The following is a 288,358-nucleotide window of genomic DNA, read 5'->3' as shown; positions in this document are numbered from 1 at the left end:
CCAGGATGAATTTCTCATCACCGGCCAACAGCTTGGGGTCATCAACCTTCCCAGGAAGTCAGGCTGAGAAGTGGGACTGGTGAAGGCATGCTCTAGGTCCTGAAGTTTATCGGTGACCCTTCACTGCTCTCTGGGAACTGTGGTGGGAAGGAGTCCAAATTTTCCAATCTACCACTGCAAGCATTGGTGGTTTCCCAATGGTGAAAGGGATTTTTCTGTCTGGGAGTTCTCCTCTGCTTGGAGGGCTTTGCCTCTCATTCATTACAGCACTTCTCCAGCATATTCACTCAGGTTCCACTTTCCTTCCTTGCTTGCTTTCCTACAATGGCTGCTGCTTTTTCATCTTCTTCATTGTTCTTCTGCTCCCTAACCCCTCAGCCCGAAGACCCCCCCGACGTTCAGCTCTTTGAAGAAACCAGAGTCCTGTGCTAGGGATGCATGCTGTTAGCTGGGATGGGTGAGGCTAGGGGAAAGAAGGGTGGGATTTAGGGAGAAGAGAAGTGGCCGGCGCTGGGGAGAGAAAAAACGCGGTGAACACACCCAAGTCACCTACAGCGGGGTACAGACAGTGGCAAACACTGCCCTCGAAGTAAAGGTGTATCAGTTTGTGTGTGGGATCAATGCGATCTATACCTCATGGGTATAGGACTTTCCAGCTGAAACTTCCCAGATTCCCGGCACTCCGTTTTCTGCTGCTTTGGGGTGAGGCATTGAAGGAATTGGCTCCTGAGTTTCATTCAGACATTTTAGGGGCGAAGTAGTCAGAGGGTGCGCCCTGCGCGCGCTGCGGGCTTAAGAAGCTTTGGGCGCGGTGGAGGATGTGCAGACAGAGGTGAGAAGCTAGGCTAGGAGAAAGGGTCCCCCTCAGGCCGGGGGTGCGGACAGCAAAGCACTGCGAAGACCTGAGCGAGGGAATCTGGACGCAGTGACCGAGCTGGGGTGTGTATGTGGTTAGAAACTGCACCTTCTCCGCAGGTTCAACCCCGGTGGCCGGTCTACCAGCTCCGTACCCTCTCTTTGCGCGAGTTCCCCACCGCGGCCCGGAGCAGGGGGTGGGGTGGGGTCCTTGGTTCTCCCCGGGAAATGTCTTCCCAGCCCCGCGCCGGGCGGAGGGAGAGTCGGACATTTTCCTCGGCCTGTTTCCCGGCGGCCGGCGTGGCCACCTCGCAGGGCTGCTTTTAGGGACACGGGGCTCGGGCGGAGCAAAAGGAGACTTTCAGGCCCAGCCTTCACCCCCTTGCCCAGGCTCCTGAGCGAGTTCCAGCTTTTGGTCACCTCCTGCCCGCACGTGGGTCCACACACCCAGGACGAGCGATCCCCGCAGGGAAACCCCGGGAAGCTGCGCGCGACCAGGAGGAGACTCCGCGGGGACCTCGTTCCCAACCCCCGCGGCCCCCGCGCCCGAGGGGGGCAGGGGCGGAGCGCAGGCGGCGAGCGCCAGGCGGGCCCGGGGGCGGCCGGGAACCGCGGAGCCGCCCCGGGGGAGGGACTGACTGCGAGCCCTGCCGGGGAGGAGAGGGCGAGCGGCGGACCGGGCTGGGCCCCGCGCGCGCCTGGAGGAAGGAGCCCCCGCCGCGGCCGCCGCGTGCTCAGCCTGTCCCCGCCCAGGGAGCCGGAGCCTCTCAACTAACTCCGCCCGCCGCGCCCGCCGCTTCGCCGCCCGCAGGCTCCGGCTTCCGTCCCGGACTGTGCCCGCGGCCGCGCAGGTTGGTGCCGCCGCCGCCGCCCCTGCGGCGGGGCGGACAGGGCAAGGCTGGGGGTGGGAGCGCCCAGGGGGCTCGGGAAGTTGGGCAGATGCTGGGCCGGGGGCGGGGACCCTGCTCCCTCGGCTCCCTCCGCTTCCCGGCGCCCGAGGCGGTTGTTGATTTCCTCCCGGGCTGGGAGTCCCGGGGAACCCAGCACCTCGGCCGGGGAGCGTCGCCGGGACCGAGCCTTCCTCGCCCTCCCCTGATCTCTCTCTCTGACCACCCCGCTCCGCCGCCACCGCGGCGTCGGCCGCCCCGGGAGGGGTCCCCCAGCCCCTCCTGCCTCTCTCACCGCCGCACTTCTTGCGCCCTCGCCCTGTCGGCACCTTGGCTCATTCGCTCTTTCTGCCCCCAACTTGGGGAACTCTCGGAACCGGTGAGAAAGCCTCCTGGGTTCCCGGCTTGCCCCTGAGGACTAGTGAATGGGGGTGGGGGGGGGTGGGGGAAGCTGGGGCCGCCGCGCTGGGAGCGGGGCTGGAGCTGGGGAGCGACCTGGGGTGCTCGAGTATCCGCCGGGAAGTGCCGGGAAGCGGTGGAAATCCCTTCCCCTCTCTCGGGCGCTTGCCCGGCTCTGCTCTCCTTCCTGCCGTTTTTTGCCGGCCGGAGAGTGTCTGTAATACGCCCTCGAAGGGTGAGCTCAGAGGCGGGATGGAGAAGATCCACCGCTTGGAGTTCAATCGGGATTGAAGTCTGGTTTCAGTCATCTTGCTCTGTGTGTGGCCTGGGGACGCGCGCGACCCTTTGGGCACTGTATTCGCGTCTGCAAAAGGTGCGTCCGCCCGGCCCATTGCTGAGGGTCGTCGTGGAGGTTCGCTGGGATGACTTAGGGGTGTTTCTCGACTTTGAGCCACGTCTCCGGTCTCGGGAAGCTGCCCGATGGCAGGTCCTGTGTTCTAGTCCCCTGAGTCAGGACCTTCGGGCTGAGATGTACTTATGTCTTCAGGTGACTTGGGTTGTAGCTTTGTTGGGAGAGAAGGCTCGTGTTTCCGGATCTGGTTATTAGTATTCAGAGTTGAAGTCGTGTCTCCCCCATCGAACCCCTGAATATCAAGCAAGCTATGGATCTTACATTTTTCTGTGGTCATAGGAATTCAGATGGTAAAAGATCGTTATGGCCCCGTTCTTTGGGTAAATAACAATTGTGTGTGCTTCCGATGTTTGCCAATCTTTATGATCTCTTTTCCAATCCTAACTGAAATTTAAATTTGCTTCTAATTTTAACAATTCAGGAAACAGACCTTTATTTTAGTAAGTCAGTCCAGACATTTAGCTGGGACAAATGATATGTGCCCTAGCATTGGCAAATTTTCAGTTTAAAATCGCAGGCACAAGAAGGATTGTTAGCACCATTCTAATTACAGTATGAAGAAGGCAAGTAAATGGCCTAAGAAAGTCAGCTTTAGACTTGGTATGAAATGGTTCCTGACTTAATAGACATTTCATGAGTTCCTAATTGTGCTATGAGCTTTCAAAGATAAATATAGAATATATTCCTTGTCCTAAAGAGGCTTTCAATCCAAATGAGAGAATAATGTTTTTATTTCATATTTTTATATGGACATTAAATATATTCTCATGACTATGTATGGCAAGTAGAATGAGGTCAAGAATACATTATTGAAGACCCATTAAGATCATTATTTGGTCAATCTACCTACTGGAATAAAATTTTTAGCTAAGCAAGTGTTTTCTGAAATGAACTTTCAAATGCTGCTTCATCATTTGGGAGCCATTCTTGGTAATAAAATTATGTGTTTTTAGAATGTGAAAACTCAGGAGCATATCCATACCTGTATGATTTGGTAATCAAATGTTAAAAGCTATAGAAATTTCAATTCTAATTCAGTTTTCTTCAGTGAAGAAGTCAGTTTATGGTGCCCACATACATTTTTTTCCTCAACTCTTTGAGAAAGGACGTTATATTATAATACCTAGAAAAAAGTACAGAGATCGAATGTAATATTTTTAATAAGTTGGAACTTGAACACTTCAGGCCTGATAGGCCCCTGATTAACTCTGGAAATTTGACTAAAACAGTTACAGGATTCTTAGTGAAGGTTGTTTTTTTTTTAACCATTTAAAAAATTTTGGCTTGGCACAAAGGATGGACAAGAATTCCATCTGGAAACGACTCAGGAGACAGGCTGTATGTATTTGGTGGGACATCAGTGGCATCTTTGACTCTTTTCTTGCTCCTAGGAAGAATGCATCCATCTGCTGGATATGTGCAGAATTTCTTAGGCTTTGCATATACTGTCCTGGGCTCTGTGAGCTCAGTTAGTGAAGCAAGCCAGGTTGAGGGGCATCCTGAGGGAAATGAAGTTAACTTTATGCTTGGCCTTTTGCTTAGTACCTTTGTTTTTGTGTATGTGAACCGAGATTAAAGATCTGTCACAGCCCTGGAAACTGTGTGGTTTGGTAGTCACGAGTCTCAAGCCAGAAAGATTCTTAGGTAAGAACTTTCCTTACCCTTTTAATTCCTTTAACCAGTAAAAGCTAATTGTTAAAACTACATACAAATAGCTTTTTAAAAAAGGCTCTGAATAAAGTTGTTTTTTGGTGGTGTTATGTGCTCCCAAGTCTCCTGGGAGAAGTTTCGGTCCTCTTTATCTCCTTCAATTTACTGCACTCCTGTAGAGAGTAATACTTTCATTTACCCAGGGTTGGACAGGTAGTTAGTGGCAGGAGAAGAACTATAATTCAGATGGCCTGAATAATTAGTTTTGTGGGCTGTTTTTTTTTTTTTCCCCCTTTACCCTGTGTAGTCTCTTATCATCTAGGGCATATTAAAAGTCTCACATTTGTAAATTGTATATGGTTAAAACTTTTGGATTTGGGTTCTGATAGGCCCGGATTTGAATCTGGCCCAAGTGTTTAGTAGTCATGTAATAGTGGGTACATTACTTAACTTCCCAAGTCCTCAGTTTCCTCATCTCCAAAATGGGAATGATGGAGTTATCTAGCTCAGAAGACCATTATAAAGTGAGAAGTGCTTAGCACATTGCCTGCTATTTAGCATATACCTACTACACTGCTACTCAAGTAGTTATTTTATTTTATTTTAAAGATTTTATTTATTTATTTGACAGAGAGGGATCACAAGTAGGCAGAGAGGCAGGCAGAGAGAGAGAGGAGGAAGCAGGCTTCCTGCTGAGCAGAGAGCCCGATGTGGGACTCGATCCCAGGACTCTGAGATCATGACCTGAGCCAAAGGCAGTGGCTTAACCCACTGAGCCACCCAGGCGCCCTCAAGTAGTTATTTTAGTTTCTTGGTGGTAGGGGATGACATTTCAAGGGTCCAATTTTTAAAAATAAAAAAAACAAACAGACAAAACTATACATCATTTCCCCAATATTTTGAATTAGCTATTCCTCAGCTAATGTTTGTTTAATTTATTGAGTCAACAATGTTTATTGAACTTCTATGTGTTGGACCTTTTCCTAGGCACTGGAATACAAAATAGTCATAGTCCCTCTCTTATGACCTTAAAAAACTGGGAAGGGATCCAGACTTTTAAACAGAAAATCATAATCTCATGTCATTCATGCCATGATAGAGGTAATGCAGAGAACCACAGAAGACGGGATGGTGGGGAGCCTGGGTTGGTGGGGTATCATCCCCTCATTGTAACTAGGATCAGTGGTGGTTAGAGAAAACTTCTCATGAATACGGTAAGATCTGAAGAATGAGTGATAGTTAGCAATTGCAGATGTTGGGGATTGAGGAATGTTCCAGACCTAGGGGAGTAGTAGAGCGGGAGTCCGGTAGTTATTGTAAAAGAATTAACAAATGAGAGCAGGAATGAGAGTTGTGGAACATGGAGAATCCAGGCTTTGTTTTATTTTATTTTTATTTTTTATTTTATTTTATTTTAAAGATTTTGTTTATTTATTTGACAGAGAGAGGGAGAGATCACAAGTAGGCAGAGCAGCAGTGGGGGGGGTGTCTGGGGGCAGGGAGCAGGCTCCCTGCTGAGCAGAGAGAGCCCAACAGGGGCTTAATCCTAGGACCCAGAGACCATGACCTGAGCCAAAGGCAGAGGCTTTAACCCACTGAGCCACCCAGGTGCCCCCCAGGCTTTGTTTTAATACTGAACTGAGTGATACTCAGTTCGAGCCAAGTGTTGTCAGGTTGGGATGCAGGTCCTGTATTGCCAGATGTCCTGGCTTTTAAAGGAAAACTTACTGTCTAGTGTAAGAGATTTGGGTATTCTGAACTCAGCGCTCCCCTTCTGTAATGCAAATCATTAAGCCTATGGGTATCACTTACCTGTTTACATCATACTATGGGAGCTAGGCTTCCAAGAGCGGATACTCCTACTACTGCTAGTTCTGTGAGTAGTGTCGCCCCTTGCCCAGACTTAAATATCTCAGGTCTTCTCTAGGCATCCATGAAACTGTGGCATGCTTGTTTGTTAGCTCGCAAGCAGGGCAAAATCTGACATCCTTTACAGTTCTTTAACACCACTACCCATATTGTTTACATTTTAATTTTGATGAATTAAAATAAAAAATGTTAATTCCTTCAGTCACACTAGCCACATTTTAAGTGTCTAATAGCCATATGTGGGTAGTGGCTACCATTGTGGAAAGAACAGAGAGAGAACATTTCCATCGGTGCAGAAAGTTCTATCAGGCGTTGCTTCAGATTTTTTTGTGTGTGTGTTCTTGGGTGAGTAGAGGCAAGAAGCTGTTGATTTTGACGACATAAAAATATATTTTATATTTATGTTAGGTTCATAAGAGTTTCTTTACAAAGGGAGCATTTCAGTTTGGATGATCAATAAAGTATTTAGTTCAGGCGTCTTGGGAAAATTAAAGGAAGTTATCCGCAGTGTCGCTTTGGAGACTGGACAGAGTAGGACCATGTGGCAATAGAAATTCTACGTTTGTGTGGCATGTCTTAATACCACATGAAGATTAGGATCTGTGCCCAAAGGAGCTTGAACTTCAGAACGCTGTCTTCAGCTTCATCTTCTAGCCATGTTTAATAGGGAAGGACAAGAGCTGCTCATTTGCAGGGAGGTTCTGGAGCACAGCCAGTCCCCCAGCACCCAGACAGCGCCTGCTGCAACCCAGCTGCGCTGCCTGAGCTCACAGAGAGGGTGGAGGACAGGAACAAGATTTCTCAGCGGTTCAGGGAATTTAAGAGGAACAGCTTTGAGAAAAGAGGGAGCTAGACTCCAAAAGGGAAAAAAAAAAAAGTAGTGCTTTACAGTGCAAGTGCAACTTTAAATGACACAGTGGTGATGGGGGGTGGGGGGGCTGGGGGAAAAAGCCACAAAACAATGAAAACAGCAGATGCCCTTCTCTGTCTATGGGGGAGGTTCTTTTTGAGGAGGTCATGGATCACAAGTACTGGGAAGTGAAAGCACAGCCTTATTTCTCTCATTCTTTCTGTCATTCTGTGGGCCCAGCCAACAGCAGCTGCAGCCCCAAAGAACAGTGCTTTTTACCTGCCCAAGAATGCAGTTGACTGCTAGCCACAGAGGGACAACGTGAGCAAAACCAAGGATGGAGAGAAATCTTTTTTTTTTTTTTTTGGAAGATTTTATTTTTATTTATTTGACAGACAGAGATCACAAGTAGGCAGAGAGGCAGGCAGAGAGAAAAGGGGAAGCAGACTCCCTGCTGAGCAGAGAGCCTGACGTGGGGCTATCCCAGAACCCTGAGATCATGACCTGAGCCAAAGGAAGGCAGAGGCTTAACCCACTGAGCCACTCAGGTACCCCTGGTGGTAGAAATCTTAAAAGAACTGCATTACCACCTGCTTTGTCCCTGGGTCAAAATACCCTATGAAACATTTCGGATGCTAGGAATTTCACCTACCTATGCCAGAAGAAATGTGCTTTAAAATATCAAATATTTCTTAATATGATTGTACTTACACAGAGGCCAATTCAAATTTTTATAAAACCATTAATTTAGAATGTTTTAAGAATTGAATGTATTATTTGCAAGTGCTTACATACATAACCCAGAACGTGCTATTAGAACTCCTTTTTTTTTTTTTTAAGATTTTTATTTATTTATTTGACAGAGAGAGACACAGTGAGAGAAGGATCACAAGCAGGGGGAGTAGGAGAGAGAGAAGCAGGCTTCCCGCCAAGTAGGGAGCCCGATGCAGGGCTCCATCCCAGGACCCTGGGATCCTGACCTGAGCCGAAGGCAGATGCTTAACGACTGAGCCACCCAGGTACCCCTATTAGAACTCTTTTGAAGAAAACTTTTATAAAGAGACATGTTAATTCTGAAGTAGCGTGATGCTTGGATGATGGTTAGCGTGTAACTGGAAGTCTTCTGTACCGTTTAAAGAAAATTTGTGTACGCTAGACATATACCTCTTGTTTATGCTACTAGTTACATCGACAAACCTTATTTTCACAGAGAGTTTTCCAATTTTCTAAAGTGAACTTTGGGAGAGCTGGGTCATTTGCTCTTAGGGTTGGTACCAATGTAGTCTCCTGCGTAAATTTCCCACGTGGTGAGACTTTACTCAGTTTGGTGTTTCAGTGTTACTTTGCTAAATGTCTTTTTTTTTTTTTTTAATCGAGAATTTTGGAATCTTAATTCTGTAAGGATGGAATGGTTGCTTACCCTCCCTGCATTCTCCCTGCCCCTCCCCACCTGAATCTGTTCCTGTCAGTTTTTTAGCGTGCTTTCATTTTCCCCTTTCTGTTTTGTTTGCCACACTTCTTACCCACGCTTCAAGCTTGCATTTCCTTGTGCCTCCGTTCATCGAAGCAGCAGGAAATTGGAAATAATCATTGTCTGTTGTATTTCTGAAGATCGGAATTCTCACCAGTTTCATGCTGCCCTTTCTCAGGCAGGGTGTGGTACGTCGTCTTTGGAAAACTGGCTCCGGTAAAACTATGTAGTTGGAACTGCTGTGCCCTACTCAGAAACAAACGGAGGAGATTTGCTGTTTATAGCATGAGTCACTGATGGGTTCAAATGAACCCATGCTTCTCATGCACGACTGCGTTACATCTTATTTTGAAAGAAGGCTGAAATAACGAAAAATAAACGAATAAGCTCTTCCTTTCCCTCAGAGAATTTAGAATTATATGGATTCTAGCTTTAGGTGATTAAAAAAACAACAGTTGAGGGTTACAAATTCAGCCTTGTCCTTTAACCCTGGGTTTCCTGTGGTATTCAAAAATTTTTAGTGTACAGTTCCCGAAGTCATACATGAGTGACTTTAATCAGGAGCAAAAGTGGGTTCTTTCTATTATATGCCATTTCCTCCATGGCCCTTGCCTCACTTAGCTATTACTGTATGCCTACTCGACCACAGTAAAATGTCTTTAAAACATTTTCCAGGGGAGTAAGGACTTTTGGGGAGAATTTTTATAGAAGAAAATGCCAAGAAGAAGGAAAGTTTGAATAGCTTCTTTGCAGAGGCAAATATTTCCAGAGAGACCGATGAGTCAAGGAGTCCTTTATAGGATATGTAGATGTAACCTTTTACCTAGTTACCAGCATTACCTAAGTCGTAACTATACGGTTTTAGCAAATTGTTTGAACTGGTTCTTGACTAGTTCCTTAATGGAACAGACTCTCCTGGTCCCATTCTTTTCTAGTCTGTAGGCGGTGCTGTTTCAGAGTTCCGCATTGCCCTAGGCTTCCCCTGGTTCCTGCTGTTTAAATGGCAGCTTATCACATTGTAGATTTCCACTAGTATCTTTTACTCAGCTCTTCTTCAGTATTTATGGCAAGTTTTTTTTTTTTTGTTTTTGTTTTTTTTAAAGATTTATTTATTTGACAGAGAGAAGTCACAAGTAGACAGAGAGGCAGCCAGAGAGAGAGAGAGAGAGAGGGAAGCAAGCTCCCTGCTGAACAGAGAGCCCGATGCGGGACTCGATCCCAGGACCCTGAGATCATGACCCGAGTATGGCAAGTTTTTAATATGTGTCTCTGATACTGGCTTCTAGCTCTTTGGTTCTTAGCAAGGTGCCTTCTTTCACTTACTCAACAAATACTTACTCAGTGCCAGCCATGTACCAAGCATTGTTCTTGACCCTAGAGATTCGATAGTGCACGAGATAATCGTGATCTGTGCTATCGGGGAACGAAGATGAAGATGGTCACTGATTTTTAAAAACCCACAACAACTAATAATTATGTAATTACAAGTAGAGGTAGATGCTCTGAATAGAGAAGCACAGTGTTGTGGGCTTGTGTAATAGGAACCTGAGGAAGTGACGCTTGTCTGATATTTGAAGCATGAGGTGGAGAATTTGAGAGAGGGTGGGGGTAAGCGTGGTCCAGACAGCAGAGAAAAGTTTGTGCAGACGCCCTGTGACTGAAGGGAACAGAGTGAAATCAAGCAATGGAGGAAAATCAAGGGCCCAGTGGAACAAGATGAGACTGCACACCTAGGCTGAAACTAGTCCAAATAGGGTCTTACTGGGCACATTAAGAATTTGGTCTTTGGGGGCGTCTGGGTGCCTCAGTCAGTTAAGCCTCTGCCTTTGGCTCTGGTCATGATCCCAGGGTCCTGGGATCCAGCCCCTCATCAGGCTCCCTATTCGGTAGGAGGCCTGCTGCTGTTTCTCCCACTCCCCGTGCTTCTGTTCCCTCTCTCGCTGTGTCTCTCTCTGTCAAATAAATTAAAAAAAAAAAAGAATTTGGTCTTTATCTTAAGAATCATGGAGAATGCGTTAAGTAGGGGCTAATGACTCCATGAGATTTGTGTTTTGATAAAATCATCCATGGGGGAAAGAATTGGAGGAGGACACAGGGTGGCAGTGAGAAGTTGGGTGGTTCCTGCCTTAATCTAAGTAGAAATAATGGTGTGTCCCAGGCCTGTTGTGTATACTGGTAGTGAAGTGGCAGGGAAGAAGGATTAAAACGGTGTTTTAGAGGATATCCTCAACTTTATTTGGTCATAAGATTTTTTATTCATTCAATAAGCATTTAGTGAGTCCCTACCTTATGCCAAGATTCGTGCCAGCTCTGGGAATATAAATGTGAATGAGACATGCACGTTCCCTGTGCTTGTGGAGTTTATGTATTAATGAGAATAATGGCTAATCAGTAAGTAAAATAAATATAACTTCAGGTAATAATAAGTCTTATGAAGAATAATGGAGCATGCCTGAGTGGCTCAGTGGGTTAAAGCCTCTATCTTTGACTTGGGTCGTGATCCCAAGGTCCTGGGATCGAGCCCCGCATCGGGCTCTCTGCTCAGTGGGGAGCCTGCTTCCCTTCCTCTCTCTCTGCTTGCCTCTCTGCCTACTTGAGATCTCTGTCTGTCAAATAAATAAGTAAAATCTTAAAAAAAAAAAAAAAGACTAATGAAACCATGTAAGGAAATGGAGAATGAATGGGGATTGTCTTCTTATACAGAGTGATCAAGAAAGAACTTTCTGAAGAGGTAACATTTGAACAAAGACCCAAATGAATTAAGAGAGCTAACTATGGGGGCACCTGGGTGGCTCAGTGGGTTAAGCCGCTGCCTTCAGCTCAGGTCGTGATCTCAGGGTCCTGGGGATCGAGTCCCACATCGGGCTCTCTGCTCAGCAGGGAGCCTGCTTCCCCTCTCTCTCTCTGTCTGCCTCTCCATCTACTTGTAATTTCTCTCTATCAAATAAATAAAATCTTTAAAAAAAAAAAAGAGAGAGCTAACTATGTAAAAATCCTCTACCAAGTGGAGGGAACAACAAGAATAAGGTCTCAAGGCTGGACCAAGAACCCTTGCACCCTCACAGAATACCAAGAAGGCCAGTTTGTCTAAAAATGGAAGGGAGGGAAGAAAGGCAGCTGTCAAGGATGTTGTGCTAGAAACCGACACTGGAAACATCTGGATAGATTCATGATATTCTCTTTAGTCATGACCATTTTTTCAAAGTTGTACACTGTACCAATCACAGTCCCAGATTGCTTTGTCGCCTAACTGTTGTTAAGAATGCTGGTGGGGGGACGCCTGGGTGGCTCAGTTGGTTAAGCAGCTGCCTTCGGCTCAGGTCATGATCCCAGCGTCCTGAGATCGAGTCCCACATCGGGCTCCTTGCTCAGTGGGGAGCCTGCTTCTCCCTCTGCCTCTGCCTGCCATTCTGTCTGCCTGTGCTCGCTCTCTCCCCCTCTCTCTCTCTGATAAATAAATAAAATCTTTAAAAAAAAAAAAAAAAAGAATGCTGGTGGGACAGTTGCCTTTATCACATCACACCCTGGCTAAAAGCCAGACAGTAGTAACTGCTTATCCATCATGTCCATGATAACCCTTTGATTGGCTCCATGGAAGGGCCCTTTCTTACTTTAACTGCATTTTCCATTACAACGCACTCTAGACTTCTCCAATTAGCCGGTTGAACGGCTTTCTCCAGTGTTGGTAGGCTGTACAGGTCATTTATGTTTGTTCTCCTCGGTGTTACATCTATTCACTGTGACCCTTCTTTCCTTTTGTTAGTCTGTTTCCATCTCTTCCTTCAAGCCCAGGTTCACAAGTCAGCAGTTACCTTTTTTTACCATTTTTTTTTTTTTTCTGATTTACTCCATCCTTCCTGGATCACTGAGCCCCCCTCAGCCTGCCTGATCTGTATGATTCTGTTTTTTCCTTTCTTCCTCAAGTCTTTGGAAGAGGCACGACCTTAATGTACTACTGTTATTCCAAGTTAAAATATTTATGATTTGTTCTTTCATTCTAGAAAAGATTGGGCACCAACACTAGCTCTGCCATGTGCATACATGACTTTGACCAAAACATTCAACCCCGTGTGATTCAGGTTCCTTGTCAGTTAAGATGACCATCATAAGCCTCCCTAAATCATTCTCAGTGTGGTTGTGAGGAGTAAATGAAGTAAGACACAGGAAACGTGTTTTAAATAAATGTGTCGTTATTTTAAATATTTTAGATGGGTTGTGTTTCAGTTCCTTATCTCAGTTGCAGGTTTTTCACACCAGTTCCCACTGTGGAATCTCCTGGGCTACAAGAGTCGTGTGAGGCTTCTTGAGCTTCCAGCCACACTACTAAGCTTGGGACAACTCAAGTCAGTCTATGGCCTGTGAAATAGTTTCCTGGGACTGCTGTAACAAAATACCATAAACTGGGGGTTGGGGGACTTAGAACAACAGAAGTACATTGTCTCGTGGTTCTGGAGGCTCTGAGATCAGTGTATGGGTAGCGTTGATTCCCTCTGAGGGTTGTGAGGGAGCAACTGTCCCATTACTCTGTTTCAAAATCTGGTAGCCACTGGTGTTTCTTTGCTTATGGATGGAATTCTCTTTGTGACTTTACGTCACCATTCCTCTATGTTACTGCGTCCAAGTTTCCCCTTTTTATAAGGACACAATCATTGGGTTGCAGCTCACCCTAGTGTCCTAATCTTAACCTGATTACTTGCAAAGATCCTATTTCCAAATAAAATGACATCCACAGGTACTAGAAGTTAAGAGTTGAACCATCTTTTGGGGGATGAAGTTCAGTTCATATCAGCATGATTCAGTACACATTAAGAAATGGCAATCACAAACATGAATTTCTAGAATGACTTATAGAGGACATGGGTTAGGTCTGTAAGAGCTGATCTTCTGTGGGACAGAGAGCAAAATCAATGAAGTACCTGGTGAAAGTTACATGTGAAATTCTGGTTGTATATATATACTTTACTTTAGAGTTCTTGCAAGTCCTGTTAAATTCCAATTAGTATAGGGGTGCCTGGGTGGCTCAGTGGGTTAAAGCCTCTGCCTTCGGCTCAGTCATGATCTCAGGGTCCTGGGATCAAGCCCCGCATCGGGCTCTGCTCAACAGGGAGCCTGCTTCCCTTCATCTCTCTCTTCCTGCCTCTCTGCCTACGTGGTGCTGTCTGTCTGTCACATAAATAAATAAAATCTTAAAAAAACAATTTTCAATTAGTATAAATTAGGACAGAAAGGGCCAGGTGAAAGAAGGAACAAAAGAACCCAGTCACTTTTCTTTTTAATAGTACATTCTTTTTCTTTTAATAGTACATTCAGATATTATACTGATGTGAATGGAAAAATACATAATTCTTATACTTATTCATTTAATCTTTATGTGGACTCTTTTAGTGTGAAAAGTTTTATTGTTTCAGGTTGTTTTGTTTTGTTTTTGTTTGTTTGTTTTTTGGACCCAGCACGCTTCCTTTGACTTTCTGGAAGACTACCTGTGGTCCTGTGACACAGACTAACCCCTCTGTGCTTAATGCCCAGAAGGGTCGGTGGTTTTTATCTTATTAGTTGCCTCAGCCTTGGTTGATTAAAGATTCACTCTTCTCTTATACTTAAAAATCTCCTATATTTGTTTTTCTCACCAGTTTCTCTGTTTGCTTTTATTTATTTATTTATTTTGACCGTACAGAGAAGAGTTTGATACATTTCTACCTGCTGATGTTGGAGAATACCTAAGTGTTACTCTTGTAGAATTTTATCAGATTTGGCATTAATGTGTTTCATTTTATGTGTTAACCTTCTTTTGGCCTTTTCTGGTGTTCAGGTGTGTTTTAGGGATGTGGAGGAATGGTACACGAAACTGGTTTGGTGGTATTTTCCTGTGTACCTGGCTCACCAGTTTAAAAGTCTAACAATTTTTTATTTTCTAATAGTCTAACATGTAGATCACATCCATGAAGACTATTAGAGGAAGCCATTCAGACTTAGTGAAAAGAAGTTGAATACTTGACCTTTACCTACAAAAGTGGCTGTTTTTCAGTCAACCAGAAAAGCTTTCTTAGCAAAGCTTTTACATTCCAAATAATTACATGATAGAGAAAGGTTTTAATTGTTGCACTTTAATCAGTTTGTTTCACTATCATTGCTGCATTGAGATTTTCACTAAAGGAAAAGCAACCATTGGTTATTTCTGATTATAGTTTTTTGTAAAAAATTTTTAAAGAAAAAGACAATGAATTTCAGATTTCACTGGTATTTTAGAAATAAATTTCCTCCTGGCATCCAATCAAGTAGATGTTACCAGGAGAAAAAACTGTTTGATCTTAATCTTCAAAAGCTAATAGAATATCTTCTTTCTGAAGCTAGAAGGGATTGAAAAATCATAGGAGAAGGATAAAATAATTGCAGGAGAACAAATTTGCTACTATTTTAATCTTCATCGTCTGAAAATTTTGATTTTTTTCCTTGTTCATAAGTAAAGTTTTTGGCCTATATTTTCCTTCCTAACCTTAAATACTGGAAGGTCAAACCAATGACTAAAGCGACAACATCAACCAAAAATATGTTGAAGAGAGAACATGTTGGATAGAAAATTTCATGTGTTAAGGAGTGGAGCAGGCCGGGCAGGACATTTTTAAAAAGTGATTTGTTCCTATAGTTAGGAAAGATCTGGTTTCTGGTAATTTTATTTTATTTAAAAACATTTTATTTTATTTTAAAAACATTTTTTTGCTGGGGGCCCCTGGGTGGCTCAGTTACTTAAGCGTCTGCCTTCAGCTTGGGTCATGATCCTGGGGTTCCCAGGCTGAGCTCCACTTCAGGGTCCCTGCTCATCGGAGAGCCTGCTTCTGCCTCTGCCCCTCACGCAGCTTGTGCTTTCTCGCTCTCTCTCTCAAATAAACAAAATCTTAAAAAAAAACCCTATTTTGCTACTTTTGTTTTTGCAGTTTTCCATTGTCATTCCAATTTAAAAATATTTATATGTATATCTTTCTCCTTAAAGGATGAGCTTTAAAAAAAAAAAAAAAAAGATGAACTTTAAGCCATACCTATGACCATCTGACATTTCATGTAATCTTAGTATCCAGTAGATGTATTTGACCCAAAGGGTACTTAGTCAGTAGCTTATAGGGCCATCATTCCAGAGCAAAACCTCAACCTCACTGCTATCCTTGTCTCATTTAATGAATTCTTTACATTTGAAAACAGTTTTTTGTTTGTTTTGAGGTGGTTAAGCAGATGGACTTGAGAGTCACAGTGCCTTATGTTCAGATCCCAGGTCTGACGTTCCCCAGACGTGTGACTTCAGGCAAATAACGTCTCTTACCTATGCCTCAGTTTCCTCATTTCTGAAATGAAATAAAAGCAACAATAATAATAATAACAGTGATTCACAAGTAGCCCTTGTGATTTTGATTGTGTGCCACACACTGTTCTAAACATGTCACAGATTTTTAACACATTGAATTCTCATAGCAACCTTATGAGATGGGGTCATTATTATCTCCAATGACAAATAAGGAAAACGAAGGACACAGAGGTCAACATGATTTGCCCAAGGTCACGTAGATATTAAGTGGTAGGGCCAGTATTTGAGTCCAGGCAGGGATCTTGGCTTGGCAGCCTGCGTCCCTGTGGAACCAACGGGATGCTCTGCGCTCACTTAGCATGGAGTCCAGCAAGCTGCGAGCTCTGATCTCTCACCGCTCCTGCTCTTGCCCCCAGCACCTCTGCGATCCGTGCTGCCCACTCGGATTTGTACCTGACCGCATTTCAGTAATAATCATTCTCCCAAACACACGATAGACTCAGAAAAATGGCTTTAGTGGTGGGTCTCTCAGTTATTTTTATTTTTTTCCTTGTTTGGTTATTTTCAAGGCATTCATTCTCAAAACGGTTTGTATTTGTTTTTAAACCTAATATTTTAGCATGTCCATATAAGAAAAGCTTATTTATTTATTTATTTATTTATTTATGTTTTTTAAATTGTGGAACCATTGGAAGATTGAGGGCTATGCAGGGAAAAGAAAAAGAAAAAGAAAAAAAGCCACAGGGTTTTGTTTAAGCCTTGGGAATTATAAACTCTTGATAGCCGTTTTAGATTTTCTTCAAAGAAGTTAGACCCCGTAGCCATTTAAAACCTTTATATTTCGGTATAATGTATACTTGATTCAGGGGGATGAGGGTAAGATCTGAGGGTAGTTGGGAACTAAATCTCGTAACGGCCCCCGCCCCCAATTCTAAAAACTATTCTGTTATAATCATTTAGGATGCCTTTTATTTTCTGAAGTAATCTCTATCTTCAGTGTGGAACTCAGACTTAGGACTCCGAGATCGAGTCACATGTTCTCCTGACTGACCCAGCCAAGTGCCCCCAGGATGCCTATAAATGAAATAAAACCCATTTACCAGTTGGGAATAAAATTGAAGATCTTTGTTATTGGTGTTATATTCTAAGCAGGGGAAACTTTGAAAATGCTAAGAAAGTAGTTTTATTTTTCAGGGGTGCTTCGGTGGCGCAGGGGGTTAAGCCTCTGCCTTCGGCTCAGGTCATGATCTCAGGGTCCTGGAATCGAGCCCCGCATCGGGCTCTCTGCTCAGGGGGGAGCCTGCTTCCTCCTCTCTCTCTCTGCCTGCCTCTCTACCTACTTGTGATCTCTTTCGCTGTCAAATAAATAAAAATAAAATCTTAAAAAAAGTAGTTTTATTTTTCAAAGTATGACCCTTTCTGGAGTTTAAGCTCATCCATTTTGCAATGTTAACCAAAACTTTTTTTTAATCTGTACAAAAAACTTGGTGGTGATGATGATTTTGGCTCCTTCCCACAAGCACTGTGTACTCAGGCCTAGTGGCTTAGTCCAGAGTTTTCAACTACAGGAATACAGAGGAAGGAAAGACTGGGGGAGGGACCCCGGAGAGTCCCGACAAGAAGAGGAAATTGATGTTTACACTGTTGTTGGCTAGAATCTTGAAGCCTTTCAAAAATAAAGTTGCACTGTATGTCCCAAATTTTGTAGAAAGCAGACTAAAGCCAACTGGAAAATAGCATTCAGGGAAGGTTTATGACCCGAGTGGCTTGGAAGCCCCTTCAGAGGCCTTGGCTCACTGGAAGGTCTGTGGCTGGGTTTCAAAGAAGAAATGTTTATGTGTTCTTATTCTGGTAAACTATGGACATAAGTATCATAACAATTGCTCCCATTTACTGGGGGTAGTTTTTGTATAAAGGAGAAGAAAACCAGTTTCCTGGCATTAAACATTTTGATCAGGTCTTGGCGCTCAGCCTTTCACCAGCTACGTGACCTTGGACAAAACAGACCTGTCAGGGTCTCCCTCAGCTTTACCGTCTTTAAAACAGAGATGTGCTGGTACCTATTACGTAGGGTGTAGTGGTTGTAATTATTCTTTGAGGTGATGCGTATAAAATGTTATGTGCCTATAAAATGCATGCAAAATGCCTGGCACGTGGTTAACTGCTTAGTAAATATTACCTATTATTATTATTATTATTATTATTTTGTGTAAGTTACCTAGTGTACCTCTCATGCTTTCTTTCTATAACCTTGTAGTTCAAACCATTATCCCTACTTAAAGGACGAGAAAACAGACGAGAAGCTCACAAAGGTGAAATGTTTTGTTTTGAATGTGAAGTCACATGAAAACGGTCTTTCTTTTCCTGTCCTTTTCATCCTGACGGTTCTGCTCTGCTGTTGCCCGTCAATATGTGAGACAGAGCAGAAGGGGATTGCGATTGTGTTTTCTCAAAATTGTGTGCTAGGTTGCCTGTGGAATTTACAATATACAGCACAAACTTGTGAAATATAAAGGCCTTCTTCAAAGGAAAACATCCTTACTTCCTGCTTGACTTAATTATGTTTGTCATAATAAATATATCCCAGCATGGAATAAATGTCTTAGCTTGCAGCATTTATACAGTTATAAAATAAAGCAAATTTATAAATTAAGTGCCAACAAACTCCAAAGCCAATAAAATTCAAGTGATGACCTTAATTTATGTAACAGATGTGATATTCTGCTGAAAGTAAACTGTCAGTTTTGGGTTTATCCATACTCAAGATGGATTTTATGTCTTTTTTTTTTTTTTTAAGAGTTTATTTATTTTTTTGACAGACAGAGATCACAAGTAGGCAGAGAGGCAGCAGAGAGTGAGAGGGAACCAGGCTTTCTGCTGAGCAGAGAGTCTGATGCGGGGCTCAATCCCAGAACCTCGATCCCAGAACCCTGAGATCATGACCTGAGCCAAAGGCAGAGGCTTTAACCCACTGAGCCACCCAGGTGCCCCAAGATGGATTTTGTTTAATCTTAGGTCCACCTTTTGATTTCGTACTATTAATGTATCATAAACCTTTGAATATCTGCATTTCATGTGCCTGAGCTCAAAAAATGATGTCTTTTTAAATGAATGTTCTATGATTTGGTAGCAATGTCAAGGTGTTGTTTGACAGTTTGGATTAATAGGACTTCAGGAATACCAGTTTTCATGGGTGTTACTTGACAAACCTGAAAAGCTGTTTTCTTCCCTTCAGAGTCAGTGTCTAAGTGTAGCCTTCACCCTAGTCCTGGCCCTGAGGTCAGGCCTGGAGTCAGACTTCCTGGGTTCACATTGCTTTAGCAATAGTGTTTTGTTTTTTTTTTTACATAGAAGTTGAGGTGGATTTTACATTTCTTTATGATAAACTGAAATTGCCAAGTCAGCTACTATGAAGATTTACGTATTTTACTTTGTATTGTACTTGATTGCCATTTACAGTGACAGCATAGAAGAGAGCCCCCAGTTCACCGTTATCAGGAGACAACAGACGCTTTCTGTGAAGGGCCGAATGAGGTCCTGTCTTAGGCTCTGCAGACCACGTGCGGTCTCTGTTGCAACTGCTTAGCTCTGCTGTTATTCGTGGACATCGACATGAAACTTCATATAATTTTCACGTCACAGAATTTTTACACGTTACAGAACTTTTTATTATTTATATTTATATTTTTATTATTTTTTATCCCCAACCATCGAAAAATGCAAAAAACCACTCATTGTTAGCACGCAGACCATTCAAAAATGGCAGCAGGACATCTGACTTGAGAGCCTACTTTGTCCAGGCCTGTGCTAGCATGGTGTTTGGTAGAGCAAAAAGCTATCTCTCTTTCTTTTTTTCTTTTATTTATGGAGGTTGTAGAGTGTGGCGATTAACACAGCAGCGTGGAACTGAGACTACTTGTCCTTGGAATATGACGTTCTTGTGGACTCAGTTTCCTCATCTGAAAAATAGGAGAATTTTTTTCTTTGTCCCTAGTTGCAGGAGATGAAATAGGAAACGAGGCATGTAACATGTAACAGAGTATATAGTCTGTAGCTCTTAACTCTTGTTATTTCTTTATTCTTGCTTATTGGCCAGTTTAATGTTTTGTTTGTTCTTTTATGACTTCTACAGTTGTATTTATTATTTTTTATATTTTGATACAATAATTTATTTATATATTAAGGTTATCAACCCACTGTCAGATAGTTAGTGAATTAATTTGTTTGTTTGCCTTCTGATTTTGTAGTGGTGGGTTTCTTTTTTTTTTTTTTTTTTAAAGATTTTATTTATTTTTTTGACACAGAGAGACAGTAACCAAGGGAATACAAGAAGGGGAGAAGGAGAGGGGGAAGCAGATTCCTGCCTAGCAGGGGACCCCATGTGGGGCCCAACCCCTGGACCTTGGGATCATGACCTGAGCCAAAGGCAGATACCCAACAACTGAGCCATCCAGGTGCCCCACTGTAGCGGTGGGTTTCTTAAAAAACAACGTGATCTTCAGTTTTATGTATTTCAGTTTTTGATGAAATTATTTCAATTATTTCAGTTATTGAAGATAAATTCAATAAGTTTATCTTCTCTGTTTTTATTTTTATAAAAATATTCTCACACTAAGGTCAGATAATATTTATTTATATTTTTATTCTGATTGTTTTGTAATTTCCCATCTTAACTATTTAATTCTGGAATTAAATTTTTTGTGTGTCATGATATGAACATCTAAATGAATTTTTTTTTTTTTAAAGATTTTATTTATTTATTTGACAGACAGATATCACAAGCAGGTAGAGAGGCAGGCAGAGAGAGAGAGAGAGAGGAGGAAGCAGGCTCCCTGCTGAGCAGAGAGCCCGATGCGGGACTCGATCCCAGGACCCTGAGATCATGACTGGGGCCGAAGGCAGAGCTTAACCCTCTGAGCCACCCAGGCGCCCCTAAATGAATTTTTTTATAGAGATTTTTACGAATTAGTTCCACATCATTAATTGAATAGTTCTTTTCTTCCTACTCATCTCAAGTGCCATTTAAAAAAAAAGATATTATTTATTTATTTGACAGAGATCACAAAGAGAGACAGGCAGAGAGAGAGGAAGGGAAGCAGGCTCACCACTGAGCACAGAGCCCGAAGTGGGGCTCCATCCCAGGACCCTGAGATCATGACTGGAGCCAAAGGCAGAGGCATAACCCACTGAGCCACCCCAGTGCCTCTCAGGGGCCATTTTTATCAGACTCTAGGTAATTTGGTTCAATGGAATTGGGGCTCAGAAACATTTTTTAGGAGCACCTGGCTGGCTCAGTTGGTAGAGTGTAGCGTAACTCTTGATCTTGGGGTTGTGACTTTGAGCTCCCTATTGGGAGCAGAGATTACTTAAAAATAAAGTCTTTAAAAAGATTTGTTTTTAAACAAGGCTATCAATGTGGCACCGTTCTCTGGTCTTCAGTATTAGTAATTCGGTGCAGTACAAAGCATTTTATATTACCGTAGGAATTTTTATCTACCTTTTAATTGTGGTAAAAAAACACAGCCCAAAGCTTATCACCTTAACCATTTTAAAGTGTATAGTTCAGTAGTGTTAAGTATATTCATATGCTGTGTAACAGATCTCCAGAACTTTTTCATCTTACAAAACAGAAACTCTGTACCCATTAGACAACAACTTTTCACTTCCTCCTCGCCTTGCTCCGGTGACCACCATTCTATTTTATGTTTCTATGAATTTGACACTTTAACTAACTCATATAAATGGAATCACACTATATTTGTCTTTTTGTGGTTGACTTGTTTAACTTCGCATAATATCCTGTCTTTAGAATGCCTTAAAAACATTTTTTCCTTTTTTTTTTCTTGAATCTTGCTAATTCTGGATGGTACTGAAATCTTTTAAAATCTAGTCTCTGATCTTTTAGGATTATGGATGTCCTTTATGTCTTGTAGCTTTTATTTATTTTTAAAAGATTTTTATTTATTTATTTGACAGACATAGATCACAAGTAGGCAGAGAGGCAGGCAGAGAGAGAGGAAAGTAGGTTCCCTGCTGAGCAGAGAGCCCGATGTGGGGCTCGATCTCAGGACCCTGGGATCATGACCTGAGCTGAAGGCAGAGGCTTTAACTCACTGAGCCACCCAGGCACCCCTGTCTTGTAGCTTTTAGATTTATCTTAAAGAGCATGCATACATTTTGTAGGAAAAAATTGCTGCAAGAATTCTGTTGGACATTGAGGCTGTTTCTGCTGATCTCTTGTGTGGTAGGACCCCTCTTTTGGCTCATTGATAGACAGTTGCTTGCCAGGTCTTTTTTTCTGTACCAAACAGATTACCAAATCTGATCATCCCTTGTTATCAAAATTTGGTTTGGTCTAATATACCACTTTTATCAAATACTTGTTACAACTTATTGCTATGATTAGACATTTAGTTATTCCAACTTTTGGAAAGAAAAAATGTGACCTGCCAGAGCAGGAATTTTTAGCAGACTGAAATTAGTAAGAAAAAGCAAAGCAATAATTAGGACAAAACACTTTTTTTTTTTTTAAGATTTTATTTATTTAGTTGACAGAGAGAGAGACAGGAAGAGAGGGAACAATAGGAGGGAAAGTGGGAGAGGGAGAAGCAGACTCCCCACTGAGCAGGGAGCCTGATGTAGGGCTCCATCACAGGACCCTGGGATCATGACCTGAGTCAAAGGCAGACATCTAACGACTGAGCCACCCAGGCGCCGAAGGACAGAACACTTTCTAAGACAAGCAAAACATTTAAAAACACATAAAGAGTTTTAAACCTATCTTCTTATGTGCCCAGTTTGCATTATATGAAAAAAAAAAAATCAGGGAACATATTAACTCCTAGCTTTTAAATATAGGTAACATTTTTAAAAAATTAAAACATACAAATTCATTGTATAACATTAAGAAAGTGAACATCATATAACATTAAGAAACTGAAACTAAGGGGCGCCTGGGTGGCTCAGCGGGTTAAAGCCTTTGCCTTCAGCCCAGGTCATGATCCCAGGGTCCTGGGATCGAGCCCCGCATCGGGCTCTCTGCTCAGTGCAGAGCCTGCTTCTCTCTCTCTCTCTCTCTGCCTGCCTCTCTGCCCACTTGTGTTCTCTGTCAAATAAATAAATAAAATCTTTAAAAAAAAAAAAAAGAAACTGAAACTAAAAGGGAAAATAATCAGCCAGAGTCAACTACTATTAACTTATGAGTAGATAGCCTTACAAATATATGTGTTGGTAAATACAGAATAGAATTATACTCTGCTTACTGTTTTGTAACCTCTTATCTGTTTATCATTCTTTGTATTCTGATCTAACTTGTGGATCAGTCTTTTGTGCCTTTTTCTTCCTTTCAAGTGATGCAGTAAAAATGATCTAAATTTTCTTCTTTTCTCTTTACCAATTAATTTATTTTACTCTCTCCCATCCCCCAGCGTTAGGGTTTTTGGTTCAGTTTCTTATGGTTAAAATTATTTAAATTTTTTGTCCAGATGTACATTGTAATTTGATCTCTGTCTATTCTACAAAGTGATCACCACTAAAAGTCTAGTTACCATTTTTTCTTTGCAGGTATCCATTTCACCTGCCTCTTATCTCCCCTTCCCCTCGTATTCACATTTGTTCTCTGCATGTGTGGCTTTGTTTATGTTTTCTTATGTTTGTTCATTTGTTTTGCTTTTAGAGATTCCACATATTAGTGAAATTACATGATATTTGTCTTGGATTTATTTCACTTGGCATGATACCTTTGAGGTCCATCCATGTTGTGCAAATGGCGAAATTTCCCTCTTTTTTTTTAAGACTGAGTGGTATTCCATTGTGTGTACATCCTACATCTTCTTTATCCATTTATCCGTCTGTGAGGTTTTAGGTTGTTTCCATTTCTTGGTTATCGTAAATAATGCTGCAGTGAACATAGGGGTACGTACATCTTTTTGAATCAGCATTTTTGTGTTTTTTGGATAAATTTCCAGAAGTAGAATAGCTAGATTATATGGTAGTTCTATCATTAATTTTTTGAGGAATCACCATATTGGTTTCCACAGTGGCTGCACCAATTTAGTCCCATTAACCCTGTGGATCCTACATATTTTTTTTTAGAATTATCCTTATTTATTTAGGGTTGTTTTCTTTTGCTTTGTGAATGCGTGTGGCTTCCTTTTTACTCCCTCTTATTTTATTTGTTTTTGTGGGTATACGGAAAAGTTCTTGTCAGGGAGAGGGAGGGAATGTTTAAACAGTAGGGCGGTGTTCTTTACAAAGTTTCCAGAAATTTATCTTAGTTGAAATGGATCTTTTTCAAAATCACCATGTAGCAATAAAAAACAGTAATATGAAAATGGAAAAAGTGAGGCAACATATGAGTTGATTTGAAATGTTGAGAGAAAGGGGATTTTATTGTGAATTGAGAACTGTTCAAGTTACTTTCTCATTGAAACCTGCCTTGACTTCGCTGTCTAAATTTCCATATCTTCACCTATAATTCTTCATCCTTTGCCCTGCTCTTTGCCCCCCCATAGAACTTGTTATTGTCTAACACTTTATATTATTTACTTAAATGTTTTCCCCTTATTGTCTGTCCCCACCAGAGCTGAAGCTTCATTGGGTTGGGATTTTTAGAACAGTGCCTGGAACATGGCAAATGTTCCATAAATTTTAGTTGTATGAATACAGTTTTATGTTGGAGTAAAACCAAGTATTTAAGTAAGGGTTTCTGAAAATAGTGACCTCGTTGTCTGAGTAAGGGTAAGAAATCCGTTCTGTTAGAGAGTTTAAAAATTAGCCAAATGAGGTTTTTTCATTGCGGAAGGAATCTGTAGGTAAATCGTGCATTAAGAAAGCAGCCTTTCAGCTAAGAGGTCAGTGGTTTATATTTGATTATGTGAGGAACAGGGGATGTTGCTGTTCATGCCCGGGGCCCTGTTGACTATGTAGAGGCCTGTTTTCTTGCAGAAACTGCAAACTGGCTTAGCTCCTCTTTTATTTCCCCTACAAAAGAGAGGTCATTGATTGAAGTTACCTTCCTCCATTTTTAAAGATGAAAATAAAAGTGAGAGAGATAAGTTGTTTTGCTAGATTCGAGATTAATATGGGATAGTTCTGTTTATTTCTTGTGTGTTGCCACAAATGAAAAGTCTTCTGCCAAATTTCTCTCTGCCCTTGAGAGACCTGCAGTTCTTTCTTCTGTAGGAGGAACTGTGTTAATTTTGACTTAACACTTCAGTGGCATTGTGCACTGTACCATCTTGGGGTAAGCAAACTGGATATCCGCTGTGTGTGTGTGTGTGTGCGCGCGCGCGTGAGATCACTCACGGTAATATAAAATGGCAATGCAAGGGGAGCCTGGGTGGCTCAGTGGGATAAAGCCTCTGCCTTCGGCTTGGGTCATGATCCCAGGGTCCTGGGATGGAGCTCCACATTGGGCTCTCTGCTCAGCAGGGGGCCTGCCTCCTCCCCCACCCCGCTGCCGTTGCTCTCTGCCTACTTGTGATCTCTGTCAAATAAATAAATAAAATCTTTTAAAAAATGGCAATACAAATAAAGTGGTTTATAATAAAGTAACATTTTAGTATATAAATGCTCAGTTATAATTTAGCAAGAAGATATCATCAAGCATTCGGAAGCTCCTCTTGGACTCCCCACCAGATAGAAAAAGTTCAAGGGAGAAAGCGTGCATCACAGAAAATGAGAAAGGAGACTTGGGAGGATTGCCTTTCAGCTCCTCACATGTGTTTATGATTGTTTGTTTTTTAAGATTCGATTTGTCTTCCCCTTTAATATTTGCATATTCTGCAGTCTCCTTGATTTTGCCCTATACTTGTGTTTATATGTTTATGTTTGTTCTGTCTCCTCTTTTAGGTGGAACATTGTCAGTGGCAGACAGTTTGTCTTCTACTTTATAATTCCCTAGAGCATTCTGTACAGTGTTTTAAACAAGAAGCACTCAATGTTTGCCTCACAAGTAAACAAGAGGGAAAATTAAGGTTTCAGGAAGGAGACTGTAATATTACCAAAAATTATATTAAGGAGTCACAGTAATCAAAACAGGCATTTGGTCTCTCTGGCATTTAGAGTGAGATGAAAACTGGACTCCACTTGAATGGATAAAATGAGTTTGGGGACTGCTCAAGTAGATGACTGTTATTGTTTCCTTCCAAAGCCTGGTCCGTGGCATTTTGTTCCAGAGGAAATTCTAGACCTGTGGTGATTTCATCTTGCCAAATGATAAACCCCTGAAATGAGTCATTCTCATTTTCGTTCACTTTGTTTTTGCATGGACAATTGCACAACCAACCAAACGAAGGAAGCTTTGCTTTCTGAGGGGTCGGCACTGACAGTTTGCACAGTTTGTCCTTGTCCTGGTTCCCACGGTAATATTTTATATGTGGATGCTGTAGAGGTCGGGTCAAGTTTATATTATCTATGTGGAAGGAGTAGTTTGTGTGAATTTGAATCAGGCAGTCCCTACTACTCAGAGATATTTAGATAGCATGGATCTAAGATCAGAATGACATGTTGTAGACTTGCCAGGAAAAGAACCTGGGCTCCTTTCTGGGCCTCCATCTTGACTTCCAGACCAGGGAGGGAAACAAACCGTAAGAGACTCTTAATCTTAGGAAACAAACTGAGGGTTGCTGGGGTTTGGGTGGGGAGGGATAGGGTGGTTGGGTTATGGACATTGGGGAGGGTATGTGCTATGGTGAGTGCTGTGAATTGTGTAAGATTGATGATTCACAGACCTGTACCCCTGAAACAAGTAATACATTATATCTTAATTAAAAAAAAAATAAGAGAATGAAGGAGTTGAATGAGGTCATATATAAAGCAGAGATCCTGAACCCTGTGATATCTAATGCCTCTTATTTTATAACATATTGTACCCTTTTTAGTACCATGAAATGAAGTTCATATATAATATAACCTGCCTGCATGCATAATTAAAAACTATATAGTATATATATGTATATGTATATAATCCCTAACTGCTATAAAACAATGTAAATGAAGTAATTTATAATGAAATAATATATATTTTAATATGTAAATGCTTAGTTTCAGTTACATAGAAAGAAGTATGAAGTATTCAGAAGCTTGTGCCTATATGTAGAATAACAGGGTATGTGGCAGCTATACACAAAGATTGTTTTTGTTGTATTGGCCACTCAGATACTATGAATGATGTTGGTGATGTTATTTTTCCAGAATGATGAGCAACTCTTGGCAGAGTTCCAAATCAAACAAAACACTGTCTTCTCTTGATTTATGTAGTTTCATTTCTAAACATAGAAGTTTTTAAGCCATACAAAAAATTTTGTGTGATTGTGTGTAAAATGGAATGAGATTCTAGGCTCAGATAATCATCAACAAATTTATCACCATTGTGGTTCATGAGACATTTGAAAGCTGAGGAGGATATGGTATAGTACTTCATTAAGAAGGAAAGTCTTGAGGGTGCCTGGGTAGCTCAGTGGGTTAAGCCTTTGCCTTCTGCTCAGGTCATGATCCCAGGGTTCTGCGATCAAGCCCCACATTGGGCTCTCTGCTCAGCAGGGAGCCTCCTTCCCCCTCTCTCTCTGCCTGCCTCTCTGCCTACTTGTGATCTCTCTCTGTCAAATAAATAAAATCTTAAAAAAAAAAAAAGTGGGCGCCTGGGTGGCTCAGTGGGTTAAGCCGCTGCCTTCGGCTCAGGTCATGATCTCAGGGTCCTGGGATCGAGCCCTGCATCAGGCTCTCTGCTCAGCAGGGAGCCTGCTTCCTCCTCTCTCTCTCTCTCTGGCTGCCTCTCTGCCTACTTGTGATCTTTCTCTGTCAAATAAATAAATAAATAAAATATTTTTAAAAAATTAAAAAAATAAAAAGAAGAAGAAGGAATGTCTTGCACGTTGCATAATGTATTTCTGGAGACCGCCCCCCTCCATCCTCTATGCTAGGAAGCCCTCTTCTCACCCTAACCTGATGACCAGGTATCTGCATCGCCCTCTAGGGGGCACATGGAAAACCATTGCTCAAGGGCAGAGTTTCTTAACCTTCACACTTTAACATTTGGGTCAGGTAATTATTTGTTGTGTGGGGCTGTCTTTATCAGAGGGTGTTTAGCAACATCCCTGGCTTCTACCCACTTGATGCCAGTGAACTCCTCTAGTCGTGATAACCAAAAAAGACTTCTGACATTGCCAGATATCTCTTTTGGGGTGAAACTCCTCCACATTGAGAAGCACTACTCTAAAATCTGCCATTAGAATAACATAATATTCATTAATATGGATAAAAAACATTGCATACCACACTAATAGGTATTATTAATTTTTCTGTCAGGTTCAGGTAGTAAGGGAGGCTTTTACCAATTTCTCATTCTTGTTTTTCAGGTCACTTAACAGTGGGATTATTTTGTTACCGGGCTTTGGAAGGGTGGGAAGAATGAGCAGTATTGAATGATAAATTTCACAGTATGAGAGAATGAGAATTTCAAGAAAAAGCCATCTGAAAAAGGCCCTTTGATAAGTAGTAGGAGTTCATGGAATTCCTTTCTGACAAGTTTGACATTGATGTTAAAGGTTACAAAACTAGAATTTTAGTTCTGCAAGAAATATTAGAAATTGTATGGGTACCTACTCATTTTACAGACGAGAAAAGGACTAAAAGCTAAAGTGCAGTCACAGTTTAAGTTGAACCAGGACTTCAATAAATCTCTTGGGTGTCTCCCCGCTGCTCTTTGTACATTACAATGTCTCTCCACCAGGCGATATTTGTAAAACAGTTTCAGCTTTTTGCCAGGTCTGACCCTTCAAAAATAAAAGACAAAACAATACTTTTCTTTAAAACCTCGATATATCCGTCATGCATGCCAGGAAAAATAAGAAGATTAGCTGTTATATACAAGGGGCTTGTTTTCCTAGACTGAACAGAAATATTTTTAATACTAATGTTAATAACACTTCTGTGATGATTTTGTGGCCAAGGGCTTCTTCCAAGAACTATACCTTTTGATGTTTACAGCAGCCCTATGAAATAGATAGTGCTATTATCATCCCCCTTATGTGAGTGAGGCACTAAGAGCCCAAGAAGCCTGCACAAGGTCAGAGGGTTCGTAAGAGGCAGAGCTAGGATCTGAAGCCAGGCAGTCTGCTGCCCGCGTCCGTGTTCTTGTCACTTCCCACTCCAGTCGGCTTGCTGCAAGCCTTAAACATGGAACCGGCGAAGGATAGAGGACTGTTACATCCTGCTTGTGAAATTGGTATTCTTAGGAGGTAAACGTTTGGAAAATTTCAACCCTGAACCCTTTCAGGACACATTATAGTTTCTTCAAAGATTAAATCATTCTTCACACTTCAACATTTACACCAAAGGTGAACTTACTCTTTATAGGATATAAGAGCTTCTTTCATCTTGTCTGTATCTGAAGCACAGTAAAACAGAATTCGGGCATGAACTTCATAGCAGGAAGGAACCAGGATCTGAAATGAAAGGATTATATAAAGTCATTTTCCTTGTTTGTTTCACCCTTTGTTATTCCCCCAGAGGAAGGAGAGAGGATTTTGAAAACCTTTATTGCAAAATGAGTTTGAAGTAGACACAAATAATATATTTGATTGACAGCTATAAAAAAGAAAGAAAAATCTACCCCTTACTTCAGTAAGACCGTTAAAGGAAAAGCATCTATATTTACTGAGAAGTGAACTGCAAACCTTTCGAACATGGTATTTAAAAATCAAAATAGCATCAGCAGGGTTTAGAAATATTTTCAAAGCCAGTATTGGGGTTGTAAGCACCAGGTAGTAGAAAAGGCAGAATCAATTAAGTTCTCTATTCCCATTGCTCTCTTGCTTCTCAACTTTATATATGATCGGTGATCTTGGTATTGGCAACATGTTGGCTTCTTTTTTCCACTTACCTTTTTTGTTTTTAAAGAAATTGTGCTTTTGTGAAAAAGTATTTCTTAAAATTTTCATTCTTTCTGTTAAACTCCTCATATTGTTGGTGTGTCTGAATCTCTAAGGGGCTTTCGTTTCCAGGTTTTTGTTTCCTAGTTGGCAGCAACACTTTTACACCTTTGTGCAGATGGAAACTTGGCAGGAAAGGTGCACATCAGGACGGGTTTCTGCGGGGGATTTGAGGGCGGCAAAGGAAGATGCTCAAAGAAAAAGAAAGTTTTTCATTCAGTATGGTCTCCGTTGGTATTGTCTATTACTCAGTTCATTCATGTGCCTGATGAAATTCATGTTTAAATTTGTTATTATGGTCAGGAGGTGTTACACAACTTTTAGGGCCCAGTTTGAAACGAGAATATGGGTAGGATTGCCAAATTTAGCAAATAAAAGTAGAGGATACCTGGCTACACTGTCCCCCCACCCCAGTGTTTTTGAGGTATAATTGACAAGTAATAACTGTGTAAGTTCAAAATGTACAAACTGAAGTTTTACTATTTGTATACATTGTGAAATGATTACCACAATCAAGCTAATTAAGGTATCTATCAGGTCATATAGTTGCCGTGTGTGTGTGTGTGTGTGTGTGTGTGTCAAGAACAGTTAAATCTATCCTCTATGCAAATTTCATGTATATAGTACAGGTCACGTACTCTGCAAATCAGAATCCCCTGAAGGATTAAAAAAAGAACCCAACATAATCAAGTCCAGTATCATTTTGTTTTAGGGTGTGGAAGGAAGGGTATTTTGTAAGACTTCCCATGTAGTTTTAGTGCACAGCACTGGGTTGAAAAACTAGTGTGGTCTCTGACCCAGCAGCATTAGCACCACCTAGGGACTTGTAGGAAATGCAGGTTCTTGGGTCCTATCCCAGTCCTTTTGAATTGTAAAGGGGGAGGGGGCCCTTCAGCAATCTATTTTAACAAGCCCTTCAGGTGAGTCTAATATACTCTTCTGCTGTAAACAATCGGAAACTTAAAAGCTTAAATTTTTTTTTAATTTTAGAAGAAAATAAATTATTTTATTTTATTTTTTATTTTAGAAGAGAAATTTGGTAGATCTTTATGAAGGACTGATTAAAGAACAAACCAGAGGATAGGGCAGCCTGTTAGAAACCGTTATCTTTACAGGTTCATGGGGTAATAAAGTGGGGCTAAGAACTGGAGCAGTGAATATAGGAATGAAGGCAGGTGACAGATTCAGGAGACCTCTCAGCGATAGAATTAGTGGAATTTTGTGATGAATTATTGCATTGAGAGGACTGAAGGCAAGAGTAGAGTGAAAAGAATATAAAGTTTCTTTTTGCGTTGATGAGATGTTGTAAGTAAACAAGGTAGAAATGTGTTTAGAAATGTAAGCTTGGGGGAAGAGATGAAACTGTTGACTACAAGGTGACCTTAACCATCCAAGAGATGTCTTGCCTGGTTGAAAATTTGACTCCAGAACACTGAAAGCTAATGGGGATTAGGGTGGCATTACGATTTTTTACCATGGTATTTACATTTTTATTTATTTATATTTGGTGGCATTGCGAGTTTTTACCGTGGTATTTACATTTTTATTTATTTATTTATATTTTTAAAAAGATTTTATTTATTTATTTGACAGACAAAGATCACAAGTAGGCAGAGAGACAGGCAGAGAGAGAGGAGGAAGCAGGCTCCCCGCTGAGCGAAGATCCCGATACGGGGCTCGATCCCAGGACCCTGAGATCATGACCTGAGCCGAAGGCAGAGGCTTTAACCCACTGAGCCACCCAGGCGCCCTGGTATTTACATTTTTAAAATCATTGCTTGAAATGGTTAGATACGTACTAAATTATTTTTAAACATGTCCATTTCATTTCATATTGAACCAAAGATGAACTTTTAACACATCTACAAACTCTTGTATTTGGATCATTTATATGAAGTTATTTTTAATGATTTAGAATACAGGGGTACCTGGGTGGTTCAGTCATTAAGGGTCTGGCTCTAGATTTCTGCTCAGGTCATGATCTCAGGGTCCTGGGATTCAGCCCTGTGTTGGGCTCTGCACTCAGCAGGTAGTCTGCTTGAGATTCTCTCCCTCTGCACACTTCCCCCTGGCCACCCCTCCTTCCCCCACATCTCTTTGACAGAGAGAGACACAGCGAGAGAAAGAGAGAACACAAGCAGGAGAAGTGGGAGAGGGAGAAGCAGACTTCCTGCCAAACAGAGAGCCAGATGTGAGGCTCAATTCTAGGACCCTGGGATCATGACCTGAGCTGAAGGCAGACACTTAACAACTGAGCCACCCAGATGGTCCGAAACACATTCATTTTCAGAAAAGGAACTGAGATGATAGAAAAACAAAATTCTTATTGCAGCTCCTAATTAAAGGAGGTAGTCTGTGTTTTGATTGAGCCCATAGGTTCTGGAGCCAGACCGAGTTCTACCCACTGACAGGAGGACACATTACTTAAACTCCCCTATGCTTCCGTTTCCTCATCTACAAATGGCTTAGTTGGTTGATAGTACCCATTTTATAGGGTTATTGTAAGCACTATACTGAGTTCATACTTCTAAAAGTACTTTGGAAAGTGCCTAGCACTTAGCTAGCAACCATTAAATGTAAGCTCTTACTAATCTTGGAAGCAAATTTTCTCACTTTCTACTTAGTCTTTCTAGATTGTTGCTATGAACAGTTTCTGAGTCTTCTTTCTGTCAATTTTATGAACTTCTGAACATTGAAGGAAAATGATTACAAACTGACAGATTTCTAGCAATTAAATTTTGAATCATTCATGGAGGAAATGTAGAAGCTTCCCAGTTTCTATATATGTGGAAACTAAAACGTGCCTTTCAGTTCAGACACATTCAAGTTCCTTAGCAAAAATTGAGGGTCAGGTGGGACTAGGCTCCACATTCTTTACAGTTTTAAATCTATTTCGCTCATCTTCATTCTGAGTAGTCAGTAGCAAATCAATCATTTACTCTGAACAGGAATAAGTAAATGACTACTCTTTCAATGCATAATATGAAGGTCAAGAATATATCGTAACAATTTCTACATCAAAAGTTATGTGAAAGAAAGCTACCAAGCAAAGTGTGATTATAATTAGGTACAATAATGATAATTCCAGCTGCAACATTTGACCCTTACGGTGCAGTGAGAAGGTGGTAGCACCTCTGGAAGCAGAAAATCATCTTACTCTTCCGTCTGAGAGTTGTAAATTAAGGCTGTTCATCACCACTCTTGAAATACAATGATCTGAATTTCACTTAAAGTCGTCCCTTGGTTTAGAAATCATTGTGCTGATGTAAAGGCCAGGGAGAAATGCTTTATCTTTAACATTGTACTTATTCTCCTCAAAAATAGTTTTACAATCCACATTTTTTTTTAAAGATTTTATTTATTTATTTGACAGATCACAAGTAAGCAGAGAGGCAGGCAGAGCGAGAGGAAGGGACGCAGAGTCCGTGCTGGGCAGAAAGCAGGATGCGGGGCTCGATCCCAGGACCCTGGGATTATGACCTGAGCTAAAGGCAGAGGCTTTAACCCAGTGAGTCACCCAGGCACTGCAACAATCCACATTTCTCAACCCATTTCATTTGAGGTGGGGAGCTGGTGAAAGAGGACTACATGTAGTTCTGGGGATTTGTATGTCCAGGCCCTGTCAGACCCACAGAGCTTTTGTAACTTGGCCATATGCCCGGGCAGGCTCTAAATATAGCTCTCACTATCCTGTGCTACTCGGAGTTCTTGTGTTCTGGGAATGGCCCATGGTTGGACAAACTTCCTGGGCTCAGTTAAAGATATGGGAAATATGCCACGTTATGGTCTGAGCACCTAGAGTCAGACTGGACAAGATCCCAGTCACCTTTACTTCTGGGAGGAAACTCTTGTTCAACTGTAAGCAAGGAAATCCAAATTCATGATATTCTTGAGGGGCTAATGGAAGTGTGGATTCTTTGGTGAATGAGTGGAAACGTATAGAGCTTTGCAATAAAAACTAGTTGGATATTCTCAGGATATACTTGTTATTTCCTGGACTTATTTATCGATCTAAGGAATTAGAGTTCTCCAAGTCATGATTTAGCATGTATAGTGAGTGCGTAACTGGATTTATTAAATGATGGATATATTATAGATATTTCAAGGTTATTACTATCATTGTTGACTGATTTGGCAAAATAGATTCTTTAATTGTTGATTTAAGACTTAAAGTTGTATCACATCTTTGAAATTTTTTTGTCCTTCCTTGCTATAAAAATAATTGAGGAAAGTCTTATCCTATTTATTTGATTTGTATTTCCACAGCTCTGACTGGTTTCAGTACCCAGTCACTGGACTTTAGTAACAAGAATCATGTATTTGATGTCTTGGATGGGAAATGAGCTGATAAGAAGTAATTTTCTTTTATAACTTAATCACATAATTCAGCTTGCTTCAAATTGTTTGTTAACAAAGTATGACAATTTATGTATTAAAGATAAAAATTTATAATAAGAAACTGCCCACATACTTTACTTGAAGGGTAATTACCCTTCATATACTCCATAATTCACCAGCTTTGATGAAGGTGGCAGTGAGTTATGATGGTCTTTACCTTGTCAGAAAGACTTTAATAACTTCATCATGCCACCAGTGTCTTAAAATTATGGATTGTATGCAAGGCATAATAACTCTCTTTCTTTTTGATAGAAACTACATTTCTCTTCTCAAGTGGTCAGTAATTCACAGGAATTCGAAAATGGCTTTGTATCTCTAAATTATATTTCCACTCACAATAGTGAGGAAATGCCTTACTTATGTTTTCATAGTTTTAAAAACTACTCACATAATAATGTGAATAGAATCCTTGCTTATTAATTTTTTAAAGTATAGTGGAATCCTTCTATAATACCACTGAATAACAGTAATATTTTTATTATGGACCAGCTGTGTTACATCTGGTTTTTATGGTGGTATGTGTTGAGGGAGAGTCACAATTTGATCTGAAACATACTATTTTGTTCTTACTCCATTTGGCTGGAATTCTTCCCATTAAGTAACTATTAGTTTAACAGCAAAATTGTGAGCATTGTGGTGGCATTATTAAAATACGTATGTGTTAGGGGTACCTGCGTGGCTCAGTTGGTTAGGGTTTGCCTTCAACTCAGGTCATGATCCCGGGGTCCTGGGATCAAGTCTTCCATTGGGCTCCCGGCTTTGAAGGGAGTCTGTGTCTCCCTCTCCCTCTGCCATTCTCCACTGTGCTTGCTTTCTTTCTCTTAGGTGTGCGCGCTCTCTCTCAAATACATAAAGTCTTTTTAAAAAAATTATGTTCAGGTAGCCAACATATAGAACATCATTAGTTTTTCAAATAAGTAAAATCTTAAAAAAAATGTATGTGTTATTTGGAAGTAGGAGATAAGAATGTGTTAATAGTTGGAGGGGAACGTATCAGCTACAAGAACAGAATGGCTTGGTGCTTAAGTACACAGATAGTTGACACTGAAAGGCAGAGGATACAAAGTGTGGGGAAGTAGGAAGGGTCTTTATGGATGATATCACCGAAGCACGATGCATTTTGCTGGAGAAAAGTTGGCTAACCCTGGTATTATCAGGAGATTTACCTTTAAGTCCTAAGTATGAAAAGTACTTTTATTTTTAATCTGGGTTTTTAAGGTATACCATGAAAGAGAATAAAAGAGAATAAAATAGCTATTTTGCAGTTTAAATTTCGGTATAGAGGAGCATCTGGGTGGTTCAGTCAGCTAAGTGTCTGACTCTGTCTCAGCTCAGGTCTTGATCTCAGGGAGATCAGGGCAATCAGGCCCAGTGTGGAGCCTACTTTAAAAAAAAAGAAAATCAGTCTAGAGAGTGAATTTGATGATACTGATTTTTTTTTTTAAGTCAAAAGATAGGGACCCCTGCGTGGCTCAGTGGGTTAAACTTCCCTCTCTTGGTTTCCGCTCAGGTCATGATCTCAGGGTCCTAGGATCCAGCCCTGCCTCAAGCTCCCTGCTCAGTGTGGAATCTCTATGAAATTCTGCGCAATTCTGCCCTCTCCCCTCCCTCACCTTTTGCTCCCCGCACCCCTCCCCCCACTCTCTCTCCCTAAAATAAATAAATAAAATCTTTAGAAAAAAAATCAAAAGGTATGTTATTGCAAGTTGGAATTTTTGAAAGCAAAACTTATCTAGCAATTCCACCTCTGTGTATATTCTCAAAGGATTTGAAATCAGGGACTTGAATAGCTATTTGTACACCAGCATGCATAACAGCATTATTGGCAATAACCAAAAGGTGGAAATAACCCAAATGTCCATTGATGGATAAATGGATAAAGTGAGATGTATACATGCAATGCATATTACTCCATGTAATAAAAGAAATGAAATTCTGACACATGCTGCAGCTCGGATTAACACTGAAGGCAGTTTGCTGACTGAAAGTAGCCAGACATAAGAGGACAACTGTTTTATGATTTCACTTACATGAGGTACTTAGGTGGCCAGATTCATAGAAACAGAAAATAGAATAGTAATTGCCAAGAGTTGGGGGGGGGGATGGGGGCAGAGAATGGGGAATAATTGTTTAATGGTACAGAATTTTGGTTTGAGAAGATCAAAAAGTTCTGGAGATGGATCATGGTGGTGGTAGCACAATAATGTAAACGTATTTAACACAACTGAACTATATATCTGAAAATGACGAAAGGTAAATTTTTATGTTATGTATATTTTACAATAACAAAAGCAAAACTTACTAAAATGGTATTATAAAGTAATAAAATGGTTCCAGTTAGAGAATAAACTAATGAGAATTGCATAAAGGTTAGCTAATTTTTCATACTCATAAATATTCAGTAGTCATTAGTAGACTAAATTTGGGGGGAATAAATTCCTTGTTTCGTATATAACCTAGGGAATGATTTGTACTTAAAAATATTTTCTTTCAGGGGCACTTGGGTGGCTCAGTGGGTTAAGCCTCTGCCTTCGGCTCAGGTCATGATCTCAGGGTCCTGGGATTGAGTCCTGCATGGGGGGGGGGTCTCTGCTCAGCAGGGAGCCTGCTTCCCCTTCTCTCTCTGCCTGCCTCTCTGCCTACTTGTGATCTCTGCCTGTCAAATAAATAAATAAAATCTTAAAAAAAATTTTTTTTTCTTTCAGTACGTGGCAAGATTCCTGGAAAATGGAAGATGCTCAGTAAATATTTGTTGCTTGATATCTGTTTATTCAGGAAATTGTAGTCATATCTTCTTGTGCAGAATAATCAGCTTAACTGGAACTTGTTAAGCCTACTTATAAGCTCAGTAAACAGATAGAAAAATATAACCTTTAAAATATAAACAATAAAAAATGGAGTACCCATTATACTAGGTTATGGGAATTAATGTATCTCAGGGAATATTCCATGAATTTTTGTTGTTGATATTAAAAACAGTATTAGTAGTATCTTGAGAAATGCATAGTTCTTTGCCTGCAAGACTGACTCTGAGATCAATAGTCTTATTATCTTCATTTTATAGATGTTCGAAGATCGTTGTGGGTCTCGAGGCCATTTTGGTGCTTTCTTTACTATGACAATAACTTCATTTAAGCCTGTGTTTCTGATGATTTGACTGTTCTTGTGATTTGACTGTTTTCCTGGGAAGAAATCTAAGTGGTAGTGCAGAAAACCTATCTAACGTGTGTGGTATTAGGTTACATAACACTGCGTCATATGGCTGGTTTTGACAGATAGTGATAACCACTCTTTTCGTTTCTGTGGGTAATGACTAAGTGATTTTAGTCATTGTAGGAACGTTATTTTCATTGTCCTAATAAGCACCGTGATTCTAGTTATCAGACACTATCACCTACATGGGAGCTTACTGTTTTATTTATTTATTTATTTATTTTTAAAAGATTTTATTCATTTATTTGACAGACAGAGATCACAAGTAGGCAGAGAGGCAGGCAGAGAGAGATAGGAAGGGAAGCAGGCTCCCTGCGGAGCAGAGAACCCCATGCAGGGATTCAGTCCCAGGACCCTGGGATCACGACCTGAGCAGAAGGCAGAGGCTTTAACCCACTGAGCCACCGAGGTGCCCCTTTACTGTTTTATTTTTCTGAGTAATTATGTTTCCCCCTATATTGTTCCTTGAATTATATCAATTCATTATGGGACATTGGCAAATCCAAAATAAATAAATAAAGCACAAAGGTGACGATATTTTAAAAATTACCCATATTGTACCACTCGAAGATAAGCAGTGATAGTGTTTGTTTGCATGTCAGAGCAGTCCTAGTGAACACTAGCAGTACTAGTGTTCTGTACTGCATGTATGCACACACTCGAACAAACACATACAAAGCTGGGACACATAAAATTGGGATTGTAATGATCACTCAGTTTTATAACCTGCAAGGTTTTCCCACTGAGCAGCATTAGATACTGAACACTTTCTTATGTCACTAACTATTCTTTTACAGCTGCTTTCTTTCTAAGTAGCCCCATTGCCTTTTATTTTATGCCTGTACCAATTCTCTATTACTGGGCTTTTAGAATATTCTTTTGTTGTTGTTGTTATTATAAATGGCACTATGATGGAAATACTTGGATTAATCTTTTGCCTATTTCTCTTTATTTCCTTAAAATAAATTCCTAGAGGTAAAATTAAATAAAGGAGTATGAACATTTTAAAAGGTGTTGAAACCAAATGCCAAATTGTCCTTCAGAAAGATTGTGCTGGTTTTTACTTCTGTATAAGTACCGCCCGCTAACCGATTGCGCCACTGGAGCTCCTGGTTTTTACTTCTGTAGCACTCTGTATCAGAACAACCATTGCCCATCCTGGACTTAGTTTTGTGGGTTTTTTAACTGCCGTTTTGAGAAATGAAGAATCATAGTCATTTATTTTAATTTTCATTGATGACTTGAGCATTTTTTTATGATTTGAACATATATTTTTCTCTATGTTGTGGTTAATCCTATGTGTTCCTCTTTTCTATTTCCAAGACTTATTTATATATTAAAGTTATTATTCACCCAGTTTATTACAAAATAAATAACATTTATTATTTATTTATATAACCTTTTCTCCAGTGGATTTTTCTGTTTACAACATTTTGCCAAGTGTTACCAAGGAAAAAAATAAAATAAAAAACAAACCGAAAAATCCCTTTAGATAGATTACTTAACTTTGAGTTTTGTTTCTGAATGCAAAATAGAAATTGTAAATTCTCTTCCTTCAACCCCAGATGAGAAAAACTTTTCCCTGTCAATTAGTTGTAGAGCTGTCACAGTCTTAGGGTAATAACCAGGTAACTTCAGATAGTTTGTGAAGGGCTTTGTTTCTGATAAGGGGTTTTATCTAGGTGAAGGAAAGTGCATCTGTAGTGAACATTTCCATTTGGGTATGCTCCATTACACCAAGTACTGCTGAAATACCACAGCAGTTGGCATTTTTGCTGGTTAATATGCAAACATTGAGAGAAAGTGTACCCATACTAATAAGGAAGATAGTAATTAGACTATTGCATAGAATTGTGTTTCTTCCAACAGTGTTTAAACAATGTTCTCTTTTTTCCATAAAGGAAACTAGAGCGACTTATTGTTTTGGGGGAGGTTAGAATTTATATTTAAACATGATCTATATGGAATTTAGGAAATTCACTTCAGATATGTGAAAGTTAACACTGATGTGTGTGTATGTGTGGGATTGTGTGTATGTCAGAGGGGATGGAGAGGACAGAAGTAATCCCCAAATCATAATGTTGATAAAAATATTAAAGATAAATCAGATCTTTATTGTCATAAATTGCTCTCCAATCCAGTAGTGATAAAGTGAATGTGAAAAGGGTATATACTTTCAAAACAAACATTTACCAAGTTCCAGGAAATGAATGTGTTTGCATGAAACACATTTGGCAATTGCGTAAGGCTTTTTCTTTATCTGTTTATCAAACAATTGACTGTTAAAGTCTGGTTGTGTTGGGGCAGTTGGTGTGCACTCTCTTACGCTTTCAAAAACGTGACCCAGGAGCACCTGCTTCGGACCGAAGGGCATTATGAAGAGTTGGAATGAGGGCAGTGTACTAACATAATTTGATGGCAAATTCTGTTTTTGTAATTGAAATCTCTTACAATTTTTTTTCCCTCAAATTTTTATTTAAATTCTAGTTAGTGAGCTTCTAGTGAAATATTGGTTTCAGGAAGAGAATTTAGTGATTCATCACTTGCAGATAACACTCAGTGCTCAACACAAGAGCCCTTCTTAATACCCATGCCTCATTTAGCCCATCCCCTGCCCATCTCCCCTCCAGCAGCCCTCAGTTTGTTCTCTACACCTAAGACTCAGTTTGCTTCCCTCCCTTACCCCCTCTTCTATGTTATCTACTTTCTTAAATTCCATGTGAGTGAAATCATAGGGTCTTTATCTTTCTCTGACTTACTTCGCTTAGCATAGTACATTCTAGCTCCAACCATGTCATTGCAAATGGTAAGATTTCATTCTTTTTGATGGTTAAGTAAAACTCCATTGTGTGTATAATATATATACTATATACACATATACATATGTATATAATCTTCTTTGTCTGTTCATCAGTTGATGGACATTTGGGTTTTTCCCATAATTTCGCTAGTGTTGATATCCTGCTATAAACATCAGGGTGCATGTGTCTCTTCAAATCAGTATTTTTATATCCTTTGAGTAAATACCTAATAATGCAATTGCTGGGACATAGTGTAGCTCTATTTTTAACTTTTTGAGGAATCTCCATACTGTTTTTCAGAGTGGCCGCACCAGTTTGCATTCCCACCAACAGGGTAAGAGGGTTCCTCTTTGTCCGCATCTGCGCCAACATCTGTTGGTCAGTGTGTTGTTAATTTTAGCCGTTCTGAAAAGTGTGAGGTGGCATCTCGTCATGGTTTTTATTTATTTCCCTTATGATGGATGATGTTGAGCATCTTTTCATGTGTCTGTTGGCCATCTAGAGATCTTTAGAAAAATGTCTACTATTCATGTCTTTTGTCCATTTCTTAACTGTATTATTTTGGGAGGTGTGGGCTAGATAAGTTCTTTTTAGATTTTGGATACTAACCCTTTATCAAGTATATCATTTCCTGTAATCTCATATAAATACATTAGAGGTAGGGGTGCCTGGGTAGCTCAGTCAGTTAAATGTCCAACTGCTGATTTTGGCTCAGGTCATATCTCAGGGTAGGACTCTGTGCTCAGTGGGAAGTCGGCTTGAGATTCATTCTCTCTCTCTCTTTCTGTGCCACCCCCCCAAATAAATAAATAAATCTTTAAAAAATATTAGAGGTACTCTTTACTTAAAGGAGCCCTACAAACCATAATTTTGTTAAGTGAAGAATCTGTCACACATAATTACCAGTGGTTTAAACTGCTTGAAAATCAGAGTCCAGCTTTACAGTTTGTGAGGCTTTCTGTAGCCATCTTGGAGAAAAAAGGTAAAACAGAAGTCTCAGGTAGCAACTAAGTTAATAGTGCTGCCAAGTAGAGTTTAATGTTAATTGAGTAATGTAGAAATAATTTCATTTCTCTAAGAAATCTGCCCTTTGTCATCATGGTTAGTTAGGAGTCTTGGTCCTCATAGGAACAGTATACGGTTCTTTTCATTCTCACTCAAATAATGTTTTAAGCTTACTTTTTCCTTTACATATTTTATAAGATAACTTATATGAATTTGTGAATTGTTTTTAGAACACCTGATACTTTGGTTTTGAAATTCTTAGAAGAAACACCTAGATAATATGTTTAAATATCCATATAAATTCAGTTATGTCTGAAGTATCTAGGCTTTTTTGTTTTCAGTGTTTAAATCAAAATCTTTTTGTACATGAAAATTTTAAAAAATCTGAAACTCTTGCAAAATCTTTCAAACAGTTGATGGTTCAGTGCTGTATTTTAGGCATATTATATATATAGTATATTTAAGTAAATTAAGTATAGTAAGTACTGGTTTTGTTTTAAAGCTCAGATATCAGTGATATAGTAGTATCTTTTCTCATTTGAAAACTGAACTAGTAAAGGGGTTTTAAAACATTTTGAAAATTGTAAATGTGTTAAGTAATTCTAGCCATACTTTTATCCTAGATTTATATACAAAATTAATTTATGAATTTTATAAATTGATTACACAGTAGATTCTTCTTACACTAAGAATTTAAAACAAATTCATTAGTATGTGAAACATATTGAATATACTGTGTTATATTTACCCAAGACTTTATGGTTTACCAAATTAAATACACATTTCTCCCTTTTTAAAAATTTGTTAAACATCTTCATTTACTGATCTCTTTATGGGGGAATTTTAAATAAAATTTATTACTTATCTAATACTTTTGTATTTATAGTGTACTCAAAATGGTTTATTTATCCTTGGCCAGTAACTCCTTTAGACTCAACTTACTATTTTATAAGGCTAATTTAAATGATTATTTAAACATGTTTTATTGTTATTGAATATCCTTTATTTCTGATATATTGAGGGTCATTCAGGACTGATTATGATCACCAGGTCCCATGAAGATGAGAGTGGAGGCAGGGCGTTCATCTTTTTATTTATTTTTATTTTTTAAGATTTTATTTATTTATTTGCCAGAGAGAGAGAGAGCGAGAGCGCACAGGCAGACAGAGCGGCAGGCAGAGGCAGAGGGGAAGCAGGCTCCCTGCCAAGCAAGGAGCCGGATGTGGGACTTGATCCCAGGACGCTGGGATCATGACCTGAGCCAAAGGCAGCTGCTTAACCAACTGAGCCACCCAGGCGTCCCAGGACATTCATCTTAATAAAGGCCAGGAATGATCCCAGGCTGGAGCAGGGGTGTGATTTGGTGGGTGGAAATGAATATTTTCCTGGAATGAGTTGGCAGAAGTAGGTTATTATTTATTTTATTATATATAATATATAATATAATTTAGATAATTTCAGCCAACCAAAGGGAGAAATTATTAAATCCAGAATTGGGCAAAACATTGCAAGCATTTTATAAGAAGTGATTAGATTAGGGAGATTTTTCTGTCCTACTTAAAATCTGAGAGAAGATATTATTATTATTACATTAGGAGATTCTTTTTAATCTGTAGTATTTCCAATGTAAACGTTTAATAAAAATTTAACTTCTGTAGAAAACTGAAGACATTTTGATTAAATATAAAATTTAGTGAAATTTACAATTATTTAGTTGTGTTATTCCCCACCAAAAAAATCACCGTGTCCAAATTAAAGATGATCAGCGTTAAAAAAATGTATCAGTTGAATGTGTAAAATGTAACTATGAAAATTCTGATGTTGAGTTTTCATCTGCTAACCATGTTTCATGAGAGTCACAGGTTTATTTTCACTGTGTTATTTACTTAGGCTATGTGGCTTTTCACAAGATGAAACAAATGTTAGCTGGTTCATCAAACAGCAACAAATGAAAGAAGAATAGAAAATTGGTTGGAAAGGAAGATGAGTCATGTTGTCCTGCAACTTTTTCTGTTTCCTCTGTCCACTGCTGTCTTTCTCTCCACATCCTTACACAAAACTCAAGACTTACCATTGATACTGTGGTGGCAACCGAGAGAGACAAAAAGAAAAGTTTAAAATTGCTGCTTGACCCCTAATAACCAGTGACGCTTGGTTTTTTTGAGTACCACTAAGAGTTTAAAAGTGCTTATCAGAGCAACTCTTTACTGCCTTAATTTGTGTGTACAGATTGCTGTTAGTGTTGCTACTATCTGCTTTGTATCAGGCTTGCTAGCTAATTTCCTTGTTGATTAGCTAAGTGATTTTCTTAATGGCTACCCTTTTGACAAATGAAGAAATCTTAGCTGCTCTGGCAGGAAAAACCAAATTTAAAAGCTCATGGTGAGAGGGAGAAGGAACATCTGTATTCATGTTGCTGCTGTGTTGTTGGTGTGGGAGAAACTCTGGTGACTGACCTTGATTCTTGACTGAAGTCACAAAAATATGCATAATTTGGCTTTTATCCATGAAACAAATAGCAACAGTCTCCAGTTAAAGCAGGGATTCAGTTTCCTTTGTTTTGGGTGTGGAAAATGGAATCTTTTCCAACCTTATTATCAGTTTAGTGGAATTTTTTCCTGAAATATTTTAGAAGCTTCATTTTGACAGAAGCATTTTGTTTAAATTCGTATTTTACCGACAAAGAGGTATTTTGTTTGTATTTGAAGATTTAGAGCCATCCTATGTTGTGTTTGAAGGAGAAATTATTTTTTTTCAATTACATAATCAAAGAAAATCCAAATACCCAGTGACACCAACAAGACCTCTCATGATCCGATGATAGATTTTCAATGAGGGGCACTGGAAGGGACACTGGGCATTTATATTGGGGAACCCGTTTAAAATTTCTTACAACCAAAGTAGCATGGCTCAAGTCAATGAGGGTGACACCAGTGGGGCCAAGATCTCTAAAGCTAACAGTCTGGGAACTACTGACCCTCTTGAAGTCAGTCTCCAAGGAGGCCCTTGATCTATCTTAGGAGTCAGGTTTATAGGACTCTTAGAAACCCGTCTCTGCCATGACAGCTTGTGAATCTGACACGGTACCAAAATGTGTATTTATTCCTCAGATTCATCTCAGAGCTTGAGCAGTGAGATTGGGTATTTGCCATCCACACAATAGAAATCCATCTTTTATGTAAGGTGAGAAAATGCGAGCTTCCTAGTGTTTAAGGAGAAGTAATCTTTGCTCTTGCAAACTGGATTACAGTTCTGTTACTTCTTCATTGTGCTTATTAAGCACACGACAGTCAGTAAGATTAGAGGAAATGGCAAACAGAAATAAGTAGGAATAGAAAATAGAGAAAAATAAAAAGCCTTTGTTTCTGCCCCATCCTTTCTTTGACTGTCCTTGATTTGGGCCCCTTTGTTTTCTTTCCTTCACTTGACCATCCCATCAGGACTTCCCGTTTTATAAACTTAGTTTCCCTCATTGAAATGTAGCCATCTGTTGTTTCTATAACTTATGACCCAATGGTTTAACCTCTTTGTGCCTTGATTTCCTTACTTGTGAAACACTGATAGGATGTCCCCTACATCATGAAGTTGTGGGGATTAAATGCATTAAGATTATGTCATGCGCTTAGCTTAGTACCCGGATGTACAAAGTACCATGTGACCAGTTATCTAATAATTACTAATAGAACCTGTTAATAGATTAATGATAGCAAGCCGTGTACTTCATTGCCAAGTTTCAAAATGTTAAACAAGACAGGGTTGTGAATTCTTCATGTGCAATGGCACAGGGGCTGGTGTTTTTCTTCCTTTTTTTTTTTTTTTTTTTTTAAATAGACTTATAGAATGTCTTACAGATACAAAGGGGACCAGTGGTTCAGTCCCCAGAAGACAACTGAATGGCGAGAGTGAGTGTCCTAGGAATCTCAGGACTCATATTGAGTCTGTCACTTTTATTGGAAAAGGAGACAGCTGTGGCCATTGTGTTGAGCTGGTTGCTTATTTTATGTTTTCATTTATATATTTATTTCTCTCATAGTAGACATGCTGCTTTCTTTATCTAATGTGAATATCCTAAATTATATGACCCTTATTAAATCTTATATTGAAATTAACTTCTGGCATGCCGAGTGTATTTCTTTTTGAGGCATCACATCATATTTTTAAACATTTAGAATCTTACCTCACCCATTTTACAATGAGCATATTGTATGCAAAATAATTTTGAAGGACATTTTATTTCCGAGTATGTATTTCCAGCAGGTGGCTAATGGCTTTTGACCTGCTGTAGCAGCATACAGAACTGAATGTCAGACAGAATATTTTTTAAAAGCTGCATTTTCATCTTGCATAATGAGCACAGTAATTCTTTTTGATATTGTCTTGCATATTTTTCCAGGTAGTTATTGATACAGATGTGTCAATTTGGTAGGAAAGAGAAAACTGTAATGTTACAGCATTTAAGTTTGAACCATATTTAAATTTGTTTACATTGGTAAATACAAGTATCTTAATTAATAATATTGGATTTAATATATTTACATGTTAAAAGCCATTTAAAGTTCATGGTATCGGCCTTCCATCTTTCCCATTTCTTTGAACCTTTGTTAAGAAAAATTACACATTTTAATCCATTCACTTCTCTTTTTTAGTAATTTCCCTAGGAAATTTATACAAGATATTCCATGGCCTATTTTTCCACAACCTTTGAGAATTAAAATACACCATGACATATACTATATAAATGATAGAGCTCACTCAGGGTTTCAGGATTAGCAATTTTAGACCCTTGTTAGGGTTCGTCTCAATTTAAGTATGAGCAGAAGTTTTTATACAGTCGTCATCTTTGCAGTCATTGGCCACAGTTTGTATGTTAAGTAACACTCTGATTTAAACTTTGTTGCATTTTTGCTATGAAGCTCTGTATGCAGCTTGATTAATGCCTAGACTACCTTGTGGAGTGCTGACTTGGGAAACGGCAAGGTAAAGGGTTCTCTTTTTTGTACTGAGCATGTTGGAGTTGGCATTTTGCCCCTGACCTGTGTGACGAGGGAGGAATATTGTTTGTGTGCTTTGCATTTAAGGCTTAATTTCTGAGGCTACGTTCTCATCTTATTTATTCCCTCAGGTAATGACTGGTTTTCAAGATGCAAAAAAAGTATATCATTGGATTTTTGTCAGATGGTTAAACTTGTCTTGTAGATGTACATTCTTTACATTTAGGCACTAAAAATTCTCACACATCAAAGTCGCTTGTGCTTCTCATTTGTGGCTAGAGAGTTAATCATCTTTCAGCAATGCTTTGATGTTGGCTTTTCTTCTCTCTCTCTCTTTCTCTCTCTTTTTTCCCCTTAACCCAGCATGGGTTCATGAATAAAACTAACCACTCTGTTAGGTATAGTGCATTATTGCTTTTGCCTATGGCTCCTGCTAATAAAAATTCAAATTCTAGTAAGTTTGCTGGAATCAAATCAATGTGGTATATGGCATACTTTTTTCCCATTATGAAGCCCTATCACAGAAAATAGGTGGGAAGGAAAGCATGGTGGTGAAGAGAAAGGATAAGGAAATTCAGCGATTAAATATATTTTAGCTTTTCTGCCTATGTTGTGGTTAGTCTGTAACAAGAGTTTTTATGTCTCAGTGCCCTAGAATCCTTAAAATTCCCATTCCTTAGGACTGAATTCCTAAAAATTTTTATTCTTCAGTCAGAGTCCGTGGACCTGGTTTTGTGGGTGAGGATGAGGACAATAACAGTAGCAGTAACTTAATTTGATAATGTGTATGTGTGGGTTTCTGAATGTAACCAGAGGAGAAACCATTAGCTGAAGAATAAGTAGGTGATTGCTAAAGTAACTCGGAATTCTGACAGGTGCCAACATTCAGTCTTTTTGCTTACAAAATTACCTAATAACTGAACCAAATGGGATTTGGTATTTTTACAGCTAGGATGTTCTCCACGAATAGCGACATGGAAAAGAATTGTGCCTAGATGCTTCTTTCAGAATTCGACATGTGAATTTAGAAACCAGCGAACATGCCAGAACTAGAGAGAGATGATTGGACAAGACATTCCATCCTGGAGCCAGACATACTAATAAGCTCAGCTGGAAAGACCCTTAAAGCTCCCTTAGGGAAATACAAATAGGGAGTTTATTTAGTACATTTACATGTGTATATTACAGTGGGTAGGAGCATGGTCTCAGGAGTTAAAGACTCCAAGAGATTTTCTTGGTTTTAACTTTGAAGGCTGTTCACACTGGGCAAATAAATTATTCTCTCTGAGCCTCAGGTCTCTTAACCTTAAAATAGGAATAGTGATGGGATCTAATTTATATTGTTATAAGAAAAAAGTCCCTAAATTTAAAAATTTAAAGAAAACTTACACAGTGACCAAAACCCGCCGATTCCAGAGCCTTGGAAATACGCTACCATTTTTATGTTTTGCATATATTGGAACACATTGTTACAGAGGCTCATACTTGGCCTCAGAATCCTGCTCAACACAGAATGCCAGGAAGTTCCTACTATTTTGTAGAAGTTGGCAGTCAGTGCAAAACATATTCGTTCTCCCTCAAGTAATCCAGTCCTACCGGCTCTCCTCTCTTTCTGTTTTGCCGACAGTCTCCCTAATGCAAATGTCAATTCCGTTACTTAAAAAAGTGGGAAAAGGGAGTCTAGTTATTCATGATCGTAATGTTCAGGCATTATGCTGGATGTTTAAGTGGGTGTTTCCCGTTTGTGTGAAGTGTGATTCCCAAATTTACATTCCCAGCTCTGTCCTCTACCCCAAGCTCCATTCCTGGGTTCATGTATTACTTGGCTCCTTCACTTAATTGTCTAAGACGTATCTCAACTTACTGCTCACTGCTCACTCACCTCCTGCTACATTGGGCTTCTTTGTGTTCTTCAAACATTATAAGCTTATTTCTGTCTCAGGACCTTTGTTCTTCCTGATCTCTAGCCCTGGAAGTGTCTGTCCATTTATTTTATGCATCTTACTCTTTTTCTTAATTCAAATTGTTTTTTCAAATTCAATTTGAATTGAAAAAATGTTTTCAAATTCAATTATTTCTTCTAAGGTTGAGGTTTCTCTGACAAGTGTATCTAAGTCCTCCGCCCATTCAGTCAGTCGGTTTCTTAGCTCATCATCCTTTAAGTTTCGTAGGAGCGCTTTTTTGTATGTATAGAATTACTTCTGTAATTTTTGTTTTATCTCGCAACCCAGAATGCAAGCTTCCTGAGAGCAGTGGCCCCGTATGTGTTCTAGAGACAAAGTCTACATTTGCCTCTTACTTTCTGTTTGTGTTGCTTAGCACTGTGTTCTCCATACCTAAAACTGTGACTGGTTCATAGAAGTTGAGAAGTCCTATTCTCAACAACCTTCAGAGGTAGGGTTATTCTTTCCGTAATTTTATAGGTAACAAAAGTGAGGCCCAGGGAGGTTGAAAAGCTTGCCCAAGATCACAGAGAACGAAGCTGGGATTTAGACAAATGCCTTGCTCTAAAAGGCTGTGCATCAGTGCCTCCCTTTTCAGGATTGAAGGTCATGAACGGTTATGGGAGGGAGGGGGCTCTGTCGAGGTCTTGGAACTTCCTTTAAGTCTCTGGGCCACAGTTATTTTTCCTACAGCATTGTCAGGTGAGACCTGGTCCTGATGACTATTCTCTGGTCTCCTTAGCTTATCTTTTCCCTTTTCCTTTTTGACTCGGTGCCCAAGACATGCATGATTAATATTTCACAAGAAAGCATTCAATCCCTTACTACTTAGGAAAAACAATGAAACACTGGATTTTAAAGAAACCCCTAATGGGCTAGAATCCATAGTTTTGAACCCAGATGGAATTTTCCACCTGGGCGGTGTGGTTTTTTTTTTTTTTTTTTTTTTTAAAGATTTTATTTATTTATTTGTCAGAGAGAGAGAGGGAGAGTGAGCGAGTGAGCACAGGCAGACAGAATGGCAGGCAGAGGCAGAGAGAGAAGCAGGCTCCCTGCCGAGCAAGGAGCCCGATGTGGGACTCGATCCCAGGACACTGGGATCATGACCTGAGCCGAAGGCAGCCGCTGAACCAACTGAGCCACCCAGGCGTCCCCGGTTTTATCTTTTTTATACATAATTGTTTCCTAAGCATCTATTACTTGACAATGGCATTCTTACAGCTGCAGCTTTTGGTCTGTGAGTTTGTGTTCAGAACACTGATAATGCTTTGATCATGCTTGGCCCTATTGACTGGACTAGCATAGTTCCGCTTCTGTCCTTTTCTGCCCCGTCCTTCACCCCCCACGCAGAATGTGATGCTGAAGCTGGACTCTCTGTATTGTTTTTAGCCAGACAGGCGGTCTTGTAAAACATATATATCATTAAAATCTATGCATATGTTTTAGCTCTTGGGGAAATACAAAAAGAAAAAAGAAAACCAGGGCAGTTGATTAAAGTGGGATAATCTACTGCATAATAAGTCACACCCAGCAAATTATAGAGGAAGAAGTTATTGGTGCTTTTTTACTCTCGGACATTTGGTGCGTATGGCTGCGTTTGACCTTTGAGAAGCTGTTGACATCATTTGGGAACTGCCTGTAAACCTGCCTTAATCAGTTAAACAGAAGGAATCTTAGCATTGTGGAACTGACCGGTTGATTAATTTAAATCCAAATACACGGTCCTGCCTGGTTGCCCTTTGCGAGACCCTTGCACAAAAGGATTTCATTCGGAGGCGGCATTATAACCCCCATCCTGCTGTCAGACCCTTTCAGCTCTGTTGGTCTTCCTAGGCTGCAGGCAGCATCTTTAACCCCTCTTACGCTCCCTTTTATTTCACGAAAACAATATCTATGCTGTGATTCATACACATGCTCTACATTTCCTTCAGAGTTCTTTATTTGTATCCTAGGGAAAAGGTATTTTAAAGTTCCACTAATTGAGAGACTAAAATGGGAATTTATTTTAAACTGGCTTCTTTAGAAAAAAGTGTATTAGAACTTAATCCAGTATTTCCTCTGAGAATTATAATCAAAATTGGAATCGTGAAATGTTGAAATAACTTTTTGGTATTAGAGTATGCCATCATCTGTAATTCCTTTGACTTTTCGATTTAAAACATGGAAGGCTTTATAATCTGTGTTTGGCTTTGGGAAAACAATCGACTCCAGTGAGTTCAGAGGGAGTATAAAGATCTAGTCTTGGATCTTTAAATGAAAGCAAAATTAAAATTCTTTAATGATAAAACTTTGAATAATTTCAGTCTGTTGCAGGAACTGAGAAAAGGGTCCCCACATTGGGCACTCTGCTGGGCTTAGTTTCAAAGGAGAGCCAATATTTGCATGGAAGAAATGAAAAAAAAAAGGAAAAAAAAAACTGCTGTAGAATGGTTCAGAGTGTTAGCCTAGAAAAGACCAGCACCCTCATTTTTTTTTTTTTATTTTTTTTTTTTTTAAAGATTTTATTTATTTATTTGATAGAGAGAGATCACAAGTAGATGGAGAGGCAGGCAGAGAGAGAGAGAGAGAGAGATGGAAGCAGGCTCCCTGCTGAGCAGAGAGCCCGATGCGGGACCCGATCCCAGGACCCTGAGATCATGACCTGAGCCGAAGGCAGCGGCTTAACCCACTGAGCCACCCAGGCGCCCCAGCACCCTCATTTTAAACACCAAAAAAACTGATACAACCCCCCCCCCAACACACGCAGGCTTAATTATTCAAGCTCTTCAAGGCCTTTACTTGGTCAGTTTCTGCTTCCTCATGACCAAATCCAATTACAACACTTCTCTGGAATACAAAGGAAGCCTTTCAGAGATGTTAGTATCATCTGACTTTCTGTGGTTTTGTTCATTGTCATCAATTTTAATAACTACTATTTATTGAGTGTTTGTGATGTGCCAGTCCTTGATGCTTTATCGTTGTCTTCATAACTACAACATGAGGTGGTACTATTATTCTTCCCTTTTAGGAAATGAGGAAGGGAGGTTTAGCAAGGTCAGGGTCTTGCTACTCCGTAGCTTCTCAGCTACTCTGAGAAGGTAAGATGGGGCAGAAGCCGCAGCCTCTCTGTGATGGCAGCTAGATACAGAGAAGAGAAATGGGGAACAAGAGGTGTTTCTCCCAAGCTTAATAAGTTGACTTGAGAATATTACGGTGCAATGAATGACTATGCTGTGGGTCATCGGTAAGAATGAAAATTCAGACCATTTTGACCTGAATTCTTCAGAAACATTGGATGCCCTGAAAGAGAAGATGATGGCATCTCCTTTCTGACTGCCATGGGAGGCAGTGGATATCCAACTGGGGAGAACATGTTAGGGCATCAGGGGGCCTAGAAACGGTGACACAAGAGAACTCATGGCATCTCTTTGGGCCTCTGAGTTTTATTATCATTTCTAGAAAAGAAATTCCGATTTCTGCTTATCCTACTCTACTAGCTTGTTTCAAAGATGAAGCGAAAATAATTTAATCTTAAGCACTCTGGAAAATGAAAAAAAAATAGGACGTATTTTTTTGTCCATTTATCCGATAAGTATTTATTGAATGAGTCCCAAATGCAAGGCATGGTGCTGTGAAGAGAATAAGAGGCAATATAGACTTTGTCTCTGACTCTCACAAGATTACACGGAGCAGGAAATAAGAAAAACGCTAGTAACTGGGCAGTGGCATGTCTTATTGCAGTTACTAAGGTAGAGAACACCGGGGTTTCTGAGGAGGAACTCATTCTGGGCAGAAGAGAAGGCTCCTGGAGGACTCGTAGGGTTTAGATTGGAAGGGAGGAGAGACAGGAGGAACTGTGTGTGCAGGACTGGGAGGTGGTTTGTGGGATTTCAGGAGGAGGAGAGAGTAAGAGCAAAGGCCTGGAGGAGGGACAGGATGGGGCATGTTAGTGTATCAAATCGTCTCATTGACCGTATGTAGCTCAGGGAGGTGAATTGGATGAAGATGGGTATATGTTGAAGCTGTGAAATCTGACCTTGATTCAGTGGCTCACAGGGGAGCCTTTAAGGATTTTAGATTTTTGTGGTAACCTAGTAAGAAAACGTTTTGTGAGGACTCACTGAGGACAAAGTGATGCATAGAATGATGAAAGGAATAAGCAAGACGCTGAAATCCAGGGAGACCAGAGACCGCAGAGTGGGCGACTGATGGAGAAGACGGCGCTAGAGGAGCAAAAGGAGAGAGATCACTGAAATTTGACCACTGACTGGATTTGGAAGTTCTGTGATTTTTTTTTTTTTAAATCAGTATGAATTTGTTTTAATGAACACATTTAAACCCAAATGTGAATAAAATCCCATATGCCACTGTCATTTTTCATTGTTTTTTGTACTTAATGATGTGCTTAACTGGGATTATGGAAAGTGTTGTTAAGACCAGAGGAGCCAAGAATGTTGCCCAGCTGGGCTAGGAAGAAATTCAGTGTACATTGTGAGGTAAAGCTGATTTAGGATGAAGGGTGTTTCCCCTTATCAGGAAAGGGATTTGGGAAGGAGGTAGGCAGGCACTAGAGCCAACTATCAAGGCTTTAGAAATCCCAGCCAAATATCCCCTCCAAAATGGCAATTTAACCCCATTTGCTTCTGATTCAACATTTGCCAACATGAATTTACTTTAGTTTAAGAAACAATAAACTCAGGGCCTTGTTGAACTCTAAACTTCAGTTTAAGGATTAAGGTGGTTGTGTGGGAATTAGATGTGATTGATAATATTTTGATAGTCAGGGGATTGACTTCTCTGGGAAGAATGCTGTCTTTTCTTTCTTGTGAGTGTTTCCACCGTCTAACTTTGTTTTTGTTTTTTGTTTTGTTTTTTTCAGTTTGAGAAATTATAATGTTTGGATGTCTGTGGAGCCTTAGCATTTGCAGGGAAATACGATGTGAATTTTCTGAAGTTTTGAAGGACAAATTAAAGGGGTATACAGTTTTCTAGCAGGGATATGTCCGAGTTTGGTGGACCTCGTGCTGTTATTGGATAGATTTTGTCTCTACTCCAGGCGCACTGGAGTGCACTGTGAGTGACCTCGTGTGCACTGTGAGTGACCTCGTGTAGATATTTACTTCGCAGGGCCTCTCTTTGCGATCCTTAGGGATCCGAGGAAGACCTAATGATTTTTCTACAAAGTTATCAATTTAGGAAAGAATTTATGGTCTTCTCTGGTGGTGAGATTGCGCTGATCACAACGTTTATTGGAGCGGCAAGAGGGACTAGAACACTGGTGAGCACGTGATTTACAGATTGAGAGGAGAAGAAGAACTACACAATGCTCGGAATTAGGGAATGGAAATGGGGGGTGGGGAGGAGATCAGGCTTATCTCTAAAGGAAGCAGAATCTGGCTGCCTGGGGCTGTTTGATGACACTTCACTTCCATTCCTGCTGGTGGTCTTCCAAATTCCCTTCAACCCTTTGGTCAGAGATCTCTTGATAGGCTCTTCATTACACCTTTTTCTTAAAAAGAAAAGAAAATGTAACAGTAGCTTTACTGTGGGACTATTCCTTTGTGACTCCCTTTTGTGTGTGTTGTCCAGATAACCTTTATTTGCTTTTCGCATCCTAACCCTGTTTAGACAGGTGGATGATCTCCCTTCTGAGAGTTGTTTAAAACAACCTAAAAATTGTCTGGTATGTTAGGCTGCAGTCCACTGAAGCTGCCATTCTTTTGGTTTTCTCTGAGAACAAGTAAACCAGAATTGCCAGTTCAGACACACTTAGATGAATTTCCATTTTTTTGAATGGCAATAGCAGTTCATATCCATGGTTAAGAAAAAAAAACTTTTAGAAGTCTAAAACTATAATACAATAATAAAAATTGGGGTACTCTCTCAGTCTGCAGTTGGGTATGTGTCTTCTAGACGTTTTTCAATGCATATTAAGGTACACAAATACATTTATTTTAAACTCTGAATCATGTATAATATATAAACACTATTATTTTATTTTATTTTTATTTTAAAGTTTTGTGTTTTTTTTTTTTTTTTTATTTCACACAGAGAGAGATCACAAGTAGGCAGCGAGGCAGGCAGAGAGAGAGAGGGAAGCAGGCTCCCTGCTGAGCAGAGAGCCCGATGCGGGGTTCGATCCCAGGACCCTGAGATCATGACCTGGGCTGAAGGCAGAGGCTTAACCCACTGAGCCACCCAGGTGCCCTATATAAACACTATTTAACTTCTGGTGTGTTTTGTATATATATTTATATTTTCATTTATATCATGATAAAATGTGCATATTTTGCCTCTCAAACTCAGGATCTCGGAATGAACAAATGAAAGGAGAGGAGTAATTCCACGTTGTTGGAAAGCTTTTTCACCTTACCAAAGTTAAGGAACACTGAGTTTTGTGTTTTTGTGAGGGTGGACTGTTCTTCCTTCAGGATTCTCCCTCGCCTCTGCAGTAGTGAAAAGTCCAGCTTGTCAATTATGTTAAATTTCTCTACATTTTTCCATTTGTCAACTGGCACTGGTGGATTCTGTTCTACCGTTTTTGTAAGCGGTATACTATTGGCATACATTTGTACACTGTTTACTCACAAGGGAAGCATTAAAAGGCGGCCCTAGCTTTCTCTAAATTGAAACAGAGATAATAATAGTTTCTTTGAAATAGCTTAGATCTAAGTATACTGTACGGAATGACAACCTTCATTTTTTATTGTTATGAATATCTTAAAGAGGGTCTACCAAGTTACTTGCTGATCTTCACAATTACAGTATTTGCGCTAGAAAAATTAGATCACAGTATTGTTTAAAAACATGTCAATCTAATATGCATGGAGAAGAAAACAATAGTTTTTATAGTACGGATGATAAATTATGTACGTATTAAAGCTTCACATGTGACCAAATAAGCATGGAATAATCATTATAGACTCTATTGGATGTCGAAGCATTGTTATTTTAAGCAATTCCTGTAAACCTAGTATTTTTTAAAAGGGGTCGTATTGTTCTGAACGTAGGTGACAGATGCAGGAAAGGACAAACCGTGCTAAGGGGAGATTTAAATTATGTGTAGTTTTAGGGGTCGTTAGAAGTAGAAGTAATTCTGCTTGTGATAGAAGAGACTTTTATCAAAAAGACTGGGCGGCAGTAAGACTGCAGACTGCTGATTTTATCTGGGTGTCATAATTAGGCATTTCGATGGAGGTGTTTTCTGGAGAAGTGGTGTATTGGCGAGGCTTTCCTGGAGCTTGGAGATAAATGGAATGGGCCGCTGCTGCCTCCTGGAGAAGTAAATAGAAACAGTTTTCATTGTTATCAGTATACTGACCTCGGAAGGCACAGATGTGAGCTTTCTTTTCAAAGGGAATCAAGTATTCATCCTCAAGGAAAAGGATGTTCAAAGGCAATAATATTAAGGCTGGTTAAATGAGAAAACCATCTATGAATACTTAAAGTCATTGCTACCTGGCACATTGTTTCCTGACCTGTGACTTTGTCAGAGCTTCAGCTGTGAGAGGAATATTGCTAATGGAATCATGCAATGACATTTGTCATTAAAAAGTCACATCGCAATGAAGAGATTCAAATTCACGGAGTCCCCTTGCTCTGTGTCACACTCGCGGCTTCTGTGACAACCTTCACTTCCTACTTAGCAAAATCCAAGCCTGGTAGCTGAAGCCCCAGGAAGTTGTTAAAGCAATTAAAGGCTTCTGTCTCCCAGCACATTGCTTGGTTACCATAGTATCCTCTGCCTCCAAGTCTCTCCTGATGATGTCAGTATGCATACAGGGGTTGTTCAGAGCATCTACGTGGGGATGATTCACCCCGCAATAAAGCCCCTCTCCCCACCACCCCGGTGCTCGGTTCCCAGCTCAGTTTCAGACGTCCCTAGAAATGGAAGGTAAGTGCCTTGTTTTGCATCTCAGAGTATTACTAAATGCCTCTGTTATTCTGTGTTAGGTGCATGAATGGTTTCTTCTTTCGGAGATAACACTAATAACTGAAATCGTAGTGTCTGGGAGCATTCATTTCTAGACTAGACTCACAGTTTTACTTAAAAGTGTGTGTTGGTCTGTGCGTATACGCATGTGAGATGGGCTTATAAAAATAACTGTGAATGCACAATGTAATGCCTGCTACTCTGGTAAGTAGCCTTAGCAAACACAAAAGGGCTTTTCATTTCAAATGATTTGAAATATATAAATTCCCTAAAATATTTTGACACACTTGTCACACAGGGCAAAGGGGTTGGTTTTTTAAGTGTGTAAGTTAGATATTTCTTATTGATTCTTTATATATTTTATCCTGTTTAAATATTAACATTTTAAAGGTTAAGACGATATGGACAAACATTAGAAAAGAAGGGCCAAGTTACGTTGAGAATTTGCATGTTAGAGAAATTAAAACTTACATATTGGACAAAGATACGGTTATGGGGAGATATATGAAGTTTAAAGTATATTAATAACCATCATTTCATACTTATTTTGTACTTTTAATGCTTTTTCAAATGTCTTACCATTTGCTCCCCATTATTGTGATAAATGAAATTAGTGCTTTATAAAAGTTTTCTTTTGATTCATATTCCTGCTTTGTAAGGATAAGCCAGCTGAGTTCAGCTTTATGACAAGAATACTTTAGTACCACTTACAACATTCACATAGAAGATCCATGAACACATACTTCCTTTTTAAAGTTTATTTTCTGTTTTAATTTTTCTACTACAGTATGCCTCATCAATAGACAATAGACAAGAAAGTACACAAGCCAGGTTTCTTCCTGCCAGCCTGCTTCTGAATCTCACTGCATTAGGAGAGTTCTGTCCACATGACAGTATTAGTTTTTTTTTTTTAAAGAATTTTTTTTTTAAAGATTTTATTCATTTATTTGACAGAGAGAGAGATCACAAGTAGGCAGAGAGACAGGCAGAGAGAGAGGAGGAAGCAGGCTCCCTGCTGAGCAGAGAGCCCGATGTGGGGCTCGATCCCAGGACCCTGAGATCATGACCTGAGCCGAAGGCAACGGCTTAACCCACTGAGCCACCCAGGCGCCCAACAATATTAGTTTTTTATATATATTTCCTCTTTGATTCCCACCGGACTGTTTGAGTGTGTCTTTGCAGAACATGCTACTGTGTATAAATGAAGTTGGTAGGTGAAGGCAGTTTCTAATTCATTAGTTAATGGATAGCCTTCCAGAGGAAAAAAGAATAAGGGTAGAGTGGATGGGTTAGGGAACTGCCTTCCGCCCATACACATTTTTTAATGTAACTGAATTTTTATTGTGTGTGGAGGTAAACGTCTGGATCTTTTGAGATGTGGGTAAATGGTTTTGTCTATCCATTTCTCAGTGACGTTGATTAAAATTGGCATTTTTGTTTCTTGTATTTTTTAAATTTTTTTTAAGATTTTTATTTTTTATTTGACACCCTGTTTCTTATGTTTTTGGACACTTTTAGAATATACCCTCCTTTGTTTTTGTGTGATACTTAGTGGACTGGTGATACTCTTCACTCACCTTTCTACAGAGACTCAGAAATACAGTTGTGAGAGAGTGTTAAAAAAAATGTTTAAAAATTTAAAATTACTTTTATGTGAAGTATATCTGTCTTATCTTAAATATCATAAATGCTTATTTGCAAATTTCTACTTTGAAAACATCCTAAGATGTTTTGACTTTTTTTTTTTTTTTAAGATTTTATTTATTTGTGGGAGAGAGAGAGATACAGAGCGCAAGCACAGGCAGAGTGGCAGGCTAGAGGCAGAGGGAGAAGCAGGCTCCCTGCCGAGCAAGGAGCCCAATGTGGGACTCCATCCCAGGACGCTGGGATCATGACCTGAGCCGAAGGCAGCCGCTTAACCAACTGAGCCACTCAGGCGTCCCGATGTTTTGACTTTTAATTACCTTATGTTTAGAATGCTTAAATCTTGTTTCTGTTTGAAAATTTGCTAGTTAAAAAACGTTCCTGAAAAGTAGAGTTATTAGGATTTATCTACATATTAATATATGTATTACATGTTACATAATCACATTACTACATATATTACATAATTTAAATTATAGTAGGTTAAATATTTTAAAAAATTAAGTCAGTATAAACCGTTTCCAAACTTTTAAAAATCCTTTTACTGAAAGACTTTCAAAATGCTTGTGTTGGAAAGAAGGCTGTTATATTCTAGGCTATGTACCATCAAATTTTTGCTCTTTGTTGTATTAACGTTTTGGGTGATATAATTTAATCTACTGAGTAGCTAGCTCTTTGTAATTAAAAAAGTACTTCTGTAATTTTGAACCCTTAAGATATCGATGAAAATATTTTCCTGCTGACTTAACTGATACAGATGGCAGTTTATGTAGAGTGGACTGTGAAGATTACAGTTTCTTTCATCCTTGAGTCAAGAAGTAGTTCTAAGCAGTTTTAAGCACGGTGATTTTAAAAATTGGCTTAGGGGAGTTTTCATTTTATTCTCATGTCTTTTTTTTTTTTTTTTAAGATTTTATTTTTATTTATTTGACAGAGATCACAAGTAGGCAGAGAGGCAGGCAGAGGGAGAGGGGGAAGCAGGTTCCCTGCTGAGCAGAGAGCCTGATGTGGGGCTCCATCCCAGGACCCTGAGATCATGACCTGAGCCAAAGGCAGCGGCCTAACCCACTGAGCCACCCAGGCGCCCCATGAATGTTTTAAGTCTTATAGATACTTAAACTAGTTCCTGCTTGAAACATGGAAATGGCAGGTCTGTAGAGTTTACCGGCAAGAACTAATGAAATCTGGCAGAGGAAGGATCACTTTGGTTCTTACTAGAAAGACAACAAACTGTATCAACATAGTATCCGCAAGAATTAGAGGAAACTGTATGGAGAACATAGACCTGGAAGTGAACATTTTTTCCGATGAGAGGAAAGAGGCTCACCTTGTGAGGGACTGGTTAGGTGCTTTGCCCAATTATTTGGTTATGTCATGGCAGAGCTAGGACTGGGACCTGGATTCCCACACTTCCACAGGCTGGTTTTCGTTTTCATGGCAGCATACTCTGTAGTTAGAGGTGAGCGCTTTTTCCTAGTCAGCTTTTCAACTTCCTTTTCTCCTACAAAAGGAAGGATTAAAACCATCTCACAAGTAGGACTTGTATGAGTTTTCATTTGTTGCTTAGACATGACTGCAAACCTGGTGGCTTAAAGAATACCGAGTTAGTGTTTTGTAGCTCTGTTGGTTAGCAGTCTGGCACAGGTCTCGTGGACTGCAAAGTCAAAAGTGTCAGGAAGGCTACCTTCCCTTCTGGAGGCTGTAGGGGAGAGTCCGTCTGTCTCCCTGGCTTTCCCACCTTCTAGGGGCTGCTGGTAGTCCTTGACTCGTGGCTGCTTTCATTCTTCCTCACCCATTAGCAGATGCTCAAGGAATCCTCATGCAGCCACTTCTCTGGCTCTCTGCGACCAGGAAAGAGTCTCTACTTTTAAAGACTCAATTTTTATAACCCAGGATGGTCTCCCCATTTTAGGGTCCTTAGCCTTCATCCCATCTGCGAAGTTCTTTCTGCCACATAAAGCAGCGTATTCCTGGGCCCTGGGGATTAGAAAGAGACGTCTTTAGAGACCATGATGCTGCCCCTCAAAGGAAGATTACAGAATGCATAGCTGGTTTTATCAACATTAAATTCATGAAACAGTTATTTTTACCGAGAGCTCTAAGTTAAACTGGGGGCTGCCAGCAGACACCAAGAAAGTTTGACCTAAATGGGTGGGTGCAGCCATCTCCTTGCATAATTAATGAGGGAAAATCAGATTAGAAAGACATGTTTCACCAACTCCAACATTGAAAACTCTGAGGTACAGACGTCAGCCCTACAAAGTGGCACTATTCTCAGTTTAATATTTTTAAGTGAGAGGCTCACGTTAAGTGAAGTTAATTAAACAAAGCTGATTGGGGAATGCAAAAATTCCATTAGTTAACTCATTTGTGAATCAGCCTGGGTTTCTTTAGAAACTAAAGGGTAATGGTGGGGCCACCAGAGACCCAAAGGTGAGCTCTCCTTACCCAGAGTTTTGAATAACACTGTCATTCATTGATCTGGTATTAAGCCATTTGCGTCAAAGACCCGGCAGATGAATCTGGCAGGTGTGCCCTATGTGGTTTCCTAGGAAAGGCACAATGTATTACCATAATCAATAACACGAGATGGGAAGCCAACAGCTGCAAAACGTAGTTTCTTTTATTATTCACATCCTGTGTTTATCGTAGATTTGAGCCAGTGCAGGGCACATGGGTCCTCCATACCAAGCATTAGATCATTTATATCCAGCGGTAGCTTTTAAAACTTCTTTGCTAAACACTAGTGATAAAAGATGCAGAGAAACGACTATAACATATTACTTTTCGACAGAAAGCCAAAGATTACTTTCTGCTGTGGTTCTTTGAAGGAAAAGCAATGGAAAGGAAACCAACTCTCTTCTTGCTTATATTCTTTTTCATTTTTGGAATCATTGTCTAAGGAATACTGAACAGTGTCTTAGGACCCTTGCTTAAAAGACAAGACCTTGCGGAAGGCACATTTCGTTGTAAGAAGTAACCGTTTGTCCCTTTGGTCAAGGGATACAACAACCATAAGATTCTATATAAAAGTGTAATCTGATTTTATGCCATCGTGGAATTTATTTGTCAATAAAAATATCATTATTAAAAGAAATATGTTATTTGACAATGAAGTTGAAAATCAAAATTTGCTAGTTAAACTGATTAAACAGTTTGATCAACAACAAAGTAGCTGCATCTGTAGAAAATGCCTCTATAAACAAAAATATATATTTAGTTAAAAGTTTCTTACTTTATGCACATATTAAATTCACTTCATTGTTTACTTTCTTTATCAATAGTATGTGAATTTCAAGTGCTAATACAAATGAAAACTCAAAAACTTTTTTTTTTAAGATTTTATTTATTTATTTGACAGATCACAAGCAGGCAGAGACAGGCAGAGGGAGAGGGGGGAAGTAGGTTCCCTGCTGAGCAGAGAGCCCGATGCGGGGCTGGATCCCACGACCCTGGGATCATGACCTGAGCCCAAGGCAGAGGCTTTAACCCACTGAGCCACCCAGGCACCCCCTCAATCACTTTTAAACATTAGAAAAATGTATATATAGACAGTATCCAATCTAATCCTGAATTTCCCCAGCTATGGTAAATTAGAGTAGAGATTAAATCTCTTTGTGTCCTTAAAAGAAAAAATCATGAAGCAGCTGCCTTCTCTGATAGAAGAGACTATTTAATCTTTAAATCATTTTGAACTGGCTCAGTTGCTTTACTGATCCTTTAACTTTGTTAAAAATTATCTTAAAAGCTTATCATTGACAGAAATCAGAGATAAAGGAACTAATTAATGGAGATGAGAGTTTTGAGGTTCTGAATCTTATGTGGTCAGTGAGCATGGTGGATAAAGTAGAAGGAGACTTCAAAATCAAAACCTCAAAGATTATTATGATTTCTCATGGGCTGTTTTGAAAACTAGCTCAGTTTTATTTCTAGGGGGATTTTTCCCAGGGAATGGGAGTGAGGCAATTGGCAAAGAAATGATGGAACTAGGAAGTTATCCTAAATCTTTGTTGCTTGAAAGACTTTGTAGATCAGAGAACCACCACCCACGCTACCCACTTTCCTCACTGACCTTGCATTCTGTTGATTTCCTTTAATTTATTGTTGCTTTAATTTGACTTCTCTTTAAGATGGGTGAGACTTGCAAAAAAGAAAAGCAATTACTGAAATATTTATGAAGAAAGCTCTGTTATCTTAATTTGTGGAATGCCTCTATTTCTGCCAATTTCTGCTATAGAAGCAAGATTTTATAACTGGACGAATTTTTTCCATTAGCTCCTGATTTGTTTTATTTATTATTTTTTAAAGTTTTTTTCATTTACTTGAGAGATAGTGAAAGCGAGAGAGATCATAGAGGGAGAGGCAGAAGTAGACTTGCTGCTAAGAGGAGACCCAATGTAGGGCTCCATCCCAGGACCCTGGGATTGTGACCTGAGCTGGAGGCAGTCGCTTAACTGACCGAGCCACCCAGGTGCCCCTAATTAGTTCCTGATTTGGAGTGAGTATTAATGGAAATAAAGGGTATGCATTCTGCACGCACCATCTGTGGCCTAGGGCAATTAGGGAGAACAAAGTGGGGGCAGCACAAAGGCACGAGGACAGAGGCTTGGCATCTTCTTTTGGGAGGTAGGGGTAGGGGTGGTTGTTTTGAGCACTGCAGTGCGCCACCAGCCATGAGGTGGGAAATCGTAGAACCATTCCCCATACTTGGTGTTACTGTGTCCTAGATGACTTTATAAAAAGTAAGCCTATGTTGGGAGCAGGAGGTTGGTTCCTGCGTTTTAGCCAGCCATGATGTTGCAGGATTTCTTTTCCTTTAGTGCTTTGGGTTCTTGGTCCCACCACTTTGAAGAATGAAGAGGTAGACCAGAGGAAGAGTGGTGGGCAGCAAAGCAAAGGTTATTGAGTGTTAGTAGAAGCTCCTGAAGGGCGAGGAGAGCCGAGACGGCTGCCATTTTGGCGTTTAAATCTCGGGGTTTTTATGGGTTCTTTGGTGTGGGTTCTTTTAATCTGATTAGCCCTCCCTGCGCCTGTCACTCAACCTGATTTTTGTCCACGTGCTCATCTACCTTTCTGGTAGTTGTTCATGTGGGAAAGGGTGGAGGGCTCCCTTCAGGGTGGTACTTAGTAACCTCTAGGATCAAGAAGGCTGCCACCCATCACTGCCCTAAGGCCTACCAGCCCCCCAGCCTAAGGCCACTAGAACAAGCTCTTTGTTTAACTATCCCGTTGGCTGCTGAGTTGCTGTTGGGCTGGTTCCTTGGGCCTGGGTTAGGGGCTGGTTCCTTGGGCCTGGGTTAGGAGCTCAAGGCCCTTCTCTTCCTTGCTGTCACAGACAAGTTTTAAGTCCTCCCAGGTGGAGGAGTTAAAGCTGGGGCACTGAGTAAAGCCTAGAATTACAGGATGGGTCTTTTTCCTTTTAAGGGTAGTTTCCCCTTGGTGGGGGAGGTTGCCTCTGCCTTTCTTGCCTACTATCCTCTATTTATGGTGGGAAATAGAGCTGCTCTCTGGTGCTTCTCTCCCACACACCAAAGGGGCAAGAGAGGGGAGGCAACAGCCGACCATCACGCAGCCTGGGCAGGAGCTCCCCAATTCACTGATTTTGTTAAATTGAAACCTTCTAATAACAAATACATACACCACAATTTAAGCTCAAAGTTTTTCCAAGAGTCAGGAGAGAAAGTGACAGGTGACTATGACTTAACCAATTGGAATATCAGAGCAAGACAGAAGTCAGGCGGCCTTGTTCTCCTTTATTGGTGAAGGTCACTCTTGTCCTCTTCAATCAAAATGCAATCTCAGTAATTACTATTGAATGCCTCCACGTGCATGATGGTGCACTGAACACAATGCAGAATTAATCTAAGGACGCCGTGACCTTGGATTTCAGGGAGATACAGCTAAGAGTGGAACTATATATGGCAAGTAGCTTCCTTATCACTTAACAACTCGTATTGTCTTATTTTTAGGGTAATTTTTGCAAAGTGACAAATTCCAGTTGGAGTTTGATAAAGTCATTTTATGCACATTCTACTGAAAAGTAAATTTCTCCTAAAACACTAAATGAATTGATGCATTTACTTGGTGGCAGACCTATTGTTTTGCTCTTCAGCTTTTTATGCCCCACCTCTTTGAGTCCCACTTGCCTGACTTTGAAAACACCTAACTTTCTCTGTGTTTTTTCGATGGTAGCGTACAACATGCACACGCTGACTTACCCAGAGTCACTTTCCGGTGGACGTTTCCTGCCTTAGTCCTTCTCTTTACTCCTGTTCGCGTCTATCTTTAGTGTCTCTGGAACACTTCCTGTAAGGCGCCCAACTCCTTTTCACCGAATCTCTTTGAGTGTAAAACCCTTGTGCTGCACGCCCAGGCCTCCGCCTCTCCTTTTCTCCCGCGGCAGAGCGTGGATTGTGTCGTTATCAGTATCTCCTTCTGTGGCTGAAGGCACAGGACAGAGTGGGCAGAAGGAAGGGCCGTGGCGGGTTATAGAGAGGAGACATTGAAGTCAGACTTTGTAAACCAGGGAAAGGGGGACTGGACTGGAGCACTGAGCTTGTGTTGAGAAGTCGGAATCTTGTTAAGTCGACAGGACGAGGTAAAGAAGCCACACCAACGGAATTATTTTGAGCGTTTCCTAAGACATTTTGTGGCAAGCAAGGTAGATTGCTGTATCTACACAGGGAAACTTCTGCACGTTACCAGTGTATCCTTTTGAAATGGCTAAAACCCAAGTTGAAAACCCTTGAACCTTGCATTTTTTCGAGATCACTGCACAACTATTCTGTTATCCTGCCCATTCTCTGGCTGACATTCCTCAATCTCAGGAGCTAAACTTGTAAAATGAATCCTCTACTTCTATTTAGGAAGAATTTACGTTTTCTAAATGGAACTTAAAGAACACGGATTTTTATGCCAAGAAGCAACATATATTGGACTTGCTAATTAGTTGTCTAGAATTACCTCCTAATATGTTAGCTCTCTGTGGATTTTACTGGTAAGATTGAACCATTGTTGGAACACTGTGCAGAAACAATAGCTTGAAATTTGCCCAGACATAGTAAAATATGGAAAGTTTGAAGAATAATTGATTTTTCTGGTCACTGTAATTTTCATTGTAACAGTCTCCTGTATTGATTTGCTTACAGTCGATGGTCTTTTTGTGTCATAGCAGATAACTCACTGGTTATCTGCTTGAAGTTTTGGTATTTGGGGTTTTTTCATCTTTGCAGTAATGTCCAAGAAATGTAGTGGTTTGTTTTAAACTTGAGATTTGGCAAAAAGAAAAAGAGCATTCTTGATGAAAGCTTTCACTGAGAAATTTATACTTAGGCTTTGTGACAGCCAGTAATTATCAGATTGCAGTTACTTTTCAGAGGTGTTTATCCTGAATTGAGGTTTTCTCCAATTCATGATCTGAATCATGAATTAACTTTGATGTTAATCCATTGGTCTACCTCAGCATTCATTACGCCAGCCTGTGTAAAATTACTATATTACTCCTAGGCACATGTTTTTAATTCTTTGCCTCAAAAGTAATACTGGGCTCAGAGAATTAAGGCGTTCCCTGATTTAAGAAACTTATGTTAGAGTGGGAGAGAGAAGGTAAGAACACAGGGATATGATTCCACACTGATACAAACACTGTATTTCTTTGCGTTGCCTCATAGCAGAATGCTCAATATGTGGTCAACGAATTTTTCTGCGGTTCATCCTCTCTTGGGCAATCTTGAACCTGTTTCTTTCAGAATCCACTTCTCCACCAAGACTGTTCATGCTAGGACCATGACTGCTTTCAGGTCAATACCTTTGGTCAGTTCTCAGTCCTCTTTGGACATGACTTGCAGTATGCTTTGAAAAAGATGGTCAGGAGTGCCTGGGTGGCTCAGTGGGTTAAGCCTCTGCCTTCGGCTCAGGTCATGATGCCAGAGTCCTGAGATCGAGTCCCGCATCGGGCTCTTTGCTCAGCGGGGAGCCTGCTTCTCCCTCTCACTCTGCCTACTGCTCTGCCTACTTGTGATCTCTCTGTCAAATAAATAAATAAAATCTTAAAAAAAAAAAAGAAAAAGAAAAGGATGGTCATTCTTTACTTCTACACATTCTGGTTTTCTTTCAACCCAACTTGCTGGTCTTCCCTGTCTTGTTTGCTTGTTTTCATCATCTTCCTTACATTAAAAGTTGGACATCCTAGTACGCAGTCCTTGGTCCCGGTTTCTTTTTTGTTGAAACCCGCTTCCTTAGTGATCTCATACAGTCTCTTGCCTTTAAATTCCATTTGTGCATTGATAGTTTCCAGATTCCTGTTACTGACCAGAACCTTTCTTTTCAACTCTAGACAATATATTCCATGGGGTATCTAAGAGGCACCCTAAATGCAGTATGTTCTGACCCCTCTGTGGCGGATGCTACTCTTCCTACAGTCTTCTCTTCATCAGTTATCCTAGAATGATCAATATTAACACTTTGACATATATGTTTCCAAGCTCATGTATCTGTGTTTATTTCTCATCCCTACTCATGAGATCATTTTGTGTAGACTGTTTCTTCATCTGACCCTTCCCACCCCCCCACCCCATATTCACTATGACTATGTTTTGCATACTTTTAAATATTCTTTGGGAACCTAGCTTTTAGTAGCTACTTGGTGGTACCATAATTTATTAACTACCCTTATGAGTGAATATTGGATTGCCTCCCATGACTTGCTACTGTAATTTAAACTATAACTAGTATCCCCATTGCATTTAGTATCCCTGGTACAAAAAAGAAAGCAAAAAAAAACCACTTCATCATTCTAGTTCTGCACTGTCCCAGTATGGTAGCCTCTAACCGAGCACTTAGATGTGACCAAACCAAACCAAATGTGCTATAGACATAAAATACACACCAGATTTCAAAGAATTTGAAAAAAAATGTAAAATACCTTATTAATAATTGTTACGTTGATTACTTGTTGAGATAATTGTTTTATTGTGCTAAATAAGATATATTTTAAAAGGTGGTTTCATTTTTGCCCTTTTATGTTTGTAAATGTGACTGTAAGAGAATTAAAAGTTACCGTGTACGGCTCACACTGTGTTTCTTCTGCTGGACAGAGACATTTCTGTTGCTCACATCAAAAACTGTCCAGTCACCCTTTCCTCCTGTTTTCTTCGTATGCTCCATATCCTGTTGGTGCTAGCCAGAAGCTGGCTCCTTCCCCAACCTGTGCTACCCTTCTTGGACTTACTCGGGTCCAAGGCATCATTATTAGCTCTTGCTTTGATTCTTGGAATAGCCCTTTAACTTGTCTCCAGACTTCTGCAGTCTAATTTCAACATAACGGGTCAAGGTGATTACTTTAAAACATGTCAGTCTCGCCTCCCCTCTCCTGCAAACCCTCTAATGTCTTCTCCTCATATTTGGAGTATAAGTTAAGTCCTGAAGAAGCTGGTCTCAGCCTACCCGTTGGACTGTATTTCTACACTCTCCTTGGGGTAAGCCAAACGCGTTTCCCACTTGATATCTTGACATTCTCTAACCCCCAACTGAAGGGTTCCTTGTCTGGTTATCTGTAGGGCCCTTTCCTTCACCTCCTTTGTGAAACCTTTCCTGAACATCTTATTTAAAATTACGAGCTTACCCTGCCCAACTGTACCCCAACTATCCCTAACTCCTTTTCTTGCTTTTTTCTTCTTCTTAGTGCTAATCAATAACTAATGTATTTTTCTTGTTGGTTGAATTTGTTTTTTCCTTTTCCCCACCTGAACGTAAGTTCCATGAGGGCAGGCACCTTTGTTTTATTCTCTGCTCTATCTCCAGCTCTGAAAACAATGTTTAGCACGTTAGGAGATAAATAACTATTTGTGGGAGGGTGAGTAAATCAATGAATTTATTAGTACCGCAAGTGCTCTAGGGACTCGAAGAGAAAGATTACAGTTGTTTGATGAGATACAGCAGCTGCTGCTTTCTATCCTGAAATGAACTAGAAAGAGTTGAGAATGGTGGTCAAGTTTGGGGCATTCTTAGAGAGGACCTTAAATCCTAGGGATCTACATTTAATTCTGCGGAAAATAAGGAGCTATTGAAATTCTTTAAGCAGAAGCAAACAGATTGGGGTTTAATCTTGTAGCTGAGAGAACAGATTGATAGACAGAAAGACCGTTGATAACAGTGCATAAAAGAATAATTGATCAGATCATGGAAAGGCCAGAGGCGAGAAGAACAGTTGAATGGATAACGCAGTCATGCAGTTGACAATGAAGGAAAGACTTACCACAGGAACCTACAGGTTTTGACAACCAGCTGTATGTGAGAAGGAAGGGATAACTGTTCTCTAAACCCCAGTGACTGCACTGATGGGAAGACAGAAGAAATGGGGAAGACTGAAGGAGATACATTTTGAGAGAAGTTGATGATCCCCGTCTTGGGAATCTTTAGCTTGAGAGATGAATTCACGCAATCTTTTTGTGTGCATTTCAAGTCTCTTCAACAATAAATGCACTTTCAAACTTGGGAGCTTACTGGCTCTTAAGTTCATGCTATGATGGTGTTCTGGGAATGATAATACAAAGAGGACCCTGCTTTTATTAGTATTTGCCAGTGGAAATCTAGTGAACTCAACTCTAGATCTGCATACTGCAGAAATATTAAGGACTCCCAAATCAGTCTGGGCCTAACAAGAACCTGGAGCACTGGTGAAAGAGAGAACATCCAGTGTTGAGGGTTTGCTTGCTGCTAATTAGTAATGTTGGGATGGGTATGTTTGGAGCAGTCATTAGGACTAAAACTGAGTTATTTTGGTCATGTTTGAAAAGAAAGTCACAGAATGCGTTACAAATTACTTTGGTTGTGAAATTACATTTTCTGACCTCTTAAATATTTTTACAACTGAAGTTTGCATGTCCTTGTTCATTCAAAAGCTTTCTGTAATGACATCAAGGAGCTTTAAATAAAGGTGTTTTCAATGGTTGGCCAGTGTTTGTGGGCAATCAGAAATAATCTCATCAATTTTCTCTTATTTAAGGATTGATTCAAATTCTTGACCTAACAATTGACTTTATCTCTTATTTTTGATTATTGATGCCAAGCCTTTAATAAAGTTATGACTGTGATTTTTTACCTAAAACACAAGTTCTAAAGAAAGCTCAGAAAACTTAGACCAGTCTAAACTTTTAGCCACTGTACAAGAAATGAGATTTATGCATCATTAGCAACTATCTGATTTGATTCATTCATTCGGTAGATAATTTTTGTGAATCAGCTCTATGTCAAGTACTGTTTATCTACAAACAAAAATTCTGCCCTTGATGGAGTTTGCATTCCAGTTGTGTCAAACTAACAATAAACAAATAATTAAAATATATTGACTTTTAGAGGATGGTTAGCACCAAGTAGAAATATAAAGGAGGAAGCAGAGCTAAGGACTGGTGAAGTGTTTATGCTTGGGTTTGCAGTTTTAGTTTGGGTGGTCAGAGAGTGACTCACTAAGGGTTACATTTGAACAAAGACCTTTGGAGGTGATAGATGAAAAAACAAGCCACCAAGAGGGCTGTGTAAAGAGTGTTTCAGCCACAGGAAACATCGAGGGCCCAGGACCTGGGACAGGTGTGTGCAGGTGTGTTTGAGTAACAACAGGGAAGTTGCTTTGTCTGGAGTGGGGTGAATGAGAGTGAGTAGCTGGAGATGAGATCAGACAGGTAAGGGGACCACATGGTACAGGGCCTTCTCTGTCCTGGCAAGAGCAGAAGCCACTGGGAGGTTTGAGCATGGGAGTGATTTGATCGACTTGCCTTTCTGAAAGCACACCCTGCCCAAGGGGCCAGCAGTGGACATGGGGTGATCAGTTGGGAGAAACTATGGTAACCGTGGTGAAAGGTGATAGGGATGAGGGGGCAGTGAAGAGATATTCTAAAAATATGTTGAAGGAGGAGTGGAGAGGAAGGATTAGGTATGAAAGAAAGAGAGAACCAGAGATGACTCTGGCCTGAAATAACTGGCAAGATAGAGTATCTACATAGCCGATTATAAAACATTGTGTGATGTTTCTTGATTGTTCACAAGGACACATAAAATAGTTTTACTTTGGTTGATTTTTGGTAGCCTGGAGTCATTTTTTAATTTCCAAGGGTTATGAATATCGAAGAATTTCCTTTCACTCACCTGTCGTTCCTTAAGACATTTTTCTTTCTTTTTTTTTTTTTTTTTTAAGGATTTTATTTATTTATTTGACAGAGAGAGAGAGAGAGAGAGAGAGATCACAAGTAGGCAGAGAGGCAGGCAGAGAGAGAGGGGGAAGCAGGCTCCCCGATGTGGAGCTCGATCCCAGGACCCTGGGATCATGACTGGAGCCGAAGGCAGAGGCTTAACCTACTGAGCCACCCAGGCGCCCCACAAATTTTCTTTTTTTTTTTTCTTTTTTTAAAAATTTATTTGACAGACAGATCACAAGTAGGCAGAGAGGCAGGCAGAGAGAGAGGAGGAAGCAGGCTCCCCACTGAGCAGAGAGCCCGATGTGGGGCTCGATTCCAGGACCCTGGGATCATGACCTGAGCCAAAGGCAGAGGCTTTAACCCACTGAGCCACCCAGGTGCCCCCCCTTTTTTTCTTAATTTAAAATTTTCACCGTTTCTGCATGTAAAGACTCTATTCTTTCCTGAACCTTTGATCTATTGCTGTAGTGGATTATAACGGCCTCCTCACTGTTTTATTTAACTTGGATGACTGACTGCAATTATAAATCTATCAAGTTGTATAAACTTCCTTGTATGGGAGGGAACCTTTAATGTAGCAGTATGGCAAAGAGTATAATGTATTTTGTTTTATTCCAAATTTAGTAATTTGGTCTAATAAATAACTTGTATGGAAAACACATTTTCTTTTAAAAATAACCATGATTTTTTGGAGCAGATAAAAGGAGTTGGGTGATGTGGCTTCTAGTTTTGTAAGAATTCAAAGTTAAAAACAAAAAAGGAAAAGAAAGCAGCTGGTTGTATTAAAAAGTCTCTTTGTATAGTATTAGATTAGTAACTTAGTTACTTTTTATAGGTGGATGAGGTAGCATTTAATTGAAGATCAAGATTCTGGTAATTGTAAAATGGTGATTTTAGGGTTATAATGGTAATCTGTCACCTATTTCTAAGTTTTGTGTTTTCAAAACTTTTTGAAAGTGTTTCTCTTAATATACTCAGTTCTGAGTTATCCATGTTAAGGGACTCTGATAATGAATTGATCATCTGAATTCCATAGCAAATACGAAAATTGACGAAAGACAAGACTAATGTTTTACCCATGCTATGAAAAGGTAGCTTATAATAACTATCTTGTCACTACTTTTTCTGTGGATAAAATTGAGAAATAAAATTATGATAAGGTAGGTAGGTATCATAAGGATGGGAGATAATTTGGATAAAAAAAAGAATTGGCAAAAGGTAGGTATTTTGTATTTGATTGTATGATTTTTTCAATTAGTGTAAAAAGAAATAGTTCTTTAGTTAATTAAGAATAATTCAATAAATAATTTTGAAGAAACACATTTCTTTGACTAATTATAAAAATAGCCCAAGTTTTACAGTCCCACAAAGCACAGCCATTTCTGTCCTATTTCAGCAAGCTTATTTCTTGAATTTTCTTTCCACTCTGTCTCCTCTTCAAAATATTCACCCCACTCCTTTCGTCTCTCTTCCTCCCCTTCCCTTCTCCCTCTTCTCCTGCTCTTACTGCTAAACTGCTACCCACTTCTTCATGTTATTTTGAAACCTGCTTCAAATCTAGGACTATTCTGTAAAACGTCAACAATAACTTTCAAACAGCTAAATGAAATATGCCCCTCTCAGATCTTATTCCAAATAACCTCTTGGTAGACCCTGTAGATCACCATTCCCAAGAGAGTAGGCATGAGGAAACAGTAGGAACTGTCAAGTGTTCCCGCCTTTCTACATGCTGTCTCCCATCTGGAATGTTCTTCCCCCACATCTGCCTTATTTGTCTCAGTGAAAGCCCACTTATCCCTCTGAAAGCCTCCCTGAATCCCCACAAGCTTCATTCTTCCCTCCTCTGCGGACCAGGCACGCACTTTATTCAATGTCTTACGACATGTGTTTCTTGTTTTGTATTCCGTTACTTGAGGGGTTGGCCACCTTGCTAGTCTCAGAGATCCTTTAGGACAGGGAGCATTTTTATTCATCTTTACCTCAACTCAATGTATAATAGCCACTTGATAAATGCTTAGTGGATGAATGAAGTTATTTTATTTTGTGCATGTTTGGAGTTTAGAGATCCTTTTACTGTCAGTATTAGGTATGTTCAATTGATCTTCTCAAACTTCAAAATGTAACTGAAACTTAGAGATCCCTATGAAACTCTGAACTATCTCAGTGATCCTTGATGCCAAATATTTGGTGCTAGTGGAAAGGTATTAGGGAAGACTGAGCTGGGAGAATATAAAATGAAAAGACAAAGGAGAGCTCTTTCCATTTAATTCTTCCCTATACGCTTCCTGTTTGCTTACACATCCCAGTCCTAGAGAGCCCCAGAATGCCTCCAGGGTAGAAGGGTCAACCAAGTAACATCTGTACTCCCCCGCTTCCTGTCCACACAGTGATGAAATAAGGTGGGTGCCAGGATAAATTCATTTATGAAAATACTAGAACAATAACCAAACATCCTGATACCATTAGGGAGGAAATGAGCAGGGTGTCACTTGCCAGAAAAGTTTTGAAAGTTGAGCTATTTCTTTTAATGAAATGAATTTTTATAATAATATAAAGATATATTAACAAATATAATAAATATACAGTCTAATTATAAAAATTCAATAATATAAATTTGAATATAAATTTTCTCATTTTATTGAATTTTAGTAGGATTACTCTTCATTGCAGAATATTTGGATAATATTTTACCTTTCAAATATTGCCTCTTCATGTTTATGTGTAGAATTCTCTCACACACATTAGAATTGCCTTAGAGAAAGAGTGAAATAGAGCTGCAGTGAAACAAATATTTTTGAGAGGATATTCATACCGTCACTAGATTTTGTTCTTAATTGACAGTGCTTTTTTTTTTTTTTCTGGTACTGTTTATGGCAATTTCTACTTTAGTTTTTGAAAGAAAGTACGTGTTATGTCTCTTGTACTCCATGAAAATGTGCAGTTCTGGCAGTTACACTGGATGGTTTTGCTGTAGTAATTAAAACACAGATGGAGCTCATTTCTTTCCCAAGTGTTTGATTGGCAGATACTCTGTGATCAACGCTTCCTTCAGCTGAACATGTCGGCACCATCTGCCTTCAGTCAGCTTGGAGAGGGTGGTCGCAGCAGAATTTCCTATCATCACATGAGTCGGTTTAAAGAGAGTATATTGGTCTCCCTGAGGACCTCAAATGATTTACGTAAAATCGCATGTAATATATAAGGGTTTTCATGACAGTTGGTTTGCAACTTTATGAACTATTCATTAATTAATATTTACTTTTAAAATCACACTTCTTGTCTCTGATTAAAATATTTAGAGCATAACACAGAGTCACCACATCTTAAAAAGCTGAAGTTTCTAAACAAATTAAGCTGATGGGGCATTTTGTTTCTAGTGAGGTTTTTAAAGGAGATTTTAAATCAGGGTCCTGTGTTTTGAACCATTAGTGCAAGCATTAGTTACAAATAAAAAATCTCCCGTATGCTGTGTCCTAAACCCAAGAGTAAAATAGTTTAGAAGAAAATGCTAATTTTTGAAAAAATTGGTATATTTATAACTGTTAGAAACAGATGATGATGAATGGCACTTATTTACATATCAGGGTAAGAAATGGATAGAAATTTATGCTCATCGAGTTTTGATGCAGACGAATGAATGGGGTTGATTATTATGTAGAAAAACGTACATTTAAGATACTAGAAGCACTGAAACAAGGATGTATTAAAAAAAAAAATAAGATGGTTCTTTCATATTCCTGGAAATGTATTTTGAAATCTGTGATACTTGTGCAAACATATAGTCTAGATTTGTAAAGAACACACATGTATTATGCATAACAACATGATTTCTATATATAATTAAGTAATGGAGACCTGATTTGAGTTCCCCCTTCCCTGTCCAAGTGGATAAATAGTTATGATTGACAGGGGCGCCTGGGTGGCTCAGTGGGTTAAGCTGCTGCCTTTGGCTCAGGTCATGATCTCAGGGTCCTGGGATCGAGTCCCAGGGAGCCTGTTTCCCTCTCTCTCTCTCTGCCTGCCTTTCCATCTACTTGTGATCTCTCTCTGTCAAATAAATAAATAAAATCTTTTAAAAAAATAGTTATGATTGACAAATGAAAAACATGGCTCTACATTATTGGGGGTCAAGGGGGTACACAATAAATGAGACTATTGCTCACAGAATGTTAGAACAAAGAATAAAGGAATTGAGTTGAAAAATATTCTGAAGAACCTGAAATACACTCATTGCTTATGGTTCCTGTAGAAACCCACTTCAGTAAAGGGCAAGAGTGACTTTTGGGACTTTGACAAGAATTTGAAGATTAAATTCATCAAGCTAATCACTTTGCAGGTGGAGTGAAAAATACGATGAGTTTTGGAAGGGAACCAACAGAAAAGAAGGAAAATAATTATGAATGTTTAGAAATTTATCATCTTCTATTACCAGAAACTTTTAAAGATAAAACTTTGAATTAGTTTCTCATTTTGTTTTAATACATAATCACTTCTATTCAAGCTTGGAATTTTTCAAAGGAAGGAATAGGGGTGGGAAGGAAGAAAAGGGTTTTAATTTTAGTTACTTGAAATGCATTTGAGTTTCTGTAGCAAATATTTATGCCAAGGAGCCTACATTCTCAGAAGGGGAAGGTTGGGAAAAATTTCGATACAACAGAGCAGATTAGGATAAGGACCGTAAACAAAGTGCTATAGAAATTCAAAGAAGGGAGTTCCCAAATTGAAACGTGCTCCAGAACACCTGAGTACAGTCTCATTCGCGGACCGTCTTCTGCTCTAACTTGCATTGTCTTCTTTCCCAACCAGTGTTCCGTGTTGATATTTTCTGTATGATTTACATTTGCAAATACGCTTCTTATCATGATCGTAGGTCTCCAGGGAGCTTTGCCAGATGTCATTTGGCTAATAACAGCCAACATTTATTGATGACTTCCTGTGTGCCCGTTTTCTTTCTTTCTTTCTTTTTTTTTTAAGATTTTATTTGTTTATTTGACAGACAGAGATCACAAGTAGGCAGAGAGGCAGGCAAAGAGAGGAGGAAGCAGGCTCCCCGCTGAGCAGAGAGCCCGATGTGGGGCTCCATCCCAGGCCCCTGGGATCACTACCTGAGCCGAAGGCAGAGGCTTTAACCCATTGAGCCACCCAGGTGCCCCATGTGCCCGTTTTCTAAGTATGTTCTTAGTTCATTCTTGCAGCCAGCCTTTGAGGAAAGTACTATTATTATTACTTTATTTTGCAAATGAAGAATCTAGTAATCCAGCCCTTCCGGTAGAGGGACTGGGTTTACTCTGGGCAGACAGGCCCCAGGTTACTGTTCCCTAGAGCCATTTAAACCCACCTAGCTCCTCGAACAAGATGTCTTAAGTGTGAAGAGTGTTATGTCCCCTCCAACCTCACCTTCTCCAGATTAAACCCAGTCAAGGGGCAGCAGAGGAGACTGAGAAGATCGTCACAATGAGAAATAAAACTAGACAGAGGGAAGAGGAGCTGAGAAGGGCATTTACAGTCGGGAGAGTTGGGCAGGGAACAGACTGCTTGGGACATGCACCCACACTGGCATATAGCCACCTTGGCTGGGAACAAACTCCCTGCCACGCTTGCCCACCCAGCTTCCTCCTCATCCCAGTGTGCGCTCCTCCACCCATGTCCAGTCCAGAGGCTGGTAGATGATGGAGAGACAAGGTGATGAAAAAGTGCTCCTTAGTGGAAACAAAGTTACATTTCACCAATTATCTTTTTCCGGTTAAAAAGGATTTCTGAACACCTGGACTTGGTGTTGACTGGAATGTGGAAAAGTGAATCTCTCTCTTCACATATGACAGAAAGTTCACTGGTCAGAGAGAACGTGAGTCCCGTTGTCATAGTCCCAGGATTTACACTAACTTTTTCTTGAACTTTGTTTTCTTGTGGGTAATACAAGGGACTTGGACAAACAGTTCTAGAATCCTTAATCAATTTGCCGTTGATACCTATGGATAAGTTAGGTGAAAGGAGACAGTGAAATAGCAGTTTAAGATCTTAACCAAAGATAAAAAAATTTTTTGATAAAAATTTTAAGTAAGAACAAAAGAAAATTTTAAAGGGACAGCCCAAAGTATACTATCACATCATCACTATAGAAAAAGGGTGACAATGTAGGTGAATATTTAATGGGTTAAACACAAAATCACATGGCATAATAAAACACAAATATGTAGTGATATTGTCTAACAGAAGGGTCACCCTGCACTAGCTCTAAGAAAAGTTGTTGATGTTAAGTCTAGCTAGATTTAAGGTAGCCCAATAATAGACCTTGCCTTTTTGTATATGACAAAATATAATTTTGCTTCCCTTAATCATTTTTATTTCATTTTTCTTAAGATTTTCAAAAGTATTTTTAAGTAATTGATATCCAACATGGACCTCAAACTCACAAACCTGAGATCAAGAGTCACGTGCTTCACTGACTGAGCCAGGCACCCCAACCATTTTTTATTTCTTAAGATAGTTTTGAGACTATTGGATTTTTTTTTCTCTTTCCTTGTCTTAAGTTGGATCACATATTTCTTGATTCTTTCTTTAAAAAAAAGTAGCTGCGCTGTTTCTTCAAATTTCCCTCCTTTGTTTTTGTTGTTATTCTTGTTTTTAGTCTGGCAGTTCCTGTGTGAGGCTTACATATCTAGACAGTTCCTGGCACATATTTAACACCCCATAAATATTAGTTACACTGAACTGTTGAGTTTCTATCACTATATACTTGTGCTTTATTATGCCATGTGATTTTGTGTTTAACCCATTAAATATTCACCTACATTTTCACCCTTTTTCTATAGTGATGATGTGATAGTATACTTTGGGCTGTCCCTTTAAAATTTTCCTTTGTTCTGATGGTATTGGGAGGGAGACAAACCATAAGTGACTCTTAATCTCACAAAACAAACTGAGGGTTGCTGAGAGGAGGGAGGTTGGGAGAGGGGGGTGGGGCTATGGACACTGGGGAGGGTATGTGCTTGCTTTGGTGAGTGCTGTGAAGTGTGTAAACCTGGCGATTCACAGACCTGTACCCCTGGGGATAAAAATACATTATATGTTTATAAAAGATAAAAAATTAAAAAAAATTCCTTTGTTCTTACTTAAAATTTTTATCAAAAAAATTTTTTTAATCTTTAGTTAAGTTCTTTTTTTTTATTTTTTTATTTTTTAAAAGATTTTATTTATTTATTGGACAGAGAGAAATCACAAGTAGACGGAGAGGCAGGCAGAGAGAGAGAGGGAAGCAGGCTCTCTGCTGAGCAGAGAGCCCGATGCGGGACTCGATCCCAGGACTCTGAGATCATGACCTGAGCCGAAGGCAGCGGCTTAACCCACTGAGGCACCCAGGCGCCCCTTTAGTTAAGTTCTTAAACTGTTATTTCACTGTCTCCTTTCACCTAACTTATCCATACGTATCAACGGCAAATGACACTGAACGTGACACTGAAATTTTTGTTGTTGTTATGTCCAGTCTAAAAGTTTAAAAAGTGGTGCCTGGTTTGCTGTTAGATGACACAGGGATTAAAAGATAGTATGGTTAAAAATGCTTTATATTTAGGGGCGCCTGGGTAGCTCAGTGGATTAAGCCGCTGCCTTCGGCTCAGGTCATGATCTCAGGGTCCTGAGATCAAGCCCCGCATCGGGCTCTTTGCTCAGCAGGGTGCCTGCTTCCTGACTCTCTGCCTACTTGTGATTTCTCTTTCTCTGTCAAATAAATAAATAAAATCTTAAGAAAAATGCTTTATACTTAAAGGTCTTGCATTTAGGCAAGATGGGAAGATTGAAGGAGAAGTACATGAAAGCAGTTGGAATAATGTTTAGCTTCGATGATGAGGTATTGAGGATGGAAAGAAGCACAAGACAAGGGATGGCAGCAGTTCCTGCCCTGCTCCTGATGCTCCTTTACCCAATGCCATTACCAAATTAGCCAATCTCAATTTTTGCCGGTTGGAATTCATTCTGATTTACTGTTGGTTACTTTAGGTCTTTTTTTCCCTCCTCGGTCCCTTAAGCACGTAAAGTCCATGCCAGTGTTACTCATTTCCGAAATCCAAAAGGTGAAACGGACCCTAGAAGATGATCTGGCTCCCTGGAGAGTCCATTTTCAGATTGCCCAAGAGATTTCATTTGAGCTCATGTCAATATCTCAAGATGTCCAGTCTCAGAGTTTTGATAAAACAAGAATAGGTTCTGGGCAGTGGTGGTATCTGAAATCATGGAGATGGAAAGGATAGGATTAAAAAACTTTATGAAGGGGCGCCTGGGTGGCTCAGTGGGTTAAGCCGCTGCCTTCGGCTCAGGTCATGATCTCAGGGTCCTGGGATGGAGTCCCGCATCGGGCTCTCTGCTCAGCAGGGAGCCTGCTTCCCTCTCTCTCTCTCTCTCTCTGCCTGCCTCTCCATCTACTTGTGATTTCTCTCTGTCAAATAAATAAATAAAATTAAAAAAAAAACTTTATGAAGAAAATAAACATGTTTGTTTCTATGGGACTCTGTAAAAATTTCAAATACTCCATTCTTTGTAGTGCAGTTCAGTGGGAGGCCAGATGAGTTTCTAAGCCCCGAGATGAAGGAATCCCTGAGTGGACATTAGCACGAGGGTCTGTCTGCAGTGAAGAGAAGCACAGAATCACCTACAATTTTTTAGCCTCATCAATTTAAATCTGAATGCTAAAACCAGATTATAAAAGCTGGTGTATTATACATATTTACATTTAATTTGTTAACCTTCTCTTAACAAAGTCACAAAATACAATGGTTGTATGTATAATATAATTTGAAGATAACGTTAGAAGTTTGAACTTAAAGTTGTTCGGGATATCTAGATTGGTGTTTTCCCACTGCCATCCTTGTGAATTTTCTGACTAATAATATTTAAACTTTTCCAAATGGATATGATAGAGACTATGTCCACGGAATGGTAGAATATTCAGGACAAAATAAAAAATCTCAGAAGTTATCTCTTTGAAATAGAAAACTTTGGTGGAAAAGTTTAGAATGAATGAAGAGTGTAGAATTACAGAGAAGATAGGGAAAAATTTAAGGAAAAACATTAGCTACTTTAGAATTAGATCTCTCATATTTATATTATCAAAGCAGGGAGTTTTAGGAATATGGGAAATTGTTACAGTTCAGAATAAAAATCACAATGTTTATTTAGCAACAGTGAGTTGAAACAGTCCTAAATTGCTATAAAATCTTACCTTATTTTAGGGAAGAGAGTTACAGGAAAAAATGAATATATATATTTTTAAAGTGTAAGTAGAGGGGCTCATGAGTGGCTCAGTCGGTTGGGTATCTGACTTTTGAATTTTGCTCAGGTCATGATCTCAGGCTTGTGAGATTGAGCCCTGCCATCAGACTCTGTGCTGGGTGGGGAGCATGCTCAAGATTCTTTTTCTCTCTGTCTCTCTCTCTTTAAAAAAAAAAAAAAAAGGAAGTAGGAATTAATGGTTTATTATTCCTCTAATCTTAAAACCAAAGCCTAAAATAATTCTTTTTCCTCCTTAGAATGTTTCATTTTAAGTATGTGACTATCATGTAGAACTTAAATGTGGGAAATAATTAGACAGGAAACACTCGAACAACTGGTTGATTCATTCTTTCTTGCATCTGTGACTAGATTCCTGGAAGGAGTGTTGGAGCAGATGTCAAACCACAATCAGGGTGAACAATTAAAACCAAGCCATCTTAGAGCATACTTGACTAGGAATTAGAGTTATGGATCCTTTCTTTTCCTTGGGCATTTTCTTTCTTCTTCTTTTTTCTTTGTTTTCCCTAAGAACGCCCATGAAGAAAGAAACTGAAATGATCCAGAATCAAACTTTAAACTCCAGTGGTCCTGCATTTAAATTTACCATAAATCTTTACATTCCATGCTTACAGGTTAACTTTTAATAGATGTATTCTCATGTATACTTTATAAAGCAGGGCCTGAACTTTTGATAATCCAGTCACAGTAAGGGAACTAAGTATATAGCCAACAGATTCTGGCCATGGAAAAGATAGCAGTTCTTCTCCCTTTTCTATTTAGGAGAAAAATACTTAAACTTTCATTACTTAATCTTTTTCTTTGTGCATTCCCAGTTTACTAGGCATTAATTTATCTTATTGTGGTTAGGAGCATTGGAAATGGAACATTTAAAATGACATTTGGTTTGTTAAAACCTCACAAAACTAGCAGATGGTTTAGGAAAGCAACATTGAAGCTGCTACTTGATCCTTAATTCAAGACCATACTTGATGCTGCATCTGGAAAAAGAGCTATGCCAAGAAAAATGCTATTGAGTTAAAGACTATGTTATTCATAAATATTTAGGAAAATAAAAGACAGGTGTTCATGAGCATAGCTTGTGAAACCAAATAGATGTGCCATGGGAGAAGGGTTCTGCAAACATTTCCAAATGTATAGTATTTATTCTTCTAACATTTTTTTTTTAAGATTTTATTTATTTATTTGACAGACAGAGATCACAAGTAGGCAGAGAAGCAGGCAGAGAGGGGGAAGCAGGCTCCCCGCTGAGCAGAAAGCAGACTGGATCCCAGGACCCTGGGATCATGACCTGAGCTGAGGGCAGAGGCTTTAACCCACTGAGCCACACAGGCGCCCCTCTTCTAACATTTTAATAAACCTATGGAGAATAGAATTTTATAATGAATCCAGGCTGAACTTTATAGCTGTAATCCTTTATCTTATTCATGCTCTGTACAAATGGAAGTTGTCATTTCTTATAGTCACTAGGATGAATAGTCACTGTGTATTTAAACTCCCTCACACCAGATACAGAATCCTCCAAGTTTTAGTCTTTAAATATTTTCCCAACACTTACAATATTAAAAAGCTGAGTGTAATTAATTGGTACCATATATAACTGTTGATAGCTGGCATCTGGTTGCATTTCCTGTTATGAAGTTTACTATTTTGCTGCAACAATTACATTGGTGAAGTTGTTACGTTTCCTGCTTAATAAGTGCTAAATGTTTTGCTTCTTTTAGGTTAGGAAAGGAAAGCTTCAGAACTGTTAAATACAGGTTACAGTGTTTCCTAATTCGTTTTATGGGAGTAGAAACAAATTATTTAAAAATTTATGAGCTCTTTGACCCCAATTCTGTTATTGAGAAATGCAAACTTTATAGAATAAGGGCTTTTTGTAAACAAACACTTTTTTGTGCTCTAGTTCATGTAGTTAGCACATCGTTGCTGACCTAAGACCCTGTGTCTAGATGGCAAGTTAGACTTCAGGAGACCCTGTCAGATGCTGACGTGGTCAGGAATAGGAAATATCCACTACTGATACAGGTACCTATTTGATAAAAGGCCTCTGTGGGCTTCCTAAGACCCAGGAAGCTCAACAGCTGGAAAGGAAAAGCCTTTTCTGCTTGAGCAATGATGCTATTTGGGGGCTTCTGGCTCTGGACTTGTAACATGTTAGCCTCTTGTGCAAGTTAATAGAAAATGTAATCATCTAATTTAAGCCATCCTCAAATATATGAATTAAAAGGCTAATAATTTTATTTTAAACATCAAACATTTCCTTAACGGACTTCTGAGAAGAAATCCTGGATAATGGATCTCCCTAGATACAAGTGGTTTTTAGATTCTATAATACTATTATCTTTTGTTCAACATTGCAAAATTTAGATCTAAGTCTTGGGTAGGAAATTAAATATTAACTAAATCAAATATGTTCTTAATAGTTCAAGAGAACGGAATCAGAATAGAATCAATGACATGTTTAATAGGAACCTGGTCATTTTACTGTTTGCCTTTGTAGGAGATCAAATATCTAATGCCAGATTTTTTTTTTAAAGATTATTTATTTATTTATTTGACAGAGATCACACGTAGGCAGAGAGGCAGGCAGAGAGAGAGAGGAGGAAGCAGGCTTCCCGCCAAGCAGAGAGGCCAATGCAGGGCTCGATCCCAGGACCCCAGGATCATGACCTGAGCTGAAGGCAGAGGCTTTAACCCACTGAGCCACCCAGGCGCCCCTCTAATGCCAGATTTTAACAGCAGCATGATCTGCTGGAAAGGCCCTCTAATGTGGTGCCAGGAGACCATTTAATATAGCCCAAAATTCAAGCTCCAAGAGCACAGGGTGTGTAAACTTGCCTTGTCATGGAACCTCTCTTTGAGTCTCAATTTCACCACATGTAATACGGGTAAATATGAGAATAAATACTATTTTCTAGGATTAGAATATTCTGAGATGCAAATGAGATTATGAAAATGATTTATGCCTAGTAAAGCCTGGGTTTGAATTCTGACTTTAGCACTTTCTGGCATTGTAGTTTTGGATACATTACTTAACTCAATAAAGCACATTTTTCATGATTTAAAAGAAAGATAAGAATCCAATATCTGCAAACTGTTAAAAAGTAAGAGCTTCAAAAATGTTAGTTGTTGTTATAACTTACTAGTTTTACTAAGTCTCTACAAATCTGTTGTCATCATGGAGATTGAAATTAATTAATAAGGGGGAACCTGGGTGGTTCAGTCCAGTAAGCCTCTGTCTTCCGCTCAGGTCATGATCCCAGGACTCTGGGCAAGCCCAGCATCTGGCTCCCTGCTCAGCATCCCTGCTTCTCCCTCTGTCTGCTGCTCTGCCTACTTGTGCTCTCTATCCTTCTGTCAAATAAATAAATAAAATCTTAAAAAAAAGGTAATGTAATTAAAATTATATTTTCTTTTAAGTTATTTAAATTCTATTCTAATCGGTCCTTATTTTTACTTGAAGATCTCTTACTGCCCACACCTTTTTGTAAATCAGAAAAACTTTTAAGCTAAGTATTTACGTAGCATGAGAAACTTTCTTCCTAAAGAGATAATGTCTCCTCTGTATGTAATATTTTAACTTATTGATACAAGGGACTTGATGAGGAATGGATGTCCGAGACTCTTTCATTGTTTATAGCGTGCCAGAATTAATTACAATTTAAATCATCTTGTGGGTGTATTTGGCATAAAATAAGGGAAACTTGTTTGACTCTGTAGATAGAGGGTCAGTGTTTAAAAATTTTTGCAATGAGAAAACCTTTGAAGCTACAGTGAGCTGCTGGTGCCCTCAGTGGAGAACATATTTGAGACACACCCGGGACTGCCTACCTCTTACAATCCATTTAGAGAGTTCACCTTGAACCTTTTCTTAGGTAATGGGATTAGCGCTGTGTTGGGACTGCAATCCTTAAAGATACAAATTTGCTTCTCAATGTTCTAGCTAGTAATCCTGTGCTCTATTACAGGTTTTACAATGTAACTGACATTCTTGGAATTGAAAATGAAGACCTAGACCTCTTTCTGTCTATTGGGTTAGGAAATTCAGAGGTTTTAATAGAAAATGCTCTGTTCTGAGAGAGGTACAATGAGTTGCTCCTCATCTTTGTTCTTCAATGATGGTTTTGTTGAAGGAATGTGATGAATAAACTGCATTTAAGATACAGTGATACACAGATGCTTTTATAGCCCATTCAACTATACGTGAAAAAATTTCCTTTTCATTTGCTTCATTTTTACTTTTTCAAAATAAAAGCATGTTAGGAAATATTTTCAGTTTCAGCACATCTCTTGATACTTAAAAACTTTCTGAGACAATTAGTTTTAGTATAAAAGGAATAAAAGTCCAGAAGAATTCAGTTCTTCCCTTTGCTATCCTCTTTCAACAAGCCATCTGTTAGTTCCCCGGAAGGACAATACAGGTATATTGAGACATTATTGTTCTTGGAAAATAAAACAAGACAAAATCTTAGTAAACGTGTTTTGTAACACATTCCTGGTCATATTCTAATGCTTTTATTCCCCTTTATTGTTAATTATATCCTAACATGAATAATGACTGAACATTGTAAACAGATATTATTGCTTTTAGAAAATGCCTGTAAATTGAAATATCCCAAGCCTATTTTGTGAAGCATACTTTCTTTAATAGATAGGATTCCAATGGACTATAGAATATAAACTACAATATCTTTTGAAGGCCACTGTGAGTTTAATATAAACATTACCCTTGTACTACAATGAATAATTTAGATATTAAAAAGCAAGTATTATTGTATAGCAGAACTTTACCTGATACTGGTTGTAATTTTTTTCTTTTGAAATTATGTTCAGTTTTTTCTAAATTGTTTGTTTCATTTCCCTTTCACCTTCGATGTACTGGATTGACAATAACTTTAGCTTGTCCCTTGATGGCTTCTGACTATAACCTTGAATATCAGTTGTATCTGTGCTGTAGAAACTCTGGGGTACACCCTAAGGAATACTGACTTGGACATCAGAGTCTTGATTTACTACATGCTCTCTGACTGCTTGCGACTTAGCCATTCAGCCTTATTTTTCTCATCTGTAAGTTGGGGCTGGTAATATACATCTAAGGCAGTGGTGAGGGCTACATGAGATTGAGTTGCATCTAACAGTGTGTGGCAAAGGTGTTTCCTAGTTCACTAAATTTAATTTATTAGGTCACTGCAGGCAGAAATGGAAATGCACATGGTTGGGTTTGGGTTTGGGTTTGGACTGCTCATGAACACATGCCGACCGAAGCTGTGGCCTTGAGGTTTATCATTGATTATTTCTTTTTTGCTTTTCATTAAAAAGAAGACGAAGAAGATTGAAACTGTATAATTTTCAAGGTAATATAATATGGCTCTTAGCAATATGGCTGAAAATATATGTGACTTAATCATCTGCATTTGCAGATGAGAAGTTCCTGCCTCATCGGGTTATTTTCAAGACTCAAAGATATGTAACTATTCAAATTGCTTAGCATATGCTAAGTGCTCAGTAGAAATAAGCTATTACCAGTAAAGTTGTGACTCTTGTGATAGAGGTTGGGTACTCTGAATTTTGGCTGGAGGTCATATGTGTAAAACATTTTCTGGGTACTCCAATGTAGGCTGCCTTTTCTTTTCTTTTCTTTTCTTTTTTTTTTTTTTTAAGATTATTTATTTATTTATTTGACAGACAGAGATCACAAGTAGGCAGAGAGGCAGGCAGAGAGAGGGAGAAGCAGACTCCCCACTGAGCAGAGAGTCCGATGCTGGGCTCGATCCCAGGACCCTGAGACCATGACCCAAGCTGAAGGCAGAGAGGCTTTAACCCACTGAGCCGCCCAGGTGCCCCTAGGCTACTTTTTATTTCATTTTTTAAGGTTAAGCTTTAGTGATTATAATTAACAATTAAAGTTGATAAATTTTGAGAATATATTTGAGCATATATTCATTTAAACAAATAATCTCTTTTAGATGTTTTATATGTGGTCTTTAAATAAAAGATCCCCAAATTAGCAGATAAGAGCTTTTTATTTTTAGAAAATTTTGAATTTATCTTATACTTTATCCAAATGTATACAGACTGTCTGTGTGTCTATTACCTTCAGAGACTTCAGAATCTAGAAGGAATTTTCTTCATCCCTCTTTCTGGGCCCTGGCCTTATATCATCTCAGTAGTACACTGGTCTAAGAACATACAGAGAGTTTTTTCAATCTGTTGGTAAATATTTGCCCGTAACCCAGGCTTATGTCCACCTGGCATGCACTCGTCTCCTACTAATTAAAAATACTGTACCTAGCAAATTTAGCATTTTTGCTTTGAAAAAGGAAGGACCTAAAGGAGATTCACAGTTTTATAGGAATAATGCTCATCAGTTGGTAGACTCCAACTTGGCTCTTTTTGGGAATCTGAGCATCAGGGTCACAAGGTAACCAGCTAAGAAGCCAGCTCTCTCAGTTTAGAGTTCAGAATATGAAGTTCACTGCAGTTAAGGTACGAGCCTAGGGATGGATAAGTTTTAACTTCCATGTCAGCTCTGGTCAGTTGGGATTTTGGCTTCTTGGAGGCCATAGATTTGATATTCTTCAGTTAGATCAAAGTCACGCAGACAGTTTGTGGGCAAGCTTGAACAAGAATCTAGTTCTTTTGGTTTCTAGTCTAATTTTCATTTCTCCTGGTCATTTTATTCTCAAACTCACGGAAATCTTTATTTTGAATACGTTTTTATAACCTTGTAATCCATTATGTAGGCATAAAAAGTTAAGATTCTAACATTTTTATTATATGCAAAGGAAGTGAACATTATCTTGTTAAAAATATCATGCTTATTATTCAATTTTGGAAAATGCAGACAAGATGTGTGAAAGAGAAATGTAGCTTCATCTGCATATCTTTTAAGTCTGACCCTTTGTTACTGAACTCTGTTTTACAAAAAGTATGCCATCAGCTTTTTTAAAGACATTTCAACATGGATTAAATCTTTAGGAAATTAGCTTGAATTATTTTTGGGTAATTGCCAAATCATGCATATATCGGTATGTGCGTAGAAATATATTATCAATAGCTAAAAGTAATTGTGATGTTATGAGTAATATGACTGTATTTCATACTGTTTTTAAGTCTGGTGGGTGTAGTTTGTGTTTTTCTCTGGATAACGTTGTTAGCACACCGTAAATATCTAACAGTATGGTAACTCTTTCCCCATATAGTATTCACTTTAACTGGAGAAAAATTTACTACTAATGCTGACATGGTACAATCAAATTATGTTAAGATACTAAGTGAAGGCGAGGCATTTGTTATAACACTCTCATTTGTATAGGAAGTGATCTTTCTTCCTCTCTCTCTTTCACCTTCTTCCTTCACCTGTCCTATATCATGCTCTGTTTTCATCTTACTGCCTTAGTCACCAGTGGTACTGAAGTTCTACTTTCCCTTGAAACACAGGCTTTAAAGATGGTCTCAGCGCTATTCCCTTTACTTCTTTTATCCACTAGTTCTTTATAACCTGAAAAATTTATAAACGTCCCAATTTAACCATGATTACAACTTCACAGACTTTTCTCTGACTTGAAAATTGAGCCCTCTTTTATCTAGCAGTGTACTGATTATTTGGGGATATACAGTAACTCCTCTTAACAAGAAGACTAATACATTATTGGAGCTAGCATCGTTGTAAGGCAAGCCTGACATTGACCTCTGCCTATAGCTAGGGCAAGGCCAAGCTAGTCTAGTAAGTTTCAGGAACTTGCTCATGCTCTTCCTCCCAAATACTATCCTCTTTTTCTTTTATTATTACATACAGCTCTTTATTCTGTAATAAGGTATACAGCTTCTTTGCCAGAACCGTTTAGGGGGATAAGTTATGGGGAACTCATTCACATAAAAGTGTATAAACCACACAACTGTGTACATAACCAGCTCTAGACCAACGGGAGACAGAGCTGAGTAGCCAGGAGCACGAACTCTGAGTCAGACAGTCCTGGGCTTGTCTCTTCTTTCTTCTGAGACATTCTGTCACTTTGAATAAGTCAAAGTTCATCACTTCACTCAAACCACTGTTTCTTCACAGTGTAAAATAAAGATGATAATATTTCATCAACTGTTATTAGAAACTGTTAGAAACTATTAGAAACTGTTATTAGAAAATAAATAAGGGCGCCTGGGTGGCTCAGTGGGTTAAGCCTCTGCCTTCGGCTCAGGTCATGATCCCAGGGTCCTAGGATCGAGCCCCACATTGGGCTCTCTGCTCAGCGGGGAGCCTGCCTGCCCCTCTCTCTGTGGCTGCCTCTCTGCCTACTTGTGATCTTTGTCTGTCAAATAAATAAATAAAGTCTTTTTTAAAAAAATGAATAAATGAGAAGCTGAGGCCCCTACAGGCAAATGTTGTGGGGATCATATCTTTGTCTTCCTGTTGACTTGTATTGGTTGAGGAAATGTAGAGGCCCTGTTGGGGCTTATAGCTGTGTCCCATTATTTAGACACAGCTAAATTTTTTTTTTTTGTTTTTCTTTGATGATGTTGTAAATGGATTTATCCTCATTAAACTGAGTATTTCTTACTCAAGGGTTTCTGCCCTCAAGCGTCTCTCACAGAAAAACAATATGGACATACAAGAAGCACATGTACAAAGGTTGTTATATAAAGGTCATCCGTGCTGTAGGATGTTAACGAAGGGAAAGAACACACCGTGGGGGTCAAACACCATATAAACGATGCCACTTTTCTGTTTGATGTGGCCATTGAGATAAATGGCATAAAAGTATGTTTGATACCAGGACTCAAGGTTAGTCCTGTAAAAAGTCAGATCTTAAAAAATTTGCAAGATTTGATTTCATAGAAGAAATTCACATTTCTTTCAAAAGGACTTAATTCATTTGCCATCAGTGCTTGAAAGGCAGCTTGATTTCTTCCCATTCCAGTGAGTGGAGCCTAGAATTAATGAGGTTCCCCACACCTGTCCCTCAGGGCTCACATTTTCTGAGAACACACCGTACAGTAAATTTGTGATTATCCAAGAAACCATTGTAGAGTAATGGCTGAAATACAAACTTTGTCATGTGTTCTTTAATTCTACATTGACTATTTAATTAAGCGAAAGTTTCTGTGAATATGTTGGAACTCTCCTGAGTTTAATGCCAGTTTATTTTGTTTTGGATGATTTTTAAAAATCTCCCTCTTAGTCCTCATTTTTGTATAATCTTTCCCCCTTCTTTTTGGGTGTCATCTTTGCACAAGGGCCAGTTAATCCTCTCTGTATCATTCCAGTTTTAGCGTATGTGCTGCCAAACCACATACCCCTTCTTTTTGGAACATTTAGCTTGAACCTTAGTTCAGAAGAGTTTGTTATAATACTGTAATGGTTTACAGATAACTCAGACTTGTATATGTGAGAGCTGCATGTCTGTTAACAAATCAGTAAATTGATGTCTTGCTGTGTGCCAGGCACTGTGCTAGGTACTGGGGGTATAATAGTCCTAACATACGAAAATCTCTGCTCTCATAGAGCTTAGGGTCAGAAATTAAACAAAGTAATAAGTAAAATAGGTCATATTGTAACGAGTCCAAATACTTTGGAGTAGTAAAGGGTGGTGGGTGATCCCAGGAACACCTGGGAAGGTTGCAATTCTAAATGTCAAGATCATGAAGACCTCACTGAGAAGGCGGCAGTTGAGTAACCAAAGACCTGAACTGAGCAAGAGAGGAAACCACGTGGATACATATGTGGTGTGAGATTATTTTAGACAGAGGAAAGAGCAAGTGGGAGCATGCCTGTGTAAAAAACAAACAGCAAGAAGGCCAGCGTGCCTGGGGGTCAAGGAGCTGGGGAAAGGGTGGAGAGAGGAGAGACTGGTGAGGAGGGTTAGGGGTGGAGAGGTTGGCTTTGTAGGGCCTGGCATGCCAGGATGACTCTCGCTTTTATTCTGACCCAAATGAGAGGGGTGTTCAGCAGCAAGATATGAGCTGCTTTACCAAAGGCTTACTATGATTGCTATGCATTGAGAACAGATTATAAGGTGGCAAGGGCAAAAGCAGGGAGCTGAGTTAGGAGGCAATTACAATAACCCAGGCATGAGAAGATGGTATCTCACTCCTTACTGTGCGTTTTGTGCTGCCTATATTGTACACAGAGACCAGTGCAAAGGGACCATTTCTGTGTATTTTTCCGTCTCGGCATTCTCCCCCTGTGGCTCAAATCTTACGTGAAAGGGCAAGGGAAACCGATGACATCCTTCACCTTGTTTCGGTCATTACTGTAAGAATATCAATCTTATGCGTGGGTGGCGTTTTATGGTCTCCAAGCATTCTTATATATGTCGCCACATCTAGCCCTTACTGTCTAAAGGGTGGCAGTCCCGAGGTGTATTGGACACGGCTAGAGTCAGGCGGGCGGTTCCTTCTCTTTTCGGGAGTGTGCACGTTGGCTTCTGTGAATATGCATAAGCTAAGCAATAACCAATAACCATCTATTCGTGGAATGGGATTTGGGTGCACTTAAGGAAATTTACTCAGCTGCCGGCTCATTAAAGAGTATATCTATCAAGGGTGATGACTGGGATGTCAGGCTGAAAAAACTTCCTTGTTATTGGAATTGAGCCTCTAAATTGTTCAGGGGACGTTCTTCATCAAACAAGAACATGCATAATTTTCTCCTTTTAAGTTCACCATTTCTTTTTGCAGGATTCACAAATCTAAAGATTAAGTAGATAGAAGTATATGAGAACTAGAGGACCCTCCCCCCACAACCGGGGGAATTATAATACCAAAAGATACTTAATTTTTGCTGAGCAGTAATACTAGGTACAGTGTTGCCTTGTGTATGTCAAAATATTTCAGGCGAAGATGGTTTTCATATATGGGATTTAAATAACAAGGCCCATGACATTTTACTTTTAACCTACCAGATACATTGAATACAATTAAAATATTCAAGTTAATGTCAATGAAAAGAACATAAATAACTTTTCTCTGTGATTTAATTTAAATCTAAATATATTTTCAGTGTTTCAGAGAAAAGATGAGGGAATTGTAGAAATTGTGCTCTGTTACAGTTGAGAAAGCGGAGAGTGTGTCTTGTATGATGTAACAGCGTTTCCCAGATTTGAATGAAAAAAATCTGAATGGGAAAATATACCTTTGTAGTCAAAGGGAATAATATATCACTTGAATTGTGTTCCTCAATTGCCACTTGTCTAGGAGATTGAATTTTTGAACATAACCGCAATAAAATGCAAAAAAGGCATGTTAATACAGTGATGACGGAAAAAACTTAAGTGCTCAGGGTAGGAATTTGAACTTATGGTTCAAACAATTGTATTCCATCTCTTTCTTACAAATAAGATTATTGGAAAGATTAATATTTTGTGTTGAAAAAGCCACTTATTTGAATAAGCTCTCTCAATTATAATATTCTCCATTAATGATTTTTTTTTTCACTTTTTCCTTGAAATCACGGTATGTGTAAAATGCATTTGATGTTCCAGCTTTCAATCTGACAAGTTTTCACACTGTGTGATAGGTATAGCCTTTTCAGAATGTTCTTTTTGAACTTTTTGCTGGGTAATGGTTTCTGGATTAGCCCAGGGACTGGTGCCATGGGTAGCATCGGAGGCGGTGATTCATGGTTCTCTAATCCTGTTCTTTTCTGTGTGGACCACCCTTCACAACTTTCTTCATCTCTCCTTTTACTTCTCTTTCTCACGGATTTCATTCCTGTGTTCGACAATGTTATTGAGTGCCTACTACCTGCCAGGCATTCTTGTAGGGGCTGGAAATATAGCTCCTTGCTCTCTGGAAGCTTATCACCTTGTGAAAAGGGTGAAATAACTGAAAATAACTGAAATGACTGAAACGGGTGAAACCGTTCACTATGAATACGCCCAAACGACAAATGGTGAGAGAGTAGTACAGGCACGACGGTGGCGGGGTTGTGAAGGCCACTCACTTCATGAAGAAAGGTGGTGCTGTTTCTTCCTTCTTGTGCCCTTTCCCCTTGATTCTGTCCCTGATGCCTAGTAGCCTGGCTGCCCTCACAACTTTCATGTACCCAGAGTTGAAGCCAATGCCATGTTATACCTCTTCCTCCACTCAGAGATCTACAGGATATAGATGGGCTGTCATTCCCTCTTGTGCTTTCACTTTCTTACTTCTTAATTCACTAATCATTATGTTATTTTAGGTGGCTTTCCCCTTCTGTCACCTTCTGGCTTCATCCTCTTAGTAACACACACATTGTATTTGCTATTATTATAGACCTTCTCATGCTGTCTTGTAAGGTTTGTCTTCCTTCCCTGTATTATGCCACCCCCCGACTGCCCCAGGTCAGCCTGACTTCAGTTTATCTTTGTTTTTCCAGAGGCCAACACAGTGTCTGAAGAAAATAAGTTTCAATAACTTACATTGTATTATTTTTTAACTGAATTAATGAATTGTTTAATCTTAGAGTACTTGCTTTTAGAATAACTTCAAGCCTCAAATATACTTCTAAGACGTAACTGATTAAACGAAAGCATAAAATGTAATATATTAGGGGATTAATTTAAGAAACTAAATGCATTCTTGTCAATTAAATAAATGTAAAAGGTACATTAATAACTAGTTTCCTCTGTTTCACTATTTATAGTTTTCATAGCTGAAGAGAGAAGGTCTCTGAACCACATTTAGAATTAATCAGAAGATACCTAAGAGGCATATAGAAAAGTGACATAATTATATATGTGGTTTTATATATGCACTGGAAAGTGAAATTAGATAAGTCATTTGAAGAGCTGTATGATTCATTATGATGCAATTTATTATGTGGCTCACCTTGAACTATAACGTAACACTGTAAAAAATGCTATGACTCTAAAGAAATATTTTATGGGAGTGGTGTCATCAGGCATTTTCAGGAATCAGTACAGATATTTGTAAATTTTTATGGGAAAGTTTTTAAACGTTTTCAAAAGAAGATTACATTTTGAATATTTAGTTACTTGTTTTTATTTGTTTGTCCACTCCTAAGGTAGAAAGAACTTGATTTTATCAAGCTCATTCTTAAGGTTTTAAAACTCTTTTCCAATAGTTAAAAAAATAAATGAGTAAGTATAATCAGTTTACAAATCAGTGGTCATGGACTTTAAATGTCACGACATTATTGTATTTTGGTACAGCCTTTTTAAGTCTCCATATGTTTTTACCATCTTTAGGCCTACCAGTTTTAAAGAATGGTTATTAAGTTCTTTGGACATGAATTACTGTCCCCCAAAGGGAGAGAATATAAACATCACAAATACTTAAGTTTATTTATTTATTTATTTATTTGTAAAAATAGTTACATTTAAAGATCCCTTTATTTTGTTCCTTCTAAAATGTCAGTTAGTAGACAGTAAAATCATAAATTTCATTGAATATAATGGAAAGAAGGGAAGAAGAAAGGTGATCATGACTTAATAATTTCGTAACTTTTGGTTTCCCCCAGTGTGGCAAGGAAACTTAGGTAAACTCTTTCAGTTTTAGTTGAATGATAATTCTTATTGGTTATAAGAGAAATGTAGCATCATTGTAATTATATTCCCAAGGTGGATGTTTGCTTTTATTTTATTTCATTGTGAGTTCAAAGGGAAGAGTTGTTTCATAATGAGTTTCTGTCCATGATCAGCAAATAAAAATAGGAAGAAAAGAGTGAGCAGAGGGCAAAGTTGCCGCCTCTGTTTCATTTTCTAATCTGTTAGGATAACTTTTTTTGTTTGTTGTGAATGTTCTTTTTTTTTTTTTTTTTTAATTTTTTTTTCAGCATAACAGTATTCATTATTTTTGCACCACACCCAGTGCTCCATGCAACCCGTGCCCTCTCCAATACCCACCACCTGATACCCCAACCTCCCACCCCCCCGCCCCTTCAAAACCCTCGGATTGTTTTTCACAGTCCATAGTCTCTCATGGTTCACCTCCCCTTCCAATTTCCCTCAACTCCCTTCTCCTCTCCATCTCCCCTTGTCCTCCATGCTATTTGTTATGCATTGTTGTGAATGTTCTTAATTCTTAATTCAAAATCTTGATTAAGATGGAAGAGTTTCTGGTTTCTGGTTTTTCATCTTTAAATATTCTTTAACATAGAGAGCCAACAGTGATGGATGGACTAATATGTAATAAATACAGAATCAGAGGTCTAGAATCATCTTTGAAATATCACCTCCAACTCCCTGAATCTCAGAAGTAGTACACCCAAGTATTTGAACTCCTAAAGATCTTTAAAGAAAATTTCATTAGTTTTTTAATTGTCATATATATCATACATATGGGATCTTCTTTTTAAAATGTTTAAAAATTTTCCCATGAAAATTTATAAAAATCTGTACTGATTACTGTAAATGCATAAAAGAATAGCCATCAATTCCTATGGAACCATCATCCAGACCAAGAAATAGAACATTACTCTTGCCCCAGAAGTCCTCTCTATGTGAAGTTGTATTTACTGTCTGTCAAAACCAGTTCCAGTTTTCTGTAATTTACATGAGAGAGATTACATGTAGAAACACTGCCCCCCGCCCCAGTTTTCAGGATTCATTATCGGAGAGAGTTAAATCCTGCAAACACCCTGTCTAGACCAGAAGTATTTCTTTTTCTGGCACTTTTGAAATGCATTTAGTGGCTAAAAATAAAAGTGTATTATGTAGGTAATTGTGCCTGGTGATGTGTTTGTCGAATCGCTATGGAGAGCCTCCTTCTAACTGTCTTTAAAATGCAGAGGCTTAAGATGATGAGAGATGATTAGAGGTTTGGATGGATGGGATTGAGAAGAGATTCTTGGATTGACACCGATTAAATCCATCTTTCCCGATGATGTAACAAATCCAGTAGTGCCACAGTCAGTTGAAATAGCAGGGTGGAAGGTGGCTACCAGAAGACAATTTTCAATTAAGACATCAGACAAATGATTTCATAGTAATATAATCAAGTTTTTCAGAAGAAAAAAAAAAAACACACACTGCCTTTCTTGACTAGACACTAGATCTTTAAATACACACCCCAGTGCTCTGCTCATAAAAATGTTTCTTTTCTTCATTTTGATAGGTACAGCATTTTGTCCAAACTTATTTCTTATGCCACTTTCTTATATTGGGGCCATTCGTTTGGTTTTGTTTTACTGTATTTTAGATTCTTAGTCAGTGAGCAGATACTTGAGTACTGTTAAAAGGAATTATAAATACCATTGAGATGGTGCTGGTGGTGAAGGAGGAGATGGGGGCTGATTTCTGCAGTTTTTGGTTTTTTCATATTTTTTCATACGGTTTTTGTTTTTTCATATTTTCCCCTGGGATAGCTGTTGGCAAAGTGTAATGACCTACGATCAGATTATCGGAACAGAAAGAAAAAAAGGAAGGAAAGGTAAATTAACAATATGCAAATCTATGTATTTTTTTTCTAAAAAGAGGAAAAAACCCAACACCTTTAAATATAAATGTTTATTATAATTAAAGAGTGTAAACAGTACTTCTGTCAGATTTGCTATGACATCTATCCCACCTCATTCTTTATTTTCGTTTCCCCTTTCCCTCCTGTTTAACCTCTCTGCCCTGCAGCCGGTCCCCCTCGCACTCCCTGTTGCCAGTGCGGACCTGCCGTCAGCCAGAGAAGTGACAGTTCACAAAGAGAGATGTCTGGGCATTGCAGCACACAGAGGACATTAAATTTGGTGTGAGACAGAACAGGTCTTCTTTATTTTGACCTATAAAACATAGATGCTATTGTAAAAAATATCACTACACAAAATACCTTCAGCCAGTAGCTCTGGATGATATCAATCTTCAAGGTTCGCACTGTATTTTATTACTGGTATTTTTTGCCTTCTCTTCTTTATATTTTGAAAGGAAAACCAAAGGGATTCACTGTATGATATATCAATTTTGAGGCAGCTTGTCTGGCTTCACAGGCATCTCTGAACGGAGGGTTCCATTTCCTTGTTAGAGTATATTCTTTAACATGTTAAAGGATCATAGGTTTTATTATCACCAGCTGTGGTAAAGAGCAAGAACTAATCAATATTCTTTCCTAGATCTGTCCCTGGGTGTCTTGCAACCCGATCTGTTTCCTCTTTCTCCTTTACTTCTGCTTGAGAGCTCTTCTAGTTAAAGTCACTCACATCTCATGCACAATCCATTAGGATATCCCACTTTCTCCACCTTCAAAACACGCTCAGAATCCAACCACGTGTTATCTCAACTGCTACCACTTGGACTGAGCTACCAGGATTAAACATAAAAAGATAAAATGATATAGAAACACTATATAGGGGCACCTGGGTGGCTCAGTGGGTTAAAGCCTCTGCCTTCGGCTCGGGTCATGATCTCAGGGTCCTGGGATGGAGCCCTGCATCGGGCTCTCTGCTCAGCGCGGAGCCTACTTCCTCCACTCTCTCTGCCTGCCTCTCTGCCTCTTTGTGATCTCTGTCTGTCAAATAAATAAATAAAATCTTTTTAAAAAACACTATATAAATAACAGCAGTGTAATAATGTACAATAATGTAAATTTATAATGATTTCATAAATTAGATCAATGAAACAAATGTATAATAATTAAATTTATGATAATACAATATATAATAAGAAGAATATACTTTCTTTGCTTTACGTTTTTACTGCCCCATTCTCTCCACTGCCCCCAAGTCCAAGCTCAATAAAGGAGCCAAAATGATCCAATTGAAATGTAAGTCCCATATTGTCATTCTTCTCAGACTCTGCAGTGACTCCATTTGACCTCAAGCCATAGTCCTTACAGTGACCCACAGAGCTCTACTGATCCAGTCGCCATCACCTGCCTGAGCTGCTCCACTGACCTGATGCAAGCACATGTGCCTCCTTGTGGCTGCTTATGTCCCGCTCTTTCTTCTATGTGGAGACATCCTGTAGGCAGCCACTGTGCTCACTCCTGACCAACTACCTCCCTATGAGTCTTGGTCAAGTGTCACATTTAGAGTCTCACAACGTACTGCACATCTTACTCCAGCTATCTCACTCTCTATCACGATGCTTTCCTTTTTCTTTTTCCATGATGATTGTCACCTTCCAGCACATACTATTATTAACTTATTATATGTTCATTGTCCATTTTCCCGCTAGAGTGTAAGTTGCATGAGGGCTGGAATCTCCATTCTGTTAGCGTTGTATTTTAAGCACTTACAAATTATTTATGGAACAAATGAATAAATATGTATAAGATAAATAATTGGTATACCCCCCCCACTGGTTCTTTTCATGTTTCTTCTTTACAGAATCTCACAGCTACCCTTATCTGTAATTAGACAAATGGGGGGCATCAGCATGAGCTCTGCTTAGACGCAACATCCCAAACCAAATAGAATCAAAATTTTAAAAGGAAAGCGAATCTCAAATGTAAATATCTTTGGATTATCTTTGAGTGACTATAATGTCCCTATTTCTGTCTCTCTCAAAAACATCTACAAACCCTCTTTACCTCTTATATCCTAAAAGGAGTTACTAAGGAAAAGAAGACATTTTCAATGCAGGATTAATATCCTTCTTGATAGCCATGTGACTCTAAGGGTAATAGAGTTCTCCATTAACTTATAGATGGGAGTGAGGAATGAAAATCTCAGAATAAATGCGGAATAGGATCAGATAAGAAAATTATAGTCATCTTCTCATCGTCCGTTTAGGCTGTTACAACAAAAGCCATACACTGGGGGCTTATAAACAACAGAAAATCATTTCTCAGAGTTCTACCAGCTGGGAAATCCAACATCAAGCGGATTTAGTGTCTGGCGAGAACCTGCTTCCTGATTCACAGGTGGCCATCCTCACATTGTATCCTCACATGGGAGGGGCACAGGAGAGCTCCAGTGTCTCCTATAAGAACACCATGTTCTCATCATCGACCACCGCTACTTAATCATGTATCAAAGGTCGTATATCCTAGTATCATCACATTGGGGGTTAGGAGTTCAAACATAAGAATTTTGAGGAGGGACACAAACTTTCAGTCTAGAGCACCTCTCTATTCCCAGATTTAGAAATAAGGTTGTATCAAGATTAAAGGAGGAAAAGTTTTTAGGAGGAAGTTTGGCATTGAAATCCACCAGAATATTAAAAAATGCATTTTGGCAATGTTTAAAAAAAAAAAAACAAAAAACAACAACCAAACACTTTATATATTATGGCCTAGCTGAAAAGAATGATTGTTTAGGTCAATGTTGTAAAATATTTTGAGTGAAGTTAGGTGATAACATTTGAAGACACTATGGGTTCTGAATGAAAGAGTTAAGGTCTCATATAAATTAATGAAAAAATATAGAACCACAGAAAATGTAGTAGAAATATGGGTTGAGTGCTGGAACAGGAAGGTGGATTAAAAATTTTACCAAACTTTGGCTGAAAAATGTTGCCAAATACTAATCAAAGAAGAGAGAAATCCTTGAATTCAGTTTTATCCCTCAAGCAGATCTCAGTGTCATACATTAAAAAGCTGGAAGGGACAGCAGGTACATTTGATTAGAGAGTCAAGGTCCCAAGCAATTGAGATGAGTTGGAGTAAAACAAACAGAATTTAATGCAGTTGTGAGGACTTATTATTTAGTACCAAAACAAAAAGCAAGCAAACAAAAAACACCCAAACCCACAACTGACTGCATAATGAAAGCATGATAAACTATAGCATAGAAGGATCATTAGCATTCTAGTAGCTACCAGAGAAAAAAATCTGATGTGAAGATGAACTATTTTAATGCACACTCAGGGTACAAGGACACTTCTTAGGATTTTTCACTCTCAGAAACCACATTTTAAGAGGGCTTGGGATAAATGGGAACTCTTTCCAAGAATGTTGGTCAGAGTGCTAAATGAAGGAAGAGGAATGAACTATCTGGAAAATACACTGTCAAGGCGCAGGCAAGGTTTTCTTATTTAATCTCCTTTAGCTCTGTAAGTGGGCTAATATCTACACTATCCAAAAAATTTAGTGTTGCTTTTTCTACTAAATAGGAATTATCAATGAAACTCTCAAATGGGCACAATCTTGTTAAAATATTTTGACAGAGCTACCTCAAGAAGAAATAAAAAAATTGAAAAGGTCTAGAGCCTTGAAAGGGATTCAGTCACTTGTTAAAACCTTATTTACAAAAACATCTCAAAAGTCCCAAAAATTTTTACGGGAAAGTTCTATGAACAATTTCAAGCATATACAAACTGGACAAAGTAAGAGTCCAGAAGAATGTTTTATTCCCAAGTCATTTTATAAGGCTTGGATAATCTTTATGTCAAAACCAGAGAAGGGAATATGACCAGAGAAGATTAAAGGTAAATCATACTTGTAAAATTAGATATAAAAATCCTCAATGAAATAATGAAAACTGAGCCCAGTACATATTTAAAACATGTATCATAACAGAGATGCTTTATCCAACAAATTAAAGAGTGGCTTGGCATCAGAAAATTATTAAGGTAATTCCCCACATTAACAGATTAAAGGGAAAAAAGCCATTATTTTCTTAATGACTTCACAAAAAAGTTTGATAAAATATAGTGTCCTATTTTGTAATTAAAAACTGTTAGTTGGGCACTGGGTGGCTCAGTGGGTTAAAGCCTCTGCCTTCGGCTCAGGTCATGATCCCAGTGTCCTGAGATCGAGCCTAGCGTAGGGCTCTCTGCTCACCAGGGAGCCTGCTTCCTTTCCTCTCTCTGACTGCCTCTCTGCCTACTTGTGATCTCTGTCTGTCAAATAAATAAATAAAATCTAAAAAAAACAAAAACAAAAACAAAAATTCTCTTAGCAAGCTACAAATAGAAAGTCACTATTCTTGACTGGATAAAGGGAGTCTACCAAGACCCACAGCAAATGTCATACTTGATGAAGAAATATGAGAAGTGCTCCTTTTACATGAGAAATGAGACGTGTCTAATCTCATTGCTTCTGTTCACTTTTGTACTAGATGACCTAACAAGAACAGTAAAACAAGAGAAATGAAAATTCAAATATCATATGCATATATAAATTAAAATTAGCATATGTGTATGTTACATATAATTTGATAGGTTAATTTACATTAAAACTAGTATACAGTCTTTTCTTGGAAACAACACTGATCCAAACTATTTTTAAATGATGCATAAAAGGAAGAAAATTAGATTGTCTTCATTTGTTGTGTATGGGTTTTACAAATATATTCTTTGTTTCTATTCGGAAGTGTTGATATTAATGGAAAAGACATGGGCAAAACAGTCTAAAGTATGATTGTTTTGTATTGGAAACTCTTTGGCATAAAAATTCTATGATTAAAATGTATTGGCTTAGATATGGTCTATTTCTGTAACAATGATAATTTAAAGAGAAATTTCTGTACAAAAGTAATTTAATACATTGGGTCCCACAGACTTTAATCTTACCGGGTAGTAGTGGTATATAACTTGGGAGTGGCTTCAGCTGCATGAAACAAAACAAATGAAAAATTTTCAACAGAAAGAAGTTACTTTCTTTCACAAAGGAAAGAGATTTATTTGTTTTGGAGATAAGGTGGGCTGGCTTTTCCATATATACATCAGGGATCCAGACTCCTTCCAGGCTAGCACTCCTACATCTCTACGTATAACTCTTGTCCTCATGGCTCAAGAACAGCTATTAAACCTGCAGCCATCACATGCCCCCTTTAGCCAGCAGGATAGAAGAAGGGGCAAAGAAGGGCACATGAGGGCACCTGGGTGGTTCAGTGTGTTAAGCCGCTGCCTTCGGCTCACATCATGATCTCAGGGTCCTGAGATCGAGTCCCGCATTAGGCTCTCTGCTCAGCAGGGAGCCTGCTTCCCTTCTTCTCTCTGCCTGCCTCTCTGCCTACTTGTGATTTCTCTCTGTCAAATAAATAAATAAAATCTTTTTTTTTTTTTTAAAGAAGGGCATATGAATAATATTTTGGCTTTCCCTATCCACAGTTGCGTTTGAAGCATGTCATCCTATAGTTGAATAGCAGTGTAACCAGGTAAAAATCAGGGTTCTTGTGATGGAGGAGGAAGGGGAGATTGTAAGCCTAGTGGTCCCTCTTATAGGAGGCTATTTCACTTCATAATAAAGCTGGTTTAATTGTTGGAAAACAGACATAGTCAGACATAGTCCTTCCTTAATTCTACCTTGTCCCTTTCAGGGTAAGAATAAGTGTGTCATTAAACTGTTTTGTTTTGTTTTTAACAAAATTTTGTCGTTGTGGATAGTAAACAAACTTACATAGAAACAAGAAATAACACACATAATAAGCTTCATTAAAATTCAGTTATTTGGAGTGAAATTGCTTAATTCTTTCGGGCAACACATGCTAACAAATTCTACTTAACATAATTGCAGGGTTAATACAATCTCTTTTTCCAGATTAAATATTTTTGATTCACATTTATTACAGCAGTTGTCCTCTGCACTTGGGGTAATAGCACTCTGTTTATTTATATTAATTCTAGGACCCAGAATCACGTTTTGTTTTTTCATCCCATTTCCACCTGTTCACTCTCAAACTGTTAGAAACACACACAACTCAGAGACCAGTGTTTCTGTACCTTGTAGTGGAAGCATCATTATTTCCTCATTATTTAAAAAAAAAAAAAATCAAAGCAAAGGAGTCATCAGAACACTTGCAGTCTGTATTTTCTGCCCTTTAAAGATCATGGCACTTTTGTTGTGTATATGTAAAGACCTAAAGAACTTTAAAGGCTAAAACAGGGAGTTGTGAATTTTAGTGCTTCAAGTAAATTTAGAGAGCATCCCCAAGTATTTCTCTCAATTGGCATTTCTTGATTTTACCGAAGAGCAAAAATGAACATTTGTAAAACCAGAGAGCACTCCCTAAAAATATTTATAAATTTGGTCATAATCAAAGTCTCACTAGGACTATTATTTTGAACTTAAAAATATAGATTCATTAATTTGTCTTTAAAAATTAGCTGGAGGGGCGCCTGGGTGACTCAGTGGGTTAAAGCCTCTGCCTTCAGCTCAGGTCATGATCTCAGGGTCCTGGGATCGAGCCCCGCATCGGGCGCTCTGCTCAGCAGGGAGCCTGCTTCCCCTTCTCTCTCTGCCTGCCTCTCTGCCTACTTGTGATCTCTGTCTGTCAAATAAATAAATAAGAATCTTTAAAAAAAAATTAGCTGGAAATGATAGTAGCCAGCAAAATATTGACAAAGAAGTCAAGGGGAACTTTAATTGTCAGATGTCAGAAGGAACTTATTATTAAGTTAAAATATGACCCCCCTAAAAAAAAGAATAGTTAAAACAATGAAAAAGATTAAGCACCTGGAAGGTGTGTTTAAATGTATATAGGTACAAGTATGTGTCTACACTGTTCAGATAGGATTTAATATGGCACCTTTACTGAAGACATTGTCTTTTCCCTGTTGTATATTCTTGCCTCCTTTATCACGCATTAATTGACCATATAATCATGGGTTTATTTCTATCCGGTTCCATTCACTTGTGTGTTTCTGTTTGTGCCAGTACCAAACTGCTTTGCATTGCTCCAGCTTTAGGAGTATCTTGAGATCTGGAATTGTGATCCTTCTAAAGTTGTTTTTCTTTCTCAAGACTGGAGAAGAAGCAAACCATTCATGTATAGGCTGCTTTGCATAACTTTATGAGCCAGACTTTGAGCATGACATAATTTCTTCATTGCATATGCACAGTGATGTAAGGATCTAGTTTCAAAACCCAGAAACATTCATATTCCACCATCAGAGGCTGGTAAGCCAGGAGGAAGAAGGGGAAATGCATTCATGTGGTTCTAGGAAGCAAGTCAGCACAATGTCCGGTCATGAGTCTTAGAGCTTGGTCAGGGGTATTGTTGTACCGTGTTCTATCCTCAGGCCCGATGCTTCAAAGAAATCAGTACAGCCCTAGAGCCTGCAGATCCATGAGCAGATGTACCACCATATGTGATCTAGGACATGATAAAACATTTTAATGTTTCTACAGCTGTGCTTTCCTATATTTTATATGTACATACAGGGTAATGACTTGATTTTTTTTTTTCTCCCTGCAAAGTTTCTATTAAGTTGAGGGCACACTTCAAAATTGATGATTGGTCTAAGCAAATAGAAATTCAAAGTCAAAAAAAGGAACTTCAACCTAAGCCTCACAGCTTATATGAAAACTAACTTAAAATGGACCACGGTCAAATGGAAAACATAAAATTACAAAAGTTTTAGGAAAAAACACAAGAGAAAATCATCAGGACCTATGGCTAGGTGAACAAGTTCTTAGACTTAACATTAAAACCACAGTTCACAAAAGGAAAAACTGATAATTGATGTTATCAAAACTAAAAACATTTGGTCCAAAAAAAGACCCTGTGAAGAGGATGTAAAGACAAGGTACAGATGGAAAGATATATTTGCAAACCACATATTGTTAAGCTTTTAAAATTGAATAATAAAAAAAATAGAAGTAATGCAGTTAGAAAATGGACAAGACACATGAATAGACATTTCACTGAAAAAGATATATGCATGGCAAATAAGCATATGAAAAGATGGCCAGCATCGTTACTCACTAGGAAGATACAGATTAAAAGCACGATGAGATATTACTACGTATCTGTCACCCTGGCTAAAATGTAAAAATAGTGATAAAATCAAATAATAGTCAGGCTATAGATGATTCACTCATATTTTACTAGTAGGAATCTAAAACGACACAGCCACTTTGGAAAAGAGTATGACAGTTTCTCACAAAATGGCCATATCACCCAGCAATTGCATTCTTGAGTGTTTATCCCAGAGAAACAGAAATTTATGTTTACACAAAAACCTGCACACGCCTGTTCATAGCAGCATAATTTACAGAAGCCCCAAACTGGAAACAATCCAAATGTTCTTCAAAAGGTGAATAGTTAAACTATGGGTCATCTATACCACGAAATAAGACTCAGCAGTAAAAAGTAATGAATTATTGATATGTACAAGTTGGATGGGTCTTGAGGGAATTGTGCAGAATGAGAAGCCGATCTCAGAAGATGACCCACTGCATGATTCTGTTTATAAAACATTCTTGAAATGACAAACTTATAGGAGATGGAGAACAGATTTCCTCGTTGTGCAAGGTACTGTAATTGTGCAGGATGTTACCACAGGGAGAAATTGGGTGAAGGGTATATGGGATCTCTCTGTATTATTTCTTCCAACTTCAGGTGATCTTAAAAGCAAACAGACAAACAAAAAACTAAATGGTCCCTTCCACTCAAGGGAAAAGGGACAATAGGCTCAACCTTGTAGTTAAGTAACTTTCTCATGACCCCACGCCCTCTGGGTAGCACTGCTTGGACTTGAGCCAAGAGAACTGGCTTTAAAGCTTGTCTCTGTTTCTACAGCATATGCCATCTTCCCAGTCCCACTCAAGATAAATGGCAGTAATTTTTAATGCAGGCCTTGGCAGCCACTTTTCCAAAGGAAGAAATTGAGAAAGAAAGAAAAATTGAAATTGAAGAAATTTAAAGAAAATTAGGATCGGAGGTTAGGTTGTAGTCAAACCCTCTTCCACCATGTTTCCTAATAATACCTGGCTGTGCCTCTAAAACATTTCAGGGCCACCTGGGGATCTTGATAAGATGCAGATTTGAATTGAGTCAATCGTGGATGAAGCCCGAGACTATTTCTGATAAGCTCGGAGGTGATGCTAAACCTGGCCCTGAGCAGCGGGGATAAAAGGAACTTCTGTCATAGCTGTTGGTAACTAAGGTGACTTGCAGAATGCCTTCCAACAAAGAGCATTTCAGATGTGGTTAGGATGCTGCAGTCCAGTGGCACACGGGATGAGAGAGGATGGAAAACATGGCCGGGCTGTAGCTGAAGCCTGGGGAATCCTTCTGTAAGTGAAGACAGCTGAAGAGAAAGAGACAGACTCCAGAGTTTATCACCACCTTCGTGGTAAGGTGATGCTTTGTGGTCAGTAGCAATAGCAACAGCTGTTTGTTGTGACGGTGAGGTTGTCTCCTTTCCACCGTTGTGTGTAAGAGAAATTGCTGATCACGTAGGAACTTTAGTGTGTCCGCAGTCTAGACTATCATCAGACCCGACAGCTCCAGTTCTATCCCTGTCAGTGTTTTGGGATTTGATTTGTCTTGTTATCCAAACTAATTAAGATCAGAACCTCCACAGCTTCCATTTTTTTTCAGGGGTACGCACGTTTGACTTTTGTATTACCGAAGAGCACAAATAGAGGGTACCAAAGAGCTTTCAGATGCCCTTCGTTCAAAGTCAGTCATTAATTATTAACGCTTTTATCAGGCTTTCTGAAAGGTGCCATGTTTCCTGAAGTAACTAAAGCTTGATGTGGCTTTATGTTATGATGGGAAATTAATAAGTGAGTATGAGAACTGAGGAAATGAAGTGTGAAATTGTGTGGTATTTCAAAGGGTGAGCTTCTTTTGTGATCTATATTTTATCATGCACTAGGTCCCATTTGGTGGAGTATTTGCTCGTTGGTGAGCAAGCCCTTAGGTTGTGGTCGGTCCTTTAAGACAACAGGCCTGGAAGATGGAGTTCTGTGCAGCTACAGCGCTGGCCCTGCTGCAGATTCTCATTTCCTAGGGTGTTGTGCTGACTTGCTTCTTAGGAACAAGTTGATGCCTTTTTCTTTTTCCTCCTCCCATAGAACAGTCCCTGATGGTAGAAATAATGACACACAAAACTATCCTGGAGAAGCTCACTTTCTCAAGTCTGTCTCCAGTCTTTCCCCCAGTCTCCTGCACTTCAGCCTCCACTCCACAGCCAGAAGGGTCTCCAACACACTTCTGATTCCATTCCCTACAGGATTAAGACGAAATTTCTTGGCATGGATTGCCTCCTGCCTTTCTTGCCAGCTCCATTTTCTGACCCTCCCCCTTCCAGTGTTCCTTGAGCTCTGGCTCTACGAAACTACTTGGGGTTCTTAGAACTCAACTTGCGTACCTGCCTTAGGGTTGAGTTATAAATTCTCCTCTCTATTGGGGATGTTTTTTCTCTATTGGCCACCTGTTATGTAGCTCAGTCACTTCCTCCATGAGCATGACTTAGTCAAAGCAGGTTGGTTTCAAGGAATAGAAACCCACAAATTGATCACAAACAAAAGTATTTCTGTAAGTGAAAAAGCAGACAACTTCATGTTTTCCTGAACAGGTCAGGAAATATGCTAGAACTTTGGGATAAAACCCAGTTAGGAACCAAGGTTGCTCCCTTAGTGTTGCCTGATTTCCGGCATTTCTATGTCAGCTCTGTTCTCTAATTATCTACGAAGTGATGTTCTGGCTTCTCTACTCTTGTCGCTTCCCCCTGCTGATGGCTTTGCTTTGGCTTCCCCGATGTCATTCTGGCCCTTACAGTACATAAATTTTCAACTTATCTAATGTCTCATTTTTGCAACATCAGATTTTCAGACAGAGACATCTGGATTTGTCCAGTTAAGTCAAGTGGCTAATTAGCTACAGTGGAAGAGTCGGGTCCTACCTTAACTTACTTGGAACCCACCTTTCAAGGCTAGGAGGGCTTGGTGCTGCTACTCTAATTCCATCACTCAGAAGTAAATGTCAAGTCCTTCCTCCAAGTCCCACTTTACTGTGTTCCTACATACAGTTTGACGTACCTTTCACTCAGAGGCTATATGGTTCTCAGGTTTTAGGGCATAACATCTCAATTCATACGAAGAAGCTCTTCCCCAGATTCTGGGGTTGCTTTCCCTCTCATGGATTTCTTGTCAATTAAGAAGGACAGGTTCACTTATTGGAATGGACATGCTCACGGGGATTATAGAATATCTTTGGTGGTGGCAGTGCAGGGGACTCAATTCTGTTTATTTGGGGAAAAGTTATGATTAAATTTAAAAGAAAGTTGGATTTTTAAAACCTCTTGTGCTGTGCAAATGTATCTACTTGAGTGAGCTAAAGATAGTAAAATTACATTTAGGTTAATATCATTCAGCTCTCTAAACTCCTTCCTGACTACTCCAGTGAGAGTGCTTTAGATGATAAGGGGCAAATTTTTTCTGGGAAAACTTATTTAAGTGGAAATATCCTAAAGAAACTCAATTAAAGCTGAAATCAGTCATAGAATTATGGAGTTTTCTCTTTAAATACATGACATATCCTATAGATTCTTCCATGATGCCCTATTTTGAGAATTTATCTTACAGAATACCAGTTCTAAAATAGGCAGAATAAGAACATGGTGAAGATTTTATTGATTATTGCCAAGAAAAATACTGTTTTTGAGAGGTCTATTCCAAATAGCCTGTGTGGTCCTTTTGACAAACCTCTTACTTCATGCTGAGATTTGCAGAATATATAGAATGATTTCCCACTGAGACTGTCAGAAGGAGGGTATACCTGAGGAGAAGGAGAATTGGGTAAAAATTTTTGAATTATAAAAAGTGTTCTCTTTCTCTCTCTCCATTACCTTCCTTTTCACTCTCTCTCTTTTTAATTCTTTTTCCAGGAGTCATAGAACTTGATTGTGCTTTATTTTTCTCACCTATAAAATATCGAGGACATTGATGCCTGTTATCCTTACTTATTATGATAATTCTGGGGAATCATGGGCATGTACCTTATAAACCATTATGTGTTAGAAAGATGAGACACTGTTAGGGTCTAGTATGTGCAGTGCGGGTAATAAAGATACCTGACCAGTAGCCCCTACCCTGAAGGGTTAGCAGTTAGCCTGGGAGTCAGGCAAAACTAGTCTGCTCTTCTGAACAAGAGTCTGAAGATTTGGAATAACATCTGCTACTATTTTAAGCCCCCACTCTCCTGTCCCAGATTATTCCTATTATCGGATAAGTTTAGGAAATACTGAGGAAAGATTTTGCTCTCATTTTCTTCACTCATGAAATGAGGGATACAGTGTCTACCCAGGAGACTGTAGAATGAATATGGTAACATCCCTGAAAGTGCCCATGTGGTGCTTAGAACAGGCTAGGTGCTTAGTAAATGGTAGTTCTCCTTCCTTACAATAAAATGAAGAAAGAATGGATAGAACCCAAGTGCAAGTGCAAATTAAATCATCCCGGTACATCAGAGCAGCAGGAAGAAGAGCTTGTTTCCATCTGGGAAGGAGAGATGAGTTCCTCCTGCTGACCTATCACTATGAAGTGTGGTGTGTGCAGCGGGGTTAGTGGTGAGGCTTTGGTATCTCTCGGTGCTACAAGACAGTTTTCACTGAATAGCTGAGGAACCTGGAATGTGTCACTTAATCTCATTTTGTCAGTTTTCTTCTTTATATAATAAGAATTAAAAAAAAAAAAAGAAAAAAATCACACCTAACTCCTAGGATTGTTGTGAGACAATAAAGCACTCATTCATTCATTCATTCATTCAGCAAGTACTTTTGAGCTCCTGCTGTCTGTCAGGCATTGTTCTGGATGTTAGGGATATAGCAGTGAACAGAGAAGAAGCAAAACACCACCATAGAGTGATCACCCAAGAAATGAGAGCCATTATTATGCTATAATAAAAGCCTGCCGGCCCTGTTGTCTGATTTATATTCTGTACCATGACAGAGATATAAATTACCGGAGCTTTAACTATTTGACTGGAGCCACAGAATGAAAATCGTAGGCCTTCGCTGGAAGGAGCACCAGAGTTCCTGTAGGATGTTGTTGGTGTTGCCCATTGTATACACATTCGGTAGCTGTTGGTGCATAGTGAGTTTGTATCATCGCTTATTTTTCTAGAAGTAGTGATCGATTGATCAGTGTGTGATCTAGGTGCATACTCTTATGAAATCCTTCTTGTGAGCCAAGGCTCATCTTTGAAGCACTTGATAGTGGCTCTATTTGTAATCGTTGACCATAGGATATAATAAATTTAACAAGTCCACATTATGTGCAGTTGTATGTTCTGAAGGCACAGCATTGGCAAGGAAAATGAAGGAGAGGGCAGGAGGAAGGATCTCCCGCCTTGACTTCATTATCATTAGATACCGTTGGTCAAAAACCATTCATTATGGTCAAGATTAACATATTAATAGATTGTGCTGACAGTTTTGTTCCTCATCTTAGTTTATTGCTTATTTATTTTGCTGAAGGCCCTCTTCGCATACATGCACTGATAGTGCATCAAAACTTTGCATCAGGATTTTGGCAAATACCCAAAAGCCAGTTAACTCCTGGTTAAAGTGTTGTGATAACAGAGAGAGTCAAGAAAACCAGGACAGAACTTTAAGGTGGTAGGAAGACAGATGACATTGTTACATTTTAGAGGTGTTGTCCTTGAGCACAAATGCGAGATGTCTTCACAAACTAGCAAAGCTGAGAATTAGCACTGGGAGCCTTTGTGCTGAAAATTCGTGCTGTTTGTACAGTTTATTGACTAGAGACGTTTACCACTTTCATGAATAAGAATTCTCTTTCTTAGTTCTATTTTTAGTCATTTCATTGAAGAAATAGTTTTCCTCACCCTAACATAGTTTCAGTTTTGGATAGAAATTTAGGGGCGCCTGGGTGTCTCAGTGGGTTAAAGCCTTTGCCTTCAGCTCAGGTCATGATCCCAGGGTCCTGGGATTGAGCCCCACATCAGGCTCCCTGCTCATCAGGGAGCCTGCTTCTCCCTGTCTCTCTGCCGGCCTCTCTGCCTACATGTGATCTCTGTCTGTCGAATAAATAAATAAAATCTTAAAAAAAAAAAAAGAAATTTAAAAACATTTTTTATCAAATAAAAGTCACTAATTTACATACTATTTTCCAGGAAAAAAAGTGTTGCCTTCAGAGTAGGCATATGTACATTAACTTCTAATTAACAAGTGCCTTGCCAATAGTCCATTCCTCTGTATTTATCAGCTGTCATAAGATGTATTTGGATTTATATTGATCTGTTCTTACCATTTGAGAGGGTTAGGCAAATATCCAAGTTTACCTTATTGTCATTCAACTAATAGAATAATTTCCTGCCTTCCGGGAACAAAAATACTGAACGGAAAACGAAAAAAGGTGTACAAAACAAAGAGTTGCTTTTTTTGTAATTCTGCAAGTGCTATACTCCCTGACATCTCATGTTTCTTGTGGTCCATGTGAAGCCTATGCTCTTGCCTAGAGGCGGGAGATAGCTATAAAGGCTCTACTCATCCTTGAGGATACTGTGCTCTGGACTGAGGAAGGGTCAGGGAGAACTAAAGTGCACATGAGGCCTTCTCTTGTCATCTCACTCTGTTTCAGTCACAGCCACTGACCTCAAGAGATTTCAGTATATCATTATTGGAAGGGCAGGGGAGCGGGGATCGTGGACTGTGACTAGAAGACTATCAAGCTGTCTCCTTTCCCTCAAACATCAAAAGCCCACCTCTGCCCTCCTGGTAGCCTCTGAGATTTTCATTATTATCCAGATACCATTTTTAGAAACAAACTATAGAATCCTAGATTAGTGCAAGTGGGATGGTTTTCCCGTACACCCTGGATTATGGTCAGTCTAGATGTGACCACCAAGAAAGAGAAGCCCCAAGGAAGAAAAGTCAAGGAGAGAGAGATTCATGGAAGTGACGCTCAGTCTTTGATCCTAAATGGCTCTGAGGGGATCTTTTGGTTTGCAGACCTTACCAGGAGAGTAGATTGTTATGCATCAGATTTAGGAAGGTGGTCAGTCTTTCACAAGACCCTGGAAAGCAATGCCTGTTGCAGAGTGATCAAAACTCCCAGGCTTTGTTTCAAAATTCATCCTCACCTCACCTGTGTCAGCAAACACATTTCAGGGCCTTATCAAAAGCTATTAAATCTGGGTCAGTTAATGTGTACTTGGAACCTACATTTTTAAAATAATCTTTTTGAGAACAAGTAGTCTGATCACAAAGAAATAATGAGTGACAATTTTTTTTGATGATACCAAATTCTCAAAACTAATTTGCCCTCAGTTTACTTAATTTAAAAAGTATTGGTATACATTACTTGAAGTCCAACAGACACTATGATGTATTTTTTAAATTAAATTAAATTTTTTTCATTGTGATAAATGTACTCTTTAATCTTCACCTGCTATTTTGCTTATTTCCCCCACCCACCGCCCTCTGGTAACCATCAGTTCATTCTTTGCAGTTAAAAGTCTGTTTCTTGGTTTGTCTTCCTCTCTTTCCCCACCCTACCCTCACCCCCACCCCCCCCTCATTTGTTTACTGTAAAAATTTCTGCACAGCAAAGGAAACAATCAACGAAACTAAAAGGCAACCTACTGAATAGAAGAAGATATTTGCAAATGACTTATCCGATAAAGGGTTAATAGAACTGATAGAACTCAATACCCCAAAACACAATGATCTGATTTAAAATGGGCAGAAGACATTTCTCCAAAGAAGACATCCAGATGGCCAACAGACACATGAAAAAATGCTCAACATCACTCATCATCAGGGAAATGCAAATCAAAACCATAATGAGATACCACTTCCCACCATTAGAATGGTTAAAGGCAAAAACACATGAACAAGTGTTGGAGAGGATATGGGCAGAAAGGACCCTTCTTGCACTGTTGGTGGGAATGTAAACTCATACAGCCACCTTGGATCACAGTATGGGGGTTCCCCAAATGATAACTACCCTAGGACCAAGCAATCATATTACTAGGTATTTACCCAAAGAAAACAAAATACCAGGGATATTTTGAGATGCAGGCACCCTGATATTTGTAGCAGCATTTTCTACAGTAGCCAAATTATGGATGTAGGCCAAGTCCATCAATAGATGAATAAATAAAGGAGATGTGGGTATATATATATATATATATAATAATATATATATGTGGTATGTATGTATATATATAATGTATATTATATATATTTAAAAATGATGGAACATTAGCCATAAAAAGAAAGAAATCTTGCCTTTTGCAACAATATGGATAAAGCTGGAGAGTATAATGCTAAGTGAAATAAGTCAGAAAAACCCAAATACTATATGATCTCACGCATATGAAGAATTTAAGAAAACAAGTAAGCAGAGGAAAAATGAGAGAGAAACAAGCCAAGAAACAGACTCCTTTTTTTTTAAAGATTTTATTTATTTATTTGTCAGAGAGAGAGAGAGAGAGCACAGGCAGAGTGGCAGGCAGAGTCAGAGGGAGAGGCAGGCTCCCTGTGGGGCAAGGAGCCCGATGTGGGACTCCCAGGACGCTGGGATCATGACCTGAGCCGAAGGCAGCTGCTTAACCCACTGAGCCACCCAGGCATCCCTTTTTTTTTTTTTTTAAAGATTTTATTTATTTATTTGACAGAGATCACAACTAGGCAGAGAGGCAGGCAGAGAGAGGAAGGGAAGCAGGCTCCCTGCTGAGCAGAGAGCCTGATGTGGGGCTCAATCCCAGGACCCTGAGACCACGACCCGAGCCGAAGGCAGCGGCTTAACCCACTGAGCCACCCAGGCGCCCCAAGAAACAGACTCTTAACTATAGAGAATAAAGTGATGGTTGGCAGAAGAGAGGTGGGTAGGGGGATAGGTGAGATACGGGTTGGGGATTAAAGAGTACATTTATCATGAGGAAATATAATACAATACAATGTAATAAAATAAAATAAATTGTGATATGTTTATTGAAAAGCTGATGGTACAGGAAGGGGTGTATAAGAGACTTAAATAATCATTTTCCAAATTAAGAAGTCAGTAGCTAATGAAAGGAACTGTGAGTCAGTAAACCAGAGCATTAACACGTTTGGAAAAATGAAATTAAATACCAGAATAGTCTGCTAAGAGCTGGCAAAGAGTTGCGTCTGAGGAGTAGGACTTGAGATATTTGGGTAGAGAACTGCTGTTTCATTGTAGGGTTTTAGTACTATTTGACTTTATCTATGTATATACTACCTTGATTTACAAAATTATTTTCAAGTTTATTTCCAATTTTCTAAAACTTGATATATATTCAAATTTTGGTATGTATAATTTTTCTTAAACTTTACTATGAGACCCTGGAGAACTGTATGATGTGTTTCTTTGTATCCCTTGTTCCCATTCATTTGCTTAACATTTATTGAGTATGTCAGTGTTGGAACACGTAGGATGAAGTTCCAATCTCACTGGATTAAGAAAGAAAAAAAATGAAACAAACAGTTTTTTCTACCTGAAGATGAGTATGAGGCCTTAGAAAACAGAGTGCATTGGGTAGAAGTAGGCATGGGAATGTGTACTGAAAAATCACGCATTTTCTTCTCTGTAACTCATATGAACTTCTTCCTAACACCTACCCTACAGAGTAGTTGGGAAGTAGTTAAATTAGCCCATTGGAATTATCTGGTTCTTCTGCTTTAACTTTCTTTTTTTGTGTAAATATTTGGGTAATTTCTTTCTTTCTCCCCCCCCCCTTTTTTTTTTTAAAGATTTATTTATTTATTTGACAGACAGAGATCACAAGTAGGCAGAGAGACAAGGGTGAGGAAGCAGGCTCTCTGCTCAGCAGAGAGCCGGATGTGGGGCTCCATCCCAGGACCACCTGGATCATGACCTGAGCTGAAGGCAGAGGCTTTAACCCCCTGAGCCACCCAGGTGCCCCAATATTTGGGTAATTTGTAAATTCAAGTCCTTGTAAAGGTGGCTGTTCCTTTTATTTGCCCTCTACTTTACTCAGGGTGGGTCTTGGTTCAGGCTGTTTGTGCAGCCTCCCTCTGATATCACCAGTCACTGAGTAGAAGGGCTGCGGGTATTTCTATAGGTAACACAGAAGGAAAGGAGGGAAAGAGTGGTGAATTACCAGTGGCTTTTAAAACTTGAGCTTGGAGGTGCCTGGGTGACGCGGTGGGTTAAGGCCTCTGCCTTCAGCTCAGGTCATGGTCTCAGGGCCCCCCCTCCCTGCATGGGGCTCTCTGCTCAGCAGGGAGCCTGCTTCCTCTTCTCTCTCTGCCTGCCTCCCTGCCTACTTGTGATCTCTCTCTGTCAAAATAAATAAATAAAATTAAAAAGAATAAATAAAACTTGAGTTTGGTTTAAAACAGTTCACTGCTATTCCTCTTTCATTGGTTAGAAGAAGTCACATGCCCATTTGGTGACCAGTCCTAGTGATTTCCTTCCTTATGGCTACAGCTGTGGAGAACTGAGGTGTGTCTCTTTTATAGCAGATTATGGTTTCTGCAAAATTCAGACTTGGGAAATTTTGATATGAAGAATAGAGAAAAAAGAATTATAGGGGTAGATAGAAGAGCGGCAGTAGCCATTGGCTACCATTTGGGCTCAGATTCAAATAAATTGATTTGTGGGGCAAATATGAGGGGACAGGAACTTGAATTAGTAAGTTCCATTTTGGGAAAATCAAAAGCAAGATAAGATACTGATTGGATCAGTGTGGAGCCTTAGGAATGTGGGATCAAGAGACCTTGAGAATGAGTATTTGTGGGGGACTCTGCTCCATAGATGCATTCTCCACATTAGGAAATACTATTTTATATGCATAAAAGTATGATTGCTTCTCCCCAGAATTTTTCTATAAATTGATTAATGTTGACTTCCCCTTAGGAGAAAAGTTCAGAAGTTTCCAGGAGTGAATGAAATACTTGTGTGTGTATATATGTATTTTGATTATGTATTGGAACATATTGCGTAATTAAACTTAAATATTGTAATGATATCTCATTTGCTATATCCTCGGAGGATAATTGTAACTCAATAAAGAATTTCCCCTCCAGGGTGTTTTGATTTTACATAACAAAGGCTGCCTTAATGAACCTTTATCTCATTACAATGTGGTACCAGTAATGATTTAAATATCAAAATGAAAGGGAAATTTTATCATAGTTTTATTCTCTTTTAGGCAAATTAATACTGCTTAATCCATTTATTTCCCTGGTTTTCATATTAGCATTGGTTAAGATAAAGCTCACTGATAAAAAATGACCTCTTTGATAACAAGCAAATTTTTTTATTTTTTTATGAGAAGATAATGAGACAATTACCAAGTTTCAGGAAAAATAAATAAAGCAAACCATCTTAAAATGTTAATTTGGCATTATATGTTGGCTAATTGAACATAATGATAAAAAAATTCCAAAAAAATGTCAATTTGGCTAAATCAGAATGAAAATTAATAGTATTTCTTTAATATGTTAAAACAATTCTGTGGTCTTGAGTTCGAGACAAAGACAGCACATGTTAGTGCTATATTATTATTTATGGAGGGAGAAATTTCACCTTTTTTCCCTAACCTTGACTTACTTGATCAAGTACTTTAAAGTATGTTTTCCCGGGGCACCTGGGTGGCTCAGTGGGTTAAAGCCTCTGCCTTCGGCTCAGGTCCTGATCTCAGGGTTCTGGGATCGAGCCCCTCGGTGGGCTCTCTGCTCAGCAGAGAGCCTGCTTCCCTTCCTCTCTCTGCCTGCCTCTCTGCCCACTTGTGATCTCTGTCTGTCAAATAAATAAATAAAATCTTTAAAAAAAAAATAAAAATAAAAAGTATGTTTTCCCATTGTTTGAATGAACTCCACTCATATTTAATAATGTTATTTTTTTGTTTCTATCATTCAACTTTAGTCATAGATGAAGATATCATGAAATAAAATGCAAATTCTACCATGCCCAAAGAGCAGTAATTGGCGCAGTATTTTTCTAGATGTATACCAGCATGACTAGCCTGGAACTGCCTTCCGGTTGGTATCCACCCTGACATCAGTGAAGCAGTTATCTCGCTGGCCATTATGATAGTGGGAATGACCAGCTGGTCAAGCATGGGCCATTAATTTTGAATGCATTGATAGAGACATAAATTTCCTGGAAAATCATATTGAAAGATAAAATGGTCAGCTTCTTTTAAATATATTCTGATATACCTCTGGGCTGATTATGTGAACCACCATTTTATGGTTTTATTTTGTTAAAAGGTTTGATGATATTCTTAATGTATTTTCAGGTAACAGTAAGTATGATCACTCTAAATCTTAACTACTTTACCTCTATGAATAGTATATTTAAAGGCCTAATGTCCTATTTTTTTTTTAATTTGGCTTCTAATTTTACAAAATCTTTAGGAATATGCTGTTTCAAAAGAGAGAAATCTTTTGGTGGAATTACTGGATTGGTAGTACATTGTTTGCTTTATCAATAGAGTTTTGCATATTGTCCTAAGTTTTATTATCACCGGAGTTTCTTTATCTGCATTATTTCTTTGCTTTTTGAAAGAGAAACTTAACCTGATGATCATAGAAATTCGCTATAATAAGAAGCAAATTTTTAAGAAAATAAAACTTGTGTCTAAATATACGGACTTAAAATTCCGTATCAAACTGTGAAAAAAATTCTATTTTGAAAGAATCATCTTCCAGCAAAGTAATTCACACAATCCCTCTATCCCTCTATTTAGGAATAAATATTAAATTCAGTAGAAACAAGTAAATAGTAGTAAACTTGATAACTCATATAGCATTTAATACTTGTGTAGTACCTGGTAGTTATATAGCACATTTGATGTCAAAATGCTTTAGCAACAGTAAGTTATGTTTCTTGTCAATATTCCTATAAAGAGATAGACAAGCATTACTAATAAGAACCTGTTTGTCTCACTTAAACCCCAAGCACCTACTTGGGTCTACCATTTTATATTTATTTGTTCCCAGAAAAAAAAAAATCTAACTGCTTGTGGAATATAAATTCTTGTTATTTACCTCCACCACTGATTTCTTTGGGCAGCTTGTTCTACAAGCCTGCCTCTGTATGGTTTTCTTAAGTCGTGCGACACAAACTCGAAGGCTATGACATACCATACCTGTCAGAGCCCATACCCACTAAATGATTCCTAATAATCTTGACACACCATTGATAATTCTTTTGAAATATAGATGTTAGATGGTATTCCTGATTAGTGGAGCAGATTTCAAGTGATTTAGGTTAAGATTTTAGTTCTCTCTTTGCTGAATGACAGAGTTACTATTTTTGTTCTTATTTTTCTTGTGAGGAAGAGTGTTTAAATTTGGATCTTTTAGCCTTATTTTTTTTCCTGACTTTCCAGGGATAATTTTACCATGTCTGCCATATAAAAATGTTCTAGTACTCTGAAACTTTACTCAAAGATGACGCATAAGTACATTACGACTGAATAGTGCGGCGTTAGAAAAACAAGAGAAATATTTTTAAATTTATCCATTGATAAAGCTGAACCTGAAACACTAACAAGAACTTATGTGTCTCTGATACTTTAGTCGTTTCAGAATTTGCCCAGGTTATTGTGTTTCTCATGCTAGCCATTTAGTAGTGCATTTATCAATTACCCCTTATTGGTATAGGAAGAAACCAAAGTTCAGAAATGTGAAATGAATCCCTAATATGGGCCTTGGAACCACAGCTCCTGATTTCAAGTGCAAGTCTCTACTCCCCATTTAGCACCAGTGGTTTCCACCTTTTGACTCAGAATCCACTGGAGGAGGGGGATTCCGCGTGGAGTTTGGAGTCACTGGTGGGAAGCAGGCGTTGTGCAATGTGAAATACCATGTCTTATGTGTACCGTTGGTTTTAGTTATATGGGGGGGGAGCAAAATACAAATTCACTGAAAAGCATTATTAAATCAGTAATAGTTTACTTAACCTTTCCATATCTTCTTCATAAAAAAATACCCGACTTACAGTTTCTATCAAGTGTAGCCTGACGTTTAATAGCTCCTACCTCTGAAATCAGCCATTGTCTACGTCAGTAAATTCCTTAATGTCTCTGTGCCTCTATTTCCTCATCCGTAAAATGGAGATAATACCCTAGTTCAAAGGGTGTTGTGAAAATTAAATGATATAATACATGAGAAGTACTTAAAACATTGTCTAGCATAGAGCAATCATTATTAAATATTATCCTAATTATTAAAAGTATCATGATGATTGTGGATGGGTCCACGAAATGTGATTTTAGAAAGGAGTTTCCTGACTTCAAAAGTAGGAACCAGTTTTCTTTCTGATCCTGTTGTGGGCCTCTTTATTTTGGTTAAAATTGGCCAACACGGCTGGGCTATTTCACATTTTTCTGTTATTTAAAAACTCACCTATTAGTTGTGATATAACTCAAGGTTAGGGCATATACCATTCACAATGGAGAGAGAAGGCAAAATCAACTGGGTATGCTCAGGCCTCCCTTTCTTGGAGTAGGACCAACAGGACTCTACCCAGGGTGTTCTCTGAGGTACAGAGGATTATGGGCCTCATCCTTTTTTAGCTTTCATTTTCATTTCCAGGGTGTAGTGCAAAATACTATGTGAAACCTTGTAAAGAAGTTTAAAAATTGAGGAAGAACAAGCTGGCCTGTAAGCATCTTGTTAAAATAAACCACTTCTTCCTAAGCTCAAGACAGCAAGAAACACTTTAATAGCAATGAAATAAATTCACCACCTGTTTGTGAAGCAGTATCAAAGAGTTCTAGCAAACGTAAGAACGCTTTGATCCTTTTTAGCCAGAAGAAAATTATGAAGCTCTTCATTGATAGTTCATGGGGAGTTTGGGGACGCTGATCAAAGAAAACTATTATTATAGACTAGAAATTAAAATAATCTGAGTATAAGCTGCTTCACTACATTATACTTCTTTCAATGGTGAATTGCATATTTAAAACTTCAAATGAACATCTTATGATTAAGTTAAATGTTATTGTTGCTTCTATATAAAATAAAATAAAAACACTAAAATGTTTTTAAGTAACCGTGTTCTTATTGTTAGCGGCTTTCGAATTACAGAGTTGAGATGGACCTATGCAGGCGGTGCGTAGTGTAGACTTTATAGAATCCCTCTAGGTTATGGTAAACTCAATTGAGTAGAATTATATAAATGAAAGAATGTTTTGGCATTGTTTTATGATCTTTAAGGAAAAAATCACAAACGCTTTTCAATTATATAATAGCATTATATGATTATAGATTCCACTTTTCAGTACTGTAATTATAGAGCTGGGAGCCTTGAAGAAAAGGATAGCCAAACTTATATAATAGGAAGGGGTATGTTTGTGGGCATTTTATTGTAAGTATTTGAACTCTTGAAATGGAAAACATGAGAATCATTTGAAAATTTAGTTCTGCTATGGGAGAAAATGCCTCTGTGTATCACAAGAAGCAAAAGATGAAGTTAAGTATTATTTTTGAATAAGAATCTAGATATTTGCCTGTAGATTTTTTATTTATGAAGAAAAAGAATACTTATTTTTAAACTTATTTTTAGCATATTCTGGATCTGAGCCAGGTTTCATGTGTAGCTAATAGCTCCTGCCTCTGAAGTCATCAGGAAGCATTTAACAAAATATGTAGTAAAGTGCTTTTGAAATAACCAAGCCTAAGGATGTGGAATCAAACAAGGAAAAAAAAAAAATCCCTAAAAAGAGGACATCTTAAAAAAAAAAAAGGACATCTTTTAAAAACTTGTGTTGATAATTGCACGATAGACAGAAGAAGAGACAGATCCAAACCTCTGGACCACATCCTTCTAAGTCTAATGCCAAGCACTAAATATTTGCACTTAAATGGGGTCCCCTCCACCCTCTTCTATACCAACTTCCTCTTAAAAATGGAAGAAAAGAATAGAGTGCAAGGACCCACAAAGGAAGCATTTCAAGAGTAATGCAAAACACCTTTCAACAACAAAATCAGTGTGTCTTTCGGTGATCCACACTTCATTGAAAAACACCAGACACTTGAAATTTAATCAGGTCATGGGTATTAGTTTCAAACTAGTTTCTCAAAAGCTTCACGGAAGAGCAAGAAGAGAATTTATTAATTTTTGAAGTGGCATCTTGTGGAGATAGCTTGTAAGTTCAGGCGGGCATCTCGGACTCACTCCATGAGTTAGGAAAGCAGACATCATGGAGGGCTCTTCACCTTGCTAAGTGACTCTGCAGGACAAGGCTGACACCTTGTTTCCTGTCACTCAACAGGAATGTTTCAAGGAAGAAAGTGGTGATAGCTAGCTGCAGAAGCGCTTTGTGCTTTTTTTCTGAAACTACATTCTCTGTGATCTTTTGAGCTCATAAATAAATCAGATACCTGCTAGGCAAATGAGTTGCATGCAAAGGAGGCCTTCTACTTTTCTGACATCATCAGGACTGCTCTGCTGTTCAAGGCACTGGTTTCTTGAAAACTTCCCAGTGCTGTCCTTAGAACTCAAAGATGTGTGCTGATTGGAACTCAGGGATCTGTTTTATCTTATATTAAACCATGCCAGCACTGACTTTAGATACATGTGTTATGAAGTAACATTTGTATTAGTCAAAGCTGAGAAATTTAATTAAGAATAATGTCTCTTGTTTTTTTCCCCATGGAAGTATTTACAGGACTGAGTGAGTTGGTGACTAATGAATATATTTAAAGGGCATCTGGTACTGATCATGGAAACCAAAAAATAAAGTAAAATTTGTTCCTGTTGGCAAGTTGTTTTTCCAGTAGAATCATATGCTGAATGGTACCCCTGAGATTTTTTTTAACATAAATATTCTATAGTTACCCAGCCAATTTTGACTTGCTAGGGAAAAATACTTCAAATTGGGTGCGTATTAAAATAACGAATCCCAAACTAATCCACGTGAAGAAAATGCCACCCAATTTGGTGCGCCTTGGTAATGAAGAGAACCTTAAAGAGACAAGAAAACCAGACAAAGGAAAAGAAAAGTAAAGTAAAACAAAGAAAAGAAAAGAAAAGAAAAGAAAAGAAAAAAGAGAAAAGAAAAGCAACAACTTTGTATGTCAAATATGTTGCAAATTCTGTGCTATACATAGGTTGATGTTTATCTCCTTACACAAATGAAGGGTGTACCTCTGGGATCACAACACAGATAATTTTAGGGTACAGCTAGTAATGATAATGAGCAGGGCTGGCCAGGTGTGAAAAACAAAGCAAAACAAAATAAAGATCTCAGATGAATATGCATACAACAACTGTACCTAGGTGCTGAGTGGCAGTTAACACAACTCTTGTCCTCAGGATCTGGGAGTAATAGGGAGCAGTGGGGAGTGTGGCGATGTTCAGATTGTTGGCCCTGTCTTAAAAGGAAGACACTACTTGGCTCAGTTAATTGTTGCCATATGGAAATGTGGGTCCAATGATGCCAGATTTTACAGTTCTTCAAAAGACACTTTTTATGTGAAATTTTTTCATTTTGAAATGTTTTCTCAGAATTCAGATTCAGTTGGGAAAAATTTATGCAAGCCAAACAAAACCTACTTTGGGACCATATTTGGACCTTAGTCATAAATCTTCAATTTGTTCTTTCTGAATTAGCTAAATGAGTAATGTTAGTGGGCTTACAGAGGAAGTATGAATGCTTCCTAATATGTGAATGGAAAAAAAAAAAAAAGACTAGGTTGCACTGATAGCTGAGTAGTTAAAGGCTTCAAGTGTGGCATCAGATTTTCTGTGTTCAGTCCTAGCTATGTTTCTTAGGCAAATTACCTATTCCCTTTATGTCCAGTTTCCACTTTGTAAGATGGGAATGATAATGGTACGGACGTCAGTTGCTTCCGGTGGGATTCAGCTGAGATTATTAGTAGCACAGTGCCTGTCATGTAATAGTTGCTCAATAAACAGTGGCTATTATTTTATAGTAAAGTGATCTTCAGACAACTTGGCATTTTTGTACTTGAAGAAAACATCCTCTGTGAATAGAGAGAGTCTTTTTTTTTTTTTATGCTGAAAAACAGGAACCAAGAGTATATTTTCTGAAATGTACAAGCCAGGATTTACTGCTGGGTCACCAGAGCAAGTAAAAAAAAAATTTTTTTAAGGCTTAGAGAAATCATCTATTAAATGGGAATAATAGCCTGTATGTCAAAGTAATAAGAGTTCAGTGAGATAATATGTATAAAATCAACACCTGGCATGTAAGTCAATAAACATTACTTGCTTTTTTGTTATTTTCCCATTATTTAGAAGTTCCATATCTGCAAGTGCTTTTTGGCAATTTATGTCTCATAAGTATTTGAAGGGAATTGCATGACGTTTCATTTATAAATTAAGCTTCACCTTAATGAACCATATTACACCACTGGTTCTCAACCAAGGTGATTTTACCTTGCAGAAGACATTTGGCAATGTCTGAGACATTTTTGTTGTCACAACTGAAAGCAGTGCAACTTGAGCCTAGTGTGTCGAGTCTAGAGATGCTGCTGAACATCCTGTAATGCACAGGCCAGTGTCCTACAATGAAGAAGTATTGGGCCCAAAGTTTTGCTAGTACTGAGCTGCAGAAACCCTGCATTACAGCTATAAAACCACCATAAAATGTAGTTCATAAAGTTCTTGCCAAGAAAGGAGAGTTATTTGTTTTTCAAGACATCACCTAGCTCAGAGAGAAATTAACATGTATATTGAAATACATAGATTCACATCCAATAAAGTATTTTAAAGATACATTTTATTTTATTTATTTGAGAGAGAGAGAGCATGAGAAGGGAGAGGTCAGAGATTGGAGCAGACTCCCTGCCGAGCAGGAAGCCCGATATGGAACTCAATCCCAGTCCCCCTGGGACTCCAGGATCATGACCTGAGCCGAAGGCAGTTGCTCAACCAACTGAGCAACCCAGTGCCCCCAATAAATTATTTTAAAATGCATATCTGCACCTGTATCTGCATGTATATTTTTCTGGTTACAAAATGCAATATACGCTTGTAGAAGTTAAAAGACTACAAAAACCTATCAATGGAAAGTAAAAGTTTATCTCCCGGGGCGCCTGGGTGGCTCAGTGGGTTAGGCCGCTGCCTTCGGCTCAGGTCATGATCCCAGGGTCCTGGGATCGAGTCCTGCATCGGGCTCTCTGCTCAGCGGGGAGCCTGCTTCCTTCTCTCTCTCTCTGCCTGCCTCTCAGCCTACTTGTAATCTCTCTCTGTCAAATAAATAAATAAAATCTTAAAAAAAAAAAAAAGTTTATCTCCCCCCCCCATCTCCATAGAAAATCATTGGAAATACAATTCAGTTATATTTCTTCAGATTTATAAATACATGTTTATAGTGTTCCATAATTTGATTTCTTTTCTCTTTTGAACAATTCAGTACTAAAGCTGTTATGTGGGGCAGAGCAAGGGAGGCATTCAGGGAGGGCAGCCTGGCAGAGGGTATGGAATACAACTTTGGTAAGGAGAGCATCGTTGTGGTGGGCTGGTGGCCTGGCATGGGTTGTCATAGCCCAAATGAGGTAGAGAAGGTATCCGTGTGTGTGGGCAGCCCACTGTAAGGTGCCAGCCAAGGCCAAGGGGAATGAAGAGCATGAAGAGAAGGGTCTGGTATGGGATTTTTGAACCCAGATGGGATAAGGGGCAAAAAAGCAAGAAAGTGATTAAAAAATACTAGGGTATGTCAGAAAGACACAAAACCTAACTTAAAGAAGCCACAACTGAGACAGTTTGAGCATCAAAATAAATTAGTGTAAGTAAATTGAGTTAGTATTAAATTAAAACCCATTGAATAAAATAGGAAACAATGAGTCCATTACGATGTAATAAATAAGTGAATAAAATGAAAGTTTACTAAAATTAGAATATTTCCAAAGTCAAAAATAACTTATCCACCAAGAAAATTAATTACAAAGGGAAAAATGCTATCTTTACAGTGGAAAAGCCTAGAAGACCGCACCTTTATCAAATGATTACAGTTAATGTCATCAGTGATGAGACACATCAAAATTGCACACCATCTCATGAGATGCTGCTGTAACCAGCTTCCAAGAAGATGAACTTTGCCTCATGGTATTCACGTCCTTGGGTAGAATTTGCCCACACTAGTGGAGCTGACCTGTGTAACCATAGCATATTACAGAAATTGTGACATGTGACTTCAGATGTTCCATGCTGAAAGACCTTGCACAGTCTGGGGGAAGACAGCTGCCATATTATAAGGGCGTTTAGCAGCCCTTATAGAGAGGGCCACATAGGAGAGGTTGTTTCTGCCAAAAGCCAGCACTGACTTGCCAGCCACTTTGCAAGCAGATCTTTCTGCCCCAGTCAAGCCTTCAGGTGACTATAGCCCTTGCCAACATCTTGATTGTAACCGCATGAGAAAATCACCAAGCTAACCAGCTTCTTGTCCATATGCACAGAAACTATTTGAGGTAATATTTGCTTTCAACTACTAAGTTTTGGGGTGATTTTATATGTGGCAATGGACAACTAATACAGAAAGTTGAGAAGAACACAGCATCCCTTCCGTCATATTCCTCCCAGAGATGAACAACATGAATCTAGTCCTTGTGAAACAGGAAACAAATACTGAGAGGCATTCTGTGAAATAACTCGCCTCTAGTCTTTTTTTTTTTAAATTTTGTTATTATTATTATTATTTTTAAAGATTTTATTTATTTATTTGACAGAGAGATCACAAGTAGGCAGAGAGGCAGACGGGGGCATCGGGGGGGTAAGCAGGCCCCCCCACTGAGCAGAGAGAGAACCCGATGCGGGACTTGATCCCAGGACCCTGAGATCATGACCTGAGCCAAAGGCAGAGGCTTAACCTACTGAGCCACCCAGGCGCCCCATAACTAGCCTGTAGTCTTAATAGAGTCAAGGTCATGAAAGGTAAAGACAGACTGAGAAACTTTCTTGGAATGCGGAGACTAGACACACGGCAACCTTACATGTAACACTTGATTCTGAACTGGATTCGTTTGCTATAAGGGATACTGGTGGGATAGCTGGCAAAGTTTGGAGACTGAGGATTAGATGATAGCAATGTGTTAGTGTGAATATGTTTATTTTGATGGGTGTATTGTGATCATGTAGTAGATGTACTTCAGGAAATGCATACTGAAGTATTCAGAGGTGATGGGGCTTCACGTCGGCAATTTACTCTCGAATGGTTAAAGGAAAAAATCCTTTGTAACTGTACTTGCAACATTTCTGTAAGTTTGAGATTATTTAAGCATTTTTTTAATTATGCAAAAAGAAAAAGTATGTCATAGACTACAATCTTGCCTATAAAAATAGACCCATCTTGTCCTTTTAAAAAAAAATAATTTTATTTATTTATTTATTTGTCAGAGAGAGAGAGAGAATAAGCAGACAGAGGCAGAGAGAGAAGCAGGATCCCCACTGAGCAAGGAGCGCGATGTAGGACTTGATCCCAGAACCCTGGGATCAATGACCTGAGCCAAAGACAGCAGCTTAACCCATTGTGCCACCCGACATCCCCATCTTGTCCTTTTTTAAAAGGAAGCATAGCACTTAAGTTTTTATAACCAAAAAAAATTTTTTGCCGATCTCCTATTGATGAACATTTAAATTGATTCTAGTTCTTTGCTATTATAAACACACAGTTCTTTGTTATTATATACAATGTCAGTAAATACCATTTTAAACACATTTATGCCTTTGTTCAATTTTTGCCTAAGAACAAATCCCTAGAGTTGAATTGCTGTGTGAATAGATATGCATCCTTTCATCTGTTTAATCATAAGTCGTCATAGGAAACCACATAAAATCCCCTTTAAAAAAATGAAATTTATAATTTGGGAGTTATTTTCATTGGTTTTCTCCCCCAGTAGAAAGTGATCTCTATAAGACTGAGAACTTTATCTGTCTTGATTATCACCATCTCCAGCATTAATATACTCTTAGGCACTCGATAAATACTTGTTGCAAGAACAGTAATAGCAAACATATATTATGTGTCTGGCACTGTTCTAAGGATATGAATTCATGTACTTCTTGAAACAGCCCTACAAGATAGGTAGTAGGATTATTCATTTTACTTTTGAGGAAATTAAGGGGAAGGGAGGCGAAGTACTTGCCCAGTTTCAAAAGGCTATTCCGTGAGGGAGAAGTCTGGCCAGTTTTGCTCTGGTTTACAGGCTCTCAGCCACTATCCTCTATCTTGGTTCTCTCTTGTTGAGTGAATGAATGAATGAATGGCCAATATATTTATTTGATTGTTTGATCAATTACAAATTTCAGCTACCTTTTTTTTTTCCCTCCAAATGAAAATGGAAAGGAGTGGAATGCTTACTTCGTAAAAGCCAAGTTAGTTTTATGGTCCTCTGTACTAGGCTGTACTTACTACATAATATTACTGTTCCTGAAATTAATATCTCTACCGGTATAAACCATACATCATTCTTGCTAAGCATTTATGGATGTGGAAACAGAATATTTGCTTTGTATTACAAATAAAATACTAAATCTGCGTCTGCCCAGCACTGGGGCTCTGCCTACCACTTGGGCTCCTCTGTCCCTGCCTTCCCTGAACCTGGAATATGCACTGTCTGTCTCCCACAGTGAACCATCCAAGCGAATCCAGTGGATTCACTTCCACTGACCACTGTGTTGACTTTTCCTTTTCCGACTCTCCTCTTGAAGATTAAGATGATCTTTTCTTCCTCAAAATTACCTGAATCTTTTTTATAGTACTATAGTATAGGAATACTGTATTCTAAACATACCTTATATTAACTGTGTTAAGCCCTCATCTCCCTTAATAGATTGTATTCTTCCAGTTTTATTCACTTTATAAATCCCAACAATATTTTGAACAGAATATGAAATTACGAATTAGTTTTTTGGATGAGGGAGTGGATTCTCTCAAGGAAATATATTTTGAATCTTTAAAATACTGAAAAAAGACTACTAAGATTGGAATATTATATTTTCCACAATTATCAGGAATTATAAAATCACGAAATGGTTAGCCATTATTTTTTTCATGTGGTGATTTGTATTCTGTCTTTAGTTTATAAGGCAGGAAGAACCAAGAAGCATAATCAGCTTTCATTTCTGTAAGACCTTCATGGCTATAAATATCAACTTTGTTTCTAACCCACAACTTCAGTTCCCTTTCTTTTAGTGGGTGTTTTAGGGACATCAAAGGTAATAAAATCAATCAGAGATAAGTGGAATACTTTTTCAAAGGCTAGTGCTTAAGGATGTGTTCCTGTTAGAGAATTTTAATACCAAATTTGTTTCAAGTGTTTGTATAGAATCATATCTCCCTGCCAACTAGAACGACTGTCCTTGAATCCTGTTCTGCATGAAATAATAAAATACAATCCTTTCTTCACATATATTTAAAAAAAAAAATAAGAACTTCAGGGCGTGTGACATACTGTTACTAGACAGGATTCTCTTTTGTTGCAAAGGCAATAGTATAGCCTTCAGGCCAATTGTTTCTCTTCCTCCAGAAGGGCTTCTTTTCCTTTACCCACAGGATTCAGACAAAGCTGAAGGGTTTTGTTGCTTGAAGCTTGAACAGCAAGCCAGAGAGAAAGTTCAAACAATTATCAAGTCTTTTAAAAATGCCATTGCTTATGTAAATTAATTGTGGTCTTTGGGAGCTGGTGAGCCTTAAGCACCCTTAGATTGGTTGGATATTCAATTATGTTTTATTTGCATTTGGTGTAAGTCACGTTTCCTCTAGAAAGCATTGACCATGAAGTTTTCTGATTTAACTTTAGGTTAGTTCATACTTTTTTGTTTTCTTTTAGGCTTTTGTTTTTTTAATTTTTTGCTTGTTTTTGTTTGTTTTTGTTGTTGTTGTTTAGGTTAGCTTCAATATCTTGTGAATTCCAAAAGATAATTAAGAGGCTAATATATTATTGTGATGCACTTCTATATGGTCTTGCTCATTTTTGGTTTTTACTTTTATTCAGCTGACTAATAGATTTATTTGAGATTTCCCCAAACCATGCTTATAATTAGTGATTGAAGTAAAACTTTAAGACATATTTTTCTTTGGAACTATTTCTATATTGTGAATGATACGTCTTAAAATAGTATCTTCTGACCAAAGTTAAAAACTTGATACATAGCCTGAAGTATGTTCGGAAAAACAGTTAAGTCAAAACAAGCATATTTCAAAATTTAGCCTAGTTGAGTCTTATTTCTAAAAATCCTGAGTTCTGCAAGGCTGCTCAGATACATTAGCATTAAGTTCTTGATCATACCCTTTGTAGATAGAATTTTGGGGGGGCCAGCTGAGATTCTCCTTACCGTTTCTAATTGTATTGCATTGTAAATCTCCAAACTTTGTTCGGGAAAGAGTATCTTTTGGGAGGCATGCCTTATAAGTAAGAAATTATTACTTTGCGTATCCAATACAGGATTTTTTAAATAGGCATTTACATTTCCTATATCATATTAACTGCAGATTTTTTATTTGCTTTTAAATTACCCTGCGAACTTCAGAGATTACTTGTTTGGTGATCATTCTTGACCGAGGGTATCTTTCTCCTTAAATATGTAGCACTGATGCGTGTATATAAACATGCCTTTGTTCTCAAAGTCCTTTTCTGTTTGATTACTGTTGTAGCCAAGTGCTTTGTCTCTGTCTTAGTTGTTGTTTTTTTTTTTTTCCTTTCTCTTTTTTTTCCCCCTCCCCTCCTTTTTCTGGTACCTTTGTCATTTGTATGAATAACTTTGTTTACATTCAGCAAAGGCATTAAGTGCATTTTTGATGACCAAAGGGAGTGATAAAGGAAGTAAGGAGAAGAAATCCAGAGAGTGGGGTGGATGAAAGGGAAAAGGAGGGAAGAATCCGGAGAGGAAAAGGAGAGAGTGGGTGCGATGGAGGAAGAAGGAGCAAAAGGCTGAACAGGGGCTGTGAGGGTCTGCGAGATCCTGGGGTCTGGTCAAGGGGGAGGGAGACCAACAGACCAGCATTTTCCCCAGGCTCGGGCTCAGGCTTGTGAAAACTACTAATGTATTAAAGAACCTCAGCTGGGATTTGCTGAGGACAAATGCTGTAATGTGTTAGTCATCCATTATCTGCTTCTATTTTTGCAGGTTCTGAATGATGACTGACGCGGGTTTGTGTGATAGCCCTCCCAGTGCCTGTCATTCCTGAGGGATAAGGTCCCCGCGCGTCCAGCCCCAGCAGCGCCAGGGCAGAAAGGGGCTCTGGAGGGCGGAAAGCGTCCGCGGGCGGACTGGACAGAAGTACCGCCTCCGCACGGGGTTCTGCCTGCGGCGGGTGATCCAGACCCCTCGCCTCGTCGTCCGGCTCGCCGCTCTCGCAGAGGCAGATGGTGTGTGGCCGCCGCAGGACGCCCGCCGCGCCCGGGCCATGAAGTAGCGGCCGCTGGCGGCGCCGCTGCCCGACCGCCGGCCCCAGCCCAGCTCCGCGCTCCCGGGTGCGCGCCCGGCGGGGCCGGAGCGGCGAGGACATGGCTGGCGTTCGGAGCCTGCTAGTTCTCCTCCTGGTTCTCCCAAGCAGCTGCTGGGGTTTCAGAAGCCCACTTTCTGTCTTTAAGAGGTGCGTGGGTTTTTTTGTTTTTTGGTTTTGTTTTGTTTTGTTTTTTAAAGCAGGCGGAATGTTGTTTGGATAGCTCCTGGGTAGCATGCTGTTGAAACCGGGATCACGGCTGCGAACCGGAGTGTTGTAGAAATGTGCCAGGTCGATTGACTTGGCCCAAACGACTTGGGGCTTTTAGCACAGTAACTTGGTGTGAAGTCCTCCTGAACAGAAAAAGCCCACCGTGTTGCAGCCAGGCTGCCCTGGGTCTCAAAACTCCAATTACAAGTTGTGATTTCCAACAGGAATTCCCTCCCTCTTGGGGAGACGGGACTGTTGAGTCGTTTAGACTTGAATGCCTTCTTGCTGAAACCAGCTCAGAGAATAAAATATCAAGATAGATAAGTGATGGGGAGAAGCAGATCATGGGCTGGAAGAGCTCAGGAGAAAACACGGAGCTGTATACGCAGTCCTCATAATTACCATATGCAATATTCATGCACTTGTACATTTGTAATTCACATAGTCTTTTTCCAAACCCCTCCTCATGCAATATTATTGTTGCTATTTTGTTTCTGGCTAGGGATGCGAGACACTCACAAAGTCGTTACACAAATTTTACTGAGTTATAGTTAATGTTTATGCCACTAGAAAACCGAAATGCCAATGTTAATTTCTAATTTACTGATATTGTATTTTCACGAAATAGAAAAAGTATGTATTTTGACAAGCTCTTATGCAATTGAGTTTTAAATGTAGCCCGCTTGCTTGTTTTGATCCTATTTTGTTTCCAAGTTGATCATATGTTACTCCTAGACTGTAAACTGCAATTCTGATGTTTTAGAACATTATGTAGTCATTATATCTTTTAGAGTTGTCTTTGGATTTAAATCAATAATCTTTCATTTTAAGGTCTTAGATTTTTTTTTCCTTCTCGTGTTGAGTTAAAATACCATTATGTTCAGGGATATTGAAATGTTCTTCTTTTTTAAGGTTTAAAGAAAGTACCAGATCATTTTCCAATGAATGTCTTGGTACCACCAGACCAGTAATTCCTATTGATTCATCAGATTTTGCATTGGATATCCACATGCCTGGAGTTACACCTAAACAGGTGAGAGGAATTCTATATTTCATCATTCCTTATTCTGTATATGATCTATAATGAAGCAAGGAAACTGCATTTACAGCAGTAGTAACTTTCTTTGAAAGTAAGCATTTGCTTTCAGGACTCCTTAGGTAGGGCCAGAATAATTGAATATTATAAAGAGAAGTAAATCTTTCAAAATAAATCTTTCAGTTAAATTTCTTCTTTAAAATTTTACTCATATTGTTATTTGTGTTTTAAAATGGAACCTTGGAAATTTATGTTTTGAAATCCTCAGTGGACTAATAGCCTCTGTAACACAGCATGTAATTATGGATTAAGATATGAAAAATTATTCTAATAAAGGGAAATGATATTGAACAGCTGCTTCTGAGAAACTACTTTATTTAAATGCTCTTCTACTGCAGCCACAAATTGAGAAATTAAAAAAAAAAAAAAGCTTGTGTGTACTGCCAAGAATTTCCAAAACACTGCATACTTTTAAAACTTAAGAAAACTGTTCATACAGGTGGTTGATTGTGAGTTTTCTTTGGTGTGATGTCCTTGTTAGAAAAGATATATTATGAAGAGATAATGGCAGAGCTCATACAAATGTGACCTACAGAGCATTTTGAGTAGAACTAGGTTGTTGCTAGGGCTTTCCCTATTTTAGAAGAAGCTCTAACTCACTGCTGTCAGTGTGTGCAAGGTGTTTCATTAAGCATAAAAAGGCCAGAATTAATTATGCTTTGCAGCCAGGCAGTGCAGGGATTTACGTGTGTCATTAAAAGGTAGTCTTCTCCTTTGGAAGGGCTGCGGAGATAGGGGAAGACTGAGGTGTTATAGAGCCGCAGTGGCTGATGACTCATTGCTGCAGATAACATTCTATTTTCTTTCTTTCTTTCTTTAAAGTCCTGAGAAAATAAAAGTCTTCTATTTATTGGAGAGAATTCCCTTGAAATTGACAATCAGATGCCCTAAGAAAATACACACAGTCCTTTTTGGGGGGGAACTAAGGACTGACATTCATTTACTTGAAAACCTGTGTGTAATCTAGCTATCTGTGAATAACTACTTTACTGTTGTCAGAATGACCCTTGCCCCGAACCTCTGTCCATTCCCAAATGACCAGGCACATGACTTTTCTGTACGTTCAGTTGTTACTTTCCTGGCCTTTAATTCCATAGCTGTTGATTTGGTATTTAGTCAGAAGAGGTATAATGAGATTGGGAATAGGAGAGACCAGCGCCAGTTGGTGAAGTATGCTTCTTCTCATCTCTTCTCACTTTTCAAAAGCTATTTTTCACCTATATTTGCTTTACATTAAAACTGACTTTACGGGCACCTGCGTGGCTCAGTGGGGTTAAGCCTCTGCCTTCGGCTCAGGTCATGATCTCAGGGTCCTGGAATTGAGCCCCGAGTCGGGCTCTCTACTCATCAGGGAGCCTGCTTCCCCCTCTCTCCGCCTGCCTCTCTGCCTACTTGTGATCTCTCTCTTTCTGTCAAATGAATAAATAAAATCTTTAAAAAAAAATTGACTTTATATTATTTTTTTTTAAAATCCACCAGTTGGTCTTTAAGCACTCTTTTCCCACAGGAATATTAATATTTTCTCATATAATCATTTGTCAAGATTCGTTATTAATCTGTAGTTTTTCTTCTTATTATTTTGCAGTATTATTTAATTTAACAGTAATGATAGTAGGTAACTGTGTTTGCACCAGTACTCTCAGAAAGAGTTCCTAGAGGAATTGATTATTTAAAAAAATGAAGAGTAGCTCAGTTTCCATAAAATAAAATGTGTTTACTCTTTTTTATAATCTTATAATCATCAAAATAACTCCATGGCAAAAAAAATGCGTATCAAGTTACCGCTTGTTCTTTTCCTTCATCTGCATTTTTTTTTGCTTCATGCCGTGGACACTTGCTGGTCGCCTTCCCAGCAGACAGTCCCGCATGGCTCCTTCTCTTTAAACCACATGGTTTCCAGGATTTTTTTAGCCAGGATCTGGAAGTGGAGCCCATGGATGAGGATTAGCAAATCACTGCCCTCCACCTCCCCTGCTACACTAATTGGTTCAGAAGAAGGTGTGTGACCTAGGCTAGTTCAATTAAATCTTGGGACTTTTGCTGGGAATGTGTTTTTCTGTTGCATACGAGCACAGGGCACACTGTCCTCGGATCTGCTGCATTCAGGAGGGCAGCCATGCCTGCAGATAAAACTCATACCACAGAAGGCGGTGCAGAGACACTGAAAGAACTGATGTTCATGGTGACCTTGCTACATAGGGAGTTTTCAGTTATGTTAGGCTTTTTGTTTCAACCAGGTTGAGTTGGGTTTTCTCTAAACTAACTACCTAACTGGCTAAGTGATTCCATTGTTGTGCCTCATCAGCTCAGAACTGGTTGTTGAATGTTTCTTCCGCTTTCCCCCACCACAAAAATGCCATGGCTGTTTACTGATTTGATCCAGCCAACCTATACCTCGTAAAACTTCATGAGAAATGAAAGTTACACTCCTTACTGAGTATAGCCGGGAAGAGATGGACGTGGAAATCCCTTTCTCTCCTGAACTTGGGGTTTTGGGTGGTGAGGAAGATGCGGAGCTGTGGTAGTATGAGGGCACCTGGTCAAGAAAATATTCTTTTTGTAAAATGCAGATGAAACTAAATTTAACCCAGACTCTTAAGAGGAACAGAGATTACAAGGCTAGAAAAGAAAAAGGAAACATATTAGAGGAAAGAAATGAAAGCTAGAAGGGAATAAAAACTGTTGGCTCTCCTCTAACCCTCCCTCTCCCCAAATCTAAGAGAATGGAATGATCCAGGACAGATATAAAAGGCAAAAGGAAAAATAACTATAATTGGAAGAACAAAACATTTAAAAAATATTATAAACAGACCCCTGGGTGGCTCAGTCAGTTGAGCGTGCAACTCTTGGTTCCGTCTCAGGTCATGTTCTCAGGGTCCTGAGGTGGAGCATCCTGCGGGGCTCCCTGCTCAGCAGGGGGGGTCTTCCCCTTCTTCTGCCCTTCCTCCCACTTGCATGCACACCCTCTCTCTAATGAATAAAGGGGGTCTTTAAAAATAACCAAATAAAAGGTTAATTATAGAAAAAAATCTTAAAAGAAAACCAGGAGTAAGGAAACATCAAAGAAAGGGAAGGCCTTGAGGATTTAAAATCTTTTTTTTTTTTTTTAATAGCAGAAGATCAAGAAGAGCAACAAAATTAATTAATTTTAAAGGTTTTTCTTGGTTTATTAGAGAGAGAACACAAGCTGGGGAAGAAGCAGAGGGAGTGGGCAAAGGAGGCTCCCCGCTGAACTGGGAGTCGGATGCCAGGCTCCATGCCAGGACCCCGAGATCATGACGGGAGCCGAAGGCCGACGCTAACCGACTGAGCCACCCAGGCGTCCTGAAGATTAATAAACTTTAAGGAAAGAAGTTGAGTTGGTAATTGAGGGTGGACCATGTTGGTTAAAGAGATATTCACTCAACAGGTTATTTTTGTTTTGTTTTGTTTTTTTAAAGTCTATTTGATAGAAAGACATCACAAGTAGACGAAGAGGCAGGGAGAGAGAGTGAGAGGGAAGCAGGCTCCCTGCTGAGCAGAGAGCCTGACTCGGGACTCGATCCCGATCCCGATCCCAGGACCCTAGAATCATGACCTGAGCTGAAGGCAGCGGCTTAACCCACTGAGCCACCCAGGCGCCCTTTTTATTTTTTTTCCAAATAATACACCTCTTAAGTCTTGGCAATAACACGATACATCAGTGAATCTGGTCTAAGTCCTTTCCTTGGGAAACTTGAGATTGTCTGGTGGGTCTGAATAGAGAAACAAGCAGATGCAGAACAGGGGTGGGGAGAGCTTAGCTATAATAGAGACACAGTGCATGTAACTAATTTTGCTGGTGGAATATTGGTCTAAATTAGTGTCTTACCAAAGAATATCCAGTCGTGTCAGGCCTCTGTGTTGCAGTCTTTTCTACCATATCATAGAATTCAGAGAAGCCTTTAAAAATTGCTCTCATTAAACCAGCTCTGTAGAGTCTGGGGAAGGTAGTTTAATTATCTATTGTGATATCAATTTTATATTCAAAGTAAGCTCACTCTCTTCTGTGACTTGAAATTTTAAAAAATAATCTCTGTCCTCTTGAATAAAATCCTTCTAATTCAATGTTTTCTCAGGCTTTGGGAAGTTAGGGAGAATAAGCAGACAAGTAGTCTAGAGTTGAGGTAAAGAAATCAAAATCTGGTCTCTGATGGCACAGGTTTCAAATCCAGCAAAGCCGAGGAGTGGTGCTATCTTGAGGTATCTTGAGGCTCTTCTCTTAGCACTTTTTCTTCTTCATTTAATTCTCTTTTTCACCAAAGATCCTGTGGGCTTTTGCTGTCATCGATTCATATCAATAAACAAAAACCAACTGATAAACTGCCAGTTCCTGGTCATAGTAAGGTGCTCTCATCAATTTAGTATGTTAACTATCCCATGAATGTTTGCTTTTAAACTAAAAATAGGGGAACCTGGGTGACTCAGTGGGTTAAGCCTCTGCCTTTGGCTCAGGTCATGGTCTCAGGGTCCTGGGATCCAGCCCCACATTGGGCTCTCTGCTCAGTAGGGAGCCTGCTTCCCCATCTCTCTCTCTCTCTGCCTGCCCCTGCCTACTTTTGGTCTCTCTCTGTGTTGAATAAATAAATAAAATCTTAAAAAAAAATAAAATAAGTAAAATAAATGAGGCACAATTATGATGAGTTCATGTAAAGTCATTGTCCAACTCTAAGCCAGATCTAGTGGGTCATAGAGGCTTCAGAGCCAGGTCAGGAGCCTTCTCGTCCTAGCTCTTGCAATGTCAATGTCTTTATGGTTTTGGACCGGCTAGGCCTGCTCCTTCATCTGTGGACAGAATCATAACTGGACTTCCCTGCGACTGTTTTTAGGCCTGAGCAAGGTTATCCCCATGGCACATTCAGTTGTCCTGCACGTGATTAAGATCTCATAAAATGTGAACCCGTACTGTTATTGTTATTTTGTGTATTGAAGGAAATGTGACTGAGTCTTAAGAGGAGAAAGAAATTGCCAACCTTTATGCTTTCAGAAATAACTTCCTGGAGAAGGTAAGACATCATCGTAATTTTGAAAGAGAGGAAAGTTAGCCAAATGAAGAAAAATAGAAAGTATGGACCTGGATAAGAGAAACCTGGAGAAAGTAAGCAGGGAAGTCAGTCTTGCCGTGTGCTCATTCCTCAGTAATTCCTATTAGAAATGGCCCTCGTGATCAGAAAATGAAGGAATATTGAGAATGGATATGTTTTTCTCTGAGTTCTTACATATCTTACATACCGCTTAGAAAAGAAAGTATCAAAAGCCATTTTATCTGTATAAAGCCTTAATTTTTTTTTTAAGTATTCATTTGAAATTAGCCTGGATTTCTTCACTTTACTAAGAACTTTGTACATTGGCCTTATTAAAAAAAAAAAAAATCACTCTTACCTAATGTTAAGTCTTTTCAAATCCTAGGATTTATATAGCATTTTATTTATTTGTTATTTGTGTCCCTTGGGTCCTCTGGTTTAAGGACTTACTAATATAAACTAATTTGTAAGAGATACAGTTTTATGGAATTAAATACTTTCTTTGATCCTAAAAACTTGAAATCATGTAATAATTGCCTGTCTTTCCACTAGGGTATGTTAGGCTGTCGTTACTGTGGTCACAGTCCTCCCTTATTTTGGGAGCATTTTGAGAACTATAAAGGAAAGCACCTTCTCCTTCTTGAACCTCTTGCAGATCTTGTCTCATTCTGTAGTTGTCTTTTGAAGAGTCACACGTTATGCTCTGAAATTAGACAACTGTCTTATCCTCTGTTCCTGAGCACAAATGTCTATGGCCAGGAACACCAGGAAATGGAACAATTCTGAGTTTAAAGATCGCAGCAGGTATCTCTGAACAGCAAGTTGAAAACCTTAAATTAGAGTCTTAAGTTATCACTTATTTTACAATACCCTGAAAGAAAGTAGCATTGACACATAATCAGAATGAACAAAGTACTCCTATGACATTTTCTGAAAAGCTTCCCACAGTGTTTCTCTTTGCTTTTTTCTCAAAAAAATGAGAAACCATTAGGAAGTGTTTACTAATATATTTTAACTTTTCATTCTCTGACATAAAAAGGAAGAGAATTCTCTTTGCTTTCACATGCATATAAACATGTAAGAAGGACCCAGCTTACACATTCTTTTTTTACTACACCTGTTTAAAATATCAAGCCGCTATAATATAATTTCACTTTTAAACAGCACTTGCTTAAGGTACCTGTTTATCAGAAGTAGTATACAAGTAAATGCAGAGTCGCTGTGGTGCCCTAATTTTCTTAACTTCAAAATGCTGACAAAATTAAGATTTTTTCATGTAGTCAGCTGTACAAAATTTGGCTTATGGTTAATTTGGGGGATATTCTAATATGTTAAATGTGTATGTTTTTAATTTAATGCTTATAAGGGGAGAAGAATCCCAACCAGTGCTTAAAATTCAGGATAGAATTACCAAGGATACCTCCTCTGCAAATGGGGCTTTAATGGAAATGTTTTTATTCTTTGGGAGTTGTGATTTGCTTGTCTCCTTCTCTCTAGTTATTAGTATGTAATAACATTTGCATTTTTTAAAAAATAAACATTCTGAGGTTTTCTTTGAGCATGAGGCTAAAAGGAAGGGAGGTACCCCACATCCCACTGCAAGACTAGTTTGACTTTGAGATTAAGCCCTATTGTATAAGGGGAGAAAATTAATCTGCGGGTACCAGCAGCCTTCTGGATACTTGTCTGCTATCGTCATTGGGGAGAATGGATTCAGACTCTTCTCAAGGCAGCTGGGTGTTTGCTGGGAAATGCCCAGAATAGATCCCTACCTGACTCTAGAGCCTGTGTATCTGGAACCCTCCTAGGTTCCCTGACCACCTGTGTATGGTCAGTGGCCATGTCCTACCCTACTTTCTCTAGTCCTCTGACCGACCTCGGTGTCCTCATCCTCTGCTAATTAAGTCTGTACAGTAAGACAAACACGGCAGATGGATTTGATTTTTTTTTTTTTTAAAGACTTATTTATTTGACAGACAGAGATCACAAGTAGGCAGAGCAGCAGGCAGAGAGAGAATGGGAAGCAGGCTCCCCGTTGAGCAGAGAGCCCGATGCGGGGCTCCATCCCAGGACCCTGAGATCATGACCTGAGCTGAAGGTAGAGGCTTTAACCCACTGAGCCACCCAGGCGCCCCTGGATTTGATTTTTGAGGCAAGTCCATTTGATTGGGGGTTACTGCGTAGAAAATGTTAAGAATTGTGAAACCACGAGTGTGAAAGACAGAGGTAGTGGCTCTAGTAGACAACCCTGTACCAGTGCATTTCTGTTGTTAGAAAAAAAAAGATCATGGGTAAAGGTTGATTGCATTAAGTCGTTGTCACAAAATGAGCACAAGTCATGGCTTTTAGTGTTTCTTAGTTCTTAGGTTTTTAGTTTTTTTCTCCCTTCGCAAAAAAAGAAAAAAAAGAAAAAGAAAAAAAAGCATGGAGGTCTTGCTGTTGAAACAGGAAACTTGAAAAATATCCTTATTCTGGACTAGTATTTGCTTTTTATTCAGAAAAACGTAGGCAATGTATATAAACTTCCAATTTAATTTAGATTTAGAGAAAGAGCAACAGAAGAGATTAAAATGCTATACACGTCCCCTTCCCCAGACCAAAGAAGTAATATTATCCATTTACCAATGGAGAAGCTAATAGCAAAGAAAATTCAATGATTATTAGAAAGAAGGGTCACCAGACCCTTGTTTTGTTTACTTAGCTGCCTCATATTAGTTTTTCCCACTTCCTTTTTTGAAAGTTTGGGATAGGTGTTGTTTCAGAGGCTGCATGTCCCATTCCCTGGTTGTATTTGTTTGTGAGATTCACCCCTTGATTCATTGGCGAGGCTCAATTATGTGAATTAAACAATATAGAAATATTAAAGGGATCTTGTAAACTGCAAATTAAAGTCACGTGTAGTTCATTGCTAATTGTTTACACTTAAATCATGACATTTCCTCTTTATTTTTTTACTGAAACCTATGTAATGTCCACTTAGGGAGGATATGATTGAGCTAGGAACAGTGTTTTCCTCTGTGAGAATAATCTAAATGTCACAAATCTGGGTTCAGAACTGCAAATACACATCAACCGGGTTTTTTTTTCTCTCTCTCTTTATTGAAAATGAGAAACAGAAAGGGGACTTTTTATTTTTGATTATTTCTTGATATTTTTCTGTCAGTATGACACTTGAAGAAAATATTTTAAAAAGTTAACTCCAGAGGGGGATGGAGTAATTGGATGATGGCATTAAGGAGGACACGAGAGACTGAGCACTGGGTGATCTACGCAACTGATGAGTCACTGATTTCTACCTCCGGAACTAATAATACACTGTAGGTGAATTAATTAAATTTAAATAAAATAAAATAAAAAGTAACTACAATCCAAGAGACTCCCTTATGATTACCTATTTTCTCAGTAAGATTTAGAGTTCTTGTGGGTCTGAAGGAGGGCAGGTGTTGTGATGGACAGTGAGTGTTATACGCAATTAATGAATCGTTGAACACTACAACACAAACTTATGATGTACTATATACTGAATGACTGAACATAATAAAAAAAATTAAAAAGAGAAAGAGAAGTCCAAAAAAAAAGATTAAGAGTTCTTCTTGTTTTGTTTTCCAATAAATTTTTTTAAGTAGAAAATATATTTATTGAGTACTCATTATATAACAATATATTAGGTACTTTATAAGCATTGTCTTATTAATTCTCATAAAAATGTTGTGTTTAGGGGCGCCTGGGGGGCTCAGTGGGTTAAGCCTCTGCCTTCGGCTCAGGTCATGATCGCAGGGTCCTGGGATCGAGCCCCGCATTGGGCTCTCTGCTCAGCAGGAAGCCTGCTTCCTCCTCTCTCTCTGCCTGCCTCTCTGCCTACTAGTGATCTCTGTCAAATAAATAAATAAAATCCTTAAAAAAATTTTTTTGTGTGTGGTTAGGGTAGTAATGTTCCCATTTTTTTTTATGTGAGATATTGAAACTCAGGGAGATTAAATAGCCTGATGATAACCAAATAGCCAGTAAATAAAAGAACACAGGTTTATAAACAGGTTTATTTGAATCTGAGACCATGTTTACTTCATAATTCTGTGCTGCAAACCTGTTAATGCTTTATAGGTATTTTCTAGAGAATGTTTCTATATGCATTTTTATGTGTGCATATGTGTATGTACACACACATATATTTTTTATTACACATATGCTATAAAATAAGAGCTTCCCTTTGTTATATAAATTAAATACAGATTACTGGATCCATCCTAAACCCTTGAATGACTTTTTTCTTATATTTTTCTCCTGTCCATCTAGAAAGAAATGTTACTCATCTGAGTTCTGATAAGGTATTTCTGATCACCTGGCTCTTAAAAGACACCTCGTAATCAGCCTCATTCAGTTTAACACAATTTTGACGTATCCCTCTCTAAATCTAAATGGAGATTAGCAAATTATTTCTTAAAGTGTCAGATAGTAAATATTTTCAGCTTGCCAGCCATACGGTCCCAGTCATAATTGCTAAAGATGGAAAGTAGCCCTAGATAATATGTAAATGAATGGCTTGACTATGTTTCAGTAAAAAAATGTATTTACTCAAACAGGCAGCCACGCATGAGCTGTAGTTTCCTGATCCCTGATCGGAAACCTTTGCATATGCCAGTTAGGCTAATAAATGGATTTAACCTTTGATATCCCATGCACTCGGTTTTCTGACTTACAGAAAATGAAGAATAAAAATACTGATGCGAGGTGAACAGTGCTGTGACCTTTGTTCCTTAGTTACCTATTTCGTTTCATACACAGGAATTTTCTTGTTTGGGATATTGTCTTTCCGTCTTCTCCATCCGTGAATAGTAGTAATCCCTGTTATATGGTTCCTCTAAGCCAAATACACTGGAGTTTTTATTGGTTTCTCTTTCGCACGCAACGGGCGATATGCCAGCAACTCCTGTTGGTTCTCCCTTCCAATATATCCAGAAACCAGTCCTTTCTGGCCACACCCATCTTTCCTACTCTGGCCCAGACACCGTTCTGTCTTTCCTGAATTATTACAGTAGCTCTCCTAACTGGTCTCCTTACACCCTTTAATCCTGGAGTCTGTGCTCCTTCTGGCAAACATTGTGCAATATCATTCTGTAGAATATTTTGCACTAAGCGAAAGACTGAGATACGTCTACTTGTGTTGCCCTAGAAGCATTATCACTGTGTGTAAAGGGAGAGAAGCAGACTATTGTCAGATGCAGAGGGAGATCCCATCTTCATAAAAATAAATAATAACAAAACACTATATAGGTGTTATATATATATATATATATATATATATATACTTTTGTATATATATTTTTGTATAAGCATGGAGGAAGTTAGAAGGAGGCATGTTAAGCTGTAAATGCAGGTTCCCTTGGAGAGTTAGCGATGGAGGATGACAGCAAATTTTTTTTTATCAAGGCCATTTTGTTGTTAAAAAGATCATTTATTATTTTGTAATTGTTAAAAATTAATAAGGAAGTAAACAAGCAATATCAACAACAAAAAGAATACAAAACAACAACAAAAAAAGATCTACCTTTCTGATATAAATCCTAATGTTCTAGAGATCTCTAGAGGGGTTTTCCACACAATGCCTCTAATTGATAAATTTTTAATTCCTTTTCCCCTGCTTTGCAACAGTGCTATTAAGAGAGCCTGATTAATTAAAGAATTTAGGAAATTGGTACACGTTTAGAAACAAATAGAGCCAGATTTGTAGGGTGGTATTCTTCTATTTTAGTTGGTCTGAAGATATTTGTGGAAGGCAACCATGCATATCTTTCCGCATTTGCAAGAAAAGTGATTCTCTTTGCACTTATTAGCCACCAGAAAAATCCTCTTTGTTTCACTTATTTTCAGATTTATGTAGTCTGAATTAATATTTCAATAACCCTATACAAGAGGAGCATTTGGAACCATTCCATGTAAATGTTGCATTCTTTAAGCAAAAGTGCAGAACACACTCTTTCCAGGCAATGATTGCTTTTCACAGATCACATATTCTACTTAATCATATATAAGGGACATATCTAAGGTACACATTAAAGGAATAGCTTTGTCTTCACAGGTAGAAGTCACCTCATCGAACAAACCTCAGTGCATGTTTAAAGAGGAAGGTATATAAAAATAGCCAGCACATTTCTGGTGTGCATTGTGTCGTGGTCTCACCCTCAGTAATCCACGATTAAATGAAAACATTTGCCATGGCAACATCGATTTACAAAGGGCAAATGATGTTTCTGAGAGATTGGAGTATTTCTTTCAGAGATCGCAGATGCACACACAGTTAACACTTGAACACCCTTACTAAATATTTTTATATACAACTGCAGAAGCCTTACGTGATTATTTTTGCATGTTTTCATTGGGAAATAGAACCCCAAACAAAACCATAAACTCTCAACAAAAACTGACATCAAGTTAAATAAAAGCTGGAAAATACCACTAAAACATTTCAGCTTTCACTGTCTGTGGAAATCAAAATTATTGCATGCGGTTGGCTGGACTGAACTATGGTTAAATCATTTGCTTTCCACCGAATGAGCATTTTGCCATGAAAATGCAAATTATCTGTTTACCTCCCTTTCTATAACTGACATTATTAGTTATCATATTTAGCTTCCCCATTTTGGACATTAAAATATTAATTTTATCTCCTTAATGTATTTTTCATAAATGCTAAGGCGGTATTCACAGATGTTTTATGTTGTGGTTTCATCCACTTGCCTCAGAATTTGAAGGCAGATGCCGGAGGTGTAAGCAGGAAGATGAATTGGTAGCCTGGGTGAATGCCAGTATTACAGAGGTGACTGGAGTGGGGTCAAATAAGTTTAGAAGTTAACAAACAGTCTCTGTTGTTTTTCTGCTGTCATAACCATTCCATAATACAAAGTGTGTGTGTGTGGGGGGGGAACAACAACTGTGTTCAGAGGTGAGGAAATTAAGTTCTTGCCCTAACTAGCTCAGAGCGGAGGGTAAAAAATTCATCCTACTCAACATGAATTCTTTTGACTCTGCCAGAAATATATACTGTTCTCTATTCTACCTATCATTTATTTAATCAGCACAGCGAGCTTGGGTCTAGAAGCCCACGGCTGTTAGGTGTAAGGGGACTTTTAGTCCCTCAATCAGTTATGGCAGGAGTCAGTTGAGATAAACAAGGTATTTCGTACAGTTACTGCCCACAATATTCCCTTTTCACTTTGGTCTGTGATGACCTGAAAGCCTTCTACAACAGCCAAAGAGATTTGAAGAACCACTGAAGCAAATAAAAGCCAAATCTAGCACTTCTGTTAATGCTTTCAAGTCTGCTGCTGGTGAGAGACTCCACGTTTATCCGAAGACTGTGTATCATTTATTTCCACTTGCATTCCTTCCTCCGCATGTGTTCCCCAAGATTCAAAAATGTCAGTTGTCTAAATCAAGTTTACAAATACATGATTCCAGGGGCACCTGGGTGGCTCAGTGGGTTAAAGCCTCTGCCTTCGGCTCAGGTCATGAACCCAGGGTCCTGGGATTGAGCCCTGCATTGGGCTCTCTGCTCAGTGGGGAGCCTGCTTCCTCCTCTCTCTCTGTCTGCTTGTGATTTCTGTCTGTGAAATAAATAAACAAAATCTTTAAAAACAACAAACAAACAAACAAAAACCAAATACATGATTCCAAGGTAGTTTCCTTGCCTTTAAAAAGAATAAACCTTCCAGAACCCATTTATTGTGGTTAGGAACTTTATAGAGAACAGAAATATGCCAACCTGGGACACAATCTCTTACAAAGGAGAACGTTATTTAAAGAATGGTCTTGTCTCTTGATTGTGGTAGTCAGTTCAGGAAATTATTGACTGACGATGATTTTTTCTTTGAGGTGTGTTCACATCTACTAGTGAAATCCAAAGATACCGACATGTATATTTTAGTGGAATTAATTCGGATGTATATGAAAATCTTTCAAGTAATTTTGAAATGTAAACAAGATTGAAATGACTTTTCGAATTCTTTCCTTTCTAAATGTCAGTCTGCCAGACCGTTTCTCCCCCAGGCTTTTATAAAATAATCCCCTGTAACCATTGTGATAGCAGTATATGGCAGTCATTTTTATACCTAAATTATTGTATATTGCAGTGAGTAAAATTGCCTTGATAGCTAGCCGTTCTTTACAAATGTACTTTTGTGGATCCTGGGCAGTAGTCTGAATTCCATCTGCATAGTCATCACTCGAGGAACAAATCTCCGTTTCATGTCCATTTGTTGAAGTATTATCCCCACCTCTGCCTTTCTCGAGATGTACTGTCCAGAAAGTAAGTTCCTTGAGAGAAAAGACTTGTTCGTCTTGTTCACTCTTGTAGCCCCTGGGGCTAAAACAATGTAAAGTGTCCAATAAAGATTAGTTAAGTAATTTTTTTTCAAAAGGGAAGGAGGTTACCCTCATACTAGGAATATTCCCTGCTCCTCCCCAATACCCCCAAACACACACACACAGACACACACACACACACACACACAGACACACACTCCCCTAACCTGGGGACCGCTATATGTCTTATGCCTCCATATCCATCACACATCCTCTGCTTGTGAGTCCTTACTTTTTTTTTTTTTTTTTTAAGATTTTATTTATTTACTTGACAGAGATCACAAGTAGGCAGAGAAGCAGGCCGAGAGAGGAAGGGAAGCAGGCTCCCTGCCGGAAGCGGGGCTCAATCCCAGGATTCTGGGATCATGACCCAAGCGGAAGGCAGAGGCTTTACCCCACTGAGCCATCCAGGCGCCCCTGTGTGCCATACTCTTAATATGTAAGAAATGTTGTTCAACTCAATATTTTTGTTTCAACTGTTTCTAACTTTTTACACTTGCCTGATTTTATCTTTATCAGTTTGTTTGAGATATAATTTACTTAATAAAAATTCACCGATTTACAGCGTACAATTCAGTGAATGCTGACAAACATATGCAGTCGTGTGATTGCCCCTAAGTCACAGTAAAGAACATTTTCATCACAACCAAACATTCTTTTGCGCCCCTCTCTGCTCCCTCACATTCCTTCCCCATCCCCAGCCTCTGGTAGCGGGGCCTCTCTGTCACGAAGTTTTGGCCTTTTCTAGATTTACATATAAATATAATCACAACAGTATGTAGTCTTTGGTGTCTGGCTTCTTTCAAGTAGCATGACACATTGAAGATTCATCTGTGACATTGTGTTTATCAGTAGTTTGTTCCTTTGGCAGGCAAATCGGAGCAACCGAGTCTGGACTCTTGACTCAGGCAGGCTGGCTCCGGATCCTGTGATTTTAACCATTATGTTATGATGTTTTTAAGTCCATATAATTTTTAAAAAAAGATTTTATTTATTTATTTGACAGAGAGAGGGAGACTAAGCAAAGCAGGGAGAGGGAGAAGGAGAAGCAGGCTCCCCACCAAGCAGAAAGCCCGATGTGGGGTTCAATCCCAGGACCCTGAGACCATGACCTGGGCGGAAGGCAGATACTCAACCAACTGAGCCCCCTCTGGCGTCCCCAGTGCATATAATTTTCTTTTCTTTTCTTTCCTTTTTTTTTTTAAGATTTTATTTATTGATTTGACAGAGAGAGAGAGAGATCACAAGTAGGCAGAGAGGCAGGGGGAAGCAGGCTCCCTGCTGAGCAGAGAGCCCGATGTGGGGCTCGATCCCAGGACCCTGAGATCATGACCCTAGCTGAAGGCAGTGGCTTAACCCACTGAGCCACCCAGGTGCCCCCGTATAATTTTCTTGATGGTCCTCTCTGATAATATTGTTCTGTTACACAAAAATCTTCAGCAACTCCTCATTCTATAAGCAAATGTGTAAATGCTCTGTGCGCTGGTCCCCATCTGTGCCACTCTAATTCTTGTTCCCTTTCTGAATTTCCCATTTTCTACCCCTGAGCCTGTTTGTCATTCCTACCAGTAGATGCCCTCAAACTGGTGTTATTTTTTCTGCCTATTGGAATTTCTTTTCCTTTATCTTCATCTATTTAAATTGTACCCTGTTAAGTTACACAGTGCAAGTACCTTTTCCTGTGAACCTACCCCCTTCCCTCAAACTGATCCGATGTGAGCGCCATAATATTTTCTATCACTCTTATAGACCTATTGTACTGTCACTTACAGTGATTCATTTTCATGTTCTAAATCTCTCCCACTAAAGGGTCTCTGAAACCAGTGACTGCATCTTATTCATCATTGTGCATATTTTTGTCACTTTCCGCTCATGCTGAACAGACAGACATCACAGTCTATATTCAAAAGAAGCCAGCTTGTACCTGTCCTGCAGACTAGATATTTTTTTCAGTGTTTTGTATCATGTCTTACACATAGAAGGTACTCAGTGAATATTTGTTGATTAATAAATCTTCCTTGAATCTGTGCCCATCTATCTCTTTTGCTCTGGGGTGCATGTAGAAAAGCAGGTCGGCTTATGACTCATATGACTCATGTGATGTAATAAAGATTGTCTGTCTAGTTAAGGCTCTATTCCCAGTGCCTTGCAGAGTGCCTGGTAAATATTTGTTAAGAAGAGATATGTATTCGTTGTGTTTTTTGGTCAGGGCACAGAGCATATTAGCATATATGGGCTGATGAGCCGGTTCCACGTCCCATCTCCTTGGTTAAAATGGTGAGAACAGCATTGGACTATTTTGCATTCCTCATGTCTCAATTCTAGATGTCTACAGTTCATTTCATTTCTTCTTTGAAGTGTCTTTCAGATATGTCTCTTTTCTTCTCTGTCGCAGTGATTCTGGTTTCCATCTTTCCCTGTGCTTCCTGCGTTCCCTGTTCAGGCTTTGCCCTCGCTGTGTTCCTGCCTCGCTTGCTTCTCCCTCTGTTTGTCTTGGGTAATACCTGCCTCGCTTGCAGCCTCCCTATCTCAGAGTGGTCATCATTCCTTCAGAGGAGCTTATCCTGACCACCTCCCATAGCCTCCATCCATCCTACGCCCCTACGCACCCCCCATTCAGAGAGCTGGCTTAGCTCTCAGAGCTCACAACACCTTTTTTAGGAGATGCTTCACAGTGTCAATTTTTTGTGTGGGGGTGGGGGGCAGGGAGAAGTGTCTGTTCATGTCTTCTGCCCCTTTCTTGACTGGATTATTTGTTTTTTGGGTGTTTAGTTTGAGAAGTTTTTGTTTGTTTGTTTTGTTTTGTTTTAAATTAACATATAACACATCAGTGTTACACTTGTTCCTGTTGTTCCTCTTGTCATGCCTCTGTTTTGTTGCCAGACTGTGGCCTTTGTGAGGGCAGGAAGCACATCTGTTATGCTCACCATAGTCTGGCCATAGAACACTCCATATATATTGGCAGGATAGATGGATGTATGGACGTATGGCTAGATGCATGGGCAGATTTCACTGCTACTCTCCTGTTAGAGACTTCTGGTCTGTTTCCGGGCTCCACTGCCTTCGCCTTCCCATTGTATCCTCATTTTTTTTTTTTTTTTTAATTTGACAGATCACAAGTAAGCAGAGATCAGGCAGAGAGAGGAGGAAGCAGGCTCCCTGCTGAGCAGAGAGCCTGATACGGGGTTCAATCCCAGGATCCTGGGATCGTGACCTGAGCCAAAGGCAGAGGCTTAACCCACTGGACCACCCAGGTGCCCCTGGATCCTCCTTCTTTATTCTCATTTCCATCAACATGTTCTTCCTAAAGGAACACACTCATGACTTAATGCCCCTAGACCTCAGTCACTTGCCATAACTAACATCACATCTAAACAGATCAAATCAAAATTCACCTTGTCTCTCAGCCCCTTTCATTTTCATTACCGGACTTCATTCCCTTTATCCCACTTCCTTTCTCAGAACCCCCGAAAATGTGACCTGTGTGCCTTTCCATCCAGTCACCGCACTGTCTCTCCTTCTACCCCACTTAGTCCCATCTCAGGGTTTTGGGTCAAACTAGCTTTACAGCTTAGGGAGTCTTCCTCTTACTTGACTTTATCTGAATTCTTCCTTTTGTACTCAGCAACTCAGCTTCTCTGTTCTAGAATCCCAGAGAAGTCTGGGTCACTTCCTCTAATTTTTTGGCTTTTCTTTTATCATTTTTTGAAATGTTAAGAAATGCCAAACTAGGAGTATGAAAGGAGGGGTGTATTCTACAGGTGACGGAGTAGTTACCGTTGGTCTCTCCAGATGTCCTCTCCACTCTTCTCCAGCCTGCTCTGCTCTGCGGGAAGCTGACCTTTATGGGTGCGGTCCATAGCCTCCCTTGCTCTGTGCCTTCCAGTTGGCTCTAGTCAGTGGGAGGAGATGGAAGACTGGAAAGCAGGAAGATGAGGCCAGGGAATTTATTTCCTTGGCTCTTTCTCTGTTGGGCAGCAAGATGACCATGACAGTGTTTCTCTCCCTCTGCCATAGCTCTGATTATCTCTTAGGGCTAAAACAGTTTCCGATTTTGCCAACTCGTCCCCTTCTTGCCTCCTGTGTCTTTAAGTGGTAACAGCTTGCTACTTTGTAAATTCCTCGAGCATTTCAACATCCCTTACAGGCTTGCTTTAACCTAGCCCACAGCTTTGTTCTTGGTTCCCTGGTTACATTTTCCTCAGATGTCCCCTTTGTTTTGCCTTCTGTTTCCTAAAGGAAGCCTGACTGATAAAAATATAACATGAAATGTAGCAAATTAGTACTTTTATTATAGAAATGGTACAGTACCATCCACAAGAAAATGACAAGATTTGTAAAATATGTTAAGTCTCTGAATTACAAGTGGTGGACAAGTTGAAGCTTGTAAGATAAATGCCATCTTTTTTCAGTCTTGTATCTGTCTCTCGCTCTCTCTCTCTCTGCATAATCTTGCTAGGAGAAAAGGCCCTCCAATATTAGGCCCAGGCAGATGGCCCTCCTCCTTGGACTGGTCCTGTCTAGGATCAAGTCACCAGTTGTTAGTCTCCTCCTTCTCTGGATTCCCCTATCACTCTTCTAGCCCTTAACAGTCAGCTTAGCACTTCACTCTTTCCTGAGGGTGGGCTTTGTCTTCTTCATTATGTTTTAAAGCTTCCGAAGGAAGAAAATTATTATTATCTATTTTTATGTCCCAGGATCAAAAGGTATATGGAATCAAGATATGTTTTATTGTTCAGTTTGTCGGTTATTGCGTTGATAGGTGATAGCAAAGATTCCCAGGGACAAACTGTATCTTCTTTATATTTTAAACATTTTCAATGGAAAACTCCCAATATTCACAAAATTAAAAGGCTTGTATAATGTATCATGAACCCCCCACATACCCATTCATAATGATAAACTCATGGTCAGGCTTCTTTTATCTATAGCCCTTACTTCATTCCTCCCCCAACACACATGGAATTATGTTGAGGCATCTACTAGATATCATTTCATTTCACAGTTTTTCGGTGTATATTTTTAAAGTTCTTGTTTTTAAGACAAGCACAATTACCATTATATCACCACATATCTGGCCAATGTCAAGATTCTCTGTTATATTTTTTAAATGTTGGTTCGTTTGCATCAGGATCCAAACATAGTCTGCATGGTATATCTTGTTGATATGTGTCTCTTAGAGGGACTCTTAAAATTCTTTTGTCTCTTTTTCCCCTTGTAATTTATTTGTGAGGAAAACAGCATTTGTCCTAAGAGTTTTCTGTATTCTGCAGGTGCCTGGGTGGCTCATTGGGTTGAGCCTCTGCCTTCTGCTCAGGTCATGATCTCAGGGTCCTGGGATTGAGTCCCGCATCCGGCTCTCTGCTCAGCATGGAGCCTGCTTCCTCCTCTCTCTCTGCCTGCCTCTCTGCCTACTTGTGATCTCTGTCTGTCAAATAAATAAATAAGATCTTTAAAAAAGCAAAAATAAAAATAAAAGAGTTTTCTGTATTCTAGGTTTTGCTTATTGCATCTCTGCAGTTCGATGTAACAAATACCTCTGTCCCTTATATTTCTATACTGGTACATAAAAAGACTTGAGTTGAGATTGAGTTGAGAGTTTTTGGCAAGAATTTTTCATAGGTGATATTATATTAAGCCAATAGGAAACATAGACTGTCTGATTGATCTCTTCTTATGATATAAATCATAGATACTAAATTTGGAATCGGGATGTTGATTATATATAAAGTTTCCTATCAGCTTTTCAGCTATTGGTTTTAGCAGCCATGAATATTTACCATTGCTTAGATTCATTGGAAGTTGCATATGATGAGTATTCTAATTATGTCATTTCTTCCGAATTTGTCAATGGAAATACTTTGGTAAAAAGAAACTTTCCTCTGGGGAGACTCTTGTGGATTGTTTGTGGGAATGTGAATTGGTACAGCAACTATGGAAAACTGTATGGAGATTGTTTAAAAAATTAAAAATAGAAATACCATATGATCCGGTAATTCCACTACTGGGTATTTACCCAAAGAAAATGAAAACACTAATTAGAAAAGATACATGCATCCCTAAATTTATTGTAACATTGTTTTACAATAGCCAGGTTATACAAACAACCCAAGTGTCTATTGATAAATAAATGAATAAAAAAGATATAAGTGTGTGTATATACATAAACACAAACACATTCAATAGAAAGTTTCTCAGCCAAAAATAATGAGATCTTGCTATGTGAGACAACATGGTGAAGGAGACGTAATGCTAAGTGAAGTGAGTCAGACAGAGAAAGATAAAAGCCGTATCATTTCACTTATATGTGGAATCTAAAACACAAAGCAAACAAACAGACTTTTAAATGGGAAGAACAAACTGGTGGTTGCCAGAGGCAGGGAGAGGAGATGAGTGAAATAGACAAAGGAGACTAAGAAACACAAACTTCCAGTTTAAAATAAGTAAGTCATGGGGTACCAGGATGGCTCAGTGGGTTAAATGTCTGCCTTCGGCTCAGGTCATGATCCCAGGATCCTGGGACTGAACCCTGAGTCCGACTCCCTGCTAAGAGGAGAGTCTGCCCTTCCCCTGACGTGCTCACTCTCTCTTTCTCTCAAATAAAGAAATAAAGAAAAAAAATAAATAAAATCTTTTAAAAATAAATAAAATAAAAAATGAAGTTTATTTTATTTTTTAAAAAGATTGCATTTATTTATTTATTTGTCAGAAATATATATATATATATATATATATATATATATATATATATACATACATAGAGAGAGAGAGGAGTGAGTGTACACAAGCAGGGGGAGCAGCAGAAGGAGAGGGAGAAGCAGGCTCCCTGCTGAGCAAGGAGCCTGATGTGGGACTTGATCCCAGGAACCAGGGATCATGACCTGAGCCAAAGGCAGATGCTTAACCAACTGAGCCACCCAGGCATCCCACAATGAAGCTTTTAAAAAAAAAAAAAATTGTATGTGTTCTTTCATTTAAAATTTGGTTTTCTCCTAATTTCCAACCTGGCTTAAAGAAGGACACCAATACTGCGTGAAGTGCAGTTATTTATGTCTATAATGTGAAATGAACTGATGATAAGTAAAAGCATATCTGGAAAATGGACATTTGCAGTTTCTAAAGCTATTTGGTTCATTATAATAATAACTCTATTAACTGTATGACAATATCCACCCCTGGGATTTGAGACGCAAAGAGAAGACAACCTTTGTAGAGTCATTTTTTTTTTGAATTATTAATATTGTCTTTCAATGGAAGTTGGAAAATTATAGTGGGATAAATTTGGCTTGATCATCTTAAAAAAAAAGCATAAATAAAATTCTTAAAGGAAAAAAATGACTCCATGCTTTGGAGCTATTTTTGTAGGAATAGGCCCTTTATGAAAGGTTATTAGTCATGTAGTTTAAAAAGAATTCAATAAATGAATTCAACCAGCATTCACTACATACCCGGTTCTTATGCCAAGTGGTCTTTGGGAATACAAACAAGAATAAATCAAGGCATTAGCCTTTAAAACACATCCAATAACAAGAGACAGACTAGCAAACAAGGAGCTTTGTTCTTACTGCCTAATGTTGAAACAGAGATGTTTATGACATGCAAAGGAAAAACAGAGCGTTCCGAAGAATATTTTTATATTTGATTTTATAGTTCCTCTTAGAAGTTTGAGGCAAAGGATGCAAATCTGTTGTAATGTTTTCTTTATGAGTTGGAAGTCAGACGAAAATGAATAGATTGCAAAAATCACTATGAGGGAGGTGGAGAGAGAATGAATTTGCCCTTGATCATTAGAGTTCAATATATGACTTCATCATTAAACGTAAATACCCCCATACCTGCAGTACCTCTTCTTTTGAAGCAAAGAAACATTTTTTTCAGAAGGCACAATTGTCTTTTTTTTTTTTTTTTTTTTTTTCTGAATTTAGGATTAAAATGGCTTTCTATCTCTTATTCCCCTCAAGATTATCAGGTTGGCCAAACTCGGAATTTGGCATTTTATCCACTCTTGGTCCCTAAATCTTAGTGTGTTTTTGGCATCTAATTAAGAGATGCTGCAGAAATGGTCTAATTGAGTATATATTTGGTTGACTTAATTATTTTACTAGACAAGAAGACAGGGATTTCAGAAATTCTGAACACCACAGATCTAGACATTGAAATGGACCCACTTGCCCAAAGGTTATCTACCACTGGTTAAATTTAGAATTACGAGGGTTTTGGTTTTTGTTCTCAGGAATATCGTCAGGACCTATTGGTTGCCCATTCTACAGGCATTTTTCTCCCTTTCTTTTTTGACCTTCTCTAGCTCAGAAAGTGACTCTTGATTAGACCAAGCCAGTCATGGTAATTCCTTTAACCTTAGTATGATTGGTTTAGAGAATGCATGTGTTACAGTTCTGGCCAGTTAGATGTGAAGGGAATTCTGCTCCAAGCAAGTGCTTCTGCGAAAGCTTCACTCTTGAAATGGAACTGAAGAAAGAGACTTTCCTTCTGTTGGCTTTTGGCAATTAGTTTCTGAGACTATGATCCTGGAAGCTGCTACTGCCATCCTGTAATAAGGACAAAAGAATTCTACAGATGAAAGGCAACGTGCTGAATAGGATAAAACTGATAGATGGAAAGAACCAAAGTCCTTGATGATTTCACACCACACATTATGTGAGAGACTACATCTCTGCTTAAACCATTTTGAGTCGTTCTTCAGTTTGCAACCAGATGTCCTCTTTGTGATCATAAACATATTCTTAAGCCTCTTACAGAAGACAGAAGTTACGTATTTGATTAATATGGTCTTTGTGATCTATCCTGGTATATGTGCTCAATTCATTATAAGGAGAAAGGGGCTGTTTTTGATAAACACTTTCATAGCCCTAACCATTCATTGCCATTTTGCTTTTTTGAAATGTTTGTACCAATTTTAAGTACCACAATAAATGAAATAAAAAATCAGTCATCTTTCAGGCCAAAAAATCCTGTTAATCATTGCCATGAGTACATAAGTATACTTAAGACTTACAAGATTATTTACCCATTTTAGATCTCTTTCATAAGAAATTTATCAGGCGGGGCGCCTGGGTGACTCAGTGGGTTAAGCCGCTGCCTTCGGCTCGGGTCATGATCCCAGAGTCCTGGGATTGAGTCCCGCATCGGGCTCTCTGCTCAGCGGGGAGCCTGCTTCCCTCTCTCTCTGCCTGCCTCTCCATCTACTTGTGATTTCTCTCTGTCAAATAAATAAATAAAATTAAAAAAAAAAAAAAAGAAATTTATCAGGCAATGGTATACCATACTGATGTCAGTTATTAATGCATAACAAATAGTAAAAGTACAAATAATGAATTAATCCATTAATTTATAAATTGTTCTCTGCTTATGTATGTAGCAGAGTCAGAAGTCACACACTGCTCTCCAAGTATGCAAAGAAAATAAAGATCTTACTTTTTAAAAAAACTTATCTAATTTAGCTTCCTAAGCTCCTGACCCTCTGAGTAGTAAGGAAGAAAATCTTAAAAGTATCAGTTGAGGGTATCCCACTCCCTTTGGGTTCAGACAATCATCTCAACTAATGATTAGGCTTTTCCCCTTCCTCCTTCTTTTTTTATTTGTCAGGATAATATCTGGGTATATGAAAAGAAGGGGTCTTAAATTAATAGACTTGGGCGGTAGGAGGGGCTTCAAATTAATGGAATTCTTGGGCTCAGTTGTCTTCATTGGTATCAACTCTGACATCTCATCTGTGACTATGAAATTAACTTCCTCTTGGCTGGAGATTTCTTCCTTTCCTCCTCCTGCCTCAGCTGTGCCCGTTCTCCCCTTTCCGAGCTCGCATTAGCCCTGCCTCCTTTGGAGCCCTATTAACAGAATGGCTTCTGGGGAAACAAATGTGATTTATTTGGGAGAGAAATGGGAGTACAACAGTTTTATATTTTCACAATATTAATCTCATTACAAATATATAATACGGAAGACTTGGATTGTTGCCCAGAGCTGCAGCATTTATACAGGTGTGCTGAAGTCCGTTGGACTATTACTAAAAGTTGACTATTTTAATTTTGCAGTATTTGTACTTCTCTATTTTATGTACAAAGTATGCGCTTTTCTAGTACGTCATCTCGCTAGTCCTTAATACATGACAAAAAAATTTAAAATCAGTGTGTGCTGAAGAGGTAAATCACACATTCAGATTCCTAGGTGTTGTTAACAACACTAGTCTATGGCATAAAAATGTTTCTTGGGTGAAAATCAGCAAGCATCCATAGAGATTTATTACTTGGTGCTATTATACCCTATTGAACTTATATAATACCAGTATTGTGTCAAATAATTGTCCTTATATTGTTTTATTTTGAATATTTGGAGGTTTTAAGTTGATTTATTGACCCATCGTTTTTCCTTCAGCCTCCTAAATCTTTGGTTTTTGTTGCTGTTGTTGTTTTTTCTTTCTCTTTTTTTTTTCAAAGTTCATTTTATTTTGTTTTATTTTATTTTAGTCATCTCTACCCCCAATGTGGGACTCAAACCCACGACCCTGAGATCAAGAGTCACACGCTTTTCTGACTGAGCCAGCCAGGCGCCCCAGTTTGTCTTTTCATTTCCCTTTTCACTGATGTTCTTTACTGTTTCCTATGTTGGAATAGGCCCTGTGACCACCACCGGAGGAGCTGGTGGGAGAACTTTGTGGTGACTCTGCCTTGTCCTGTTGCCGCAGGCATTTCTTTATTGGGAGGCAGCGTAGAGGGCCAACACTAGAGAGTGTGGGGAATTTGGACTGTAAGTGTGGTGGGAGCTTTACATAGCCCTGAGAAGTCCCTGAGTCAGGAGGCCCGAGTATCCAGTCATAGTCCTTGAAGGAGGAGCTACCAGGAGGAACTGGCTTCCTTAAGGAAGGAAGGAGTGTTAACACACAAAACAGTATATGTCTAAATGTTAGAATTAAATTGTAGGCATCCCTATCCCCCACCCCCCCAAGAACACTGTTAACAAATGGGTTTTAATTAGAGAAGTTATCAACTACTTTCTCCTTTTTGAAACATGGCCTCTCCTCAGCTTCTGGGTATAATACTCTCTTGGTTTTATCTCTGACCTCGGTGGCTACTCTTCCTTTAGCCAGCTCCTTAAGAGCTCAGTCACTTGTCTTTTCTGTTTTCTACTCTCCCAAAAGAGCTTCCTCCACACCCACTGCCCAGCTACCACCCACCTTACATGTGGCATATACTTATAACATTTCTAGGCCTTTCCTCTAAAAAGGAACTTTGACCCAACTTCCCATTTGATATTTACTGACAGGTTTTTCAAATGCTTCCTAAGTTCCATGTGTCCAATGACAAATCCATTTTCTTCTTCAAACCTGGTCTTCTTGGGTTTTTGGTCTCGACTGCTACCAGTGCATTCAGTCAGGAAGAGTTCACCAGAAATCTAGGAATCATCCCAGTGTCGCCTCCTTCTGTCCCATCCAAATCCACTCCCAGTCATGTCTATTTCACCATTTATTTATTTATTTAATTTATGATTTATTGATTTGAGAGAGAGCAAGCACATGGGTAGGGGCAGGGGCAGAGGGAGAGGGAGACAAGCAGACTCGCACTGAGTGGGGAACTAGATGCAGGGCTCAATCCCAGCACCTTGATAGCATGAGCTGAGATGACATCAAGAGTTGAATGCTTAACCTATTGAGCCACACAGGCACGCCTATTTTACCTCTTAAATGTCTCTACAATCTGTTCTCTTTCTTTAGTGCCAACACTCACTTCCAAGCTAATATCACTTTTCTGTATACCTACCCGGCCCTTTTACTTACCTCTCTAATTAATTTGAGCCTCTATGTCAGTTTCCTACAAAACATTTCATTGGCTTCCTGTTGCTCTCAAGAAAAACAAAATTGGGGCACCATGCTGGCTCATTTGGAAGAGTGTGGAACCCTTGATCTTGGCATTGTGAGTTTGAGCCCCATGTTGGGTGTAGAGATTCCAATAAATAAACGTATATATGTATGTAAGTAAGTAAGAAGTGAAGGGAAAAAAAAAAAAGAAAAACAAAATAAAACAAAACAACCAGAGTCCTTAACATGGACTACAAGGTCTAGCAATGTGTGCCCCACATCTCCTTTTCCAGTCCAACTTGATTCCCCTGTCTAAATGCACTGACTTTTAGGGGCACCTGGGTGGCTCAGTGGGTGAAAGCCTCTGCCTTCGGCTCAGGTCATGATCTCAGGGTCCTGGGATCGAGCCCCACATCAGGTTCTCTGCTCAGCAGGGAGCCTGCTTTCTCCTCTCTCTCTCTCTGCCTGCCTCTCTGCCTACTTGTGATCTCTGTCTGTCAAATAAATAAATAAAGTCTTTAAAAAAAAAAAACAGCAAATTCTTCTCTTATAAAAAAAGTAAAGGCACTAACTTTTATTTTCACAGTCCATCAAATTTTCTCCCAAGTATAGGACCTTTGAAAAGACTGTTTCCTATGCCTAAAGCTTTGCTAATCCTCCTCCATCTGTGTCATTTCCCGTGAATTCCTGGCTCTTAACAGCAACCTTTACTTCTACCATGTATTAATCAAAACAGCAAAACACATGTATCTGTGTGATTATTGGTCTGCTCAGCTGGCAGACTGCAAGCTCTGTGAGGACGGAAACCACGTATACTTTTGCTCACAGTTTTGCGGGAGTTGCCCACCCAGTATGTTTGTTGAGTGAATGAATGGATGGGTGGAAGAATGGATTTCGACACAGACGTTAAAAGAGATTTTAAAGGTGAGCAAGTATTCATGAGACGACTACAAGGCATCTGGGAACAGCTCCAGAAAGAACAGAAATTGTGTAGACCACTCTGTTTTCTCACGGTTCACTTTAAATTTCCAAAGAGTAGAATGCATTTCAAGTAGTAAAGTAACTGACAGACCTGTTAAGTTCCAGAACTTCTCTTCCATGACTCCATATTGTCCTAGAATCAAAGGTAAGCCACGTAGCTTAGAAATGTGCTGTTTGGGGGCAGGGACTGTGAGACCTTTCTGTTCTGAAGTATCTCCAAACAGATTTGAGATAGTCACTTTCCAGTCTGCTGCTAAGAGAGAGGTGTGGCTGTGGCTAGTTAATGTTGGCACAAGGTTCAGAAAGCTTTCATTTTTGGGAAACTGGATGAAAAGCATAAACCACTGGCTTAAGCTTGGGGGAGGTAAGTAGTAGAGGTCATCAGCAAGCTCTGTTGAGAACAGTAGTTTCCTCTCACAGAACTTCCCCAGAATCAGAAATCCCAAGGAGGATCCTTCCATTGTCATCACTGGTTGTGGCCTGAGTGATTAATTATATACTGTTATTAGTATGTTCCTTTCTGTTATCTCTTAAATAAAAGTGTGTGAAAGCTCTAAGACAGATGTTCACTCACCAAAATATTTTTTCCTTCATCATTTGCTCATACAGATTTGTAATTCCCAAAGAAGAGCCCTTGCCAGGAAGTAGCTTTCACTTGAGCTACTTGGCATTAAGAATCTTGTCATCATCAGCCATAGTGTGATTATAGTTTAAAAATGCAAATGGGATTCTGGGATGAATCAACTGAAGGATAAAATTCATATGAAAAAGTGATGCCGTGTAAAACCCTAATTAGGCAGCATCTATAATACAGGTTTCACTTCGGCCTTTCTTAAATTGTCCGTTTTTTGCCACCAAAGGAGGAAGGTACAGGCAAAATTCAGCAAATATTTATAGAGCTTCCAGTATGTGCCAGATATTATTGTATATGCTTAGGATGCAAGGCAGACAGTATGACAAGAAGATTACATTCTAGATTGGACTAAACATCCAAAAAGTTGATGGGGCTAGAGCTTACAACCTAACGTTTAGGACAAGAGTAGAGCGTTTTGAAGAATGCTTTCTTTTAGTCAATTTGGGAACATTTTTAACATAAAATTCTCACTATGACTATTTATTCTACAGCTTAATGAATATAAACATAAAAAACATTTTATATGTATTTTTTAAAATATCTTATTTATGTATTTATTTGACAGAGAGAGACACAGCGAGAGAGAACACAAGCAGGGGGAGTGGGAGAGGGAGAAACAGGCTTCCCATCAAGCAGGGAGCCCAATGCAGGGCTCCATCCCAGGACCCAGGTATCATGGTATCAGGACTTGAGCTACTCGGTGCCCGGTACTCGGTACATATTTTATATGTATATGTTAAGGGAAAGACAAGAGCAGAGGGAAAATTAGGATAGAGTATACGCAAAGTGACAGTTTAAGGGATTTTATCTTTAAGTATCTTAAGTTCTGGTTTTAGAGAGGTAGATTTTGGTTTTTTTTTTTTTTTTTTTTAATTACAAGGTTTTTTATTCTTCATCTTCTTCCAACTTTGCAACATAAATATATATTGCTGAAGAAGTTTAATAGCCTGTTATGCTTTTAAATATAGAATACAGCATCTAAAATAGAAAGTCTTATCTTTCTTGATTCTTTTATGTTCTCCAGATTTTTATTTAAATTCCAGTTAGTTAACATGCAATGTAGTATTGTTTTCTGGTGTAGAATTTAGGGATTCATCACTTACATTACATACCTGGTGCCGTCCTTAACCTCCATCACCCATTTGGCCCAGTCCTCCACCCACCACCTCTCTAGCAACCCTCACCTTCTTTGCAGTAAAGAGTCTGTTTCTTGGTTTGCCTGGAGAGGTAGCCTTTTTAAACCTGCGTTTTGCTCCAGAAAAGCATTTGTGTTCTGCTCTAATTTTCCTTTGCTTTAGCTTTCTTTTATACTAGGATGACGTCGAAAATACAGACTCCTGTGTCAGTTTAAGCTTAGTAAGCATGCATTAAAATCACTTTGGGAAACAGCAATTTGATTCTGTTTTCAAACTGGATCGATTAAAAGAAAACTTTGAAAAAACAATTTTCCAATCTCTTCCTTCCTCTCCTAACTAAAGTCCTTGTCACAGAGACTTCATCATTTTCTGAGCCTTTCCCTTGTTGGACTAGCAGCATGACCACCATGCCTGAGGTTTCCACTAGTGCTTCGCAGAACTCGAATTATTTAAACTCAAAGTGAGGGGGCACCTGGATGGCTCAGTCTGTTAAGCTTCTGCCTTCAGCTCAGGTCATGATCCGGGGGTCCTGGGATCAAGCCCCAGGTTGAGCCCTGTGTGGAGCCCCAACTCATGCTTTCTGCTCAGCAGAGAATCTTCTCCTCCCCACCCGTGCTTCTGCTCCCTCTCTGTCTTGCTTTCTCTCTAATATATCAATTAAATAAAATCTTAAAAAAAAAAAAAACCATAAATCCAAAGTGAGTACTGTGTGGAAATGAAGGGCTTTTGTGGAGCCGCTACAGTTTGTCTGGATTGGATTTAAACTGTGTGTGGTCTCAGCTGGTCAAGAGATTACTACTCAGCGAAATAAGTCAAGCGGAGAAAGACAACTGTCATATGATCTCCCTGATATGAGGAAGTGGAGATGCAACATGGTGGGTTAAGTGGGTAGGAGAAGAATAAATGAAACAAGATGGGATTGGGAGGGAGACAAACCATAAGTGACTCTTAATCTCACAAAACAAACTGAGGGTTCCTGGGGGGAGGGGGATTGGGAGAGGGGGGTGGGGTTATGGACATTGGGGAAGGTATGTGCTATGGTGTGGCTGTGAACTGTGTAAACCTGATGATTCACAGACCTGTACCCCCGGGGATAAAAATATATTATATGTTTATAAAAAATAAAAAATTAAAAAAAAAAAAAAAGAGGTTACTGCTCGCTTTGCAAGCAACAACTCGAAGGCACAAAGTCACAGTTGCTACCACGAGATGATTTCACTGCTCAAGGGATGGCTGAGAAAAGACCAGAGACCATGCCATACACAATATAATATCTCTATGGGTTGAGGCCTATTCACAGAAAACCATTTGCAAACAGCCGCAGAAGTAAACATATCTGGGTAAAACTGGGTCGTATTGTCTATTTGTATGCCTGTTTGTGTCACCACATTGGAGAGTCTCCTTGAGAAAGGTGGTCTGCAGGGATCCTTCAAGTCCAAACAATATAAGGGCCTGTGAGGATATTATCTAATCAGGATCAAATCAGAGTGTTCCGCACTAGAATCTGAATGGTACCTCTGGTTTCCCAAAACAAAAATTACTGGTTTTGTGTGAACAGATGGTTTTGTTTGTTCCGTATTAATTTAAATATGCACTTGATGTTATTAACTACGTATTCTGTAGAAACCACTGTATTTCTGTCTCACGAACAACTAAATCAAAATAAAGAACACTCTTTAAATAATGTAAGCAAGGTGTTACTGAACCCTATTGTCTGCAAGAGAACTCTTGGTTTAAAATGGGTAATAATAGGGGCGCCTGGGTGTCTCAGTCAGTTAAGCATCTGCCTTCGGCTCAGGTCATGATCTTGGGGTTCTGGAATGAGCTCCCCGTTGGGCTCCTTGCTCAGTGGGGGAGTCTGCTTCTCCTTCTCCCTGCGCCTTTCCCTGCTCATGCACGCTCTCTCTCAGATAACTAAATAAAATCTTTTAAGAAATGGGTAATAATAGAATATAATAGAAGTTCTTTAGCAATAAAGAATTTTCATTTCTGGTACACTACTTTTGTCAGAAAAATGTGCTTTTCTTGGCTCGCTTCCAGGAGCCGTAGTAAAGAGGCATCAGCAATATCATATCCCTCTTGATTCAGATTTGGCTGATGTGCCACATCGGAGAGCCCTGGGAAGCACGGCTATGTAGATTCACATTATTTCTCCCTTTTTGTACATCTGAGCCTTGTGTTAGCAGTTTGAATCCACAGTATTTTACAGACACTCCCCTGGCACCAAGCTCAGATACTACGTTCTTCCCACAGAGAGAAAAATAAGATTCATGATGATGATATGTGGAAAATTTGTGAAAGGTTGTACTGGTAGTTTGGGTTGAATTATGGAAGCATCCTTTCTGGGATGTTCAAATGGAGAAACTATTATAATGGGCAGTAACGTGCTGTTTTTGCGTCTTCGGAATATGTTAGAGAGAAACACTGATCTGAGTTACATATAGGCTTTCAAATAGCTTTACTTTGCAGAAACAAAATAATGACAGCATTAAATCGCTGTGGTTCTAGTCTAGTTCTTTGCAGTCTGTCAACAAGCTTTCATGAGATACTCTCAGATGTTATTGAAAATTTAGGGGACTTGGACTAAAACTTCTTGTTAAATTTTATGTGTCTTGGATTCCTTTATTTCTCCCCTTCATCAAGGAAACAACTAAAGTTGTGTCTAAGAACTGGTATTTTCTTTTCAAATATTAGAGAGATTTGAAAAACAACCTTTTAATAGCTATTTTCCTATTTTGGGCAGAGAAGTGTTTTAATGAACTCGGCTCAAATTCCATTTCATCAGTTTCAAGAATTTTGTTTAATCACAAACAAGTTACTTACCTGTTTGAGTTTCAGTTTTATGCCTTTAAAACAGTGTCTGTAACACTTGCCTGTCAGTGTTATCATGGGAAATGACTATGATGGGATGTTCTAGAATAATGTACAATTGCATTCAGTAAATGTTTTCCCTTTGACAAGGTATCATATGCTAAATATTGATCATATGTTTAAGTCAGTTGAATTTGGTTTGTATTGTTGACAAAGGGGGTGGGGTTATAGTTATCTGATCAGGGTACTGTTAAATGGTGTTCTCCGTGGTTATCCTGAGAAAAAGAAAAACATAACTGGTTACTTGTTCATGAAGTTTTATTACTTTGAGAAATGTATTGTCCCAGGTTTCTTAATGTTGTTGACTCAGAAGCCTTGTTTTTTGTTTCTTTTTTTTTAATAGTTTCTTGATCGCAGGGTTGGTGGTAGTTAAGTATGTGATTACATGTTATTATCGCCTTAAATTCTTATACTGACTACTGCTTTACAGCATGGAATTTATAAAGTAAACCTATCCCTTCTTGGAACTTGCTATAGAAAGTAACCTATATTGATGAAACAGTATTTTGTAATCACCTAAAAAATCTTTCTTTCCCTGCACTATAATGAGTTCATAATAGTTTGGCAAAGGCTATTGTCTAAACCATTCTTCAGCAAATTAACCTGTCTTGTTAAAAATAAAAATTAAAAAAAAAGTTATTCATTTACTTACGAAGAGCCTTGCATTTAATTTTAAATATAGCATTTACTCTCATAGTTAGAGAAAAAGAGGTATGAAGGTTCAAAGGACTCTCCAGAATCACATTTAACTAGACTAAAATGGCAAGAAACTAGGTTAATGGCAAGAAAATGGCAGGAAAGACACATAGCTATTTCTAATCATCTTGAAGGTGTAAACTTGAAGACCTTTAATCCTTGTTCTGACACTAACTACCTGGGTGGCCTTAGGTAGACCAATAACCTTTCTGTGAATCTGTTTCCATTTCTGTAAAAAATGATTCGTTGCCTCTTAGTCCTACTCACAGCATAATTGTGAGAAGAAAATGAAGTAACACAAAAAGAGTGCTTACTCAGACTTACCCAGCCTAAGGGGGACAGAACTTGGCTCTTAGACATCTTTAAGGTATTGCTTCTCCAGTTAAACCATGTAAATGACCCTTAGGGCCATACCTTCCTTACATAGACCTTGAGCTCTCAACTTAATTCTAGGAAGCAAACTGTATTACCAGAATACTATAGAACAAATTCACTGACACCTTTTACACTTGCAGAGAAAATAATAAATTACTTTTTGTTCTCTGTTCTGTTGAACTGGTCTTCAGAGCTTTCAGCTGAAGGCTAATTATTGATTTAATAGACACTGTATTTTTTAGTGTGCTCATTTTTAGGAAAAGAAAAAGGTTTTACCTTCTTTTCTTCTAACAGAATTATTCTTTATATTGAAAAATGGGGCATAAGTAAAATCCTAAATCAGAGTATGATGGGGCATGGGACACCATTGATGCAATGTGTAATACAGACTTTGCTCTCCCCAAATAATTTTGCCAAATGCTATTTATTCTGCAGAGGATCTCTCTCATCTCTTATTTTTTTTTTTTTTAACTGGCTTCAACGGAACAACAACAAAAAATCATTGAAATCTGAATTTATTCTCATCAGAGAAGTTGTAAGCTGAGAAATAAAAATTGGTAGAAGGAAGACATTCCCAATTTTAAATTGCGCAACTGCTGAGAAGAATAAGAATACAATATGGCTCTGATCGATTCTGAGTATAATAGTAGTTTCCTTTATTCTGTACATGCAAGCATTAGTGTTCTTAGTTGTTTATTTTTAATCAAAAGAACCAACTTTTTGAATTTGATATATGTATTTAGTCCTGTAAGTTAACTATTCCAAAAACAACTTGAAGTGGCTTATAATAAAATGAAAGATAAATCCAAATATGAAAGAACTTTGGTTTGAGTTTAATTGCAACCTTTTATCCTTTCCTATTATAAATATGTACTTAGCTACTTTAAACTGACTTTTGTTTTTATATTTCCTTTTAAGTCATTAATTGCTCATAGTGCTTTGAATGATCTGTAATGCATTAGTCAGGCTACTTCGGTACAGATTCCAGCTCCCACACTTACCAGTGTCAGAAGGTAAATTAGGTGGAGATGAGTTAACATGGTAAAGACAGATATCTTAAAAAATAACCATTCTAGGAGTGAAGGAGGTCCAATGTGAACTGAAGTCAACTCTGCCAAAACAAGGGGCAGAAGACCTTTGGACTCTGGGGGATGCTAAGGGAAAAGCACTGAGGAATATTAGGTGGGTGGTCCCTGCGATGAGACCTTCTGGGTTTACTCACTGTTACCTGTCTAGAGGAAAAACAAGCCTCTCGTATCTTTATGACAGGAAACAGTGATGTGAGTTAGAACAAGGCATCCACTGGCTGAGAACCAGAGCAGGATTGTTTCATTGGATATGAGAAGACCATTCTGGGTTATGGAGGATTTACATCTCAGAGAGGTGGAGCAAAGATTTAGAATTGCCAGCTTTCTAAAGCAGCTGTGCTAAGAGGGGCTTCACGAGCCTACCTGCCTAGTGGCAGGTTTTGGCTAGAACAAACAGAAAAGTTACTTAGCCTCTGTTTGCCTTGGTTTCCTCATCTGGAAAATGGGAGAGAGAGTTTATCACAAATTCGTGTTTTGAGGATTAGAGACGTTAAGACATATGGAGTATTTAGAACAGTGCTGGCACATAGTAAGCCCTCAGTAAATGTTAGTTATTATTCTTACTATCTTTAAAGTGGAGTTCCTAATAGTAGCTACCTACGATGTTTGGTTATTTTAATTATTAGTTGCTAGAGTTCGTGAAGAACTATGCCTGGCACGTAATAAGCATTCATTGACTGTCTGCTTAGCAATGGTAACAGTAGAACAGTGGCTACAGTAGCCACGGATCGTTTCTCGCCCTGAATTACTCATAGCTCAGGAGGGCCAAATAGAAAAGAATCTTCCACTTTCTATTTTTTATGTTAGAATGGGGTTTTGTGACAGTAGTAATTCAGAGATTGGAAAAATATTTATGAACAGTGTCATACATGATTATAAGATATTTAAGCATTATTTTCCCATTACATTTCTCGGGTTTTGGTTACACAGTCCACATCTCTGTCATTCATGTAACTTCACCTCCTTGCTGTGCAGCCATCAACATCTCCCAGCACATTTCCTTCTTAGCAAAATAAAAATGAATTGAAATAATTATAAAGCCTTTTATTAAAACAGTTTGTATAATTGGGAAAAAATGGCATATACAAAATCTTACACACTGAATCTTATTTCTCACAAAGTTTAAGGTGGTGATTTGAGGTATAGTTGAACTCCCACCCAGGACAGAATTTTTTAAAAAAGAGGTACAAGGGGCGCCTGGGTGGCTCAGTGGGTTAAAGCCTCTGCCTTCAGCTCAGGTCATGATCCCAGGGTCCTGGGATCGAGCCCCGCATCGGGCTCTCTGCTCAGCGGGGAGCCTGCTTCCTCCTCTCTCTGCCTGCTTCTCTGCCTACTTGTGATCTCTGTCTGTCAAATAAAATCTTTAAAAAAAAAAAAAAGAGGTACAAATTTCATAATTTTTCAGGGCTATCTAGTAGGTTTATTGATACACAGATGATCTCCATCCATGTTTATGGAGCCTCTTGATTCTAGCACTGTACAGTAGTAATCCATGAAGTATGAATTATTAAATGAGTTTGGTCTATATTTGTATTGTGCATATAATCAACCATGGCACACAGTTCACTGCATAGGATCTTCTACTAAGGAAGTGGAATGTGTAGGTTGACAGAAGCCCATTCTCTTTAAATTGCAATTTTTATCACTAAAAATTCTTAATGTTAATATATTTGATGGTGGAAAACGACCATTTAGATAAGAGATTAATTGTTGGAAAAGAAAGAATAACTTGTGAATGTTGATTTCTTCAATGTACAACATAAGAAGATTAAAGTAAGCGAGAACAACCAAATATTATAATTTAAGACCAACTTTTATTCATTGTCTTTCTCTAATTAATATTTGAGCAGCTGTAAAGTGATTCCGGAAATTAAATATTTAATTACGCATATAGTGAAGATGGTCAACACTAACTCCTATACCACTTTAAAGTCAAGTGCATAGGGGCGCCTGGGTGGCTCAGTGGGTTAAGCTGCTGCCTTCGGCTCAGGTCATGATCTCAGGGTCCTGGGATCGAGTCCCGCATCGGGCTCTCTGCTCAGCAGGGAGCCTGCTTCCTCCTCTATCTCTCTGCCTGCTTCTCTGCCTACTTATGATCTCTCTCTGTCAAATAAATAAATAAAATCTTTAAAAAAAAAAAAGTCAAGTGCATAAAAGTGTTTCTCTCTTTTTATAGAAGCATCTAAAATGTTGCCTTTTAACTGGGACAGTACAAGAAATACCACTCGTGACAATTGGCCTTGTCGATAGGATTTGAAGTCAGTTAGGAAAGAGTCCTGGAACAATGTTTGGAGTGCCTGTGTGCTAGACTTGGCCCTTCCATTAACTTGGTCGCACCCCACTGGCAGGCAGCTTTACCTCACCGGGCCAGTAGTAGTTCTTTTTCAGTCACGGAGCCCTTGCTTTCCTGTTTTTGTTTGTTTGTTTGCTTGCTTTCTCTCTCTCTCTCTCCTTTACTAGCAGCAGATTCATTCGATTTTTTATCTTTCTTTCCCTAATAGTCTGATACCTACTTCTGCATGTCCGTGCGTCTGCCGGTGGATGAGGAAGCCTTCGTGAGTAAGTATTAATTGGACGGTGTGCCCGGCGTGGACGGCTGAAGGGAGAGCAGCTACTTGAGATCAGTGAAAGGCTCTCTTTGACGGTTATGAGCATAGTAATCTTTCACTGTCAGTCTCCGAAATGCATGTATCATGCCTAATGCAGAAACAAACGAGAGAAGGCCTCTCAGAGACAAGATTACAAACTGCATCTGGAGAGATTCACGGGTAATAATCGTTAAGGACCTGCATGCAGATGTCCACGGTTGCCAATGCCATGGGGTCCCGTTTGTATAGTATTGGCTTTCTGTCTGTGGCTGGATGCTTAATTCCACTCCACTCAACAGACTGTTTATTTACCTGTTGGTTCGTGCTATAAATCGACTGTACTTAGACTCAACATCAGGGAACGTAAGATTTTGCCTGTCAAACCGTAGATGGGTAAGAAGGAAGGAAGGAGAGATTGAGAGGAGGAGCGAAGGGAAGCAGGGGGAAAGGAAGGAGCATTGGTCCTGTTGCTTATATTATAGAATAAGAGGACTCATAAATGGCAGGTCCTACCTACCCTGGCTGAGGCTTTAAATCAGATGGGAAAAGTGACAAAATGCCATCTGTTTTCATCTAGGTTTTTTTTCGTTTTGCTTTGTTTTGTTTTAAAGATTTTATTTATTTATGTGACACAGACAGAGATCACAAGTAGGCAGAGGCAGGCAGAGACAGAAAGGGGGGAAGCAGGCTCTCCGCCAAGCAGAGCGCCCGATGTGGGGCTTGATCCCAGGACCCTGAGATCATGACCTGAGCTGAAGGCGGAGGCTTAACCCACTAAGCCACCCAGGTGCCCCCATCTAGGTTGTTTTAATGGAAATATCCCGATGACAGACTTTTAACTGTTTAGGGAGGAGGTGCGATTGGCATGTTTATTCACACCTTTATTCTTTTTCTCCCCCTGCTTTACTTCTCTGGTTTGAGATGTTGATTTTAGAGAGAAAGTAATGGTAATGAGCATTGTGCTTTAGTCCCATGAAACTAATCATCAAGTGGGCTGTCTGAAATGGCTATTAGGTGAATTATAAAATGTGTACAGTCACCGTAGGGCCATCTGAGGATGAATTTTCATGAGGTGTCCCCACAGGAATATGCAGTATAGACCTGAAAAGCCAGACCAAAGTATATTTGTTTTCCCACCCACTTTGGTGGCAATTCCAACACAAAATACAACTTATAACAACTCTCTAAAAATTTGTTTCCATAGTTAATTCCTAAGAATGAAAGTCAGACCTTGGGATGTTGAGGGTTGTCTGAGTGTCCTTACCTGCACAATAATCGAATATTACTAAGAAAAAAAAGTAGGAAGGATGGTGCTCCCAGATCCTGAATTCTAAAGATAGAGAATAACTTAAATTGTTAATTGTAGTGCCTTGCATAATGCTGAATGTGACGTGATATACAAATTCATCATTAAAATATCCACAATGGGGTCCCTGGGTGGCTCAGTGGGTTAAAGCCTCTGCCTTCCGCTCAGGTCATGGTCTCAGGGTCCTGGAATCGAGTCCCGCATCGGGCTCTCTGCTCAGCAAGGAGCCTGCTTCCTCCTCTCTCTCTCTGCCTGCCTCTCTGTCTACTTGTGATTTCTCTCTGTCAAATAAATAAAATCTTTAAAAAAAAATTAAATATCAACAATAAAGCTCTCCTCAATTTCATATCCACATATTTGGCAGCCTAGGAGAAAATAATATTTATTTGCTGAAAGGCATTTTTACATGAAGTTTTTTTCTTTACTGATTGTATGTTTTCTTTCCAAGTTCCAACAGAATCTTGACTGGCCTTGTTTCACATTTGCTTAGAAGGCCAGTCTCCATACCTGTATAAATATGGTAGTCATGTTTCATAACAACATTACAGGTCTCACATTAATAGGTTACTGATTTGTTTCTGGAGGGCGGTAGTAGTATATGATTTCAGAGCTGGTTACTCCAAGGACTGTAAATATATATCCTGGAATGAGTTATTGCCCTCCTAATATAAATGTGTTACTTTCACATAAATTAAAATTGAAAAGTACAAGTAAATATATATTTGGAAAATATTCATAGAAAACTTGTGAAGGGCTATATTAGAACTCGGGTACTAAACGTTTCTGCATTTTCTTAAGCACTTGCCTTCTAAGATTAAACGATTCCCAGTTCTAAGGTCTCTAAAGGAGCTTGTAAGATTAATAATTATTTTCAGTATCTTTTTCCTTCTCTTTCTTGCTGAGAGGATTGCATGAATACTAAAGATTTTGTCACTTGTCCAAGTCCTTTAATGTACTAACTCCAGGCAATCTGTGGTTACCATTATCTTACATGGTCCGGCAACCATCGGTGTTTAGGTGTAAGCAAAGTAGAACTGGAAAATTTGCAAACCAAAGAGAAATACCAAACAATCATTTATATAAGGGAATAAGTAAGGGGAAGTTTACATGTATTGTCTCATTAATTCTTAGGTCAACCTTGAAGGTAGTCCCTTTTTATAGTCAGAGAGACAAAGACAGGAACATCTGGGTCTTTCTTTGATTTAATCAAATGGTAGGACGATAGTTTATATAGAATCTGTGTTCATACAATCAGCTCATCACCACGTGTTCACTAAGGATCTACCAGACGCTAAGAAACTTAGGGCCAGCAAAGCATAAGTAAGCCATTTTGTAGAAGAGGAAACAGAGGGTCAGAGAGATCAAGGAACACGCCAGGACTTTTTACTAGTTATGTGCTCCCCTACTGTACGCTGTTAAAATAATAACTGATTTGGATGTGAGGATAGTGAATGAAAGAAGAAAATGAAAGAAGTTATCAAATGGATAGATGGAGCCAGAATACAGCAGCAGCCCATCTCCGTCTTCCTCATGTCAAGTACAATTACCCTTTCATTCCCTCTTCTTCACTCCCTAATGGGAATGCAGTTTTGCCAGAGAGACAAGTAAACCTCAAACCATCTTACAAAACGAAACCCAGTACACATGAAGATTAAAGATTAACAGAAGGAAAAGGGTTTGGATGCATAGGCTCTATGGTGGGCAGGTGATCGTACATAACTTTACCAGATTCCCAAAGTGAAGGCTTTGCTAGGGGTAACCAAGGCTTTACCATGAATGAAAAATGTGGGTTGTCCCAAATTCTTCGTCTCAGGATGCCTTATCATAAGATTAGATATGGCTGAAAATGAGGACTTGTAAAGACGTTAATACTTTATTTCTTTTCTTAAGACATTTATCAATTTTATACTTTCTGCTTTCATTATCTGTGTCTCTTCGATTTTTGAATGCCGGAGAGATATGTACAACCGGATATAGTAGAGACTTGAGATCGTTTGCTTCATACTTGAGTGAACACTAAACAAGTATTTGGCTTGACCATTTTTAAGGCAGTATATCATATAGTGGACAATTTACCGTTTTGCCTTTAATTATACTCTTCTTTGAACATAAAGGAGTAATTCTTTTTTAAGAAAAGCCACTTGTTGGGGAACCTGTGTGGCTCAGTGGGTTAAGCCGCTGCCTTCAGCTCAGGTCATGATCCCAGGGTCCTGGGATCAAGCCCTGCATCAGGCTCCTTGCTCAGCAGGGAGCCTGCTTCTTTCTCCGGCTCTGCCTGCTTGTGCTCTCTCTCTCTCTCTTGCTCTCTCTCACTCTTGCTCTCTCTCTCTCTCTGACAAATAAATAAATAAAATTAAAAAAAAAAAAAAAAAGGAAAGCCACTTGTTCATAAATTTGGCAAAGTTTGGGGTGCCTGGGTGGCTCAGTCATTAAGCGTCTGCCTTCAGCTCAGGTCGTGGTCCCAGGGTCCTGGGATCGGGCCCCGCATCGGGCTCCCTGCTTGGTAGGAAGCCTGCTTCCCCCTCTCTGACTCCCCCTACTTGTGTTCCCTCTCTCGCTGTCTCTGTCTCTGTCAAATAATAAATAATCTTTAAAAAAAAATCCCTTTAAAAAACAATTTGGCAAAGTTAAAAAATTCTGCTATGTGCCAGTTACTGGGCAAGGCAATGGCGATGTGAGGTATGATACAAACTCAAAGAAATATTACAGCCTGGCAGAATTCTAGAAGACAGGAATACAAATATTATAACATCTGAAAAGAACTTTCTCCTTTGGCTTTTGAAATTTCTACAGAAAATCACAAAAGGCAGAGTACATTTCAGATGGCTTATTAGGACTAAAACAAACTCTCTTGATGGCGTGAAAAGCCAGAATTGCATTTGAATAATTCATAATTTCGGTTTTCTGCTTGTGTGACTAGTTATGTAATTCATTTTAGATAAACATACTTCTTCATTTTGAGAGGAAGATACCATCACAGTTGCCATAGAATTTCTATGTGCATATGCCTGTCATATTCACGTTATGAGCATACACAACATCTTTGATACATTTATGTGTCTCTACTGAATTATTAAATGAGAATTAAAGTTGTTTGGGGAAATACAATAATGAAGATAAATATTTTTATGCTTTGAGCAAAATCATAGCTTTCTCTAGAGCATTGCTTTTGTTTATTGTTTTAATAAGAAATCACAGATTGGAATGGGTGAAGGTATGATAAAATCTGCATTTGACCACTGAACCGTGATGCTGTCTAAAAGGTGTTTTACAGACACTCAGAGGAATTGACTCTGACAGCAGCCCACTCAGCCAAGAAATTTGACTGTCGTCTTCATCCACTTGCTTTCCCTCACATGGATGACCAGTAAATAAATGTGTCTTTTCCTTAGTGAATGATGGCAGGTCCCTATCTATCAAATTGCACTATACAAATGAGATAGAAGCCATTGAGTTTAGAAATAGATGAAATTAATCTAGTGATTCATGGCTCTTCGTTTTCTTGGGCTTCTCTCTTGAATGTAGAACAATGTCTACTGCAGAATAGCACAGTTAGACTTGAGTGTTTCCAAATGTGACCTTTCTTCAACAAAGCACATGTTCAGGGGATATTGGGTTACTCCAGAAAATACAGGAACAATCTAATTTTGATCATGCTTATGGGTCATTACGTAGAGTCATTACATGACTCTAAAGATCAACGTCTGGTAGGATGAAGTGCTCAGATAATCACATTTTATGTCATGACAGCAATAAATAGAAGGGTGTGGGGGTATGTGCGTGTGTGTACCTGTGTGAGTCTCCATCCACATGCAGTCTCTCTCTGACTGTTCTGCTTCCAATTAGTTGACTGCGTATCCTTTCCTTTCCCTCTTCACCCAGGATTTTCTCCAGCATGAAAAATGTAGGCTGTCTCTCCACAGGACCATTGGATATCTTCTCAGAAGCCCCCTCGGAAGCTTTTCAGGTTTCTGAGTGAAAGTTACTTGGAGAGATAGCACAAATAATAGGTCTCTGATGAACAGGGAAAACCCGATTTCTTTGGTCACCATCAGGGAGGAGAAGCTGCTACTGTCCGCCTTGTTTCAGAGTATTTCCAGGATGCCCTCTAAGGTTTGGTCACCCAAATACCACATTCCTAACATGACGTCCCCTGATAGCCCCCGGGGTTTTCTCTTCAGGTGATAAAACATAGGGGGAAGAAGGAGTAGGAAGCATCTCACTATATGTTGTAAAGCTGAGAGTTTGGAATGTCTTCGGTTAGATACGTCTGGGGATCACCAGAAAATAACTGACACGTGGACAGTGCTGTCTTCCTGCAGTAATGTCAGAATGCCACCCACCCCCCAGTGCTCCCAGGAAAATGGCCAATTCAGAAAGCCCAGGTCTGAGTCAGATTTGATGTGTGAATGCCTTTCATTAGCCAGGGCTCCGTGGCATTTTGACAGTCATCCGGAAGTAGTCATTTCAGCTCTTTCAGCAGGGCCAACTTCAGGGACTAACTCTCAAAAGGTGAGCATCAGCTGTGCTTGTCAGACCAAACACCATGTGAGTGACAGAGGATTTTCTCAGCATCGAGGAAGATGGTCCATTTGGATCTGCAGAAGGGAGGAGAATAGAATATTCCAGTGGCCAACAGTATGATCGATGAAGGAGCGCACACACTGGGCTCAAGTGTGAGCCCAGCCACCTGCCGGCTGCAGCCTCTCTGCCCTCAAGGCTCAGAAGCTTGAGGCGGAAGGACCAGATTCCCAGGGTCATTGTGAGCTGTGAGAGAGTCAGGGCAAAAGCCCTGAGTAAATGTTAGTGGTTAGGGATGGTTATGAAGTGCAGAGAGCTGCCTGACCAGAGTGCAGAGTGGTGTAGGCAGCTGCATTGTGCAGACTTGGCGGGAGTTTGGTCAGGGAGACTGGTCAGCGTTATGCACAGCCTGAAAAGGCAAGAAGGGGCAATGGGTTTCTTTCTGCAGGAAATTAATAGGGGACCACTGCAGGGATGACATTGCAAATACAAGGCTTAATGAAGCTGAGGCTGGTTTATTTTGCACAGCCTGGCTGATAAAGTCTATCTATTGATTATGTAGTTGGTTCTGACATATACCAAAAAGTTCCATTTTATTTATTTATTTTTAAATACTTTATTTATTTATTTGACAGAGAGAGATCACAGTGAGGCACAGAGGCAGGCGTGGGGGGTGGGGAAGCAGGCTCCCCACCGAGCAGAGAGCCCAATGTGGGGCTCGATCCCAGGACCCCGGGATCATGACCTGAGCTGAAGGCAGAGGCTTTAACCCACTGAGCCACCCAGGCGCCCCAAAAAGTTCCATTTAAAAGTTCTATCATTCAGAAGTTTAATTCTTTTTTTGTGCTTTAATTCCTTTATTCGGAAGCAAAGATTATTTCATTTTAAATTTGTGTTCCATTCAAAAGCTTGCTCATGTGTCTTTTTTCTTAGTTAATTTGGCAACAACAGCTTCAAGTCCTCATAAACCATGTGAAGGGCTCCTCCTGATGTGTACCCCGTTGTCCAAGTTAGTGAGAATTAATGACAATTTCTCTATTAAACTTTCTGATTAAATATGTTCGAGCAAAAGGTCTTTATTTTAGTGCAGAATTGCTTTACGGTTATGCAGGAAACTGACAGAAGATAACATAATAGGCAATGGCTGTGGGTTTTTACCATGCTGCTAAATGGGTTTTGTTGCTGTGGGCTTTATCTGTGTCTGAGCCTTTCTGACCCCACAGCACGATGACAAACATTAAGGATGATTGTATCCTACCTTTCCATGACAATTTGGAGCATTATCTTTATTTTCTGTGTGTGGATTTTGAAATACAATCTTCAATTTGGGGGAAACAAAGAAATGTTTATGGAGGTGATACTAAGATCTGGGTCCCGTTATTTTTATTTTTTTCTTTTAATGATAACAACTCTTTTACATTAGTATGTCTTAAACCTAACATCTCTCTAGTCTCTCAATATTGAATTTAGTGTAAAAGCACTAGCTGTAGTGGAATACGGACACCGCACAGAAATTAACCATGAGCACCAGGGACTTAATGGGGGTGCCTGCTTCAGACCTCAGGTGATTTTGCTGGATCAACAGTTTTACCCGCGCACACCTCCCCCCACCCGAAAGCTTATTTATAAATTTGTTTTAAAAGAAACTTTGTTTTTACTATTTGCCTTGTACATGTAGGAGGGCAGTACAATCCAGGCTAACTAAGATGAGTTAATTAGGGACGACTGGGTGGCTCAGTTGGTTAAGCAGCTGCCTTCGGCTCAGGTCATGATCCCAGTGTCCTGGGATCGAGTCCCACATCGGGCTCCTTGCTCGGCGGGGAGCCTGCTTCTCCCTCTGCCTCTGCCTGCCTCTCTGTCTGCCTGTGCTCGTTCTCGCTCTCTCTCCCTCTATCCCTGACAAATAAATAAATAAATAAAATCTTAAAAAAAAAAAAAAAAGATGAGTTAATTAAACTTTAACATGCTTACGTAATAGGTATTCAGCCACTAAAAGTGTTGACGGGGGTCAGAATCACCTGGGATTCACCTGTGAAACTTAACATGTACACTTGCCTGGAATGACCTCTCAGGTTTAAATGAGATATTGATGGAGGAAAGACGAGGACTGACCCTGGATTGACCTTGAGCATTTGTCTTTTTAATAAGTTGCATAGAATAAATCTAATGTACAGCACTAGATTAAAAGTACCATTGACAAAAATTGTTCAATAACACGTAAAAATATCCACAGCATAGGAAATAAACCGTATGATTCCACGGGGAGGAAAAAGGAAGCAAAGCCAACAATAATGATCCCTAATGATATATACGGGCAGTAATTCTAGAATGCCTTACGTTCTGAAGATCCCAGTTTGCATTTACAAGTCCGTTCTTTTTTATATGATTAGTTAATTATCCATGGTCTATAGTATTCCTCTAGTAGATGTATTTAGCTAACGGGTGTTTCTCCCATATTCAGTGGTAATTTCGGGTTGATTTTATGTGTATGGCTCTCTCCTAACTCTCTAGTTCCTACCCTTGGCTACGTGGGTTCTTCGAAATCTTTCCGCGCCCTGCATCTGGCAGATGCATTGAAATTTGACATGCAGACCTGGATATCCACTTGGAAAGGAAAAATGGAGAGAAAGCCAAGTGCTAAATAAAATTCTATCCTAGGTCACATTCCTAGAGGATTCTATGGCCCTGATTATAGTCTAACGTTAGCTAAAAGAACCCATAAATTTCAAACAACCTCATGCAGTTAGTGCAAATTTTGCTTGGCACTCCAGAACCTAGACCCAAGTATGTCTGCTTAGTGTGTCGGCCACATGCATCCTTTCAAGTCTTTCCCTTCAGATGACATTCTCCTTTGAGAAAACCTTCCACCTGTGCACTTTCAGAGCCATTGCATTCCTTTAATTAATGTGCACAAGGTACTATTTCTGGAGTCATAGTCCTTCAACAATATTTGATTCCCAGGACTGACACTTACTTGCCTATAAACTTTTCCCTGATCTTCTTATCCATCAGGCAATCTGAAACAACACCCATTGAGACTCAAGTTCCATTTCCACTTAAGCAACTGTCATCTTGTTATTGAGTTAGAAGAGTCAGTGGCACTTTTTAATCTTATCGGATATAATACTCCCTTGCGTTCTCACAAGGGCGTGCTTCTGCCCGTTTGTCGCTCTCCCAAGGCTGCCTTTGTTGATTCGGCCTGTCGGTTGTTTTCATTATTATCCTCTGGCTCTCTTCGCCTCGGATCCTTTATGTCTTTGCTGTATGATGGGAGAAAAAGAAAGAAAGTGGGGGTGAGGGGTGGAATTCTTTTAAGATGTGATTTGAAAATATTTACCCATATTCTTTTCGTAATATAGTAATATATTACTATGTTATAGTAATATAGTGTTGAAACCTCCAGTATAGTCCTATGTGTATCTTGGGCCCCCCCAGACTTCATTCTTATTCACTAGGGTGGGATCTTGCTCCGCAAAGCTAGGAATAATAAGTAGGAAGAGAGCAAACCCAGGAAATGAACCTGTCAGACTAATCTTTTCCCGGTTGACCCCTCCCCACCACTGGCAGCAGGCCCTTCAGTGAAATTGTCCAAGGCTTGCTTTGTTGTAGGGCACCTACTGTTTGTTTTAGATTTACATTTTGATAGGACATTCCTTTTGCTGGTGGTATTTTTCATTGCAACTTGCAGTGAGTTGTACTTTGAGCTATAATTATATAAATACTTTGATATTAGACCCATTCTGTAGGATGTGAAAGAGATGGTTATATACCAGTGTATACCAGTAATTTACTTAGCATTCAAATTAGGTCTCGAGGTTCTGGAGGAATGCATGAGTCACTGACAGTAAGCTATGAGAGGGAACTCTGAGGAATGTTCTTCTACTACCTCTAAAGATATTGATTTGTTCCTAATTATAGAAACTAAAATTAAACACTTATCTAGTAGGAGTTCAGTGTGGAGCAAATAGTGGTTCTTAAAATAGTTTGTCAGAAGGAGCAAAAAATCAGAAAATGGATAGAGAAGTTATACTTTGTATAATTTCTGCCCTTTATGAAGGACTATTAGAAGATCTCTTTGCATAAGCAGGGGCCCAGGCAAAACGTTCTGCTTTCCTTCCTAATGAAGAGCCAGAGATTGTATGCCTTCAGGATCTCTTTTTCTCCCAACAGGTCTCCTCTCTGTCCTTCCCTGAATTTTTTGATTAATATTTCATTTTATGAACTTAATGCTAGCCCACTCTGTTTTCAAAAAAAAAAAAGTTTGCCGTATTTCACAACACTACACATACTGCATTAATATTAAAAACAAAACAAAACAAAAAAACTTCTGGGATCTCCTACACGGATCCTGCCAGCTTGAGGCTTTCCCTAAGATTCTGTCCTGAGCTTTAAAAAAAAAAAAAATAATATTTTGTTTATTTATTCAACACAGAGAGAGATCACAAGTAGGCAGAGAGGCACCAGAGAGAGAGGGGGAAGCAGAGAGCCCGATGCGGGGCTCCATCCCAGGACCCTGAGATTATGACCTGAGCTGAAGGCAGAGGCTTTAGCCCACTGAGCCACCCAGGCACCCCTGTCCTGAGCTTTTTTGTCCACCCTTATGGCTTCAGGATTCAATTTTTGAGTGATTCCCAAGTATATAATTCTCTGACTCTTTCTTGAACAAGGGTCACAGAATCCCAATCTTCTGCTGGGTATTTCCATCTGGGTTTTTAATGTTGCTTTGCACCCAGCAGCTTAATTCCTGATAAAATGCACTTGCCATGTTGGCTTATTATCAAACTTCCCGGAATGATTCAAACTTAGGAAGTCTACTAATATAAACCTCCCATAACAAATGAATTCAAGGGGAATGGGAGCCATATGGGCATCATTGGTTCTGAAAAAAACAGGAGTCATCCTCTTGCTTGACAAACCCCTCACTGGACTGGCAGAGGGATATTGAAAAAGAGAGAAAGTAGGAGGTGGATACAATCAGATCAAAAAGTTGGGTATCCATAGAGTGATAGAAGCCATTTGATAAAAACAAATATAAGATAACAATTTGCATCACATACCAAGATAAGTTTAAAGGAATAAAAAACAAAGACCTGGTACTCCTACCTCAGAGCTTTTTCAGATTTAATTCTGCCAGGATGATACCATGGGAAGATTCTGGAAGGGAGGAAGGAAATCCTGCACTTAATTGGAGAGTGAGTCTATGGAGATAAAATTCCTCTTATTCCTTCTGTAACTCTTGGTAACAAATTTAGGCTTGTTAACAGTAGGAATTTCTATGATTTGTGATCTGTGGTAAGCTCCAATTGATTCTTTGCTTCCAGAGTATCTTCTTCAACCTCGTAGGCTTACTGTATTCTTTGATGTTAAGAAACAAAGCCTCAAGTTATAGCAAGTCCATTTTCCAGCCATTCTCTCTTTGTTAGCTTTTTTAAAAAAATGGTGACATGAACATCTCATGATGGGATTTTTAGGCTTTAAGTTCTTATTTTCTGTGCGGTAAGTGAAAAACTTTATTTTTCCCGAACGTTGTGAATCAGAATGGCTCATAGTAGGCACCTTTGTGTTTTCTGACTAACCACGCTTTGTAAGTCATGGTGCTATAATTCGATGTAAAATATCTTTTATTTTATAAATATGTACTATTCAGATACACATTTTAGCAGTAAATGACTTTTCATTGACTTTATAAGACAGATAAAAAGAGCTAACAGATGCAGTTTTGCATACACCTGAAACTTAGGGTCATTTTAGACTATTGAGCATTTTTCTATGTAGAGGGTACTTAGAAACGGTCCTGGGAGTGCAGCATTTCAAATGAAGACAAAAGGAGATGAACCACACCCAAGCCAGGAAAGGCAGCTCATGCCTAATAGTGTCCATGCATACTAGCATAATTTATCTTTAGTTTTGGCTTTGTTTTGTCTCTGAACCCATTTCTGCTTATTTTTAATGTCTCTCAACCAACCACTATCATCAGGAGAAAAAAAGAAATGACATTACATAAGTTCCGGTATCCCTTTAGTAAGTGCACCGTGCCCATCCAGGACAGTGATTTTCTCTCTTTTATACTTCGTAAAAGGTGCATTTTCCAAAAAAGGATACATTTTCCACTTTTACTTCCTAGTAAATTGTTTCTTCCTATCACATCCTGGCGACTACCGTTATTTTGAGATGGAAATATAAATTGTATTATGAATCCTTTTGCTCATGTTCTGACCCTCACTGTGGTTTCTGTCGTGCCGTGTCATGGGGTGTTTTGTGCTACTCAGCACTCTAACAAAATCTGGAAGGGAATATATTGTCAACGCATAGCCTGGAGCTTTCATTTTGCATCCTCATACAGCTCTCAACCTTTATAAGGGGTCTTCCATGAAAAAAGTATGTGTGGGTAGATGTGTAGTTTCAGCCTATTGATTATTTTCTCTTTTTGTTCTATAATAGTTCACTCTACTACTAAATTAAAACATCAAGTCACACTCCTCTTACGGAAGGAGAAAGATAATTTAAACCATCAGGGCCATCTATCCTAAAAGCAACAAAACATCGTTGTTATACAGGAGAAAAAAAGAAATGACATTACATAAGTTCCGGTATCCCTTTAGTAAGTGCACCGGTGCACTTACTAAAGTGCACAGCTATCGGGACTGTTGAATGACACGGTCTCTTGGGACAGTTTGTGCACAGAAGTGTAACTTGCATTCACAATCACGTGTCCTTCTCTCTTAACAGTTGACTTCAAACCTCGAGCCAGCATGGATACTGTCCATCATATGTTGCTTTTTGGATGCAATATGCCTTCCTCCACTGGAAGTTACTGGTAAGGGATAATGGTCCCACCGTCAAAAGGGGTGTAGAAAATGTATGTATTTTATAAGTACAAATCGCATCTGTGCAAGTATTTTGCAGCTGATTAATAAACAGGTAGAATATTTACTTTCCAGGAGGGAACACGGTTCTTTCGCATCACGTGGTTATCATGGTCTGATTATCACCGTTATTGAGTCTGCTATGGAGCACATCCATCAGTCCTTGACAGACTTAATAAATTTATGTCTGTTGTCGTAGATAGCATATCAAGGTACAGACAGCTTATAAAAAAAGGCTGTCAATTTAGATAATGGATGCTCTGATGTTTACTTTTTTAAGCTCATGCTTCAACCCAAAGACCACCAAGGCTCTGTTCACTGAGCACTCTTTTATCCCCAACGCTGTGCTAGGTGATCGTATACACCATTTCATTTTTTCCTAAAGTGTTTCCAGAGCAGTTAATATTGTCCCCGCTTAACAAACAAGGAGCCTGAGCCCCGGAGCTTCAGTATCATGTTTATGATTACTCAGCTGGTTGGTGTCAGATGAGGATAGAACAATGAGTTGTCTGGTCCCAAATCCAAAGTTATTTCCATTTCACCACACCGCCTCCCATTGATTCAAACAACTATTGCAGTTTTAGAATTTATTTTAATCACTGCGGTGAGTCTTCATATCTTGCTATATATGGTCAGTAAACATCTATTAAATGCCTGTTATATGCCAGAATGGTAGCAGATGCTATGGAAGGTTCTAGAATAGATATGCTTTTTATCCCTAGGAGCTTACAGCATAATTATGGCATGAGATCTGCCCTTTCATTTTGTTCTTTGGTGTTCATGAAGATTGGTGAGCTTTGAAAATAGCCATGCGTTTTAAGTCTCCTATTTTGCGACAAGAGCCAGAATCACTGTCCGGTATTGAACAGTCCAGAATGACTAGTGTGCCCTGCTTTGCATGGAAGAAGGGTTTCTTTTGTGCCCCTGTCCCTACATAATCATGTACACTAATAGACCTTTTTCTGTACATCCTCATATTTGTCAGACTGATGCAAGGCACACAGAAATTGCATTCTGGTCGTCGTTACAACAGACAATTGTAATATATATTTGGAACTGTTAAAAGCACAGGGCAATTAGTGGAAATCTCCAGGGACCAAGTATCATCAAAGCATTTGTTAATAGGCTTAAGTTATTTGATGAAAGGGTTGTATCACAGAGGAATCCAGCTCATATGACGGGACCAGCAAATCACAATTAATACCCTTTGCTATCAACATTCCAGTTTTTTGCTCTTCAGTAAATTTTTGTAAATAAGATTCTGATATTAAAAGATTATTCCGTGACAGCTTCTTCTGAATCTTGTTCACCGAATCACGTCCTTTGGCTTTATGTTTTAAAAATATTTCTTCTGAAACTGGCAATATTTATCTTCAGATTAGAATTTGTGAAAACAGCTAGAAGGGATGTCAGCTTTTAAAACCTGCTTTACATTTACCTTGGTTAAAGAGAATGAGTGAAAAAAATAAAACGTCACTAAATGTTATTATGGTTTTAATTAAGAAAAATCTCATTATAAAATGAACTAAGCCTCGTTCATTGTTCTCATATCAAGGGAACATCAGAGCAAATATTATTTTGGTCCTGTAAAAATAATTATTAATATTCTTAAATATACAGTTCTGAAATTAAGTCTAGTAAAATATATTTTCCAAAAGACTGCCAAATGGAGAAAAGAGAGAATTCAAAGAAAATGTAAATGAAAGCAAAAATAGCAATTTTGAGTAAAGTAATTACTACGTGTATTATTACTAACATTATGACTTGAAAGGCAACATAGTAAAATGAAGGAGTCGTGAACTAACTAGCGGAATCCCTGGGTAAATCACTTATGTGTGAACTAGCCTCGATGTCTTCATTTTAGCAAGGGACTACCACCAGATCATTCATAGGACTCCTCTATGCTCTAAAATTCCGTAATTCTATGAATATAAATTGCACGCAGATGCTGAGTCAGATTAGAAAGACATCATTATAAGATACGTGCACTCGTCGAGTCATCTCAAACACGCAGCCCGCTGCATTTTGCCATTCATTTGCATCCCTGAGTAATTTGAGCTCTGAATGGCATTATACGTATGTATGCCATTTTAAATGGATTTTTAGCATCAGCCTTGCAGCACATATTTCCAGTTATCTGTAGGTTTGTTAGGGTTGACTTCCTCACCCTCAAGGACAGTAATTGGTGGTGGGACTTAACCTTCTTTCAGCCAAGCCCAAAGTGTTCACGTAACATTTAAATTTATTTCAATATATGTATATAGTACCTGTTCAGTATGTAAACTAAGAGGTATGCATTAATTGAAACTGTTCTAGTGAGGGGTGCCTGGGTGGCTCAGTGGGTTAAAGCCTCTGCCTTCGGCTCAGGTCGTGATCCCAGAGTCCCGGGATCGAGCCCCACACTGGGCTCTCTGCTCCACAGGGAGCCTGCTTCCCTCTTCCCTCTCTCTCTCTGCCTGCCTCTCTGCCTACTAATGATCTCTGTCAAATAAATAAATAAAATCTTTAAAAAATAAAAAATTAAAATAAATAAATAAAATAAAAAGAAACTGTTCTAGTGACTCCGACTTCCACAACCCAGTCTTATTCTCCATTTAAAAATGGTACAGACTTTTTTTTATCTCCCAATAATTGGCAACACCCTCGCTTCTTTAAAGCATTGGAGCTCGTGGGATATTTCATGGACTAAACTTCGTGGTTGCTTCACAAAAACATCTTCTGCTCCCTCTCCCCGAAGCCACATAGCCTCAGCCATGGAAACAGTCAGCAGATGTTTTCCAACTGCTTGGCCTTTTATCCTCCCACCTGAATTACATTACTAATAACAAAAATCTATCAGTGTCAAAGCCTTGCATTATTTTTCTAAAATGGTTGAGTCATGAAATTTATCACACTCATTTTACAGTTGCAAATCTATTCCTCAACTGCTCCAAGATCTAGACAGTAGTTAATTTACGATTCCCATACTTTCACATGTATTTTTGGATACGATACCTATAATGTTTTTTGATGCTTAAGAATATCAAGAACTTGTTCACGCCCTGGGGAAATCTTTATGAGAGTACAAAACTGTTTTAGTGAAAGAAGAAAAAGCTAACAGGATATTTTAACACACAAACGTCCAGCTTAGATTTCCTTTTCGGTTTTCTTCTGGTAGCTAGGATTACCCCCTCTGTCTTCACTTGAGTGTTCTCGTTTCATTGCCAGAAGGTTGGCAAATAGGTATGTGTCTCTAAGAAAGTAAACATTTTCCCCCTGAAATTATGAAGTTATAATTCATCCTCTGTCTTCCGGCAGCTCTTTTAATATGAAAACAAAGAGCTCTTCTGATGATGTTTCTCTGTTGTGCTGCCCTGCTTTGCTCTTTGTAATTGCCTCTTTCTTCTGTTCATTAAAATATATTTACAGTTATATTACGTTTACAGGAAAATAGTAGACACAGCACGAAGCAGTTTTCATTATGTAGTCATTTTAATTTTAAAGGTTTTTTTTTTTTTTTCCCCTACACATCTTCCAGTCTTTGGTGTCTCATTCCAAATTAGCAGCTCACACTGGTAATGTGTCTAGTTAATTGTATGCATGTGCATTTAAATTGCATACATTGATGTGAACCTTTTAATATACCGTGGGGTGGTCCCTTTATAGTTAGAGTGGGCCTGGTGCTCAATTCCAAATTAACATACCTCTCGAGGATGCAAATAAGGACCGGCTGATGGAAAGGCAGCAGTATCTGTCAGATGTAACCCTCAAACCTTCTTTCCCAGATCTTTAAAGGAGAAGACAATTAACTGTATCTGGGGACCCACAGAACGTAATAGCACCAAGAATGGAACAAGCATAGTGACTTGTTGGATTCCATTGGTATTTGCAGACTTAATTCAAAGCATAGCAGTTCTAAGTTCCCCAGATTTCTTGGCTGAATTTGAGCCATAAATGAGTAGATGATTTGGGGGGCTTTTTTTTTACAGTCAGTAAGGAAATGAGGTGCTGAAACCTGGGTAATTTAGACATAAGGTACCTATTACAGCTCCTCACGAAAAAAGGGTAAATTTTAGGAGATCTTAGAAATGGACATATTGCATTTGTTTATTCTGTAAACAGCTTTATTTTATTTTTATTCTAACAATCAGGTTTGTTTTGTTTTAATAATGTATGATTGGCTATGGATAGTATTTCAGTCTTTGAAAATCTCGATGTTTTGTTCATACAAGCCGTTTAACATTTGGGGCAATTCAGGAGCACCACTTTTTGTAATATGAGTTTGTACAGGCCCGTGTACTTTAATCTGCTGGACACAGGACCAGGGTTTAAAGAGTTTATGACTGCCAACTGCAAGCTTGTGTGTTCACAATACTGGAAGATTAAAGTGAGTGGGCTTCTTATGTACCTACCTGCCTTGTACTTAGGCGTCGTCTTCTATACATAACTGAAATTATTATGTTTAGTCTCAGCCATTAATATTTGATCGAAAACTGTTTCTAATGATGCTTGCGACCTACTACGTTTTACAAATCAGAGATGCCTTCTACAGGTTGTTTGATCTTCTCTGAAAAGAAGCTTCCCAGCTGGTGAAGTGAGGCTATTTCCAGCTGTTCTAACTTGGAATCATTCTCCAGCTAAAGCAGTAGAGCTTTCCCATCCTAGAAGCCTTAGCTTCAATCCCTTTCAACTGCTTCTATTTATTAACCACCTGCTGTGTCTTTTAAAATGCCGCTGTCTCCGCAGGGTTACAGATGCTGATGAAAGAGAAGAGTAGCTAAAACATTATATATATATGTATATATATATATATAGCAGCCAGTATGTGAGACACCCTGCTTGGTTTTTCATTTAAATGACTGTTTTTTTAGGGTGATATTATGTCCACAGCTTAGTTGCCTCCCTTATGATGATAATGATTCTCTGGTTAAGAATGGTGTTTGCATATGCCGCCTTTATGCACCCTCTCCATATCCTAGCTTCCTGTCATCTGTACACAGTGTATCTTCTGCAGCCCCCTCTTCATTTCTTCGGCCACAATGAAACTTCTAAAGTTAAACACATATATAACATCCTTGTCAGTATAAATAAAAATAACAGGGTCTACAAAACCTGTGCTATGCCTGGTTCTAAAGCACTATAAAATGTGCCTTTGGTTGTAGTAGCAAATTTTAGATACAAATCTCTGATAGGCTAAAACTGATTGTATCCATTTTTTAAAATATTGTAATAGATTCATATGATGGTGCATATCAGGGTAGTATGGGGGATCTTTGTTTATTTAAGACACACGTGGTACTTATTGTATTTACCAGTGATTGTAACCATTGGCTAATTTTTTAAAAGACTGTTTGTTTATTTGAGAGAGAGAGAGAGAGAGAGAGAGAGAGAGAATGAGTTGGGGGGAGGGGCAGAAGGAGAGGAGAAGCAGATTCCCCTCTGAGCTGGGCGTCCCACACAGGGCTTGGGGCTCGCTCCCAGGTCCCCAGGATCACAACCTGAGTCAACCGAAGGCAGACGCTTAACTGATGGAGCCACTCAGGTGCCTTCCTTGGCTACTTTATAGAAACCTGGATTAGAGGTGTTGATAGGAGTTCCTTAGCAACTGACCACTTCTTAGTAGACCAGTGTCAACTTTAATAATGTACAACGGCATGATTGTAACAATTTGACAGTTTCAACAGAAACAAACATTACATAACTTTGAACAGTTGTTCTTTCCTGACAGACTAGCATTTATGTTAAACAGAATAGCAATATTATAGCACAGTGCTATAACATTCAGCCTAGAGCCAATTGTAATAAACACTAATCAAATTATTTAACCTGTGTTGGTTTGTTTCCTCATCTGTAAAGTGGAACAACTAATCCCACCTAATAGGGCCATGATGAGGAATAAGTAAAGGGATGTAAATAATAGTGCAGTGCTGGGCACGTAGATGTACTTAATAAATAGTAGTTGTCATTCTTATTTGTTTAATTAATAAAATATTTCTTAACCAGCTATCATGTGCCAAGCTCTTTGTTAGGCACTGAAAATTTGGTGTGAACAAAACAGACACACCCTCCTTTTTTATAGACTTTATGGCTTTTATCTCACTAGGAAGGTGGGGCGTGTATATTTTGTGGCCATTTATCAGGCTGGTGACTTTTAATCACTGCTCTTATTTAGCTTTCCCAGTAAGTTTCCTACTTATTGATGTGCTAATAGTAATACCTATTGTATACCCACTGAATTGATATTCACATCAAATTTGTCTGAATTGGGAAGTATGTTCTGTGGGTTTATAGAGAGCAGTTAATGAAATTTGAATACCTTACCCATTCCAGATACAGTTTGGAATGATCAAGATATCCTACATATGCCATTGATTATATATTGTGTTTCTTAAAGAGACGTTCTCATTTTGGATTAATTTTCCTGTGGCCCTGATATTTAATTTAGTAAAACTGGAATTTAAGTCTACATAGACTTAACTTGAGGGCGTGACAATTTTTAAAAATTTTTTTAAAAAAATTTTTTTAGCGGCACCTGGGTGGCTCAGTTGGTTAAGTGCCTGCATTCAGCTCAGGACATGATCCCAGAGTCCTGGAGTCGAGTACAGCATGGGGCTCCCTGCTCAGAGGGGAGCCTGCTTCTCCCTCTGCCTGCCACTCCACCTCCTTGTGCTCAGTCACTCTCTTTCTGTCTCTGACAAATGAATAAATAAAATCTTCTAGAAAATTTTTTTACACATAAAAAGAAATGAGTTGTCAGTTCTGATCTTCCCTGAGTAACCTTGGATTTTAAATAGCCTTTAACGGATACAACTAGAGGGTACTTGAACAGTCAATCATGCTTTATTTGGATAATGAAAAATGACAGGTTAGCATTTTTCAGTGCTTGGCATAGTCTGAAAATATTCATGCCGTCTGAATTGTTTCCCCATGGATTAGAGGTGAAAAGGCTCTAAAGCAGAGGTCCAAGAATCCAGAGTAGTTTTCTTTTGAAAAGTTAATTCTCATCATTTTTACTACAAATACTAAGAAACCACAAGGGAGCTATGTGAATCTTTTCACGATTAATTGGCTTAATCTGGAGGAGCCTTAAGGAGAAGCTGCTAGAATTTTAAGACCAAGAGACTCAGTTAATGAGGCCTGAAGTTACAACAGCCGTTGATCAAGGGTTACATTACTTCCTAGCCTTAGGACTTTTCTTATTAATAAGAATAGTAAAGGGCACCTGGGTGGCTCAGTTGGTTGAGAGACTGCCTTCGACTCTGGTCATGATTCCTGGAGTCGCAGGATCGAGTCCCACATCAGGGTTCCAGCTCTGCGGGGAGTCCGCTTCTCCCTCTGACCTTCTTCCCTCTCATGCTCTCTCTCACTGTCTCAAATAAATAAATAAAATCTTAAAAAAAAAAAAAAGAATAGTAAAGATCTTCCTTATTTTATAGGACTCTTTAGAAAACCAAAATACCATCCTTATCCCTTTGGTCTTTGTTTGTTTGTTTGTTTGTTTGTTTTTTAAGCAATGTCTATATCCAATGTGGGCATCAGCCTACAACCCCAAGATCAAGAGTTGCTTACTTGATCGACTGAGCCAGCCAGTCGTCCCTCCTGTGGACATTTTGTGTGGAGAAAATACGATGTGTTTTGTTTTGTTTTGTTTTTCCATTTAAAAGGGAAGATAGAAATCCGACAATGAAAAGGTGCAGGGACTTTATTCAAATGCTCTTTGCCACTCTGTTGTATTTTTCCATTGTATTATCCATTCCAGAAGCCATTTCTCTTAATCTCTTATTTTTCCTTTTCTCATCGTCTCATATACTAAGTTTTAGGATTAGTTTCAATATCCTAGTGCTTTCCAGCGAGTCCATCTTTACTCAGTCTTGAGTTTAATAAATTTCTTTTTTTTTTTTCTTAAAGATTTTATTTATTTAAGAGACAGAGATCACAGGTAGGCAGGGAGGCAGGCGGTGGGGGGGGGGGGGAGCAGACTCCCTGCTGAGCAGAGAGCCTGATGCGGGGCTTGATCCCAGACCCTGAGATCATGACTTGAGCCGAAGACAGAGGCTTAACCCACTGAGTCACTTAGGAGTCCTGAGTTTAATAAATTTCTTAAAAATTATAAAACAGGATTTGAAAAATCAAGGTTTGCTTTTGGAGCTCTTTTACCAGAGCTGATGAGAAAATAAAATGTAAGATTGTTGTCTCTTTGCGAATAAGTGAGAACAATTACCTAGAATTTGATTTTAGAATTGTATACACACATTGCAACTTAGTTCAGATATTATAGTCATGTAGTCATCGAAGTTTATCTTCACAGAATATCATTTTCTGCCCATAAATCAATCTCATATATTGAGATAGAAGGAAGTGTGACAGGCAGAGCTTTGAATCATGGCTTGACTGTGTGACCTTTGGAAGTTAAACTCTCTGTACTTATTCAGCTGTAAAGCATAACCTATTTGCAATGTTCTTATGAAAGCTGATTTCTACAAACTAGCAGGCAAGTCATAATTCAGATTTATCGTTATTTAAATATTTTAGTTAAAACTTCTTGAGGAAGTTTTCAAAAAAAATTTTATTATACTTGACAGAACAATAACATTTCGGGCCAATCCAAATCTTTGTATATGAAAAGTTAAAAACTTACTTGGAAGTTAACGCCGCCAAACATTTCTTGAATATTTACTAAATGCCAGGCAGGGTTGCAGGTGCTGGGAGTTTATTGGCCACAAAGTATGCACAGTCTGGTCGGAAAGGAGATCCGTAAGCTGATGCTTAAGATGGGCGCTATAGTTAAGGAGTGGAAGTTGGCCTAGATAAGGAACAGAGAAGGCTTCCCTCAGGAGGAAGTCTGAAGGGAATTTTTTTTTTAATGATTTTATTTCTTTATTTGACAGACAGAGATCACAAGTAGGCAGAGAGGCAGGCGGGGTGGGGGTGGGGGGTGGGAAACAGGCTCCCTGCTGAGCAGAGAGCCTGATGCAGGGCTCCATCCCAGGACCCTGGAATCATGACCTGAGCTGAAGGCAGAGGCTTTAACCCACTGAGCCACCCAGGCGCCCCCTGAAGGGAATCTTGAAGGAGAAAATAAATACAGGTGTGTCAGGCAGAGATTTGGGGAAGGGGTTTTCCAGGCAAAGGGAATAGTATGGAAGAGAGACTTTGAAAACTGGCAGAAATTTGGCATGACTAAAATGGAACTTTTTTTTTTTTTCTGAGATATAAAAGTTCCCAGATAATGAAAAGCCTCATGTGTTATGCTATAATGTTTGGGTTTTATTTTCTTGTTATTTTTGCGAAGAGTTGCAAAGGTTTTGTGCCAGCAAAATGACCTAATCAAGTTTGTAGCTTAGAAAAACTTACTAAAGCAGTTTTCTCTGTTATATTTCATTCTGGTTCCTTCTAGTCATACACTGAATTGACTTCCATATCAGAGGAAACAATTATCTTGTTTAACCTAAGACTGTCATCACAATGATGGGAGGCACTTTTGTATATTTATGATCTTTGTTGAAAGCTATGAAAATTGCCACCCAGATCTTTAAATTTTAGTAGCTCACAGTAGTGAGATACAAAGTTCATCACATCTGACAATCCCATCTCTTAAACTCGAAGAGTATGAGGCCAAGGAGGGAAACTGTTTGGGGCACTGTCCAATATCCTAAGACTTGTGGCACAGGGGGCACAAGGGTGTCGGACATTTGTTCCAACGCACCCATCTCACGTGATAATGGTCCTTCGTCATTAAAAGTATATTATTCTTGACCGTGAACACTAAGAAACCACTGGCTGATGTGTTTTACATCGCACCTTACCCAACTTCTTTCTACATCCTGACTGATAGAAGCAAAAGCATTTGCTAAACAGAACCTTATGGGAACCTCCTGGTTCGCAGTCCCTCACCCCTTCATTCAGCTGGGTAACAGGTGTCTGTCCTAACTGCCTAGTCTCCCACCCATTTCTGGCCTTAAGCGGGAAACATGTTAGGAGTTCCTGCCTCTGAGTTTGAAGGTACGTTTTACCAGTGATTTTATTGTCTGTGACCTGGATGTTGGACAGGTTCTAGCCTCAGTTCCTACCCTGTTAAGAAAGCTACCACAGCCTGCCTTCAGTTTTCTCCCAGGCCATGGGCATTGCCCACTTTCTCCTGTGTGAGCCAGCCTTCTGCCCAAGAAGCTGTATTTGTCCTTGTCTTTGATAGCCCTCGAACCTCTCAAGTCTCTCTAAACTCTTGACTCGGACACTGCTTGGTGCCAATTTCACAAAACACAGAGCTAGAAAGGCAACATAAAAACATCACCGAGGAGCACCTGGGTGGCCTCTGCCTACAGCTCAGGTCATGATTCCGGGGTCCTAGGATCGAGCCCCACATCATGCTTTCTGCTCAGCAGGGAGCCTGGTTCCCTCTCTCTCTTCTGCCTGCCTCTCTGCCTACTTGTGATCTCTGTCTGTCAAATAAATAAATAAAATCTTAAGAAAACATCACCGAATGATGTTTTGAACAAATCCAATTCTAGAAGAGAAAAAACTAAGAGATATAGTGTCATGGAAAAAAAAAAAGGAAGAAGAAATGTGGACATGTGTGCCTTGGACTCAGGAAGCTTACCATTCATGAATTTGGTTGGACCAACATGAACTCTAGCGTGTCAGTCAGCGTAGGGGGAGCCACAAGCACATGGCCACCACAGCCTGAGCGAGAAGCTTTGCACACAGGCTTGTGAGAGTTTGCAGACATGCCCATGACCCGCAGCGGCTGACTAGAGGTGCAGGGATTCAACTCCACATGGATCTTTCTGCCCAGGCTCCTTTCGCTGCGCAGCCCTGCTTCTCAATAATGAATCTCTAGATGAAGTGAATGCCTTGTTAAAGAATGCATTACCCTGGTAGAGTGCTTTGAGGTTTGTAAAGTGCTTTCACTTATATCTAATTTGATTTACAGAATGACTGTGAGGTAAGTATAACTAAACCCTGTTTTATAAAAGAGAGAAAACTGAGGCTCAGTAGACTGAGTGACTTGCCCGGCATGAAACCACCTCTCAACAGCACAGCCGGTATTCATACGCTTGGAGTCCTAGATTTAACACCAAGAACCCCTTACGTGGGATACACTTGTGTGGTTCCCCAGGCTGATGGTAAGTATTGTGCTCCACCAAGTGTGGATGTGGCCAAAGATTTAGTGAAAATGCTGATCCCCCAAGGGGAAATGTGAACGGCATGTCTTTCAGTCCACCTCCAAATTAACACCGTGTGGACACTGGTTTCCACGCGCTGTCTGCGCAATGCTTACCTTCCTCCCTGATTTTACAGAGTACGTTCCACATAGGAACAGACCAAATTGCAAACTGTATATCTGCCTCACAGGATCGTTTCACATCGGGCAACGCACAGACACACTTCCCTCTTTATTTACTTTTTTCAGATATTAAATTATTCTTGGCTCTAGTCTTTGTCAGGATCTTAAAGCTGGTATGACGGCAATCATGATATTTTATGTATTTTACTTTGTTTTCAAATCTCTTCCCTTAGCCTCTCCTCCCTATGGTGAATGATTAATGTGTTTTGCTATTTGGATCTTCGTTTATGGCTGCATTTTGTTTTTTTCCTTCAGGTATTGTGATGAAGGAACCTGTACAGATAAAGCCAATATTCTATATGCCTGGGCAAGAAATGCTCCCCCTACCAGACTCCCCAAAGGTATATCTGAGGCCTCTTGCATCGCCTTCCCTAAAGCTGTTTAATTTCTGACTCTAGAGAACTTTTTATCATGTCCTTTCCACAGTTGTCAACAGTGTTCCATTTTGCAATTCCACACTGAAAAATTGCCAGTATTACCTGCATTGTACTGAGAAGGTTTCATTTAGGTAGTTCCTCTTTTTTCTGCCTCTCTTTGGTAAGTAACCTGACCATTCAATAGTTCAGGTAGAAGCAGAGAGTACCCAAGAAGTATACCTCACACTACCTTCAGCCTACGGCACATTGATTCATGACGGCAGGAGCATTTCATGAGCCAAGAGAGCTAAGAATTAAATAAATTGCTGTTTCAGCAAACAGATTTTTTTTTTTTTAATAGTCTTGGAACCTGGATATTTAATGCAATGTCAAACCTCAGCTGGCTTTCTGACTTCACTCTGAACTGTTCACAACTTCCAATGTGTGAATGAATTACCAGGCTCTCTTTTATTACTGTGATGTTTCTTAGTATCAAGGGAATGTGCAGTTCTGTAACAGAATAGGTCTGCCATGGTTCAGGGATGGTGTCTTGGGATACACGTGTCCCTCTCTTGCCTCCCCAGCTTTGCCAGCTCTAATTGATATCTGTTTTGCTTTGCTTCAAATGAGTTTCTGGATCCTCTCAATAGTTTACCAGGCAGCTGCTACCAAACAAAATTGGAAACTAATGGGGGCTGGGGAAAGGCTGTTATAGATTTGCTGACATTTTTAATGTTAGCATTAAACCATTAGTTGAGCAGATAGAAAAAAATTTTCCTCGCCTATAAATATTTTCTCTGTTGATTTTTTTTTTAAAGCTTCCTAGCAAACTCTATTAATAGTACAACTCTTAGGAACCCTTCAGATTCCAAAAACCTATTGACACACTGGACTTTGCAATCTCACTGATAACTGATTTCCTCAATAACATTTTTGCAGATACCAGTTTTCATATGCGAATGAAAGCATTTCCCCTGAGGTGCTCTTAAGAAGTCTGTTTTCTGGGACGCCTGGGTGGCTCAGTTGGTTAAGCAGCTGCCTTCAGCTCAGGTCATGATCCCAGCGTCCTGGGTTCAAGTCCCACATCGGGCTCCTGGCTCCGCAGGGAGCCTGCTTTTCCGTCTGACTCTGCCTTCCACTCTGTCTGCCTGTGCTCGCTCTCGCTTGCTCTCTCTGACAAATGAATAAAATCTTTAAAAAAAAAAAAAAAGAAGTCTGTTTTCTATATTCAATCAGAAAATAAAAATGAATGAAAACAAAACAAAAGAATGGATTTATGTATATCTGTTATATAATCACCTAGAGTAGCATTTTGTTTTGTTCTATTTTTTTTTCAGAATGAGTGAATTCTCCTCTTAAAGTATATATGATTACTTCGGTTCTGAAATGGGAAGTATGAATAGAATTCTATCAGAGCTTTGAGAAGGAATGATAGATTATATTAGAAATGTTCAGGGATTACCAAGTTCATTTTCTCATATAACATAATTTCTTATGTTATATGCTATTTTATTTTCCTTTGGATTTCATAGATCAGCAACCTGAGATTAGCTCCATTTTAGACTTTGATTTCTAAAATATTAATTCATCTTCTTTCTAAACCTTTAGGTGTTGGATTCAGAGTTGGAGGAGAAACTGGAAGTAAATACTTTGTACTGCAAGTACACTATGGGGATATTAGTGCTTTCAGAGGTAAGTTTTGAAATGCTGGAACTAAGCACAACTTTAAATACTATAAATATATGAAATATATATAAAAATGTAAAATGTACCTACCGACTCTTGACCACACATTCTGCCCACTGGGAAACAACTGCTTTTGTTCCCTTTAACTTGGGACTACCAAAGAAACGACGTTTATTTTGAAAAGTGTATTCTCTTATCCTACTGTGCGCCTTTCTCTTTGGCTGACTTCAGGGTTCTTTCGCTTTCCAGTGTATTGTCTTATCTACCCTCTCCTATTAGGGGATTCCTTCCAACGACGAATGTTAGCAGACTAGGGATTTCGCCATTTATTTCTACTACTATAGGCAAGCCACTGGAAGAGCCCACATGTCTTGCAGTACCAGGAAAGTTCCCCAACACTCAGGTTTGTGTCAGTGCTTTATCTGTGATCTACACTTGTCTCTTCATGACCTCGTCCATCGTCTGCTGCCCTGACGCACAGACCCCACCTACTCGTTTGACACCTGCTAAGGTGTCATTGGTCTACCCATGATGACAATGCCCTTTATTTTTTATTGAAGTATAATTGACATACAATACCTTATTCATTTCAGGTGGACATCATAGTGATTCAGTATTTTTATACATTATGAAATGATCCCCATGATGTCTAGTTACCATCTGTCAGCATACAAAGTTACTACAATATTATTGACTATATTCCCTATGCTGTACATTAATCCCTGTGACTTTATTTTATAACGGGAAGTTTGTACTATGTACTCTATTAAATCCTCCTTTTCTTATTATAGAATCATTAACATGAGGAAGGGGCCCTGTTCCCAAGGCAACCGAGACTGGTACTTCTTCCTTCTGCTGCATTTAGTCAAATTCCAACTGCCTTCCAGGTTCACACTTTAGTGTTCACGGGAGTGTAAATATTAAGCAATCTTCTCCTTGGCTTATCAGCTTTTCCACTATGTCTTGCCGACTTATACATATTGCCCCGAGTTCTCTAATTTAACATTATATTTCTCCTAACTAACCTCATACATTTTCCTCTCCAGACACATTAGCTTCCTCTCCGGCAACTAAGTCTTGAAGTACATGTCCATCTTGGTCCATGAGGTATCCTTGGGGACCTTTGCTGAGAGTGCCTCCTGTGGTCGTGGTTTCCATAGATTCTCAGTATTCAGGACTGGGATAGTAAATACAGTCTTTCTCTGGAAAAAGATAGTAGGAAGGATAATTTTATATGATTGAAAAATTATCATTAGCACTGCAATCAGATATATTATCAGCTAAACAAGCTCCTAGGGACCAGCCCATGAAGCTAACTTCCAAATAAAGCTTGTTTTTATATTAAAAATACACTTTGAGTTATAGTATACTAATAGCTTTCCATTTTTGGAACAGAGACTTAAAACTTAAGTTGTTAACTGTAGTGTTGAGATAGGGTTTTGTTGAAAACAATGGAATAAATGTTTGTATTTGAGGAATAAACAGAAGTGATCTGTTCTAAAAAGTTAACCATGTTGGTATCAGCGGAACAGGGAGAGAGTCAGGCACTGCTGACTTCCAAATATTGATCAAGACTGTAATTTTCCCAAGAAGGCAAGGAAGGCTTTCCCTGCCCACCACAACTAAAGTAGCTGGCCATACCCACACACATTCCCTAGCCCCACTTTCTGTCCCTCTGTGGAGCTCTGGACTTCACTTTTCGGCCACATTCCTCCTAGCTTTGTAATATGTCCTAACAGGTAGCACACTGATACCCTAGGGAAGACGGATGATAGAGACTAGTTTTAAAATATATTACTGTCCTAATTTATTTTATTACTGGTGAGGAATTAGTTTTGTTTTGTAATTTATGTTTAATCTAGGGATAATTTAAAAGTTCTGAGATAGGTAAATACACAGTTATTCTTTAAGAGACTGATGAGGAATTTTTATACAGATTTTTCATTTTTCGCTTTTTTGGGAACCATTTTTCTAAAAGAAGGTGTATATGAGGTATGAGTTAGAAGGATTACTGGTACTATAATTCATGAACCTTACTGAAACATAACAAAAATATAAACAAAAAATTTCAGCCATGTAATCTTTTCAGTAATCTTAGATAAGATCTTATGCCTTAAGCTATATGTGACTTAGAAAATAAAAAAACGCATGGGAAGATATCAAATCTCACTAAAACTAGAGAGCATTTTATATTTATTAAATCAGGGGTGAGTGGAAATGGAATTATGGAAGTAGGACTATCAGGGTTTGAATTAATCTAGTACAGTTTGGGAAGCTTTTTAAATTAGTGCAGTGTTTTGAAAAGCAACTTTGTCATATTATATGGATTTTATATAGAACATTAAAATCTTACTGAAGGCTTTTATCCTAAAGAAAGAGTTGTTGTTTTTAAATGAGCTACCTACCCATGGTTGTTTATGCCCCATTAACTATTAATATGAAAAACTGGAACTCTAACAAAGGTCCCTAATATGGGACTAGTTAAATAAATGGTATAATAGCAAATCATAAAAATTTATATAGACTATATAATAACAAATCATGAAACTGTATGTATGCGTGCTTGTTTCCAAGTATTAGAAAGAACAAGGAAAAGAAAGAAAATAGTCAATAAGCAGGAAAGTCAGAATTGTGTGATTCCTTTTCTTCCTTTAAAATGTTAAAACCATTATCTTGATGTTTTTCAATTTGAACTTAGTGTTCAAACTTTTGATGATATTTTTAAGTATAGAAATTAAATATCAGAAGCAGACTAACTGTAGAAGGAAGTTGCAACACTACTGAAAAGTAGGGAAATACTTATCTTAAGGGTGTAAGTATTTATCCTTATGGGGAGTATATATCCTTACGTGAGAAATCTAGTACTTTTCTTTAATAAAACGCCAACAGTGAAGAAAAATCTTTTAAAATTTTTTGGAATGTGATAAAGTATCAGAAGCCAGACTGAGTGTGTCTTGGACTGTGATATCTATTAGTAGGAAAAAATTGAGAGTGATGTTAGGGAGTTCTGTGGGATTACATGAAATCTTTGTTTCAGTTTGGTCTTTGTTTGTTTTCGAAATTGCACAGAATGTGAAGCTGTGAAAGTGTCGTTTCGAAAGAGCCATCTTTATTAAACGCCACATCAGGCAGTGTCAGACCCTTGCTGGGTCTGGGTATCCTAACCTTCCTGTCCACAGGAGTTGAGTATAGGTTAGCAGGAGAGACAAGCACAGAATCTGCATTTCTAGACAATACTAGAAATTTATACCAGCTCCGGGGGCTGTGGAGAGGAGGAGCATGCAGGTTTGCTGGGAAGGGAGGGGAGGTGTCTAGAAAAGGCTTCTTGGCAGATGGAAACAGAGCAAGGATATTTGAATGGTGATCAGGAACCCCCAGGTAGGCAGGGGCAGGGGGAAGCCTCGTTCCAGATGGGTAAAAGCATGTGTCTACGGGGCGCCTGGGTGGCTCAGTGGGTTAGGCCGCTGCCTTCAGCTCAGGTCATGATCTCAGAGTCCTGGGATCGAGTCCCACGTCGGGCTCTCTGCTCGGCAGGGAGCCTGCTTCTCTCTCTCTCTCTCTCTGCCTGCCTCTCCATCTACTTGTGATTTCTCTCTGTCAAATAAATAAATAAAATCTTTAAAAAAAAAAAAAAAAGCATGTGTCTAGACACAGGGGAGTGAAATGCCTCATGTCCACAAGGAACTTTTGCTAATTTGGTGCTACTGGAGTGTGAAATGCAGAGAGAAGTGGCAAGAGATGAGAACATTGGTGAAGGGTGGGGTTGGACAGTACCCAGCTTTGCTAGGACTTTATTCTGCAAAGTACTCAGAGCATTTATTAGCCAAGCAGTAACCTCGGCTTCAGTCCTAAGCTTGACCATGTGGGAAATCACTAACCTTATGTATGAAGAAAAGATCAGGACTTTAGCATGCCAGGATGACCCACAGGACTGAGGCTCCCAGAAGCCAGAATGAATTCTTTTTTAATTGTACACTTCCTAGATTTTTATAAAATAATATTCCACAGAAAAAATAATGCAATATGATTAGAAATGATTGTCCCAGGGATCCTGACCAGCTCGGTTAATGGAGCATAAGACTGTTGATCTTGGGGTTTTTGAGTTCAAGCCCTATGTTGGGTGTAGCGATTGCTTAAAAATAAGATTAAAAAAAGAAAGAAAGAAATGAATATCCCAAATAAACAATAACATTGTGCCAGGGGTTAGGTGATCTGACTCTAAAAGACCAGATGGCCTGGCAAAGGTAGTTTCTAGTTCTGTTACCCTCACAAAGTTTCAAGACCTCTCTGCCCTCCTCCTCACTTATAAAATGGGATCATAATGGTTCATAGAAAGGTACCTGCTAAGTACTCAGTAAATGTTAATTGGTATCATTATTGTCCCTATAAAAGGCTTCAAGGTGACATAAATTGCCCTAAATCCAACCTTTTGGTCGTAGTTGCTCCTAATATAAAGAGTGCGCTGGTTACTTTTCCAGGGTGTTAAAATTTCTTGTTAGATTTAGACACAGAGTTGTTCATAACTGTCACGTTGTGACTAGAACTTTCTTAGTTAAGCTGCTTACTGTTCTCCACAACAGATTTTTTTTGTTCATAGTTCATTTATAAGAAGATAAACTACAAGACTGTCCCTTCCCTCAAGGAAATTAGAATAATAGGAACTAGAGATTCTTCCTGGTCCTTTTTTTTTTTTTTTTTTTCCCAACACAAGTTTTTTCAATAGAGTCTTGTTCCAAAGAGAAAATTCTCCTGAGCTTGTTACAGAAATTTGCCACATTTCTTCTGGGTGTTTTCGCTTATGGGAATCTTTAGAAAACTGGCCTCTCCTTTGCAGAGTTACTGATTTTAGATTCTTGGTCTTCAGCATTAACTCAGTTCTCCATTTGGGAAACCCATTTACTCACTAACTGAAGTTGGAACAGGTATCCTTAAAAATGGTGGAAAGGACCTGTGCCCAAGTCATCAGCATCTTTGGGTTGACAGAATTTCCAAGCTGTAAACTATGTATTCTCCTTCAGCTCTTGTTGCTTACAGGAAAAGTAGCAGGTATTGTCAGGGATACAGACCCTCTCCCCGTGTCACCAGGACTGTCACCAAGTGCCTGGACTTGGTGACCTTCGGATTTGATTTCTTCTCACCTTCTTTGTTTATGCCAGCCTATGATCTGTTAGGTGTAGCTTCTGAACAGCTTCCTTCCAGGGAGGTGGGCGTTACTAGACACAGGGTGTGAGTTCAAGTGCGTACACCCCACACTCACCCATATAGGCATGGGAGGTTCCTGGCTCACCACTGCTGTAGGGACTGTAAGGATGAGCACGAGAGAGTGGAAACAATGGCAGGCAGAAGGGAACACAGAAAGCTCTGGAGGCATTCTAATTCCACTCTGACTTCTGCCGCGTCTCTGCCTCTTAACGAGACTACTGCCAGGAAGCTAGCTATTGCAAAAAGCTTTGAAATTGTGAGCCCAGGAAAATCCCTTGCTAATGCATTTTTTAACAAGATGGAAGATAGATCAGTGGCAGGGCAGCTGCACTTAAAATTACTTCATTCCAGTATAAAGCAGACCACTCTGACTTTAGTGGAAGCATGAGAGTGCTCTTGACTCCCTGATACCTGATTGCGGAGAGAGCTGAGATGGGGGGAAATTGCGGGGAAGGTCATGGCCCACCGCTTCCTCTGGTGTTTTCTCTAAACCCCTCCCAGCAGCTTCCTCCTGCATGCTCTCTAGGAAGATACATCTCATGTGCTTTTACTCCTCTGCAAAGTGAGGGTTACTGTGGGTGGCATGTTTAAATCCATGTATTTTCTAACATTCTGGATTACTTTCCATATTTAAGAGCCTCCTCTGAATCTCCCTGATATGAGGAAGTGGAGATGCAACATGGGGGGTTTGGGGGGCCGGAAAAGAATCAATGAAACAAGATGGGATCGGGAGGGAGACAAACCATAAGAGACTCTTAAGCTCACAAATCAAACTGAGGGTTGCCAGGGGGAGGGGGTAGGGAGAGGGTGGTGAGGTTATGGACATTGGGGAGGGTATGTGCTATGGTGAGTGCTGTGAAATGTGTAAGCCTGACGATTCATAGACCTGTACCCGTGGGGCTAATAATACATTATATGTTAATTAAAAAAATAAATTAAAAAAAAAAAAGAAGAACCTCTTCTGAAATTGCACATGTGGACAGTGTTACTGTTCCCCTGCCTCAGGGAGCTGCCTAAAAGCCATGAGCCTCTCTACGTGGACAGAGAGACCTAGACATCACATTACTAGCACACAGCCTTGCCTTCTCTGAATAGGACCCTGATGTGCACCTAGTCCAACAAGCCTAATCCCCTTCCACAATATAGGAGCTTAGGGGCACCTGGGTGGCTCAGTTGGTTAAGCATCTGCCTTTTGAATTCTGTTATGATCTCAGGGTCCTGAGATCCAGCCCCAGGTCAGGCTCCCTCCTCAGTGGGGAGTCTGCTTTTCCCTCTTCCACTGCCCCCCTACCCCATTCATGCTGTGCTCTCTCTCAAATAAGTAAAATCTTTAATATATATATATATGTATACATATATATATATATACACATATATATATATGGTTAGTATGAGGTTAGTTCTCACCATGGTCTTTCTTTCCAGGGTTCTCAACACAGGGACAGCAGCCCTGCTTAAACAGACATATCCTCAACACATACAGAAATGTGGTTCCAGGAAGGGTACACTTTACATCATTTCCCTCTTTTCTCCCAAGACTTGATACCCATGCCACTCTTCAAGTCTCCTTTCTTCCCTCTCTGACTCCAATTTTTTATTTCTTTATTATTTTTGATATCAGGCCACAAAGTTACTCAAGTGCTGTGGGATAGATGCGGCTTGGAAGTAAGAACTTTAAATCTGATAGAAAGGAATTGGGACACATAAATCATTATATCACCTTTGGGAGTCTGGGACACCATCCCTAATCATATATGCTTGTATTCCTATAGAAAAATGTTCAAATAGTTACTCTACAAGGGATAAATGAAGACCATAAATAGCATCACATCCGTTTAGACCAAATTTTGCTGCCAAACACTATTTAAAAAAAAAAAACCTTAGGATTCCAGAGCTTTTCAGACTTTAGAATTGCAAATACTTCTATTAGAACAAAGGAACCTATTCTCTAACACTTGAGTTCTCAGTTAAAATAAAAACAAGGGTGTGAGGACTCTGGATATATCTGAATACTTTCCCATTAAAATAACCCCCCCCCCCCGCCAAACTTTACTTTTCATCTTTTGGAAAATACAGAAAAACCTTAAAAAAAAAAACACACACAGTAAAAAAAAAATCACTCACCACACCTTACGATTCAAAAACCTGTAATATGAGGTGACAGTTACACATCTCAATGTGCTAAAAACCAAAGACTTACACACTTTAAAGGGGTAAATTGTATGTTATGTGAATTACACCTCAGTGAAACTGCTGAAGAAAATCTATATAGATTACATGTGTATGATACCCTTTTCATTTCTATCCCCCTCTGTCCCTGGACTCCTACCTCCAGGTAACTATCATTTATATCTGCCTACTTTTCACATGCTTATCCTAACTAACCTCTCTGTATAAACACAGAAACCCCAGATGTGTATCTATGCACTTTTTCTTTTTGGGGCAAAAATCAGACCTCTCTCTTCACAGAGCTGCATCTGCTGTTGTCTTTAATTTAACGATGTACCCTGGGTATATTTCTAAGGCAGACCATGTAAAGCTCTTCCATTATTTATAATAGCTGCCTAGTATTCTGTTGTGCAGATATACTAAAATTTATATATCCCGTTCCCTACTCAAGACATTTAAGTTCTGAGCTTTTTGCTATCATGAGTGATGCCGCAGTGAACTTTAATGTAAGCAGTGTTTTAAGTAACGATGTGTTGCTCCTGCAGGGTAGATTTCTAGAAATGGGGTTTTTGGGTCGTGTGGTGTTAAAGCCTTAACAGATTCCACCAAATTACCCAACAAAACAGTTTTTCCCATTTACAATCCAAGCGAACGAGCGAGCCTCATATCCTTACCTCCACTAGATGTTTTCACACTTGAAAAATTTTGCCCATTGTTTACTTAAATAAACAGCTTCTCTTATTATTTCATTAAAAGGATTGGAATTAGCTGGAGGGTCTTAATAGAATTACCTCTAAAGTACATACTCTTTTTCCTAAATCCTGAGAAGTCAGGGTTTCTCAGAATTTAATCTAAGGAATACCTGAGCCAGAATCTCCTTGGGGTGCTTTTTGAAGTGAAAATTCCTGGTTCCAACCAGGTACTGAGTCAGATGCACAAAAAGTAGAGGTGAGGCGCTGGTGGGTTAGAGCAGGCTCATGCTGACGCACAGGACCCAGGTGTTAATTTTCGGATGTTTTTTGAGTTGTCTGCTGATTATAACCATCCCTAAAAATGAAGGCAGTAGTTACTCAAAAATTATCACTTCCTAATTATTTTACTACATCTTATTAATTCTGCTCTTGGGCATAATTAAGCCATTATTTCTCTTGCATCCACAGAGTGGGAATACTCTAAAATAGTGTTTAACCGCTCATCTCTCCCTAGCCCAGGGTTCCGCAATGTCCCATCCATGGCTTGGAATCAACCACAGGTTGTTTAGATTTAAGAAAACAATGGAGGGATACCTGGGTGGTGCCGTCCTTTAAGCTTCTGACTGTTGGTTGCAGCTCAGCTTGTGATCTCAGGGTTGTGAGATCAAGCTCCCAGCATGGGCTCCACACTCAGCATGGAGTCCACTTGAGATTCTCTCTCTCCCTCCCCTGCTCTTCTCACTTGTGCTTGTTCTCTCTCTCTCTCTCTCTCTCTCTCTCTCCCTCTAAAATAAATAAATAAATCTTTTTAAAGAGAGAGAGAGAAAATTATGGAAAAAGTGTTAGGCAGATTATTGTGAATAGTCTAAAAATTTGAGGAAATATCTTTACAATATTAGAACTCTTAACCAGTGCAGCAAAGACTCTTAACCAGTGCAGCAAAGACCACTTTATTGACAAGCAGATGCATTGACAACATGTATCTTTGTTGTTTCAATAAATGAGAACATCAGCATACATTCTTTTTTTTAATTTTTTTTTAAGATTTTATTTATTTATTTGACAGAGAGAGATCACAAGTAGGCAGAGAGGCAGGCGGAGAGAAAGGGGGTAAGCAGGCTCCCCGCTGAGCAGAGAGCCCGATATGGGGCTCAATCCCAGGACCCTGGGATCATGACCTGAGCTGAAGGCAGAGGCTTTAACCCACTGAGCCACCCAGGCACCCCATCAGCAAACATTCTTGTCTGAATTACTCACTCATCCATTAAAACCATCCATTGGCTATGGAAAAGTTCAGGAAAAAACTAAGGAAAGAATTCTGTGACCTTGAACTGGTAATAGGGAATTTACAGCAAAGAATAGTATATATTTTATTATTTATTATGTGCTACACATCATATATATTAATGAAAACTATATTAAATCCATATGTACACACATGTGAATATTTTTCCCCAGAGACAATATGTTACTAGTGTATCAGTAAGCCCAGAATTCTGATTTAATGAGTTGCCCAGTTTATTTTGATGCGAACTAACGTTTAAAAACTGAGGCTCAGATTTTCTTGTAAGAATTGAAGTTACTTCTACATTTTTCCCCCTATACTAGGGGTGTGTCAGGGCAATCTCCTGGGGCTTGGGACATGAGTAGAATAATTTGCACTTACCAAAATAAGTATAATTAAATCTCAATTCTCTTAAGAAAGGGGAAGCTTTGAAAGAAGAAAATGCATTTAATTACTGCCTGGTATGCTAGCACTTTCTTGATTTCACTTAGAAATTTGAAGAAGAGTTTATTCTTAACTTTTTCATAAAATCTGGTGTTTGGATTTCAAGGAGTTGTAATAGTAGAAGCCACTTACAATGCAGAGAGGACTTTCTTGGAGATCCCCCTTTCTATACATAGTTATGCAAATGTTCCTTCTTTACACTTAATCTAGATGAAATTATTTGAAGGGTGAGCAAAAATAAGTTATATCCTCCCCGTTTTTTACATTTTTATTTTTAAGTGGAATATATGGACTGAGAAGGACTAGAGAGTGAGAGGAAGGCAGAGACCATGAAACCAATTCCGAGAGAGAAATGATTGACAAGCAGGTGACATTCCAACTGCACAAAATTCTGTAGTCTCTTAGACTTCTGCAGATGCAGAGATGGAAATACGGCTGAGAAGGCATTGTTAAAAAGAAAATCATAACTTTCTTTTCTTTTCTTCTGAGAGGAAAGGAGTAAAAACCATAGGTCTTCTGTGTTGTGTACTAACGTGTTTTTAAAGTACTTGTTTCTAACTCCAGAGACTGAGTCTCCAGCATGATCAGGTAAGAAACGGTGCCAGAAGGGCTCATCCGGCCCAACCTCTCCATTTTACAGAAATGGGGGATCGATACTCAGAAAGGTTAAGTGATTTGCCTAAGGTGATATAGCTGCTATTCCAATGCTATTAAAAAACAGAAAAATTTAATTTGCATTGGATTTCTAGTTTGTATAGGAGCCAAAGTTCATTTCCTGACTATATGAAACAAACAGTGAACCACCAGGAACTGGGAGGGATGAACTCATTCACGCACAACAGAATAAACATGTATAAAGATGGGGCCGTTTACCTCATCTTATTTATGCCTTTTCATCCTGATGTATGAAGTACTTGACTTCCCTTATCAAGCAGGGATATTTCTATATCAGGTCGCTTGATCATCCCATTGATTTCAGAAGAATTGTAATCGGGTGTTCTTCATGTTCTTGTCTACCCTTCATTATACACAAGCAGCTTGATGTGAGTCATGGGCATGATTTTAGGTCTATTCAATACCTCCCCAATGATCCAAAAGCAGCCCATTATCCTGCAATATTTTTTTGCTCTTGCCGATCTCTTCGCCTAAATGTGAGCTCCTTGATTCCCCAGCTTCCTGCATCTCAACTTTGTTAATCATCCTCAGTATGGAAAACTAATGATCCTTATTCATCTCATTCATTCCATGGGACACCTGTTTGTTTTTATACCTAAATATAGCCATAAAGGATCAGGAATTACATTTTCATTCATTTGGTTATGAGAAGACCTATAAAGCACTGTAGTATTATTTCTTTTTTAAAGGCTATATTCATATACCTTTAAAATGTTTTTTAATCTCTAAAATGTGTTTTTTAAAGAATGTTTTTGTCTGTAAAATGTGTTTTTTTATATATTTTTTTAAGATTTTATTTATTTATTTATTTGCCAGATTGAGAGAGAGACAGTGTGCAAGCGCACAAGCAGACAGAGTGGCAGGCAGAGGTGGAGAGAGAAGCAGGCTCTCTGCCATTCAAGGAGCTCGATGCGGGACTTGATCCCAGGACCCTGGGATCATGACCAGGGCCTAAGGCAGTGGCTTAACCGATGGAGCTACCCAGGCATCCCACTAAAATGTGTTTTTTAAAGAATGTTTTTTATCTCTAAAATGTGTTTTTTATCTCTGTTTTAAAAGCAACTTAACATTAAGCAATATAATATTCAGTTTAAGTGATGTCTTTTTTAGGAAAAAAGAACGTCCCCTAATACCATTTAGTTTTGTCGCATTTCGAATTTATTTTCTAGTTGTTTTTCAAGAAAACCTTGTGCTTTACCTTCATTTATTCCTTTGCAACTCATGCTTTTGTAATCACTTATAATTACTAACTCCTCTTTTGAAGTCGGTCACGGCTCCATAGTCTCAACTAATTAATTCCCTTTAAATTAATAGCAGGTAACATTTCATTTTTTAACTGAAAGAAATTGAGAGGAGGAATAAAGTTACTTGCCCATCAGCTCACATAAAAATGAGAAGATGCAATTAAGTTTCATTGACATCTAGTTCAGGGTCCAGACGTGCTTCAAGGCATTTTTCACATATTTCATACATATTCCAGCAGGTTTCCTACCCTTCACCCTGTCCCTCACGGTTCTCCTTCATTGCCTTCCACGTTTATGTTTGCTCACTGTGTCCTAGGAATTCTGGCAAATGGTAGAAGTTTGTAAAGAGATATGCTAGGATTTGCACCTTCCATTTCCCATTTACTATTAATTCCCTTGAATATTAGTTGACTGTCTTACTCGTAAAATGGAAAAGATAACCCTAAATAAATGCATGACCAAAAAGCATTTGATAAAAATGATTCAATTATAGTATTTAGTGATATTTACAAAATATTGTTAGAAAAATATAATTCAGGGGTGCCTGGGTGGCTCAGAGGGTTAAAGCCGCTGCCTTTGGCTCAGGTCATGATCCCAGGGTCCTGGGATCGAGCCCCGCACCTGGCTCTCTCCTTGGTGGGGAGCCTGATCCTCCCTCTCTCTCTGCCTGCCTCTCTGTCTACTTGTGATCTCTCTCTGTCGAATAAATAAATAAAATCTTAAAAAAAAAAAAAGAAAAAGAAGAATAAAATAAAATAAAGAAGAATAAAATAAGAAAGAAAAATATAATTCTCTGGACCTGAAAGAGACCCCACAAAACTCCTTTTCTGCCAGCAGAAACATTACTCCCCTTTTTATCCAATTTGGAAACCCTTCATCCTGCTCTCCATTTCTTTTCATTACCTATTAATTCTTATTTTCTCTCTCTTTGAAAACTTTCAAGAGTTTTTCTTATTATAGGAATATTTCTCCTCTCCACACTTCCCTAGCCTCTTTTTTTTTTTTTTGCAAGTCTTTCTTATTCTTGTTTCCCCAACTTAGGTGTAACATACCACCTAGAAATAACTAAAAGGAAAATAAAATCTGGTCAGTAACCAGCGTCCCTTCTACCCTAACACTTTATCTTACTGAAAAGACTTGCTTAAGGACTGAGGGAATTTTGAGAGATAATTTGGGTCACCGAAGGGTTCAGTGTTTTTTCTTAATCGTAGAAGTGATACTTAGTACTTATACACCACCTCTTAACTCTACAGTGCTTTATAAATGTTACTTTAGTCACATCTCAACATAAACATATTGAATGACTGAAAATTAATGCTAAATCAAATATATGGGCTATAATGTTCTAAGTGTATTCCCTAGTTAATACCACGGACTACTTGCATGCATAATTATATGTAAATTAGATACTTCAGATTAATTTTTTCATTGAAGAACCAAGCAAAACATACAATAGTATTTTAAGCTGATGAAGACAGTTGGGTGGAAAATGTAGCCACTGATTTTAGATTGAGCTTCAAAGGCATATATTGTAGTTTAATTACTGCTTTTGCAGAATATAAACTTCCTGTTTTCAGAACAAAGTAGGATAGTGTTGCCTCTTTTTGTTTATCATTCCTGAGCAATTAGAGGTTTGAGCTAAATAAAAGGCGGGGGTTGGGGGGGAGAGAATATGTTGCACAAAGGAGTTGAGAATTCCAACAGGAGTGAAAGGTTAACCTTTTATATATATTAAAAAAATACTCTCAAAATGATTCAGAAATTCATAATGGAGCATTTTATATGAGAAACAATTTTAACTTTCTGTTTCAAATTGAATTTAAAAGAGTATCTCTGAGACACCTCATCCATTTAGCATCTGCTTTGGGCTCAGATCATGATCCCGGGGTACTGGACTTGACCTTCGGTCAGGCTCCCTACTCAGTGGGGAGTCTGCTTTTCCCCCTCCCTCCACCCCACCTCCCATAGTGCTGTCTCTCACTATCTCTCTCTCTCTTAAATTAATAAGTAAAACCTTTTTAAAAAGTAAAAAATAATAATAATAAATAAAAATAAGTAAAACAGCATCTTTGGATAAAAATCTTAAAGTCCCTTTTCATTTCATTATTTATTTTATCTAATATTTTCTGTGTGCCTCCTAGACTTTTGCAGGTACAGTCAGCCCTCGGTGGGGAGAACAGACAATAATTGGAAGAATGCAGAAGAAAATTTAAATTAACATTTTTAAAGTGAATATATATTAAAAAACAGATACAGTAAAGAAGTTGAAGGACTTTCCCTGAGAGAAAGAGGAAAAAATATTTCTTAGTAACCAGGTGTGATATTTTAAATAGTCCAACCAAAGCCCCTGAAGCTTGTGGACAACTAGTTAAATGTGCCTGGTTTTAGCTAAAAGACAATTCCAGAAAGACAAATAAATGTTTGCATATAGCATATCCATAACATAAAGTTTTAAAACTTAATGCCTCAGGAATGGGACACAAATGGGGGGTTTTGCCTCTTAATATGGGTGTTGTTTACAAGGGTTTATTAGGTCTTTTGAATTCCTGAAGCTGTGCCTTCTGATTTGTGCATTTTTCTGTATATTATAGTTCAATAGAAAGTTCAGGAACCAATCAATAATTTAAAAACTCACTGCTATTTAAAAAAAATACTCTTTACCTAGGATTGTTGGGTTTTGTCTTTTAATTTTACTTCCTTAGAAATATGATTCTGGAAATGATTCATAATTCTCAGAGAAGAATCGTGTTAAACCCTAAACTTTACTGTAGATTTTTTATTTTTTATTGTTATTTTTTTGGCTTTCATCAGGGATGGAAACAGTAAGGTGCTCTGACATTAGTCATGCCATAACATCCTATACACACAGAGGAATTATAAAAGCACGTTGGTGAGCCTGCCTGCCTGCCTTCCATTTGATCTCTTTTGGGAACAGAACAGGCCATCATTTGTGAAAGTCGTCTTCTTGCAAGATGGATAAATGCATTTTCTCTTCCTTGCCACAGGACAAATGGAAGCCAGTAATTTCTAGTCCCATAGCAGTGAATACGAAATCAAAAGAGGCTAACTCGCTATGGTGACAGCTTCAAAAGGAATTCTTTTTTGAAGGCAGGCTTTTTTTTTTTTTCTCGTTTATTTAACACTGAGGCGTGTCTGTTAAGCCAGCTTTCAACAGCCTCCAGGAAAATCTCTGTGCGGATTGTGTCTGCATCAGCAGTGCCCCTATTTCACTGATTTCTGCTAAACAGATAGACATTTGCCATGACTGCTCAAGGTGTTAGCGCTTTTTGAGTGGAGATTATTTTATATCAGTGTGTCTGTAACTGGAGAGTCCTGATATTCTGAGATTAGGATTTCAAAGAAGCATGAGTTCTCTAGGGGGCATTTGGTGACTTGAATTTTGTTTTGAAGAAACTCCAGAATTCTCTAGAATTCCAGGTATGCATTTTCTGTTTAATTTGGAGGATCATCTTTTTACTGAATACTGTCAAGTGACTTTAAGCCTGCATTTATAGGGGCACCTGGGTGGCTCAGTGGGTTATGCCTCTGCCTTCGGCTTAGGTCATGGACTCAGGGTCCTGGGATCGAGCCCCGAATCCGGCTCTCTGGTCATCAGAGAGCCTTCTTCCTCCTCTCTCTCTGCCTACTTGTGATCTCTCTCTCTCTCTATTAAATAAATAAATAAAATCTTAAAAAAAAAAAAAAAAGACCTGCATTTATAGTACGGGTGGTACTAAAACAAAAACAAAGACAACAACAAAGGAGCTGTGTATTAGCTTCGTTAAAACCAAAGCGAACGCAAGACCCTGGTCTGCTGTTCCCTCTACTCTTTCCTATTTGCCTCCTGTGCTTGTTTCCAGCTCATTTGCTGCAGCATTTCAAATGTACAGAAATAACCTTTTTTTATATAACTATACAGTCCAGCTGTGTAGAAATAACTTTTTTTTTTTAAACAATGTGGCCCAAATGATGAAACTGACAGCAGTCTGTTCCAAGGTGAAGGAAACAACAATGCTGTGTTGTATCTATTAAGAGACCGCACTCTCCACTCTCCTAAGGGATTTTCCAAGTGATTTTGACTACATGAAAATTCCCTAACTTTAGAAACGAATCCCCAAGTCATCACCCATTCTTGGTCACCTTGGGTGCCATAACATAATCTCAGCAAAATCTCATCTGTCCCCTTAATATCATTTAGAACAAAGAACCATAAGGTGACGATCAAACCAGCTTCATGGGCAAAATAGTTATTACACTATCTATGTACATTTTTGCAAAATTATTGGTGTGTGTCCTCTGATTTCCTTGATTCATTTTTGTTCTAGACAGTGAGAAATTCAGGAAGGTGGCCTTTAACTTATGTTCAGAACACTCTTAAAGGGTGGAAGAGTATGATACCGTTGACTACTTGCTTACAAACTTCGTGAACTATGTTTTTATCATTAAACATGTTATTTCTTTGCTTTTCATAAGATTTGGCAATGGTTCCAGGCATGCTTCCATAAGGAAAGGATCCATTATCCAAAACTGTGGCTGGAATAGTAGATAACGTGCATGCTTTCTCCTTTACCTTCCTAAGAGAGTGCAGTGAATTGAAATCCACTCTACGACTGTCTTTCTGAAGGACTTTTCCAATTAGTGGGATGTAGCTTGTAACAATACACTGGTTCCCCTAGGATCGATGGTTAACCTGTTTTTTATTGAAGCAGGAAACCACCAGGACAAGCTGAGCTCATGAAGTGTAGAAGGCTCTCTCCAGAGGGAAAGATTAGGAGAGACCTGCAGTCTTCCAAGGACCTACCATCTAATAGGTTATTATCATGCATTATTCCACATAGTTACTTTACTACTTAGCCCTGTATCCAAGCAGGAACGACAAGCTATTATTAGAAAAGCAAGCTAAATAGTTTGGAATGGATATTCTTCCATCCCATGCATTCACCTCCCATTAAGAGAATGAACTTCCTGCGTAAGTGGAGTCCTTAAGTACCACTTATCCATTCTTGCTTAATTCCTTTATCTTAGCTTGAGGATATTTCATAGATAAAATGCCTTGAAAGTGTTTCAGAAATGGAACTCTTTTTCTTTAAAGTGAGAAATGTTTAGTAAATATTAGCATAGGAGAATCAGTTTTGATACCCAGGTGCGTCCCAGTTAGCTGAATTATTTTAGCCAACACTCTTAATCCCAGTAGCTTCCTTCCCCCAGTCTATAACGTGTAAGAATTGAACTCCCTCATCTTCTGCATCCCTTTCAGTTCTGAAATTCTGAGTCTATATATTTGATAAAATACTATGCTATGGGTTATACATCTCTGCCTCGGCAGAGGAGAGCAATTTCTCAAAAAACTCAAACTTGAGATCCTTGTGGAGTGGTCGTCCAGTTTTCATCTGGCTCAAGATTAGATTCTGATTGAATGCTATTGTCAAGCCTCATCCAGTGTCTGGAAATACTTGTTTCTGCCATTATCAGTCTACTTCTAGAAGTCTTGCCACTCAACTCCTGGTACTACATTATAGTCCTATGCTTCTGAGACATTATTAGACTTTCTAACTTTATATTTTTTTTTAAATAATTTTTTTAACTTTTCCACTTTAATGTCTTCACCATTACAAAAGCTCCTAATACCTACATGTGACATTATAATGAAATATAGTGACATATAATGAAATTAGTCCCAATGTCACCTGATACCTACCTAGTGATAAAGTTTCATCTCCACATCTTGAAATCCATTAGGGTACAATTATGTGTTACTAAAAGAGAACAGCAATCATGAAAGATCTCTTTATCAGGGATGTCTGGGGTTCAGTCCTCAGTAAGCACAGAACATTAATAGCTAAGGGTCAAGAATTCACCAGTGTACCTTAGAGAAAGAGTGAACCTATAGCCCAATCCAATAAAGAAGAGAATGATTTACTTTGGGATACGAAAACTAAAATAAAATAAATGAAGCTACCTGGAAGGAACAGCTGTCATGATTTTTGCACGAAGATAGAGCAAAAGTAGAATAAACAACAATTTCAGAATCAGTATAAAAAGGCCTCACTCTCTCTTCTATAAACAAGGGATCCTGTTGAACTGACCTCTAGTCTAGATCTCAGAAAGAAGTATATTGTCTTGGGTCTGGTCAAAGAGAACTTTATTACTAAAAGTTGGGGAGGGACCTTAAGACAATGCATTATCAACTTTTTCATGATCATGTGGTACCCAATCCAAAAATTTCATTTTAGCCAGACCTTGCTATTTACGTCTTACTAATATTTCTGTATTTCACTGGTGACTCTGTTCTGTATCTACCCAGTGCACACCCTTCTGAATCAGCATTTTTGTAACCACTTTGAGAGTATCCCTGTTTTGTATGGTATCTTTAAAATACCATTTCTTGGGGTGCCTGGGTAGCTCAATAGGTTAAAGCCTCCGCCTTCAGCTCAGGTCATGATCCCAGGGTCCTGGGATCAAGCCCTGCATCGGGGTCTCTGCTCAGTGGGGAGCCTGCTTCCTCCTCTCTCTCTCTCTGCCTGCCTCTCTGCCTACTTGTGCTCTCTGTCAAATTGTCAAATAAATAAATAAAATTAAAAAAAATAAATTAAATAACATTTCTTTTCTTTCTTTCATTTTTTTAAAATTCCCTTTGGTTCCTAATTTATTTTTTTTACTTAGGACAAAATTCTTTACAATATAAAGTGTTTCTTTGTTTTTGTTGTTGTTTTTTTACTAGAGGAAACAGACCTTATTTATTTTTTTTTTTATTTTTGGTGTTCAGTGATTCATCAGTTAAGTTTAACACACAGTGCTCATCATAGCACATGCCCTCCTGAATACCCATCACCCTGTTACCCCCTCTACTCTGGGTCTGAATCTGAATCCCTCAGATTGTTTCCCGGGGTCCATTTTCTCTTTCAATTATAATTCCTTTTTTTTTATCATCTCTTTACTCATTTAACATTTCCATGTTCCTTTCCTCTTTTCTTCTATCCCTCTGTTATTACATGAAGAAATTCTGTGTTTCTTCAATGAAAGAAACAATTCAATTAAAGAAAAATTTCCAGTTTCTTCAATTAAAGAAATTCCAGACCTATGATTATGAAAATGTGTTTCTCAAAAGAAAATATTCATGTGTTGAAGATTCTTGGAATCTACCAATAAAAAAGAAACCTGGCGATTCACAGACCTGTACCCCTGGGGATAAAAATATATGTTTATAAAAAATTAAAAATTAAAAAAGAAAGAATTTGTTTTCACCTGGTGGGGTACCAGGTGGTGGGTATTATTGAGGGCACGGATTGCATGGAGCACTGGGTGGGATGAAAAAATAATGAATACTGTTATGCTGAAAATAAATAAATTTAATTAAAAAAAAGAATAATGATAATAATAACTAAGATGCATTGGATTTTTACTGTGCTCCATTTAGAGTGCTCCATTCTTGACATAGATTATCTCATTTATAGACTGCAGTTTCGTAGTGGTATCAATATTGATCGCAAGTACTAATCTACCAAGTGTTAAAATTGGTAACCTTCCAGCTCCTACTCATTTTAAGCAAAGGCACTCAGTGAGCACATAGCTGAAACTGATGATGATCTTATTAAGGCCCTATGGTCAACTAACTGTGTAATTAAAATACACAGATTACTTTCAAACATTCCACTCATCAAATCTGACATTGGACATGTACAAGTGTACAACACTTATGTGGAAATACAAATTGGAGAAAGAATCCACTTCCTATTCTACCTTTCTTTCAGACAAATTCAATCCTATAATTTCAGACCATTTTAGTTATTGATTCATTATCATTCCCATCTATTTTTTAAGCTGTGGAATTCCATTGCTCTAGTCTTCTGCCCTATGTTAACCTTTGCATCTGTTTCCTCTCTTCTCCTCTCTCCTGTTTACTTTCTTTTTTTTTTTAATTCTTTTTTTTTTTTTAAGATTTTTATTTATTAATTTGACAGAGAGAAATCACAAGTAGACGGAGAGGCAGCCAGAGAGAGAGAGAGGGAAGCAGGCTCTCTGCTGAGCAGAAAGCCCGATGCGGGACTCGATCCCAGGACTCTGAGATCATGACCTGAGCCGAAGGCAGCGGCTTAACCCACTGAGCCACCCAGGCGCCCTCTCCTGTTTACTTTCATTCTAGTCACAGAATCAGCCTTTCTGACCAACTTTTTCAGCTAGCTTATGATTTGGTATTCTGAGTTCATTTTCTATACATTTCTTAACTATCTCAGTCCTGATTTCATTTTTTTTTGTTTTATGTGACAAAATATTAGCAGAGGCATTGACGTGTATTTTTAATGATAATAAACCTTCTAAGTTGTCATTCATTTTTATGACAATGTGTGTTAGAGACAGATTCATATAGAGCCGAGTAAATTGAAATGAGTCAATCCTTACTTGTATCTTGTAACTTGTATCCTTGCTTTGTATCTTGTGGCTAAAGCACTGTGTTACAGTAGAAGGGCAGACAAAGTCAGAGCACACTGAAAATCATCAGTAAAATGTGCAAAACTAGTTGAAGTTTCTGAGTTCATGTGAAGTAAGACCAGAATAGAGGCTATGTAAATAATAATGCATCATTGTGGCAAGGATCACACTGGGAGTTAGAAGGTCATAATCTTCATACCAGACACTAGGTTAAAACAGGCTTCTCTCCAAAGTTGCCACATGCTAGAAGAGTATCAGTGGATCCAGTAGCCCTCCAGGCCCCCGGCCCACCTTGTTTGAGGGAGTTCAGGTTGCTCTCTCTGGGGCTTCTCACTATGTGTATATACAGGCACATGGGCTCTTCAGGTCAAACTGTGAAAAGTAGTACTAAAAGAGATCACAAACATTTACAGTAATAAAATTTGACTTTGAAATAATATATGTGGAACAATTGACTCTAATAATGTCTAAAATGCATATATGTGCTTTAAGTATTGTCTTTACTTGGCAATAACTTCTAGAATTGTGTTCAGCTTAAAATGTCATTGTTAGAATGTGTATCGATTACCAACAGAATTTCTTAAAGTCACAGAGTTATCCCGTGATTAAATGGTGATGATAATCTGAAGTATTATCCATAATTTAAGGCATCATATCTGCATGCTTACACACATACCCACATACTCACACAGCACAATTTTTAGAAATGCCTCACTTCATGCTGATTCAGTGGATCAAATTGACCAGATAAAGTTGATGTAAACAAATTCCTTCAGCAGTGACGCAGAAATTCTATCTAGTGTGGTTTTTAAGTGATCTTGTAACTAATATCCATTCTACATATTTTTTTTTTAATTTTTTGAGCTTTTTACAAAACAGACATCATTTTTACTTTGGATTCCTTTTTGTAAAAAAATATTTTATTTATTTATTTGACAGAGGGAGAGAGATCACAAGTAGGCAGAGCAGCAGGCAGAGAGAGCGAAGCAGGCTCCCCACTGAGTGGAGAGCTTGATGCGGGGCTCAATCCCAGAGATCATGACCTGGGCTGAAGGCAGAGGCTTAACCCACTGAGCCACCCAGGTGCCCCTTTACTTTGGATTCTTGTATGCGTATTCACCAGCCCTCTACCCATATAAGATTAACATTACATAAGAAAAAAACCTATAGAGAGTCTAAAATTCCTATAATGACTTCCCTAAAATCATTGTAATACCTAAGTCAGAAGTTTAGTATATTTTTTTCCAGAATGTGTTGATCATCTCATAAAAACTTAAAATGAGTTTTTAGTGGTTTAGCTATTATTGTGTGGTATTCTCAACTTTTTTAATAGGATATAGCATGTAGTTGATAAACGTGGGATCAAAGGAGAACCTGTGCTATGTCTTTACAATGGGGTGAGTGGTGAGACTGACTCACTTTTTAAAACTCTAGAGTGAAGGGGCGCCTGGGTGGCTCAGGGGGTTAAAGCCTCTGCCTTCAGCTCAGGTCATGATCTCAGGGTCTTGGGATCAAGCCCCACATTGGCCTTTTAGCTCAGCAGGGAGCCTGCTTCCCTCTCTCTCTCTCTGCCTGCCTCTCTGCCTACTTGTGAGATCTCTCTATGTGTCAAATAAATAAATAATATCTTTTAAAAAAAATAAAAATAAAAAACCCTCTAGAGTGAAGCAAATATATAATATTTACATAGCAAGGGCTGTTATTTAATTTGGAGAAAACTTTGCTAAGTGTGGTTATTAAAAAGAAGTCTTCAAATTAGATTTTGACATATTTACTAACATACATAAGTTTCTGACCTATTTTTGAGATTTAATCTGAGTAGAAAGCCACTCAATTGAGACCATTGTACTCAGGAACATTAGGTAGGAGGAGGCATTGTCATGGGTGATAGCTGGCATGTCACTATTAGTAACATTCCTGCTACTCTAAATTTGGTGATATTTCATCTTTTATGATACATTTCTTTAGTAGTTTATGAAACATGTTAATTCATCTATTAATTGTTCCCATTTAATTTTTTTAAAGTCATGCTTAAGAATATTAGCCAAAATGAATGTCAAAATGAGATTCATTTGGTTCTTCCAATGCAAAGATGTAATGTAAAACCAAGAAGCAATTCTCATTGCACACTGGCCCTTTCACTTGGACAGACATTGTATGGGGGAAGAAACTTTCTCCTGGTTTATTGTGAATTAAAATAAAAGGTTACAAAGCCTAACATCCAGTAAATTAGTAATCTGTAAGTGCCAGGTGCTGTGCCAGATAAACACCTTCTATAATCCTGTCACTTTGTTTAAAATCTTCCAGTGGAGGTGCCTGGGTGGCTCAGTGGGTTAAAGCCTCTGCCTTCAGCTCAATTATCCTTTCTATATTTAAAAGCATATACAAAAATTAAGATAAATTTGTATTGTTTTTGTTATTATTATTTTCTCATCTCTTTAAAACCCGCTTAAGACTTTATTTCATTTTCTTAAAGATTTATTTATTTATCTGAGCTAGAGAGAGTACACCCATAAGTGGGAGAGGCAGAAGGAGAGAGAAATCTCAAGCAGACTCCATGTCCACGCTGACTTGACTGCCCACCACTGAATGTGGAGTCAGAGGTGGGGCTCAATCTCACAACTCTGAGATCATGATTCTGAGATGACAACCCTGAGATCACAAACTGAGCCAAAATCAAAAGTCAGACACTTAACCAACTGTGTCATGCAGGTGTCCCAACTCACTGGAAATTACTAGGAAAATAGCACCACACTGGAATTTGATTTAGGATATTGGATAAAGATCCCTTCCTAAAATGCTAAAATGACAAAAAACAACCTGATTGGGGCGCCTGGGTGGCTCAGTGGGTTAAAGCCTCTGCCTTCGGCTCAGGTCGTGATCTTGGGGTCCTGGGATCGAGCCCCACGTTAGGCTCTCTGCTCGGTGGGGAGCCTGCTTCCTCTCTCTCTCTCTGCCTCTCTGCCTACTTGTGACCTCTGTCAAACAAATAAATAAAATATTTTTTTAAAAACCTGATGAAATATAAAATGTTTATCATTCCACTTATTTCTGTACTATCACTGTTAAAACCAAGCTTAATACTAAATTGAGAAATTTCCTTTGTGTTTTATTTTCAAAGCACTAAATGTGATTTGTTATACATTCTAAATCTTAGGTCTGGTAAATCAAAATCTGTATCTTGTTACTTGGTTTATCTGTTATTTTATATTACTGTATAAAGCTACCTTTGTTTTTTTCATAAGAATTACAGCTGAAAGAAAATTTCCTTAAAACCATTCATCTGCTGCTATTTATTCGCATAGTTCACTTTTTGATTTCAAGGATACATATGTTCATCATGCACAAACACACTAGTTATTTATAATAAAATAAACTCTCAAAATTGAGATATGAGGGACACCTGGGTGGCTCAGTGGGTTAAAGCCTCTGCCTTTAGCTCAGGTCATGATCCCAGGGTCCTGGGATTGAGCCCCGCATCGGGCGCTCTGCTCAGCAGGGAGCCTGCTTCCCCCTCTCTCTCTGCCTGCCTCTCTGCCTGCTTATGATCTCTGTCAAATAAATAAATAAAATCTTTTAAAAAATTGAGATATGATGTTTTATAAATACTTAGAATATAAGTGCGAAGTACAAAAAATTTAGCATACACAGAAATAGAAGGAATGAGTAAGTATGAGTTACTCTTCATGGTCTCTGAGTTACTCTTCATGGTCTCTGTGGTGAAGGGTCAGCAAGTTCAACAAGATAAAAATTTGGATGGGTAATTTAAGTTTTTACCTTCTTTCTACTTGGGGAAGGCAAAGGAATAAGGAAGAGGATTCGTAAGAGGTCTCTGAAGCGTCTTTGGCAAAAATTGGGAGGCTTTCCACTGAAGTTGAGGTGAATGTTGCCATCAGGTTTCTATTGAGAAGATAGGAATGGGCAAAGCCTAGAAACCAAACAAGGTGATCCCTGTACATATATCAAAGACATTACAGATGCTAGACATGGTCCTATCTAGAATGGTCAAATTATGGACTACTTCCATTTTTGAAAAGTAGAGAAGCTAGTTGTTCGGAGCCAGCATGGAACAAACCAGTTAATCAGCTTTCCTGGATGTTTCAACAGTGTAGATCATTCATAGAGTAGCAACAACTTTCTTCTGTGAGCTATGACTAGTATCTAGTACGGCTATGGGAAAGCAGGTAACTCGTCAGTTTGAGGAGTCAAGAAAAAAACCACAGGCTGCTCGAAATGATAGCTTTGTTGTTGCTGTCGTTGATGCACTGGAGATTAAATATATTCATGAATAAGAAAATACTCTGTAGACTATAAAGCACCATACAAACAAAAACATAGTTTGTGTTAGGACTGAGTTATAATCATGTAAAATTTAGTAGTTTAAAATCTGCTTCTCACATTTTCATATTTAAGGTGTGTACTTTGTCTGCATGTGTTTTCAGATAATCACAAAGACTGTTCTGGTGTGTCTTTACACCTCACACGCCTGCCGTAAGTATTTCTAGTTACCCTACCTAAGTGACAGCTTTAAGATCTTTGAGAACCTGAAAGTGGGAAATCCACTGTATTCATTGTCTATTGTTATATAACAAATTACCCTAAACTTAGTGGCTTAAAACAACAAATATTCTGGGCACAAGCTTAGCCGGGGACAGTGGCTGGTCTCACTCACACAAAGGCTGCAATCAAGGGCTCAGCCAGGGTTTCAGAAACATCTCCGGGCTCCGCTGGGGTGGGAGCCACTTCCAAGATCACTCACACAGCTATGGACAGGATTCAGTTCCTTGTTGGTTGTTGTCTGGAGGACTCCTTCATTTCTTGCCTTGTGGACTCTAAACAGGGCAGCTTACAGTATGGTGGTGATTGGCTTCCGTCACAGCCAGCAAGAAAAAGCAAGATGGAAACCACAGCCTTGTAGCCTGATGTCAGAAGTTAGTGAAGAATATAGAAATCTGATGGGTGAAGAAAAGGGTTGCCACAAATCTTCATACTCTGACTCCTATGGGGGAAAAAAAAAGTGAAATTGCTTTGTCTTATTCTTTTTTAAGAATAACCAACCCCGAGGTCCAGTTACTATGCCCAGCCCATGCCCAAGGGAAGAAGATTAGACAAGGGCATGAATGTCAGAGCTAGGAATTACTGAGAGCTGTATCAGCCAGAATTCTCTGGAGAAACTGAACCAATAGAATGTACACACGCATGCACGCACACACAAAGGGAAAGAAAGAGAGAGATTTACTTCAAGGAATTGGCTTACACAGTTCTGGGGTCTGGCAAGTCTGCAGTCTACAAGGCAGGCTGGAAATTCTGGCAGGAGTCAGTGTGGAGTTTTGAGTCCAACGCAGTCTGGAGGCAGAATTCTTTCCTCTTCCTGGGACCTCAGGCTTTACTCTTAAGAGACCCACCCACACTGTGAATGGTAATCTGCTTTAGTCCAAGTCAGTAATTTAAATATTGGTCACAACTAAAAAATACCTCCCAATGTTTGACCAAACTACTGGGGTCTATGCTTTAGATAGTGGACAGAGACACTTAACCATCACGGGAGCCATTAGAGACTGCCTTCCACATTATTTATGGCAATAAATATTTTTAGCTATTTGTCCAAAAAAATAAGTTATTTAAATAAAAAAAAATATATCCTACCTCTTTTTCTGTATTGTTTTCATTTTCATATGAATCATATATTATAGTTCAGTGTATTAAAGTATATCTTATTTTTCTAAGGCCATAGTTTTGATCTTTCAGATAGTTGATATAAATGTTACTGTTTCCTGCAGACAGCCTCTCATTGCTGGCATGTACCTTATGATGTCTGTTTACACTGTTATTCCACCGGGAGAGAAAGGTAATTATCTTTTAGTATTTACCATTATCTTTACTTAACCTATATGAATGGATTTACAGTATTTTTAAATAAAATTTTGAAATGATCTATTGCCCTGAAAACTAAACCAGTTCTTTATTATCCTTAGATTCTAAATAGATTTCTCTACTATTCCAAGCCAGTAGTTTATTATATCCATTCTTTTACGAGATGCTAAGGACTGAGGCTCATAGGTAGGTAATAGGTTATGTAAATACAAAAATAAATCTTGAGTATTTTACAAATCAGTCATCCATCCTTTAGATGCCAAAGACGAATCTCATCATGTACTGTGACATTAACTACTGTAGAGAATATCAGTTTCAAAGTCAAGAGGCTAGCAAACCCAAGACCAGCTCAGTCTTTGAACTTAGATGCTGGGCTTAATTCCCTATTTGTAAAATGGAGATAATAATAGCTGATTCTTCTAAACTTACAAAAAGCTATTAGAGTAAGTGTAATATTATTTAGCAGTGTATCTAATCATCTGATGAAGATGCCATGTTAAATATTACTCCTTTGTTTTTACTGGGATTCTTGTAAAGTTATTGACAAGTATGGTCTCATTTTTACTATCAAAGACACATTTATTGAGTAACTACAGTGTTTTCGACTGAAAGAGAAGTAAATGAAGTGGTTCCTTCTCAACAGGTATTGTCAATGTAGTTATCTTAAGTGTTTGCAGCCAGTTGTTAAGTTTTTTCAACTGCATAAATTGTCATGATAAAAGTAGCAAATGAAGGGGCACCTGGGTGTCTCAGTGGGTTAAAGCCTCTGCCTTCGCTCAGGTCATGATCTCAGGGATCTGGAATCGGGCCCCGCACGGGGCTCTGTGCTCCGTGCGGAGTCCGCTTTTTTTCCCCTCTCTTTTCTGCCTGCCTCTCTGTCAAATAAATAAATAAAATCTTAAAAAGAAAAGAAAAAAGTAGCAAATGAAGCCTATGTTTTCGCTTCATCTTATTTGGCGCTAGGCATTTTGTTTATGAAAGAAATTAAATGTGAGGGCCAGAGGTTATTAACTCATCTTAGTAAACTGGCTGGCACATAATAGGCCTTAACACCTGCTGCATACCTGAGTGCATGTTTACTTTATAGGAACCCCCCCCCCGCACCCCGCCGCCTAGCCACTTGTGAATAACCTGTATATATTTTTAGATGAAAATAATGTTATTTTCCAGTTGGATAGTGACCCTTTTTTCTGTGTTTTCATTTTGAACAGTGGTGAATTCTGACATTTCGTGCCATTACAAAAAGTATCCAATGCATGTCTTTGCCTATAGAGTTCACACTCACCATTTAGGTAAGAACTTTAACCTACAGGTTAAATTATAAATATTTGACTTGCCGCTTGCTAACACTATAAATGTAAAATGTAAATTGTATTTGACTTTAAATCTGTTTCAATGAAAGATTTTGGCATACTACCTTGAAATTGTGTGTTTTTTCATCATATCTTTTTCATTAAAATACCTAGCATTTTGGGTTGTGACAATATTCAGATTTTATTTTGAAAAAGGAAAGCAAATGATGCCTTTTATTTTTCTAATACTTCATGACATTACATGATTGTAATTCGTGTTCATTACAGGTAAGGTAGTCAGTGGATACAGAGTAAGAAATGGACAGTGGGCACTGATTGGACGCCAGAGTCCCCAGCTGCCACAGGTGTGTAGAAACTGGTTTAATTTTTTTTTAAATATATAATGTATTATTTGTTTCAGGGGTACAGGTCTGTGAATCATCTGTCTTACACAATTCACAGCACTCAGCATAGCACATACCCTCCCCAATGCCCATAAACCAGCCACCCCATCCCTCCCCCACCTTACCCCTCCAAGCAATTAAACTGGTTTAATTTTGAGACCAAAAAAAAAATAGTAATCAACAGATAGTAGTCTTAGAAACCCTTATAGAATCCTTGTGAATTTCTCTAGAATCCTAACATCTCTAAATCTACATTTATTGTTTATCCAAACTGCGTATAACCTCCTTTTTTACAACTTCCAGCTTGGCTGTTTCTCTTAACATTTGTAAACATGCTGGTGAGTTGTGTGTCTCTGTGTTCATGTCTTCATCGTCTCTATCCAGGCCTCACGTTATCAAAGCACATAGTTCTGGGTTTTATTGGCAATTTTAATGAATCAATGTGTTTATCTTCTTGGTAGGCTTTCTACCCTGTGGAGCACCCAGTAGATGTGAGTTTTGGTGACATATTGGCAGCAAGATGTGTGTTCTCTGGTGAAGGAAGGACAGAATCCACGCACATTGGGTATGGTTTTGTAAATTCCAGTATTTAAAAATATTTTATTGGGGCAAGGCATGATTATAAGTGATAGATATGTTTGTGAATGAATTGCACAATTTTTTATTATCATGAACAATTATAGCAAACTGTGTATCGCAGTTTCTCATTTTCGAGCTGAGTGATTAGGATAAACTCCAGAACATGTGCTTATTTTTTTATGTTTCCTTTCCTCCTATTTATTCAGAACCCTGAATATCACATCTCTATATATTATAGATGCCACAAGAGTATATATTATTTCCTTAGGTTCATTTAATAAAGAAAAATATAATTGAAAAAAAATATGAATTTTTTTCTCAAGTGTCTTTTTGTCCTGTGTTCAAATTTAGGCAAATATATAGCTTCCCCATTTGGTGGTGTCCATTAATTACTTAGAACTGTGATTTTTTTCCCTGTCTCTTAAAACTTCTGTGTATTCATTTTTTTCCCAGTTGTTTAGGCTACCAAATAGGAACAATAATTTTCAGCTCTTTTCCAAAAGACCACCTTAACTAGTTTTCAAACTATTGAGCCTCTTTGAAATACATGTATTTTATAACCCTAAGTAAAATTTTCAAAGCACTGTGAACGCATTCAAAAAAAGTTTGCCTGAATTAAAAATGAAAGATAAAGTGTCTTTTTTTTTTTTTTTTTGTCAAAAAAGAACCAAGAGCCTTCTTTCCATGTTAAATTAGGTTATAAAATATTTACTGATGCCACCTGGAAGCTGGAGTTTTAAGGCATTTATCTTTGATCAAAGAGAGGTTACAGAAAGTAGGCATCTGAAAATAGATATTAAATGTACTAAGGTTGAGTCTTAAGATGACAATACTAGCTCTTGGTTGTCAGGGGAAACAAAAGCTACTGAAGCCGGTCAAAGTAAAAAGGCATTTGAGACAGTGGAATAGGATTTTTTTATGTCACTCTAAAGGGTTGCTGTATTAATAAACATCAATGTTAAGGCTAAAGATGGGACAGTTAAGAAAAAAAATAACAAGTTCTATTAAACAAGAAACCTCCAAGAGTTTTGCTTTTGAATAAATTTTGTAAGTTTGGGAGAGATAAGGAAAACAATAAAATCATGATGTTGCATGCTAACTGTAAGGAAAAAGTTTGACAAAGTAGACAAGATTAGATTTAAAGGAGTGAGACATTCACTTCTTAGTAGTCATTATTATTATTATTATTATTATTATTTTAAAGATTTTAAAGTGAGCTCTGCACCAAATATGGATCTCACACCCACAACCCCAAGATCAAGCGTTGTATGCTTTGCTGACTGAGGGGGCCAGCCAGGTGCCGCCTTACCAGCCTTGTAATATATGAGTCATAGAGTGTTGATGAGCTGTTTTCCGCTCTATGTTAGTGTAGATCCTCTACAACTTTACTTAAGTGCCATTGGTAATTTTAATAGCCTTTAGAATAGGTAGATTAAATAGGAAAAATATCCCTTTCAACACATTCTACATATTAGTGTATAAATTCAAGTGTGGAATACATAGAATTTTTGGTTTAAATAATCTGGGAGGTTATAACTTTGGCCAGATTGTATCCTTTGAGTATCCTCCATGAGACAGTATCAAACATAGAAATGAGTGACTTGTTACAATGCCAGGATGAAAGGCCAAAGTAATCTGAAGAAGCCTGTTTCATCAGGAGTTCAGAATGATTCAGTCTTTTAACAAATGTGCATCTTGCTTTAAAATAATACCTTAAAATGACTGTACCAGTCTCTCTTTTTGTAAATCTCATGTAGGCCACAGGGAATGCTATTTTGAAATACAAATGAAATAGAAAGAAATTATAGGAAGTTAAGTTATTGGATGAGTCCATATTCTGAATATTTAATTTATATTAGGGCAGCATTTTTTTCCCCTATAGAATGATAAACTAATAAGACAGGTTTGAATAAAATTTAAATATGAATACAAATTCTCATATTAATGCATAATATTCCTGTATCACTTAATATACATTTTAGTTTTAGAAAGGTAATAGTATCAATGCATCCGTTTTATAAAATACAGGATACCACTGCCACAGGGAGCTATAGAATTACAGTGGAGAATGTAACCAGTTAAAAAAAAAAGAAGAAGAAAGAAAACTAGTGTTTTATGAGTCTGTTAAATGATACTCTGCAAATCTCTCCCTTTTCTCCCTTCCTGCCAAACCCCCAACATGAACATACATGAACATGTACCCCACCCCCAGCCCTGGGCACAGGTTAGAAACATGAGCATAAAAAGACTCCTCAGATACACGCAATTTACCACAGGTCATATGGGCAGCAGATAGTCCTCCATGCCTTGGAAGAACTACAAGCATCTTGATTTTAATTTTCTTAATTCTGAAGCTACCTGGAAACTAGGTTTTACAGGAAAATTCTGTCGGTGGCCTACCAAGAAGATGTTCAGCCAAGTAATTTTTCACCCAATCCGAGCTTAACTCTATATTGAGCTAAAAATCTTAAGACTGGAGAAAATTTTGCTTATGTGGAACAATCATACTTAACTAATAAAAAGCCCTTTTAAACATAGGGACTGATTTTTTTTTTCCCAGCAGGGATGCATCACAAAACACAACCATTAAAAATTAGGTGTATTTTGAGATAAGACATATAAAGAAATTTACCAAATGGTAGTAATTTTTATCTGGGTATATTAAATTTCTTTTTAAATTGTAAATATGAATACTATGTCTTAGACAAATTTGCACCAATGTCAGGGTGCCTGGGTGGCTCAGTGGGTTAAAGCCTCTGCCTTCAGCTCAGTTCATGATCCCAGGATCCTGGAATCAAGCCCCGCATCGGTCTCTCTGCTCAGTAGGGAGCCTGCTTCCTTCTCTCTTTCTCTGCCTGCCTCTCTGCCTACTTGTGATCTCTGTCTATCAAATGAATAAATAAAATCTTTTTAAAAAAAATTTCACCAATGTATGTACTAACAACATAGTGCCCATTAATCAATGGAGAGGCTATATTTTGTGCCTGTCTGCATTACATATTTTATATTCCATATGACACTTCTCTGAATTCCTTTCAAATGTTCAGTCAAGTTTAAACAAACAACCAAAAAAAGAATTTTATTAAGGCAGCCGATTAAGCTAATTAAGTCAGCTAATTTGCTAATATTTTAAATTAACTCTTGAGAATTGATAGATAATATTTACATATCTGGTCAATTTTGTTGGTCATATTTTTCCTTTGGAGCCAGTTATATCATATACATATGAGAATGTCTAATGAATATTCATAGATACTAAACACAGCACTTTAGTCAACATTTTAAAGTATATTATATGTAAAGGTAAAATTATATGGACAGAAACTCCTTAATGTGTAAGTTTAAAAGCCCCATGAAAGCTCTGAAGAAACGATTCAGAGTTTTGAAAAATAACTTCTTTAAAGTGTCCTATTTCTTTCCAAAATCAGTATTTCCCATCATTGTTTTTTGTTTTGTTTTGTTTTTTTAAGCCCAGCATCTGTTGAGCATAAGGGACCTAGGGATGAGGGAATCATCGAAGTGGAGGGAGTATCACGGTCTGATACACAGTCCTCACAGACAACAAGATCTGTGTTTTTTTAAAAGGTTCATTCAGAATATTTAGTACTTTCTTAAATCTCTATTACATATCTTTATAATATGAAATAATATATTTTATTAAAACCCTCCTAAAACATAGATGATAAATAGGTAGATAGATAGACAGATAGATAAAAATATTTTTCTGGAATGCCCTAGACAGAGTTCATAAAATTAACCTGACTCAGCAGTGTGATACATTAGGGGCTAACAGGCTATACCATAACAAGTTGTGAACATTTATTAAGATATATTATTCATTCTTCCTTCCCTCAACAAATATTTATTGAGAGCTTAACTATTTTCAAGCTCATCACAGCTTGTCAAATTTAGAGTGAGCTGATATGAAAAAGTAGTTATCACATAAGCACTTTATTTTGCATGAAGATGAAAGAAAGGCACCACTGTAATTTTGGAATATAAGTGATGCTAGCAGGCATCATTTAGAGAATCACATTGGCGTTAGGAAATGCTGAAAGGGCCATTCAGCAGAACCAGGGCAAATGTGTGAACACAGCCTCCCTCCATACTTTCTCATATTAATAATCATTAGATTGACAGAGTTGAATTGTGTGTGTTGTCCTCTATAGAAAACAAGGGTAGATGTGTCAACATTCTCCCTTAGGAATACAGAAAGCAGTTTGATTTAAAGTCAGAGCTTCTTTTATTTATTTATTTATTTATTTCGAATGAAGGAAAGATGGATGAGGAATAAAATAGGCAAACTGGTTTGCTGATACTAAGATTTGAGTCCTGACATATTTAAGATGTGATTGTTTCTCTGTCAAGTAGGAGAAACTTAGCCACCTTAACTATGAGTTCGATGATAAGTGGAAAGGCATAAAGTCTGATCTTTTCTTTTCCTTCAGGTCTTTAATGAATTTTTCTTTGTGATAGCAAAGATTTTAAAGTGATTTGATCAGTTCAATTTTGTATCAGAGAATCAGTACCTTAAATGAATATTGGTGAGCTGATTATGCTGTCTCATAAAGTCATGTGTTTAGAGATGAACATGGACATGAGGTAAAACAGGTAAAATGTGGAACGATCTGTCCATGGATTAGTTGCAAGTTTCAATTATTACTATATACATTTACTGAATTTTTTTTTTTTTTTTTTTTTACTTTCACTGGTTGGAAGAGTTTGCTTGATTATTTTGCTTATCCTCTCTACACGATGATTCAAGGTCTTCTAAGCTAGAGCCACATCTTAAATTCCTTTTCCCTCATCTCTGTCTCTTGATCTACACATTTTTCTGCATTTTGAATGGGGAAAGAGTGGACAATACATGGTGAAGGGTTCTGGCTTATTACTCTGGCACCAGCCATTTCTTTTATAACACACAGCTTTCCAGCCAACTCCAGTGAGGTTAAAATGAAATTCTTAGGGAGGGTGTTTTGACACGTGAAGACGTGTGTAGCGAACAGGTGTTTGTTTGGGGCTGCACCTCACGACTTGCATTTCACAGGAGAGGCAATTACACGGACAGGTATCAGATTCAGAGAGTGAGAAGCCAAATGACTTTTAAAGCATGAACAGAGCTTCCTGTGGCGGGGATTCATTGCTGTGGTCTCTCGGGGGCTCTCCATTTTCCAAGCTTACAGAAACCACATCCCTGTTTGGAAAATATTTTTTGTTCCTTCCCTTGCTCACGTCATTACTGTTGCTATGGAGAGGAAGTGAGTGCCACATGACATTGCTGGAAAAATCAACACTGACGTATTTTTGTACAGCAAATAAGCCACTTCGCAGCTTGTTTTTTATTAGCAGAGGCTTGCTAAAAATTGTCAGAACACCAGAAAGGAAACATTCATTTGCGCAATCTACCTTGGAAATGAAAGTCTTGTGGAGGTGTATCAAGATAACTCCCTCCTATATTATGCTTAGCTAAATAAGTCCATCAGAGAAAGACAATTATCATAAGATCTCCCTGATATGAGGCAACGTGGGGGGTTTGGGGGTAGGAAAGGAATAAATGAAACAAGATGGGATCAGGAGGGAGACAAACCATAAGAAACTCTTAATTTCACAAAACAAACTGAGGGTTGCTGGGGGAAGGGGGTAGGGAACGGTGGTTGGGTTATGGTCATTGGGGAGGGTATGTGCTATGGTGAGTGCTGTGAAGTATGTAAACCTGGCAATTCACAGACCTGCACCCCTGGGCTAATAATACATTATATGTTAGTTTAAAAAAAAAGATAATTCCCTCCTAATGATGGTGAAGAAGATGAAATATATGATAGCCTACGTGAACTGAGGAAGAACAAAACCATGTGTTAAGCTATTAGGCATTACCTTGTGTTGTTTGGAGCTTGTATCTTAGAAATGTCCCTCCCGCTGTTTTAAAATCTGTTTTTAACAATTGAGTCTTTCAGCAGCAGGGCACTACCCCATTGAGATGGGAGCCATTAGAAGAGGTTAGGACTGACGTCCCTTTGTACCGTTCCTTTGTTTCTCTCTTTACTTTCCTGCTTGCCAAGGTGCCACGTAGGATATCAGGGGCCCATTTATGATGTCTTAGTATCAATACAGGATTCTCAGTTCATCTGACCCTGCGGCTGGAGACAGTTACCAAAAACAAGATCCTAGGCTCTCAGGGTTAAATGGACAAAGCCATTTATAAAGACTTGTAAATAATATATGATATTTCCGTTAAAGTGTTCTGAGTTTTACCATTATTAAGTAAATAATCACGATTTTTCCATGAGGCACGTACTTTGCCCAATCTGCGAGTTTTAGCAAATGGAAGGACTAAAGGATGAAAGGATCTAGAAGAGGAAGGAAAGTGTGTCCCTGCTGCTTAAATGCCTTTCCCATCTGCAGTATTGGGTGATATCTATGCAGTGACTGCAAATGGATGCTCGATTAGGAAGTGGAAATGTACCTTTGACAGCGCGCTTTAAATGCTGAAAACTGTGACAGGTTTTAATGAAAGCTATAAAATAAAGGCTCAATATTTTCACCTCTGAACCTATTGCTGGCAGATTTACTGGTTGTATTTTTCTTGCATTAAGAATGTGTTTTATGTGAGTAGCTGATTTGTTATGTCTTTTTTTTTTTTTTTTTTTGCTTGCAGTGGCACATCTAGCGATGAAATGTGCAACCTATACATTATGTATTACATGGAAGCCAAGCACGCCGTTTCTTTCATGACCTGTACACAGAATGTGGCTCCGGAACTGTTCAGATCCATACCACCAGAGGCCAATATTCCAATTCCGGTGAAGTCTGACATGGTTATGATGCATGGACATCACAAAGGTAAAGCTGATACTCGTTTAAAGTAAAATATGATTTTGTAGTTTGTATTTTCTTGTGTGTCTCCCTTGACTGTATAATTAATGCTTGAAAGCATCCACCTTCTGTCATCACATGTACATGTAATCCAGTTCCCACTTTTCCCTCCTTTTTTTTTTTTTTTAAAGATTTTATTTATTTGACAGAGAGAAATCACAAGTAAGCAGAGAGGCAGGGAGAGAGAGGAGGAAGCAGGCTCCCTGCGGAGCAGAGAGCCTGATGCTATGGGGCTCAATCCCAGGACCCTGGGATCATGACCTGAGCCAAAGGCAGAGGCTTAACCCACTGAGCCACCCAGGCGCCCCCACTTTTCCCTCCTTTGTAACCTACCTACCTTTCTGACGTGCCCCCATCAAAACAGTGAAAGTGAAGAATCTAGTAGTGGAACAGACTAGTTTGGGGACCAGTTCAATAAATGCAGCTCTCTTTCTTCATGTAATTCATGTTTTCTCACTTCCCTATCTGATTATTCCGTAGTCAGTAATGACATGCAATTTATGAATTTATACACCCGGTTCTAAAGAGTGAATTCAGTTTGCCAATGAAAATGGTTATCGTCTCCAACCGGACCCTAAATTATCTATTTTAATGGGCCTCCTCAAGCAAGAAGAGTTCTTGATTTATGAGGCATTACTAATCTTGGCCTTTTTGGTCTCATTCTCAGAATTGTTGATGAACTTACTCTTCATCTGAAAAATGTTCATACTGATTGTCATTTCATTAATTTAAAATTGCAAAACCCACACCCTGTTTTATTGGGTGAAGTATACTGAGACTTTCCTGAGTTTTACAGATCTAATCGTAAAATGCCAGAACGGCTTCTTATGTCTTTCTGTTGGAAATTTTATGAAACAAGTTTAAATAGCAATTAGATCACTTATTAAGATCTTAATATGCAGGGCGCCTGGGTGGCTCAATGGTTTAAAGCCTCTGCCTTCGGCTCAGGTCATGATCCCAGGGTCCAGGGATCGAGCCCCGCATCGGGCTTTCTGCTCAGCAGGGAGCCTGCTTCCTTTCCTCTCTCTCTGCCTCTCTGCCTCCCTATGATTTCTGTCTGTCAAAATAAATAAAATCTTAAAGAAAAAAAAAAAAGATTTTAATATGCTTATAGAATTTGCCTTAAAATGTTCTTAAAGTATCCTTAAAATATCACTAAATTCAATTTTTAAAAATACATTTTTAATGCATTTTTAAAATTGTCTCATGTATATATTACTGAAAGGGTAATTGATCTTGTTATTAAGTCAGAAGTCTGGTAGATGGTGGTTACACTGGAAGTTTTTTGTGTGTGTGTGATTAAGAGCATTTCTGCATATAAATTCTTCATACTGTTTTTCATTTGTTTATTTTTAAATTTTTTATAAACATATAATATATTATTAGACCCAGGGGTACAGGTCTGTGAAACACCAGGCTTACACACTTCACAGCACTCACCATAGCACATACCTTCCCCAATGTCCATAATCCCACCCCCCTCTCCCTACATTTTTTTTTATTAAACATAAGATCCTAAAAATATTTTTATGTTGATAATATATTTCCAGTAAACTATTTAACATATGTGATATATCCCACAAATTTATGCTCAGCTTTTTTAATCCTTTACAGAAACAGAGAACAAAGATAAGACTTCTTTACTACAGCAGCCAAAAGGAGAAGAAGAAGTATTAGAACAGGGTATGTATGCATAGTTTTATAACTAGGCCTAAAAAAGTATTCGTGTTCTAATTAGGCAACCAACTTTTAAAGTTACTGAGATATTTTAGGTCTCTTTATTAGCCTCCATCCCTATGCACCGTTGTTTTTATATAATACAAAATTCATGAGAAAATGGTCACTTGTTGTCCTCTAGCCTTGAAAGTCAATTTCCTCGATGTAATTTAAACTCATTAGATTTTTCCACCTTTGTTTTAGTTTTTTAAATATGGTAAGTTTTATATGTAGTGCAAATATAATCACTAGAAACAATTGGTTGGCTACTTTTGAAATCTAAAGGATTTGACCATTTAAAATCTTGGGTACTTTGGGCGATGTGTTTATTGACTCTGTTTGAAAGAAATTAAGACTTATCCTTCACCCTGCCTCTCTTGAGGCACTCTTCTCTGCCGTCAGTAAAATAGGAGGGATTATCAATGTAGGCATTTGTAGTTTTGAGTTAAGTTGCTGTCTGGTGAGTTAAGAAAGCATCATTCTTCCTCTGATCTGTTTCTTTGAAGAAATATCATATATTGCACGTGTTGACACTGAAAAGTTATTCTTCTCTATCTTGTTTTCTTACTAGTTGTTTCAAAGATGATACTTTGTGCTAGGCGTTGGAGTATATTATCAAGTTATTTTGGACTAGATACAATATATTTTTTAAAGTATTTAGTTTTATGTTCCTCCAAGCATGTGTCTTATAACAACATGAAGTGTACAGGAAATAAGATTTTTCTTTTGGCAACGGAGAGAAATTTCTCACTCTTTGGATTTTGTAAACCACTGTAGGAATTCTTCAAAATGTATTCTTTTAGGTCTAGGCCAAAGACAATATTCTTGCATTAAGAGTATTTACAAAGTTGATGAATCCAGACTTTTTAAAGGAAGACATACATTCTGAAAAGGGATTAGGGAAAACTTTAATATAAAAGTTTTAAATTACATAGAGTCTGTTCCATAACATTTAATTATAACAAAGTGGCTTCTGGAAAAAGAATATAGTTTTAGCTCAAAGTTGTTTCTACTTTCTTATTAAGTCAGAAAAAGGGAGATGATTTTATGCTAAATAGTTTATATACTAAATGGCTCATTTAAAGTATTGAGTATGATTTAAAATAGTTAAACTTATTAATCTGTGTATAGAATTGTAAGGAAGTCAGTAATTATAAATAACATATGGTAGTATTAACACTCTTTGTTATAACTGTACTGAAATTTGTTCAGATTTAAAGTGAATTATTTTGATATTGGATGCACTATTTGAAATACAGGCCTTTGAAATAATTCGAGTTATCTTAGAATACATTTTGAAATACTAACATATGTGATAAAGTATAAAATGAGACCACCGTTTAGTGGATGTGCCTTATAAAATGATAAGTTTCTATGGAAACTGAGGTTGATCTGTTTTCATTTTCAAGTTATTTGAGTTGTTCAAGGGACACATTGAAACTTCTGAAAGATTAGAAACCCAGAGGTTTCATTAGCAGAAAAACCTTAAATGTTAGGTTTAATCTCTTCTTTCCAAATGAGATTTAAGAGATGTCATGTATACCTAAAAACCACATCCTTTAAAACACTTTCATATTTTGCCATTCACTTATACTTTCAAGTTTGATGATATATGTTTATAATATTAAGAAGTTTAAATATACCCAAAGCCTTACTGGTTCCAGAGAAGAATTCTGTGGACACAGAAGAAATTATTTTCTCAGAGTTGGTGTTTTATTCTACTTATGAATAAAAATGCTGTAAAGTGATTTAATTTGGGAGAAACATATTCTTCTGACTGAACTTTCATACTTCAGAAAATAGGCTATGGCATTCCTATGTTGAAATTAGTGGGCCCATGAAAATGTCAGCTGCTAGGTTATGTGAAGGCAGATAACTAACCAAAAGCCATTTCAGTGTCCAGTGTAGCCCATATATTATTCTGCAGGGCTTTGTGCACTACTAGCCTAGAATTTAAAGAGAATAGAGAAATATACCAAGTGCGTATTTGTGCACATAGTCTAATTGATTCGCTAATGAGATCAATCTATCTCCTTGCAGTACACAGGACAGATCTACTCATTACTGAGAGAGTATCCCATTCTTCTCAGAGTTGTTTGTTTGCACAAAATGTGTATTTGTATTAATTCTCTGGGGAGATAAATTGGCCAGGTAGCTAATAAGAGGGGTCTAATTATTCAAACAAATTATGCCACATGTGCTGATTTTTAAGTAAGCCCCCCAGCTCAACCTTTTGCCTTAGTTTGGTGCTCTGGCCAATACAATTTATGTGCAAGTACTCCGCCAGCTTGTATCGATCCTTTAAATATTTTAAATCCCCAATAAATAAAAGCTGTGAGTCATTTCAGTTGTGCTAGCCACAAGTTAACAGACGGCATCTATGTTGGTCACACAGAGGATGTCAGACCCCCATTGGAAATAGAACATTTGTGGAGCAGGAAGGAAAAGACCTCAAACGTCAGAGGACATGTACTCAAAGGCAAGTTCTGTACCCATCAGTGGCTAAATAATATAGTTCTGCCTGGATAACACAAATGATATTGTTTTTACTTCCTATCTTAATATACTGGAAAACATGTAGGAAGATAAAGGTCAAGATGTGCAATAAATGCTCTGTTGGGAAGAAGGGATGACTTTTACTCAAGTAGTAAAAAAAAAAAAGATGGCGGTAAAGATATTCATATGCTATAAGCTGGAAAAAAATTTTTTTTCAGTCTATAGATTTTTTCCTACTGTGCTGTGTTCTTTTTCCTGCCATTATTTATTTATTACTCTGTTTCTCCAGGAGGACCAGAAGTTGGGGGGTTATTTGTATTCTAGTTACAAAAATAATTATCAATTTTTTTTCAGAATATTAATCTTGATTGGAGATTTTACTAGTTTAAAAGGAATAGTTGAGTTATATGAATCTAAGTACTTACAAACACTCTTACCTCCTGCAGTATCGTTATCTGTATTTGCTTCCTGAAGAAGAAAATCTGGTGTAAGGCTCCGGTATCTCAGACTTATCTCAAAAGATGTAATTATGAGAAATACCAGAAGAGCCTCATTATATGACATCTTTCTGTCAGGTTGTCCTGGATCATGCAACAATGGGACATATTTTTAATGAAGCTTTAATTAAGTCTGTGGGGGGTTTATTTATTTATTTATTTATTTATTAGATTTTATTTATTTATTTGACAGAGAGAGAGGGAACACAAGCAGGGAGAGTGGGAGAGGGAGAAGCAGGCTCCCCACTAAGCAGGGAGCCCAGGATCAGGGGCCAAGCCAAAGACAGATGCTTAACAACTGAGCCACCCAGGTGCCCCAACTGTGGGGAGATTTTTAAAACATAATGCTTATTTGACTGATTTGCTAAATAATATTCATTTAAAAAGAAATAGAATTTACAGAAAAATCCGAAGAAGCAAATAAAATTCATACATCATCCCTAGGAATATGGGTATATATGTACATCTCAGTGTGAAAAATATATTATCGGCACATTATTTTAATAATGTTTAGAGCATGTGTGCATAGTTTTGCATCCTGTTTTTTAAATACTGCATACTGAACATTTCCTCCAGCTATAAAAATCATTGGCAAGCGTGATTTTTATTGCCTGCCTATTATGTGTATATTCCTGCCCATACTGCTTTGAGACTAGCCTGTTTTTCTGTAGGTAAGCTAATCTGTGATTGAGTTGATTATGTCTGCCTCCAAGCAGAAAAACACTAGTAGATATTCACAATGAACTGAAACCTTACTACCCTTTGAAGCCATTGTAAGTGAAGAATTGCCTCGGTCTGTAATAAGTACAGTAAGCTAAACAATAAAACTCAATTAGACATTGATTCTAAGAAAAGGAAACAAATCCTGAGAGACTATATTATAAGAAGGGTAGCATTGAGGTTTTCCAGAGCAGACACAGGAACACATCCTCTACTTATAGTTGGCCCCATTTAGGAAAATAAAGTGTGTTTTATAAGTTCTCTTTATTTCGTAGGCATCGTGAGTTCTTATATCTGTTCACTCTACCAGTGATACAACCCAAGCTTTCTGTCAGCATTGTTTGGGTAAAGAATAGGTTCTGAAACCAAGAGGTTTACCAGCTTCAGGCAAGAATCTATGCAACTACTATTAGGAGTTCTGATTTTGGGTGTTTCTCTCCCTTATAATTCAAGGTAAAGGTGCAGTATTGAAATTTATGTTAGTTGTGTTGAGAAGATTTGATGTCTTAAAAAAAAAAGAAAAAAATCTCATGGCAGAGCTGAAAGTCAAAATCTACAACAGCCGTTGTCCTTGTTATTGTACATTATGCGCCAGACAGCATTTCTTTTGCTGCAGAAAGGGCCTTTAACATGTTTTCTTCAGTTTGCTCCAAACTCTTCTCATTGTAGTCTTTGTGCTCTCATATAATCAATCTTTCTACTCAAAGGTCAGCACGAGCGGCTATATTCCCAAGGCAGGGAGAATATGACAAAAATACAATTTGTAGAGGGAAAACGCTCCATGACCCCAGATAGTTAAAGGTCTTCAGACACCTTCTGTGAAACAGAATAATTTCACAGTGGTTTTATGCTAACAAAAATGAATTAACATTGGCATGTTTTATCAAATAAGCAGAATCAAGGGAACACAGTTGCAAGTTAAAAAGACCATAGTCTACTGTAAATGCTTGTTAAAGTAACCGTTGGTAAATCATTTCTGAGAGGAGTGATACAAAGGCTAGACTTAGTAACTACAATTTCTATTTCTTTGCTTTGTTCAAAATAGAACACTCCCTTCATTCCCTAATAAAGTACAAGTGGTTTTAGTAGCATCTTCTTGGTTAATTCTAAAAACCCACAATGCCACTTTGCTGTTTGAAAGAGGATACAATTCTTGTTTGCATTCCCATTCGCTAAAAATTTATCAGTTCTTTATGATTTACGAGCAGCTCACAAGTCTTTATATATTGAACTCATCTATCAAACACAATTCTAAATACCCCCCAAGGCTCTGGGAAGCTGAGTGGATGCTGTTTTGAATTGGCTTCCTAATCGCAGAATAGGCAGATGAGAACGATCATTTATCACACAGTTGTGCTTTCTGATATACATCTGTGTGCATGGTAGTTGCAAAACCCATCATCTGCTAACTTCCCCTTTTCTATATTTGTCTCCTTTATTCAATTCATAAAAGAAACAAATAATAAAGTTTTGCTTCATTTGCAATCCTTGAGCTGGCCGTCATGATCATGTTTTATTTCACGAACCCTGGTAGGGTCAATGTTAGTGATAAGTCAACAGTTAATAAACCGAATCAACTGACCAGAGGGGAAAATCAAGTAGGTTATAAACCAAAATATTAAAATCTGAAAAGAAATGCTTCTATTTTTCCATTCCTCATCTCTTTCTCATTAATTAATTGTTATGTTCCATGTTGCAGTCTCATTAGCTTGGTTATTTGGCATACTTTATCAGTGGCTAAACTGCTGATGAACATCCTATTCACTTTCCAGGTACCACAGAAATCACAGAACAATAACAAAAGTTGTTTGTTTTAGGTAATAAAGTCCTAGTGACACATGGGGGAAATGGGACTTCATATTCTAAAGCTTACCAAATGGATCCTGATCATTTTTTTAAATGCCTCCACAATTAAGATTTTTACACTGTTTCAAAGTAACTTATTTTATTATTCAATAATTTTAAAGCATTTTATTAAAAAAAACTCACAGGGCAATTTTTTAATGTATGTTTTTCTTCCAGTTTATCTCACCATATTCTGGAAAGTAAACCAAAGACATTTTCATGTTGATCGTAGAGAATAGTGAATGGTCACTACTAACTAGAAAAATGCCCATTGAGTCATGAAGTAGTTAATGGAAGCCCACAACTTAACGAATTGGGAGTTGAACTGGTAGTGTTTCAGATTTTCTCCTACTGTGGTGTGTTCTTTTTTCCTGGCACGTTAGCTGCTACCACAGTTAAATGTTTTCCAAATCCAGACCCACGCAGTCAAATTACTTAAAAGAACTAGAACATTTCTGAGTTTTATAAGATAAGAATCAAAGTTTAAGTGAGAAAAAGAAAGAAACAGATTCACTGCAGCCTAAAATCATCAAGGAAATATTTTTATTGCTATTGATAGCCGAAGCAAAGGGTGACATTTTTAACAAATTATTATTCATTGCAGAATAATTTACTGAGTATCTGCTGTGATAGGAATAGTAGTAATCACTGGAAATATGACAGTGAGGAGGAAATGAGAGGATTTTTAAAAATTTTTTCACATATGGGGCACCTGGGTGGCTCAGTGGGTTAAAGCCTCTGCCTTCAGCTCGGGTCATGACCCCTGAGCCCTGGGATCAAGCCCTGCATCAGGCTCTCTGCTCAGCGGGGAGTCTGCTTCCCTTCCTCTCTTTCTGCCTGCCTCTCTGCCTACTTGTGATCTCTGTCAAATAAATAAAAATCTTAAAAAAATTTTTTTTCACATAAAATCGTATTTATCCCTTGCCACCTGTCCCTTCCCAGATAATTGAAATATACAAAAAAAAATTTGAGAAAATCTTACAGAATTTGATCAGACATGTAAGGTATATTGCCGGCGAAGTGAAAACTATTGAAGAGACAGAAAAAATTTCTACTTTTTCAAACCATTATTCTTTAGGCCAGTTTTGTGCAAGTCACTATGTTACATAGATATTGCCTAGTTTACAACCATTTTACGTTATAATATGAAGAAGACAGGCCAGGAAAGGACAAAAAGAAACATGCTCTGTTAAAGAAAACACCCATCACCTGGCCTCAGAAGGCAGTTAATTTAAATAGAAAAATAAACAAATATAGTAAGATTGTCAGGTCCAAGGTAGTTTCACAGGAAAGGGTTTATTGGCCATTATAGATTTTTTTTTTTTTAAAGGGGGGTAGGGGGACAACCTGGATCCAATAAAGTGATCAGTTAGAAGGTGGGCCCCTCACTCATGTTGCTCCTTCAAATCCCTGTTCCACTTCCTCCTAGATGTGCAGGTTAGTCCATTAATTTCCCCATCTAAAATGAGGACAAGGGCTATTTTGCAGACATTAAATGTATTTTTTTTTTTTTTAAAGATTTTATTTATTTATTTGACAGAGAGAAATCACAAGTAGATGGAGAGGCAGGCAGAGAGAGAGAGAGGGAAGCAGGCTCCCTGCTGAGCAGAGAGCCCGATGCGGGACTCGATCCCAGGACTCTGAGATCATGACCTGAGCCGAAGGCAGCGGCTTAACCCACTGAGCCACCCAGGCGCCCCAAATGTATTAAACTGTATAAAGTAACTCAGCAAAGTAATTAGGTAATGCTAAACTCACAAACCATATTAGCTATTACTATTATTATCATGTATAGTTTATAAAGTACTTGTTTATCTGTTATCTCTGTCAACAATAAGTAGGGTAACTATATATCCAAGCTTTTCCAGGATTGTCCTAGTTTATGCCTCGTATAAGTATTAAACAACACCCTTTCTCTTCTCAAATATGTCCCAGGTTGGGAAATAAATTACACGGTCATTTTAGCAGTAGGAGCCAGAATAAAATTAGAGAAGAGCACTGTGGAATACATAGGTGGAAAGAGCTGAGAAAAGGCGGGGCGTATAACCCGGGAGTGTCCATGTTATTGGCTCCCATCGCAAGTCAGTTCCACAGAGGTAGGCCAGCTTTATACCATTACAGACAGATGATGACATTGAAGGCAGGGATGAAAATCGGTTCTGAGGAAGGGGAGAAGGCCAATCAGATGATAAGAATCCCAAATGAACCATGGTAGTAGGGAGTGAAAAAAATGGCACTGACATATCAGCGTTGACAAATCATTTGACTTTGTGATTCACTGGTGACAGAGAGTTGAATCCAGCTTTCTGGACTGATTGACCAAGACACATTTCATCATCGGGAGAGATACCATAAAATGGATGAAGTCTGAGGAGGATATTAAGAGCTCAGTTTTAGACATGTTGAGTTCAAAATTCCTGTGAAACAGACATCCAAGTGGAAATTGCTAGAGGGTGGTTTTAGCTATTAATTTGGTAGTAAGAGAGCTCCAGATATGAGAGTCATTTGTCTGGAGGCAGCAGCTGAAGACTGGGGAATGGCTGGTATTTCTTGATAGGAAGGACCTTTACCCGCTATGCCAAGGATAGACCTCAGAAAACACCAGCATTTTCATATGCTGGGCAGAAGAATAAGAGAAAGCAAAGAAGACAGGTGGAAAAGATCTAGAAAAAACAATGTTGTAAGAAGAGAGTTTCTGAAGGGACCAGTGGGTCAGTATGAAAGGTCTCTTGGCTTTGGCAAGTAGGAGCTCTTGAGCAACTCGTGAGGAAGTCATACAAGCGTGAAAGAAGATGTGGAAGCAGATGCCTTTGGCCTCGGATATGAGGAAGGGTAAAGTGGCCTTGCACTGCCCAATACAGCAGACACTGGCCACATGTGGCTATTTAAAAATGGTTATACATTAGTTGGAAACAAGTAAAATTAAAAATTAAATTCCTCAGTCACACTAGCTACATTACAAGTTCTCCATAGCCCCGTGTGTCTACTGGCTTTCATGTTGGGCAGCACAGGTATAAGGATATTCCCATGATTGCAGAAAGCACCATTAGTGCTGGAATTGTCAAAGGAAAGCGAAGGCAGAAAAGTTTGAAAGATGTAGTGCATCTGAGGAAGGTCTCTCTTGTCTCCATGGCTGCTCAAGATAACTGCAGAGTGAGTGTGCTTTTAACCTGAGTCAAGCCTTTGGCAAAGAATTTGTATTAGAAAAGAAAAGAAAGGAAAGCATTTGGGAAAGGCTCCGGAGGTACTGGGAGGGCTGGCATCCAGAACACTGGAATGGGAATAGTTCTTTGTCCAAAAACAGAGAGAGAGTGAGAGAGAAAGTGCAAGTATCACTTCCTTTGGTAAAACTAGGACGCAAATCACTACAAAGCCACAGTGACTTGGTGAGAAGTATAGGGTTATAAATTTAAAGGAGCTTTTTTTTATTATTATGAAAATCCCAATATTTGAATACTAGATAAGAACTGAATTTTTTAAAAATTTTAGGTAAACTACAGATTGAAGCAGATGCATGTGCATGTTGCAACTAGATTTTTTTTTGTTGTTGTTGTTAGTAATTATAATATAGTTACAATTTGGTGATACCTAGTTTAGAATATACACTGGACTGGACTTTTCACTTCTTGAAATTCACAAAACAATTCTGAAAGGTTGTATTAATTCATTATCTTTATAATGTTAAGTGGCTTGTTTAATGGCACAGAATAGCCACTAAGTGTCGGGGTTGGATTCAAACACACCTGGGAAATACACACCAGACATTGTGACAGTAAAAATTCAGGGGAAGACCTGAGTGCTACAGGAGGACAGAGCTGAGACCCCTAATCCGATCATCAAGGTGCCAAGGAAGGCATCTTGGTCGTAAATGTCACTGAAGTAAGATCTGAAGGCTTAGGAGCTAGTTGGTTACTGGGGAGACTGTGTCCCAGGAAGAAGAAACCTCTTAACTAAGAGTTGACATTCTAGGAAGGGGAAGCCATGTGGCTATACCATAAACTAAGAAGAAAGAAGGGACTCTTGAGAAATGAACCTGGGGCAGAGACCACACAATTTCCTCTGTTTATTTTCTCCTCCACCCATCGCACTCAAGGCTAGATATATATGGCTCGGAAAAATACTTAACATTTCAGAATTTCATCTAGCCAGTACCGCAGTAGAGAAACTCTCAGCTTTGCGCCTAAGGATGTTGGAGATAGTCATTTACTGGTGTCTCTCTCTCTCTCTCTCTCTCTCTCTTTCTCTCACATGTAATCTCCATAAATGAGATGCAGCCCTGCAGCTTTGCTTTCATAAGGCCAGTGCAGCCCGTGTGCAGCCAAACCCATTATATCGCTAAAGTTTGTTTTCCTAACCCAGTGATCGCTATGAATGACAATTTCAAAGGGACCGGAGTGCTGTGCATTTTCTACTTCATCACGGCTCTTAGATTTTTACTGACACACCTGAGTAACTATGCAGAGTGACGAGTCTGCATTCCTCCATCAATATTAGCCTAATGACATGGATTCAAGTTTTCAAATGCTGATTTTTATCCTTAAAATAATCTTTTGTTTTATTTTCTATATATGTGTTGCACTGCACAACAGCACATTCAACTATGTATGTTTAGTGGGGGTGGGGAGCCAGAAGAATTTAGCAGCAATGGATTAATTTCTTTCCTGTGAGGCCAAATGCCACGGTGGCCTAACAGAGTTGGTTGAGTTGTAATTTGCTTTGTTCATTTTACTGAGATTGGCCCTATTACTTGGTAATTATTTTTTGATTGAAGATTTCACCTGGGATCAGCTGCTTTCCTGGGCAAGAATGGAAAACCTACTTTGAATCATTAAACCAAGATATTTGTAAACATGACAGGATCTCTTAGCATCATTTTAGAAAGACTCCACATCCCCTAGTACAGGTTTTTAAATCACATATTCTTCAGTGGAATGTGTCATAGTTAAACCAGTTATCATTTTCATTTCCTACTGGTCATAAAAATAAGATTTTGTAAATGTTACCTGACCATGCTATAAATGTAATTAAAATTGAAGCAATGGTACTCTATTGTCATAACTGATTTCATTAGCAGCACTTGGAATAGGGTGAGGAATAAGTAGAAATGAGTGTTTGTTACCTTTGCGTTTGGCTTTAAAAAAACAGATTCATGTTTCTACTGAGAATGTAAACATGTTTCCCATTCACATAGTTGATATAAATGGACTTCAAGCCATAGATGTAAGTGATGAGGGTTCAAATGCTTTATGTAACTTCCATGGTCATATTTTATATCTGTCATAATGCTTTATAAATCATTATTGTCATGGAGTTAGGTTATCATATCCAAGTTTACTTTTTAGTATAGAAAGACAAAAAATATATTTTAGTGATGAATCATTCCAATAATACTAGTTTATTAAGATCTTCTCTTTTGTTTGAAAGTAATTTAGAATATTCTTTCCTTGCAAAATTATTTTTCTGGAATTTGTTCATTTCTTGTTTAAAATGAACAACGGGAGCTACTTACGGGAGCACAGCCAACAAAATAATAGCAATAAAACTTTGGTTTTCCAATTTCCAAAAAGATGTGTATCTATTAGATTTCTTGTGTTTTATAGCATATGCTGAAAAATATACATTTAATTTCTTGTACATTATCCTCTAGTAAGCTTTGAAAGACAACTTCAAAGGGTTTTCCCTGAAGGTAGCTGGTTCCTGATGTAGCTGTTGATAATAGCTTTAGAAATCTGATGAACCTTAACTTCCACATCAGTTCAGCTCTACTGTGAAAACCATTTATTGAAACTTGCCATGCAATCATATATACATTGTTTTGTTTCCACTAATATGCAAATAGAGGTAATCTGGTGTTATTGGCTCCTGAGATAATAGAAGGAATAGGTGGTATATGAAGTGAAATGGGAAGCATATTATTTTTTTTTTAATTATTCTGGAAAATCATTTTTCCCCTCCTGCTTGAACATCTGAGAGCAGCCTTCTTGCTTACTTACTATGCCAAATCAAGAGATGAAATCCTTAAAGCACAGAATTTCGTAAATTTTGCAATCCTACCAACCTTCCACTCTTTATGTCTTCTCTTTTTTCCACAGGTGATTTCTATTCACTACTTTCCAAGCTGCTAGGAGAAAGGGAAGATGTTGTTCATGTGCATAAATATAATCCTGCAGAAAAGGCAGAATCAGAATCAGAATCAGACCTGGTAGCTGAGATTGCAAACGTAGTCCAAAAGAAGGATCTTGGCCGATCTGATGCCAGAGAGAGTGCAGAGCATGAGGAGAGGGGCAATGCTATTCTTGTCAGAGACAGAATTCACAAATTCCACAGACTAGAGTCTACTTTGAGGCCAGCAGAAAGCAGAGTTTTGTCATTACAGCAGCCCCTACCTGGTGAAGGCACCTGGGAGCCAGAAAACACAGGAGGTGCGTTTAGGGCTTCTTTCAAAAGAACGAGTTGCGGAGTGCTATAATCCACATTAGCAAAATCTGAAGGGAATAAAAATGAATGGGTGAAAAAACTTAACCATCAAAAGAACTCATCAGGAAAAGGAAAAAAAAAAACTCAGATATGAGTTATCAGATACTACCTTTGAGTTTTTGTTTTGGTCCAATACTACATAAATTTGGTGTCCATTCAATTTCTGAGCCAGAATTACTAGGACCAAAAATATCTAGATCATGCTGGGGAGGGAGGCACATGAAATTCAGGGTAACAAATTCTTACCAAATTGGTATTCTCTATTTTCCTCGATGGAAAGCAACTGAAAATTCACCACCCGATATATAAAATCTCAGTGTATGAAATGCTTATATGCTACCTTTTAAGGTAATTAAGTTCCTTGCAAAGGAATGTTACGCTTCCAGCATTCTCTTCCAATCGACTTGAAAAATAGAACCATTTTTATGACTTTGATTTCTTAAGCTCATTATCAATTACTATCTTAACTGGAAAATTGAGTAGTTATTTCTGAGGGGACCTCCAGCAAATCAGAACCTTTCGGATTTATCTTTATTTCTAACCAGGACTGGCTTCTGTACCTCCGAGGACAATACCTTATTCCCTTCGGGTTTCTATACCAGCAAGCTATGGATGCCTCACCTTTGTCTTTAACTGTGTTGTGGCCTCTGTCATATTGTTTGTTTCATGTTACTTGCTAATGTGGAAAGCTAAATAATACAGCATGTGGAGATAATCTCTGAAAAAGTAACGGGTATGGGTGCATGGCAGCTGTCCATGCGTGGGCTGGAATGGCGCAGGCTGCCAGCTTGGTGTTTTCAAATACAGCTTTGCAGGAAGCCATAAATTATTCAACACCCAGCTGATTTTTATTTATAATTGAAAAAAATTAGCAGGAGGTGCCTTTTGCTCACACAGAAGTTTCAAGCCCTGTCCATTGGGACTGATCTAATAGTTTCTACGGGCTGCTAACTGGGACCCAGATTTTTACATCTTCATATTTAAATCGGATCAGCCCTGCTGTGACTTCTTCTAAATTTATCTAATGAAACTGTTTCTCAAGAGGGGGTCCCTGAACTGCATTGCATCGCAACCAGGTAGAGTGCTTATGAAAAATCTAGACTCCTGAATCCTATGAGAGAACAACGAAATTGACACTTCTGAGTGTGGTGCCTAGAAAATCTGCAGTTTTTCATGCCCCATCCATCTCATAAACAAACTCGAGTGTCTTCCTGAACCTCCACATGAAAGATAGTAAATGGTGTAACCCATACAACATGAAAATATAAAAGGCAGAAGGGCCTCTTTGGTGAGAACACAGTTCTGTTCAAGTGTGAAATGTTAGAGTTGCAGCCCACTCATTCCATGACGTCTCTCTGTCACTCCTGAATTTGAAAAAATGTGGTTAGTTATTGATAGGTATCCTAAGTGTCCATTGTAGAAATCATCATTTGACTTAAAGTACTATATTCCTAAAACGTATTTAGCTTTTCTAGGGAAGAAATATTTAAAATAGGGGCACCTGGGTGGCTCAGTGGGTTAAGCCTCTGTCTTCGGCTCGGGTCATGATCTGAAGGTCCTAGGATCAAGCCCCACATCAGGTCCTCTGCTTGGCAGGGAGCCTGCTTCTTTCTCCCTCTCTCTCTGCTTGCTTTTCTGCTTACTTGTGATCTCTGTCTGTTAAATAAATAAATAAAATCTTTAAAAATATATATTTAAAATACCCCAAGTACATTTACTTGCTAGATCTCATACCTTATAGGGTGGTCAAAATGACAGTATCCAGGGAGAAAATGATTCTGCATGATCTGGATCAGAAAATTCCCTTTGACTTTAACTATGTGGGTAAATGTCACTGAATTAAATAAAACAATGAGTCATAGAAACATACAGCATGAATCCTAATTATAGAAAGGAAATGTGCATGTATTTCCTTTCTGAAATGATTTATTTTAGTGTTACATCACTATCCTGATTCAAAAACTTTTTAAACGTTAAATTAAAAATAGCGAAACTCATTTTTAGGTAAGCTATTTCTGAGTCTTTTTCTTTTCCATTTCCTTTCACCATTTACCATAACACAATGTAATAGCAAACCTTAACTGAAAATGTTTTATTCCTTTGTATAAGCCAGAGAAAGACCTATCCTCAGGAAGCTTCCATTTGTAAAGAAGAGAGTAGGAAGTTATTAGCATAGAGTACCCAAATAAAATATATTAGTAGTCTAATTCATGTGTAGTTCCTAGGGTATAAATAAGGGGGATAAATTTGATGGATAATTTTCCACTGTTTTTCTCACACCCTTTCTTCAGGCAAAACTGAGAATGGGATCCTAATTGTCTGGAAGAATTAACTGTCTCCCTAAAATGCCCAATGTGCTGTAAGGAATTATATTAGCCTCAAAGAAGAAGGTGGTTTCTCATATGAGATTATTACTAAAACGAAAATGTAAGGCTATCATGTTGCTCAATAGTATAGCTCATACTCACTTCATATATCTTTGAGAACTATTTTAATTTTCAGAAGATACTGAAGCCTAGAGAAGTTAACCCATTTCAATGAGGTCACAATCTGAATTTAAAACTGAACTTAAAAGTAGAATGTGCACTATCTGGTTCCTTACACTTCATTACCGTTGTGCTCAAAATACGGGGTGAATTGATTTGCCCAGCTCAGATACACGTTCCCGGAGCTCTGGACCATCACTGCTTAGAAGCTGGAGAGTTCTACTCCGGACCCCGTTCTGATGTCCATTGTTCATGGCATTAGTGCACCCCAATACAGGGGCATTTTATGCTGCAGCACCTGAGATTTCATTGACTGGACCATATTTTGGAACTGTAGTACAGTAATGAATTCCATCCAGCTGATTTGAGTGGTCAAAGGTGAAATATTGATCTGTTCAAAAATCTGGATGTGACTGTGTGTGGTAGACCCAGGACTATGTGAGGGACTGCTTGCGTTCTGTGGAACACAGAAACTACTCAATAAACAATGTAATACATTAGCAATAATTATGGTTATAATTGCCACCATTAGTGTCACGTCAGATTGAGATTTCAAAATTTTAAACACCAGAGTAAGAGAACTAAATATTAATTACTTTAACTTAAGCAGCACCCGTGAGAGAATTTTCTTGGAATGTGTAGGAAAGCTGTAAAATTTGGCACTCCAATTTGATAAATTCAGAAAATGACTTGGCAGTGTTCTACCATAATGGGAATCTGTGGCTCTTGAAATCTCTGATCACTTATATCAATCTGCCTTGATGTTTACTTGTTATATATGATATACAGTTGTGAAAATATTCAGCTAGGTAAACTGAGATGCAAATACAGTCCTTTCTACATTTAACATCATTTGGTTTCTACCATTAGTTTGATATCTGTATGAAACAATATTAGTAGGATGGGTATAAAATCTTAGTCTTTATTCTCGTTGCCTTCTGGAAACCAAAGCATTGAAAAATAAATATAAAACTACAGATTGCTATTCTTAATGGCAGACTTGATTGAAGTACTATTTGCTAGCATACGGAAGCCTGACTCAACATATATTAAATACCTCTGGACATCAACAAATAATATCTGCATTTGTGTGATGCTTCTTATCAGCTAAAAGAACTCACAGCCTCTTTAAATACACTTATGAATATTTGGATTTTACTTAATTTTTTATGGACAACTTTTAGCTCACTCAGAGTCCACACTTTCTAACATATTTCAGTTATACGCTTACCTCTAGGTTCACATTTTATAGGATCCCCAGGGTAAAATAAGGCATTCAATCGGCTGAATTTTCTCTCTGGAGGGAATAATAAAATACTAAAAACACATACAGCCTCCCCTGTGAGCCAGGGTAGGTGTTTTAGATGCATTAACTTATTTAATCCCCGTAACAACCTTATTTATAAAAGCATTTAGAGAGGAAGAAACTGAGGCATGGAAAGTTGAAGTCACATGCCTTAAGAGCCATAGCTCAAGGAGCCACAATTCAAAGCCAGTCAGACTTGCTCCAGGTCTTGGTTTTTAACCACTTTGTTATTCTACCTCTCACAATAACATAAAATAGATAGATGGATACATACTTACATACATACACACATACATAATAGGAAGGCCAGAGGGAAGCATGATGGCTGGTTTCTGTCCAATCATCTCAGCATCTCATCTACAATTATAATAACATTAGGTGTAAATTACTTTTTATTTAAGATTTTATTTATTTTATTTGAGAGGGAGCATGAGCGGGGGGAGGAGCCGAGGGAGAAGAAGATTCCCTGCTGAGCATGGTAGGGCTCAATACCAGAACCCTGGGGTCATGACCTGAGCCGAAGGTAGACACTTAACTGACTGAGCAACCCAGGCGCCCCTAGGTGTAGATTACTTTTGATCCTACTTTCTCATTCAGTATCCAAACATTTTGACCAAGTTGAAGATCTCGTTTGCAATTAAATTTTAGGAAGAAAAATTCTGCTAGTGCTTTTGAGCCCTAGTTATGTCTTAATTCTCTTCCCCCACTTTATCCCCATTAAATAAAACATTATAATTTAAGTCTTGTTTTCTTTCTGACTTGAGTATAAATATTTCTCCTGTAGTTTCAGTTAATTATACTTACTGCTGACACTTCTGATGAATAACAGTCCCTGACCAAAATAAGGCATCTTTTCCTCACTAGAGGAGAATTTGCAAGTATAGAAAAAGCCACCACTACCCTCTGTTCTTGTTGAAGCTGTCTATGTGATTTCATTAGGGTCTTTTACTTATATTAAATGTGAAGAGCCCCGTTCCACTGAAGTGAAGTCACAGCTCTGGGTTTGAAATTATATTTTTTCTCAACTTTATTTAATTCTGTTCGTTCTTCTGTAACACAGATGAATGAATGCCCTTTTAAATGCTTATTAATAATTTCATATGAAAGCAGCATTGATCACGAACATTAATCTCCCTCTGGGAGAGGTGTAATTCATTAATTACAGTGATCTATTGATACAATTTTAATAGTAACGTTTGTTTTTTTTTCTGAAATTAGTAACTTTTTTCCTAATATACAGCTGGAATATGTCTACACATCTACCTTTATAACGCATATAAGAATTCTGAAATAATCTTATTAGTTGACATCTGAATTTAGAGCAACTGACACTTAGATTTGGGAATGGTTTGCCCAAGGTCATGTATAAGAAATTTGTATTAATTTTCAAATTAAAACTGGAAGGCTACAGCATTAGTCATAGACTGAATCACTTCGTAAATGAAGGCTGAGAGAAATCCAAACTCTAATTTTTAACTTATCCATGATGGAAAATGTTGCGTTTAAGTTAGAACCCAAATATATTTTATCGTATAATTTCCTTAATAAGGATTTGGACTATTTCTTAATTGGGGATTAGAAAATAATGATCCTTGGGCGCCTAGGTGGCTCAGTGGGTTAAGCCTCTGCCTTTGGCTCAGGTCATGATCTCAGGGTCCTGGGATCGAGTCCCGCATCGGGCTCTCTGCTCGGCAGGGAGCCTGCTTCCCTCTCTCTCTCTCTGCCTGCCTCTCTGCCTACTTGTGATTTCTCTCTGTCAAATAAATAAATAAAATCTTTAAAAAAAAAAAAAAAGAAAATAATGATCCTTGATATCGATGACTAAAGTCTGGCCCAAGCCTACAGTTCCTTTCCTGTGAAATGAGAAAATGATGTGGGAGAGGCCGGTGCTCTGCTAGCATTCTGTGATTCTCATTAACAGTGGGCAGGGATTGGAAGAACCTCAGTGTTAATTCCATATACATGTACCACCGGTCCTCAATGATTGCCTGGGTTCTTGATCACTTAATCTTAAAAGGCACAGCCTTTAACCACCTCATGACGAAAAAGATGGTGACACTGGAAGCAAAAACAACAGTTAACCAAGCTAACGTTCACAGAGGAGAACATGAACTCAGTTTTCCTTTAACCATTGTAGAATTTCTAATTAACACAGGGACCTAGAGAATTTTGAGGTCTTGGGTAGGTAATCCTGAGAATTTTGAGGTCTTGGGTAGGTAAACTTAATAAATATTGTATGATATTTGAAAATAAATTTTAAAATAATATATAATATTATATAAATAATATATTTTAAAATAACATATAAAGAAAATATAATCTCCAAAAATTTGCTACACACAATGTAGTTCTCCTTGGCATTGACTCAGTGCTAAACAAGCTGGGTTGCTCATAGTATTAACCTTCTTATTTCCTTACATATTATCTTACTGTTTTGAAAATTCACCAGAAGTATACATTTTAGTAAGTACATTCCAGATATTTACACTGCTTTTCCTTCTTGAAAATGTCCACTCCAAAGGGATTCTCCTATGTGACAAAATAGGCTGTTAACAACTTAGTGCTTTTTGCAGACTTTTGAGTGCTTAACCTATCTAAGGTCAATGAATATTGGGATCATTCATAGCCAGATTGAAGCTTATTACACAAAATTTCCAATATCTTATGAAATTTACATTTGTCCCCAGACAGTATAGTTCTTTTGGACACTGCATAGTATTTCTTATCAGAATTAGGATTTCTGCACCTTCCCCAGTACCGAGCTACCAATGCCTGCTGCTGAACCCCTGAACAGAAATGTTCCAGGAAAGGTGATATTTTTTTCTTTTCTTTAATGAAAATAATTAACCCGTTATCATTTTTATGGAGTCTCTTAACAGTGTCTTCAGCACAGTGCTGGGGGTAAAAAAGAGATAGTACAAGTGAAATATAAGATGCTCAGGGTGTTTAAAAGCTACCAACATAGAAAAGTGGAGGCTGGGTCAGAGAGTTCTGTCTAGCGGATTTCTTAGGCTATTGCAATGGGCCAGACCCTGCGTAAGAGCTGGTGAAAATAGTAAATACAACAGGATCCCTGTTGGAATTCCCAGGAAATTCCATCTGGTTGCAGTGGTTCTGGGCTCTGAGAATCTGATGAAAGCAATTCAATATCTCTGTTGTCACGAGGTTCCATGTTTCCTGGAAGCCCTTCCGGACTCTTCAGGAGCTGGTCAGTGAGCACAGAATGATGACCACCGAATGGACAAGCTGTAACCGAGATGAGAATGGATGACATATAACCTGAGATTCCAGCAACTTTAAAATAATTTAAAACATGTTCTTTGGGGAATGATTTATCCATCTGGGGATCTATTTAGACATACCTAATTGCTGCTTTGCTACTTCTCGGCATCTTTGTTGAAGCATTCGGGAGGGGAAGAAATATTGACACTGATACAGTAGATTTCACAGTATCTTCATAACTTTAAGCCTCAGTTAATATTGCACATCCATACAGCACGCCTCTTTATTCACTAGCACATTTATAAAAGGAATTAACACAAATAAGCCCAGGTATTCTCTAAGTATAAATGTATTCTGATCAGGAATGGAAATAACTTGGAAATCGTCCAGTCACAAAGTTTCTGTTAAGGTTCCCCTTCTCCTATAATACGAAACAGTGAAATGCAAGCAATGAAAGTGTCTCTCCATTCCCATTGTTACAGGAACACTCAGGATCGGAGGCGTAAGATCGGTATCTCGGACAGGTGGCTTGTGCAGGAGATAATTAGTCATGGCTTACTATAGGGTGGCGTGTATATCAAACATCCAGAATTGACAGGAGTTAGACCACACACACACACACACACACAGGCTTCTTTCCCATGCTTGCTATTTATTCACGTGTAAAAGCGTTGAATTTAAAATGTTGCCATCCATGTTGCCATGTTCCCCCAAAATACAAAGTTTAAAGAAGAATCTTGTCCAGCAGAAAGCAGTCTCAGATTTGCTCTTTCATGACCTAAGGGTAAGCTGTTTTTACAGGCATGTCATCGATAGGAAACGCGGGCCTACGGTCCCCAAACCAGTTCACAGGCCCTTCCTTGATCTCGTAGCTCAGGAAGCTGGCCGGCATGTGCATGTGGTGCATTGATATAGAGCACGGCTTGATTTTGTTTTCCTTGCATCTAGTGATAGTACTGCATGAGTTTCTCATAACCACGGTGAATCTTCATGAGGTTACACTAGCTTTCCTCCTTATACCAAATGTATGGATTTATCTTTTTAGATTTCCATGTCGAAGAAGCCCTGGGTTGGCCTGGAGTATACTTGTTACCAGGCCAGGTTTCTGGGGTGGCTCTGGACCTTAAGAATAACCTGGTGATTTTCCACAGAGGGGACCACGTCTGGGATGGAAAGTAAGTACTATTTTTCCTTCGAGGAGTAAATGAAAACACACCGAGTCCGAGTCACTTTTTGTTAAACTAAGAATAACAGTAAGAGAACTACCAACGTTCTTTTCGAACTTGATTTTTGTGAGCAAACCACATTTATTCTTTGAACACATGCCTGTGATAAGTAGCAGCAAGGAAGTCTTGTGCATTTTAAAACAAATTAAAATAGTTTCACAGTCGAGTTTATGGAAAGAAAGCAGTAACAATCTGTGGTCCTGCATGCTTACCGTTTTCTTCCTTCCTCCTTAAAGCCACCTTCGCATTCCTGACGAGAATAATATTACAGGCAGTTAGGACAGTATGTTGTTGAGGCATTTCACGACTTCAGAGAAGGTGCATCTTGAGAAATGATCAACTAAGTAAAGTTATTAGTTGACTACAGTGAAGCATTTTGTTATTTCTGTGTATACGCTGTATCAAGAACCCTTCTAAGCCAGTTGAACTCTCCTTTTCCATTGAACTGCTCCATGGCAGTGATCACCATTGGCCTTCCCATTTTCATAGAGATTAATTTTATTATTCAAGTCTTCTCTTTATAAAAGTACCAAAGACTTAAGGTCTAATTCCCCTGCTTTTCCCTCTGGGTTTCTCTTTCCAACCTTTTATTCCGTGTTCCACTATCTTCTTGGATGGATTTTTGATAAAAATGTCTATCTAATATTTATTGTTTACTCGTGGGCCTCTGTTCTAAATGTTTACATAAATCACCTCACATAGTTGGACACTCTTACTATCACCACCGTTGACATTTTCCAGATGAAGAAACCAAGAGAAGGTAAGAGTCGGAGTTAGCGAATGGCGAAGCCAGGCTTCAGTTCCTTTCTGTGACTCCAGCATTGGTCCAGGTGCCCACCCTCTGATACTGCCTTTTAAGGGATTGGAAGTACATTCACATGATGATATTTTTAAATTCTTGGTCCTAAATTTAGCAGGTTGTGTCAGTTCTCCTGAGTAATGTATCCATTTATTCATTTGTTTTTATCACAAATTTACACATGAAAATAAATCTTAAAATATCAATTAAGTGTCATGAATCTTTTCCATTCAGGTGTACAGCTGTAGGGTCTCATTTGGAAAATTGAGGACCTACTAGATCAGTTGTATTTCTCTTCCATTCTCAGAGGTACTGACTAAGCTCATGTTAATGCCTAGCCTGCCCTGTGACTACACACAGATGGGATTTTCTTTGTGCAGGTGAAGAGGGAATTCAGGCAGCATTTCAAAACAGATTGCTAGCTTTGTTTTGTTTAATTGTCCTTTCCAGTTGTCACACTTGAAAATGGAATCTGAGAAGGAAATCACTTTAGAGTTCAAAGCAATCGAACTCAATATTCCTATTCATACATCTCTGTTACATCGTCGTAGTCATTATTGAACATCTAATGGTATTTTAACAAGTGCTTTTAAAAGCAAACTATTTCTATTCATTGTAGCATATTCTTCTTTTTAATGAATATTGCTACATTTTCTGCATGGATTTCTAGCCACATTTTACCAGAGGAGAAAATTACAGCGTCATTTTCTCCCATTGATACTGTTTCAGCCGGCTAAAGCTAAGTTGGATAAAGTCCAATTCTCCATTTTAATGTGAGACTCACTCCAAGCAAACAGCCCGGGCTGCAACGGTTTAATAGGAGAAGGGACCTATAAGGGGCCAGGTTGGGATAGAAGACGAGGACACAAGACTATGAAGTAAGAGCCACAGAAGAACATTTTCTCTGACTTATATGTTAGTCCTAGCTAAAGAGCTGCTTTTTCCTGGCATCAAGCTCTCATCTAGATAACCAGTATCATGGGTAAATAGATTCCAGTTTCTTTGCCAAAGCCCTGGTGTGTTTATCCTGATAAATGGCACCAAGAAGGGGTGTTGTTAAAAATGCAAGACTTCTTCAGAGCAGATGCACTGATTTAACTCATTAAGTCTCTGTTTCTTCTTTCTTACTCATCTTTATCTTTCAGATGTAAGAATTTCGTTCTCTCTTTTTCGTGGTGTCTCTCCTGTGTTGTCCATTGGCCTCTAGCAGCCATTTCAATCCATACTTGCCAGGAAATTCTCTTCTGGAACTCACTTCTCTGCTTTTAATCACTGTCTGTTTATTATTCTATGAGGAGAATTAGAAATGGATTTGGATTTGTGGGTTCCATTCCTTGAACCATCATGCATGGTCTTCCTTCATGCATAAGTCGCATTATATATAATAGACAAAGTACGGTTTTTGTTCTCCCTCATTAAATATTCAAGGTTTGTTAAAAAAAAAAAAAAAAAAAAAAAAAAAAACCTGCCTGTAGAACTTGTGACATCCTGGTTGAGAGACAACGGACATTAACAATTGGGTGGAAATTGCATTCTTGTTGCTACCACTGTTTGAAGAGAGTAGTGGGAAATCCTATATTCATCTTACTCGGAATTTTTCCCTTCCTGATATTTCCCATGTTCACAAAAGTATAGTTTCTGTAAGGCCAGAACTTGCTCTAAATCAAATCTAAGCACTCTGTATCCCCTAATTTTTTTACTTATTTGGGGGTGGGGGGAGATTTTATTTATTTATTTTTGACAGAGAGAGAGACACACAGCAAGAGAGGGAACACAAGCAGGGGGAATGGGAGAGGGAGAAGCAGGCTCCCCACCCAGCAAGGAGCCCGATGTGGGGCTCCATCCCAGGACCCTGTGATCATGACCTGATTCAAAAGCAGAAGCTTAACAACCGAGCCACCCAGCCACCCCTCCCCTAATTTTTATGATAGGACAATTCTTTAACTATCAGGCAGCCCTTGGCATTAACACTCCACAAATTAATATAGTACCCAGTACTCTTTGATGTCATCATATCAACTGTTTTTATAAGTACTGTTGCTCCTCATCTCTACCTGATTTCCCTGATCACCCCTTACTCGTCTACAAAACCATGCTAATTAGGCATGGCATCCAAACTGAAATAATAATAATGAAAACCATCTAAGCTCCTGAAAGGCGATTGCCACTCCCTTTCTCTGTCTGATTTCCATTTTCTTCCCAGTCTGTCCCTTAATTTCAATATGGCTACTTTCAGAAGCTTCTAGCTGAAAGAAGAAATGCCTCTTACCAGCAGGGTGTAATGAAACTTTTAAGAGCCTCTGTGTCTGTCCTGGTGTTAGGGCAGCATGACAGCTGGAGCTCCTTCAAGTTTAAATGCCTCCCAGCAGGAGCTGGGTAGCTCCTGCCTGGGAACAGCTGTTCCTGGGTTTCTGTCTTAAAATCACCACTACTGTCAAGTCTTCTCTCTTGGCCTTTCTTTTATTTCTCTCAGCTAGGGTTGTGGTTCCACTAGGCAGGACTCACCTCACATACCCACTTAACCAAACATGGGTTTTACCCTTAATTTTTAGGTGTTAAAAACTGTTTCCTTTATATCATTTACTATATTTCACATGAAGCTGGAAGGGATCTTGGAAGTTGTATCACTTGGCATTCTTTCAATAAGAGAGAAAACCAACACGCACTAGCTTAGGAAAAGAGGAAATTTATCAGTTCGTACAAGTGAAAACTTCAAGGGTATGGTCATCCAAACAATATCACCCAGATCCGTTTTTTAACACATTTGCGTTGGTTCCATTCCACGGCCCTGAGTGATCCCTCTCCCTGTTTTCAGCCTCGGAGTTGCATTATCACATACTAGTCTCACAGAAGAGATAGTCTATGTCCCTGACAGGTCAACCGAAAATCCTTAAATTGAGTCTTTTAGCCTATTTTTTGGTGTAACGTAGGTCACATCTCCTCCATCTCTGAACCAGTCGTTGTGGCAGAAGAAGGAAATCCACTCTTTGGCTTTGCCTAACATTTTTGTTCTGTCCCTGGAATTTGGGAGTAGAGTTGACATCATCGGAAGAAAATGGGCTGAGAGTGAGGCTCGGAATGTTGGATCAACCAAACAAACATGGAGGTTTCATCAGCACAACATGAGGCAGTAGACACTGGGTACCCAGAACAGTAAATGCGCACCAGAGAGCTCACCTCCCACTTCCCACCAACTGCAGCCGCCCCTTTACAAGATCTTTCAAGTCATCCAGGGCTTGAACTCTCAGTGCCAGGAAATTCCCTACGACATGAGACATCCTTTCCAATTATGGGACTCTTCTAAGTATTATAAAGTTCTTCATTATGTTAAACTCAAATCTGAGTCTTCTAACTCTACCTTCTTGACAACCTAACACAGGATGAACTTACTCCCATTTTCCATGTCAGCTCCTTACATATTTCTTTTTTAAAGATTTTATTTATTTATTTGGCAGACAGAGATCACAAGCAGGCAGAGAGGGAGAGGAGGAAGCAGGCTCCCAGCTGAGCAGAAAGCCCAATGCGGGGCTCGATCCCGGGACTCTGGGATCATGACTCGAGCTGAAGGCAGAGGCTTTAACCCACTGAGCCACCCAGGCGCCCCAGTTCCTTACATATTTGAAAGAAATCTTATCTTCTCAAGACTAAATATCCCCAGGCCCTCAACCAGTCTTTTTTTTTTTTTTTTTTTTTTAAAGATTTTGTTTATTTGACAGAGATCACAAGTAGGCAGAGAGAGAGAGAGGAAGAAGCAGGCTCTCTGCCAAGCAGAGAACCCGATCCGGGACTTGATCCCAGGACCCCGAGACCATGACCTGAGCCAAAGGCAGAGGCTTTAACCCACTGAGCCACCCAGGCGCCCCCTCAACCTGTCTTTATGCTGACGTGATACTGTATCTGAAGACACTGATTTCTCATCCTTCTAAGATGTTTGGTGGGAAAGTGGCCACAATACCTCATCTATTACTGGATTAGCAGTGCAATTTTGTCCTTTAGATATCTCTGAGTGTAAAAGGATTGTATTCACTTTTATTTAAAAGTCATCTCACCTTGTTGCCATGTGTTGAATCTGCTAGTATCTTCAAATATATTTCATAAAACTGCTCAAGTTTTGCACTGGAAATTTATACTTATGTGGTGTTTTTAAAATAATTGAATTCAGGACTCCATTCCAGTTACATTTCACCATGTTAGATTTAACAATTTATAGGTATTATTATTTTATTCTTAATTAACCAGAGAACGAGCTGTCCCTCCCAACCTTGTATCAGGTCTGTTTGATGAGCATGCCTTTGGTATCTCCATAAATGTTCCTCATAAATGTTGTTTGTAAGATTTGAGTAGTTGAAAGACTGACTTAGCAAGGTTTGTTCTTGGAGATGTGGTCTTCTGGGAATCTTCTCCCATTTGCCCATCCCCCACCAAACAGCTCACAAAATATCTCTTCATTGGTGCTTCATGGAATCTTGCTGAGATCTGTTGTTTCGGAAATCTCTCTGCATCCTAACTTTTAGAAAAATCAGTTCAAGATTAGCCTCACTAGTTTTCTGGAGTCTCCGTTAAGTTATCTGCTTGAGGTTCTGCTCTTCCATCTGCATATTCTTTCATACCTTAGGAATTTAGTGAGTTTTGGGGCGCCTGGGTGGCTCAGTGGGTTAAGCCATGCCTTTGGCTCGGGTCGTGATCTCAGGGTCCTGGGATCGAGTCCCTCATTGGGCTCTCTGCTCAGCGGGAAGCCTGCTTCCCCCCCCCCCCTCTCTCTGCCTGCCTCTCCATCTACTTGTGATTTCTCTCTGTCAAATAAATGAATAAAATCTTTAAAAAAAAAAGAATTTAGTGAGCTTAGAAAACAGAACTCAAAGCGACCGAACTTAGTACCTTCATTTCTGAGAGAAGATCCCGAGGAGTTGTACAGGAAGAATGTCTCCAAATTCTAGCATTTTCTCTCACATTGCTATTTGCCCCTTACTCAAGCCATTTCCTTGCCAGTGTTACGTCCCTTTCTCTAGTTCTTCCTTATGTGACTACTCTTCCATCTCTTCTGCATACGCATATTAAATTTGATAACTGGCAGGGAGATTCTCCATTCCAGTGAGGTCAGTCCTAGTAAAAGAAAAACATTTCTTTCTTTCCTTTTCTTTTTTTTTGAAGAGAGGAGACCTGGGTTTGAATCTTGATTACCATTTCCCAGGCCTGAGACATGCATGAAGATGTTTGCACTCCTTTTCACTCAGTTTCCTAGCCCAAAAAATGAGGGCTTTATTAAGTGCCTCATTCTGTTGAATAACAAAAAGCACTTTGTTAAGCACCTGGTCCTCAGTGGCTTTACCTGACCTAACAAAGCCCTGGGCCATAATACCTAGTTCTTTTTTCCTTTCATCCCTATTTGTGATGTCTCTGGGCACTAAAGTCATGCTGATTTCTTTGTCTACCTCTTTTCCTCCTCACAGGAATTTTTTTTTTTTTTTTTTTTTTGCAATGTGCTTACTTGCAGAAGTGAATGTTTTTAACATAATATTTAACTGTATTCCATTTAAAACCTCTGGCCTCTGTATGGTTATCTTTTTTTTTTTTTTAAAGATTTTATTTATTTATTTGACAGACAGAGATCACAAGTAGGCAGAGAGGCAGGCACAGAGAGAGAGAGAGAGAGAGGGAAGCAGGCTTCCTGCGGAACAGAAAGCCCGATGCGGGACTCGATCCCAGGACCCTGAGATCATGACCTGAGCCGAAGGAAGCAGCCCAAACCACTGAGCCACCCAGGCGCCCCTGTATGGTTATCTTTGAATCGCTAATATTGGGGAAATCTTTCCACTTATTTTCTCACTTGAAAATTTATGGTTCTAATAGATGGTTTAGACAGGCTGGGCAGTGAAGGGGTGGGTGAAACAGGTGAAGGTGTTTAAGAACACCCTTATTGTGATGAGCTCTGAGGAACACTGAGGTGTTGAATCGCTATATTGTACACCTGCAATGAATATAACGCTGTGTGGTAACTATCCTGGCATTAAAATTGAAAAATAAAGAAAAAGCAAAAGAAAACCTATGGTTCTTTCTCCAGCTTCTTAATTCATATAATTACAACATTATACTTCTTCTCCTCGGTTGCTGTTATTTATTTTGCATTCCCATAATTTTGATTGATGGCCCAGAAGTTTATTTTCTCCTTACTCTCATTTCTTTTCTGCGTGAATATAGCAAAGCGTTTCTCCTCAGCCTTATCTAAACTGTTTGATTAGCTGCTAATGTGCAAAATCATTAATGGGGAATTCAAACTGCTAAAATAAAGAACTGATGAATTCGGGCCCATAGGCCGCAGCTCAGCCTCTTTGGCTGAATGCTTTTTTAGAGAAGCAAACAAAAATCAGCAGGGCTGCAGGCACCGTGTGAAATTTGCCGGGTATTATTATATCCTGCAAAAAGTTAAATGCAGTTGAAATAAAGAGCTCTCTGCAGCATACCATGCGGGGTTGCTGCTTGAGAACACTAAAGAAGCAGTTTTCCATAGCAACAGTGTATCCAGCTCTGTAATCTGACATCCGGTTATGAACTGTTCAGGGGTTACCTTTCTTTGAAAATTGCAGGAGTTTATAAACTACTTTATTTGGCAGATTTAGTGCGTGGGAGTTTGTGATTTTTTCCCATTTAAGAAAAAACATCAGTTGCTTTTATTACTTGCCCTGTGTCACTACCAAGGGCCAGTAGCCGGTTGTAGCAAGCCCCCGCTATCCCAAATGAAAAGGATTAGGACTGGTGAGCCCATCACCTGAGTGACTAGTCTTGATGTGGAGCAGGGCATGCTGAGGTCTGGCATGCTTCAGCTTCATCAGGATATACAATAGGTACCATCGCTCCTGTGCAACGCCACTATTATGAGCTGTCAGGAGCGGGTCCGAGCACTAGCAATATATCAAGTGCACAGCACGTGATAAGAATTACGAGGACTTGGTAACTCTCCATAATACTCCCAAGTGGGGGTGAAATAGAGAAGTAATATACTAATATGTTCCATGTCCAAGCAGGTAAACTGAAAGAATAAATGAAAATTTTAGGAAATGCAGAAAGGGAAAAGGAAATGCAAATATGGTCAGTGGATTTTTAGCGACGTCAATAAATACCCGGGTTATGATGTTGTGCTACAGTCGTGCAAAATGCTACCTTTGAGAAACTTCTCTGTTATTTCTTGCAACTGCATGTGAATCCACAATTATCTCAAAATTTCAGTTCAGAGAAAGAGGAAGCAGATTTTTGACTCCGTACAGGGAAAGCATAATTCCCATTATCTAGATTGCCATTGTGCCATTATAAAGCATTGCAGTGTTCTTGGAAAATGAGGAATATAGCATAAGCCTTAAAACAGAAAGTAAATGAGACTTATTACACACGAATGTGAACCTTATGGCGTCCTATGAGTCTTAGACATGGAGAACTTGAATGTTATCTGGTATCACAAACGTGTTGGCAAAAAAGTGAACATTAATGGTTGAATCCAGGGCCATTGTTTTCTAGAAGAATAGTTATGATGTTTTCTTAGTACAGAAATTCATATTGAAAATAGAATTTCAGATATAGGATAAACTCTTTCAGTTTTCATCGTTTTAAAGAGTTACATCATATCTGCCTGTTATCAGTCTCCCATGATTTAATAAGACCTTGTATATTCTTACATTGGTTCTAATAAAGTTTCACATTTCAATTTAATAATGATCCCATGATTATCTTAATGAAATCTGCTTTGTCAATTTTGTTACTTCTGTATCATAGACTCAGATACTTTTTTTTTCCTAGGGACTGCTGTGTGGTTTTTACTACACATAATAGCATATGTAAACAGTATTACTTAAGTTTTAGGTTGACAAAGCTGAATCAATATTTTGTTTTCAATTGAATGCATCATTAATAAGAACTACTTCAGGGACTTATTGTTATCTTTCATGAAAAATGTTCCCAAAAGACTATAGCAGTCAAGAAGCTCAAATAATTGTGTGATGTGTATTTTTAATGGCCAGAGAATGTAATTTTGAAATTTTTATTCTTCTACTGGGACTCTGCATAAATTCCACAAAAATTGCAACCAACCAGTCAATAGGTATGTGACAGACTTGATCATTCTTTTGCCTTTCCAAATTGCAACTCTATCTCCATAAATATTTAATACTATTCAGAGTCTTCTTTTGTTTATACAATTGAACTACAAAATAATAATAGTTTTTTCCCCACAGGTTTGTCTGATTCTGTCAAGGAAATTCAATGACAGAAATATTCACTGATTATCCATTGACTTTGGCAAAATATAAATATTTATATTTTTATATAGACATACACATGCATATGACTGAACTATGTGCTGATCCAATTCTTTGTTTTTTAAAATATAAATTATTCTCTTGGTGTCCTGCACATTTATCTCTGTGTTACATAAGATTAGATTACAAGATTTTACCTTTGTCTCTTAGTTCTAATAATTTCCCAGACAGGACTCAAAATAAGTACAGTATCCATGATAATTGTCAGTTTAGGGAAATATATTACTAGCAATTCATATAGAAATATAAATGGAAAAAATATGTAAACATATACATTCATAATATTTTATAACCTGGGAGATACAGATTTAAAAAGCAGAAATTGTCATATTTTCTTTAGTTTTTATATTACTATATAGTAATCCATTTTGTACTTATAGAGTAGCTGTTTTATGGAAGTTTTATGTTTCTAAGCACTTTTTTATTTCAAGACTCACGGTTTATATTTTTTAATTTATATTTTGAGCATTTTGTCCTATATCCTTATAATATGTGTTTGCATGTTATGCCTATGGCAAATACAGTTGCAAACATATTTTTGATCACTACCCTTCCTGCTATCAAGTACACTTTCCTTATTACAGTGTAAGATAAAATAAGTTATGCTTTCTTTTGTAGTTTGAAGGAAAATAGCTATTAAAATGTTTTTGAGGAGCTTTGAAAAAAAATAGTAGTATTTCTTTAACTCTCATGTGAGTATGAGTCACCTGGGGATCTTGTGGAAGTATAGATTTCAGCTTTGATGGGTGTGAGACCTTGCATCTCCAGACTGTTCACATGTTGCTGACCACTCTGAGCAGCACGGTTCTACAGGCTGATGGTACATTTGTAACTATCATTATATATGCTGGTAGGGGTGTGTGTGTGTGTGTGTGTGTGTGTGTGTGTGTACATATACAGAATCAAATAGAAATGTGAAGGACAACAAAGTTTAAGCTCTTCTCTTGATTCTGTATTTTGAATCTCAAGTGAATGGTCTGCATTTCTCAAGTTCATTGCCATTTCTCATTGCCTTGTTTTCCATTCTAATGTCTTTTTTTTTTTCTTTTTAAGCTCTTTTGATAGCATGTTTGTTTACCAGCAAAGAGGACTCGGGCCAATTGAAGAAGACACTATTCTTGTCATAGATCCAAATAATGCTGCTGTACTCCAGTCCAGTGGAAAAAATCTGTGAGTGCAATTACTTCTGTTGTTGTTAAGGCTTGTACTACATGTATTCTGTTAAAGTGTGGCACTGGCTCTGGTCTTGGAAAGACTGTATGATCCGGTGCTGGTGAAAAGGCACAGCTTACAAAAGCAGGAGACTAAATGGGTCATCTCATCTTTCATTTTCTAAATAGGTGGTTCCAAACCCTGACTGAAATTAGAATCATCTGGGAAGGGGCGCCTGGGTGGCTCAGTGGGTTAAGCCGCTGCCTTCGGCTCAGGTCATGATCTCAGGGTCCTGGGATCGAGTCCCGCATCGGGCTCTCTGCTCAGCAGGGAGCCTGCTTCCTCCTCTCTCTCTGCCTGCCTCTCTTCCTACCTGTGATCTCTCTCTGTCAAATAAATGAATAAAATCTTTAAAAAAAAAAAAAAGAATCATCTGGGAAGCTTCAAAAACCCAGTTTGAGATTTAGGCAGGGACGGGGCCCAGGCATCAAAAGCTACTTACTTTTAAAGCTCCCAGGTGATTCTAACCTGTACTCAAACTTCATAGTGCCATTGACACACATGGCTAATGAAGTGAGTTCCTGGTCAGCTTAGATCTGAAGATTAAAAAAAAATTTTTTTCACCATAAAAGCCACATAACCAAAATCAACATTAAGAAAAAAAGTCTTCTTTCTTCCCATCTCAAAGTGAAAACTAAACAAATATCATCGTTTAGCTTCCTTAGCATGCATAGGTAATTTGGCCTTGAAAGACTTATTATTTGGTCTTATTCCTAGATAACATTTGGCAACCAAAAAAAATTGGCTGATATTCACGGTCATTGAAGGGAAGGGGCACCTGCTTACAGAGTGTCCTCAACCATTTTAACCTGGCAGCTTCTGGAACGATACCCTGCTCCATCTGCTTAGGCACAGGAAAAGCCAGGGAGCCATCCATTCTGAGCGCAGCTGCTTATGAGGATGGGAATAATTAGATTTTTTTTATAGGATTCTAAGATGGCGGGTCAGGGGCCAAATCCTCATGGCGGCTCTACCACTTAGTGGGTTTGAGCCTGTCTCCTTGGTGCTATTCCCATGAATCAGAAGCATTCTCTTTCCAGAAAGGAATCAGAGGAAGACAGAGCAAGGGCTGCCAGATGAACCTGGCCAGCAGTGGGGTGTTCTGTGTTGAAAGCAAATCATAACCCCTACATCCAGTCACCAAAACACAGATCTAGTTCATTAGTCAAGCTCAGGGTGTTACATTCTTGACTCATGAAAAAAAAAAAAAAATCTGTGGTGTCCCCACCATGGTTGAGGCTAGAAGCTGACAAACAGCTTTTGTGGTTTGTTCGATGTCATTTGACTACAACCACATGAAGATGTTGCCCATGTGTTTGTTAATTCTAAGTTCCTTAAGCCTGTGAGCTTCTGCCTACACCAGCTTACGGTTAGTTCTCTTACCCCGATCATCCCAATTGATTTGTTAAAGTAAACTTCTCTATTGAATATCAGCTTACACCTTCCCTTTGCTTGGATGAACATTTCTGTTGGAAGTGGTTTCCTTTGGGTTTTACTATCTTGAGGAGGCGCTCTTAAAGCTTTGGAGTCCTATTTTTAATATTTTCTATTAACACAGCTTACATTACCTCGAAGTATATTTGAACAACTCAAACTATATAAATCCATGTATGTTTCTCTAGACAGTTTGCTTTATACAATTTCTAAATTATTAATATTTATAATCTTTGAACTTGTTCTTAAATTGATGTTATTTGTGTTGTTTAATATACCATATTTTGTGACAAATGTTTGTCACTGATTGTAGGCTTCATTTATAGCTTTTTCAAAGATTAAATAAATACCATTTAAGATATGTCAAAAGGAGGGGTGGAGGGGAAGGGGTAATGGGTGATGGATATTAAGGAAGACACGTGATGTGATGAGCCTTGGGTGTTACACATAATTGATGAATTTCTGAACTCTCCATCTGAAACTAATGATGTACTGTATGTTGGCTAATTGAATTTAAATTTAAAAAGTATATATATTTGTATATATATACAAGTATATATATTTGATGTATGATTTGATATATACATGTATATATACATACATGTATATATATTTGAAAATATATATTTTTTCAAATATATATATAAATATAATATATCAAAAATAAAAAATTTATCAAAAGGAGGTTTCTATTACAGCAGGTATTTTCATTTAATTTATGTTGGGCTTTAGTAATACAGGTACACATTTATCAATTCATAAATTAATATTATCTTTACAGATGAATTAGCAAAAAAAAAATCTTCTCACGTATGCTTTGGGAGTAACTATATAATTAAAACCATTGTTTTTATTTTGCAGGTTTTATTTGCCCCATGGCTTGAGTGTAGATAAAGATGGAAATTACTGGGTCACAGACGTGGCTCTGCATCAGGTAACCTTCCGTTTGTCAGTGATTCAAATAGAACTTAATGGAGTTATGCTTCTGAATGGCTCTAGAGCTGTCTGGGTCTTTTTCTGTTACCCAGTAAGTTGGTTACAAGAACATGGAACTGCTACATCTGAAATTTTTCTTTTAGAACGCAGGAAAAGCTAATATGTAAATAATTCGGTCACCCTCCTATGCTGGGCCAGCAGGAAACTATGAGCCAGATGCAAGGCTTCACCATAACAATTGTGTGGACTTCCCCACCCTCCTCGGCTCTCTACATTTCTTTCCTTTTCTGTGTTCCCAGGTCCTGGTTCTGTTTGATCACTTGTGTTTTTATCACTATGTTGTTGTTGTTGTTTTCCCTGAAACCACTTTAATCTTCTGTAAATCTAGGCAAAATCTTAGGTACAGCCATGTTTATATATAAAACATGACATTTTTCTTGTTTTTAAGAGAAGTTCTGTGTCCTTCACAGAACAGCCATAAGGTCTTCGTCTCAAAAGGTGAGCTTTAATATCCATTTTATGAATAGGTGGCAAAGAAGTATGAATACTAGAGGGGAAACAAAAACCTGGAACTCAGAAGACATAACTATAAGAGTCTTCAAATATCATCTCAGTAAACATTTATTGCTTGTGTATTGAAGAGCATCGTACTATTAGCCAAAGAGAGACCAAAAAAAAAAAAGTGATTTAGGGGGCGCCTGGGAGGCTCAGTTGGTTAAGCAACTGCCTTTGGCTCAGTTCATGATCCTGGAGTCCTGGGATCAAGTCCCACTTCGGGCTCAGTCTGCTTCTCCCTCTGACCCTCCCCCTTCTCATGCTCTCTGTCTCTCTCAAATAAATAAATAAAATCTTCAAAGAAAAAAGAAAGTGTGACTGGGTGGAACAGAACATCCATTCACCACTAACTACCTGGATGACCTTGAGCAGATCACTTAATCACTAAGGGCCTCGCTTAAAGAATGGGGGCATCAGAGCAGATGATTTTTAGAGTCCCATCCGGCTCTACGGAGTATCTTCTTATAAGTAAATCTCTGGGAGCTTACACTCGAAGTGCCCGTGCAAGTGGCCTAAGTCAGGCAAGAGTGTACCCATAATAACCATACAAAACAGTTAAAACTTTTGTTCCTTGTTTAAAAAGGTGTTCAAACTGGATCCAAATAGTGAAGGCAGCCCGCTGTTAGTCCTGGGGAGGAGCATGCAACCAGGCAGTGACCAGAATCACTTTTGTCAGCCCACCGATGTGGCTGTGGACCCAGACACTGGAACCATCTATGTATCAGACGGTTACTGCAACAGTCGGATTGTGCAGTTTTCACCATCTGGAGAGTTCATCACACAGTGGGGAGAAGGTACTCAGTCTTGCTCTCTAATTGTTATTATTCGCCAGTAACACTAGGAACTAGTGACTGGCCACCCCTCACCTTCTTTCGGATGGAATTGGCCCCTGCAGCAGGGAAAGCAGGGCCTCTGTATGCATCCGGTTGGTAATTTTCATATATACCAATATATTGGTTGGTAATTTTCATATATACCAATAATATTCATATATACCAATACAATATATATATATTATATATATATATATATATCCATACACACACACACACACACACAGTTTTGTGAGAGGAAGAAAGAATGCTGCAACCCCCAAACTTTGTCCAAATAGGGAGAAAACCCCTAACGTGTTTGTGGGTAAGAGATGTTATAGAATAAATGTATAAACCGCTTTACCTTATTTTCCCTCCGGGTCCCAGATATTTCACGGTTTACTACCATAGATTTGGAAAATTAGAAAACTTTAAAGTCAAACTTTGGGTGATGTTACACATTGTGTGTCTGAGGTTTTTCTTTGTTCTGTAGAGTCTTCCAGGAACAATCCGAAACCCGGCCAGTTCAGCGTTCCCCACAGCTTGGCTCTTATACCTCATCTGGGCCAGTTATGCGTGGCGGACAGGGAAAATGGCCGAATCCAGTGTTTTAAAACTGACACCAAAGAATTTGTGCGAGAGATTAAGCATGCATCATTTGGAAGAAATGTATTTGCAATTTCATATATACCAGGTACTTGATCTTTATTTTTTGTTTTTTGCCGTGCTGTATTCTATCCTTACAAATTATTTGTTGTATCATAATGTGCTCCTCTTACGAATTTTTTTTCTTATTAAGGGATAGAAGATGCTTTAAAGATCAGATCTTAAAACTATTTTAAAACTCTAAGTGCCTTGCAGATCATTTTCAACTCATGTGACCTTGTTCTTTTTACAAAAATAAGAAAGCACTTGTAATGGATTCAAAAATTGTTCCCAAATATTGATTTTCATTTTTCCTTAATTTGGATCATTTGCTCTGGTTATTAAATGATTAATATTATTTCTTCACACATCCTCAACAGATGGTGTATGGTAAAAATCAGTACGGTATTCAAAATACTTGTGCTTCCCATTTTTTAAAAAAGCAGTGGCCAAGTTTTTTTTTTCCTTTTTTAAGATAAATATGTAAAGTAAGTGAGGCTTATATTTAAATGCCAAGAGAAATGACCCATAAAATCTGGAATTTTTTTTCTCCTTTTCAAACTAGATTTTCTTGATTTGGAGAAAATCAGAAAAATAATATAAATTCATAAAATAAGCTCCATTTGATTCATATTATAAAATAACTTGCATAAGAATTTCTTTAAATCATGAATATCAAATAACTAAAAATATATTTCTAAAATATATATATAATTTTTATAATATATTTCATAAGTATATGTGTATCTCTATTAAAGTAGCATTGACTATTGGTGGTCCTCCCTATTTTATTTACATTTCTTATATTATTAAAGTTGCATAGTCTGCTGTCTTCCCAAACAGCTCCCAATATGTTTAGGAAATGGAGTAAAGAGACTCAGGTGACCAGATAAAGAGCAAGTTTGGCTTCCACTAGGAACAAGTAATAAAATAATAAAAGACTCTCATTAATGTCAGTGAAAAAGAAATTCTCATGTTTGTTTTTATTTCATATGTAAAGAATAAGTTTGACAAGACCATTCACTTAATAAGGAGGGTGATCAAATTCATAGTGAATAAAAATAAATCAAATATGAGGAAAAAAGCATTAAGAGAGAATATGAGAGAGAATCTGGTTAAAATCAGAATCTAGGGACTCCTGGGTGGCTCAGTGGGTTAAAGCCTCTGCCTTCAACTTGGGTCATGATCCCAGAGTCCTGGGATCGAGCCCCGCATCGGGCTTTCTGCTTGGCGGGGAGCCTGCTTCCTCCTCTCTCTCTGCCTGCTTCTCTGACTACTTGTGATCTCTGTCTATCAAATAAATAAATAAAATCTTTAAAAAATAAAAAATAAAATCAAAATCTATGCAGAGACATGTATTATAATTAGAATTCCCTCTACAATATTGTATAATAGTAATTAATGATGATAGTGTTGGGTTTTTCTTAGTATGATATGTTAAAGAACCTTTTCCTAAAATCATTTGAAAAAGGATAAAAAGATCTTTGATAACACTTTAGTGCGATGTATATTTTACAATATTCAGTCATCCGAAGTGTTTAATTAACCCAAACATCACAGTTTCTATTGTTTTGTATAAACACTACTATAATAGGAAATATAATTTTACTACAAAAAGTATTCATGGAATTAATATTAAAAAGACGATCTAATTTTTTAATTGGAAAAAATAGGTCTTTGATAACCTGAAATATGCATCTCACATTTTCAAATTTCAATTGTTCAAAATCAGATTATTTGGTTTCTACGGTAACTTCACTTGCTGCCTTTGTGTATTTTTCTCTGATTCTCTTTGTAATGATAGCATATTGTACTTATTTTTTGGAAGATCTGATATCCCACAATGACTGACTTAAAGGTTATCCCTAGGATGTCTGTAATATCTGTATGTCTCTGTGTCTGTATCACTATCTGTGTATTCCTGATTTCTACTGGCTTCCTAAGTGGAAAAGGCCTTGCAGTTCATGGTTTTCCTATTATAAGGAGGTTATGTCTTAACTAACCTGTTTGCCCCTGTTCTTATTATTCAAGATATATTTGCTTAGTGTTTTATTTTCTACTTTCGTCTTCAATTATAGGGTCTAGGCTGACCACACAAAGTTAACTGTTTGTGTAATGTACATGCATGTACTTGAAAGCCAGTCCTCCTCCAGATTAACTGGATGTACTGTCACAGGTTTGCTCTTTGCGGTGAATGGGAAGCCTTTCTTTGGAGACCAAGAACCTGTCCAGGGATTTGTGATGAACTTTTCCAGTGGGGAAATCATAGATGTCTTCAAGCCAGTGCGCAAGGTACTCACATACACTGCCTAGGTGTCAGTTATCCTAAGAATAAACTAAAATATGAATCTTGGCATTCAATTTGTTCTTGAATGATATCTAAAAACTTTAAGGAGGTGTGATAACTTTCTTAGCTATGTTTTTAGGAGTTTTCTATTACTATGTTTTATTTAGAATAGATATCCTTGTCTGTTCTTAGGTCAGTTTCTTCAGATGCGAAGTACCACTGTATGCGTTGCTAAGGTTCTTAGTAGACTTTACACACCAGAGCAGGTTGGAATTCACTGTAGTTTAAATTTAAAAAAATTAAAAAAAAGTCTTCTGCTTTCATCCAAGTAAGGAGGATATCACAGTATGTTCAATTGTGCTTTTGTAGCTCTCTTTGCTCCAACAGAAATCTTGTTTGCCTTTTGTATGCTGTTACCACATTGAACAACAAGACTTGAAAATAGCGGTTTCTGGAATTGAATATTTAAATTCTAAAGGCTTAGTTTAGACAGAGACTAAAAGTTAGTTTTAACTTCACAAATGCTTTACTGCTGCTTATTCCAATAGTGCTTTTTGCAAACACTCTGGTTCACTATGTCCATCGCCCTTCTGTCCCTTTAGTGTATTTTCTCTGCAATATGGCTGCCAGAATGGTCAGAATGTTCACATCTCCTGCCTGCATGCATTTGTGGCAGATCATTTTTAGAAAATCCAGCCTGCTGCAATGATGCAAATAAGAGTTATTTTTCAAAAAATGTCAAGATGTATACGGGTTTTCCTTGGATCAAAGTGCAACTGTCATTAAACACTGGACAAACTCTATCTCCATACTCATAACTCTGACAATAGGCTTTAAAATGCCAAGTTTGGGGGCGCCTGGGTGGCTCAGAGGGTTAAACCTCTGCCTTCGGCTCAGGTCATGATCTCAGGGTCTTGGGATCGAGCCCCACATCGGGCTCTCTGCTCAGCAGGGAGCCTGCTTCCCCCTCTCTCTCTGCCTCTCTGCCTACTTGTGGTCTCTGTCTGTCAAATAAATAAATAAAATCTTTTTTAAAAAAATGCTAAGTTTGCTAGATTAAAAAAAAAACTTCAAAATGCCTTAATACTGGAAAATTTGTCCGTTCGAATACTGACACGTAGGCTGGGATTTATCTACTCAGTGTCAGGCACCATGCTAGATCCTGAGGGTATAATGGTGAACAGAACAGGACGGAGCCTACACAGCATCTCTCAAACGGAGTTTTAGCAAAAGTTACAGGATCTGAACTGAACCAAACTGAATCTGAACAAAAATTGCAGTACAGCTTCCCCTCTTTTTGTAAGTTTCTATTCATACACAATAAACAGGACTTTTCACTCTATTTCATCTGAAAAGCAGTGAGGAAAGAAATTCATTACATTGATCATATCTATTTTACTTCAGTAGTGTTTCAGATCTTTACTGATTATCTGATCTTCATTGTTTTGCCTCTTTGGGTTAACTTCCTCGTATCTATTGATACAATGACAGATTTAACTTTCATGTCTTCACTTTGTATTAGTGCAGTATTTGCCTTGGCTTTTCTTTTAATGACAATATACTGTGTCAACCAGGACATTAACTTTTAATTCAAATATGCATCAAGAAAGCAAAACTGTGTGCTATTAAGCAGCTAAATTCTAAATGAGCCTTATTCTCATATGAACCGCCATGAATGAAAACCTCAGAAGGCATTATACCTAAACATTAGCATTCACCAGACATTCAACAATGAATAAGTCATAATATATAAGTCAGTACAGCCCACTTATAAAGACAGTCTAATTGCAAGGTGAATTTGCTTTTCCTTTCAATACATAAGACTTGATAGTGCACCAAAATATAGAAATTTGTTTTGTGTTGACTCAGTAAACGAAAACCAGTCTATGAATCTCTCAGAATTGCCATTTAATTACATTATCATCACAAAGCTTAAATTGGGGTGAAGGAAATCATATGGTATATTGACTCCTATGTAAGAAGAGATTTCTACCTTCAAATGGAAAGTCAAGTTTTACATAATGTGTCTGCGCCTCTCTGTGTGCCTGTCTACCACTTACTCCCTGGGTACTTTAATTCTCCCTCTTCTATTACATTCTTCAGAAAAGTTTATACGTATGAGCTCCATTTTTATCTCAATGCAGGGAGGCTGAGACAATAGGACGATAAAGAGGATGGTTCTCATTCAAAATGTATGAGGGTATCAAAATGTATGAGGGCAAAAGATACATAGTTACCTCCCACTTTCTTCTCCCCATAATCACAAGAGAGGCTGTAGTCCCTAACAACTGCTTGCATACACATCCTTCGTATCCTGGCTTTTTTTCTTCTTTCTTTCTTTTGCAAGGCAGCTCATAGGGAAGGGAATGATCCCTGCCACTCCATCCCAAAAAGAAAAGAAAAAAAAACAGTAAGCCCAGATTCATGTTGTCTCTCCAGCCTTAACAATGGAGATTAAAATTTATAATATTTGACAGGATTCGAGCTCAAAGTTTCACATAAATACAATTATTTATCCAAAGCTAAAGAGTAAGAGCACAGCTGGATTTTATACAGGTCTGTAGACCCTAAAATGCGTTTAACCTTTTAATCCCCTGAGGGGCGCATTGGTATACCAAGGGATACGTTAAACTACGACATAACTTGGTGCAAATTCTTAGAGAACTATGTGACGTAATGTAAAATTTAAACATTATTTGGTGTTAAAACAACATAGTTATGATACTGAGAACACAAATCCCCTATGAATTTTTTTTAAGGTTTTATTTATTTATTGAATACAGAGAGAGAGAGATCACAAGTAGGCAGAGCAGCAGGCAGAGAGGGAGGGGGAAGCAGGCTCCCCGCTGAGCAGAGAGCCTCATGTGGGGCTTGATCCCAGGACCCTGAGATCATGACCTGAGCAGCAGAAGGCAGAGGCTTAATGCACCCAGGCCTCCCCTCCTATGAATTTTTAAGATGAAGTATAAGATTTTGAGAGCAAGTTGCCCTGGGCTGTGTCACCAAATGCCCCAGGGCTTCTGGTGTCATTCTTCTTTCTTTTATTAGTTTGACTTTGTTAGGGAGGGGTACCTAAACAGAAGAGAAAAGAAACCTCAGAAGAGTTTACAAATGACACAAAGGAGTAGAAAAGTTCATTAAAAATATTATAGTTGAATGTTTCTGACTGCAGTAGGAATAGAGGTCCCAAAGTCCTCTCCACTATCCTCCTCCTGAGCCCCCTAATGGCCACAGAATATTTCCAACAGAACCTGGGCTCCCTGGATCTGTTTGAGAGCCACAGGTAGAGGTTTATTGTTATTGTGGCCTTGCATTGATGACATATTGTGATTTATTTAAAGCAAAATCTTTGGCCAACGAATAATTCACACATTTCTCCCCCACCTTGTTCTATTATATTATTTTTCCTATTAAGAAATATGAAGCACTTTACAAGCATATGTTTTGCAAATTGGTTTCTAAGAACATATTTTGGTACAGAAGAGGAACTTCCTGTAATTTGCAAGCCTGTTGCCACCTTTTAGCTGAACCCAAAATGAAGATGAACATTTAATGACTGGCTTGTGAGATCAACAAGGCAACATTTTGTTTTCTGGCTTTCTGTTCTCAAGCACATTTGTCACAGCTCATTTGGTAGTATGAAGGAATGAGCCTCCTTGGCATGGCTGTCTCATTTTTCTTTTTTTTTTTTTTTTTTAGATTTTATTTATTTATTTGACACAGAGAGAGAGAGATCACAAGTAGGCAGAGGCAGGCAGAGAGAGAGGGGGAAGCAGGACCCCAGTTGAGCAGGGACCCTGATACAGGACTCAATCCTAGGACCCTGAGATCATGACCCAATCCGAAGGCAGAGGCCCAACCCACTGAGCCACCCAGATGCCCCTCATTGTTCTTTTCAATGTGACAAACTGTTGATGACTTTCAAAGAACAGTATCTCCACAGTGAGTATTCCGCCTCACCTAAAGGGAGCTAAGAACAGTAGTTTGCTTCATGAGTGCCCTTTGTAGTCAGCACACCAGAGTGGACAGGTGCTACCTCACAAGACTAGAGTCTGGATGTGCCTCCTGTTCATACACACTGGTCATATTTTTGAGAACTCAGACAGGCCGGTGAGCCTCAACAGTGAAAAAAAATCATCCATGTCCTGCCAATGGGTGGCGACCTGGCACCTTTGAAAGCTTCACGTGCCAGACAGAAATGGCAGCAGCACAACATTTTAAGGCTGCTCTTCTAAGAACTACTTTGGTGGCCTTTTGAAAGTCACAAAAAGTTCTCTCCTCTTATGTCCTAATGACTGAGATGGTGGTGATTTGAAATGGAAGAATGTCATGAAGAAAGACCTATTGAAACACTGAATATCTAAAATAGGTAAAAAAAAGAAAAGAAAAGAAAAAGCCCAAGATGTACTTGGGGGTAACACTCAATTTGTTTCCTCTTGCTGACTGAAAACACTGCAAGCCCTGGTGTCAGAGAAAAGAATCCCTACACCGCTACATGTCTCTGGTATGCACTTCAGAAGTAGTCTGAATGCCCGAATCTTTGAAGTGACTCTTCTCATCAGAAATGTATAAGTAGTTTTTCAGGAAGCGTATGATAGCTTGATGGGAATAATAACAAAAATTAAGGCTCCATCATTTTTTTTTTTACTTGTGTAGATTAAAACAGGCAAATGTGATAGTGATTAAAAGAAAAAAGAGGGCGCCTGGGTGGCTCAGTGGGTTAAGCCACTGCCTTCGGCTCAGGTCATGATCTCAGGGTCCTGGGATCGAGTCCCGCATCAGGCTCTCTGCTCAGCAGGGAGCCTGCTTCCCTCTCTCTCTCTCTCTGCCTGCCTCTCCATCTACTTGTGATTTCTCTCTGTCAAATAAATAAATAAAATCTTTAACAAAAAAAAAGAAAAGAAAAAAGAAAAAAGAAACATGAAGGCAAAAGTACAAATAAATAGGTAGCTAATGGAACACCGAGTAAACAAAACTGGAAAACAGTAATTTCATAAATGTTCACTTTTAAAAGACTTGAAAGTCAGTGCTGAGGGTCCCTTCGCATTTTCCAGTGGATAGAATTATACGTCATGGAGTCGGTGCCCAATGAGTGAGTGAATGTCTCTTCCTGGCCTAAAGGGATCTGGATGGAATTATAGTTTGTTTGATTTGTTTAACAGGCTTATTGTTTTATTGTGTGCTTTGCTTTGTTTTCCCACCTTTTCCCAAAGAATTCAAGGAGAGGCTCACCCCCCTCGTATGTGCTTCTTCTCTCGGCAGCACTTTGACATGCCTCACGATATTGCTGCGTCCAGAGACGGGACCGTGTACGTTGGAGACGCTCACACCAACACCGTCTGGAAGTTCACCTTGACTGAAAGTATGGTGTTGACAGTATTCCTGTCCATATCTTCCCTCAGCTTTTTTTTTGTTTTTCCCAACGATTTTATTTATTTGACAGACAGATCGCAAGTATGCAGAGAGGCAGGCAGAGAGAGAGAGAGGAAGAGAAGCAGGCGTCCTGCTGAGCAGAGAGCCAGATGTGGGGCTCGATCCCAGGACCCTGATCCTCATAACCTGAGCCGAAGTCAGAGGCTTAACCCACTGAGCCACCCAGGCACCGCTTCCCTCAGCTTTATTGCCTCCAAGCATGTGGAAAAAAATATTTGCATTTCCTTCTCTTTTTTCTGATAGGAGTGGGAAATCAAACTATAATTGGCAGTTGTTAAAAGACCTGTTCAGTTTCATTTCAGGGATTAAATTAATTTTTAAAAAGTAGAGAGAAACAGCTTCCCCCCGCCCCCACCTGGCAGTTATCCCCTTGTTTCCACAGATACTCCACAGGAAATTCTTGATGCCTGGAGTAATGTCTGTTATGTTGAAAGCCAGCGTTAATTCCAACTTTGTTCCAGAGGGAAATGATGGCTTTGGCAAAGCAGAAGGGCTGATTGGCTTCCATGCTGGTATCACTTCCCATGTGGCTCTTCAGCTCTGAGTAGCTGCTGAGCATCGAGGAGGGCCAACCTCGGTGTCAGACACAGATTACCCCAAGCAGGAAGCACTCTGTGTTTTCCCTTTAGACTGCAGCTTGTTCAAAATACCAAACTTATTTCATGTAACTCAGAAGTATGTCTGGGGACAGAAGAGCGTCTCTCTTGGGACCAAGCCAGCTAGTTTGGGGATTTTCTAATTGCAATTTGGACATTATTTTTAATTCTTGCAAAAGTATTCTAACCTACCCTCTGATACTGTACTAAAAAAAATACGCTTTCTAGATTCAACCATAATAAATGCTTAATGGGCCACAAAACCCAAAGTCCAGAGATGCTTTTAAAATATGGCAGAGTCAAACCATAGGAGAAGATGGAGTTAAGGAAAGGAATGGTAAATCTGAGGTGTCAGGAGCAGCAGCAGGCAATTTTAGATAGAGAAATAATAAGGACATTTGGAATTGATGACAATAAATACTAATTATAAAAAGGGAAAGTAAAAGTTACAGCAAAGAAAAAAATGTAAGTTTTAACAAAGAAAAGTAAAATCAGGAGCCCAAAAAACTTTAATCAGATATCACACAGATCTTCGAGTCCAAGTAAATTTGGTAACTGCGATCTTCACAATTGTCCTTTGAGTGGCTTTTGCCATTATGTAATAAGGACCCGGGTAAGGTCAAGTGCACAGAAGTATGCGTGGCCTATTCCACTCCAGCAATAGCTTCCCGTTCCCCATGCAAGTGCAGCCTTCCCCCAACTACCTCCTCAAAGAGGAACCAGAGGGTATAGGCAGACAGGAAAGCAAAGAGAGGGATGGACAATTCCCAATTCCAAGACTGAGCCCAGGTTTTTAAGAATTAAAAAAATGACTAACTTTCAAGCTAGAAAAGACCTCAGAAATCTATCCCGCACCTTCATTTCACAGGAAGCAAGGTGATACTTAAACTCACTAAGATTCTGATCTAAGGCTCTTGAGACCACCCTCGTGCTCTGTACTCAACAGAGATGCATATCCAAGTCCAATGGGGAGGACTTTCATAACACACATGGCCAGACCCTACACAAGATCTATAGAAAGAAGAGGAGGGATAAAAAGTGTATATTTTGGAAAGACTTCCCACGCTGAGAAGTGCTGCAGTATAGCATTCAGCTTTGAAAGAGAAGAACCCTCTGTGTAATCCAAAATGCACCTGAATAATAAATCTGAGAAATAGTACTTCTAGAACAGTAAGACTGCCATCAGAGGCTACACGAATGTCTCCTGTATTTGCATTCTGGTATTTAACTAGTCAAGTCTATTTATGGGAGCTAGAAGACTGGTGATCAAACATGGCAGAATTAGTAAGCAGCCTAGATGTCCACATGAAAACAGAACCACTTGATATTTCAGAAATAATACATTATCATGAAGTCCACAAGGACAACCTCACTTTAAATATGAAGAGTTTAGAAATAGTTCAGTTTTCGCTAGGAGATTTTATCCAGGATTCATGGACCTGGCACTTAATCAGTGGTTTGTCTTAAACTCTTTTGTAATATGATAATGGCTTTGATGAATTAAGGAAATATTTTCCACTGAGCAAAATTAATGTCAGAAATAAGTTTTCTAGGGGTTTTTTTTTTTTTTGGACATTCTGATTTTCTTTTTCCTCTGCTGTGCTGTTACAGAAATGGAACATCGATCAGTTAAAAAGGCTGGCATTGAGGTCCAGGAAACCAAAGGTTGGTCTGTTATGACTCTGAAACCCAAGCTATTTGTGCTGAATTCTTCTATGACTCTCACTGCACTTAAAAAATGACCAGACTAAAAATATAATATAATCTGGTAAATCTTCCATAACTTCTACTGTGTACTGAGCCTTTAAACCTGCATGTTGCCACTGTTTCCTCTGATAAATGGAGTATTGATAATGAGCTCAGATTCACTGATTTCAGATGATAGAAAGTGATTCTGTAACAAGTGGGCCAGAGACATTCAGGGAGAAAAAAAGGAAGTCAGTCACTTTAAGAAGTACGTTAACCTCAGGCAAGCGGAAAAATACCACCCAGTATACTGGAAAAGGCCTTCCCTAATGGGCTCTAGTCTAAATGAGTGAGTTACTGAGCTGGGGCCTGAAAAGATGAGCTGCTCCCTAAGCTCCAATCTAAGTACCACTTTCCCCCAACATTTACTGAGGGCCATCTAAGTACAGGGCACGATAATGGGCTTGAGGGAAATGAAGCTGGGCCTGACTTCAAGAGACTTATAACCTATAAGGAGTGTGTGTGTGTGTACATACCTGTGGATATATACAAATAAGTATAACTTTAGTATATACTGTCAGGAACAGGAAATGGAATTTAGCCACTGGTAAGCAATCGCTGGCTTCCCAGTAGAACTGTTTTCTCCCTTTCCAAGGATCAGTTTATATTTGTACATGTTCTCCTATCTGCAGGGTTTTGACCTGGTCATGTGAAATTAAGAACTCACTAAAAGCGCTCCTAATGTTTAAGTAGCAAAGTGATTCCATTATTAGTTGCTTTACAAATGATCCACCTACATATTCAGACCTAACCCTAGGCTTACTTGTTTTCCTTTCTCGTGAAAGCAGGTGGAAAGAGATGCAGAGAGGCAAGAACCAAGAGGGAGTTTAGGGATTTTATGTAGACAGATAAGAGAATATAGCCTGCTTAAGGTTGAGAGGGGTAAGATAATACAAACAATAGTATTGTTTGGCACTTGCAGAGATTCCCAGGTAACTCTATTAAGTGACATTCATACCACACCCATAGCAAAGAGTACCCAATCCTCTATTTTTCTATAATCGTTACATATAGAATTATTGGTGAGTTGTTTGTTCTCAAATCAGGATATTATTATTAGTAAGCGCTATCACTTATGGAGCACAAAAAATGAGCTATACAAGAATTACTAAATTAACTCCTTACACCAACCGTATGATAATTGCTATTATCCCCATTTTATGTATAAGGAAATTGAAGATCAGAATTACTATTGAGATAGTAAGTGGCAAAGCCAGACTTTAAATCACAGTTTGTTTGGCACCGAAGCCTGTGCTCTTAACCACTGTTCTTATGCTACTCAGGAGAGATGAATACCACCAATTCATTTACCATAAGTTCTTCCCAGAGCTACAGATTGGGGATGGTTGAAGTTTATTCTGAGATCTCTGGGATTTCAGAGTGGCCTCAAACCATTTCTGTTTAAACAAATCCCACTAACAAAAAAGAATCTTAGATTATAATGCATGACTTGTTGAGAACAGCTCAACCACATTGACCTCTTTTTGCCTGGCCAATAATGAAGGATGAACAGGGTTCTCCCCAGGCCATTTCCTCTATCCTCACTCATTGCACATCAGTGACTGCGTTTGGTCAGAAAACCTCCCAGCCTTGTGGAAGAACACAGGAGTTCAAATAGTAAATGTTCTTGAAGTATCTTGTTATGACAGTCCCATTTTAATAACTAGGAATATCCAGATGCAAATGGTTTGTTCCAGTCCTCTTTGAACCCATATGACTCTCATTAAGTCTTTCTTTTTTTAAGATGATTTTCTTGTTACAGAAAGGAATAAAAATCTTGCTAAATCCCCAAAAGTTTGTCTTTTATCAAAATATGGAAGCTTAACTTAAACCACTTCTTACAAAAGAGAGGGACAAACATCCCAGATTGAACAGCCTTATAAATTTCCAACTTTGAGCAACCTCTCATGACACTTGCCTCCACTGTGAATGGTCACAGAACTGATGAATCATAACAGTGTTTTGGAACCAGTGTTGTGTTCACAAGGAGGTGCAGGGATAAGAGAACTTAGGAAAACTTAGGAAAAGGATTTTCAAATGAAGTTGCTAGGGACCAACCGCTATGCCAATGTCCCACCAAAATCATAGCCTTCCCTCCTCCCTCCCCAAAATAAAAGATGATGATGGTGAATCAGTCTCAATAAAACAAAAAGAAACTCCCTAGTGCAGTTAGTATCTTAGGCCTTAGAGAACAACACATTATAGGGGAAGCACATGGCATTAAAGGGAAAAAAAAAAAGGGGGAAGGAGGAAGGGAAGAGAAGAAGGAATGAAGGAGAAAGTAATCTCATTGGTGCCATATGCACTTTCCCTGTTACTTGCTAGTAGGCCATCTAAGATCTTCAGCCTTCAGCTCTGTCTGTAATGAACTGGGTAGTAATTGCCGGGTTCATGTATTAAGAATGTCTCTCCTTTACTGTCTGAGTTATTCGAATTCCCACTGGTCTCTGGACTTCTCCCCCTCTCTCCAGGGGAAAGAAATAGGCCCATGCCTCTATGTGTGAGCTCACACAAGAATACACCTAGCTTCCCTGTCTAAATTCAGTGCTTAGAGAAGGAAAAAAAAAAAAACAACAACCAACTTCCTATACATCCGCTTTTCAAAATTATATTTATTTCCAAGTATCTATAAGGATACCAGAAGAGCTTGTTTGAAGACATTGTTTTCAGTGGAATACGGCTGGCATCTTAGATGATAGAAAACGTCATATAAGGAACTCTCTAACTTCCAGAAGCCCCAGGTTCTAGCCAATGTTAGAGCTTCTTCACTGTTCCTTCATCAGGGATGCTCCAAATTAAAGAATTTAATTTTTAATTAAAGAATTTTTTTAAAAGATTTATTTATTTATTTGACATACAGAAATCATAAGGAGGCAGAGAGGCAGGCAGAGAAAGAGGAGGAAGCAGGCTCCCCACTGAGCAGAGAGCCCGATGCAGGGCTTGATCCCAGGACCCTGGGATCAGGACCCGAGCCGAAGGCAGAGGCTTTAACCCACTGAGCCACCCAGGCGCCCCTAATTAAAGAATTTTTAAAGAATTTCAGATAAGAGAAAAAGTGGAAGAATTTTGAATTATTAATGCTTTGAGTGAAATTCCTAGAATCGTAAATCATAACTATTTGTCAGACTTTTTACTCCACTTATAAAGGTTCCTGAGAAAGAACAACAATATTGCTTTTTTGTTGTTTTTTAAGACTGGGAAATTTAAACGTTTTACCCTCTTTCTTTAAAATGTAGAGTATCTTTGAAAAATCTAAGTGTACTTCGGTGGGTTTCAAAAGTGAGAATGTTCAAGCATTTTTATTAGATGACACTCAGAGAACCAGGAGTGTCGGAATCGAGAATTTCTAAAGTGCAGAGTGTGTACCTTAGCAAGTTCATTACCGCTTACCGCCTTCTCAGTACGCTCTCTGTGAATGCTAAACCAATTCCGTTAGTTAGTCTGCCACCTGCTTCCTAGTTCTTGTTTCCTTTTACTGGAGCCCAGTCCTAGCTCTGCCTCCTAAAGGAAACTAGATATCCTCTGGTACAGCCATTGTCTTTGGTGTAGGTAAACCATGAATGACAAAAATGCTGTAATTCCTCTGGTGATAGTCACCTTCCTGTAGAAACAAATCCTTTCAAGACAATGAGTTTTTAACTACCATGCTACACCTTTGCTCTATTTTTTAATCCTATCCTCTATTTATTGTTACTTTCCTACAGAAGTATAGAAGGAGCTTAAATAAAACAGAACAATTTGTATGTCTCTTCCACAGTAATGAAGAAAAAGACACAACAGTTCGTGGGCAGGGAGAGTGAGAATCAAACTTAACATTCCTCTTGAAAACAGCCCTAGACAGGTTAAATGTAAGCCATCTAAACCTATAAACCAATCCCTTTCCTTCTTTCCTGCTGAAGTTTCAAGAGCCACGCCAGTGGACACAGAAGAGAAATAATGGTTTGCCCTTCACCATAGGGTGGGGAAGGAAGTGAGAGCTATGAAGCCACTGTAAAATGGTGATACTAACAGTGCCTACTTATAGGCTTGGTGTAATGATTAAATGAGAATATTGCCTGAAACCGTGCAAGTGCTCAGGAGATATCATTGAGACCATGACGGAACAACATGGAAGTAAAAACGGAGATCTACCGTATGTGTGCGTCACAAATTGTGTTTATAGTGTCTTGAGTAGTTTGAGAAATGCTTCCTTGGAGAAATGTCCAGGAAGTGGACATTTCTAATGATAAACATTAACCCAAGATGCTCTGAGAGTGTTAAACCACCTATTCCTGCCACTTGGTCAGAAGTTCCCTGAGGCCATGTGATACACTCTGTATCGTAGGGCAGAAGGGCACACCGAAAAACTGAACTTCCAGAAATCTTGTGAGCCTTTGGGCAAACATGTGGTTGTAACTGTTGGCCTTGCACACTATGGTTTTTGTACAAGTACACGTATGTGCTTTGGGAGGGCAAGAACATCGCAAGGCTCAACCTCATTTTCAAGTCAGTAGTTATTAAAATCCCTGAAGCAGCTTATATGGTCATTGTATCAGTTCCCAAAAAGCACTTTAGGCCCAATATCTGCCCAATGCTGATCAATATCAGAGAATTGTTCTATAAACTATTTTCATCAATAGCAATAGGATGTACCATACATCTGTGTGCCCTCATGACTTGCTGGAAACTGTATAAAAGAAACTGAAAAGGTTATTTTTCCAGTTTGTAATCCTAGAGTTAATGTGTGCAACTATGCATGTGATATATCAGTAATTCATTGAACATTAACAAGATTCAAAAACTTAAGAGTCAAGGAAAGAGATTTCTTAAGCACCTTTTCTAAGATAAGCATTGACACTCAACAGTTTTACGAAGGAGGTGTTTTTGTATCGTCACAGTTCTACAGATGAGGTTGAGAAGGCCCAGACCATTTAAGTAACTTGCCCAAAGTTACACAGCTAGTTCTGTAGGCGAACTGGGATTTCAGTTCAGATTTATGTAACTCCAGTACGCACACCAGGTCTTTGCCCTGCGTCATTGCTGCCTGTTAATTTCAACCTTGAAAAAAAATGCAAAAGGAAGATACCTCTTTCATGGAATTCTCGCTCAAGAGGAAACAAAGGGCCGACTCAAAGAAAACCAATTTAGAGGTACAAAACCACTGAGTGGAAAGTACTAATCACAACAGCTAATTGTGGCCTGGTAGCTTGGTAGATTCAGATACTGAAATGTGAACCCCTACATGCATTGACCTCAACAAGTTCTTTATGAGCAGTTGTTGATTTGCCTGGGTAGGGGTGGGCGCGAGGGTTTTGGAGTCTTTGAGTCAGTTGAATATTGTGAACTCTTCTTTCCCCGAAGAATCCGAGGCAGTTGTTGAAACCAAAATGGAGAACAAACCCGCCTCCACAGAGTTGCAGAAGATGCAAGAGAAACAGAAACTGACCAAAGAGCCGGGCTTGGGAGTGCCCATTGTTCTCATTACAACCCTTCTGGTTATTCCGGTGGTTGTCCTGCTGGCCATTGCCTTATATATTCGGTGGAAAAAATCAAAGGCCTTTGGAGGCAAGTAAAATGAGCCCCTTGAACTTAGAACCTACCTTTGAAAAGAGTGTTTGGCCTAATTATCCTCAAAGTCTTGTCTTGATTTTTTTCAGTGTTTTTTTTTTTTTTTTTTTTTTAAGTGCTCTCTGCCTTTTTTGGTGTTACTATGTATGTTCCATATATTGTCTGCAGTTAGTATCATTGTAGGAAGGTATCTGAAGCCTCAGAAATTTGGATAGTTAGATTAAAATGTAACCTTTAATACTGCCTTTTAACAATTGGCGTAAGCCCAGTTAATGTCTCCATACAAAACTGTGCAGATAAGTAGTCAGTATAAATTAGGGTCAGGAAGGAGGAGATCCTTGGTGTTAGAAACAGGCCCACTTCTCAAAATACCTGGGTCAGGCATTTGGGAGTTGTCTTTTCCCCTCCTAGCCCTGGCTTTAGCTCCTAGCTGCATGACCTTGGGCAAGTTACTTAATCTTCCCAAGCCATAGTTTCCTCACCTACAAAGTGGGAATAAAAAAACTCAATGAGATTGTGTGAGGATTAAATGAAATGATAAACAGAAAGCATTTATCACAGTCTCTGTCCCATTGTAAGTGCTCAGTTAATACCACCAATGACTACGAGGAACAGTCATTGATAATAAAGGACAAAAGTCCTAAGAAGTCATGGAGGATACCTGTCTTGAACCTCAACTTTCTCCAGAAACCAGCTATTTCTATAATACACCATTTGGTAGTTTTTAAATAGGCACAAATCAGGCCATCAGCCTTCCTTTACCAAACAAGGCAGGGTCCAGTACTAGAGACAGTATTTTATGAAATCATCATCATTGTATAGGACCTAGGAGCTGAATTCCTTTCGAGACATTCAGATAAACAAAGAAATAATCCAACCCAAGATTCTCACCTCTCAGGAGCCGTCTCTTGGCTGGATCCTCAGGTCCTAAGGCAAGAGTCTACAGCTGCGTCTAGGAAGGAATCCATGGGCCAGGGTGGGAGGCAGCATTTGATCAAGAAAGAGCATCTGATTCTATTTCAGGCCAAGGCGACCGTGACAGGGATTCAGTGCCCATGGCAAAGCCCTGACACAGAAAAGGACACAGAAACAAAACAACAGAGGAATCTATTTAATAAGTGGTGAAAGCAAATTTTTCTAGGACTGGTTTGCTTTTCATCTGCGATCCATAAAGCTCTAGAAAAAAAAATACAGTTAACTCTTCAAAAAAGAACTTTTGAGCCCCTGTTATGGGTATGGTACTGCGGTGAGCAGGGGGCAAAGACAAACACAGCCATTGTCTTCACGGAGTTAGATGGAAGCTTCTGAAAGCAAGAGTCTCCCATGTTTGCTTGTGTACCCATGTATCCTCAGCACAAGTAACAGTTCCTGGCTCTCGGGCTTTGATAAATAGTCATTGGAAAAATGACTGAATCCATAAGTGGAGCTCCCAGAAGAGATGACACATAATAAACGAGGTGACGTAGCAAGGTAACAATAGACGGTGGTAAGTGCAGTGATAAGTACACAGAGGATCAGGAACACACAGGGCCCAGGGGCAAGTAGCAGGAATGTTGGCCATCCACCCACCCTAGAAGGAGTAACTAGGGAGTCGGGAAGGCTTGGCCTCTCCTGTTTGCTGTTAAGCACACAGGACGTGGCACTCCTACAGAACACTGAGTTTGCAGGAGGGTGTTGGGAAGGCAGAGACCCAAGTCACACCGTAGGAAATTACCATTCCTCAATCATGTTTTATTAGAAAAATTGCAGTTTTATATGGTTCCATCTAATACGTGTAATTCTATAAGTAGGTCAGCCTCTCACCCTCTTGCAGCATTTGTTCCCGAGAGAGCTTGTCCAACCCGTGAGAATTTTTAGGAGCCCTCCTCAAAGACCTTCCATATTTATTCAGCCCGTACTTTGCGTGTCAGCTCCACAACAGACACCGTACTAGGCACAGGGGATACAAAGCCAGCTAAGGACTGCCCTGCCTCCTCATCGAACTTACAGTCTTATTTTTTTGGCTTCCTAACAGTCTTAGCAAGACTCTTCCCTTCTTACCTGTTTCTCTCCACACTCACTCTTCATGACGTTTCCACGGTCATCTGCTTGCTAGCTTTTTTCACGATGCTGCCTCTACTCCTGGCTCGGGACTTCACAGGAGAACCCCGAGCCTCACTTCCATGACCACAACCCTGAAGGGGGCAGCCCTTCAGGAAAGCCAGGATGGAAAGTGCAGAGATAGAGAATGAAAATAAAGACGGCTGGGAGTCCTGGTCCACCCCAACCCTCCCAATAAAGAAGGAAGGTCCATCCTTCATGGAGACGGGCAGTGCCATTTCAACTTTTTGGTTGAAAATGTTCAGGTCCTTGCCTTCAGTTAAGTCTTTTATAAAAAAGAGAAACGATCTACATGGATCCAAAGCTTTCTCAAGCAGGACATGTTGTGTTCTTAATGGAAAGACTAAAGCCAAAGACAAACACTCCTAAGTTATAATAATCAGAGCTTCCAAATTATTATAAATTCTTGGTAATTTAATCTTGTCCTAAGAAAAAGTGACTAGTATTTATTGAGCATGTCCTGTATGTGTACCAGGCACGGTTCTAAGCACTTCACATGGAGAATCCCGTCTAAACCTGGCAGATAGGTAGGGATCATCATTAATCCCTGTTTTCTCTGAGGAGAAAACCGAGACTCAGAGAAGCAACTTACTGAGACTGCACAGGCTGTGAGGACACAGGCAGGCGTCAAACCCAGCTCTGGCCCTTAGACACTATCACAAGAATATGTTGCCTTTCTTCCCCCCCTTAAAATTGCATACAGACAAGAGCCAGGCCCTGTTTTTAATTGTGTATGAATTCCTGATTTTGTTTTGAAAGTTGAACCCGTGGCTGAGGAGGGCGATTGGGATTCATTTTGAAATGTGCCATCTCTTTCTAGCAGATTCTGAACACAAACTTGAGGCAAGTTCAGGAAGAGTACTCGGAAGACTTAGAGGTATGCCTGTGACCTTTTGGAATCCTTCACATTTGGCTCAAAGTCAACAAGCTCATGTCCTTTATAGAGCAAGGAGACATTTCTTATTTTCTCTCGGAAAATTAAACTCCTCGTGTGCAGCACAGCAATGTTAAGTGCAGAATGCAAACCAGCAACTAAAACCAAAGTGTGTGGCTCTGGCAGCAGATTTCCCGGTTTCGGGTTTTTTCTGCTATGCCTTTCTGTATCATCTAATTTTCTTCGCCTGTCTTTTATCTGGCTTCATTTGTCTTGAGTAAATTTTCTGTCACTCCTGTCGGCCTGTCAGTGCTTGTCATAGTGAAGATGACCTTTTCATATAGTCATTGAAATGAAGAGCTCCTTGAGGGATGCCAGTTCCAGAGATCCTGAAAAATGAATCTGAAGTGGTCCTACACAAACACATATATAATCCTGGGGAGCTTTTTTATTTATTTTATTTTATTTTTTAAAGGCTTTATTTATTTATTTGAGAGAGAGAGAAAGAGGAAAAAGCAGACTCCCTGTTGACCAGAGGGCTGACACAGGGCTCGATCCCAGAACCCTGGGATCATGACCTGAGCTGAAGGCAGACGCTTAACCAACTGAGTAAGCCACCCAGGCGCCCCTTTCTTATTTATTTTAATAAATGCGTGGAGTAATATCTTCCTGACCCTATAGGATAAGTATCTCTCTGTCACATTTTTGTTTTGTTTTGTTTTTTACTAATATCTACCCTTTGGAATTATAACTTCTAATTTATCGTTTAAGAATCTATAAGAAAGGGTGCCTGGGTGGCTCAGTGGGTTAAAGCCTCTGCCTTCCGCTCAGGTCATGGTCTCAGGGTCCCTGGATCGAGCCCCGGCGTCGGGCTCTCTGCTCAGCAGGGAGCCTGCTTCCCCCTCTCCCTCTGCCTGCCTCTCTGCCTAACTTGTGATCCCTCTCTCTCTCTCTCTCTGTGTCAAATAAATAAAATCTTTAAAAAAAAAATGTTTTTAAAAAAAATGAATCCACAAGAAGACGGAGAATCATTTGTGCAAACCTGACCTCAGTTCCATGTCGTTGTGTGCTTTCTTCAGGAAAGAGCGGTGGAGGCTTAAACCTTGGAAATTTCTTCGCAAGCCGGAAGGGCTACAGCCGGAAAGGGTTTGACCGCCTTAGCACCGAGGGAAGCGACCAAGAGAAAGACGAGGATGATGGAAGTGAGTCCGAAGAGGAGTACTCCGCACCTCTGCCTGCACCCTCGCTGTCTTCCTCCTGAAAACCCGCCTTTGATTTAGGGTCACGAGATTTTCTAAGAACCCCAGATTCCTTTCCCTTTAGCACGTTTAGGGTTTTGCGTATTTAACTGTAAACTGTACTAGTCTGTGTGGGACTGGACACATTTTATTTCCTTTGTTTTGATTGAGTTGGCTTCTGTTTCTAGTTGAGGAGTTTCCTAAAAGTTCATTAACAGTGCCATTGTCCTTCTCTGAACATAGACTAGAGAAACGGTCCTCTTCTTCCATCACACTACTAATTTAATGATGGAAGGTTTGCTCATTTACATTTTCGAGACTCTTCTGTAGATGTAAATAACCCCTTTCTCTGCTTGAACACAGTATTTTCCCAATAGCACTTCCATTGCCGATGTCTGTCTTTGGTGCCTTTCCTGTTCAGCATTCTCAGCCTGTGGCAGTAAAGAGAAACTTTGTGCTACATGAGGACAAAGCTGCTAAATCTCCTTCTATTTTTTTAAAATCACTAACATTATATTGCAATGAGGGAAAGAAAAAAGTCTCTATTTAAATTCATTTTTTAATTTTCTTCTTCAGTTGGTGTGTTTTTGGGATGTCTTATTTTTAGATGGTTACACTGTTAGAACACTATTTTCAGAATCTGAATGTAATTTGTGTAATAAAGTGTTTTCAGAGCATTAGCTGTCAGAGTGTATTTTGGAATTTTTGCATATTGGAGGGTTTTGTATACAACTTTTGTAATAATTACACAAACCACAGATACAGTGAAAACTACTCCATGTCTTCAACAGAAAGAAATGTGTTGTATTGTATTAAAATGAAGCTGATATTTTGTTATATGGCTGATATAAATTAAAAAGCCAGCAATCAGACTTTACATACATGTGTAAAGCAAGGTTCTCTTTTCAAATTCAAAGAGGGGTTTTGCCTGTATATCAATCAGGAGGTAAATTATTTAATAAAAGGTGATCTAGCTAAGAGGAAGGCTGTGTCTCAAATTACATAAGCAAATGAGTCCATCAGGGTAGGTTACCACTACTGGTTTACTTTTTAAAGAATAATTTCATCAGATTCTCAGGTGTTCATGGGAATACTCATCTTACAGTGACTACCAATTAGTTTTTGTTATTTTTTATTGACATATAATGTATTATTTGCTTCAGAGGTACAGGTCTGTGAATCATCCATGTAACACAATACATAGCACTCACCATAGCACACACCCTCCCCAGTGTCCCTCACCCAGCCACCCCATCCCTCCCACCTTCCTCCCCTCCAGCAGCCATCAGTTTGTTCCTTGAGATTGAGAGTCTCTTACAGTCTCCCTCCCTGGTCCCATCTTGTTTCGTTTTTCCCTCCCTCCTCCCCACGATCCCCCGCCCTGCCTTTCAAATTCCTTATATCAGAGAGATCTTATGATAATTGTCTTTCTCTGATTGACTTATTACACTTAGCATAATACCCCCTAGTTCCATCCATGTCATTGCAAATGGCAAGATTTCGTTTTATTATGTCTGTAATATATATATATATATATATATATATATATATATATATATATAAAACATCTTCTTTATCCTTCATCTATTGATGGACATCTAGGCTCTTCCCATAGTTTGGCTATTGTAGACATTGCTGTTATAAACATTGGGTTGCACGTGCCCCTTCGGATCACTACATTTGAATTTTTTTTTTTTAAGATTTTATTTATTTATTTGACAGAAAGATCACAAGTAGGCAGAGAGGTAGGCAAAGAGAGAAGGAAGCAAGCTCTCTGAGAGCCCACCACGGGGCTCGATCCCAGGACCCTGAGACCACGACCCAAGCTGAAGGCAGATGCTTAACCCACTGAGCCACCCAGGTGCCCCACTACATTTGAAACTTTAGGGTAAATACCCAGTAGTGTGATTGCTGGGTCATAGGGTACCTCTGTTTTCACCTTTTGGAGGAACCTCCATATTGTTTTCCAGAGTGGCTGCACCAGCTTGCATTCCCACCAACAGTGTAGGAGGGTTCCTCTTTCTGTGTATCCTTGCTAACACCCATAGTTGCCTGACTGGTTAATTTTAACCATTCTGACTGGTGTGAGGTAGTATCTCACTGTAGTTTGTTTGTTTTTTTGTTTTTAAGAAATCATCTTTTTCTTTATTTTTACTTTTATTTTTATTTATTTATTTATTTGAAAGATTTTATTTATTTATTTGACAGAATGAGAGAGAGAAAGCATGAGTGAAGAAAGGTCAGTGAGAGAAGCAGACTCCCTGCTGAGCAGGGAGCCGGATGTGGAACTCGATCCTGGGACTCCAGGATCATGACCCAAGCCAAAGGCAGTCGCCCAACCAACTGAGCCACCCAGGCAGCCCCTCACTGTAGTTTTGTATTTCCCTGATGCTAAGTAATGTTGAGCACTTTTTCATGTGTCTGTTGGCCATTTGGATGTCTTTACTGTAATGTCTGTTCATGTCCTCTGCCCATTTCTTTTTTTTTTTTAAAGATTTTATTTATTTATCAGAGAGAGACGGGGAGAGAGCGAGCACAGGCAGACAGAATGGCAGGCAGAGGCAGAGGGAGAAGCAGGCTCCCTGCTTAGCAAGGAGCCTGATGTGGGACTCGATCCCAGGACGCTGGGATCATGACCTGAAGGCAGCTGCTTAACCAACTGAGCCACCCAGGCGTCCCCCTCTGCCCATTTCTTGATTGGATTATTTGTTCTGTGGGTGTTGAGTTTGAAAAGTTCTTTATAGATTTTGGATACTAGCCCTTTATCTGATAAGTCATTTGCATATATTTTCTCCCATCTGTCGGTTGTCTTTTGTTTTTGTTTTGTTCTTAAGATTTTATTTATTTATTAGAGAGAGAGAGCGCAGGCAGACAGAGAGGCAGGCAGAGGCAGAGGGTGAAGCAGGCTCCCTGCCGAGCAAGGAGCGGATGTAGGACTCGATCCCAGGTTACTGGGATCATGACCTGAGCTCAAGGCAGCCACTTAACCAACTGAGCCACCCAGGTGTCCCCATCTTTTGGTTTTGTTGACTGTTTCCTTTGCTGTGCAGAAAGTTTTGATCTTGATGAAGTCCCAGTAGTTCATTTTTGCCCTTGCTTCCCTTGCCTTTGGTGATGTTTCTAGGAAGAAGTTGCTGTGGCTGAAATTGAAGAGGTTGCTACCCGTGCTCCCCTCAAGAAGAAGGATTTCTGTCTCACATGGAGTTCTTTCATCCATTTTGAGTCTACTTTTGTGTGTGGTGTAAGGAAATGGTCCGGTTTCATTTTTCTGCATGTGGCTGTCCAATTTTCCCAACACAACTTGTTGGAGAGATTGTCTTTCCTCCATTGGGCATCCTTTCCTGCTTTGTCGAAGATTAGTTGACTGTAGAGTTTAAGGTCTGTTTCTGGGCTCTCTATTCTATTCCATTGATCTATCTGTCTGTTTTTGTGCCAGTCTTGATGTCTTGATGATTAATGCTTTGTAACAGAGTTTGAAGTCTGGAATTATGATGCCGCCAACTTTGGCTTTCTTTTTCAACATTCTTCTGGCTATTGGGGGTCTTTTCCGGTTCCACAGAAATTTTAGGATTATTTGTTTTATTTCTTTCCAAAAAAATTGATGGTATTTTCATAGGGATTGTATTAAATGTGTAGATTGCTTTAAGTAGCATAGGCATTTTCATAATATTTGTTCTTCCAATTCATGAGCATGGAATGCTTTTCCATTTCTTTGTGTCTTCCTCAATTTCTTTCATGAGTACTTTATAGTTTTCTGAGTACAGATTCTTTGCCTCTTTGGTTAGATTTATTCCTAGGTATCTTATGGTTTGGGGTGCAGTTGTAAATGGGATGGACTCTTTAATTTCTCTTTCTTCTGTCTCGCTATTTGTATATAGAAATGCAACTGATTTCTGTGCATTGATTTTATATCCTGACACTTTATTGAATTCCTGTATGAGTTCCAGCAGTTTTGGAGTGGAGTCTTTTGGGTTTTCAACATAAAGTATCATATCATCTGCAAATAGTGAGAGTTTGACTTCTTTGTCAATTTGGATGCCTTTTATTTCTTTTTGTTGTCTGATTGCTGAGGCTAGAATTTCTAGTACTATGTTGAATAGAGTGGACATCCCTGCCGTGTTCCTGACCTGTTTTTCCCCATTAGAGCTGTTTTTCCCCATTAGAATGATATTCGCTGTGCATTTTTCATAGATGGCTTTGATGATATTGATATTCTATACTGTGTAGAGTTTCGATCAAGAAAGGAAGCTGTACTTTGTCAAATGTTTTTTCAGCATCATATTGAGAGTATCATATGGTTCTTATTCTTTCTTTTATTAATGTGTTGTATCACATTGATTGGTTTGTGGATGTTGAACCAAACTTGCAGCCCAGGAATAAATCCCACTTAGTTGTAGTGAATGATCCTTTTAATGTACTGTTGGATCTTATTGGCTAGTCTTTTGGTGAGAATTTTTGCAACTGCGTTCATCAAAGATGTAACAAAGATGCTGTGTAATTTTCCTTTTTGATGGGGTCTTTGTCTGGTTTTGGGATCAAGGTAATGCTGGCTCATCAAATGAGTTTGGAAGTTTTCCTTCCATTTCTATTTTTTGGAACAGTCTCAGGAGAATAGGTATTAATTCTTCTTTAAATGCTTGGTAGAATTCCCCTGGGAAGCCGTCTGGCCCTGGGCTTTTCTTTATTGGGAGATTTTTGATGACTGCTTCAATCTCCTTACTGGTTATGGGTCTGTTCAGGTTTTCTATTTCTTCCTGGTTCAGTTTTGGTAGTTTATGTGTCTCTAGGAATGCATCCATTTCTTCCAGATGGTCAGATTTTCTAGTGAATAGTTGCTCATAAAATGTTCATTTAATTGTTTGTATTTCTTTAGATGTTGGTTTTGATCTGTACTTTCTCATTCATGATTTTATTAATTTTATTAATTTAGGTCCTTTCTCTTTTCTTTTTGATAAGTCTGGCCAGGGGGTTATCAATCTGATTAATTCTTTCAAAGAACCAGGTCCTAGTTTTGTTGATCTGTTCTACTGTTCTTTTGGCTTCTATTTCATTGATTTCTGCTCTGATCTTTATTATTTCTTTTCTCCTGCTGAGTTTAGGCTTTATTTCCTGTTCCCTTCCTAGCTTCTTTAGGGTTAGGTTGTATATTCGAGATCTTTCTTGTTTCCTGTGAAAGGCTTCTATTGTTATATACTTTCCTCACATGACCACTTTTGTGGTGTTCCAAAGATTTTGAACAGTTGTGTTTTCATTTTCATTTATTTCCATGATTTTTTAAAAATTCTTCCTTAATTTCCTGGTTGACCCATTTGTTCTTTAGTAGGATGTTCTTTAACCTCCACGTATTTGAGTTCTTTCCAACTTTCCTGTTGCAGTTGAGTTCTAGTTTCAATGCATCATGATCTGAACATATGCAGGGAATGATCCCAGTCTTTTGGTACTGGTTGAGACCTGTGACCCAGGATGTGATCTGTTCTGGAGAATGTTCCCTGTGCACTAGAGAAGAATGTGTATTCTGTTGCTTTGGGATGGAATGTTCTGAATATATCTGTGATGTCCCTCTGGCCCAGTGTGTCATTTAAAGCCTTTATTTCCTTGTTGATCTTTTGCTTAGATGACCTGTCCATTTCAGTGAGAGGAGGTGTTAAAGTCCCCTACTATTATTGTATTGTTGTTGATGTCTTTCTTTGATTTTGTTATTAATTGGCTTATATAGTTGGCTGCTCCTGTGTTAGGGGCATAGATATTTAAAATTGTTAGCTCTTCTTGTTGGACAGACCCTTTAAATATGATATAGTGTCTCCTACCATAGTCTTTGG

General features: G+C 38.7%; 1 protein-coding gene and 1 pseudogene across 20 annotated transcripts; one reads left to right on the top strand and one right to left on the bottom strand.

Moving 5' to 3' along the window:
- Positions 1 to 88,192: 88,192 nt before the first annotated feature.
- On the bottom strand, positions 88,193 to 88,291 carry LOC123390473 (annotated as a pseudogene).
- A 39,645-nt stretch (positions 88,292 to 127,936) lies between these two features.
- On the top strand, positions 127,937 to 283,219 carry PAM (peptidylglycine alpha-amidating monooxygenase). 20 transcript variants are annotated; one of them, XM_004769259.3, is made up of 26 exons: positions 127,937 to 128,067; positions 129,040 to 129,160; positions 164,721 to 164,778; positions 177,364 to 177,451; positions 189,079 to 189,164; positions 190,788 to 190,871; positions 215,449 to 215,497; positions 216,787 to 216,854; positions 218,092 to 218,172; positions 218,461 to 218,537; positions 219,038 to 219,141; positions 225,811 to 225,995; positions 227,643 to 227,711; positions 230,140 to 230,223; positions 239,395 to 239,724; positions 247,839 to 247,968; positions 258,178 to 258,294; positions 260,632 to 260,704; positions 261,845 to 262,055; positions 262,567 to 262,767; positions 264,895 to 265,010; positions 270,268 to 270,367; positions 272,646 to 272,699; positions 278,121 to 278,324; positions 281,251 to 281,304; positions 282,381 to 283,219. In XM_004769259.3, exons 1-26 carry the CDS (start codon positions 127,979 to 127,981, stop codon positions 282,560 to 282,562), a joined length of 3,015 nt encoding a protein of 1,004 aa, XP_004769316.1. In that variant the 5' UTR covers positions 127,937 to 127,978; the 3' UTR covers positions 282,563 to 283,219. The 20 variants fall into 20 exon arrangements, with proteins under 20 accessions (XP_004769316.1, XP_004769315.1, XP_004769319.1 ...); XM_004769258.3 differs by having other exon boundaries at positions 281,248 to 281,304; XM_004769262.3 differs by lacking the exon at positions 230,140 to 230,223.
- The last annotated feature ends 5,139 nt before the right edge of the window (positions 283,220 to 288,358 follow it).

The sequence above is a fragment of the Mustela putorius genome, unplaced genomic scaffold, assembly GCF_011764305.1.
Source record: "Mustela putorius furo isolate JIRA1106 unplaced genomic scaffold, ASM1176430v1.1 tig00537350_pilon_pilon_pilon, whole genome shotgun sequence".
Taxonomy (NCBI): Eukaryota; Metazoa; Chordata; class Mammalia; order Carnivora; family Mustelidae; genus Mustela; species Mustela putorius.
The sequence above is the reverse complement of the archived record's forward strand: the minus strand, read 5'-3'. Positions and strand labels throughout refer to the sequence as shown.

Coding starts and splice junctions, on each gene's coding strand:
- PAM (XM_004769258.3), top strand. CDS start 127,979: ATGGCTGGCGTTCGGAGCCTGCTAGTTCTCCTCCTGGTTCTCCCAAGC. Junction 247,969..258,177: donor GACCACGTCTGGGATGGAAA/GTAAGTACTATT, acceptor TTTCTTTTTAAG/CTCTTTTGATAGCATGTTTG. Junction 260,705..261,844: donor CAGACGTGGCTCTGCATCAG/GTAACCTTCCGT, acceptor TTGTTTAAAAAG/GTGTTCAAACTGGATCCAAA.